This window comes from Mirounga leonina, unplaced genomic scaffold (assembly GCF_011800145.1).
Source record: "Mirounga leonina isolate KUSES-001 unplaced genomic scaffold, KU_Mleo_1.0 Mir_195, whole genome shotgun sequence".
In the NCBI taxonomy this organism is placed as follows: domain Eukaryota; kingdom Metazoa; phylum Chordata; class Mammalia; order Carnivora; family Phocidae; genus Mirounga; species Mirounga leonina.
The window spans coordinates 5,013,419-5,301,776 of NW_023270490.1; the positions used below are offsets into that span (position 1 = coordinate 5,013,419).

Consider the following 288,358-nt stretch of genomic DNA (forward strand, 5'->3'; position numbering starts at 1 on the left):
TTCTCTTTATTTGAACTTCCAGTCTGAGCTTGCTAACTCCATGATGCTTTAAGCCTAAGACCTGCACAACCTGCATCATTACAAGCCCTACAAGCTTTGTTGACAATATAATAACCATCTCAAATCATCTGTCTGGAGAACAAATCTTGGCTCAAAATAGCATATCAGATTTTTAAAATTTATCCTTGAAATAATAATAATACCATTAGGCTGGATCAAAACAGGCCCTGTGGACATGAAATGAAAACTCTGCACAGGAGTGTAGGCTTGTACAATATCCTCTAGGCTTTGTCTAATTCTAAGATGGTTGAATGCTTTTAATGTGAAAAATCAGTAGTTTGTTGTCATTTCAACAGTATTTAATAACATCCACAAATTCCACTAAACCAGAGAGTTCACAGTTAAGGGAATCAGAATGATTTTTTATTTTGTCTTAAATTAGAGGCTGTCAACTATTTTTAAATTCACTGTGTCACAGTGAACTAACAATATTCATCTACGATGGAAAAAACAACAACAACAACAAAACCTTGAGTATCTAGAAGGAAAAACCAAATTATCTCAAAGGAAACAAAAGTCATGTCAGCTCCAACCTTCCCTTCTGGGAAAGAGGATTAGGAAGCACTGCCCATTATTGAAAGGTAATTTTTGGGAAAAGGTAAAATCACGACTTACCTACAGACATCCAAATGAACACATGTTCAAGATTTTATTTTATGCATACGAAGGACCCAGACTGATGTTATGATTGGTTCAAAGGGAAAGTCCAAACAGCAGAGATTTATCTAGAGTAAAGAGATGTTGAGATGAGCTGTAGCCAAAGACGAACACTGTGTTTCCCAAAGGGTAGGAGTGAAGACAGTTTGAACCTCTCCCACATGAAGACACACTTCACACACGTCTCAGTGATTTACAGCTGCAGAGTCAGAAGAGCTGGAATATGCTAGCTCAGAGAGGGTGCTGTAGACCTGTGGAGCCTTCCACTGAAGCCCAATTTTTTATGCCGTGATGTATGAATCCATCTCTCACTGCCCTGTTGCCTTTTATTTCCCATTGCCAGTCTTTTGCAGTATTAAAACCCAGAATCCAATGAAATGAAGTCTACAGATATAGGAGGGGGAAAAGAAAAGATAAAAAAAAAAAAAAACAAGAATCTAGGCCCAAGCCATCACTCTTACTGCTTAAGGGCAGTGGACACTTCCCATTGCACTGTAAACTCCATTTTCTCAGACATCCACTGTTAATGATAGACCCTGGTTTTTGAGACTTGAAGCTTTTACAATTACTAGAGCGCTCCTTAAAAAGAAAATATATATAAGTTTTTGAACACAGAATTAGATAAAGAGCAAATATTTACTTAGAATGAGAAAATAAATATGAAATAAAAAATGATTAAAATTCATAAATCACAAATGACTTAAAAGCTGATTTTTTAAAAAAAAGCCATATATGTTCAAAGTGCAGCAAAAGAGCATAGAATTTATTTTCTTGTTAACTGAGTCATGCCTCTGTAGTTCCTTTTTCCCTACTTTTTTATGGATCTAACTTCTGATCATTCTATCATGTAATAATGATTTCATAATTTTATTTCTAGAGGGAAAATGGAAAGATAATTCAGTCTTTTTTCTACAATGGTTGGCTATTTCTGTTCTGAGAGTCATTTTGTATGCTGTTTTGTCTAGATCTATAAGACCTCATCAAGGCAAGATGTGTCAGATAAGCTGAGATGTGATTTAATATGCTTCTATTCGATTTTTGTGTCTTATACACTATGAATTCAGGGATTCTGAAATGCTGTTTCTCAGAATTCCCATCAAGAAGAATGAAAGTGTATAGTGTGTTTGTTGTTACTTATGCTATATTATCAAGTGGATTCTCAATGATAGAAACCTTTGGTGTCAGAATTTTTCATAGGTGGTCATCTGACTCTGAACAGTCCCAGCCTTGTTTCCCATCCATGGCCCACATCCTTGTGAGGTCAGAAACATGTGTCCACTTTGATCCCACTTCTGTCCTTTCGTCTTTGTTCCTTTATGAGGGAGAGCCAACCCAGTAGTCCCCGAGAATCTCTCAGGAAGTAATTCCTACACCAGAACAGTAAGCAAAATGTTAACTGAACACACCAATGATTATGAATCACATACCTATATCCCACTAAAACCAAAAACACTGTGTCTTAAATCCATCTTTCTCTTAGCCAGATCCAATCACTTTAATACCACCTGATGACAGGGATGTGTAACAAGCAGGAAGTTGGTGGGGAAGGAAGCATTCTAACTTAACTGTGCTTAAACATCTCACTCACAAAATACAGAAAAACACAAAAATATGTGTCTGTGTAAACATATTGCTAGTAACCCTCCCTCATTCCTCACTATATCCCCAGGGTCTTGACCATTACCTGGATTATAATAGGCACTCAATAAATCTCTGCTTAATGATTTAAAAAAATGCTTAAGAAAGCAGTATGAAAGGAAGGATATATTTATGGGAGGTTTTTTGGTGCCCTCAGGGGATGCTTGTACATATAGAAAATACTATTCAAGAGGTTTTTTTAAAAAAATAGTATTCAATTTTTTGAAGTTACAATTATAAAAGAAAAACTAAAAACTAGCTCTCCAGCTTTAAGTTTAGCTGTGAGCTAGATATATTTTAAATCCAGCTGATATAGTAATCACTTTTACAGGATCTTTGACAAATATTTCGTTTCTTTTACAAGCTGAAATGGCTCAAATATTTTAAACAACTTTTATAAATTTAACATATTCACTTTCCTTAAGTGTCCCCCAAGAGACTAGATTAATAAAAACCATCTTTCTGAATAGTTACCAAGTCTTTTTAATTTATGAATATTGAAACTCACAAAAATTTAAAGTTTTAATTCTCTTAATATGTTTCAAATGCATACATATAAAGTGCATACAAATGTATTATTTACAGAAAACTATCAATATTATGGTTTTTTACTCTCTAATTTTTTGGATTTAATTTTGGAGTTTAAGAAATCTATTCCCATTTAAGGAATACAGTTATCATTCCCACGACCCAGAATGATCCGTGAGCAGAGGCTTCACCCAGAGATTCTGCAGATTATCCGTGGCTACCCTGCTGGGGCTCACTGAGTTCTACTTTAATTTCCTCCTCCTGTTTTTGTAACTCCAGGATGTGGCTGAGTAGCCTATTGCCCTAAATTCAAGTCACACACATTTACTAATTCATGTCTATTCACAGGCTCTGTGACTCTCACCCAAGTTGGTCACTTGATTTAATTTTGCTTTTGCTTTTTCTTTCCATCTTAAAAGCACATGACATTGATCTATGCTGACTCAGACTTATGCATTTGATGGAATTTTAAAGACCTAGGATTAGAATTTCTACCCAAGGTTAAAGACTTGTCAGTTGGATGAGCTTGTTTTTTAAATATATATTCTCAAATTCGTACCACCGATGGAAATGTTGATAATTATATCCGGTTGAATTTTGTATACTTCACATGGCGTTTGTCTGATTTGCATTTAAACTCATGAGGTCATTCCACTGGCAGCAAATGTAAGTACCTTTCCTAAAAATAAAATCAAAGACACCCTCCTGCTATTCATAAGAATGTGTCAAAGAATTTCAGAGGAGGAAAATGACAGTCAAAAAAACTGCCAATGATCAAAATAGGTGCAATTTAATCAAATATGATAGTAATAGTGAACACAAAATTTAAAAATAACTTTGTTTTGCTTGCCCATATTATTATATTATTTCTTTAAAGTTTTTATTTAAATTCCAGTTAGTTAACACACAGCACCAGGTGTTGTATGGAATTGTTGAATCACTATATTGTACATATGGAAAATAACTCTTGATTGACAAGGTGCAGGAAAAAGATGAATAATAGATCTGTGAATTGAAAATCTCAGATTATACAGATACATTATAATAGATACTAGAAGAAGGAGGATGGGAATGATATAAAACAATGTGCTAAATTTTCCATCATAGATGTTATATGCTTATAAAACCTAATACAAAGCTCAAAAATAATTATTCAAAGAGCACGTGTGTTGTAAACTCCTTACCATCTTTATCATCATAATCTTATATCATATATCATAGTAACAAAAGCCAGAAAGGGGAGGCTCTAGGGGAAATAAAAATTGCTTAATTTTTTATCTTGTACAAAATGTTAGACTTTCAAAAATAGATTTAAATGTATTCACAAAATTGTAAAATTAATAACCAGGGGGAATAAAAGAGGATAGTGTTGACTGCTGACTCCCCAGAGAGACCATTTAAATAACCTACAGATCAAGCAAAGCCAAGTTTATTGTTTATTGCAGTAAGGGACAGCAGAGTCTCTGTAACATCTCTAGAGGGGAAAGTCAAGAGTGGACGTCTGTGAGGTTTTTGTGGTCTGATTTAAGGTGAATCTTTCAGTGCAGGGACCTCATTGGGATTTGGCAAAGTCTGTGATGTCGTTGAGGACTGATGGATGTGGGAAGGTGAACATCTTGAAGTAAGTCTTTCAAGAATAAACAATAATTTGGTGAATCCACTTGAGCAATCTATTGTTTAGTAGGAAGAAGAGACTATTCCTTGTACTGAAAGGAACAAGGGGGATAGTCTATTGTTTAGATAAATGGATTTTCGGTAAATTCCTCAAACAAACAATATAGTTATTTGCAACTTCATTTTTCTGGGCAAGAATTTCCTGGCATAATAAAGTCATGGTAATGTAGAGAGTAAAGTGTGTTGATGTAGATAATAGCCATTGTCAACAACATTTTTTTATATCAGCATTATTAAAATTAAAAAGAAAATACAGCTTGTATATAAAATGGGGGAAGATGAAATGTAAACGGAGTATAAAATCGGAAAACAAAAATTAAGAGGGCATGAGGAAGATCAAACTCACCAGTAAATGTTAAGAATGAAAATTAATTACATTATCCAGTGAAAAGGTGCATTCAATCATATACTAACTGAAGATGAACATACTTTAACATGATACCTATAGATGAAGAATAAAAGATGGACAGTGATGTCTCTATCACAAAAACATCAAGAGGGTGTATTATATTAATCTAAGACATTAGATTTCAAGGCACAATTTATTGACGTGAAGGAAGCTCGTTTCATTTTGGTGTTACACAAATCAACGAAAAATGCAGTCATGGAATTTTATGCGCAAAATAAAAGGGCACCGAAATATATAAATCAGAAACTTTTGAGGGCAGAATGTAGGAGAAAGAGGAATTAAGGAAGAGTGTGTAGTTTAGGGTTAGGGCAGTACGAGAAGCCAGGTATTGAGAGAGTGAGTCGGGGTGGGGTGTGGGGAGGGGTCGCAGAGGTGTGGAGGGAAGGTGAAAGACTGCCAAAGGGTCAGGGGAATGGCCTCCCGAGTCTAATGTGAGAAAGCAAAGTGTAAAGTGATGCCATTTTGAGTATCACTGAGTTGTGGGGTCCAAGGAGAGAATGAACGTATAAGAATTCAGGATTCCTGGGGCGCCTGGGTGGCTCAGTCAGTTAAGCATCTGCCGTTGTTCAGGTTGTGATCCTGGGGTCCTCGGGCTCCCTGCTCAGTGGGGAGTCTGCTTCTCCCTCTCCTTCTGCCCCTCCGCCCACTCATGTTCTCTCTCTCTCTCTCTCGCTCTCTCGCTCACTCTTCCTCTCTCAAATAAATAAATAAATCTTAAAGAAAAAAAAAAAAGAATTCAGGATTCCTGACAAACCCACTGGTATTCAGACCCAGATGGAAATGCAGATTCCATTCAAGAGTGCAAGCAGAGTTTCTCTGGGAGCAGACAGACAGAATTAGGATCTTGAATGTAACTGGAATCGAAGGTGGTGACGCATGTGACCTGGCAGGCCACCTTTTCTTATTTTCTGTGGCCCACCATGGAGCAACTCTAAGGTGGAGCTTATGATGAGTGAAAGTATTACTGAAAAGTATCAGTCAGTGTCCCAGGCTTTAGGAACCTCTAGCAGAATAGGCAAGCCCCGAACTGATCTGAACATAAGGATAGCGGCTTTGGGCTTAGCTGGAATTTCAGCAGTATTGGGATCCCAGCCTGTGTACGCTGAGCTGATGATACCTTCCTCTGTTCCATGCCCCCTGGGGGACAGGAAGATGGACAGGTGAGTATAGACAGTTTCAGCAGAATCAAAACCACATTACTTATTTTATTTTATTTTATTTGTATTTAAATTCAATTAGCCAACTTCAGGTACATCATTAGTTTCAGATGTAGTGTTCAATAATTTAGCAGTTTTGTATAACACCCAGTGTTCATTCCATCAAGTGCCCTCCTTCATGCCCATCACCCAGTTACCCCATCCCCCCACCAACCTCCCCTCCAGCAACCCCCAGTTTGTTTCCTAGAGTTATGAGTCTCTTATGGTTTATTTCCCTCTCTGATGATTTCCCATTCTGTTTCCCCTCCCTTCCCCTACAGTCCTCTGTCCTGTTTCTTATATTCCACATATGAGTGAAACCATATGATAATTGTCTTTCTCTGATTGACTTATTTCACTCAGCATAATATCCTCCAGTTCCATCCACGTTGATGCAAATGGTGGGCATTCATCCTTTCTGATGGCTGAGTAATATTCCATTGTATATATATAAGCCACATCTTCTTTATCCATTCGTCTGTCGATGGACATCTCGGCTCTTCCATAGTTTGGCTATTGTGGACATTACTGCTATAAACATTGGGGTGGAGGTGTCCCTTCGTATCACTACATTTGTATCTTTGGGATAAATACCTAGAAGTGCAGTTTCTGGGTCGTAGGGTAGCTCTATTTTTAATTTCTTGAGGAACCTCCATACCGTTTTCCAGAGAGGCTGTACCAGCTTGCAAAACCACATTATTAACATTTTGTCACATAGTTAGTTTTTAAAATTTACTTATAAAATTTGAAAGACTTTGATCTGTTCAAGTGCGAGTTTTATAACTCCACAGGAAAAAAAAAAGAAGTAAAGGAAGAATTGATTTAGGTTTATACTTAAATCTCACTATGCATTGAGATATTTAAGAAAGTTTTAGGCTCATAGTATTTACCCATTTAAAATTCATAAAAATTATTTGTATTGGGGAATATTTTACATGTCAAAGTAGACAGTGGAAGTACTTAAGAAGGAAATCAAATATATTAAATTCATAAATGCAGTTTAAAATGTTTAGAAGTATTTAAGTTTGAAAATGAACCAGGGGCCTCCGGGTGGCTCATTCGGTTAGGCGTCTGATTCTGATTTCGGCTCCGTTCATGATCTCAGGGTCGTGAGACTGAGCTCCTTGATGAGCTGGGCATGGAGTCTACTTAAGATTCTCTCTCCCCGTCTGCTCCTCCCCTGGCTTGTGCATGCACGCTCACACATGCTCTCTCTTCCTCGCTCTCTATTAAAAAAAAAAAAAAAAAAAATGAACCAAACATCATTCAAAGACTCCTTAGAAGTGAAAGTCAGATTCTGTGAAACCAGTAAACACATTATTAACTTTTAAAAAATATTTTATTTATTTATTTGACACAGAGAAAGAGAGAGAGAGAGAGAGAGTGAGCACAGGCGGGGAGGGGGGGCAGCAGGCAGAGGGAGAGGGAGAAGCAAGCTCCCCACTGAGCAGGGAGTACATACCCGGGGCTCAATCCCAGGACCCTGGGATCATGATCTGAGCCGAAGGCAGACGCTTACTTGACTGAGCCACCCTGGCGCCCCCACAATACTCATTTTTTACAGTTAAAGTTGAAAGGAACAGCCAGATTTTTTCTTTACCTTTTATTTTAAAATACTTAAAGGATTTACAGGAAGTTGCAAAGATAGTATAGAGAGGTCCCCTGTACGCTTCACCCATTTTTTTTTAGCAAGTAGGTTTTTTTTTAATTTGTGAGTTTCAAAAAAAAAATTGAATATTAACAAAATTAAATAAGAAGCAGACATCTGAATAATTTTTTCCTGCAAGTATCATGTGTATGAGTGTATGAATGTGTGTGTGCATATACATGCGCTCAGTTCCTCTCAGAACACCGAAAAACTCCCATTAACAGTAGCTCAGATTGGGACACCCTGAGTTTGACATGTGCTGGGGACATCAAGCTAGAACTCCCCAATAAACAGTAGAACAGACTGGCTGAGTGTGTGCTCTCCTCTGTTCCTGGTGTTCTCTGCCTGCCTTTCCTCACTCACTGGCGCTGAGAACTTGAGCAAGTCTCTTAACCTCACTGGTGACTGGATCGTGACAGTAGTCACTGCCACACTGGGTTGCTGGTGGATTGGGTGAGCTGATGCATCATAAGCTCCTGGATTGTGCTTGGTATGCTCCTGATCTGTACTCAGCATGTGTAGGCTATTGTTCTTGTACATACAGGTTATGGAACTTAGGAGAGAAGTCATAGTTCACACATGTATTTGGGAAGCATATGGCAATGAGATCCTAAAGAATTTGTGTAGAATGGGGAAATAAGAGAGAAATCCACTGAATCCCAAAGAACACCAGCATTTAAGGCATAGCAAAAGGAGAGGAGCCTGAAAGAAAAAAAAACTAAACAAACAAACAAACAAACAAAAAACAAAAGAAGAAGGAGCACTCTTAGATGAGGGAAGAAAATTGATATGCAGCCATGATCATAAGGGAGTGGGCACTGGGACAAGCATATAATTGAAGATCCAGAAGCTGACCCACATAGGGAAGCTGGATCTATGACAGGTGAGACACCATAGATTGATGTGGAAAGAGGTCTACTGCCAGTGGTTTCACATGGAAAAAATGAATTGGATTCCAATCTTCCACGGCACAGTCATTCACAATGAATTAAAGGCTTAAATGTGAAAAGCAAAACTTTCAAGCTGGTGGAAAAACATATTATAAAATATTTTATGACATTAGGATATTGAAAGATTTATTTAAAAAGACGCAAAAATGACTATGAAAGAAATAATCAAGAAGTTCGACTCCATTAAAAATTAAAACTTCATTAAAAGATACCATAAAGATGTTTTAGGCAATTCAATATTTAATTTAATTTATCAAGACCACATTAAGTAAGCATCTGCTCAGTGCCAGGCCCTCTGTTAAGAACTGAGGATCAGGGCGCCTGGGTGGCTCAGTCGTTAAGCGTCTGCCTTCGGCTCAGGTCATGATCCCAGAGTCCTGGGATCGAGTCCCGCATCGGGCTCCCTGCTCGGCGGGAAGCCTGCTTCTCCCTCTCCCACTCCCCCTGCTTGTGTTCCTGCTCTAGCTATCTCTCTCTCTGTCAAATAAATAAATAAATAAAATCTTTAAAAAAAAAAAAAACAACTGAGGATCAAAGAGAAGAAGGAAAACCCCAACCAAAGAAGGAGCCACATGCCTTAGTAACTAATAAAGAGAAATGATAACAAATATAACATGTGATGCTCATAATAAACATAATGTTTACTTGTTGACTTATCATGCTCCAGACATGAGCCTTAAGCACATGCTTACTAATCTCCACAGTAATCCTACATGGTTGATATTATTTATGCCCAATTTGCAGATGAGAAAATGAAGTGAAATACAAGAGAGATTAAGTAATTTGTTTAGAGCAGGGTTTCCCAACTGTAGTGCTATTGACATTTGGGACTGGGTAATTCTTTGTTGTGGGGCTGTTCTGTGCATTCTAAGATGTTCAGCAGCATCCCTCGCCTCCACCCACTAGATTCAAGTAGCCCCTCTCCCCGCAGAGTTACAACAACCCAAATGTCTCCAGACAAGTATCTCCTGGGTGACAAAAGTGTCCTGGTGGGGGAATACTGGTTCAGAGACAGAGTACGTAGGGGGGTGGGAATTCAAATCAACTCTGTTTGACTTGAATGGCTATCGTTGTTGGTTGTTTTTGCTTGTTTGCTTGGATTTCTTTCTTTATCTAGTGTACAATGCCTCTAAGAAAAGGTATATCTTGGGTCCTATCCATTGATGTTTAACTGCCTTCATTGAAGGCAATGCAGTGAGGAGGTGTGTTTACCTACAGATGGCTCACCCCAGAGGAAGAGATACAGGGAAGACAAGGCAGACATTGTTTTAGGTGCCTACCATTTGTTCAATATCTCAGGTAATGATATCACATGTAATGATAAATAATAGCCTACAGACACTGTTTGTGTTGCTTTAATTTCATTCACTCATTCATTCATTCATTCATTCATTCATTCATTCATCAATGCGGGGCATTGCCCTAGGCACTGAGGCTCATAGTGGACAAGTCAGAAAGGTTCCTACTCATGCTCAGTTTCATAGAGGGTGGGGAAGAGACAGGAGACGTGCTAACATATCATTAAACAAGGGAATGTCAATCTGTCACGAGTATTTTGAAAAAAATAAAAGGGTTTTATGAGGGCAAGTGACTTGGTTAGAAGGAGCGTGTGAATTGGGATTCAGAGATCATGAGAGGCTTCTCAGAGGAGGTGACACAAGCTGAGACATAATAACAAGAAGGAGTAAGTCATGTGAAAATCTGAAGGGAGAGTTTGCAAAGAGAGGAACAAGGGAATGCCAAGATGCAGAGGCGGGAGTGTGGTGTATCTCAGGAATGGAAAGAAGGTCTTTGTGGATGGGAGGGGAGTATGCAGGGGCAAGAGGTAGCTGACGTCCAGGAGATGCATGAGGACCCACGGGCATGTTTGAACTTGGACAAGGAGGAGTGTGGCTTGTATTCTCTGTGCATACTGAACATGATCTTCCTGAAGTCACTTTAAGAGGAAGGCCAGATGTAACCCTTCTTTGAGCTAAAATACGAATGCAATGTCCTGCTTGTCCCTGCCTCTATCAGTCATGGTTATACGTTTGCAGTGATTTAAATGGACTGATGTAAGAGTTATAGTTTGAAGCTTACAAGGGAAATCAAAGAAATATTTAAAATATATTAGTTCAGTTTTTTATTCTCTCTGCAGAGCTTCTGCAAAACAGACTTTTTTATTGCACTTGCTCCTTAGAATTCCTGTTGAGTATTTGATTTCATAAAAAGAGCCCACAAGCAGCTATAGGTTTTAAGAATTTTGATATTGAGTGTCAATGACTGTCAGTGATTTTTTATTTTTTTTAAGAAGGATATTATTATGGTGATGATCTTCTTTTGTGTTTTAGGCATAACAATTTAATGCCTATTGCTTATAACGGTATAAAATGGAAATAATTTAGATGTCCATCTGTAGAGAAAGGAGAAATAAAACGTATTATTGTCAAATGATGGAATGTGATTCAGCAGGTTAATGAACTAGATCTACACGGATCAAATGTGCAGGTCTCCACGAAATGAGGAGGGGGAAAGGTAAGTTGTGGTACAATAGGTATAGAAAAATATGATTTTTTCCCCTGAGCTATATTGAGATATAATTGACACATTATGTTGAGTAGGTTTAAGGTGTACAAGTGTTGATTTGATACATTGATATATTGCAAAATGATACCACCAGAGCCCACAGCATGGTGGCATGCGACCGCAGGGGCATGAAGGATATATTTATTGCCTTGATTATGAGGATGACTTCACTGGTGTACACATATGTCAGAACTTACGAAATTTTACATTTCACATATCCGCAGTTTGCTGTATGTCAATTATAACTCAATAAAGCCATTAAAAATTGTTGTAGTTTGTCATCGACGTGAAAAGCGAGGCTGGTAGTAATTTTTCTTCCTTACTAGGGTATATAGAGGGGTGGTGCCCTTTGAAGTTAATGGCATCTTAGATTTCGTCAACTACAGCAATAAGTGCCTTTGGTCTGAGATTCTGGTGGCTGAGCTTTATGCTATTTTCAGCTAAAAACATGCTAACTGACAAAAGAGGAAATACTAGCGGGGGATACCATCAGGGAGACTGAATTTGTTTTTAGCCATGTTAAGATAGGAGGATGTTAGGATGACTTGTGACCCCCCCCTGCCCCCTGCGTAGATTCCTCATGGGTCACTCCGTGCCTTCAGGTTTCTCTGCTTCAGTCCTCAAGCCAACAGCCCTCTGCCCTTGCTGTAGACTTCCCCACTTAGCCTGGCTCATGGCTGCCTGGAACGCAACCTCCATTTTCCCACTTCCCCAGCTCTCTGTGAAGCCAAGGGCATGTGACTCAGCTCTGGCTAATGAGATAAAAGTGGAATCGATGTGTGCAGCTTTTACAGTCACCAGCTGAAGAAAGGAGTCCTTAAAATTGCCAACCGATCTGTCATATTTTTTAGTCCATGTGGCTGGTGTTTTTTCTTGCCTTATCATTCATCGACCCAGAAAGTATGTTTTCAAAATAAAAACATTCCAGACACAATTCACTGAATTGTATTTTATGAGTGAAGTGAAAAAGGTGTCACTGGCTGATCCTCTTTCTGACGTAGGCGTCTTCTGTGTCTTTGGACGAGGCATTCAGGCTTTCTGCTTCAGGTCCCTCAGCTGCAAAATGTGGATAATATGACAGGGCTTGGGGGTGCTGTGAGGATTAATTAACATTGGCAAAGCATTTTGAACATAAGACGTTGTCCTCTTCACATGCTTTATCCAGGGACTTCAACCGACTGAACCAATGAGGCTGGTCCCATTTATCTCTGTTTTCCAGATCAGGTTATGAGTCACTCGGTGAATTAGGGGAACAGCCCTGAGAAGACCTCTGGAATATTGACCTTCTAATCTTCTTGCGCCAATCCTGGACACATGCTTCATTTTGCAAAGGGGCTCTGTAAATGCCAAGTGCCTTTGTCATCTACTTACTTCTCTTGGTCTTTTTCTCATGTGTTGGCCTAGATCTTCCTAGGTTAGCTCTGCACTGACCTACAGAGGGGAGGGCTCTTCTCATCAGAAAAGAAACTCGAATATCTTTGGAAAGATACCAAAATCTGGAATGTTTTTATTTTGAAAACATACTTTCTGGGTCGATGAATGATAAGGCAAGAAAAAACACCAGCCACATGGACTAAAAAATATGACAGATAAAAAATATCTGGGAGAGCCTAATGATCACAGGACTCCCTTTCTTTTTGTATTCCAAATCAAGTTCACTAGAAGTTTAGGTTTGCTTTTGTGTCCTTGGTTATAAAACTCAAGACATGAGGTCCACCCATGCAGAAAGAAATAGTCATCCACTTTTTTAAAAGTGGCATTTAGGATTTATTTACTTTTTTAAAAAAAAGCACACAGGAGCAAGTTGACATTTCCAATACTCCCCATAACAAAAAACTACCACTACTATTTTAGTGTAGATATATTCGACCTTAGTTTTTTTTTTTTTTTTAACTCATTTTTTAAAAACCAGGCCCTACCTCACAGATCATCTATAACACACTGAGAAACCCTCTTATCCTCCAGGGCTCATCCCTCATACCCACTTGTCATTCTCCAAATTCCAATCACTCTTACCACCTTCTGTGCTAGATGTTCTAGATGTTTATATGTTCTTCTGTCTGGGACACTTGCACCTGTTGTCCTTCTCCCCACCATCCTCTCTACCCTCTCTCAGGCCAGAGTTCCTTCTCCTTCCTATTCCAGATCCCTGTTTTCTCCACCAGCCCCCCATCTTCCAAAAGGGTCAGGACCTCTTAGTCCTTCCTCAAACAGCATCATGTAACTTTCTTCTGTGCATAATTTGATACATATTTGAGTGTTTTTTTAATGTTTGTGCTCCTGATGGATTATCACCCTGACAAGCTCAGTCTGATCCTTTCCTGCCTGCCTCACTGGCTCCTCAGCACCTAGTAAGCCTGGCTCAGATAGTGTTTGTTGGATGAACGAATGAGAGGGAGTATCTTTTATATGCATTTTAATGGTTTTGATATGGGTTTGTAACAAAAGGGTGAATGTGACTCTTCCTATTGACTCAGTTTCAGCAGAAGCCTCAAAAGCCCAGTGGGAGGAACATTTAGAAAACATTCTGAAGCAAGGCGTTGGAATCTCTGTGCAGAAATTGCAAAAAGAGCAGCTCTAAACCCTTTTGTCTGCATTCATTGACAATGCACCTCCAGCCTAAATAAGACATTGCGATTCAAGAGATTAAAGAAGAAAGATTCTTTTTTATTATTATTATTTTGTTATGTTAATCACCATACATTACATCATTAGTTTTAGATGTAGTGTTCCATGATTCATTATTTGCGCATAACACCCAGTGCTCCATGCAGAACGTGCCCTCTTTAATACCCATCACCAGGCTAACCCATCCTCCCACCCCCCTCCCCTCTAGAACCCTCAGTTTGTTTTTCAGAGTCCATTGTCTCTCATGGTTCATCTCCCCCTCCGATTTCCCCCCCTTCATTCTTCCCCTCCTGCTATAAGAAGGAAGATTCTTTGGCAGAGAGTTGGTTTTCTCCTCCCCATGAGACAAGGAGGGAAGATCTTTCCCCTTACTTTAGAGCAAGGGAGTGATTTTCAAGAGAATCACTCAGAAGGCTGGACATAAGTGCAGAGGACACAAGGACTGGTGGTAGACTCCTTAATATTGTAAAGGAGGAGGCCCGGGGTCAACTGGTTGACTTGACTTAAGGCAGAGCTAAGAACAAGTGGCCGCCTTGGGAGTGAGCTGACCATTCACTGGCATGGGCAATACTGAGTGAGTTCTTCCTCTGGCCAGGTAGGGCTTGTCTTAGACTAGATCCACCAAGAGAACCAACTGGAAGGGCAAAAACCCAACATAGGCCTGGAGCATGAGACCCTGGGGTCTTCACAAGAATAAAAGCAGCCAGCCTGAGAAGGGCATTGGAGATAGAGCTCTTAGCAGGTGCGTCTCTAAGGAACTCACAAAAGCTCCTTGAGAGAAAGAGCAAACATTATATACCTGTTACCCAGAGGGCATCAACTCCAAGGAAAGACTTGGAGCAAGCAAAACTTTCCTTTCCTTTCCCCCTGCCCTCCAATCCTGTGGAGGCCAGAAGCCTTTAGTTATTACATAGAAGAGGAGGCAGAGCAGAAAACCAGTGAAGAAGCCATCTCCAACCCCCACACTCCTAGTCCTGGACTGGGGTAAGGGATAAAACGTAATTGAATGATATTCAGTGTTATAGGGCTATTAGGCTGAGATGACTCTTCATTACCTAGTAGTAGCCAAAAAAGCCAGAGACCTTCTGGAGATTTCATTCAGGTGTAGATAAATAACTTTTCAATAAGCAAAGTTTAATGGGAAAAGATTATACTCGATTGATCCCAGTTCCTTCAGAAATTTGGTTGCATGTATGTACCCACTTCCATGTAAAATGTATGTTTAGATGTATATATATTATATTAAGTTATATATATATATATAATATGAAGATAATTATGCATATTATCACAAATAATGCTGCTGTGAATATTCTCATAACTAAACCTTTGTGACTTTGGATACATTTCCAGAACTGGATCAGCAATTATAAAAGTTTTAAAAATTTTTTGATAGATATCACTTATGCTTCAAAACAGTTGTATCAGTTGATATCAATTTACATTCTTTGTGGAAGCTTCATTTCTCTTTTCTTAAAGATTTTTGGGTACAGATCTTTAGAAGTAGATTTTTTTATATGGTCTTACCACTTCCAGTCCAGTCCCTTGTAATCTATTTTTTGTTCATCAGACAGAATAATATTTTAAAAATATAACTTTCCTGGGGTGCCTGGGTGGCTCAGGCAGTCGAGCATCTGACTCTTGGTTTGGGTTCAGGTCATGATCACAGGATCCTGAGATCAAGTCCTGTGTCAGGCTCCGTGCTCAGCATGGAGTCTGCTTGAGATTCTCTCCCTCTTCCTCTGCCCCTCCCCCTGTACTTGCGCACTCTCTCTCTCTAAAATAAGTAAATAAAATCTTTAAAATATATATAACTTTCCTGCATTTGGCTTTCTCAAGTGCTCTTCACTCTAGCTGGAATGCACCTCCCCAACATTTCCCATAGCTTCTTCCCATCCTTTGTGTCTTAGCTTAAATATCACCTCCTCAGAGAAGTCTTCCCTGACTCTCTCTTACTCAAAGTAAGGCTTCCTTTACCCCCCACATAACATACCACTTCTGTTCTTTAAACTGTCATCTATAGTTATTTAAACTATTTATCTGCTTGTTTGTTTTTTCTCTCTCCTCCTGGGATATAGGCCCCGTGGTGACAAGGATTTTGTTTGTGTGCGGGGGGTGTGTGTGTGTGTGTGTGTGTGTATGTGAGTGAAAACTTACTGTGGACAGTCTCCACCCATAGCAGGTCCTCAGTCAATATTTGTTGAAGGCAGGACGGAAACAAGGAAGCAATGAATGACAGAAGCAGACCTGCTTCCAGGTTTTCTCTCACCTGATTTCAGTGTCATCTTCCAAGCCATCCTTCTTTAGGTGGGTAAGGACTGGTGGAGGGGGACCTGGCCGCCCAGCAAATACCCTCTCTCCTTAGTGATAGCCAAATCATTTTCATTAGCACTGTCTCCCCTTGCCAGGGGAAAGGCTGCCTGTTTCTGGACTCTCCCACTGAGAGCAGCCTGCAATGGGGCCAAAGCTCAAGCTATTTTTGGTAAAGATACTGGACAAGTGCCATTTCAGCCTCTGCCCTGGTACTTTGCGGTACTTGGTGAAAGTATACTCTTCTTGGGCGAAGCATGGGAACCCATCACCTACTCTGGAAAAGTGCAGAAGCCTCTGGATTTCTGCACATAATTTTCTGTCCTGAAGAGCTTTATAATAATAATAATAGTTGGCTGAATGGAATACCGAGGGAATGGCATGAGTCATTCATGTTTCAGGCTAGAGTGGGTTTCCACTTTGAATATGTCGGAGTAGGGGAACTATGGATTAATTTCTGGCTCTGCAACATGGTGGTTATGAACTTCTATTTCAATTCATGACACAGTTTTGCTTCTTATCAACAAGATGTCCAAAGAAGAGAAAAGTACTACTGTATGTAATTCATTTTGATCTCACACTTATTTCATTTTAATGCAATCAACTCTTATTCCCCCAGTTTAGACCGAGAGCAAGGGATTAAGCATACTCAAAGTGAATGTGATGACCACTGTTGGCAGAAGGGAGTTTGGATGCTGAGGAAACAAATAAGAAGCTTAAAGTGTTGGAAATTGAGTTAAAAACAGGGATTGAAATAATGATTTTTTAAAATGATTTATTTTAGAGAGAGAGAAAGAGAGAGCAGGGGGAGAGGGAGAGGGAGACAAGCAGACTCCCCACTGAGCTCAGAGCCCTATGTGGGGCTTGATCGCAGGACCCCGAGATTATGATGTGAGCCAAAATCAAGAGTAGGATGCTTAACTGACTGAGCCACCCAGGTGCCCCAAATAATGATTTCTGTCTGTGTGTCACCCTTATCCCCAGTGAAACTGAATTGTGTGTGACTATGTTCATTTCGCAGCGAATAGTTTTGTGAGTTGTGCACTATGCAAATCTATAAGCACTACATATATATATATATATATATGCACATACTTATACTTGTATATCTCTGAATTCCTCTTTTCCTCTTCTGCCACGGTTGTGTATTACACGTTTTGGACAAGAACAAGTGGCTGTCCATCCTATGAATAGTACAATCTGTGTATTTTCCACATTTAATGGTTTGATTTAACCAAAAACAAACAAACAAATAAAACCATATATTGGGTTCTGTCCTGCAGTTAAAAAAAAATCACTTGTCTCTTCACAACCAGTTTGATATTTTCTAGTTTGATTCTAGTTTCCTCATGTCTGGCTTAATTATTTATGGATGTAGATTATACTCAACATTAATTATCATGGGATGGATTTCTCAGCTTCAGGTTTTGTCGGTAATTCTTTTATCTTGAGCCATTCACTTCTAGGTCCTTATGCCTCATTCTTTGTTTCTATGATACTGTTGATTTGGTCTATAGAGATGTGTTAGATAAATGTCTTCCATGAACACATCTATTTCGTGGCAACCATGGACAGTATTTTTTTAAGTTCTAAGCCTTCAAAAAGAACTAATCAAATGATTTTATTTCATCCTTCTTTGGTGAGAGATTTAAACTTAAAACATCATTTATATCAAATGGCAACACAATGACAGAGCTAATGATTTACTAGATAGCAAAAAGCATTCTCCTTCCAGAATATTTGCCTTTTGATTGTCTCAGTCCTCCTACGACACATTCTTGGGTGATTCTCTTTTTTATCTGACACGTACCAAACCAAAGTGACTAAAAGCTAGCGTTCCTGGCCAGAAAGGCAAGATTGATACAATCTTAGAGTTGAAAGGTCTTCAAATCTCATCAGGTCAAATAGTCCACTCAATAAATGAACTTTGTTCTCCATAGCTCTGACCACAGGTCATCCAGCCTTGGTTTGGTCACCTCCCGTGAACAAGAACTGTCCATTTCTGATGCTGTCTTTGTGCCTTTGCAGACAGGGCAAATGATTAGAAAGATCTTCCTTGGAAAGGAAGGAAGCTCCCTCCCTCATGACGTCTGCTCTTCAGAAGGGCTATGGGACAAAGCTGGTATCACACATATCTCCCTTCAGTCCCTGTCCTGTGGTACCTGGGGCAAGTCTCAATTTGTTGGAGCTTCAGTTTCCATGTGCGCGATAGTAGTATCTCATTGGTAAATGTGCGGGATAGTAGGTATCTCATTATTCCTTTAACAGTATTAGGACCATGTCTGGCAGCCTGGTGCCCAATAAATGTCAGTGGGTATCAACTCAAGCATGCTTCAGGAGGGTAGTGCATTCAGGGGCAGTGAGTGCAAAATCTGTTCCCCTTTTCGTCTTATTCTATAGGCAGTATCCCTTAATGGTTCTGAGAGCTCCATTGCTAGGCTACTGGGGTATAAATATGGGCCTGGTATTTACATAAGGGAAGACGTATCTCATAGGTACAGGGGAGTTTAAGTGAGTTAATCCGTGCATGCGGCTTAGAGCTTTGACGGGCACTGAGAATTTATCAAGCACCTGCTACGGACTAGGCTTTGGGGGTACACATATTAATGAGGCCAAGGGTTAGCCCCTGGGAAACTTCCATTCGGGCGGGAAAGACAAGCTCAAACAAGGAAAATGTAGCAAATGATACCACCGAAGGCTGGGTCCAGGATGCCAAGGAAACCGGAGGAAGCTCTTATGTAGCTTAAGCCAGGGCAATTTCCCTCCCCTCCTATGCCAAGGTCAAGGCAAACCATGGCAACACCGCCTCCCCGGACACCCGCACAACAGAGGTAAAAATCGGCCCTTCAAAAGAGATGGGGCTGAAGGGAGAGGCGGGGTAGGCGGTGGCTGTGAAAAAGTGAAATTTCTTCTCCTCCTAAAATCAGCCGCCAGAGCGAGAAGAGAGGGCGCGCTATCTCGGCAGGCTGTCGGCGAGGTGCGGGGGCGGGCTGGGGCGCGCCCGGGGTCCTGGAGGAGGGGAGGCATCGGAAGGGGAGGCGGGTCGGGCAGGGTGGGCGGGAGCGGAGGGGAGGGGAGGGGTGCGAGCGCGTTCAGGGGTGGCCGCCCTCGGGTGGCCGCAGCCGGGCACTGGGACCCGCGCGGCTCCTCCACCTCGGCAGGGCCGGGTGGCGGCGGCTCCCACCACTCCGCGGTCGTCCTTCTCTTCCCTCTACCTCCTCCTCCTCCTGCCCTACCTCCCCCCCCCCCCCCCCCCCCCTGCCGGGCCCCGGGAAGAGGCAGGGCTGCAGCCCTGAGCAGCCGCCGCTCCTCCTCCTGGCAGGCTGGCTGATGAGTCAGCTGACGGCGGCGCTCCAGCCTCGCCTCGCGGCGCTGCGCTGCGCTCTCCGCGCTCCCCCAAAGTGGCTGCCAGCCGGCCGCCCACTTTCAGGGGTTTGGGGGACAAAGTGATGTGCGCCTTCTAAAGCCGCGCCGAGCCGCAGCCGAAGCAGCTTCGCCTTTTCAACTTTCTCCTGACCCTGCCCTTAACCCTCCCCAAAGCCACTTCGGGTGCGGGTGCTCGGGTGAGGGGGGTCACCGGCTGTCCGGGATGGCTTCCAATTTTAATGACATAGTGAAACAAGGGTACGTGAGGATCCGGAGCAGACGCCTAGGGGTAAGTATGATCCTTTTTTTTTTTTTTTTTTTTCCCTGTTCGTGCGTTCAATTGTCTTCATCCTTCGCCAGCATCCCTGGAGGCTGGCAGGAGATTCCCCGGCTGCGCGCTGGTGAATTGCTCTGTGGCTTTCTCAGCCGAAATTCACACTCGCCTGCGGCTGCCCCTTTTGTAAAGCCGGGTCTAGGTATGTAATGGATCTATCTTTATCTCTCGGATGACTTGGCTTTCTGATGGTGGCCGCGTGTTCGGCTTCAGTAGCCACTGGAGCGCATCGACTGGAAATAAATATTTCTCGGTAGCCAAGGGAGTTGGAGCTGAGAAAGCCGGCTGGGGGTGCTGAGCCTGCAGGATGCCCCTGGTGCCCCTCTTCCCACTCGCTGCCAACTTAACTTTTCCAGGGGGTGGGAGGCTAGCTGAGGAAGAGGGCAGGCGCTCTCGGTGTGAACAAGGTCAGTGACCCCCTGACCCCAGGGAGACACTGCTGCCAAGCGGAAGGTCTCTTTGGGCATCGAATCCTGGACAATGACCCACCGCTGTCCCAGGTGTTGGCTAAGGCGGTGTGTGCTGGCCTCTGGCCAGGCCAACTTGGGGTGGATACCCGAATCTGAATTTTCTCTCTTCCTTATCCCGGGTGGTGGATTTCTGTTGCTGGAATACACATTGGAAACCCAATGGAAGATTATTTAGGGTGGAACATAATACCTGGCACAGAGCAGGTGCTCCCTAAATATGAACCACAAGAAAGAATGAATGAGCCTGAGGGTACTTGTAGGGGACAGATGTTGGCATAGGGATGGCTCTCTTTTGCCCCCTTTCCCTTTGCTATTCATTGATAGGACTTCAGACAGAACTCATGCAGCTTCTCTTTGAGATGGAGTGATGGTGAAGGAATTCTCCAGAGAAGGGGATGATACTGGACTGATTTTTTTCCCCCCAGATTCCAACCTACCTCATTTCTCTTTGCTTTGTGTCAAATATTGTTGCTGTTTTTGTTTAGTGGGTGTGTTTGGATGTTGGGGTTGGGCAGAAAGTTTAGTAATGTCTGAAATAATATCAGCAATGGTGTGCAATGACCACACTGGGAGTATAGTTACAGTGATAAATTGAATGTCTTTCCCCACAAATAACGTGTCATTGGCACCTTTCTCTTCCTTGGTCTTTGTACTTTTTTATGTGCTAGATAATTTTACTGAAAATTGAAAAGAGATTTCACAGTGGTAACCAGCTAGGGAGGATGAGAGGAAACATCTGTAATTATTAGAAACTCTTGCCTGATTTGTTTTGACCCTTTGCTTGCTTTCTTTCTTTTTTTCCCTGCTGGTTACCATGTTTTAGCAATTATGTCCCGTGTTACTGTGAATATATACATATATAATTAGGAAGAACTGTAACAGAACTAACCAATCCCTATCAGCCCTGTGCAAGTTTCTTTGATCTTTTCCGCCATGCACATACTCTTCTCATCGGCAGGAGTAACTATTGTTAGGGTACTTAACCTAGTGACACCCATGCAAAGGGCAAGAAATAACAGGAGCTTTATGTTTTTGATAATCTTAAGGGCCAGCTGAGTTGTTACAGTTTTAAAGGGAGCATTAAAAACACCATTCTAATTTTAGATTTACTCCATCATGTCAGTTGAGGAAATTGATAAGAGAAATCCATTCTGTGTTAGGGAGCATTCCAATAGGAAGAAGACATGCATTATTAATGCACAAAATGTGAATTATTCATAAGGATTGGAGTGTATGCCAAATTGTGACACTTGGTGATTTTTTTGAAAGACTAGTTACCATGACTTTCTAGTTTATGGTAATGAAGATTATTTTTCTATATTATTACAGCTGACATAATATGGTCCTATATGTGTGCCAATGTTTACAGACAGGTATTTGAAGCAGAAGGAAAGGAAATTTAGTTTAGTTTGTATTCATTTTATATTGTACATATTGTATATTGGATGCCAGTGAGCAGTCTACTTTCTCAGGATTTATTCATCTTGTCTGCATTACTACTCAGGCAGATTTTAGAATATCTATAGAATGATGGTTATTGTTCATGGAGAGAAGGGTCAAAGACATAATCAGTAAAATCTGGTCTTATTTATTAATACTGGTTTTATCACCAGTTAATTTTTTAAAAGTCTTCTTAAGATGTGATTGATTTATATAAATGAAAGAGGCTGATTACATAGTTGTCAGAAAACACTGCAAACTGAAGTTTTCATGGAGGTCCCAAGTGATAGGGAAGAATGGCTTCAGGGAATGGTATAGACCCTCTGTCCAAAGTAAGAAGTGTTAGTGGTATTAACCCAGGCTGCATAGAGCCTAGAACAGCATGTGCCTTGTGTAAGTTTCAGCCAGGGCTCCGGCATGACTTCTGTTCAAAGTAGGCACTCATACGTGCACATTGAACTACAGGGTGATGTGTGACTTTGCAGTTCATAAGCCTCTTGAGGAACTAATATGACAGAGTTGTTTTATATATGGAATCCAGACAAGTGGCTGTGGATTAGAACCATGTTTGGGGGGGTTTATAATTAAACAAGAAAACAACATTTCATGGTAAGCAGCTGCTGTGACAAGGAATGCTCCCTCAGATTTGGAAAAGGAGGAAAGAGCCAATTCTGCTTCTATTACTCATGAGCTCCATGACCTTGACCTCTCTTGGCCTCAGTTTTCTACTCTGTACAGTGAACACTATTTCATGATGTTGGAAGTATTGACTAAGATAATATCTGTGAATATGTAATGAAAGCATAACATTGATTCTGATTGTATTATTTGTTTGGTATAATCAAAGGTGAGTGAGGATTGGTGGAAGGATATGGGGATTATAGATATCTTTCTGTCCAGAAGTGTCCAATGGCATAGTGGCTTTTCAGATCTAGATGTTTTCATTGAGTGAAGTTTTTACAAATTCTATACATTTAAGTGATTTTACAGTGGGACATGAGACATTTTAAGACTAGCTCCATTCACATGAATCAAAGATAAATGGTCACTTTTAGTTGAGATCCTATATAGTTCAAGCAATTAAGCAATCATTTTCCATCCAGACTTACTCTTTTCTGTAAACATCAAAAGGCTTAATGAAATTCAACTCCTTTAACTCAAAAGTCTCAGTACCTTTACATCTGCCTTCTCCAGCTTGAGCTCCAATGGTTCATGGAGGTCTCAAGCTGCATCCTGGATAAAGTGTTTGTTCAGAAATGTCAGTGCCACAATTTGGGGGGCTTGGGGAGGGAGGAAAGGAGGCGATTGTCTCTAATTATCTGGCTAATCCACAAAAGACACTAAAAATGTTTTCTTAGAGAGATGGTGAATCAGGCGATTTGCACATCATTAACCTGAGTGTATGGCTTACATGGTGTCATATAACTGTCCTCACTTGGTTTCTTCCTTTGCAACAAAGAGAATTTCCAATCGATAATTGCCCTGCATGCCTCGGAGTTTAAATTCAGAGCTATTCACTTAATCTACATGCAGTCTCTCGATTACTCGCCTTTAAATCACATCATGATGCTCTTGTACATCAAGGGCCTCTTCTCCAGTCTAGCCTGCATCCCCATCTGGATGACTAAGAGTCTCAAACTTAATGCATCCAAACCCTTGATTGTTTCTTCCAAACCAGCTTCTCCTGGAGTCTGCATCTTGGCCACTAGAGGTCCCAACATTTTAATTGCCCTGGTAAAAATTAATCAGGCAAGCAAAAAAACAGCAAACAAACCTCTGTTGCATTTCTTTTTTTTTTTTTTAAACAATCTTTTTTTTTTTTTTAAGATTTTATTTATTTATTTGAGAGAGAGAGAATGAGAGACAGAGAGCACGAGAGGGAAGAGGGCAGAGGGAGAAGCAGACTCCCCGCCGAGTAGGGAGCCCGATGCGGGACTCGATCCCGGGACTCCAGGATCATGACCTGAGCCGAAGGCAGTCGCTTAACCAACTGAGCCACCCAGGCGCCCCAAACCTCTGTTGCATTTCTATCTGCTCTTGTCTGTCTCCCCACAACCAATCCATCACAAGATCCTATGGGCTCTATCTTTGAAATATATCTACAATCTGTCTTTCATACTATGTGCCACTACCATCCTGGCCCAAGTCCCCATCATCTCCTCCTTATAATATTAAAAAATATCTCCTAATTTGTCCCCCTGGCTGTTCAAACCACCAATGCCTTTCCATGCAATTCAGGGGAAGAGCCTTAGATGGGCTCAGAGGCCCCCTGCTGACTCAGAACCTTTTCTCTTGCTGTTCTGTCTGCTTGGAATGCTGTTATCCCCAGTATTTCTTCCCAGCTGGCTCCCTCATCTCCTTCAGTCTTTCTTCAAATGCCACCTGCTCCCTGAGGCCTTCCAGATACTTAATTTTATTTCTTGCCTCCTCCCCCATATCTTCTTCTATTTCTCCTCCCCCACATCCCTTCCATTTCTTCTCTCTAGACTTATCATCCCCTCACGTACTGGTCTGTTTGTTTTACATGTTGAGTGTCTGTATCCTCCAAATAGCACATGAGGCTCCATGGGGTCTGTGACTTCTCTTTTAATTATAGCTGAACCCCAGTGCTGGAATAGTGCCCAGCACTTCATCGACAGTCTTCCTGATGAAGACTTCTTGAATGAATGAATGGATGCATCACTGTGAACTGGTTTAAGAGCATACACTCTGACATGAGACTTAAAATCCCAGGTCAGCGACTGGTTCTGTGGCTTTTTTGGTGAGTTCCTTAACATTTGTAAGCATCGGTCTTCCGTAAAAATAAGGAGACTCGTGGTACCCACCTAATATATGATCCTCACAAAGGGCTCCACACAATGCCTGACACATTGGAAACCTAATTAATGTTCATTACTGCCATTTCTCACTACCAGGGCTGTTAGGGATGATGATGCTTAGGTGGCTATTACGTTGACTGCTTCTACTGCAATAGCATAAAAAATCATACACAATTAATCATAACATCCACAAAGGCCATCAAATAAAGATGACTAAAATACCAGCTGAAAAGCCCTTCTGACACAGAAACTGGAGAAGTCGATTCATCTGGGGGCAAAAAGAGCCCCCAGAGCTCTTCTTAAGATGGGATTGATTTATATAAATGAAAGAGGCTGATTACATAGTTGTCAGAAAACACTGCAAACTGAAGTTTTCATGGAGGTCCCAAGTAATAGGGAAGAATGGCTTCAGGGAATGGTATAGACCCTCTGTCCAAAGTAAGAAGTGTTAGTGGTATTAACCCAGGCTGCATAGAGCCTAGAGCCTAGCATAGAGGCTCTACTGCAATAACTCTCATCCTCAAAGAACTTGCTGTTTAGTTAGGAAAACAAACAATACACATGCAGTAATTGATATATAAATGCAACTATTGCTTGACAATAATGCTAGGTCTAGAAAGAATATTTGCCTTTGTAAGCTTTTTCATGACCCTGGGATAAATGACAAAGATAATCAGAGACGAAGAAACTCACCTCCATGAAACTTCAGTTTGAATGAGCGCATCAGACTAGGAGGTATTTCTGTTAATTTGGGGGTCTTTCTCTTGGGTGGTAGAGAATGGATTTGAAAAATTGGTTAGTTAATGGCCCGAATTTAGGCAGAAATATTTTCTCACTCCTTTGTTTCCCTGTTTGACCTGACCCATTATGCCAAAGCAGCTATAATAGTGCCTTTAGGGTTTCAGGATCCATAGATGATCCACGGTTTTTACAGTACCTCGACAAAGTTATAGTCCTAACATCAAAATTCAACCATTCAGTAAGATACATGGAGCACTGTTTTTCATCCTCAAGAGAAAGAGGCTTTGGAGATAACTTTGCAGTGGTGAAATTGATGATCATGTAGACTGAATACACATGCCTATGTCAAGACCACTCAGCGATTTTTGCCCCCAGATGAATCGACTTCTCCAGTTTCTGTGTCAGAAGGGCTTTTCAGCTGGTATTTTAGTCATCTTTATTTGATGGCCTTTGTGGATGTTATGATTAATTGTGTATGATTTTTTATGCTTTTAATCATCCTCCCCAAAACCAACTTAAGCAAAGAATGGCCAATTTAGTGATTTTGTGTGTAAACATAAACAAAATTACTGATGGGATGATTTTCCCCATATCTGCCATATTTTGCCCCATATCTGCTATATTTTTTTAGTCATATTCATTCATTGACTAGAAATATTTATTTCTTAAGCAGCTTTGTAATTTTTATGAGAAATCATTATCTTGGATATTTTAAGAATTTAGTTTTCATTTGGGCTATATTTGCTTTCATTTGTTTTATCATTCATCAAATATTTCTTGAGTGCGTGCTAGTATAAGATCAGGGTAAACCACCTTAAATAAGACAGGTCCAGTCACGGCCCTCAAGGAATTGACAGTCTGTTGTTGGACTTGTATTGTTAACATGAGATTAATATATTCCCTATACTTAAGGGTGAATTAGTCTGAGTAACAGATAAAATATTGAAGTGCAAAGATTTCTGCAGAAATCTCCTTGTTCCGTTTTTGTGAAATGAGGAAGGTCAAATTTGATTTTCCTCTTAACTCCAGGAATTTGATGCCAGTTGGGTGGAAATTAAGCCTTTGGAGATTCTAAACCAGGAAGAGATTATGATGCCTCCCTCCTGCAACCCCTGTTCCTTTGAAATTCAAAATGAAATTGTGAGTTTAGAAATGCCACAGATATGTGTGAATGTTGAAGTTTTAAAATAGCTTCTTTCTAGGATGCAGATGGCTAAATTTTGAATAAGTATCTGGAATCTGATCTTTGCCAAGCAGTTGGGGGGCTGTCTTTATTTTACTAGCAGTAAAATAAGTCTCTCTTCATGCCCTGGTTCCCAGAGAACATAAATGTTAGCTTGTGTGTATTATGTTCTTGAGTGGAGTCCTTCAAGTAGGCTCTGGGGATAGAATGCAGGTGACCTTTCTGGGGTGATGCTTTATAGCTTTTATCAGATTCTTGTAGAGGTCTGGACCACCCTGCCCCCAGGCCTTTCACCTCCCACCCTCTACAACTTCCAAAAGATTAAAAACCACTGTCTCATTTTTAAATGATTTTTTTTATTTTTAGATACTAGTAGAGTCACATGCAGTTATAAGAAATAATGCAGAGAGGTCTCTAATACCCAGTTTCTCCCAATGATAATATTCTTCAAGTATATAGTACAGTATTGCAACCAAGATACTGACATTGGTATACAATCAAGAGACAGAATATTCCCTCACCATAGGGTCCTTCCTGTTGTTCTTTTATAGCTTCCCCTACTGCTCCCCCTCCTACAGTCCTAAAGCCCTGACAACCACTAATCTGTTTTTCATTTCTGTAATTTTATCATTTTGAGAATATTATATAAATGGAACCTTTTGGGATTTGGGTTTTCTTTTTTTCCCTTTTTTTTAACTCAGCATAATTCTCTGGAATTGTCGTGATTGTTGTGGGTATCATGGTTCATTTCTTCTTTTACTGTTAAATAGTGTCCCATGGAATGGATGGACCATAGTTTGCTTAGCCATTCATCTATTGAAGGACATTTAGGGTGATTTCCATTTTGGGGCTGTTACAGAGAAAGCAGATATAAATGTTGTGTACAGATCTTTGAAGGAATATAGGTTTTCAGACCTCTAGGTAAATGCCCAGGAGTGCCACTGTTGGGTGGTACTGGTATTTGCAAGTCTAGTTTTTTAAAGAAACTGCCCAACTGCTTTTCACAGTGTTTGTACCGTTTTATCCTCACACCGGCAACATATGATCCAGTTTCTCTGTGTCCATGCTAGCATTTCATGTTGTCACCAGGTTTTGGTGTCCTCACTATTTTTTATTTTAGACATTCTGACGTATGTGTGGTGATAGCTCATTGTGGTTTTGGTTTACATTTTCGTATTGGGTAGCAATGTTGAGCATCTTTTCATGTCTTATTTGCCATCTGGACATGCATTTTGATAAAATACCTGTTCATATCTTTTGCCCATTTTCTAATTGGGTTGTCTGTTTTTTGACTGTTGCATTTTGAATGTTCTTTATATATTCTAGATCTCAATCCTTTCAGACATGTGGTTCTTAAATGTTTCCTCTCAGTAGGTAGCTTGTATTTCCTATCTTCTCAACAAGGTCTTTCACAGAACAAAGGTTTTTAAGTGTGATGAAATCCAATTTATTTCTTTTTGGCATTTGTGGATCATGCTTTTGGTACTAACACTTTGCCCAGCTCAAGATTCCCAGTGTTTTTTTCTAGATGTTTTAGGGTATTACCTTTAACCTTTAAGCCCATGATCCATTTTGAGTTAATTTTTTTTTTCAAGATTTTATTTATTTATTTGAGAGAATGAGAGACAGAGAGCATGAGAGGGAGAAGGGTCAGAGGGAGAAGCAGACTCCCCACCAAGCAGGGAGCCCGATGCGGGACTCGATCCCAGGACTCCAGGATCATGACCTGAGCCGAAGGCAGTCGCCCAACCAACTGAGCCACCCAGGCGCCCCTTGAGTTAATATTTGTGTAAGTTGCGCATTTAGGTCTAGATTCATTTTTTGCCTATGGATGGCCAATTGCTGCAGCACCGTTTGTGGAAAGGCTGTCTTTTCTCCATTGACCATATTTATGTGTTTCTGTTCTTAGGTCCTTTATTCTGTTCCATTGCTTTGTGTGCCCAAATACATATAGCGGTATGTCTGTATGTGTCTATATGTATAGCTATACAATAACTCTTGAAACAGGGTAGGCTGATTCTGCCCACTTTATTTTTCTTTTTCAAAATTGTTTTAGATATTCTAGTTCCTTTGCCTTTTGATATGAAATTTAGAATAATTTTGACTGTAGCTACCACAAATCTTGCTGGGATACGCTCTTCCTTCCTTCCTTCCTCCCTCCTTTCCTTTTTTTCTTCCTTCCTTTCTTCCTTTCTTTCCTTCATAACTGAATTGATGGCGTTATTTTTTCCGTGGTGGAAATGGCATATACTTGAGACTGACACTTTAGCTTGGATCTCAACTTGACCACTTACTGACTCTATGGCTTTGAGGAAATTGCCTATTCTTTCTGAAATTTTGCTTCATCACGTACAAAAATGAGGATAGTAATATACTTCTTATAAGGGATAAGTATATCAAATTCTTAATCCTATGCCTGACTCGTAGTTGTAGGAACTTAATGAATGGTGATAATGTTTATTTTTATTTTTTTATTGTCGAGAGATTGAGGTGATATTTGTTGTTCATTGTAAGAAAAATAAGCTGCTAAAACTTAATTCACTCATCTCAGCAGAAGATTCATGGCTTTGGTAATGAAAAACAGAAGACATTTTATTTTCCTCTTGCTGTTAACTTTAGTAATACATTTTTGTAATATGGGACTTATTTAGGAGCCACTCATGAAACATCGTATTAGAAAATATAGAGTTAAATAAATATATTGGTCCAAATAGCAGACCTTTGATTAAAAGACTGACCACAGTATTTTTGCCTATTAACTCTAGTAGTGGCCCCCAAATGTGGGAATTATATAACCTGAGAGAAAATAATTATTAGGGAGGTCAGTAACATTGAATCCTAAGAAAAATGCTACTTCTTAATCAACTTATCTTAAAGAACTGATGCCCTGAAGTCCTTTTACTTTTTTATTTTATTTATTTTATTTTTATTTTTTAAAGATTTTATTTTATGTAATGTCTGTACCCAACATGGGGCTCGAACTTACAACCCCGAGATCAAGAGTCACATGCTTTATCTACTGAGCCAGCCAGGCACTCCCTGAAGGCCTTTTAATAGGGAGAAAACCCTACTTAGATGCAGAGGTTTCAGGTAACAATCTTATGTTTTATTGTATTCATTAACTTTATATTGCATTAAATTTTACATTTACCTTCAAGTGATACTGGTTTTCCATTTAAGATAAAAATGTGTAGCTTCCTCTTTAAATAAGCTTATTTAATTTAAAAAGTAAAGTTATTTAATGGATGACTAACTCATAGTGCAATATACCACAGAGTGGCAAAAAGTAGGAAGGTAGGTGGTGGAACTCAGTATGGCACAAATCCAAATGGTGGCCTATGCATGACTAAGCTTGGGAGACTCACCACTATTGTACTTCTCTTCTTAAGTAGGTTTTTTTTTTTTTATGTTATGTTAATCACCATACATTACATCATTAGTTTTTGATGTAGTGTTCCATGATTCATTGTTTGTGTATAACACCCAGTGCTCCATTCAATACGTGCCCTCCTTAATACCCATCACCAGGCTAACCCATCCCCCCACCCCCTCCCCTCTAGAACCCTCAGTTTGTTTCTCAGAGTCCATAGTTTTTATAACCCTTACATGTAAAACTTATACTGGCCATATGGCTTGATTTTATACAAATATCTTAAAAATTGGGTCCTAAGAAAAAATATCCCATGTATTCAATACCATCCTCTTAAGAAACTTCCATCTGATATCACCATAGTGTATATGTCACTTCTCACCCTAACCGCCCCCCCCACAAATTTATCTCAGATTTGCCCAAACCTTGATTTTGTCTTCTCTCCACTCATGTTTACAATGACTACTTTAGTGGTTAACAGAAAGAAAAAGAAGTCTGTCTTATGAATGGACTAACTCAAATTAAATTAAAACACTAGTTTGAGTTCAGAGCTTTTCCTTAATACAAGTTTCACTGCTTAGGAAAGCAATTAAAGTCTTAAAATGCATTTTATTATCTTAAAGCCACACATTAACTCAGTAAAAGAAATTTATTTTAAAAACCTTCAAGAAATCATGCCTCTTTGAATCCTATAGCAAAATTAACTCTTCATATGATGAACAATTTCTTTAGGGCTCCAGGTTTCCGTCTGTAAATATGCAGATACTTTGGCTAATTTGCAAAAGAACCACTTTTTAAGCCCGAGTTGTATTCTAGCAACATTGGCCCCAAATCTAGATGTTATGAAACTAGTCTAGTTCTCAACATCCATGAATTCAGATGGAAAATGTGTGAAGTGAGGTTTGAAAGGAACATTTCCCGGGGAGTTTGCCCTGAGAGGTCTTCATCAGTTTGAATAGATCTCCATTAATGGCTCTTCTTCCCTCTGATTTTCTCCTGCCTGGTTCTCTCTTGGTCTCCAGATTTTAACTTCAAAATTCCTGTCTCAGAACAGCCTGCCAGGACCATCACATCTAAAAAGTCTTCTCCTCACATCCCTCTAGAACTTCGTTCTAATTTAAGAGTACGCATAGGATTTTTAGATTTTCTTAACTTTTGTGCCAGATGTTTTTCTTCATATTTTTGTAGGTTATTTCTTCTCCTACAAGGGTGTAAGTTTTAGGTGGCCAAAGACCTTAGCTACCTTGTTCACTCTGTATCCCCCAGCTCTCTGCCCATAGTAAATGTTCAATATTTGTTTACCAAATGAACGAATGATTTTGCTGCAGGTCAGGATAATAGAATGAGATATTCAAATTATATCCCACTTAATTTTGTTGTAGATTTTGTACTTGAGTGGCCGACTGTTCTAGAATTTCTTGTAATTGCTGTTGGTATGTAACCTGCAAAGTGAGTATCAGGGAATATAGCAATTAATGCTGGAGGTTTAGATTGACCCCCTTAAAATTAAATCTTATTTGATTTCTTCTTGTGGTAGGTAATATGTATATTTGGTACAGATTTGAAAGTACAAAGTTTAAACATTGAACAGTAAGATTTCCTTTCAACTTCATTCCCAGGAATCTAGTTCCCAGAAGCAACCACTATGAATATTCCAGAATGGTCTATGTATATCTAGTTTTGTGTGTGTGCACATGTGTGCAATATATAATTATATACTCTTCTGTGGTGTGGTTTTCTTGTTCAGTAATATATCATGCTTGTCAATAATTAGGATTCCAGTGTATAAATAAATTCTGTACATTTCTTTGATTATTCATTCTTCTTTCCTTCCTTCCTTTTGTCTGTTGTTAAAGGTGGGCATGAAGTAGGTGTTTTTGTGCCCATTTTACAGATCACAAGACCGAGTGCCTGAGAGGGTAAGTTTTTGTCCAATTCACGTAGCTGGTGTACAGCAGAGCCTGAGTTTGAATCCAAGCTGCATATCTGTTGTGGAACGTTTGAGTAATTCTTTTTCTTCTCTGTGACAAGAGGTGCCATGGATGACCTCTTCTCTCACCCAGTGGTGAGCTTACTGATAAATGAATTCCTAGAAGTGGGACTCAGTGTCCAAAGTGTATTTACACGTAAAGTTTTATCGAGGTTGCCCTGCCATCCGTGAGAATGTCTGGTTCCTCTCATCTTGCACAAGTATGCTTCGAGAGCCTTTTCAAGGTTTTGCTAGTCCAGCAGGTGAGAGATGGACCCATTTGTATAGATTCTCTCCAGTCTGAGATTGAGCTCTTGGCAATTTTATAATTAGAATCTTTTCAGTTTTGTAGTCTTTTTTCTTTTTAGGGTAACATTCAACTTAAGAAGTAGTTATTACTAGGATTTAGAAACACGGAAGAGATGATTTACTTTTTAAGAAAAGCACCTTCCTGGGAAATGCTATGCAGAAGTCTTTCACTTAGAAGATACAATAAATCAAATGTTAACTGTGGCTGTGTTTTTAAGTTTTATTCTAAAAATAAAATTATAAAACTGAGGGCGCCTGGGTGGCTCAGTTGGTTAAGCGACTGCCTTCGGCTCACGTCATGATCCTGGAGTCCCAGGATCGAGTCCTGCATCGGGCTCCCTGCTCAGCAGGGAGTCTGCTTCTCCCTCTGACCCTCCACCCTCTCATGCTCTCTCTCTATCATTCTCTCTCTCTCAATAAATAAATAAAAATCTTTTTTAAAAAAACTGAAAATTTGGTTAATATCTATTGGGTAAAAAGATGTTTACTGAATCAAATAAATAAATATTGACTAATGCAGCCCATATATATTGATTAATGTGGTTAACATTTTTATTAACCTGGTCAAGTCTTGTAAGATGCTTCAAGTGGGTCTGGCTGGGAGGCGGGATGAGATGCATCTTTTTACTGATAGCTAGATGCAATTTCTGCATATTCCGTTTATGTGGTTCCTAGATATTAAGAACCACAAGGCCTTGTTTAATGCACTATCTTGAGCTTCTCTTAATCTTTTTTTTTTAAAGATTTATTTATTTTATTTTAGAAAGAGAGCATGAGTAGGGGGAGGGGCAGAGAGAGAGGAAGACAAGCAGACATCCTCCCAGCCCCCCACCAAATGCAGAGCCCGATCCAGGGCTGGATCCCAGGACCGGGAGATCATGACCTGAGCTGAAACCAAGAGTTGGACACTTCACCAGCTGGGCCACCCAGGCGCCCCAGCTTCTCTTTCCTTCTTTCCTTTTCTCTCTAAACTCCATGCACCAGCTCCTTTCTGTTCCTCACATGGCAAGCTCTTTGTCATGCAGGTCCTGTTCACTTACTGCTTCCTTTCATCTGTAATGCCCTTCCCTGGTGGCTGGCTCTCACTTCAGTCATCAGCTCAAAAGTCACCTCCCCAGGGAACTATTGACCATCCAGTAGAAAGTGCCCCCCACCCCCCTCAGGTATTCTTGGTCTCATCTCCTTTTTGTTTTTTAAATTATTTTTTAAATTATTCATTTCTTTATCTCCCATTTTTTTCCCACTTGCCTCTAAGCATCAAGAGGATAAAATCTTCTCAGTTTTGTAAATGGCAGAATTGTCTGTGGCTAAAATAATTTCTGGGCACATAGTAGGAGTTCAGCAAACATTTAAGTATGAATGAAACCCTGAAATAACATTTGGCATATTAAATTATGAAGCAGACAGTAACCCTAACATATAATGTATATACGTATTTATAAATCCCAAGAAACTCCAAGAGTTTTGTGGAGTTCCATTGCGTGATTTTTGGTTGTAGCCGTTTTGCAGGATCCAAACGGTAGTCCTCGGCACAGGCCAGACATGTGGAGGGGAAAAACCTGGCTGGCATAAAAAAAAAAGGGCCTTTCTTTTGCCCTTGTCCTGGTGCTGCCGGCCATCTGCTGTGACCAGAGCTTGTCACTGAACTCACACCTCAGCTTCCGTTGCAGCAAGACGGAGGTATTAATGTCTGGCCTTCCTGTCTCACCACCTGTCCACCTCTGAGCCAGAAGTGCAGTTGTGGCTGGGAAGAGCGTGTCCAAGCACATGAAATATTCTGTTTTGTCCCAGGTGGGTCTTCCCAGGGCCTCCTGAGTGAAAAATAGCAGAGAAAACTTGGATTCTATTGTGCTTTTTGGGTCAGACCCAAGACCAAACCAGATAACTTTGTAAATTTATTATTTACCTCGAATTTCAAAAAGATAGTTGAATATCTAGCAAGAAAGGAAGGAAGGAAGGAGGGAAGGAAGGAAGGAAGGAAAGAAGGAAGGAAAGGGAGGAAGGAAGTCCACTCTACAACAAAAGATTGCTTTTATAATAATCTCTCTGTGTGTATATGTATCAATTCTTTTTAACTAGTGTTTTATATTACATATATGTGGCAAATAAATAAAACAACGCAAAAAAGAATAGAATGAAGAGGCAGTTTCTCCCCCACCCCACACTTCTCTCACTTCCCAGGTATGCCATTCTGGGCAGATTCTTGTCTATATGTGCAGAGATGTGTGTGCATAGGCATACATAAAAATGCAGGTGTTTCTGTATAGGTCGTTTTGCACATATGGGCTCATCTTTAATATTGTGGATTGTTGTTGTATACCCTGTCCTTTTTCTTCTAATTTATGTTGGAGCACTTTTCAGCACTTTTTATGGATGCCCATTGTTCATTTATTTCACTGTTTCACAATTTCTTTAGTTAACGCTATTAGTGGACACTTTAAGGTAATTTCTCATTTTGACTAATTAAACAGTAAAGCAGTGAACATCCTTGTGCATACCTGTATGCATCCATGATACAATGTTTCTAAGGTAAATCTGAAAAAAGGAGTTTCTCTTACAAAGTGGTGTACCTTACAATTTTGATAAATAGAGTCAATTTTCCTTCAAAGAGGTTGTACCAGGTATGTTCCCACTGAGAGTGCTCAGGAGTATAGTACTTGTTTCTGCCAGTCCTAACGTGTGTGTGTGTGTGTGTGTGTGTGTGTGTGTAACTCTTGAAGGATATTCTCCTGCCTCCATTCCTCAGCTCAGTTTCCCACTCCCCAAATCTGTTCTGCTTACTGGAAATTGATCACCTAAAAAATATCAAACCTAATCCTACCCTACCTCTACTTTAAAATATTCTCAAATGCCTTCCCCTTACAAATAATTATTCTGTAATGTACTCAAGACACTCTGTGATTTGGATCCCGCCGTATCTCATACCACCCATATCAGTGTTCAGATCAGTGCACCCCCAAATCAATGCTCAAGGCAAATATGCCCTCTCTAGTTGCTCCGCTGGCCAGGCTTTTTCCTTCATTACTGCCCATACGCCTGTTGTTTCATTGATTAGAAAGTTCTTCCTCTTCCTTTTACTTTCTCTACTTTTTTCTCATCCTGAAAATCCCAGCTGGGATGTCTTTGATTTAGACATGCTTCCCCCCCCATCCCCCTGCCGGACACTATGACACCATCCCCCATCTCCGTGGTGGGAGGAGCCACTTGCCACATGTATCCCTTTACATTTAAATTAATTAAATAAAAATTTAAAAGATGCAAATCCTTAGTCACACTAGCCACATTTCATTAGTGGCTACCATCTTGGGCAGTACAGATACAGAATATTTCCATCACTGTAGAGAATTCTGTTGGACAGTGCTGCCTTATGTTTCTTCATAACACTCATTGCTATTTCAAAATACATGTTTTGAGAATATTGTTTTGATGATCTTACCCTTACTAGTCTGTGAGCGCCATAAAGGCACAGCTTGTCCATGTCTGGCTCCTTGCTTTTTCCCATTATAGAAGTTCTATAACTGGTGAATGAATGAGTGAGTGAGTGAGTGAATGAGTGAATTAAAGAATTCCTCCAAGCTCTTTACTGTTGTGCTTCACTGATCAGTAGTCCTTCTGGGAAGGGGCCGAATCCTCCATGCCTTTATCCAAGTCCCCTGCACATTTCAGTTGGGAGCCTTAGCAGGACCCTGATTCTCATACCATCATGATCTGGGCATATTTGACCTTTCCATTGGGCTTGATACTTCATCCATTGCCTAACTATCCCGAAAGGTTGCCCAGGATTGGGTTAGACCTGCGCAGTGGGCATCTTAGCCGGCCTCCCAGATCTCCCTCCCCATCCCTTTGCCCCCTTTTGGAACTGAAGCATTCCTTTCTCCAGCTGGGAGTGCTCAGAGTGGTGTAGACTGACAACTTGCAGCCGAGCCCCCTGCTGCTGCTGAAGAGAGCTAGCTACCTGGCCAAAAGCCAAACCCCTTTCCACACTCTAGAGCTGCCCAGTTTGGGTTGACTCTGGGTGGATGGTGGATCTTCAGAGGGTATTGTAGAGAGTGCATCACAGCTGACTTGCACCCTTGACTCCCTCCTAGGTGTTGCTCTTGAGAGCCCTTCTCATTGAACTTCCAGAATTCAAATCTCCTTCTTAGAATCTGCTTCCCAGTAAACTCAACTTGCGACAATCTGATTTATAATTGAAAATCCACAGCTTTAGCTCAGCCTTCCAAAGAAGGTTCCATGATCTTTTGCAAGAATATGTTTTTGCTTGATTTGTTGGCCCATGGATTCTCTCTGTGTTTTACCTATTCTCAAAATTAAATGATTCGTTAATTTAATTTTCATAAAAAGTTTGGTGGCTTATTTCATTTATTAGGTTGTTAAAATGCTCCAGTCTCTTCAGTAGAATCAGCTAATAAATGAATTAAGAAAATACCTTAACCACTTTATTACATTGAATCTGGACTCCGTAAATTATTAGTATCAGCCTTGATTGTTTTGTTTTGTTTCTTGGAGGAAGAAGCTCCAAATAAACAGTAGGCAAGATTTATATGCACATTACTTTGGCTTTTCTTGCCTGAAAGTCCTGATTTCAGTTCTTTTTCCTGTGTACCTGTTCACCCCATCATAAAAGGAGAGCGCTGGTTATAGCTTTGTAGCCAGAAGGAAGAGAAATGCTTTTGTCTGTGGATTTGATCCTACTTTATTCCTGAACAGGGCGTTTGGCCATCAAGTAGCCCACTCACTGAGAGGAGACAATTTGATTTTTTTTCATAACTGTCAATTTCATTGGGCAACTGTGAATTTCCGGGGAACATTTGTAAGATAGAGGGAGTTATAGAAGATATGCTGACTGGCAGATGTTTCGAGATTGATTAAAGATTTAGAAAGAAGTACATTTCCTCACACTGCTGGGCTACCTTTTAATGAGATTGACAGTTTTACACATAAAGAAAAAGTTCTTTATCATACAGAAATAAATTTCCAAAGTTAAATCCACTTGAGAGAGATGGATATAGGATAGAGTATGTGTGAAGAAGATTGGACATTTTACTGTTTAACTTTGAAGCTTATTTTTCAGAGAAAGATGAAGTTGAATATTTCAAAGATGAAAAAAATCCTTTTGTTAGACTAATTGCTCTAATATTAACTCAAAGAGTGGGTCAGCTTTCCGCAGGTTCAGGTCATGCATTCCAGGGAACTTATAATTGTGATTTTAGATGGGCATTAGGCACATGGAGTTAAAAATTAGCAATTTTCATTTCATCTTCCAAAGGTTCAAGCTGAGAAAGGCATTGGCATATTGGTTGGAAAAATGACTAATAAGGAGAATATAAGGGTTATTAAAAAATATTTCTTACTCTTCTCCTACCTAGAGAGGCATGCAAGTGAAAGTTGCATATGTTAAATGTGATATGTTAAATATAACATAAAAAGAATAACGTCTTCAAGTTTTGATACCAGAGGATAGAGAGAAGGGCCAGGATAAATAGACATTCATAACAAAATTGATTTGATATTGAATTTATCTTATCCCTGTGTTTTACTGATGGGGAAACTGAGGCCCTGAGAGATTTCATGACTTCTCCAGAGCTCTGGTCCCTCAGGAATCGAGCTGTGAAGTCTACAACATGGGGGCTAAGAGCATAAACCTCGGTGACAGGTGGTGGACAGATCTTTCTAGGCCACTGACTTACTGTGATTTTGTTTATGTTACTTAATCTCTCTTAGTTTTTTTTTTTTTCAGTTAATCGGTGTCAATAATTACGGTGCCCATCTCATAGGGGTGTGTGAAAATTACATAAAATAATCAATAAAGTGCATTTCATGGCTTGTAGGTTACTTTGAAAAGCAGGTTTTGAAGTTGGGGAGCCTGGCTGGTTGTTCACATGGGTTCTTTTTTTTTTTTTTTTTAAAGATTTTATTATTTATTTATTTATTTGAGAGAGAGAGAATGAGAGACAGAGCACGAGAGGGAAGAGGGCAGAGGGAGAAGCAGACCCCCCGCTGAGCGGGGAGCCCGATGTGGGACTCGATCCAGGGACTCCAGGATCATGACCTGAGCCGAAGGCAGCCGCTCAACCAACTGAGCCACCCAGGCGCCCTCACATGGGTTCTTAAGCCAAGGACTCTGCCAGGAACATCATGGTTCCTTAATGAATCAAGGAGTGAACACCACACATCGAAATATGGAGAGACAGCCTTGTGGAATTACCAAGACTAAAATTGTGATCCATTTAAAATGTTAATTTAAATAGACTTGCACTTGAAGAACATACTGATATTTTACTCTTTGAATATATATTTCCAAACTCTTATAATTAAGGTGTGAAATCATGTAATTAAGGTGTTGGTAATGGGCATCCTTTTTTTTTTTTTTAGATTTTATTTATTTGAGAGAGACAGAGATAGTGAGATAGAGAGCACAAGTGGGGAGGAGAGGGAGAAGCAGACTCCCCGCCGAGCAGGGAGCCCGATGTGGGACTCGATCCCAGGACCCTGGGATCATGACCTGAGCCGAAGGCAGCCGCTTAACCGACTGAGCCACCCAGGCGCCCAAAGGGCATCCTTTGAAGGGAGGAGTGGACAGTTGAAAGGTGGCGTAATCTGTTGTAAGGTGAAAAATTGCCGACTGAAACTTTGAAGCCTTCAGGTTTTGCTCTGTTCTGCTTTACTCCATTGTTGTATCTTCTGGAAAACTGTCCTGATATCTTGTGATGTATGAGAAAAAGCAAATGGCAGAAAAAAAAGAGGAATTTTGGTGCAGATGTGTGCACATAATAGATTACTGTGTGGGCACCGAAAAATGAAGAAAGGAATGGTTTCTGGTAGTAACTATTATAAAGTAACTGTGCGGGGTGCCTGGGTGGCTCAGCTGTTAAGTGTCTGCCTTCGGCTCAGGTCATGATCCCAGGGTCCTGGGTTCGAGCCCCACATCCGGCTCCCTGCTCAGCGGGAAGCCTGCTTTTCCCTCTCCCATTCCCCTGCTTGTGTTCCCTCTCTCGCTGTGTCTCTCTCTCTCTGTCAAATAAATAAATAAAATCTTTAAAAATAAATAAATAAATAAAGTAACTGTGCTTTCCTCTAAGAAGTGGGACTGGGGGAGGTAAGGTGAGGTGGGTGGTCATCTGCCTTTTACTTTTATGCTTTTCAATTTCTTTATCTATTTGTTTATGTATTTTTATTTATTTATTTATTTATATTTTTTTAAAGATTTTATTTATTTATTTGAGAGAGAGAGAATGAGAGAGAGCACATGAGAGGGGGGAGGGTCAGAGGGAGAAGCAGACTCCCCGCCGAGCAGGGAGCCCGATGCGGGACTCGATCCAGGGACTCCAGGATCATGACCTGAGCCGAAGGCAGTCGCTTTAACTAACTGAGCCACCCAGGCGCCCGTTTATGTATTTTTATAATGCACATTCATATCTTTTGTAGCATAACAAAAATATTATGACCTTAATTGGCTAGAGACAAAGAACACTGGTTGGGAGATGAGACTTTTTGTGAACTCATTTTATTTAAAAATATAGTGCAAATCCATTCTTTATATAAGGGCATATACTTATATATTGTGTTTTCCTAAAAGACATCATCCGGTAGTGGCACTGACCTTTTCTCTTATGTAGCTCTTGGGGCTTTGGACAGCAGTGGATCATGTTCATTCATTTGTCACTTTCACTGTGTATTTTCCTTTGCAAGAGAGCTATCTAGGCAGCGGTACTTCCTGCACCTTACCATAATTATTATGGCTTTGTCAGAAACTTTATATGACATCTTCCCAATTAGAATGAAATATATTTTCCTTTAGTGATCATTATTAATATTGTTTTAATTAAGAGCATTGATAGCTCAGGGTTTCAGCCACATCTCACTCACTGTTATAAATTAGAGGATTAAATGGTCTTTTTTACATATCATATTATCAGGGGAACAAAAGCAGCTCTAGTTTGTCAAGAGAGAAAGATGGGATTTGGGTTCTTATGCTCAAATATTTCAATATGGCAGATTTGGTAGTGAGAGACAGTAGTCAGATTGAGAACATGGGGAAAAGGAAGCTGGGTCAGATTTTCAGAGCAAATTAAGCTGATTTGGAATTGCAAGTTTCCTTGATAATCTGTTCACTTCTAGTTTTCTGTGTTATTTTGCAAATGTTGGTGTTTGCTCTTGTGTGTAGCAAAATTACATTAACTATTTGAGAGCCATGGTCCCAATGATCTGTATAAATTGTGTAACCAGCATATTTTGCTTAGGACTATAATGTAAAGCAGGGAAGGAGAGGATCATGCCCCTCAGGGGTTTGAATTCAGTCTCAGCCCCTTATAATATATTGTCCTTGTCCTCAATTTATAGATGAAGGAGTTGGGCTTACAGGGAATCAATCTACTCAAGATGGCTCAGCCTAAGAATGAAAAGAGCAAGAAGTTGAGATCCATGTCTTTCTCTGCTTAATCTCTGTTACACTAATGCAGGTCTCTATACCCAGTCCTTGTAATTTTAGTATCAATAATGGGACTAAGCTGAATACCTTGAAATACTACTGTAGGACTGCCTCTTCTAGATATTTTCTTGACCTATTTTATTTACCTGATTCCCTGAAAATCAGAAGAAACATCAGAGTTGCTAATGAGGAAAAGAACTAAAAACTGCATTTGAGTAAAAACCAAAGTTGTATGACAAAGTGAATGTCAAACAACTGGCTTGAAAGACAGTGGAAAGAGAGTACAGCTGGGTGTCTGAGCATTCTTTGTGAGTTTATTTATTCCTTAAGAAAATAGACCGCTAGACTAAGCTAGGTTCCATAAGCAGAATCTTTAGAAGAATTTTAGTAACCAAGATCATCTCATTCAAACTAAATTTGAACACTGGACACAAAGAAAATAGGAAAGACTACATCAGTGTCAATAAAATGTTTTCCCTCTTTTTATTGTTACTGTTTTGCTGGGTTTTCCAGTATTTTCCCTGTAATAACATGAACCTAAAACCCCAACATAAAATTGTTATTTTAGTATATATACTTTCCATTTTTTCCATACCCATCTAAAATTTCCCATCCTTGCAATTATTACATATTTGCAATGTCATATCCTGTGTATATTCTAAAATAGATTGTGTTATACTGTAAATATTTCCCCAAAGGGTTTACATAATTTTTAAAAACCATAATTTTGGGGGCGCCTGGGCGGCTCAGTCGTTAAGCGTCTGCTTTCGGCTCAGGTCATGATCCCAGCATCCTAGGATCGAGCCCCGCATCGGGCTCCCTGCTCCGCGGGAAGCCTGCTTCTCCCTCTCCCCCTCCCCCTGCTTGTGTTCCCTCTCTCGCTATGTCTCTCTCTGTCAAATAAATAAATAAAATCTTTAAAAAAAACCCAAAACCATAATTTTGAAGTGTACAATATTCCATTGAGTAAGTACCTAATTTACTTGCTGGTTAAAACAGTTAAATTGTTTCTAATTCAAATAACACTCAGGTTTATAGTAACTGACGATGTTTCGGATTGTTCCCTTTCAAGGGAGGTGATTAGGAGGCTAGAAAGTGAATATTTTTATGACTCTTGATATACATTGTGAATTAGCTTCCCTGAAGGGCCACACCAATTTACACCTCTGTCAGCAACGTCTGAGGGGATGAAGACCAGTTTTATTTAAGACTAGAAATCTGGCAGTATGCCACAGATGAGCTGACGTTCTTTTTGCTTTGCAATCATCCATTCACTGGTGATAGGGCTGGGCTGAGGATCTCAAGCTATAAAACAGAGTCATACCTATAGGCCTCAGTACATGTTTTGGCTCTTAGCATACGAATATATACAGTGTTTTAGGGAAACAAAAGCAAAAATAAACTATTGGGACCATATCAAAATAAAATCCTTCTGTATAGTGAAGGAAACATTCAATAAAACTAAAAAGCAACCTACTGAGTGGGAGAAGATGTTTGCAATGACATATTGATACAGGGTTAATACCCCAAATATATAAAGAACTTATAAAGCTCAACACCCCCAAAACAAATAATCCAATTAAAAATGGGCAGAAGATGTGAAAAGACATTTCTCTAAAGAAGATATACAGAGGGCCAACAGACACATGAAAAGATGTTCATCATCAGTTACTGTCAGGGAAATATAAATCAAAACTACAGTGAGTTATCACCTCACGCCTCATGCAGAATGGCTAAAATCAACAACACAGGAATTAACAGGTGTTGGCGAGGATGCGGGGGGTGGGAAAGGAGCACTCGTGCACTGTTGGTGGGAAAACACACTGGTGCAGCCACTCTGGATAACAGTATGGAAGTTCCTCAAAAAGTTGAAAACAGAACTACCCTACAATCTAGTGATTGCACTACTGGGTATTTACCCAAAGAATACAAAAACACTAATTCAAATAGATACATGCACCCTTATGTTTATAGAAGGATTCTTTACAATAGCCAAATTATGGAAGCCGTCCAAGTGTCCATTGATTGATGAATGGATGAAGAAGAGGTGGTACACACACACACACAACATGGAATATGATTCAGCCATAAAAGGAATGAAATCTTGCCATTTGCAATGACATGGTTGGAGCTAGGGAGTGTAATGCTAAACAAAGTAAGTCAGAGAAAGACAAATACCATATGATTCCACTCATCTTTGGAATTTAAGAAACAAAACAAATGAACAAAGGGGCAAAAAAAAAGACAAACCAAGAAACAGTCTCTTAACTGTAGAGAACACACTGATGGTTACCAGAGGGGAAGGGGGTGGGGGGTGGGGGAAACAGATGATGGGGAGTAAGAGTACACTTCTCATGATGAGCACTGAGTAATGTGTAGAATTGTTGAATCACTACATTGTACACCTGAAACTAATATGACACCCTATGTTAGCTAACTGGAATTAAAATAAAAACTTAAAAAAAGGAATATATACAGTGTTTTGTGACTTCCATAATTTAGGCCCTCTGTAAATTCCCTAGCTCATTTAGGAATTTTATTATAACCCGAGAAAAATGAAATATGCTCTTTGAAGTGGTGAGCTGTGCTGTCTTTCAGCACATTAATAACTGCCGCCAAATGATTTCAATGAACTTTTGGTTTCATTTGTTCCAAAACTGGAGAGGGGACACATGATATCTATTTCTGAACTTTGAGCAAAGTTTAGATTCCTCAGTTAATACTTTGAGTGCAGTTTTCTTGTTACGCTTGCCAACAGGGGAGAGCATTGAATTTGGTTCTGTGGCTTATGCCCTTTATTAATTATACTCCATCAATAAAGTGATCTGCATCCACTCTGAAGTTGGGAAGGTGAGAGCATGCTCCTTTGAGTAAGTTGTGTCCTGAACGAATGGGTACCTCTGGCTATGAGTAGTTCATACACAGCAGTACCAGAAACACATTAGCAATTGAGACCTATTTCATAATCATTATACCAGTGACCTAATCATTCCTGTAGTTTAAAATATTTAATACACTTATTTGCATTTGTGGGTCCGTGCATTTCACACATTCGTTCATGTATTCAGCTCCTTTTTCTTGAGGACCTACTATGTGCAAGGCTCAATTCTTAGTGCTAGTAGAGAAGTGGTAAATCAGAATAAACTAGAAAATATGTTCATGATAAATGCACTCATTTAATCAGTAATTTTAATATTATTGTAACAGTTTTATACTATTTGATTTAAAATTTTTATGGGATTCACATGACTGAAAATTCAAGCATTAAAAGTTAGAAAGGATACACGATGAAAATTCTCCTTATAGCCGCACAATATTATCCAAATAGGCAATCAATGTTATAGTTTCTTATGTATTTATTCAGCTGTATTTCAGGCACATATCAACATATACACATGTAGATAAGTTCCCATATGTGTTATGTTGTATACTCCGTTTTCCCACATCTATGGCATATACTCTATACATTATTCTGCACCTATCCTATGTTACTTAATAAATTCAGAAAACCTCTCCTCATCATTACTTAAAGATCAGGCTCATTTCTTCTTTTTCCTGGCTGCATGGTATTTCGTTATGTTAAATATTATATTAACTTTGAATTCTTAAGAAGATTTATTATCTCATTTTTATTGTTAGAAATAGCACTGCAAAGAATGTCTTTGTGCATAGGTTTCATTCCTTTAGATTTTTCTTTTTCTCAGTAAGTGTCTCATTGTGAGTTTAAAGTGATGAAATTTTAGGGCCATTGAAAAATATTTTTTTTTAATTATAACCTGGAAGTACTGATCCACAGTGTGTATGCAGTACTATTTTTTGTGTAAGAAGTGGGAGGTAAGGCTATATATGAATATTTGTCTGTATGTGCTTGTGTTTGCCTAAGAAACTAATAACTGTAGTTGCAGATAGGTGACAGGGACTGGTTCAGGGGATAGCAAACAGAGATAGGAGTCAGCCTAATCAGTATATATCTCTGACATTTCAATTTTGAACCATGTGAATGTCTTACTTATAAAAATAGTAAAATTTCAATTTTAACTATGAAGTTAAAAATTGAAATGTAAATCTCTAGTATACTGCCATTTTCAATATATGGATATGAGCAGCTTTTTTTTTTTTTTAAGACTGGGCTATTGGAAAGTACTACCATCAAGCGAAATGTGGGAAGTCACAAAGTACACATGGTCATGAATCTTGTTCACTGGTAGGATCCAACTCAGAGGTCTGCTGCCTCTATCCCTGGTTCTTAAAAACAATGGAAAGGTATGGAGTATTTCCCAAACTTCAGTGATTCACATGTCCCCTCCATAGTTTTATCATAGTTGTGGACAGCTTTGACTGGTTTACTTTTCTTTATGCTTACATTTTATAGAAGTACCAAATATGAAAAATCAATGTCACCTTCCCTACATAGAAGCTGTATTAGTTTAGGTTCCATCAGAGAAGCAGAACCAGGAGGAGGTACTTCACTGGGGATTTGTTTTTAGTATTCATTCTTAATGAATTTCAGGATCTGGTTTATAGGGTCTGGGTGTGCCTGATGCTAGAGCTTGACATCAGAAGTAAAGATGGACATGAAGTGGTAGGAAGCAAATACAAACTGGTACCTATGAGGATGGGCTTGGAGCCTCTGATTGACAAAGCCTCTAATCCACCATCTTCAACAGTGGGGGTGTTCTGCCAGGAAAAGATGGGAAGATGGTGCCCATTGCCAAGGAGCTAAACAGACACTTGGCCTAGGTTTCTGAGGAGCTGAAGGAGGATCTGGCAGGAACCGAAGAAACTGCAGCCTAGCTCTTGCCCCATGTCTACAGTGTGAACCAGCAGATCCCAGACAGTGTGCCTGACTGTCAATATGGTGCCCTGCACCGAGCTTCCAAGGTGTCAAAACAATACAGAGCTTCACTTCCTCCTTCCAGATGTTGTAGTCCATACTCTTATCTATGCAGGGAAGGCAATTCTTTGAAAAGTATTTCCAGCATAACTGAGTTGACATAATATGAATCCACCACAAAAGATAACTGTAAACGTAAATGCATTGAAAACTAAACAATATTATTGAATTCTAACTGGACACATCACTCAATGGAGGTACTGATCCTGAGGCTTTCTCTTTGTTGAAATGGAAGATTAGCAAATTTTAGAGAGGTTTTAAAATCATTACTAGCAACTGACTGGAACATTCTCCTTGACTCATTTGGAAGGACTGAAATGACAAAATGAGTATCTTGCTCACCGTGAGAGTCCATGTTATTTAGTGCCTTCGCCAGTACAGTTCTTTCTGGTCCTCCCAGTTTAAGGAATATGTGGTGGTGAATAGAGATGGTGCCATGCTCTGTTCACTTGTCTCTGCATTTTTCCTTCTTAAGTGAAGGAAACAGCAAGGGGGAGGACAGTGTGGTAGACAGGAGAGAACAGAGCAAAGCCCCAGATGTGATTTTATCACCTGTAGACCCACCTTGTTGAAGACCTGTCATGGACACACTTGAGTGCATAGGTCATCAGCATGAAAGGCTTGTTGGCTTTTGAGGGGGTGGCTGGGAAACAAGCAGAGCCTGGCTCAGATCTCTGAGGGTTTGGTGGCTGTCTCCACTCATTGGATAACTTTGAGTGGCTGAGAAAACCTCATGACTTTGAGACTCTGAGGGACCTCCTTTGTAAGTGCCAATGGAAGCAGCAGGGGCCGGCTTCTCGCTGAGATGCTTCCATTTCATATTTGTCCCATTGGTGTTTCCCAGGCATTTTTTGGTTTCCCAGAATCCTCAAATCCATATATGACTGCAAGGATTCAAATAAGTTCTGGAATATACCAGCCATGGGATCTTGGGCAAGCCACTTCAAGTCCCTGCTAAGTAGGGATATTATGCTTTCCAAATCATTGGGTAGTTGTGAGATTTAAATCAGGGACTGACTTTGTTCATCCGTGGGCCAAATGTGTCCTCCGTCCCTTACCTATTTTTGCGAATAAAGTTTTATTGGGACACTGCCATGCTCATTTGTTTATGTATCGTCTCTGGCTGCTTCCACAGTACACGGCAGAGTTGAGTGATTGTAGCAGAGACCTTATAGCCCACAGAGCCTAAGATATTTCCTGAGAAAGTGCACTGGTGCCTGGATTAAATAATACACATACATTCAATTCAGAAATGCTTATTGGCTACTATGTTTAGGTAGTAGACATGCAGGAATGAAGAAACACAGGCAACAATCCCTACCCTTATGGAGTTTTCAGTCCAGGAGAGAGTCAGACAGTAAGACCAAAAAATACAAAAAACAAAAAACAGGTAAAATACATATCAAGTGGTGACCAGTGCTATGGAGGAAAAAATCAGGAAAGGGAGAACGAGTGTGTGGTGTGTGGTGTGGTGTGTGTGTGTATGTGTGTGTGTGTGGTGTATGGGGTGAGTTGTGATTTTAGTTAGGGTGATCAGGGAGCCCTCACTGAAAGAGTGACGTTTACACAGTGACTTGAGGGTGGTGGGGAACAGAGCTGTGTGGACATGTGGGGAGGGGTGTTTGAGGACCAGCAGGGAGGCCAGTGTCCCCGAAGCAGAGGGAGCAGTGGGAGAGGAGCAGAAGGTGTGGTCAGTGGGGTAGGACTTCCTTGGCCACTGCAAGGACGTTGCATTTTGTTCTGAGCAATAGGGAAGATGCTGGATGGTGATTATAGCTGTGGAAGTGGTGAGGAGCAGTTAGGCTCTGGATGTATTGTAAAAATAACACCAGGAGGATAACACCTGGGAAAGAAAGAAAAAAAAGTCAGGGATGACTTCAATATTTTGACTTGGTCAGCTGGAAGAATGAGACTGCCATTCACTGAAATGTGGGGAAATGGGAGCTAGAGCAGGTTTTGGAGCAAAGATTAAGAATTCAGAATCAAGCATGTAAATTTTGAGGTGCCTGTTAGGCTTCCAGGTGGGAATGTAAATGCTTAGAACGATGCCGGCCACTTAGTAAATAGTAAATGTTCACTGTTATTACTGCTGTGACTGATGTTATTACTGAGAGCTCAGTATCTGTGTGTGTGTGTGTGTGTGTATATTATATATATATATATAATATATATACTTATTATGTGTCAGTGCTAGAGAAACAACATTGGATGAGTTCCTGTCCCTGTCTTCATGGTACTGGTGGGGAGACAGATAAATACTCAGAAATTTTATGTGAGATCACTGGTGTGGGGCAGTGTGGGGGAATCACAGACTCTGCGTAGATCCAAGTCATGATTTTTATAAAATTAGTGATTTGCAGCTTACTTAGTCTTTCTATATCCCTGTCCTCATCTATAAAATAGAGACATCAACTTGATTTTCATAATGCATCTAAGTGCTCAGTAAACATAAGCTTGGTATAAAAGGTGCTGTAAAATCATTTGTTTTGAAAATATTTGTTGTGTGTCTGCCATGTGTCAGGAACTTGGATGGCATTAATGGTAGAGTGTGAACAAGACAGATGAAGACCCCGCCTTCAAGGAGATCCTACGGGGCAGAGGTGGAGAACACATGGTATAAATGAAAACGGTAGGTGGAGCTAAGAATCACGTGGAAAATTAAATATATTCTAGGCTGCACTGTCCAATAGAAATATAATGTGAGCTGCATGTATGCAATTTAAAATTTTCTAGATGGTACATTGAAAAAGTAAAATGAAACAGGTGAAATTAAGTTTAATAATATATTTTATTTAATCCAATATATCCAAAATGTTATCATTTTAACATATAATAAGCATAAAATTATTAATGAGACATTTTACATTCTTTTTTCTAGTAAGTCTTCAAAACCTGGCATTTTATTTATTTACTTATTTTTTTATTTTTTAACTTTTTTTTTATTCTTATGTTAATCCCCATACATTACATCATTAGTTTTAGATGAAGTGTTTCATGATTCATTGTTTGTGCATAACACCCAGTGCTCCATGCAGAATGTGCCCTCCTCAATACCCACCACCAGGCTAACCCATCCTCCCACCCCCTCCCCTCTAGAACCCTCAGTTTGTTTTTCAGAGTCCATCGTCTCTCATGGTTCGTCTACCCCTCCGATTTCCCCTGCTTCATTCTTCCCCTCCCGCTACCTTCTTCTTTTTTTTTCTTAACATATATTGCATTATTTGTTTCAGAGGTACAAGATCTGAGATTCAACAGTCTTGCACAATTCACAGCGCTTACCAGAGCAATACCCTCCCCAGTGTCTATCACCCAGTCACCCCATCCCTCCCACCCCACCCCCCACTCCAGCAACCCTCAGTTTGTTTCCTGCAATTAAGAATTCCTCATATCAGTGAGATCATATGATATATGTCTTTCTCTGTTTGACTTATTTCACTCAACACAATACCCTCCAGTTCCATCCACGTCGTTGCAAATGGCAAGATCTCATTCCTTTGGATGGCTGCATAATATTCCATTGTATATACATACCACATCTTCCTTATCCATTCATCTGTCGATGGACATCTTGGCTCTTTCCACAGTTTGGCTATTGTGGACATTGCTGCTATAAACATCGGGGTGCACGTACACCTTCGGATCCCTACTTTTGTATCTTTGGGGTAAATACCCAGTAGTGCAATTGCTGGATCATATGGTAGCTCTATTTTCAACTTTTTGAGGAACCTCCATACAGTTTTCCACAGTGGCTGCACCAGCTTGCATTCCCACCAACAGTGTAGGAGAGGGTTCCCCTTTCTCCGCATCCCCGCCAACATCTGTCGTTTCCTGACTTGTTAATTTTAGCCATTCTGACGGGTGTGAGGTGGTATCTCATTGAGGTTTTGATTTGGATTTCCCTGATGCCGAGCGATATTGAGCACTTTTTCATGTGTCTGTTGGTCATTTGGATGTCTTCTTTGGAAAAATGTCTGTTCACGTCTTCTGCCCATTTCTTTTTTTTTTTATTGTTATGTTAATCCCCATACATTACATCATTAGTTTTAGATGAAGTGTTCCATGATTCATTGTTTGTGCATAACACCCAGTGCTCCATGCAGAATGTGCCCTCCTCAATACCCACCACCAAGCTAACCCATCCTCCCACCCCCTCCCCTCTAGAACCCTGTTTGTTTTTCAGAGTCCATCGTCTCTCATGGTTCGTCTACCCCTCCGATTTCCCCCGCTTCATTCTTCCCCTCCCGCTACCTTCTTCTTCTTTTTTTTTCTTAACATATATTGCATTATTTGTTTCAGAGGTACAGATCTGAGATTCAACAGTCTTGCACAATTCACAGCGCTTACCAGAGCACATACCCTCCCCAGTGTCTATCACCCAGTCACCCCATCCCTCCCACCCTACCCCACTCCACCAACCCTCAGTTTGTTTCCTGCAATTAAGAATTCCTCATATCAGTGAGATCATATGATACATGTCTTTCTCTGTTTGACTTATTTCACTCAACATAATACCCTCCAGTTCCATCCACGTTGTGGCAAATGGCAAGATCTCATTCCTTTTGATGGCTGCATAATGTTCCATTGTATATATATACCACAACTTCTTTATCCATTCATCTGTCGATGGACATCTTGGCTCTTTCCACAGTTTGGCTATTGTGGACATTGCTGCTATAAACATCGGGGTGCACGTACCCCTTCGGATCCCTACTTTTGTATCTTTGGGGTAAATGCCCAGTAGTGCAATTGCTGGATCATATGGTAGCTCTGTTTTCAACTTTTTGAGGAACCTCCATACAGTTTTCCACAGTGGCTGCACCAGCTTGCATTCCCACCAACAGTGTAGGAGGGCTCCCCTTTCTCCGCATCCCCGCCAACATCTGTCGTTTCCTGACTTGTTAATTTTAGCCATTCTGACGGGTGTGAGGTGGTATCTCATTGAGGTTTTGATTTGGATTTCCCTGATGCCGAGCGATGTTGAGCACTTTTTCATGTGTCTGTTGGCCATTTGGATGTCTTCTTTGGAAAAATGTCTGTTCATGTCTTCTGCCCATTTCTTGATTGGATTCTTTGTTCTTTGGGTGTTGAGTTTGATGAGTTCTTTATAGATTTTGGATACTAGCCCTTTATCTGATATGTCATTTGCAAATATCTTCTCCCATTCTGTCAGTTGTCTTTTGGTTTTGTTGACTGTTTCCTTTGCTTTGCAAAAGCTTTTTATCTTGATGAAGTCCCAAGAGTTCATTTTTGCCCTTGCTTCCCTTGCCTTTGGTGATGTTTCTAGGAAGAAGTTGCTTCGGCTGAGGTCAAAGAGGTTGCTGCCTGTTTTCTCCTTTAGGATTTTGATGGACTCCTGTCTCACATTGAGGTCTTTCAATCTTTTGGAGTCTATTTTTGTGTGTGGTGTAAGGAAATGGTCCAGTTTCATTCTTCTGCATGTGGCTATCCAATTTTCCCAACACCATTTGTTGAAGAGACTGTCTTTGTTCCATTAGACATTCTTTCCTGCTTTGTCAAAGATGAGTTGACCATAGAGTTGAGGGTCCATTTCTGGGCTCTCTATTCTGTTCCATTGATCTATGTGTCTGTTTTTGTGCCAGTACCATGCTGTCTTGATGATGACAGCTTTGTAATAGAGCTGGAAGTCCGGAATTGTGATGCCACCGGCTTTGCTTTTCTTTTTCAACATTCCTCTGGCTATGCGGGGTCTTTTCTGGTTCCATATGAATTTTAGGATTATTTGTTCCATTTCTTTGAAAAAAGTGGATGTTATTTTGATGGGGATTGCATTGAATGTGTAGATTGCTCTAGGTAGCATTGACATCTTCACAATATTTGTTCTTCCAATCCATGAGCATGGAACGTTTTTCCATTTCTTTGTGTCTTCCTCAATTTCTTTCATGAGTATTTTATAGTTTTCTGAGTACAGATCCTTTGTCTCTTTGGTTAGATTTATTCCTAGGTATCTTATGGTTTTGGGTGCAATTGTAAATGGGATCGACTCCTTAAGTTCTCTTTCTTCTGTCTTGTTGTTGGTGTATAGGACTGCCACTGACTTCTGTGCATTGATTTTATATCCTGTCACTTCACTGAATTCCTGTATGAGTTCTAGCAGTTTTGGGGTGGAGTCTTTGGGGTTTTCCACATAAAGTATCATATCATCTGCAAAGAGTGAGAGTTTGACTTCTTCTTTGCCAATTTGGATGCCTTTGATTTCTTTTTGTTGTCTGATTGCTGTGGCTAGGACTTCCAATACTGTGTTGAATAGCAGTGGTGATAGTGGACATCCCTGCCGTGTTCCTGACTTTAGGGGGAAAGCTCTCAGTTTTTCCCCATTGAGAATGATACTCGCTGTAGGTTTTTCATAGATGGCTTTTATGATTTTGAGGTATGTACCATCTATGCCTATGCTCTGAAGAGTTTTGATCAAGAAAGGATGCTGTACTTTGTCAAAAGCTTTTTCTGCATCTATTGAGAGGATCATATGATTCTTGTTCTTTCTTTTGTTAATGTATTGTTGTTGTTGTTTTTTTTTTTGATTTTTGATTTTTTTATTAGAGAGAGAGTACAAGCAGGGGAAGCAGCAGGTAGAGGGAGAGGGAGAAGCAGGCTCCCAGGGAGCCCGACGTGGGGCTCGATCTCAGGACCCTGAGATCACGACCTGGGCTGGAGGCAGCCGCTTAACCGACTGAGCCACCCAGGCGCCCCTTGTTAATGTATTGTATCACATTGATTGATTTGTGGATGTTGAACCAACCTTGCAGCCCAGGGATAAATCCCACTTGGTCGTGGTGAATAATCCTTTTAATGTACTGTTGGATCCTATTGGCTAGTATTTTGGTGAGAATTTTTGCATCCATGTTCATCAGGGATATTGGTCTGTAATTCTCCTTTTTGATGGGGTCTTTGTCTGGTTTTGGGATCAAGGTAATGCCGCCCTCATAAAATGAGTTTGGAAGTTTTCCTTCCATTTCTATTTTTTGGAACAGTTTCAGAAGAATAGGTATTAATTCTTCTTGAAATGTTTGGTAGAATTCCCCTGGGAAGCCATCTGGCCCTGGGCTTTTGTTTTTTGGGAGATTTTTGATGACTGCTTCAATTTCCTTAGTGGTTATAGGTCTGTTCAGGTTTTCTATTTCATCCTGGTTCAGTTTTGGTAGTTGATACATCTCTAGGAATGCATCCATTCCTTCCAGGTTATCTAATTTGCTGGCATAGAGTTGCTCATAATATGTTCTTATAATTGTTTGTATTTCTTTGGTGTTGGTTGTGATCTCTCCTCTTTCATTCATGATTTTGTTGATTTGGGTCATTTCTCTTTTCTTTTTGATAAGTCTGGCCAGGGGTTTATCCATCTTGTTCATTCTTTCAAAGAACCAGCTCCTAGTTTCGTTGATCTGTTCTACTGTTCTTTTAGTTTCTATTTCATTGATTTCTGCTCTGATCTTTATGATTTCTCTTCTCCTGCTGGGTTTAGGCTTTATTTGCTGTTCTCTCTCCAGCTCCTTTAGGTGTAGGGTTAGGTTGTGTACTTGAGACCTTCCTTGTTTCTTGAGAAAGGCTTGTATTGCTATATACTTTCCTCTTAGGACTGCCTTTGCTGCATCCCAAAGATTTTGAATAGTTGTGTTTTCATTTTCATTGGTTTCCATGTATTTTTTTAATTCTTCTTTAAGTTCCTGGTTGACCCATTCATTCTTCAGTAGGATACTCTTTAGCCTCCATGTATTTGAGTTCTTTCCGACTTTCCTCTTGTGATTGAGTTCTAGTTTCAAAGCATTGTGGTCTGAAAATAGGCAGGGAATGATCCCAATCTTTTGGTACCAGTTGAGACCTGATTTATGACCTAGGATGTGATCTATTCTGGAGAATGTTCCATGGGCACTAGAGAAGAATGTGTATTCCGTTGCTTTGGGGTGGAATGTTCTGAATATGTCTGTGAAGTCCATTTGGTCCAGTGTGTCATTTAAAGTCTTTATTTCCTTGTTGATCTTTTGCTTAGACGATCTGTCCATTTCAGTGAGGGGGATGTTAAAGTCCCCCACTATTATTGTATTGTTGTCGATGTGTTTCTTTGCTTTTGTTATTACTTGCCTTATATAACTGGCTGCTCCCATGTTAGGGGCATAGATATTTACAATTGTTAGATCTTCTTGTTGGATAGATCCTTTAAGTAGGATATAGTGTCCTTCCTCATCTCTTATTACAGTCTTTGGTTTAAAATCTAATTTGTCTGATATAAGGATTGCCACCCCAGCTTTCTTTTGGTGTCCATTAGCATGGTAAATGGTTTTCCACCCTCTCACTTTCAATCTGGGGCTGTCTTTGGGTCTAAAATGAGTCTCTTGCAGACAGCATATCGATGGGTCTTGTTTTTTAATCCAGTCTGATAGCCTGTGTCTTTTGATTGGGGCCTTTAGCCCATTTACATTCAGGGTAACTATTGAAAGATAGGAATTTAGTGCCATTGTATTGGCTGTAAGGTGACTGTTACTGTATATTGTCTGTGTTCCTTTCTGGTCTATGTTGCTTTTAGGCTCTCTCTTTGCTTAGAGGACCCCTTTCAAGATTTCCTGTAGGGCTGGTTTTGTGTTTGCAAATTCCTTTAGTTTTTGTTTGTCCTGGAAGCTTTTTATCTCTCCTTCAATTTTCAGTGACAGCCTAGCTGGATATAGTATTCTTGGCTGCATATTTTTCTCATTTAGTGCTCTGAATATATCCTGCCAGTCCTTTCTGGCCTGCCAGGTCTCTGTGGATAGGTCTGTTGCCAATCTAATGTTTCTACCCTTGTAGGTTACATATCTCTTGTCCCGAGCTGCTTTCAGGATTTTCTCTTTGTCTCTGAGACTCGTAAGTTTTACTATTAGATGTCGGGGTGTTGACCTCTTTTTATTGATTTTGAGAGGGGTTCTCTGTGCTTCCTGGATTTTCATGCCTGTTTCTTTCCCCAAATTAGGAAGTTCTCTGCTATAATTTGCTCCATTATACCTTCTACCCTCTCTCTCTTTCTTCTTCTTCTGGGATCCCAATTATTCTAATGTTGTTTCGTCTTATGGTATTGCTTAGCTCTCAAATTCTGCCCTCGTGATCCAGTAGTTGTTTATCTCTCTTTTTCTCAGCTTCTTTATTTTCCATCATTTCATCTTCTATATTACTGATTCTCTCTTCTGCCTCATTTATTCTAGCAGTTAGCGCCCCCATTTTTGATTGCACCTCATTAATAGCCTTTTTGATTTCTACTTGGTTGGATTTTAGTTCTTTTACTTCTCCAGAAAGGGTTTCTCTAATAACTTCCATATTTTTTTCAAGCCCAGCTAGTATCTTTAAAGTGATGATTCTGAACTCTAGATCTGACATCGTACTAATGTCCATATTGAGTAGGTTCCTGGCAGTCGGTACTACCTCTTGTTCTTTTTGTTGAGATGATTTTTTCCGTCTTGTCATTTTGTGCAGAGGAGAATAGATGAATGAGAGAACAAAATGCTAGCAGAGTAACAACGTCCCCAGAAGATATACTCTAAACAAATCAGAAAAGACCGGAAGCATTGGGAAAAGAAAGAGAAAGAGAGAAAAAAGAAAGAGAAAAAAAAGATAAAGATAAAAACAAAAACAAACAAAACAAAACAACAACAACAACAAAAAAACCAGAATGTGATCAAATATGATCAGGCTGGTATATAGATCAGTGCCACACACTAGATTTGGGGTGTATTTTGGTCTTTTAGAAGAAAGTGTCTCCCAAAATTTCAAAGAAAGGAAAACTTATATATGTACAAAAATAAGGGTTGATATGATGAAGGGATGGAATATGACTGTAAAGATGGAAATTATAAAAAATTTTATAAAAGGAATTGATAAGAAGTTGTTTGAAAAAAGAAAGAAGAGGATTTAAAAAAAGAAAAAAGAAAAAAAAAAAGGGAGAGAATGTGATCAGGCAGGGGAATAGAAAACACCATATACTAGAGATTTAGGGTATATTTTAATCTGTTAGAAGAAACTACCTCAAAATTTTAAAGAGAGAACAACTTATATATATAAGCCAAAAATACGGGTAACTACTATGAAGGGATAGAATATGACTCTAAAAATGAAAAATAAAAATGTTTTTTTTAAAAAAGGGATTGATAAGTTGTTGGTTGAAAAAGGGAAAAAGAAAAATTCAAAAAGAAAAAAAAGAAAAAAAGACCGTTAAAAAAAAAAAACTTTGAAAGACTAAAGAATCATGGTAAAAAAGCCACGGATTCTATGTGCATTATTCCCCTAGCGCTGGAGTTCTGCTGTTCTCAGTGATCGGTAAACTTGGTCTTGGCCGGCTGTTCTCGCTGATCTTCTGGGGAGGGGCCTGTTGCCCTGGTTTCCAAATGTCTCTGCCGGAGCCGGAATTGCCCCGCCCTTGCCCCCTCCCGGCTAAGTCAGCTGCTCGGGTTTGCTCTCCGGGGCTTTTGTTCCCTGCGAACTTTCCGTACAGCTTTGGAGGCGGAGAGTGAGAATGGCGGCCTCCCAATCTCCGCCCCGGAGGAGCCGAGAACTCGGGGCCCCGCTCCTCAGGGAGCCCCCAGAGAAAAGCCGCCAGTCACTCCCGTCTCCCCAGTCTCCGGCCGCACCCCGTGCTCGCCCGGCCTGTGACCGCGCGTTTCTCTCTCTGGCCCCCGACCCCGGGTGGAGTCTCCAAACCCAGCAGATCCCTGCGGTGCGCTCCCGCGCGGCTCCTCCCGGCGGAGGAAGGGGAGTCTCCCCGGATCTGCCGCTTGTTGGGTCCCTGCTGGAGGAGCAGGGGCCCGACTGTGCCCGGGATCACGGCTTATGGCCACCCCGAGCTGAGAGCCCGCGCCTGGGCTCCGCCTCTGCAGCCGGCTTCCCCGCTCCGATACCTGGGAGCCCTGCCGCCCTCAGGCACCCCCGGTCTTTCTGTGACCCCGAGGGTCCTGAGACCACACTGTCCCGGAGGGTCCCACCCCCCGCTTAGCCACCAGAGTGACGTCCCTCAGCGGAGCAGACTTTTAAAAGTCCCGATTTTGTGCCCCGCGGCTCTATCACTTGCCGGAAGCGGCCGACGGAGGCCCCTCCCCCGCCGTCTATCCTCCCGAATATCGCCTGGATTCACTTCTCCGCACGTCCTACCTTCCAGAAAGTGGTCGCTTTTCTGATGAGAGAGTTGTCGCTCTTCTTTTCTTCGATCTCCTATTGAGTTTGTAGGTGTTCAGAATGGTTTGATCCCTATCCAGCTGAATTCCTGAGAGGAGACGAAATCCAGGTCTCCTACTCCTCCGCCATCTCGCTCCGCCCCACCCTGGCATTTTATTTATTACAGCACATTTCATGTGGTCTAGGCACATTTCAAGCTCTTGGAAACTATACGTGGCTAATGGCTGCCATATTGGACAGTGTAGATCTAGAATGAGTGGGTGTCTGCTATAGATTGAGTGCTTGAGGAAAGGTGAGTCCTTATGACAAGAAGGACCGAGCCATGCAAAGATTTGGGGGAAGCCCTCTGTGTAGAAGATGGAAGTAGTCAAAGAGCCTAGGACAAAATTGGCTTCCTGTGGTAACTGAGAACAGATCTATAAGGCCAATGGGGCAAGAGCCCAGAGGACAAAGGGAACAGTTATATGAGGTTGAGGAACAACGTGGGGCCAGATCTTGTAGAATTTAGAGTCTGCAGTGAGGGGTGTGGATGAATTCTAAGTGTGTTGAGAATCAGTGGAAGGATCAAAGTAGGAAGTGAAATGATGAAGCTGTCACAGGCTGCCTTGAGGAGAGAGGAATGGTAAGACACAAGAATGGGAGCAGCAAGGCATTGGAGATACATCCAGGACAGCTTTGGGACTCCAAGGATGGCTTGGAGGAAGGAATTCATAAAGTGGACTTCTCCAGGCACAGTTGGGTTGAGATGGGATTATAAGACACAGAGGGTGTTTTAGATTCAGAGGCTTCAAACTTTTTTGATGACATGATTCATTCAATTAAAAAAAGCAACTCCTAATAACTTTATACTTCATTATTCATTATGCATGTGCTCTATGATCAGTCCATATATTACAGTATTATATTTTAGTAAGCTTGTTTTCTTATTCATTCCAGACACACACACAAGCAAATACAAGTTTTCATATTATTTCCTTTCACGTGGCTGCACCCCAGTTTGGAAATGACTGTTGTGGGCGGAGGGAAGGGCACAGGTGAAGTGAGGCTATGACAGCACGTGACCCATATGGGGAATGGCAGCAGCTCAACCCATCTGGGGGGAAGAGTGTTAAAAGGGAGGTGGGTCGGCGATGGTGAGGAAGTGTTCAGGGTTGTTTCTGCAGAGCTGTGCAGAGTGTATAATGCTCTCGGAGAGATGTCGGCATATTTCTGTATATGATGTGAGGCCACTGGCAGGCTTTAATATAAGAGAGGGTATCCGCCATTTTGGTAAGCACTTTATGTTCGTGTTCTCATGTTATTTTTCTCTAACATACATAGAGCAAGAGCAAATGAAAGGGTTTAAGGCAAGATTATTTATTACGGACTAGAATATTCTCCGTCCCCTCTTCTCCAGTTCTCTAATTAAATTCTCTAAGTGGGAAACTCATGCTGGTAAAGACTATAGCTTTGATCACAGAGAGAGATTTCATTCCTGGACAGCCCGCATGCCAGCTCACCCTGACCTCTACCTCTGCGGCTCTAGAAGAACAAGGCCGTCTAAGGGTTGATCCAGTAAAAACCATCCACTTATACTGGAGACTTAGAAATGTCCACTGGAAGCTTTCAGCAAGAGTACGGACACTTTTGAAAATACCGATTTACATTTCCTTTTCTTTGCATTCTTTGCTCTTTTACACCCAATGTCCTGGAAACGATGCTGCTGTAAGACACAAAGCCGTTCGTTTTTCTTGGCTGTGGGTTCTCTTTTCTCCCTTCCTTGATTAGTCAGAGTGGCTGTGGGAGTATCCACAAATACTCAGTAATGAACAGTCATACTTTATACTTAATCCTAAGATACATTTACTTGAAATATCATTACATTTAGAACAGCCTTTTCTACACTTTGTATTGTATAATTTTTAGCTTCTTACCAGAATTAAAAAGACAATAAACACTTTCATATTCAACTTCTGGTCATGGTGAAGAGAGGTGTTTTGTTGCTAATCTCTTTAAACCACAGCCAGAGATGTATACTCAGAAAATCACTTTATACTGATGACTAATTGAGAAAACAGACAATATTGTTTGAACAATGAGAGAAACGTCGTGCCGGCTTTCTAAATGGATTCAACATGGGATCCCATGGCTTAGTTTGAGAGGGAACATTTCTCCTTCCTCATCTGCCAGAATCCAGTTAGGCCATCCTCTTCCTGCTTCGCTTGAGTTCACTCACATTGCCGCAGGTTGGGCTGGATTGGAAGCCTGCCTGGCTTTGTGCCCTTGCCGGGCTGGAATGACTCTCCCTGCTTGGCCATTGGAAGCACACGCTGTCTACGAATGCATCCACTGGATTTCACTTCTGGGCTTCTGGAGTTGAAAGAGCAGCCCATCATAATGGGAATGAGCCAGAGGGCTCAGCCAAACTGGCTTGATCAACAGTGCCTGCCCATTGTGCTGCACATGACAATACAGAATAGCATTTCCGTGTGAGGACAGTCAGAGCCACCAGACTCCAACAACAGTGACAACATCAACAGTAATAACTAACATTTCTTGGGCATTTTCTGTGTGCCCAGTGCTCAGCTAAACATTTTCATACACTTCTTCACAAAGCCTTACTGTGACCTTGTGAGCGATGTAGCATGACTTTTGAGGACGAGGGTGCTTGTCCTAGGTATGAATGCTGTGTTGACCACTTCCTCATTTATGTGACCCTGTGTGAATGGCCTGACTCCTGGAGGGACATGGTTCCCCATCTTTAAAAGGGGGATAACAATAGTAGTGACTGTCTAGAACTGTTGTATTAAGCAGGATACTGTAGTGCCTGGTACATAGTAGGTATTCAGTAAAAGTTGTTGAATTTGCTTTGCTAGTAAGGACATTTAGGCATAGGGAAGAGAAGCAGCCTGTCTAACTCACTCATACTCACACAACCAATATTTCCTCTGGTTTTACCAAACGATGGAACCAAAAAAAGTAGAATAGAAAAGGTGCCAGGTAGCTGATAACTTAAAAAAAAAATGTTTTTCCAATATGCTAGTAGGTTATCCATCATTCCCTGGGGCATTCAACAACAGTCTTTGTCTTTGTCTGATCAACTGTTGACCAATATTAGTTGAAGGTTCATAGCTGGAGTTTTTATTAGCTATGAGGCGAATAGGCAGAAAATCCAGTTAGGAGGAAGGAATTGGCTCATAAGACTCAAAGGCCAGCGTGCATCTAGGTGGAGCGATGGCTTGTGGCAGGAGGCCGGATGACATTGATGGGAAGAGGTTCCAAGGTGGCCATGGCAGTTCCATAGCTCATGTCCTTTCAGATTCTTATCCAGTGGGAGAGAGCGCATCTTTCTCTCCTAACAGTTGAAGAAACATTATGAGCCTGGCTCTGCCTGGCCAGAGTTAGATCATAGATCTATGATTGAACCAATCCTGTGGCTCAGGTGATGGGGTGGGCAAGTTGCCTTTGGCCAGTCAGGTTCCTGTCTTGAACCTGAGCATGGTCGACCTTGCCCAAACCAGCGGAGCCGAGGTGGTTTCACAGGGAGAATCTGAGTGCTGTTTACCAGTGGGAGTGGAGAGATGCCAAGTGGCACAACCAGTAGAAATCGACTAGATGAATTAATAAATAGTGAGCAGACTCCTCTAAGAACCTTTAGAGAAACCTATTTCCCTGCCTTTTTTTTTCTCACTTCCCTTAAACTTTTCTTTCTGCAAATTATGCTTACTCGGAGAATGAAGGAAAAAAGATTTATGATCCTCCGGAGAAAACAACCAACTCTAATGCAACCTTTTATATTTTCTGTGGGTCCCCTGAATATTGTGGCACATCAGTTATACTCAAACCATCATGACATTTAATGGTCATTAGCAGAAATGCTAAGGAAGTGACTCACTTGGACAATTACACGTTGTAAGACATATGAATTGTGAATCTCATCATTATTTGGGTTGATTTGGGAATCTGATGCTGCCATTTATACCCTGCTTACTTAACAGTGGTAACAGCAGGCAATGATTTAAATATAGGCCCACCAATTCTTCACCTTTGGGATGGTGAATGTGTAAAAGTGGTTTGGTGAGAAAGTGTGGCATTTTTTTAAAAGATTTTATTTATTTATTTGAGAGACAGAGTGAGAGAGAGAGAGAGCATGCACACATGAGCAGGGGCAGAGGGAGAAGCAGGCTTGCCGCTGAGCAGGGAGCCTGATGTTCCTGGGATCATGACCTGAGCTGAAGGCAAACACTTAACCGACTGAGCCACCCGGGTGCCCAGAAAGTGCAGCATTTTTAATAGCAGTCTTTCCTATTGAAATACTGCACTTTGCTTTACTATTTCAAAATACACTTTCAAAAGAAATTTGCTGTCACAAACAATGAATCATGGAACACTACATCAAAAACTAATGATGTAATGTATGGTGATTAACATAACAATAAAAAAATAATAAAAAAAAAAGAAATTTGCTGTGAAAGACCAATTCTATTTGAGTGATGATTATTAGATTTTGGCCTCAGTTGCTGTGTATTTACTGTCACATGGTCCTGAGGAAGACAGTCATAAGAGGAGCACCTACCAGCTGTAAGTGGAAGAACACGAATGGAAGGGGATAAAGGAAGGAGGCAGGAGCATGGATTTGTGGAGGGGGAAGCCTGTTTCAGAAGTTTTCCATCGACTATTTCCCAACAAGGCCATCATGTAGATTTGCTTGGTAGACACTGCTGTGCATGTAATTGATATCTCTTTTCTGCTTCTTATTTACCAACAAACAGGTCCCTGGTTGGTTTGGGGTCATGGTATATCCAGCTAAAATGACTCCATTGCTCAGGTTGGGTTCGGTCACTCCATAGGGCTTCTAGTAAAACCCTTCAGTAATGGGCAGAGTCCTCTGGCAACTCGTCTCTTGACCTTTTCTCAGAACATAACAAGGAAGCGTTACCCGAGGTTGAGCAGCCATCTTGGACGATGAGCTAACAAGCCACAGTGAGTGGTTTTCTGTTACTCAGTTCCTAATAAGTACAATAATCCTAACAGTGGTTTATTGAGTTTTAATTGAGGATGTGCTGTCTACCAGGAACAGTGCCAAATGCCTTAATTTCATTATTTCATTTAATCCTTACTCCAACCACATAGTTAATGATAATTGCAATAGTATCCCTGTTCTACAAATGTGGGAACTGAAGCTGAGAGATTGTAAGTAGCTTGTCCTTGAGTGGTTACATGTGAATAAGGGTCTGTTCCACAGCAAAGCTTCTGCTCCTAAGCAAGATATAAGCTGGCTTTTTTATAATGGGCTCGTGGTGACATTGGTAGGTAAAACTGAATGACATATAAGCTAAATAAACAAGTAAACACTCTGCCTCCTAGGAAATGTTCACAACTACACGTAATTTCAGAAGAATATGGAAATCATATATTCTGTGTCACCAGGTAAAGAGCAGAGAAGTTGGTTAAATTCCTTTGTCCCAGATTTAAAACTGGTCATCATCTGGAATCTACCTTTGTCGGTTCTTCCAATTTTTTAAGCAAAATCGCAATTTAATTTTATGGGAAACTTGATTGTAAAATATTGGTTCTTTTTTTTTTTTTTTAAACACTCTGTGGGCAAAAAATTCTCCATTTCCATTTGTACGCTGCCATTTTATCACTACAGGTCATTGAATCATTCCATTTGTTTCTTCCACAGAGTGTGGAGAGGTTGAGGGTAATTCAGAAGTGAGTCACAAAAGGGCGAGAGGACAAGACTTTCAAAGGAAGTTGTAAAAGACACTGAGATTATTCAAGGGCTGTGAGTTGGCTAATTAATATGAAGGAATTTTAAGCAGTTGATGTTGACTAATTATCCTTTATTTTCTAGAGAATAGTACAAAAAGAAAATGGATTTATTTTTTCAAGGAGAATAATTATGAAGGAATATGAGAAAAATTTCCTGGATACTGGGAGTTACTAAGTTTTAGATAAAACAGGAGAAAAGACTGTGAACCCTTATTTGGTAAAGGCTCTTAAAAAATAAGACAGGTTATCAGAAGGACCTTGGAGTGCCCCCCGACATCTGGAATTGTGAGGCAGTGCCTCCTTTTCCTGAAGGGGTCCAACCGCTACACCCAACTTTTTTGTACCCACTATTTGTTGCAGGGTGCAAGGCAAAGGAAGAACTGCGAAGTCCTGAGTGATTTTAGATTCTGATTATTCGAGAGAGTCTTTTGCCCCTCATATGCCAGAACCGCTCCAGCTAATGGACACATGCTTTGAATACAAGGTTCCTTTTGGAGATACAGAAAAGGAGTTTCCCCTGGGGAAGTCACGTCTTCCAGCTTGACAGATGCCAACTTGACATTTTCGTCCTCTTTCATTATTCTGAATTACTCTGCAAAGCCCTCCTCATTCCAGTAATGTATCGAGCATGAGAATTTGCCTTTTCCACTTGTCAAAAGATGTCAAGGGTTTTTAAGAGTCCACGGTCGTTCTTCGGTTTTCAGATGGAAGGGGAATTCCAAGGATTCCAGAAATGGCAGTAGATCTATTTTCTTACTAACTTTGGTTCAGGTGTGCTTTAAAAATTTGAAGCTTAACAGGGTTTTGAATATTCCCTTTCCTTTTGCTGAAGAACCTCAAGTTATTTTAAAATATATGGAGGGTTGCCTAGTAACCGCAGCTTCACTAGCTGTGCAAGAGAAGTTTGCTTTTTTTTTTTTTTTTTGCGCCTACAGAATTGGCAGATCAGGGAAGAATAAAGGGAGACAGGGTTTGTTGAGGAATTAATGAAAATATGAAAATAAGGTGTGTCTTTGGGGTTTGAGGTCACACAAAACTGATATTAGCAGGGACATGTAACACTAGGTTCCTGTCTGTGGTAATTAGGAGCAAGTTCAAGGAAATCAGCTACCCCTTTATCTTTGCGATGCTGAATAGTTTGAGTGAAATGTATTGTAGAGTTGAATTATGAAAATGTTCTGTTTCTTCCTCTTTCCCTCAGTCTGTCCTTCCCTCCCCCCTTTCTCCCTCCTTTCCTTCCTTCTGTCCATCCATCCTTCTGTCCATCTTTCCTTCCTTTTTTAAAACAGTGTATTAATCTGCTCACGCTGCCCTAACAGAATACCACAGATGGGGCGGCGGGAGGTGGGGTGGTGCTTAAACAACAGAAATTTATTTTCTCACAGTTCAAGGGGCTGCAGGTCCAAGATCGGGGTCCCACAAAGGTTGCTATCTGGGGAGGCATTTCTTTCTTGCTTGTAGACAGCTGTCCTCACACGGCCTTTCCTCTGTGTGTGTGTGCAGAGAGGGACATCTCTGGTGTCTCTTCCTCCTCTTACAAAGACATCAGTCCTATAGGATTAGGGCCCCACCCTTTGACCTCACTGAACCTGACTCACCACCTTAAAGGCCTTATTTCCAAATACAGTCACGTTGCGGTTTGAGGCTTCAACGTGTGAACTTTGTGGATGGGTGGCGGGGGGCACACAATTCAGTCCATAACAAACATCATGGATACTGTTAGTGTGTTGTGGACCTGACTTTGGGCTCTGAGATATGGGTTAGTTATAACTGATTTCATAACTGACTTTACTCCTTGTCTTAATACTGCTTCTTTTAACCTGGTGGGAGATAATTAATCACCGATCAGGATGAAGTATAGTTGGTACCATCATCTGGTTTTACTGAGCCAGTGAAGATTTGTAACTGACTTGCTGAAGAGCTGAAATAATTGGACTTTGCAGAGTTGTATGGGGATGATGAGAGATTTATGAACTTCTGATAGTCTCCGTGCACCTTCCCATATTCAGAGATAGGGTGTGTTCCTTTCCTCCCTCCCTCCCTCCCTTCCTCTCTTTTAACACTCTTTGACCTGTAAGAAAGAAGACTGAGGGAAAATGCAATTTAAGTGAAGGAAACTCTTAACACTGTGTGATGCAGGGAACCTAGACTTGAATAAAAAATATTTAGTAGTTGCCATCTCTGAGGCAGGAACACTCCCTCAGGATAGCATGATGAAGAAGACAAGCAAGGACCATGCCCCTAGAACATTTCTTCCCATCTGATTAAATCTCAGTCTTCTAGCTGTGGAAGGGCACTGAACTTGAAAGAAGTGTTTTTAGGGACGGGAAAATGAGTTCCTAGTTTACTGAAGGGCCGGGTTGATTCACAGCGGTTTTAGGTATGTTGTAGGCACAGTTCGTTCTAGGGAAAGTTAGCTACCATCTAACCTTTCAGAGACAATGACCTCGTTCATTCACTGAATGTTCTCTGGAGTCTCTGCATTGGATGAATCATTGGCCAGTCTGTTCTGTCTTTTCTTCTGAATTTTTTCTTGTGTTCCCTGGAAGCCCCATGCCATGATCACCCGTCCTTCTCTTTTCTGTGTCTGCCTGACTCTTCCTCAGTTTCTACCCATTAACTTTACATGAATAATGCAAAACACATTCTCATTATAGGAAGTTAAAACATTGCAAATAAATGCCAAGGCTGGTGTCCCTTGGCAATATCATCCTGCCTTTAATTTCTTACCAGGGGTAACCATTGTTATTAATTTGCATAATGTAATTACAAATAGTTTCCAGGAATATGCATAAATGTATGTAGCCCCAGAAATATCGTTATTTGGTATGTGTGTTCTTTTATGTAAATGATACCTTGTTTGGAGTGTTCTGCAGGATGTTTTACTTACTTACCTACAGAGAAACACTTGTGCATAACCAGAGATACAACAGGATGACTAATTTATAGCTTGTACGGTGCTATAAATTAAAAACAGTATCTCTCTCCATTAACACAGGAACAGCCAAATGGCTGTTAATTATGCATACTATGGAATCCTGTATAGTTTTAAAAAGAATGAAGGAGCTATAGAATGAAATATACCACGAAGCAAGACGAAAACAGAGAGGGAGACAAACCATAAGAGACTCTTAATCTCGGGAAACAATCTGAGGGTTGCTGGAGTGGAGGGGGGTGGGAAGGATGGGGTGGCTGGGTGATGGACACTGGGGACGGTATGTGCTATGATGTGAGCGCTGTGAATTGTGTAAGACTGATGAATCACAGACCTGTACCCCTGAAACAAATAATACATTATATGTTAATAAAAAAAGAATGAAATATACACATATATATTTATATATTATTTATTTATTTTAAAATCTTATTTATACATAAGACTGGAGAGATCCTCTCTATATACTATACATTATATCTGTGTTTTTCCTTAAATTATTTATGACACGATACTGAAATTTTTGACATGGCTTTTTCCTCTATTAGACTGGGAGCAACAAGAGGGTAGGAGCTGAAATTTTCATTTGTGTCTTCTAATCTACTTTAGCTCAGAGAGTGGGCTTTCAATAAGGGCTGTTGAACAAGTGAAAAAAATATTAAATGGGTGAATAAATGAATGTGTTATACTTGGACAAATAAATGAGGAACCAAGACATACATACATTTTTAAGGATCAGAAGTAATTTTGTTAAGTTACAATACTTCTGTTTCAGTGTTCGAAATAGTTCTATATGGATTTGATTATCAGAAATGGAAATTAATCCTAAAAAGATTTGTCTGAAATTTTTTTTAAACCATATATGCATTATGTTCCTACTGCTGTTGTAAAAAATTATCACAAACTTAGTGGGTTTTTTTTTTTTTAAAGATTTTATTTATTTATTTGACAGAGAGAGACACAGCGAGAGAGGGAACACAAGCAGGGGGAGTGGGAGAGGGAGAAGCAGGCCTCCCGCCCAGCAGGGAGCCCGATGAGGGGCTCCATCCCAGGACCCTGGGGTCATGACCTGAGCCGAACGCAGACGCCCAACGACTGAGCCACCCAGGCGCCCCAAACTTGTGGTTTAAAAGAACACAAAACTTATTAGCCTATAGTTCTGAAGGTCAGAAGTTTGAATTGGGCCTTTTGGGGCAAAAATCCAGAGGTCGGCAGGCTGTGTTTCTTCTGGAGGCTTTTGGGAAGATTGTGTCCCTGCCTTTTCCAGATTGTAGAGGCTGCCTATACTCCTTAGGCTCATGGCCCCTTCCTTCATCTTCAGAGCACATCTCTCCAAACTCTGATTCCAGTGTCATGTCTCCTTCTTCTGACTTTTCCCTCTTGCCTGTCTCTTGTAAGGAAATGTGTAATGACATTGTGCCCACCCGGATAATCCAGGATAATTTCCCCATATTAAAATCCTTCTCTTAGGCACATCTGCAGAGTATCTTCTGCCATGGAAGGCAACCTCTTCACAGGATCTGGGTATTAGAAATTGGGCATCTTTGTGGGGATACTTTCTCGTCTACTGTAGTAGATCTTGTTGCTATTGATTACTAAAATCTTCCTCTGAGATCTTATAAAGGGGAAGATCCTACCCATGTCCCTTCGGATGCAGATTTGTAGAGTTTTGAGCTTGGGTTCTGTCTGCTTAATCCATTTTAGAAAGTTGGTTTATTTCCCAAGCAAACCAATCATTCCTTCTATTGGTTGCCAATGAAAAGAGTCATGGTTCAACCAAGGAGAGCGTGCCCTGATGGGTTCCGTGCCTCCTAAGGAGATGCTTAACTACCCAGAAATGTATGCTAGTAACATAGAGGCGTCCAGATGCTGGCCCTGAGCCAGCTTTGTCAGGTGATGACATCAATGTCTAGAGTTTGCTTTCATGCAATCTGCGATGCGGCAGTAATTGGGCAATGTCATAGCTGACAGCAGTCCCTGACACAGCCCATCTCTTCCCAGCTCTCGTTACTTCTGACTCTTAAAGTGGACGGGGAAGCAAAAAGAAAGGTGTGTATAATAGTAAAATGTTCACTTGCAGTGTGCCATGCACCCTGAGGCTAAAGATAGACAGCATCTCAGAATTCAGCTCCCAGATGCTCATTTCCCTGTATGTAATTCCTTAAGTGGGCAGAAGCGTGTCTGGTTATATAACCGTGTTATAGTGGGAAGAGGAGCTATATTTAAATATGCATGTGGAGAACCCATTGTCAGCTACAGATACATATTTAATTACTGTAAAAAAAAATCCACAAATTTGAATATGATGTAGAGGTTGATTTTATTCAAATTAGGGTTCTAATTCAGTCTAAAAAGAACTGAGCAGTGTTGTTTAAATGACAGCCTCCTAGGAGAGACAGTATGTGTATGTGTTTCTATAGCCCTGCTTTATTTAAGGAGGCTTTTACAGCAGATGGAAAGCTATAAGTGAGGGAAGAAAATAATTTACATTTAACTCTTTGGGAATACTGTGGCTTTAGGGACATTCTGTTGTCTTCTTTGGGTCTGGTGTCTAAGCTCTATCTTCTTCTAAGGTCCTGTGCTAAGAGCTTTATTCTCACAAAACTCAGGTCCCTCTAAGTGATAGAGATGGGAATCCAACTCAGACAATTTGACCCCAGATCTGTGCTCTGCACTGACCCAAGCTCTAGCCTAGCAGTAAGTGAGGAAAATTAACGCAGGCATTCATTCATTCAGTTACTAAATAGACACGTACTACTATGATCAGTTTCTACTCACAGAGCATATCTGTGACAAATGTGTACGTGATTTTCCCACACCAACCAGTTCTCCAACCCTCTGGACATCAGCTGGTTTCCTAGAGTGCAGTTCTGTTCTGACGCTAACTATCCAGGGCTTGTGCAGACCCCGTAGGTTAAGGGCTCACCCACAAGACTGCCCACCACTTCAGATGCCAATTGTAATAGTGGGTCCCCAGCATTACCTACAATTCTGTCTGACTTGGTTTCAAGTTGGGGGTCCCATGACCCCTCCTTGGGTTTAATAATTTGTTAACACAGCTCATGGAACTTGGGGGAACACTTTATTCTGTTAGTGGTTTATTATAAAGAATATAAATGAACAACCAGATGAAAAGGTACATAGGGCAAGGTCCTGAAGGGTACTGAGGTCCAGAAGCTTCTGACCCCGTGGATTTGGGGTGTGCCACCCTTCTGGCACATCGATGCATCCACAAACTGGATGCTCTTTGAACCCCATTGTTTAGGGGTTTTGTGGAGGTTCCATTACATACGCATTATTGGTCTAATCACTGGTCATTGGTGGTTGTCTCAATCTCTAGCCCCTCTCCCTTCCCTGGAGATGGAGTGGGGGATGGGGCTGAAATTCCAACCCTTCAATCACAGGGTTGGTTTCTCTGGCAACCAGCTCCCAATCTAAGGAGTCACTTCATTAGCCTAACCTCAGGTGTGGTTGAAGGGACTTGTTATAAATAACAAAAGATGCTCCTTACCTCTTTCACTCAAGAAGGGTTTTAAGAACTCTGTATTGAGAAATAGGGATGAAAACCAAATATGTATTCCTTATTATATCACAATATCACAATACGAAGATCAAAATTTTTGCTGGACTGGGAAATGTAGAAGTTAGATTTCGTTCCTGCCCTCAAAGAATTTACAGGGTAGGGGGAACCCACTTCTAAATCAGCAATTAAGTCTTTAACACCTTTGCATTTATTCTGCAACACTGAATTTAAAACAGCTTTTTCACAGAAGCAAGTTCTGCTTTTACAAACTGTTTCCTGGGCTCAAAATTCCTCCTATTATCAGGTTTCTTGAAAGCCATGCATTCACTTTTAAATATAACCATATATCAGATTCATATTTTCTTTGTTTTGTAATATTCTTTCAATTTCTTCTATTTGTTTGAGAATTTGAAAATATGTGTTGCAAAAATCCTAAAGAATTAGCAGGGTTGACTTGGTTCAAATGTGACTTCCCACCCTCTGTGCAATGTTAAACCACTGAGTATAACAGATTTGAGTTCTAACCCTTTTTTTTTCTCTTGTCAAGGTTTTATTAGCATTTGGTTAACTCACTTGGGTTAACTTGGCCTCTGTTTCTTCACCTGAATAACAGGCGTAGCTATGGATTCTTACAAGGATCAAATGCTATGTTGTAGGAGTTCCATGAAACAAAGTAATGCCATAGCAGGTGTAAGTTCTGAAATACATTAGAAGCATCTTGATTTCCACAACATGTGAGACCAAAATGGCCTCACCTTTGTGTGCACTGGAGTCCTCCAACTTGACTTTGAATGAGTCTTTGACGTAAACCCTGGCTCTGACGTTCACAAACTGTGTGGCTTGGGGTTATTTATTGAACATCTCTGAGCATTAGTTTCCCTCTTGGTAAAACAGGAATGAAAATAGATTTTCCCTTATAGGGTTGATGATGGTGAAGGTGCTGGTTGGGATGGGAAAGTGATGATGTTGATGGTAATGCCTCAAGGTCATTGCTTTTGGCAGGCACCACACTGAGCACTCTGCGTGCATCACCTCATAGTGTCCTCTGTGACCCTCTATGGCAGGTACTATAATAATCTCATTTGTTTTGTTCTGTTTTTAAGATTTTATTTATTTGAGAGATAGAGAGTGAGTGCAAGTGCATGAGCAGGGGGGAGGGGCAGAAGGAGAGGGAGAAGCAGACTCGCTGCTGAGCAAGGAGCCCAATGTGGGGCTCGATCCAGGACCCTGGGATCATGACCAGAGCCAAAGGCAGACGCTTAACCGACTGAGCCACCCAGGTGCCCCTCATCTCATTTGTTTTAATGGAAAGGAAGGAAAATGTAGCTTAGTGGCATTAATGAACATGTTCAGGTTCACCTAGGTAGGAATTAGCACACATAGGACTTCAGTATAGACTTGACTGACTTTTGATGTGTACCATGTCTCGCCCTCTGGCAGTTTGAACTGCATTTTCTCGTATGAAGATTGAAAAAGATATAGTAGATATTAAATGTTGAGTGTTTGTCCCGGCTAAATGCTGCATAAATACTAGGTATTTAATTAACAGTAGGTTTATTTTGTTTTTACTTATCAATTATCATCTTTATTTCATTACTATTATTCCCTTTAACATTAAAAACCACCCAGAAATGATTAAAGTATTTACTCTCCTCTACAGAGACACAAAAATTAGCAGGGCCCATACCAGTGAAGATGAGGGAGTGACAAGATTGCTGTAATATCTATTGAAAGGCAGAAACAAATTCTTCATTTAGGTCTCAGTTTCAAGTTGAAATATGACTTGTACTCATTTTTTCAAGTAACTAGTTCATAAAGTGTATAACACCATCCTCTTGAGATTCGGTTAGGAAAGAGCACTGGGTTGTTTAAACATGATGCTATATCATGTTTCATTTGAGAGCGAATGACGCATTCAGTAACTATTTGTGAATTTGGCTCTATGCTGCGAAATAACCAATTTGTTTGATTTTATCTTTGAATTAATACTTGTTTTGGCTTCAGGGAGATGTGATGCATTAGAAATTGCATATTATCTGTGGCAAATCTGACTTACAGGCTTTTAGTAAAACACTATTTCAAATTGTTAAGAGAATTCTGGTTTTTTTTTTTAGCATTTTTGTCTTTGAAAATCAAGTGTGTTATAACTTTCATAGTGCACATACCTGCCTACTGATGCTCATTGACCTACAGCTTCTGCTGAACATCAGACTCTTTTTTTTTTTTTAGATTTCATTTATTTATTTTTGTGAGAGAGAGAGAGCATGAGTTGGGGGGGATGGGGAGGCAGAGGGAGAAGCAGGCTCCCCAATGAGCAGGGAGCCTGATGTGGGACTTGATCCCAGGACCCTGGGATCATGACCTGAGCTGAAGGCAGACACCTAACAGACCGAGTCACCCAGGTGCCCCTGAACATCGGACTCTTGTTGTAATGCTCGTGTCATTGGGTCCTTCCTCTTCCAGTCAGTTGGACCAAAGGTATCTCAGTCAGTCTCCTAGACCACCTCCCAAATATGCCCCTCATATGTCCTTCCCATCTCAATCAATGGCACCTCCATCCTTCTAGTTACATGGTCCATGAACTTGAAGTCATCCCTGACTCCTCTCTTTCTCCCACATTTCATTAGTCCTCCCTTAGCAAATTCTGTTAGCTCTATGTTCAAAATAGATCTAAGATTTAGTTCTTAGTATCCCTACTGTTATCCCTCTAGGTCAAAACTCCATTATCTTATTGGCTGGACACTGACAACAGCTTCCTAACTTGTTCCCTTGCTTCAATCCTTGCTTGCTTCCTTGCTTGCTTTACTTGCTTCTCTAGTTGAGATGACATTTGAGACTGTAAGGTAGAACATGCCATGATTCTGCTCAAAATTTCACAAGTCTCAAATCTTATTAAGAATAAAATCCAGGGCACCTGGGTGGCTCAGTTGGTTAAGCGACTGCCTTCAGCTCAGGTCATGATCCTGGAGTCCCGGGATCGAGTCCCACATCCGGCTCCCTGCTCGGCGGGGAGCCTGCTTCTCCCTCTGACCCTCCCCCATCTCGTGCTCTCTCTCTCTGTCTCATTCTCTCTCTCAAATAAATAAGTAAAATCTTTAAAAAAAAAAAAAAAAGAATAAAATCCAGAGTCCATTCATGGCCTCTGAAATTTCACATAATCATGTCTTTGGCTCCTTCTCTGGTCTCCTTGACCATTTGTCCATCCGCTCTACAAACAGCATTGCTTTTCCTTAATTATGGTAGGCACACTGCCTCAGGGCCTTTGCACTCACTGTCTACTTGGGCTGTTCTTTTTCTGTAAATGGCTCAACTTGCTCCCTTACATCATCTAGCCCTCTGGGTGAATGACACCTGTCAGAGAGACCTGTGAGCAACCTTTGAAGTAGCACATGTCTTCTCCCATTGGCCTTATCCTCCATTTTCCGGCTTCATGTCTTTTTCCACACTCGTTCTCCAATTTTCCAACACCAATTGGGTGTCCAACAATTCCATGCAATTCTGATGCTGACTCCTGGAGTTAGCACAGTCCCGCATAGGCTAAAGGCTCTACCTCACAAGACTTCCCCTACTGCAGATGGATGCCCAGGCTAGCCACACAACTGCCTGCTGGCTACAAATTTGGGGCTCCCATGACTCCCTCTTCAGGTTTAATAATTTGCTAGAAGAACTCACAGAACTCAGGAAAACATTTTACTTGCATTTACCAGATTATTATAAAAGATGTAACTCAGGAACAGCCCAATTGAAGAGAGGCCTAGAACAGGGAATGGTGTGTGTGTTGGGTGGTGCTGGTGGGGGGGTGCCCTGTGTGGAACTTCCATGTCTTCTCTGGGCCTGCCACCATCCTAGCACCTTGATGCGTTTACCAATCCGGAAGCTTCCCAAACCCTGTCATTTAGGGGCTTCTATGGTGGATTCATTATGTTGGCATGATTAAATTATTGGCCATTGGTAATTGAACTCAATCTCCAGCCCCTCTCCCCTCCCCAGAGGTGGAGGGAGTGGGGAGATGGAGCAGAGTTCCAAGCCTCTCATCACCTGGTTGGTTCCTCTGGCTCATCAAGAGTCACCTCATTAGCATAAATTTAGGTATGGTTGAAAGGAACTGCTTATGGATAATAAAAGATGCCCCTAAAACTCCTATCCTTCCAGTCACTCAGGAAATTCCAAGGCTTTCTGGAGCTCTGTGCCAAGAACTGGGAACAAAAATGAAATATCTATTTCTTAGACGACACCCACCAGCCTGGTTCATCTTGCACTTGGGTGTTGATGGTCTGCACCTGCTGGAATTAAACTCCACGATAGCAGGTGACTTTTTCCAGTTGTGTTACTGCTCTCATTCAGCACCCAGAACAGTGTCCGATGCCCTATAGACACTCAGTCAATAGTCAATAAATATATTGAATGAGAGGGATGCCTGGGTGGCTCAGTCGGTTAAGCGGCTGCCTTCAGCCCAGGTCATGATCCCAGGGTCCTGGGATCGAGTCCCACATCGGGCTCCTTGCTCAGCAGGGAACCTGCTTCTCCCTCTGCTTGTGCTCTCTCTGTCAAATAAATAAAATCTTTAAAATATATATATATATATTGAATGAGATACTTAATTGAATTAAATTGAAATGTGAATTAATTCAGGAGTTAATGGAGGAAGAAGACAGAAAGAGGCAGAGATGAGTAAACACATGGTCCATGAGAGTCAGAACCATGAAAAAGAAAGAGAGAGGTTTTCTGAAGAGATTTCTGGTTTGAGTTTGTGACACTCTTTTATTTCTTTAACTTAGAAAGTTCCATGAGCTTTGCCTGTCTCCTGGAAATAAATGCCCCTTTACTTAGGCAAGGTTGAATGGGTTTTCCATTTGTTGCAAGCCCAAGTGCCTTGGCTAGTGAAACCCTAATAAGCCTTGAAAAGTAAAAGAAATATGCCTGGCACATAATCGGTGTTCAGTAAATATTTTCTAATGAATGAAAATACCCTCAACCCCTTACTTCTCAACCGTGCCCCCTGCACCTCTTAGATCAACCCAAGTTCAGTGTCTTCCCATTTTGAGGTGGTGGAGGGATGAGGCGAGGAACGTTGTGTGCTGGAAGAGGGGAGGAAAGTTGTGTAAGGAAGTCTGGGACTAGAGAAAGAGCCACGACATTAATGCTAAAGCAGGAAGTGAAGGGGCAGCTCTGTTTAGGGTTTTGTCCACTTGTCCTCATATATCAGTCAGGATTCACTGATATACGGATCCTCCATAGAAGTTCCCCTAAATGACAGGGTTTGGGAAGCTTCAGGATTGGTAAATGCATCAGGTGCTGGGAAGGTGGCAGTAGTAACAGGAACATTACTACTTAATGTTAGTAATGTTCCACTTACTAACATTAAGCAAATATTTGCTGATAAGTGTCCTCATTAGGATGCAGTGAAACTTTTTAAAAGGATTTGCCCTTGAAATCCTTACAGCTCCCAGAAAGCCCAAATTCTGCTTTTCTGACTGTGTACTATCCTCGAATAATCTGATTTTAGGAATCTCTATTACGGTGACTAACACTGAAACAGACCATTGCATGCCCCTCTCGTGTAATTGCGCTGTGGAGTAGGAAGGAAGGTGTTGGTTGTATTTTCTCCATTATTCGTTGGGGGGAAGCTGAGATGCCAGGCAGTTAGGGAATTTATTTGCCCAGGATCACACAGTAGAAGCAGGGGAGGGGAGGGTTTCAAACTCCGCTCCCTGCCATTCTCAATGCAAATTCACAACACAGGTCATTTCTTGGGGTTTTGATATTTCCCCTCTGCTGTCTTTATCTTTCTTAATAACTTAATTTTCATTAAGATAATTAGCATGCTCTTGAGTTTGTAGCTGACATCTCTATCAGGTTAAAAATCAGATCTTAACAAGAAAATGAAAAAGGTTGGGTTTTTATAGCTTTTCCTGTGTGGTTCCCGGCTGTAGTTTGCTTTCAGCTCTTTGGTGAAGAACATTATTCGAGTATGTTCATGAGTGGGTGATGGTCACCGTCTGGTGTGAGAGCAAGGCCAAGCTCTTGCCCTGCTCATGTGTTAAATATTCCAAGGGGCACTGGTCTAAAGCTCGGGTTATTTATAGTGGGTCTAATTATGAATGTCCTTGCCCTGAAGGAAGCGTTTTCCCCAAGGATGGGAGACTGGCTAACAGACTCCTGAGCTCTGGCAGGAGAAGGTGGATTCCTGTTCTCTTGGTTGGAAAAAACTTTACATGAGTCTTCCCAGTTGACTGTGGGGTACAGAGGAAATATTGCGTGGACATAAGGAATCTCATTGAATGGACCCAAATGGATTTTTTTTGGACTCGAGCATTAAAATTCTTACTTCATTTTCGTGTGCCCCTTGAATGTATTTATGCAGGGAACAATCTCTGTCAGAGAAAAAAAAAAACTTGCTGAAGTGCCCCAAAAGAGCAGGTAACGCACATACTCTGGTTAGTTTTTGATGATTTTATTTCTTCAGGGCTCATAATAATTGTGGGACACCTTTCTGAGTGTGAGGTGGGAGGGAATAAAGAAAAACCTAGATGTGGATCTGGTTTCGAAATGTCAAGGCCTATCGTGTAAACTTTTGGGAGTTTCTTCATTAATAAAGTGGAGACAGTGATCATAATACACTTGTGGGCAGAGTTAAATAGGCTCCGTTTATGTCGAAACCCAGAGCCGAGGTGCTCACTGAATATTGGCCATTATTATACATTTGAAATTAAACCACATAACACTCGTGCTGCCTATTTTTACAACTTAAAATGTATCATCATCATAATTGAGGCAATCCTTTCATTAAAGATGGAAATCATATAGGGGCTTGTTAGGCGTTGTTTTCAGGTCTTCTCATGCTTCCCGTTTGGTGATTTGATTTATTCTGAAGATTTGCCTGCAAATTTGGGGCCAAACTCTAAGAAACAAATTGCTTTTTTATTTTAAACGTGTGTGTTCCAGTGGTTGATTTTTCTGGGCCAGTTCCCTGCATTGTTTCCTTTCTGTTCTAAGCACTTGCTCTGAGTTTTACTCGAAACCTGGCTGCCTCCCCCCGCCTCCAACCCCTTCTCTGATTGATCTCTAGCCCAGAGGTCTGCCTAAAAGCCAACCAGGAGTCTTTTCACCATTCCCCACATTCCTCTCTTTTAGGTTCAAAGAGGTCATGTTTCAGAATGGCCAACCTGACAGTTTTCTCCTTCTTCTGTTGATGGTGTTGGATAAAGCCAGGACGTTTCAAGAGTGTGTTTCGGTCTGAGGGGCGTCCTTTCTCTGCATTGTGAGGGGTAACCTCCCCCCTCCCGAGCTGGGACCCCGACAGTCTGGCGCCAGGATTCATGGAGTTCTAGCTGGTGAATATTCAGGAAAGAAATGGATTTGTTCCCTTTGATCCAGAGCTGGCATCCCTGGGCTGCTGCTGGAAAGTGAGAGGAAATGTGGGGCCTGACAGCTTGGGTATTAAGAGCGCTAGAAATAATGAATGTCTCCTTAGGAATGAACTTTCTTGCTGTTGACTCGTAGTTATAAACCAAGTGAGTATTTGGCAGAAACCGAGCACAGTTGGTATAAAAAAAAAAACAAAACCTTGAAAACACAAGAAAAGATGTCCAATTGCAGCATGCCTCCTCGAGCCATGTAATTAAATTAAACTGTGTTATTTCAGAAATACCTGGAGCAGCTCCATCTCCCAATAATAGATATCTTCTCATACACACGTCTGGATCTGAACTCAGAGAAGGCAGGACAACCGCCTGGTTCAGGAAGGAGCCTTTCTTTCTTCCCGAACACCAGTGTCAAAGACAAGCGCACTTACTTATTCAGAGGTAGAGATGTTTTAAAATCAATTGCTTACCACAAATGGGTAATGTCTGTGAAATAATGGACAATGGTGGCTGGTCTTTTATTCTCCTGCAAAGTGATGCAAAGTAGTCGTGGTTTCTGTACAGGTCTGATAAGGATGCTGCAATAATTGTACTTGGAGCCGAAAGGGCAATCGAGAGAATGTCTTTCATTAGTATTTCTCTCTAAAATGGACAATTTGAGCAACTTGCCTAAAAACGTGGATTTGGTCTTCAGATGATACGGGAGATATATGTTGGCAATGCAACCACAGGTCAAGGTCCAATGGCAAACTTCAGGGTCCGTGTTTAAGAATTTGCCTTCTCTCGGGCAATGATGGCTTTCAAAGTTTTTTTATTTTATTTTATTTTAATAGCTGTTTTATGGTTTGCCAAGTGAAGATACATTTTAAGCGTATATTCCTGTGCTTAGAATTCCATGAAGCTTCTTTACATTTGCAAATACCTGGTTGTCCCAAGAAGCAGGTGTTAGCTCCCTTCCTTCCGAGAATGATGTTTTTTCATGGCACCCACAGCTTCTGTTGTACATGCTTCTTTGTATGGTCCATAAAGACCTACCCATTAGCACTCATCCCTGATTTTCCCTTCTCCTCAATCCCTTGTAACCATTAATCTACTTTCTGTGTATATGGATTTGCTTCTCTTGGATATCGCATATAAGTGGACTCATAGAATATGTGATCTTTTGAGTCTGGCTTCTTCTAGCATACTGTTAATGTTTTCAACTTTCATTCATGTTTGAGAAACTTTATTCCTTTTTATGGCTGAATAATATTCCATCGCATGGATAGACCACCTTTTATTTATTCATCAGTTGATGGGCAGTCATGTCGTTTCTACCTTTGGACTATTGTGTATACTGTTGCTATGAACGTTTGTGTAAAAGCTTTTGTGTAGACGTATGTTTTAATTTCTCCCGGGCACTCACTTTGCTTTTTCACTTAGCATCCCTTCCTGAGGGAGACCATTTTGATAGATTCAGAGTAGCCTCTGACTTCTTGACAACCGCATGGTCGTCCATGACATTCTTGTTTTGTTCACCAGCAATCTCATGATGGGTATTCTAGTTGTTTCCAGTCTTTTCTATTACGAATAATGCTATGTGAACACTCTTATACACCCATTATTTCACACATACAAGACTAAGGGTAAGCTCAATTTCTGGAATTGCTGGGTCAAAGGATATGTACATTTTGGGGGAATATCTTGCCAAATTGCCTTCATGGAAGTTGACTGAACTGTGCTTCCATCTGTTGTGAAGACCTGGAGGAAACATTTCTGTCTGGATCTAGTATAAAAAATGGTTGCGACTCTCCTCAGTGATTGGCTTGTTTCATCTTATGGAGCATTGACTCATAACTCATCAAGTTTGTATTATGTTGCCACCATTAGTAAGTATATGGAATGGTATTACAGATTTTTATGTTAGTGTTTCCTTTTTGCTTATGAAAGTTGCTTATGAAAGTTTGCTTATGAAAGTCCACATAGCAGTGTTGGAGACAGAGTCTTAGGGAAGGTGGTTCCAATTAGTTTTTAGTTTTTAGTGGAAAAGCTCTCATTTCTTCATATTCTTTGTAAAGGCAAAGGCATTCCTAGCAAAACTTTGTAGAGACACGTTTCCAAGAAAGCAAAAAGAAGAAATTTGTATGAAAGCTACTGGCTAGACTGACAATCTTATTATTTTTTTTAAGCATTCATTTATTTCTTCATCCCACTGGGAACTACTTTGTTGTGTGCTTGCCACCATCCAGCAATCAGAGTGATACATAAAGCAGGCACTGCCCTTCACAGAACTTACAGTCTAGAAGAGAGAATTAAAACTTACCTTTCAGCATCATTTGCTTATGATGATGGAAAGTCAGAGTGCTCTGGGTGTACGTGAGGGAGGACTCTGATAATTTATTTACTTAGCGATTATCGAGTCCCTTCCATATGACCAGCATTGTGCTAGAGCTGAGGATAAAACAATCAAGAGCATAAACCAATACCTTCTACTAATGGAGGTTGCACTTTCATAAGAGTGTCTATCACTTATTAAAGGTTTCTTATGTTCTAGGCACTGTTCCAGGGGGCTCTAAATGTCATAACTCATTGGATCCCCAATGAGGTCAGTACTATTATAGTTATCCCATGAAGCCCAGAGAGGTTAATCACTTGCCCAAGGCCACACAGTGTGTCATCATGGAATGAACATTAGAACCTAGGCAGGCTGGTTTTTGAGGCTGGGCCCCTGATTTTTGTTGTATGTGCTGTTTTGTATGGTCTGTATGGATATTGGCCTGGGGGTGACGGGGAGAAGGCATTAGTGAAGGTTTCCTAGAGGAAGTAACAGGACAAAGGAAAGATAGGGTATGAAATGGGAAGAGTGTTCTCCAGGTGCAAGAAAGAAAGGGGCGATGATTTTGGCAAAGAAAGGTACCTGATGGTGGGGAAGGTTATAGGTGGATAGGTGCCTAGCTTATCATGTTCACACTTGAGACTTCTGTGCGGGGATTATTGCTGTCCACAGCCTCTTGTGTTTCTTTTCGTACTGATTAATCCTTACCATACCACTTTTTCCTCTTGTTTTCTGCATCTTGGGCGGCAGTGACTCTTCTAGCCAGGCTCCTACTTGGGCAAGATGCCAGCAGGCTTGGACAACTGCAGTCTGGGTGGCATTTCCTCAGCCTTCATCCAGACATCCTGGTCTGGAACTAACTGCTGCCACCTGATATGGAAAATTCTTTGAAGTTTTGAATCTCTTGTCCTGGTACTATGGGCTTGTCTCAGCTTGCTGGGATCTGTGTCTACCTGACCCTAAAGTATTCTATCACATGAACAGGAGTGTTTGGTCATCTTGATGCTTGGTTTCCAACATGACTAATATTTGGTTTTACTGCATTTTAAAAATAGTTTGGGTATGTATATTGCCTTATCAAACAGACCTGACTTTGATCAATTCCTCCTCTTGAATCTGGGATAAAGCCTTTACTTTTGAGAATACTTTTATCTAACATCATCTTTTTCTCAACTTGGACACTATTGACATTTGGGGCCAGATAATTCTTTGTCATAGAGGGCCTATCCTGGGCACTGTAAGATGTTTAGCGGTACCCCTGGCCTCTCCCCACGAGATGCTGGTAACATCTCCCCAAGTGTGAGAAGTAAATAATGTCTCCAGACATTGTCAAGGGTCCCCTGGAGGGCAAACTTGTCCCCGGTTGAGAACCACTGATCTAAACATACCGGACTGTTGTTTATCATCTGCAGTCCTCTGTCATTCAAATATAGATATATTTTTTTAATTTTATTTATTCATTTAAGACACAGAGATACAGATGGAGAGAGACCATGAGCAGGGGGGAAAGGCAGAGGGAGAGGGAGAAGCAGGCTCCCCGCTGAGCCAGGAGCCTGAATGTGGGGCTCGATCCCAGGACCCCGAGATCATGACCTGAGCCGAAGGCAGACCTTAGCCATCTGAGCCACCCAGGCGCCTCTAGATATTTTTTTATAATCTAGGTGATATTTAGTAAAAGGCCATTTCACAGAATCTTAATAATCAGGGATTTGGACATCTTTTTCTAACCTGTTATAATTAAATGCGTATGAATGGTAATAATAAAATGATAAAACACAATTAAGAAGTGAATATATAAAGAACAAAATAATAATAACATTAATTGAACACTTACAAGGCTGCCTTACAAACCTGCTCAGTAAGCACTAGTATCACCATTTAACAGCTGGAAACCTGTAAGTTCAAAAAGGTAAGTTATTTGCTCAAAGTCAGACTGATGGTATTTTTATTAATAGCAATTTATGCCAAGCTTCCTATTTTTAGAGCTTCAGTTGTACCTCTCTTAATAGTAAATTTATGATACAACAACCAATATTTTTAATTTTTTATCACTTTATTATTAGATTTAGTCCACAAGATAAATTGTTATTTTTTTCTAAAGAAATGTCAAAGCTGAAAGAGGAAAATTATATTTTTGATTGACTTTTATAATTGTAGAGAAAGTAAGTCCCCCAGATGCTGTTTTCAGCAGCAATGTCTATGGACAGTGCCTGTATTATAACTTCTTCTTTGATAATCATCTCATTTTTTACTGCTCTGATAACGTCTTAGCTAAGTGTCACTTTATTGTCAAGAGTAACTTCAATCCCTGAAGAATGAGTTCGAAAAGAAACTGGCCAGTGTGGTGGGACTACCAGCTATAAAACATGGATGGTTCTGAAGTGTGGCTTTTGTTCAGATGTTGGGAATTGGAGCTCAGAGTGTAGATCCTAGTCTGGGAGGCAGACAGACCTGATTTCAAACATTGACTCCACATTGCATTAGCTAATATGTTAGTGTGGCCATGGGAATATTGCTTCAGTCTCAGCTGTAGTGTTTTCACCCGTAGAAAGGGAAAATTAATAGGTCCTAGCTCACACAGTGTGCGTGATACATGAGTAATGCTTGTCCATCATGTAGCCAGTGCTCAGCGAAGATTGATGAAGATGATGATGATGATGTGTTATAGACACTGAATGTGTTGACAGTGTTTAATACCACTCATCTGTAAACAAAACAAAATCAAACCCCCACCCCCCCCAAAAAAAACAAAGGCCCGAACAAACTAACCAACAACCTTGTCAGTGCTGTCAATTTCACATCTCCTCCCATCAAGAATAATTTTTGCAAATACGTTTCTTTGTTGTAAATCGTCCATGAAAATCTGTAACGGATTTCTCAGTGGCCACCTGGGTTTCCTTCTCTTCAATTCTTGGCTCAGGATTTTTTACGTTTTTCTGGCAACATCTGTTCCGTGTGGGGCTTTTTTGGTGGTTGTTGTTGCTTCTTTTTTTTTTTTTTTGAGGAGTGCCTTCTCAACCGTGGAATTCATTTCTCTTCCTTCCTTGGAGAATGACATTCTAATTTTCTGTACTGAGCCTTCTCACAGAATGACTTTTACTCAGTGATATCCCAAAAATGTGGAGGAGTGAGCCTTGTTGAAATGTTTCCTTCTGAAATCACTACAGTGACAGCTCCAGAATAGGCATTTTTTTTTTTTTAATGAAAACCCCTATTTTTATGTATGTATGTATGTATGTATGTATGTATGTATGTATGTATTTTTGCCATAGTGGATAGATCTCTTTCCAGTTTGGTTAAAGCCTGTTTCTAATTATAGGAATATATTTGCTTTAGTCTATAGGGAAATATAGTCATTTTGAGGTTCTGTGGTTTTAGGACAAAACCCCTGATGTCTGAAAACACTTGACAAATAGCCACTAGAGTCTTTCTCCATGGCATAGAAAGTAACATTTTGTGGAATGCACTTTTTAAGGAAAAAAATGTGATTATATGATTGTTTCTTTGAAAAGACTGTCCTTCAATATCATTTTAATGTTCGTATGCTAAATAACTTGGGCTTTTTTTTTTTTTTTTTTTTTGGTCCCTCGCATAAAGATGTTAAGGCTGGTCTGGAAATGTCAGATCCATTATGAAATTCTGGAAATCTATTGAGTTCTGAATGTGGCTTTTTCCCATTCATTTATTTGCTCATTTATTTATTCACTCAGTCATTCAAAATAAAGAAATGAGAGCCTCATGCTTTCCTAGGCCCTGAGGATTCAAGGTAATTCAGATAAAATGTGTTTTTGGTTTTGTTTTTTTTTTTTAACGTTCCAGGGAGGAAGGCACAACATAAATATGTGGACAAATCAATGAGGGAGATAATTGCAGATGTTGATTTGAAGTTTGTGTGTTTGGGGGATGGGAGTACTGTAGATTTGGGAGGTGGGAAGGTGTCTCTGAGGAGGTGACATCGTGGTCAACTGTGAGTACATTGATGATCTCAATTACTTCCATGAGCTTTACTCTGAAACTTTGTTGTCCCTGTCTGCCCTATTTGACCATGTGAAATGAAATACTAGCCAACTTGACACAAGCAGAGGCTTAATAAAAGCATTTTATTTAGAGGCTGCAAAAAAACATTTACCTTCTGCTCTGGGACAGGTGAATAGACATACCTTTTCCTAGTCTCCTTTAAGTACAACTAAGATCCTGAACATTATATGTCAATCAAACCTAAGAACCTGAAAGGTGGAGAGAAGGTAGACAAGCTAGGGACCTTAGGATGGAGGAACAACACAGTGTTGACTTTCCTGCATTTTCTTTTTGCCTTATATATGCCAGACTTAGAGCTAAAGAAGCAAGTAAGCCAGAAATGCCCACAGGTACAGACAAAAAAAGCCCCAACAAAAAACATTTTTTTTTTTTTTCTGGCCAAAGGACCAGGAAATGAGGCAGTCCAGCAATACAGAAAACTTTTAGAAAGTAACTACTCTGCATTAGCCAAACACCACAGAATAGACTGTGGCCACTTCCCAGCCCCTGCCAGTGGAGGCAGAGTAAGGAACCTGGAATTAAACCCTTGTGAGAATGTGTAGAAGAGTATAAACTTCTCCTATACCCTCTTAATTGCTGTACCTGGGCACTGTGAATTAAGCTGACAAAAGACAGATGTATGGGAGAAAAGACATACAGATATCATTGATACTTTATGTGCATGGGGACTTCACAGAAAAGAAGTAAAAATCCAAAGAAATGGTTAGGTTTGGAGTCTTATATACCATTTTAACAGAGGGTGATAAATTGGGGAGAAGTGACTAGACAAAGGGTAAAGGGGATTTGAGTTGCCAGGGGTGGTAAATTATGGGAAGGTGACTAGGAAATGTATAGTATGTTAGGATTAGTAAGGTTTCTTACACAGACTCATCTCAGTGCCATCTCTGGTCTTCTGGGCACAAGATGCAGAAACACCTAAAAATGCAGGTTTATGTCACCTTTAAAGGGAAATTTATGCCTTGCTCTTAGGCAGAAGGGGGTAGCGCAGACAGCTTTTCCTATGTCTGCTATTTCTCAGTTGCCTTCAGCTCAAAATAATCCTGTGCCAAAGTGGCATGTTTTAGGATAGTATATTGTGATCCCCTTCATCTGTAATAAGGTGCTCTGTGAAGTGGTATCTATGAAGGCCAAGGAAGGGGCCAGGACTTTCTTCCCCACTGGCTGGTAATTAGTTCTCTCCATCATGGTGGCAGCAGAGACCACGTGGGGAGCCTGGACTTCTACAGTGAGGTACCATTTCTTTCCCCACTGGGATGGTGTCAGAGGAGGCCTATGGGAGAGTCTGAACTTTGACTACTACCCAGTGGTAACGAGACCACCTCCAGTGCAGTGTGCATGAAGATCACATGAGGACTCAGAACTCTCATCCCGACCCAGGTGTAATGAAGGGCCCCCCTCAGGTATCAACGATTCCAAGTGGGGAACCTGGATTTCTACCAATAGTAACAGGGAAGCACATGCTGCCTCCCACCCCTTCCCATGTTGGAGTGGGGTTGAAGGAAGCCAGCTAAAATAGACGGTTTAATTAAGATCCAGAAACCTGTAACATCCCAGATGTCCACATTTCCATAACAAAATGTGCTTGGTGTACCAAGAATCAGGAAGACTTCAAACAATGGTTGTCAAGACTGAGATGACAGAAATGCTAGATTTATGTGGCAAAGATGTTTAAGGAACCATGATAAAAATTCTCCCATGAGTAATTACCAACATGCTTGAAACACATGAAAAAATTAGAATGTCTCAGTAAATAAAGAGTTTCCCCCAAAAGAAATAACACAGAGAAGAGAACCAGTAGAACTCTTAGAACAGAAAATATGATAATTAAAATAAAAAATTCAGTGGATGGGCTCCACAGCAGAATGGAGGGGATAGAGGAGAGATAGAACAATAGGAAATCTGCAGTTTGAACAGGAGAGAGAAAATAGAATGAAAAAAAATTCACAGAGTTTCAGGGACCTGTGGGACTCTAACAAAAGATCTAACATTCATGTCATCCAAGCTCAGAAAGAAGGTGGAACTAAAAAAGTACTGAAGAAAGAATGGCTGACAGGAAGTAGCACAAGGAAGTGCACTTGTCAAATGATGAAGAAAAGAACCATCAACTCAGATTCTTACACCTACGAAGTATCCTTCAGGAATGAAGGAGAAACAAGACATTCTCAGATGAAAGAGGACCAGGAGAATATGTCACCAGCAGATCTACTCTAAAAGAATTAAGGGAAGATTTCTAAACAGAAAGGAAGGGATAAGAGAAGGAATAGTCGAACATTGGAAAGGAAGAAAAAAGTCAATAAGCAAAAATATGGGTAAATACAATAGGCTTTCCTGCCTCTCTTAAGTTTTCTAAATTATATTTTATGATTGAAGCAAAAATTATAACACTGCTCTGGTAGAGTTCTCAATGTATGTTGATGAAATTTTTTTTAAAGATGATTATAAACCAGAGAAGTGAAAGTATGTGAAGGGTGATAAGGTTTATCCCAGAGAAATTAAGACTTCTCTTCACTGAAAAGTCTGTATGTGAATGTTTATGGCAGCTTTATCCGTAGAGCCAGAAACTTAAAATGACCCAATTGGTCTTCAAATGAGTAAATGGCTGAAAGAACTATGGTATGTCAGTACTGTGGGAATATTACAACCTGGATGACTCTTGAGAGAAGTTTGTGGAGTGAGAGAAGCCAAACTCAAAAGGTTGCACACTGAATGACTGAATTTATATCACATTCTTTTTTTTTTTTTTTTTGGTAAAGATTTTATTTATTTATTTGAGAGAGAGAGAGAGAGAGAATGAGTGGGGGAAGGGCAGAGGGAGAAAGAGGGAGAGAGCGAAAGAGATGGAGAGAAGCAGACTCCCCACTGAGCAGGAAACCTGATGTGGGGCTTGATCCCAGGACCCAGAGATCATGACTTGAGCCGAAGGCAGAGGCTTCACCGACTGAGCCACCCAGACGCCCCACCTATAACATTCTTATAATGCCCAAATTATAGAAATGGAGAACAGATTAGATGTTGCCAGGGCTTGAGGAGGGGGTCGTGCAGGAAAGAAGTAGGTATGGCCATAAAAGAGCAACATGAGGATTCCGGTCTTGAAGGAAATGTCAACATCCTGGCTGGGATATTATACTAAAGTTTCTCAAGATGTTACCTTCATGGGAAACTGATAAAAAATACATAGGATGTCTCTGTAGTTTTTGCTACAACTGCATATGACTCTATGATTATCTCCAAATGAAGAGATAGATTAAAAAGTAATAAGCATCTGCATTTTTTTACTGGTTCTCTGGGACTACTGCTTGCTCCAGGAGAATAAGCCCCAGCTAACCTGTTGGAGAATCCAAGACTACATGGGACAGAGCTGAGTCGCCCCTTGCAAACTCAAGAAAATCTGTGACTTGACTGCTCACGTGTGAGTAAGCCTGTCCATGAAGAACAAATGAAGCCAGGTCAGATCAGCCGTCATATTCATGAGGAATGATCCGTGGTTATTGTTTTAAGCTACTAAGCTCTGCGGTAAGTTTTGTGCAACAGTAGTTAAGTGACAGAGAAATTTCACTGAAGACCTGACCGATGAAAGGAAGCAGCTATCTGAACAGCAAGGAGAAAAAGTTCTGGCAAGTTCTCTCATCCTTTGTCAGAAAGGCATGTAACATTTTGGAGGCTGGTGTGTCATGCATGAAGCAGGAAGTGGTGGGAGATGAGGTTCAGCAGGTTGGCAGGGGTCCAATTTTGTAGGGCCAGGCTATGAAACTGGACCTTAGTCTTGGTGATGTGGGTTTGGTGATCACTCAAAGACTGCTCTGGAAGTCACTTGGGAAGCCACAGTGAGATCATTTCTTTTTTAACTCCTCCAAGTTCTTAGCTAGGTATGTACTACCAAATGACAGTGTTCACAAACGTAGTGTCTAATTATTATCACTATGTGCCAGGCATTGTGCTAGGGGCTGGGAGACTTAATTCTCTGTTTCTATACACTAGAAAGTATGCTTTGTGGACTCTGCTTCATGCACTACCATTTCTTCAGTGTTGGAATAGGGCCTAGCGCATCGTAGATGCTCAGTAAATATTCACAAAATTAATGAGTAAATGAAGGGACCAAAATGTGTGTTATCCTTGTTTGCATGGGGATCACCACCTAGTTGGATGGTGTGAGCCACTGACTGCTCTGGAGTGCTTCCCAAGCAATGGAAGCACTTTAAAAATACACTAATTCATTCAATTCTAAGAGCAGCCCTATAGGGAAGATGGTATTATTAAGTCATTTAGAAATAGAATAAAATCTTGTCTATACAGGCTCACATAGAGAATGTATACATAACTGCCTATTCATTATGTTTGATAATGTGATGTTCATATAAACTTAGATGTTTGATAGGCATGGCAAACTCACCACCGAATTCCACATCATCTCTACAAACCCTGGTCTCCTTACAGCCTTGCTCAGCTGGTGGGAACTCCATACTTCTACTTGCTTGAGCTAAAAATCTTAGAATCATCTGCAAGTCTTTTCCTTCCTCTCCCTATGTCCAGTCCCATCAGTGAATCTTGCTGGTTCTGCTTTCCAAACAGATGCATATTCTGACCACTTCTCACCCCTTCCTCACTTCAGTCCTGGCCCCGGTCCCCATCTTCTCCTTCAAGCCTTATTGCAGAGGCTCCTAACTCACTTCCCTCCTTCTGCCTTCAGACCCCTGCAGTCTGTTGACCATACTTCGGATTATATTATTTCAATTCAAAACTCTTCAGCTCAGTTCTCATCTCATTCAGGGAAAAAGCCAGTGTCTTTACAGGAAGACCCATGAGACCTATGCAGTCCCACCTGCACTTGTCACCACCACCATCCCTGAATTCTCTGGTCTTCCACTGGCCTCCCTTCTCTTCTGCATGCAGTCATGCCTCTGCTCAACACCCACTTGTTTCTTTTGCCTGGAGCCTCTCCCCTCCCCATATACCTACTCTGTTCACTCCTTCCCCTCTTCCATCCCCTTCTAGGTGTTCTCTCAGATGGCAGTTTCTCTGTGAGAACTTCCATGATAACCCCACTGAAAATACTCACCACTAGCAATTTCCGTCCACTTTTCCTTGGTTTATTTGCCTTCGTGGTCCGTAATACCATATGCTATATTATCCACATACTGGAAGCAGACACATCCATCTTACTGTCTTCTCGATGCTCTGTAAGCCCAGTGAAGGCAGCGACTTCTCCCTGTTTTGTTTACAGCTGTGGCCCTGGTCAGTGCCTGACAGTGCCCGGCATGGGGTAGGCACCCAGGAAATATTTGTCCAATGAGTTAGTGGTAGATAACGGCTCCCGGACATGCCCATACAGTAAGTAGCTAAGATTTTCTAGCATTTTTTTAAAGGATAGTTGTTTTTTTTTTTTCCTAAAAAGCTAGTTAAAAATAAAAGCTAAATAAATGACTCTTACTGCTTATGGCTTCTTGAAGCAGTTCTTTTGTTCCTCATCTTCCTCTCCATCTTCCTCACTCCTCATCTCCCTTCCACCTTGTAGATCTGGAGAACAGAGAGGAATTGGAGAGAGAAGGAAAGGGCTGCATAACTTTGTCTCAGAGCTGGCTTTTCCAACACTGGCCAGCTCTGTGTGGACAACTGAAGAGTTTCCTTGGTGTTGGGTACTATTGGTAGCAGATAATTGATTCCATGAGAATTTTTTTTTAAAGATTTTTATTTATTTATTTGACAGAGAGAGACACAGAGAGAAAAGGAACACAAGCAGGGGGAGTGGGAGAGGGAAAAGCAAGCTCCCCACTCAGCAGGGAGCCTGATGCAGGGCTCCATTCCAGGACCCTGGGTTCATGACCTGAGCCAAAGGCAGACGCTTAACGACTGAGCCACCCAGGCACCCCTCCATGAGAATTTTTAACAATAATGTATTACTTGTTTGATCATTGCTAAAATATGCATATCTGCATATTTACAACTGAAGAAGGGTAAGCGGAAGAAAGCCACAAACTAAGGCTAAAACCATAGGGAGGGGCTAGTTCTTGCAGGTTCTGGAATGTCTTAAGACTGGTTTTTACCCCAGAGGCAACAGGCAGCCACAGAAATGCTTAAAGCAGTGGATTGATGTGGTCAGATTAAGTTTTTAAAGATCACCCCAGATGCCCTGAGGGAAACAGACCGAATTGCAGCCAGGTGGGAGCAGGGAATGTCTGAAGTTCAGGAGATGGTGACTTGGGTCAGGGTGGCCGTCCCCAGCAAAGCAGTAAGGACATTCCAGGCTTAGCTAGAAGGAAAGTACACAGGACTTGCGGTTTCTGGGTTGTGTTAAAAGATAATTTTTCCAAAGCAGGTAAAATCACGAAGAATGAACATGTTACACATTCTGCTTTAACTCATCAGTTAAATGAGAGAACAAAGCAGAATATTATGAGTAGTTCAAAGGGTAACCCAGAGAAACCACACATTTATGTATCTGTCAAAGTGAAATGAATGTTGGAAAGGAGGCAAAAATGTGCCTCATTGGCAGTGGGGGAGGGAAGTCACTTGAACCTTTGCTGCACAGGACAGAATTTGCCTCTTCGTGGACTAGAATTATGTTGCATTTCTATGAGTTATCTACAATTTAGATGTAGAATAGCTCCCACAAAATCCAAAACAGATAATCCCACAAGTGTGTGTGCTAAGGAATGCAGTTTTCCATTAAAGCACAGATTTTCCCCAATAATTGCATGTATGAGTGTGTGTGTGTGTGTGTGTGTGTATGAGGGCTGGCGGGGAAGGGTCGAATGTAGCTCACAATCTTCTTGCATAAACAGCAGGGCCTTATCTGCTGAATGAGTGTGTATACTGGAGTAGAAACAGGTTAAAAAGCAGGAATAGCCTACTTTTTAAACTTAATAATTTACTCATAGCATTTTCTATGGTATAAATATTATGTGACAATATCATTTTTAATGATAGCAATTTCCAGTTTACAGATATGCCATAATTAGTTAAACCAGCCCCCTGGAACGTTGAGGGTGTTTCCAGTTTTTATGTGGAAGAACCTTATTCCCATATGTTTGCATATTTCCGTAATTATTCCCTTAGGGGGCTAAATTCCTAGAAGTAATATTTCCAGGTCAGAGGGTAGGCATAATTCTGCCTCTAGAAAGGTTGTGCTCATTTACCTCACCATCAACAAAGGATTGACAATAGCTAACTTATTGCCTGTGAATGCTTTATAAGGCTTTTTAATCCTCTTTGTACAACTTTTATTTTATGATTAATTATCCTGTTCTTGCTGGTCTTTCTCTTCGCAGTGAATTTAAAATGTACCTTGCTGCCCACTGTGCAGTCTTCCCCAAATTAGCATTTCTTCCCTTACAAGTAAAGGCATATGTAAATGATAGGCATGGGATCATGTTGTTTACTCATTAAAATTTTTTTCCCTTCATGAAATAAATAATTCTGAACCAGCTCATTATTTTAGGAAGTGGCGTTTGGTCGCAGCCTACAAGTTACCATTCAAAGATGACAAAGAACTCCTTGTATACGCTTCATCTCTCACCTTCTGAAATCCCATAATGATCGTTGTTTGTAGGACTGGAAAGTTACAACCACCTTGGTCTCAGAGATCATCCAGGTCAAAGCTGGATGTGGAAGGAGAATTTTGCAGACCCTGGCAGACAGGACAGAGTGGGGATTATCTGGTGGGCTCATCCTACCTCCTGTTTTGTCTTCGTTAAAGACTCTTCCTCTCTACCCCCAGATTGCATTCTTTGGCCCTATTCTCTGTGGCTGTTGGGCTGTCCTTAGATAGTGGCATTTCTTCAGTCTTGAAGTAATAGAGGAGCCCGAGACTCTAGGAGGGCAGCTGGTTACTCTGGCCATGTGTCGTGCATCAAAGTGGAGGGCCAGGCATTGCTGGAGAAGTGACAAGTCAGCCCCAGGTAGCTGACTGCATATGTCCGCAGGAAGCCAGCTAGTCAGGATGTTTCTTAGCTGCAGCCGTAACTAATTGAGAACAAGAGGGGCTGCAGGTTAGCAAGGCAAGGAAGGCCAAGAAAAACTGAGATACTTCTAATGTAGTTAGAAATACTTTGCACGTTTGGGTTTCTGGACTTCGGTCAAGGATACGGAATACTTTGTCACTTAAAGAGAGAGCATGTGAAATTCTTTTAAAAGCAAACACTTCATACAAACTGCTAGGATACCTTCGAGTCCTAGCCTGGGATATTAAGACCCCAGTTACCAACATACTCCATTAAAAACCATCAGTGGAGATGAACGCTTGGTGCCAGAGAATTTAACATTACAAATGCAAATGTCACTCTGAAATAGCTAAGCTCTAAAGTTGTCCAGATGAAAGAGCATATGGTTACAACGAAATGTCTCTTTTTAGATTGTGATAAGCTTGAAAATAAACTTCTTACAGACGGCTCGACCCTTGGCATAAGTGTGTGCCTCTCTAGGAGTCCAACTTTTCTGGGAAACTCCTGGGGTCGTGGTTAGCTTGTTCTCCAGAGCAGGGCAAACCAAAGGTGAAATCCTGGCTTGCTTTCTGCTAGCTTCATGCCCTCAAGTAATACTTAGCGAGTCACCTTCCTGAGGCTGTACGTCCTTATACAATGGGCATAGGGAAGCACGTGCTTCACAGGGCTGTAGGGGAGGGAGTTAATTGAAAGAAAAGAATGCACAAAAAGAGCCCTGCCGGCAGTCTGCAGTGGAAAGTGCAGCCAGTATTGGGTGTTGATATTAAGATCCTGGATGAGAAGAGCATTTGGTTTGTTTTGGAGAGTAGGTAAAAATAAGGTTAGCCTGTGAGCAGTGAGGCTAATTTAGCAATGTGTGGCTGGGGGTGTATCTTGATAGTTGGGGGGAATGCTTTGAGAAGAGCCGACCTGACTAGAGAAAGGGGATGTTGGCAAAATGGAAAATCTTCCAAAGTGCATCTTGACCTCGTAGAAAAAGATAACGATCAAAAGCTAACTGTATCCCAAGGCTAGAGATGGGATGCTGTGTCAATACATGTGAGAGCTCTCTTTAGGACAGCATTCAAATTCATTGCAGAGGAGTAAACCCCAGACAGTGGACAGGACTCAGAAGTGTGGTGGAGGGCATAGAAAAGGCACCAGGTCAACATTTTAATATAATTTTATGTAAGTAAAATTTGGGCTTGTGGGGAGATGTGGAATATCTAAAGCTTCTCACCTGGGCTATAGCCCCTCCTCATTTTCTCTCACGAGGGACATGTCAAATGGATTTTTAGGTTGATCAAAAGGTCACATGAGCTTCAACAGTTGAGAAATACTGCCATAGACCAGAGGTTGGCAAGCTGCAGCCTGGCCTGCTGCCTGATTTATTTATTTATTTATTTATTTATTTATTTATTTATTTATTTATTTATTTATTAAAGATTTTATTTATTTATTTGACAGACACAGCAAGAGAGGGAACACAAGCAGGGGGAGTGGGAGAGGGAGAAGCAGGCTTCCCGCCGAGCGGGGAGCCCGATGCGGGGCTCGATCCCAGGACGCTGGGACCATGACCTGAGCTGAAGGCAGACGCTTAACGACTGAGCCACCCAGGTGCCCCCTGCCTGATTTTTTTAAATAAAGTTTTATTGGAAGATAACCACACCATTCATTTATACATATTCTCTGGCTACTTTTTTAAAAAAAATTTTTTTTTTTTTTATTTGAGAGAGAGAATGAGACAGAGAGAGAGAGAGCATGAGAGGGGGGAGGGGCAGAGGGAGAAGCAGACTCCCCGCTGAGCAGGGAGCCCGATGCGGGACTCGATCCCGGGACTCCAGGATCAGGACCTGAGCCGAAGGCAGTCGCTTAACCAACTGAGCCACCCAGGCGCCCTCTCTGGCCACTTTTGTGCTGCAACTGCAGAGTTCAGTAGCTCCAACTAAGACCTATGATCATCAAAGACTAAAATATTTACCCTCTGGCCCTTTACGAAAAAAGTTTTTGACACTTGCAATGGACCATAGAGACCTAAATGAACACATCTTACGTAGGCTTTCTGATTTTGTACATGGAGGCATTATGTAATTTCCAATTAACAGAAATGTTACCAAAATTTGCTTTCTGTCACCTTTATAACTGTCCATGCGTTCTCCAGAAGTTAAATTTGTGACTCTTGTTCAACCCATTGTCACGGACTGCTAATAAAATTAGGAACTCAAAACAAATTCTTACTTGTTTCAGCTGCTTTGTTGGCACTGGGAGTCTCGGTGAATTTACCAGACTGTTCTTTGTTAGGAGAAGAAGCTAGTAAGTGTCAGCGATTTGAAACTCGAGCTATGCAGTTATTAAGGGTATCCAATTTTAAAGAAAATGGGGAAAAAAGACCAGTACAAATCATATAGGGGTTGGTGACAATTTAAGGCTGAAAATTAGATGTAATAAAGCCACTACCAATAACTAGCAAGTGCACACTGAAGAAAATTGTCATGTAACTGCTAAATCTGGTGTCTGTCCACCCAGGTTGTCAGAACTGTGTGATGTGCTTATCTTTTTGGCTTCAGCAGTGGCTTATGCGGATTAACTTGTTCAAATCCAGGACTTTGAAGATATTCACAAAGCCTCATATTTTTCAAATGTGCAATCTCAAATCAGCGTGCACTCATCTCTAGGAGTGGTTCTGACTTTGTCCCCCAGGGGACATTTGGCAATGTCTGGAGATAATTCTGGTTGTCAGCTGGGTAGGGGGGCATGTGCTGCTGGCATTCAGTTGGCAAAGGCCAGGGATGCTGCTAAACATCCTGCAACTCGCAGGACACCCCACCCCCTCACACTATGAAAAATTACCTTGCCTAAAATGTCACTAGTCCTGAGATTGTGGAACCTTGATGCGTGGGAGGTGAGCTATTTCAAGATGAAATTTATTCTGTCATCAGATTCTCTAACAGTATATTTATCATTAAGATTATCTATTCTTTATGTCTAGCGAGAACTACACTTAGCTATTATCCTTGGAATAACAGTTTCCTCTTTTAAATAGAAAAAAATTTAGTTAAAAAATCAATTGACAAAAAAACGTTAACTAAAATAAGTACTACAGATGGTAAGTTGATGTGCTATATAAAATACGAAGGAGATGGTTGAATGAATTAATTTTAAGGAAATAAAAAAACCGCTATAAACCCTTGAGTGGGATTGTTCTCAAATTGTCATCTTTTTAACAACATCTGTGTTACTCCAGTGAGTCACCCATGACCATATTCAGGGAGTCCTGTTTCATTCCCTTGGAAGAATATTGAGATATTTAGGGTAAGTTTTCAATCCTCAGGTACTAGGTGGCTCTCCCAGAATTCTTAGGACAGAGAGTGTCCAGCGGTGAAGTTGAGAGTTCACCGGAGCTGAACAGATTTATTTCTGCTTCTTTATCTCTCTTCTGCTCATGACAGCATCTCACATTGCTCGACTTCAAAGCCTTCTGTGTACCACTTCTGGGAAAGCACACATCACAGAGGCCCTCCTCATGGAGCATTTGTTGGAGAACTCTTTGTTGGCAGTCCCGAGTGGGAAGCACTGTGTTGTCTGTGTCTTTATGAATATTTATGGCCTGGGTTTGCAAATTGCAAATAAAACACCTGGGGAACATGTTAAAGAGCAAATTTGTCTGGCCCCCACCCCAGGAGGTTCTGAGTCAGTAGACCTTGGCTAATCTCTAGGAATCTACATAATTAACAATTATTTTGAGTAATGCTGGACCAGCGCTGAGAGTCACTGATGCGTGATGTGTGGCAGAATGAGGAATGGCCTCGATGGTACGATTGCTCCCAACTTTTGCATTATTTTGTACCATGTGTTTGTATGTTACAAACATCCCGAGCTGCCTTTTCATAAGCCAAATTTCGGTTTTCCTTCTCTCCTGATGAACCAACATGATGTAATCTATTCCACGGTGATGCCCCCACCAATAGTTGCATGTGAATTTATGTAATAGTATTTATGCAATTATTTGTAATATTGCACTTTTGCCCTTACTACTTAATAAAACAGAAGAAAAACAAAAAATGAAAAACAAAAATCTCCTAAACCTGCTATAGATGGATCAAAGGTGGACATCATTAGGCATGCTGAATTTGAGGAGTCTTTAGCTTGCATTGAACAGCCTTTGGACATAAGCCAGGAAAAGACTGGTTTGATTGTGAAGAAAATGAACAAGTATAAGAGGAAGTTAGAAATGGTATCATTTAAGAGTGAGTCTGAAAGTTGAGGCATAATTAGGAGATATAAATTATCTTCCTAAGTGAAAATAATGTTTTGCTACGGTGGATATATTTTTGCATACCTTTAGCATGCTCAATTTCTAAAACATTTTCAGGGGCATGTGCAAAAGAAAGGGGTTGCCGATCGTAGAATGATAGCCTATTTTCCCCACTTTTTATGGAAACAGAGTGACAGTTATTCCCACTGTATTTACAGTCCTGTGGTGGTGGTCAAATTTTCAGGGAGACCGTTGTCTCATCTGTTATTCAGACATGAGTGAGATGTTGGTAAGACTTCTATGTGTCAACCACAGGACTGGAAATGTTAATTTTCATGGTGGGGGTCTCTATCCTGAGAAGTGTATGTTTGAATTCTTACCAATGGCTCTTACAATGTAGCTTCTTAAAGTTCCTTAGTCCACCGGTTAATTACACTGTGGTCTGATAGCAGCAGAAGGAGGACTGGTGAAGAATGTAGATAACTGTTATTAGTTTAGGCTGTAATTTTAAGATTTTGCTTAAATATCCCTACATTTTTCCATCTAAAAAATTTTAAGTATTTTATTTTGAGGCAGTTGTAGATTTATATTCAGTTTTAAGAAATCTTACACAAAGATCCTGTACCCTTTACCCAGTTTCCCTGGTGATAACATCTTCAAAAGTATAATGAAATATCATAACCAAGATACTGACATTAATACAGTCAAGATACAGGATAGTTCCATTGCTGCAAGGATCCCTCATGTTCCCTTTTGTTGACATATCCACTTCCCATCCCTAACCCCTGATAATCCCAGATCTGTCCTCCATTTGTGTAATTTTGTCATTTCAAGAATGCTATAAATAGGGTCATGTAGTATGTATCCTTTTAGGTTTGCCCCCCCACCCAGCATAATTATCTGAAGATTCATTCAAATTGTTGCAGTATTGATAGTTCAGTTGTTTTTATAGCTAAGTAGTATTCCATGATATAGATGGACCGCATTAACCCACTGAAGAATAAATGGATGTTTTCAGTTTTGCACTGATACATATCAAGCTGCTGTGAACATTTATGTTCAGATGGTGTGTGTGTTGGGGGTGGGGAAGTTTGCATTTCTCCGGGATAGATTCCTAAGAAAGCAACTGTGGTCATATGTTGCTTGTTTAGTTTTTAAAGAAACTGCTCAGCTATGTTTCAGAGTGCCTGTAGCATTCCACGTTCCGACCAGCAAAGTGGAAGAGACCCAATTTCTCTGCATCCTTTCAGCACTTGGTGGTGGTATTTTTTTTTTTTTATTTTAGCCAATCTGATAGATGTGTAGTGATATTTCATTTTGGTTTTAATTTACATTTACCTGATGGCTAATAATGTTTTCTGTGCTTCATCATCTGTGCATCCTCTTTGGTGAAATGTGTGTTCATGGTTTTTGTCTTTTGTTTTCCTTCCATTTTGTTATTGGATTGTTTGATTCTTTACTGTTGAGTTTTAAGAGTTCTTTATGTATCCAGATACTAATCCTTTGCCAGATTTGTGGTTTCCAAACATTTCTTCCCAGTCTGTAACTTGTCTTTTCATCCTCTTCATTGGGTTTTTCACAAAGGAAAAATTTTAAGTTTTGAGAAGGTACAGTTTGGCAAGTTTTTCTTTTATGGATTGTATTTTTGGTATGAAGTCTAAGAATTCTTTGTCCAGACCATGATCCCAAATTTGGTCTTTTTTTTTTTTTCCCTGAAGTCTTAAGTTTTGTTTTATATTTAAGTCCATTGTGACTTTATTTTTGTTTAAGATGAATGTTTTAGGTTAAGGTGTTTGTTTATTGTGCTTTTTTGTATTTGTTTTTTTTCCTTCAGATATTCAATTATTCCGGTGCCAGTTGTTTGAAAGGCTACCCTTTCTCTGCCGAATTACTTTTTTGTTTCCGTCTCCCTGCTTTTTTTATTTCTTGATAAGTTTAATAACTATGCAAGATGAAAGCCAATAGAATCGATTTTAATTGTACTATTTTACTGATGCCTCTGGATATTTAAGAAATAACAATTCTCGGGGCGCCTGGGTGGCTCAGAAGTTAAGCGTCTGTCTTCAGCTCAGGTCATGATCCCAGGGTCCTGGGATCGAGTCCCACATCAGGCTCCCTGCTCGGCGGGAAGCCTGCTTTTCCCTCTCCCACTCCCCCTGCTTGTGTTCCTGCTCTCGCTCGCTCTCTCTCTGTCAAATAAATAAATAAAATCTTAAAAAAAAAAAAAAGAAATAACAATTCTCTTTCATTTATTTTACAGTATTAATTTTTATTAAACAAAACAAAAACAAGCAACCCCCCCTTCTTTTCCATGTCATTAGAAATTCCTTCTGAAATTTATTTCAAATGATATACCTATGGTATCCTATAGATAGGTAACATATATATTACTGGTGTAGCATAATTTACTATATATACTGTGTGTACTATTCATATTACTACATTTTTAATACAATGACTACCTATATTATCTTACAGATGCGTACATCTATATTGTATTACATATATTATGTACCACATACTTACTGTGTATAATAGAAGTACTATCATTAACTTTGTCTTTCCTTATTTTTGAGGCTTTTGTAGTTTCTATTTATTATTATTATAAATAATAATACTAGAATTATACATTCAGTAGGATGAGGCACATATCTTACCCTCTGTATTCAGAGCAAAACTTCAATGTGGAGTGGAGTTCATGTTCTTTTTACCACCCCAAACAAAATGATTAATGAATGTTTAGTTTACTGAGTGAGAAGAGAAAAACAGAATCTACTCAGCATTGCAGACAAGTAGTAGCAAACCTGAATTCCTCATCCACCTGCCAGTTACTTATAAAGTTGTAGAAGGCATTTTAAATTGAGTATGGTTTGAATGGCCAAATGTTTTATGTGGACTTTTTGTTTCTTCTTACTAGCTCAGAGGTTCTTTAAACTTTATAGTGCGTAAAATTTATTTATGGGTTGACTATACAAAACCGCATAAATATGGTACTTAGAAGGTGATTTAAGGATCAGGGAGATAATTGTGATTGAATATGTGCCCACCTGTCTGCTCTTGAACTCAGAATTCCTCTGTCAATTTTGGGCTGCATTTGGGCTTTTTCTTTAGGATACATTCTTATTCTTTTAAGGTTCTTCATAGTTGTTGTCAGATGGGCTCTAGAGGTCACCAGGAGAGTATAAGAGTGCCACTCAGATCTCTGCTATTAGTGAATATTATCATTAATATACATCCTTATTAATTTTTAGGTTAAAACATCTCATTTTATTTTGCTTTTGGAGAACATTGTTTTTCATTTACTCATTAGCTCTTTGCACTTTCCTCTCTTTGGTATGATTAATATTTTAGTGTCTAATTTAATTTATATTGGTTATTCCAATCTCGGTAGCTTTGGTTGCTCGGATAAGAGCTCTATTCAGCTCTTAGGGACAGAGATGATTTCCAAGAAAACCAGATGTCAGCAACAGAAAGATGACAAAGGACTAAAATGTCTCTTCTGTCTGGAATAGAAATTATCTAGTTCTCTGTACCAGGTTCCACTGCTTAACTATTAGGCACGTGATTCAACATGGTCACCAACCTCAGTTTATAACCTACCAGGGTTGACCTCTCAACTCAGCCTGTGCCTCAGTATGACAGTAGTTTTTGAGTCTCTGGGTTGGACATTCTGAGGGAGAATCTGATTGGTGTTTATCTGTCACTTATTAGCTAGTCTAGTGTGTCACCCAACTTTGACCCTCAGTTATAAGGGATGTCTTATGACACATAGGGGCCATCTCTTTCTAGGGCTGTCAGTGAAGTCTTCAGCATATATTGGGCCCAGGGTTTCCATATTTAATTGCATTTGAAATAAGAGCATGTGCCATGAATGCCTATATTATTTGTGCTGATTTGGGATTTTTATCTCTGGGACTTTTTCTGAAATGTTGCTACTAACACTGTTAGTGAAACGTTAAGAAATTTGCCTTTAAATATTCATTTTCATTTGATTCCAGTAATCAAATGACATAACATGCCTGTTGTGGAAACAGTTTTGGGTTTTAAAATTTTATTTTCCCAAAGTAGCATGATACTATGGCTTATGAATACTTTACACATGAAAACATCAGAAAGAAAACTTAAATGTAAATGTCAGTAAATATCTCAGTCAGTGATGCTGAACTCTGTCATTGTATTTCCTCCCAGATATATCAGCGATGCTGGCTAGTATTCAAGAAAGCTTCAAGCAAAGGTCCAAAAAGACTGGAGAAATTTTCCGATGAACGTGCTGCATATTTTAGGTGTTATCATAAGGTAAAACTTGATTGTTGTGGCTTTCTAGAAGTCTGTTCACAAATAGGTAACCTGAGTTCATTGAATCTAAAAACTTGTCTAGGTCATTTAACAAAAGTACAATTAATACTTTTTCCAAGGACAAAACATCTCTAAATTACTATTTGTTAATTGTTTAAAATAATGGACTACCATAAAGTTTCTCTTCTGATTTTGTACTATTTGTTGTTGTTTTTCCAATCTCTAGTGTAGAATTTACCATGTTCTTTTTGAATTTTCATTTTGCGTAGTAAACCCAACTCCCAACATTGAAGCCCCTTGGGAGTAAAGATAGGTCTCCATGTATCTAGCACATCTAGTGCCTGATGCAGATTAGATCCTCATTCAGTGCTTGGAATGTGGGATGAGGACGAGGGGAAGAACCTGGAAAACAGATGAATGGTGAAGGAGGAGGAAGTTCTACTCATTAGTTTATTTTTTTTAAGCTTGATGACTAAATTTAATTCAGACTTGCAGTTTGAATAGTGGTAGTCAGCTTTCCTCACTAAAAATAGTAATGGTGTATTAAAATACATCCTTTGGGAGTAGAAAATGAAAGAAGATACAAGGCAGACTTGGATTTACAAATTAGCCATGTCTTTCCCTCTACAGGGCAATATTTTTCCATGGTCCTTGTTAATGGGCAGCCTGTGTCTTTTCTCTTTTCATGAAATTATGTAAAAATGTGTGGTTAACTTCTTTTCCCCCCAAGGTGCTGGTTGTTTCTGTTTGGGGAAAATACTACTCTTGTCTATGGAGGAATTGTTTATTTTTATGGCAGAACATTTTGATTATTTCAGTATTCTATCTTGAGATTCTGATGCTTATTTGGTGAGATTTTATCAGGAGTGGGGCTACGTGCCATTTAAAATTTTATGTGAAGCCAGTAGATTCATTAGCACAGAAATTTGGCTAGGTGATAGAAAGTGAATAATCTTTCCTTTTTATGCAAATTCTCCACAGGTGGTGAGTTTACAACTTCTTATTAAGGGCCTGTGTTGACACCTTGGTTTATCCAATAATGAAAAGCAGTAGGGCGAGCTGTATTCCTTTGCAATTTAGAGAAATAAAGCATATGCCGTGCTTTATAGGCACATCTGCACATACATAAGGAAGAAAAAGCACTAAGCAAGACTTTGAGATAAGTAGGGAAGGGAGTCAAGAGTTATATCTTCCATGTGTACTATTTCCCCACCATTTCATAATGAAGTTCCATATTCCAAGGTCGGCTTCCTTCCCAGCCTACCTTTTTTTTATTGTTATGTTAATCCCCATACATTACATCATTAGTTTTAGATGTAGTGTTCCATGATTCATTGTTTGTGCATAACACCCAGTGCTCCATGAAGAACGTGCCCTCTTTAATACCCATCACCAGGCTAACCCATCCTCCCCACCCCCCCAGAACCCTCAGTTTGTTTTTCAGAGTCCATCGTCTCTCATGGTTCCTCTACCCCTCCGATTTCCCCCGCTTCATTCTTCCCCTCCTGCTATCTTCTTTTTTTTTTTTTTTCTTAACATATATTGCATTATTTGTTTCAGAGGTACAGATCTGAGATTCTACAGTCTTGCACAATTCACAGCGCTTACCAGAGCACATACCCTCCCCAGTGTCTATCACCCAGTCACCCCATCCCTCCCTCCCCACCCCCCACTCTAGCAACCCTCAGTTTGTTTCCTGAGATTAAGAATTCCTCATATCAGTGAGGTCATATGATACATGTCTTTCTCTGTTTGACTTATTTCGCTCAGCATAATACCCTCTAGTTCCATCCACGTCGTTGCAAGTGGCAAGATCTCATTCCTTTTGATGGCTGCATAATATTCCATTGTATACATATACCACATTTTCTTTATCCATTCATCTGTCGATGGACATCTTGGCTCTTTCCACAGTTTGGCTATTGTGGACATTGCTGCTATAAACATCGGGGTGCACGTACCCTTTCGGATCCCTACTTTTGTATCTTTGGGGTAAATACCCAGTAGTGCAATTGCTGGATCGTATGGTAGCTCTATTTTCAACTTCTTGAGGAACCTCCATACTGTTTTCCAGAGTGCCCAGCCTACCTTTAACGTAAGGGAGAACCCAAGGAAACCTCTTTAGGAGTCTAGAATTTCCTCCACCATTTCTCTTCTAGGTGCCACGGATGTCCACTATTCAGATAAGGGTGTTTGTCCTCAGGCAAGAGTTGGTGACTTGCAAATCTATTAGATAGGAGCCGTGATCCATGAGGGCAGTGATAGCATACCTTTGAACCCTTGCAAATAATCTTGAGCCAATCTCAGTATTTCTATTAACACCTGAAACTCCTGGCATCCAGATGTTTGGACCAGGTGTATTATGTCCCAATTATCCCACAAGTTTACCCAGTATCTTCACTAATAGTAAGATGGTGAACAATGATGCGGGAATGGCTTGCTTCATTTTTACTTGAGAGGCCTTGCCTTAAAAGGGAGCTCAAAATGCCCAAGGAGGTGTTTGGTTTATCTATAGGACAAAAGGAGAGTCTTCTCCAGGTTTCTCCTCCTTAACTGACATTGATTCCTTCCCTCCATGTCTCAGGTCCATCAAATCCTGGTGACCAGATTTCCTACCCTGATTGACTATTTTCTTTATTGTTCTTTATCGCCTTCTCATTATAATTAACAAGGTCATCTAAAGGCTTCATCTCCTAGGTGGCCAGAAGCTGTGGTTCTGCATCAGCTCTCTCTTGAGAACCTCAGCTGGTCTGTAACTTTACAATTCACCATCTGATGGCATGTTCGTGTCACCCCAAAATTCATGTGTTGAAGCCTAACCCCCAATGTGATGACATTTGGAGATGGGGCCTTTGCGAGGTGTTTAGGTCATGAGGGTGGAGCCCTCATGACTGGAATTAGTGCTTTTATAAAAGAGATCTCAGGGAGCTCCCTCCTTCATTCCTCCATGTGAGGACACAGCCATCTGTGAACCAGGAAGTGGTTCCACCAGACACTGAATCTGCCAGTGGCTACTTTGGGCTTCCGAGGCTCCAGAACTGTGAGAAACAAATCTCTCTTGTTTATAAGCCACCCAGTCTGTGGTAATTTGTTACAGCTGCTCAGATGGACTAAGACACCATCAGACTCTTGTCCTGTCTAGTCATTGTGTGTGACCGCTAATGTTGATCAGTCCTTTCTTGTTTTGGCAGAGTTCCAAATAGAGCCCAGAAATCCCTGATTCCTCACAATCCCCTGTACCAAATATAGAAAAATAAAGAAATAGGCTATGCTTTGCTTACAGACTTTCCCATACCTAAGAGAAGAAAGAAGACAAGTGAGGAATACTTTATAAGAACTCCCCAAATCCAGTCTGTCAGCAAGTGGTGTTGGCTCTGTGTTCAACATGTGTAGAGACTCCAGACATTCTCACAACCTCTGTTGCTACCGCTGTGGTCCAAGCCACTGGGCTGCCTAATGCCCAGCCCTCTAGAGTCTATTCAAAACACTCATATCACATCATGGTAGTCCATGCAAAACCCTCAGCCAGGTCTTTATAATGGCCTACACAGTCACATGATTTGATCCCTTGTCCCCTGTGTCACCTCATCTGCTCAGTCCCCCCATCCCACTTTACTCTGCGGCAGGCACCCTGGGCTCTCTGCTTTCCTGAGAGCATTGTGTGTGGTGTTTCCTTTTCTGGAATGCTCTCCCCACAAATATCCATGTAGCTCATTTCCCTATGTTGTTCAGGTCATTGCTCAAATTCCTCCTCTAAGAGAGGCTGTTCCTTGATCTCTTATTTAATATAGAATCCTTTGACACACCCTGTCCATCTCTATTTTTCTCTTCAGCACTTATCACTACATGTATATTTGTTTGGCTATTTCTTACTGTCTTCCCCACACCACAACCATAAAATAAGGCCCACAAGAGCAGGTTTTATTGGGGGGGGGGGAGGGTGGAGGCATGGTTCACTATCAGTAATCATTGCCTAATACGTAGTAGACATATTTTAAACTATTGGTTGAGAAGCAATGAATATTATCAATAGATGAGACAGAGTACATACAAATGGCTTTGTGTCATATTCTTACTTAGCTTACCAAAAGAAATCTGTACTTGAGACCACTGAAGCCAGGAAAAGGAATCTTGATTTGAAGGATATGGAGTGGATAGTGATGGGGGAAGAAAAAGCCAGGGTTGGGAAGTTTTAGGAGGACAAACTCAAATGTAAAACCAAAGTGGATTATAATGATCCCCCCAGAATGTGAACCAAGTAAGGGAAGATTGAGGACAAACTTGTCCTATTTCAGACTTCTACCTGCTGGCTTTGGAATTTAATATGTAAATCTTTGAGGACTGTGGTAAGCCACATTCTCTTTCATCTATAATAATCATTAACCAAAGTTCAAAGCATTAGAATGGAAGAATTATCTACATTAAGCCTCCAAGCCCTTGATGAGTTCCTGTAGCCATTCATCCTCCTTACTCTCTCAGATCTGATACATTTAGTATTAATCTCTTGGGGGCATATAAAAAGCCAGAATAACTGCAATATGCATTTTTTATCTAAATGCTGTGTAATTTATGAATCTTGATAATAAAATACTGAGGTTATAAGTAACACACCATGACCAGATTTCAGAATTTATTCAAATATAAATAAAGCAATTTCGGAAAGAAATGAGGAACTGTCCATTATGCTTTTTGATCAGTACAGTGGTGGTGTGGAGGAAATCTGTAGCATTGATGAGACCACAGCGCCTCTTTTGTTTCATTCTTAAGAGATATTATTAAGAAAAAAAATTGCCACTTTTGCATATCTGATTCTTATTAGAAGTTATAAAACAGGAAATTGACTGCAGAATTTTAAAACTTGATGCCTTCCTCTCTGAAAATGTAGCTAAAGATGAGCTCATGAAAAAAAATAGGAAAATAAATACATGAATAATGCACATACAGAACAATTCATTTTTCATTTCTTTACCTCTTCCATGAGGTTCCGCTCAAGCACCACTGCTGTCAGAGATGGCTGTGAAATTGATTAACTGTAATTGCAACAATATTAATACTCCAGTGACTTTAAATATAGTTCTCAACCTTCTTGTTAAAGGCAAGTTCCACTGTTTTCATTTAGGAAATCAAAGTGGCTCACCCCAACCAGAAGGGGTTGAGCGTTTCTATGAATAATTTTATTTTTTCAAAATGAATAACAATTGGAAGGCAATCTAAGTGGAAGGAAGACCATCTACTGTTTTTGAGACCAAGCCAAATGGTGGCGTGGGAAGTATGCTGGACCCAGATTTGGGAGACCTGCTTTCTAATCCTGGCTTTGCCACCATACGTGGATGATAGGTTACTTCAGTTCTGTGTAAGGGTGACCTCTGTTAAAAGACACATATTGAGCATTTTAAGAGTTTATTTGAGCAAAAAATCGATTCAAGTCATACAGCACCAAACTGGAAGTGGTAGGAATCCCCCACCAAGAGGAGTTGGGGAGGGACTTTTATTGTGAAAAGGAGGAAGCAAAGTAAGGCAGTTATTGATTGGCTGTAGCTTAAAGCCTAGTTGGCTGTGATTGGTTGTCCTTAACATTTTGACTTCATCACCTTGAGGCATTTACAGGCTCGTGATTTGGTTTGCTTCCATAGGCTCTCAGGGCATGAGAGCCACATCAGTCTAATGGTCTCCTTGTTTAATTAATGTTAACACCTCCAAGGTAAGTCACAGCATGGCTTCTCCATCATCACACATTGCTGAGCCTACAGGATTCAGTTCACTCTGGGCCAGAAGGACAGTTCTAACTGATTCTCTAATACAGTGTTTCCCAAAATGTATTCCAGGGACTCTGAAAGAAGGGAGTTCCAGGAGGACCAGGGTTCTGTGGTCAAAGAAGTTTGGGAACTGCAACATTTTCATCCATTCTTGAGATTCCTAATCCACTGTAGCTTATCAGAGCCTCTGAGGAGACCTACGGTTAGGACACCTGAGTAAACTTTGAGTCAACATTTCCAAAACTAATTGGGCCATGGAGCTACTTTTTTTTTTTTTTTTAATCATATGTTCCATGGAACAAATAAGTTTAATTCTAAGGAACAGTTTTGGATATGCTGCTTATGTGTGTTACCTTGTTTATTAAATGTCCACTTGGCCTGTTGTTATTTCAACAGTGAGCATCTGCGGATGGTCATTCCTACTTCACCAGAATCATAGGGTTAACTTGTGTATCAAATGAATACATGTTCATGAATGTATCAGAAAAATGGGAGACCCTCTCACTGCAAAGAGTAATAGCCATTATTATTTTTGCCAAGAGTTATTTGTTCTGTCATTCTGTTCTTCCTAAGTGAGTAGGTCACTTTCCATCTCCCAAACCCATTGTTAGACCTTGTTCTTGGTTTCTGCAAAAGTAGGATTCCAGGTTCTTCACAGTAGGCTAACATCCTAAAAATCATTTCTCTAGAATTTCCACCAGCTTATCACTAGTGTGTGTGTGTCTGCATGTCTGTGTGTCTGTGTGTTGATGTATTCTGTACTAATGACTCATTCTTGTTTACTCAGCTTCTTTCTCTTCTAAAACATTTCCTCTTGTGACGTAGCTGTCTATGATACATCTTTTCAAAATTTTACTGTATATCATAGCCTCTTTTTTCAATATTCACACACTAGCTTTGGAGTCATTCCCTCTTTGTGCAAGAAACTACCCCCCAGACCCTGTTCTGGAAGCTGCGTTCACTTACACCAGTAAGTACATGCCTCTTCACATCTCCACCGATTAAATTATAACTTATTACTCGGAAGCTTTTCCCAGATGGTAAATGCCTCCATATCCACATTTCTTAGGCAAAGGTAGAGTGGATAGAAGGGGTTAACTATAGTACCCAAACCACATTTTCCTGTTCTAAGTGTTCAAGGAGATAAAAGTATGCACCAGTGTGCCAGAGGCTTCTGAAATATGTTCACAATTGAATTAACTCTCTTTCCTATCTGAGCCTGGTTCCTTTCTGGAGTTCCATGTCTCAGTGTGAGGCACTGATATCCATTCTGTTAATCAAGTCTGAAGCCAAGGAATTGTCCTAGATTCACCCTCTTCCTTATGCCCTCTCTTGTCTAGTCCATCACCACGTTTGCTCATACTCCTGCCCTTGCACAGACACCTTTTCTTCCCTGGTCCATGTGGCAGACATTAATCGATCCCTTGAAGTACCTACTGTGTCTTTACCTCCCCGGGACTCTTCCTGACCCACCCCAAGTTAGCCTGTCTTCTGGGCCCCTTCTGCCTGGATGCCCCTATCATATTGAAAGCAGTGATTTGTTTTCATGCTGGTGGCAGATTCTGTCTGGTTGGTGCTGACGCCTTAATCATACCCTTTCTTCCTTGGTGATGGATGGCTGATTTTTAGCTGAACACAAGGTTACCTAAAGAAAATAACCCTATGTAGTGAGGTATAACCATATGACTAAATCCTGGCCTGAGTGTAAGCAGGGAATGTGATATGTCCTTCATCTCTTTCTCTTTCCTGTTGATTAGAAAATGGACATTAGCCATCTTGGCCCACAAAATGGAAAAGACCATGGGTTGAGGATGGCAAAGCAATAGGACATGTCCCATAAAAGTGTAGAGAGAGATGTCAGGGGCTGGTCTGTGCTCCCTGATACCATATGTCCCAGTCTGGTTCAGGCTGCAGTAACAAAATATCATAGACAGGTGATTCGTATAACAGGAATTCACTTCTTGTGGTTCTGGAGGTTATAAGTCCAAGATCAGGGTGCCAGCATGGTCAGATTCTGGTGAAGGCCCTCTCCTGTGTTTCAGATTGCTGACTTTTTGGTGTGTCCATATGTGGTGGAAGGAATGAGGGAGCTCTCAGGATTCTCTTTTATAAAAGCAATGATTCCATTCCTGAGGGCCCCACCGCCATGACAGAATCACTTCTAATACCATCACACTGGGCATTGGGTTTCAACATACGAATTTTGGGAGGACACAGATATTCAGCCTATAGAACCACAGAACACCAGGTCAGCCCTAGACTCTCTCTGTTTCTCTCATGTGAGAGGAGTAACTCTCCTCTCCATTTGTATTCAAACCTCATAATCTTGGATTTTTTCTCATGTGCAGCAGAGAACCGGTAGAGTTTACTCTAACTGGTAGAGACAATAGAATACATTTTCCTCATTGCCCAGTGCACTCTGGGTAGGGAACTCTGTTACAACCAAGAGGATCCTGCTATGATCCTCTCTGTTGGATTGTGATTTCCTTAAAGGTGGGAACTGTGCTTTATTCAGCTTTGTGTGTCCTCGGGGCCCACCATAGTGTCTGGTACAGTGGCTGCTTTAGATCCCAGGAACATTTAGGGAGCCCAGGAAATGATCTGTGGCCTAGTAGACTAGTATCCTGTAGTGGAGATGTTAGGAAACCCTTTGGTGTATGGAGCATAAAAAGAGCTGTGTGGATCATGCCAAATTCTCGGTCATTGGAAATTACTGCATGGTTTTGTCTTACAGAGAAGACTGTCTAATAATAAAGACAGCCCTGTCACAGTTGTAGAGATACTTAAATTTTTAAAAATCTATATAAAATACACACAAGGTTAAAAAAAATCAAATGATATTGAAGGGCTGATGATAAAAATTAACTTTTGCTTATTTCATCTCTCCCTTCCAATTATGGGCTGAATTATGTATGTTTAAGTCCTAACCCTGGCTGCCTATGAATATGGCCTTATTTGGAAATAGGGTCTTTGTAGATGTCATCAATTTAGGATGAGGTTACTGGATTTGGTGTTCTGGTAAGAAAAGACGCAGACACACCAGGGAAGATGGGAGCGGAGACTGGAATGATACAGCCACAAACCAGGGGATGCCAGGGATTGTGGGCCACTGCCAGAAGCTAGGGGAGAAGCCTGGAACAGATTCTCCCTCAGAGCCTTCAACAGGAACCACCCCCGCTGACACCTTGATTTTGGGTTTAGGCCTGCAGAGAGAAGACATTTCTGATGTTCAGGATGCCCAGTTTGTGATGCTTTGTTATGGCAGCCCTAGGAAGCTCATACAACTCCCCAGGCCTAATCACCACCTTCGTAACTTGCTTTCATTTTCTTGGTAGTTGTTTCTGTAACTCTAAATGATGTGTTTTATCTCTCTTATTTTGTCAACCTCCTACATTATGAACAGATTCCCCATGTTAGGAAGTTAATGATGTGGCTCACTTACATAGTCCCTCACCAAATCTTTCCTTTTCCTTATGAATGTTGGTGATTACAGTATTTTAAAGAACTACTGATTATATCTGCAACATTCGATAACATACTTAAACGTATGTGCCTTTCCCCATTAATGTTGGGAAGTATTTCTTGACACACAACCTCATATGATGAAGGTAGCTGTTTCCTCTACCCTTTACCCGTCTCTGCTCCAACTTGTCGGGTTTTCTTCGCTTCCATCTTATCCAACTCCAGATTATTGCTGCCTTATAGAAATAGGAGCCCACTGTTGTCACGCAGTCCACTCTTTGAAGAGAAACTGGAAATGCAGATTTTTTTTGGTGAGAACTTCTAACATTTAAGTGTATTTGTAAAATACAGCATAGACCAAATCAAACATCTCTCTGAGTTGCACTGACTCGTAGGCTCTCCCACCCAAACCTTTTTTTAATCTTTGAGTTACTTCTTGAATAATAGTAGAAGGATAAAGTGACAGTCCTGCAGGAGTCCACATGAGACATTATATTTAGTAGGTCGACTCTTTTAGCATGTATAAACTACAAACAAAACTGTCATAATACTTTGTGATGAATAGAACATCTTTTTCCCTTTCAGTTATTTATATTGGGCTTATGTGTGTATATATATATATGTGCATCATGATGAAAAACTTCACCAACACTTCAGCTACAATAGGATTTTCATCAGAGCCACACACATTCGTCCTGAGATCTTATTTTAGTCCAAAACACCCATGAAAGCTGTCAAAGATAGGTTTATTCTGTATGCCTCCCTTACAAGAGTAGAAGAAGACGCAGAGAACCAAATCAGAGAGAAAGAAAAGTCTAACAGGCAGTATAGCCATGCTTGATTCAAGACTGAAGGTGGTGTCAGTCCAAATTGTAACACTTCAACCGTGGTGTCCGTCCTGGCCATTGGGTCCTATATCATCTGTGAGTTGTGAAACAAGCTGGTTTCAAAGCGATGCCTCTAAAGGATCTTTTGTTTGAGGCTTCCCATCACCCTTAGAATCATATCTAAACCCACTGCTGTTAGCAAAAACTAAGGCCTTGAGTGATTGTGCTCCAGCACACATCTCAGACTATCCCATGCCACTCATCACCTTGCTGCACTTTTGTTCCATCTCAGGGCCTTTGCATCTGCTGTTCCTTTGGTCTGCAAAGCCTTTCCCATGGTTTCTTCTCTTACTTTATTTTATTTTTTATTTTTTTAAGATTTTATTTATTTATTTGACACAGAGAGAGAGCAAGCACAAGCAGGGGGAGCGGGAGGCAGTGGGAGAGGGAGAAGCAGGCTCCCCACCGAGCAGGGAGGCTGATGCAGGACTCGATCCCAGGACCCCGGGATCATGACCTGAGCCGGAGGCAGTCGCTTAACCGTTGAGCCACCCAGGCGCCCGCTTACTTTAGATACTAACTTAAATGTCATTGCCTCAGAAAGGCCTTATTTGAACCCTCTGTGTAAGTCTGAATCACATTTCTTATTAAATTCATAACACTTACCACTATTGAAAGTATGTCATTCATTTACTTCTATGCTTGTTTAGTGCTAGTTAACAGTAAGCCCCAGGAGGCCAGGGATCCTGTCTTGTGTGTTCAGCTCTGCTCCATCAGCATTTTTATCAACATAGGGAATATAATAAGCATTCATTAAATGTTGGTTGAATTTGTGGTAGAAGGGAGAATATAGTACACCATGGGTTTGGGGAAAGAAAGGCTGTTCACCACATTTAAATTGTGTCTTAAGTTTCTAATCGACAAAGTGGGAAAAAGATAATAAGACTGGCTTCACAAGGTTATGTGAAGATTTTTTAGAAATAATGTAAGGTGGGCACTTTATACTTTGTAAGCCCTTTGGAATAAATTATAAATAACTTCTTTAAATACCTGTGCTTTTGGGCAATACTGTTTAAGCTAGAGGTTTTCCGTTGATCATTCTAATAGTTGATATTTATTGAGACCTTACTTTGTCCCAATAGGCACTGAACACAATACTTCAGATATGTTAGTTCAATTCCACAGCAGTTTTATGAGACAGAGAGTATTATCATTCCCGTTTTACAGATGAGGAAATTCAGGATGAGTGAAGTTGAGGAACATGCCCAAAATTATACAGTTGGGAAGTGACAGAATTAGAGATGGAGCCTAGGCATTCTGACTCCAAAGCCCACATTCTTAATACCCATGGTACACTACCTCCCAGAGATAGGGTCTTAGTTCACATGATACCTTGTTTAGATGGCCCAGCGTTTAGGTAAATAAAAGAAAGAACTGTTCTCATTGAAGCAGGAATGGAGGTTGGAGTGGGGAAGAGAGGTCCCCACATTCATTCTTACCCCACTGGTCCTCATGTTCCCAGAGGCTCGTAGAGATATTCCGAAGAACACAGGTGAAAACTATTTGTTTACGTTTTTCAATGTTACACTTTATTTTGAGATAATTGTAGATTTATATTCAGTGGTAAGAAATAACACGGAGAAAATGTATATCCTTTATCCAGTTTTTCCCAGTGGAAACATTTTGCAAATGTATTATATAAATGAAAACATTATATTAAACCTAGCCAGGATCCTGACATTAATACAATCCAGTGATTTCATTCAGATTTGCCTAGGTTTACCCGTACTCATGTGTGTGCATGTGTTTATTTCTGTGCAATTTTCTCACCTGTGGGCTTCTTTACCCATCACCTTAGTTAATTAGAATGATTCCATCAGCAAAAGGATCCCTTGTGTTTCCTTTTGTAATTACATCCCCCACGTCCCTACCCCAGCAGGCACTAATATGTTTTTTATTTATTTATTTATTTATTTTTTAAACTTCTTTTTTTTTTTTTATAAGAGCCTCTTTTTTTTTTTTTTTAAGATTTTTTTTTATTATTTATTTGAGAGAGAGAGAATGAGAGAGAAAGAACACATGAGAGGGGATAGGGTCAGAGGGCGAAGCAGACTCCCTGCCAAGCAGGGAGCCCGATGTGGGGACTCGATCCAGGGACTCCAGGATCATGACCTGAGCCGAAGGCAGTCGCTCAACCAACTGAGCCACCCAGGCACCCCACTAATATGTTTTTTATAATTTTTTCTTTTCAAGAATCATGCAGTATATAACCTTTGGAAATTGGCTTTCTTTACTCACCATAATTTCCTTGAGATTGATGCAAATTGTTGTGTGTGTCAATAACCCTTTTTATTGCTAAGCAGTATTCCTTAGTATGGATTACCACAGGTTGTTTATATTCACCGATGGAAGAACATCTGGGTTGTTTCTAGTTTTTGGTTATTACAAATACAACTTTTATTTCTCTGGGATAAATTCCCAAGGGTGCAATTGCTAGATCATATGGGGTGGCATTTTTAGTTTTATAAGAAACTGCCAAACTGCGTTACAGAGTTGCTGTGCCATTTTACATTCTCACCAGCAACATATGAGTGGTCTAGTTTTTCTGCATCTTCACCAGCATTTGGTGTTGTCACTGTTCTTTATTTTATTTATTCTGATAGTGACATCTCATGTTGGTTTTAATTTGTGTCCCCTAATGGCTAATGATGTGGAACGTATTTTTATACAGTTAACTTGCCATCTGTATATTTTTTTTCTATGAAATACCTCTTCATGTATTTTGCCAATTTTTAACTATTGAATTTTGGAAGTTTTTATTTTATTTTATTTATTTTCGGTTTGGGTTTTTTTATAGTTTTTTTTTTTTAATATAGTCTAGATATGAGTCCTTTGTCATATATGTGGTTGTAAATAATTTCTCCCATTCCACAGCTTATCTTTTTATCCTCTTAACAAGGTCTTTTGCAGAACAAAAGTTTTAATTTGGATGATGTCCAGTATTTGAATTTTTACTTTTATGGAATATGCTTTTGGTATCAAATGTAAGAACTCTTTGGCCTAGCTTTATTTATTTATTTATTTATTAAAGATTTTATTTATTTATTTGACAGAGAGAGAGAACACAAGCAGGGGGAGTGGGAGAGGGAGAAGCAGGCTTCCGCCGTGCAGGGAGCCCAATGTGGGTCTCGATCCCAGAACCCTGGGATTATGACCTGAGCGGAAGGCAGACACTTAACCGACTGAGCCACCCAGGTGCCCCTGGCCTAGCTTTAGATGCTGAACATTTTCTCCATTTGTTTGTTTGTTTTTCCCCAAACATTTTATAGTTTTATGTTACACATTTAATTCCATGAATCACTTTGAGTTTAGTTTTTGTATAAGCTATCAGAGGTAGGTTGAGTTTCATTCTTTTTACCTATGGATTTCCAATTACTCCAATACCATTTGTTTAAAAAAAATTATTCTTTTGGCATTTACTTGCTTTTGCACATTTGTCAAAAATCATTTGGGCATATTAGCATGGGTCTATTCCTGAGTTCTCTATTCTTTTCCATTGAGCCATATATCTATCTCTCTGCTAAATGTCATACCCTCTTGATTACTGTAGATGTGTAATAATCTTTAATATTGGATACAATTATTCTCTTTTCCAAGATTGTTTTAGCTATTCTTTTGTCTTTTCATAAAATTTTAAATGGAGCTGGTCTGTGTCTACAGAAAACCCATGTCAGGATCTTGAGAAGAATTACATTAAACCTATATATATATATATATATATATATATATGTATATGTCAAATTGTGGGAAAACTAACATCTCTTCTATGTCAAGTCTTTCACTTCATGAACATGGTATGTCACCCCATTTACTTGAATCTTTTAAAATTTCTTTCATCAGCATTTTGTAATGTTCCACCTCCATATCCTATACATGTTTTGTTGAGTTTATACCTGATTATTTCATTTAATTTGCATGAGGTTTAAAGCCCTTTTGGTTTAAAAACCTAACTTGTTTAAACCAGTCATTTCGGACCTATGACCTGATAAAACAATCATGTCAGTTAAATGACTTTTTTCTTATCCCAAATCCACAGTTATTTGACTTATCATTTGAAGTGATTAGTTGTCCTTCCGTTTTGGATAGAGTCCCCAGTTTTTGAGGGTTTATGAAAATTTAATCTGCTTGCTCTACCATTATTAGTTTGTTTGTCTTAGTTATATTGTTAAGAAACACACATATACACATACCAAAATAAGGACAAGACAAATAGAAAATTAGCTACAAACTTCATTGATTATAAATGCTTTTTGCCCCCATGCATATATATTTTTACATGAATTTCTTAGAAGCATATCTTTTGGACTTGATCTGTGTGGAAACACTAGACTGTAATTCAGGTGCATACAAAAGCTCTCAATAAATGATGTCAAAAGAAAAAAAGTAGGTTTTCTCAAGTTGGTGAAAAATTAGTCAAATGATTTTTGGGTGTGGAAGAAATCACAGAATGTTGTTGGCCAAGTGAGTCACTAGTGAAGGAGATGTGTTGACAAAGGATGGAGATCCACTTCCTTCATCTAAAATTTTTTGGCAGATTTCTTCCTTTTGTTTTTCTCTTCTTATTTTTAAAGTTATAAACATCACACAGTAACAAATTTAAACAATTCTGAAGTGCATGGAGTAAAATAAAAGAAAAGAACCTCATCCTGGACCCTAGTCCCAGTCCTCAGAAAAATATACTAATAGATTGTATACTTTTCAGTCTCTTTTCTCTCTATATACAAAGAGAAACATATTCTCACACATACACAGATGATATTTTTAAAGCAAAAATGGAGTAATTCATTATATGCTATTATACATATTTTGTTTAAGGAGATTGTAAATACAGTTTTCCCCAGGACATTCACTCATTGTGAGCCTCAAGTCCTTTCATAACTTTTAGTAGGAATTCCTTTCCCATTCACAATATTCTGGTTTATGAGATAAACTAAATGGTCACATTAATTATACTAGTATCCTTTCCCTCACATTTTGACTGTAATTCCAAGTCAGTATTTAGTGGTTACACCTCGTTAATTTAATAGCTTAAGAGTACACTTAAATATTGATGGACCCAAATCTGTTTAAAAATACCCAAATCAATGGACAAAAGTGTTTCCAGTTTTTTGCTAATACAGATTCTATCACGGTGGAAAACATGTGCATCTGTCTTTATGGGCTCATGCTAATCTTTTTGGAAGAAAAGTCTTAGAAGTGATATTTTCAGATAACATCTTGCACCTTTAAAATGTTTGTAGCTACTGCCAACTTGTCTCCAGATAGGTTAGACAAAACTGCATACCCACTGACAGTGTAGAAAAGTGCCCTTCACTCCAAATTCCATTCTCTTTATAAATTTCATGTTCACTTTTCAGTTTAAGCACCTCTTTTTTTAGTGTGTGTAGCTTTTTATTTTTAAGGAAGATGCAACAAATGGATTATTTCAGTTATTTCACATGGACAAATAAAGATCCCTTCTTCAGGGAGACAGTCCATATTTATAACTCAGACAGGCCCTAGTCCAATTTATTGTAAGTGACCAAGGGCATGTAGGTATTTTTGGAAAGAATGAAACCATCTTTATGGGGACTGGGATTATAACTGTCTAGACTGGTTCTTTCTTAAAGAAATCTTTTATAAAATGTTTGTTTAAACTGCCAGGTTCAGGGTTCTTAGGGGAAGCTAGTGGGCAGAGAGATGTTTTGGGTGGTGACTTTTGATTAGAACTGAGCATATCCCTTCTTATTTGCCTGTCCCTGTTTCCTGGCACTGAAACTTCAAACACTGGTGCTTTTTCAGGAAAGACAATATTAAAAAAGGTAAAAGGTTTGGAACGTGTCATAGAGATTTTTTGGAAATGTTTAACAAATGTTTATTAGGGTATTTTTAGAGTACTTTGAACATTTTCAACAGATAATAATAATGTAATAACCACAATAATAATAATAGTTATTTTATTAATACTTAAGAAAACATTATGGACCCAGAAATGGATTGTTTTCATGTTGCTTTTATTTTCAAAAATAATCCACAGATGTCGAAGGGGCTTATGCATCTTCATTTTCAGTAAGATAATGGCCTTAATTTTTTTTTTTTTTTTTTTGAGAATGAAGCAATTTGAAGCTTCCGCAGAGCTTTGCCATTTGCATATACAAAGTGAATTGCTTACTTAATTCATTCAGTCCCACAAGGGGAAAAACAATTAGGATATAGCCTATAAAAGCAAGGTGGAAAATTGCCTTTTAGGTAGTGGTCTTGTTTTTACTCTATAAACATAAATAAATCATCATCTGTAAATTACCTTCAGCAAAAGAAGGAGAAAAATTGGAAATCAAATCCTTGTTTTCCTAAATGGCTTTTGACTTCGCAGCACACCAGAAACATACTTAATATCCCCATATAATGCTGACTAATTACATAATTCTGACAGGAATATACCAGTTCCTCAAGGGAATGTATGCACTTTTAAAAACCCGATTGTATTAATCTTCCCTTGAAACACCAGAAGAAATTTCAACAGTTTCTCCATCTGATTACAAAATAATGCATTTGGAAAATTGAACTGTGCAATTTGTGATTGTTTTCCAAGTTGTTAATGAAAACTATATCAGTAGCAAATTAAACTTTTAAAGTGTGCCCACACTGTTAATTGCTGGCTGTTAAACATGTATTTCTGAATGCTATCGTTTATGATGAATAACACATCTGGAGCATGGCTTTAAAGAGCCAAGTTAATTTGGCAGTCTTTTGGGGGGGAATTCCTAATTGGATGGCATACTTAAAGATTTATCAGAAGTTTAAGGGAGTGTTGAATATTTCTTTCCTTTGATGGAGTCATAGTACTTTGTGTTTTTGATATTCAGAAAACCAAGAACTGCTTAATGGCCAAGAAGCTCTCAAATCTCTCCTTGTCTTCTCATTTCTCTTGGTCTGACTTTGTCACCCCTTACTTTTTTAAAAAAATTTTAATTTTTTATTGTTATGTTAATCACCATACATTACATCATTAGTTTTAGATGTAGTGTTCCATGATTCATTGTTTGTGCATAACACCCAGTGCTCCATGCAGAATGTGCCCTCTTTAATACCCATCACCAGGCTAACCCATCCTCCCACCCCCCTCCCCTCTAGAACCCTCAGTTTGTTTTTCAGAGTCCATCGTCTCTCATGGTTCGTCTCCCCCTATGATTCCCCCCCTTCATTCTTCCCCTCCTGCTATCTTCTTCCTTTTTTTTTTTTCTTAACATATATTGCATTATTTGTTTCAGAGGTACAGATCTGAGATTCAACAGTCTTGCACAATTCACAGCGCTTACCAGAGCACATACTCTCCCCAATGACTATCACCCAGTCACCCCACTTTGTCGCCACTTATTGCCTTTTTGTCTGCTGGCCTCCCCAGACCTCACCTTCACCCTCAGGCCATGCTGCCATCCTTCCTGTGGCTAAGGCCACCATGTATGGGCAAGACAGCTGCTCACAGCTCAACTCCACGGGGTGGCCTTCTCATGGATTCCCATGTGAATGGCTCTCTGCCCCTACTTTAATGGGGAAGAAACAGACATAAAGGAAATACACAAGTAAAAGATACAGTATGTTGGTGTGACTGATAAACGCTAAGGAAGAAATTAAAGCAGGGAAAAGGGATAGGAAGTATGGAATGAGAGTTTGCAATTTCAAATAGAGTAATCAGAAATGGTGTTGTTGAGAAGATAGTATGTGAGGAGCTGGAGGTGGGGCAGAAGTGAGCCATGGAAGTATCTAAAGGAAGAGTGTTTCTGGGCAAAAGAAAAGCAAGTACCAAGTGTTCCTGCTTGAAGGGACTTGAAAAGTCTGTATAAATGAACTGGTCTTCAGTTGGGCTTTTAGTTTAAGGAAAACAATAAATTGTGCACTGCCTTTATTTTGGTAGAGTTGTGTCCCTTCAGTATAATGACCTCTAGCATTACAATAGACTATATTTGCAGAGTGATGTATAGGAATAGTCTGAAAGCTCCAAAGAACTGTCCATTAGATGAGCAGGACTTAGATGGATACTTCAGTGTGCAGCTTTATTTCTTCCAGCCATGGAAAGAAATCCATTTCTCTTAGAGGAACCCAGAATCTGTGGGAGAAAACACAAGATTGGAATTTATCTTGAGAAAAGGGAATCAAAATTTGTTCAGACTGATTTTCAGACCATGCCATCCAACATAGTCACATGCTGGAGCCAAAAGGCACACCACCAACAAGGTAGCCTTCTGTCATTTTCTGTGTCGGTCCAGGAGAGGCAAGTTGGACCGCCTTCACCATCTGCCTTGAGTCTCTGATGAAAGAAGGTTGCCTCATTTCAGGCAGAAGATTTGACGTCCCCATAAGATGGTGTGCAAGTGCCAATAAAGGCTTGAGAAGCAAAGAATCACCAATATCCCTTCTTAACAGGCATTAGAAGTATAACCTAAATGAACCCCCATATTCACCTGTGCATGGTTTTCTTAGATCCTAACTAACTATAGTGGGAACTTGCAGTTGTGCTAACAGTTAGCTGGTTGTTCCCACAGAAATGCCTGGGAAGAGACTGATGATGGTGTCAAGTCACAAATGGCATGATTCTCTTTTCATATAAAGCTACCCAGTTGTGTACGGCAACTAACCTATTGGCAAATCGCAGTGAAAGAGTAAGGATGAGGATGCCCAAATGTATAAGGAGTGTACGGTAGGGACTTATATCAGCCAAACATCCGGAATAAATTCTAGATGGGTGAACTTGCTCACCTGATTAAATGCAGTAGTTACACAATTTTGAAATAATAGCTGAATAAGAATAGCGATTCTAGTAATATTTGTGATCTGTGTTTCCAGATTATTTTAATAAAAAGCAGTATGGGGGTGGGAACAGGAAAAGCATCCTCAGTCAATATTTATCTTGAAGCCCATAGGATATGGGCTTAGGGTGACAGACCAATTATTAAAAAGAATAGTATTTTTAAAATTTTTATGGAAATATAATTAACATACAGTGTTATATTAGTTTCAGTTGTACAATACAATGGTTCAACAATTTTATACATTATTCTATACATCATGTGATCATCATGATAAAAAGAATAGCATTTTGTTGCAGGTAAGAGTCTTCAATGGATGCTAATTCCCGGGCAGGTGGTTGAGGAACAGAACGTGATACCTAAGTGTCACCCAGCTTAAATACAAATACAAAAATTGCTATTTTATGATAGAAATGGTGGCTACCCCCAAGTGATCAAACTGCAGCTCACCAATAGAGGGGCATTCTGACATTATGTATCTTCTGATACATGATGCGGTGTGAAGCCCACCAGCATCCCTTCCAAAGTATTCTCAACAAAAATGTTATCTGAATCTCATCAACCTTTTAGGTGTAGCTTCCATTTCAGAAGACGTACAAGGGGTAGAAAAATTAAGGTCACCATGGAAAAACAAACATACCTAGGACATGGAATATTCTACATGAAAACTGACATGATCTTCTCAAAATGATAATATCATTTGTAAAATGTGGGGACTCTTCTAAATTTAAAGAGACTCAGATATGAGAAGAAATGCAATGCATGCATCTTTGTTGGATCTTAGATTGGGTGGTGGCGGAGGGATGTGGGCACAGCTCTAAAAGACATTTTGGGGACTTTTAGGGAGCTTTGAAGATGGGCTGGAAATTAGGTAATACAAGGAGTTCGTTGTGAAAATGGCACTGAGGTGATGTGGATTATCCCTGGTGTTTGTAAATACTGTTTGCAAAGTTGTAGGGTTGATGTGTGTTTCTGTATATAATTTACTTTCAAATACTTCAACCCAAACCAAGTGTGTATGCAAGTGTGCGTGCACACACACACACACACCCTCACATATTTAAATATAAAAAGAGATGGAGCAAACTAAGTAAAGGTGGCAAAATGTTGATAATTGTGGATTCTAGGTGATGGAGCCCATTGTATTATTCTTTTAGCTTTTCTGTGTTGGAAATCTTCACAATAAAATTTTGGAAAAGAAAATGATGAACACAAAATGCCCTGAGCAAAAGCAAAGGCCAAAAGACAAAGAAAATTTTTGTTTTAAAAAACAAAACAAAAGCAGGGGCACCTGGGTGGCTCAGTTGGTTAAGCGACTGCCTTCGGCTCAGGTCATGATCCTGGAGTCCCGGGATCGAGTCCCGCATCGGGCTCCCTGCTCGGCAGGGAGTCTGCTTCTCCCTCTGACCCTCCCCCCTCTCATGTGCTTTCTCTCATTCTCTCTCTCAAATAAATAAATAAAATCTTAAAAATAAAATAAAATAAAAATAAAAAACAAAACAAAAGGGATGGAAAGAATAAAAAAGGACTGGGGCTCCTGGGTGGGGTGGCTCAGTCAGCTAAGTGTCTGACTCTTGATTTCAGTTCAGGTCATGATCTCAGGGTCATGAGATAGAACCCCATGATGGGCTCTGCATTCAGCATGGAGTCAGCTTGAGATTCTCTCTCTCTTCCTCTCCCTCTGCCCCTCCCCTGCTCATCTCTAAATAAATAAATAAAATCTTTAAAAAAAAAAAGAATAAAAAAAGGACTGAACTAATTCCCAAAATGTCAATTATAAGAATTTAAATTACTTTAATTATCAAGAGGCAATGGATTAGATTAGATAAAAATGTAATATTCCAACTATATGTTTCTTAAAATCACTTACATATTTCTACCAGAGCTACATCTAAAATGAAAGCAAGCCAAAAATTTAAAAACCAAATGGTCATTCACACAGTGGAGTACTATACAGAAACCAAAACCTCTTATATATGAGACAACATGGAAGAATCTCACAGAGGTGAGGTTGGGTGAAAGAATGCAAGACATGGAAAAATACATATGATGTTATTCCATTTATAAAAAGCTTTTTAAAAGAACTAACCACGATAGAGATCAGAGTAGTGAATCTTATTTGTGGGCAGCTCTGACCCAGGAAGTGGTGATAGTGACTAAAATGTTTTTTATGACTCAGGATGCATGGTGGTTACACAGATGTGTATGCACGTAAAGATGCACTGGGCTGTCTTCTCAAGATTTCTGTCCTTTTCTGTGTGTGTGATCCCCAGGACCTGTACATAAATTCCTGTTCTGGGTGTCTCAAGCAGAATTGCACTGAGCAGTAGCCCAAGTAATAAAACAGGGTGCTGTATGTACCCACAGAAAAGCAAGTGGTTTTTGAAAAGCTGAGTTTTCTTCAACACTTTAAGGTCCAAGTAGGAAAAGATGAGTTTAGTTCAGACTGTCTTCTTTTAATTTAACAAATATTTTATTTTTACTTAGGGACACTGTGTAAGATTTCTTCTGAAAAATTTTAAAAAGCAACTGATTTGACTACCAAGTAAAACTGATAACCAATATCCTAGTAACTCATAATGTATTTGACTAGGAAATCTGTTCTGCTTTGTACAAAAAGCAACATTATTGTACAGCGAGATTTGAGAGAAAATCTCTATGAAAATTCCTGGCCAAAAGAAAATCGAACAGAGGGTGTATTAACCAACTTCTGCTGTGGCAACAGTTCCAAAATTTTAGTAGCCTATAGCGACACGTTTTTGTCTCCTGCCCTTGTTACATGAGGGGTCTGGGTTGGCTGTGGGTGGACTGAGCACAGCTGGATTAATTTCACTCAGTTGAGATCCATCTGTCTGTACATTCAGAGATCCAGGAAGGTGGGGAACATTACTCTCATAGTGGAAGGTTGAAGCTCAAGGAGGGCAGAACTGACCTAATTATGCATGCATTTAAAGCATCTACTTGGACATGGCCTATCAGGTCATGTCCTGTTGGCCAAAGTCAGTTGCATGGCTAAGTCCAAACTCATTAGTAAAGAATCAGAAGGCTTGGGAGAGAATGGATGATTACGAAAAAATAACTCAATAAGTGGTAGAAAATGAAGATTACTATGAGGGGCAGAATTTACCTTTGGTCTTATTTTAAATTCCTCCAAATCCTAGAGACAGAATCATTTTGCCAAGTCTTACCATTGCTTAATCTGTTCCAACCTCCATGCTTAGAAGCATACTTTATGCATCAGAGAACTTCCTATTTAGTGTTCATTATCTTTTACCAGCAGAATTTTTAAGAAGCTACTATCTTCTGTGAATTTTTAATTAGTCCATGATAATTTCTGTCAGAAAGAAATGGCCCCAGGATAAGCCTGGCACTAAGTGGGGCTCTTGAAAGTAAACATAACAATTTCTAGAGAAAAATCAAGCATTTCAAAGGTGCTAATATCAACATTTTCAGTAAGCCATACAGATATTTCCAGTCTTCTTTGATAGCAACATGTTTTTTAGCTTCATTTCAAGAGAAAAATCTCTGGAGTCAGTAAGCTTAAATACATCCTAGTAAATGAAAAGCAAGGTCGAAACTGAGAGGTCACAGGTTAATTTGAAAAGGTAACCAGACTGGTAGCAGCCCCCCAAATAAACAGAAGTTATTTCGATAGTCTAACTTGGGATCTGCTATTGTTTTAGCATGGAAAGGATATAAAAGGGTAGGTAAAAATATTTAAAGTCTATTTATATACCTTTATTTATTTATTTATTTATTTATTTATTTATTTATTTATTTATTTATTTAACAGAGAGAGACACAGCGAGAGAGGGAACACAAGCAGGGGGAGTGGGAGAGGGAGAAGCAGGCTTCCCGCCAAGCAGGGAGCCCGATGCGGAGCTCGATCCCAGGATCCCGGAACCATGACCTGAGCCGAAGGCAGACGCTTAATGACTGAGCCATCCAGGCACCCCTATATAACATTTTTAATCACAAAATTCAACTTCTTTTCTGCTATCAAAACTCTTCTGTTAGAGATGAAAAAGTATATCTCACCTAACTTTAGACCTCTCTTTGGAATAGTTCTTTCATCCTTTAAATCATATTTCTCAGAGATATTTCAGATTTTGATCATGAGGCTTGAAATACTTTATTGTCTTTCTCACTCAGGAAATGCATTCAATGAAATGGGCAAAAAAGGCAAAAGGAAAACAGATGATGCTATTCAGATGGGTGACCTTTGGGATCTCAAGTGGGAACCAAGCCTTTACCAAGTTTCTATCGCAATCTTTGTCATGCCTCTACCAAGCCAATGAGAGTCCTTCTGGGTGACTCTAGGACCTTTAGGTCAATTGATTCACCTGGACTGTTGATTCAGTAGAAAATGAAATGAAATGAAATGAAACTCAGTTTCATAATACTATTATTAGATCAGTAGTAGTAGGTTTATGGTGTTTTTCTTAATTTTCAGTCATTTGTTATTTATTCATTAATGTTTGTTGTCACAGTAACACCTCTACTCATATTTACTTAATCATTTGCTTTAAATCAGCTCACTTCTCTATTTAAGTAAATTCACCATAAGAGCAAATTTTCTTACTACCATCAGTAGAAGACGAGTATCTACTGCCATGAACAGGAATTAACATTTAAAAAGAAATACAATGGAAAGAAAATAATGTTAAGTTCTAACTACTTTTTGCTACAGAAATCTTTTATTTAATGTGGTAAAAAATGCATAGCATGAAATCTACCCCCTTAGTAACTTTTTAAGTATATAGTACAGTATTGTTAATTACATGCCCACTGTTGTACGGCAGATTTCTATAGCTTTTTCACCTTGTATGATTGAAACCCTGTACCCATTGAACAGCTACGTCTGCCTTCCCCCTCTCCCCATCCTCTGGCAACCACCATTCTGGTATCTGCTTCTGATTTTCACCACTGTGGATACCTTGTATAAGTGGAATCATGCAGTGTTTGCCCCTCTATGACCAGCTTATTTCACATAGCATAATGTCCTCCAGGTTCATCCATGTTGTCACAAACGGTAAAATTTCCTTCTTTTTTTAAGCCTGAATAATATTCTATAGTATGCATATACCATATTTCTTGACTTATTTATCCATGGACATTTAGGTTGTTTCCATATCTTAGCTATTGTGAATAATGTTGCTATGAACATGGGAGAGCAAATACCTCTTTGAGATCCTGTTTTTATATATTTGGATATACAATATACTCAGAAGTGGGATTGCTTCATCACGTGAGAGTTCTATTTTTAATTTTTTGAGGAACCTCCATCCTGTTTTCCATAGTGGCTACACCGTTTTACATTTCCACCAACAATTCACGAAACTTTCAATTTCCCTTCTACTTTTTATTTTTTTTTCTTTAAATAATGGCCATTCTAACATGTGAGAAGTGATATACCTCATTGTGTTTTGATTTGCATTTCCCTGAAGATTAGTGATTTTTAACAACTTTTCATATACCTGTTGGCAGTTTCTAGGTCTTTGGACAAATGTCTATTCAAGTCATTTGCTCTTTTTTTTTTTAAAGATTTTATTTATTTATTTGAGAGAGAGAATGAGATAGAGAGAGAGAGCATGAGACAGGGGAGGGTCAGAGGGAGAAGCAGACTCCCTGCCGAGCAGGGAGCCCGATGCAGGACTCGATCAAGGGACTCCAGGGTCATGACCTGAGCCGAAGGCAGTTGCTCAACCAACTGAGCCACCCAGACGCCCCATTTGCTCATTTTTTTAATTGGGTTGCTTTTTAGCTGTTGAGTTGTAGGGGTTCCATATATATTTTGGGTATTAAGCCCTTACCGGATACATGGTTTGCATATATTTTCACCCATTCTTTAGGTTGCTTTTCACTCTGTTGATTGTTTTCTTTGCTGCATGGAAGTTTTTTTGTTTGTTTTGTCCCACTTGTCAATTTTTCGGGGTTATTGCCTGTGCTTTCGGTGCCAGATCTGATAAATCATTGCCAAGGCCAATGTTAAGAAACTTTTTTCTGCTATGTTTTCTTTAGAGGTTTATGCTTTTAAGACCTACATTTAAGCCTTTAATCAATTTTGAGTCAATTTTTGCTTAAGATGAGAGCCCAGCTGCATACTTTCGCATGTGGATATCCAGTTTCCCAACTCCATTGGTTGAAGAAACTCTCCTTTCCCCATTGTGTATTTTTGGCATAGATGCAACAGTTTATTTCTGAGCTCTCTATTTTATTCCATCTGTCTGCATGTCCGTCTTTGTGCCAGTACCATCCTGTTTTGATTACTGTAGCTTTGTAATATGTTTTGAAGTTTAGGAAGTGTGAAGCCTTCGGTTTCATTCTTCCTCAAGACCATTAGACTATGTATTCAGGGTCCTTTGTGGTTCTATATGAATTTTACGATGGCCTTTTTATATCTGCAAATAGTGCATTGGGATTTTGAAAGAGATCGCATTGAATCTGTAGATAACTTTAAGTAGTATGGAAATTTTATCTTATTTTATTTACTTGTTTTTTTAAAGATTTATTTATTTATTTTAGAGAGAGAGAGTGTGCATGAGTGGGGGGGCTCAGAGGGGCAGAAGGAGAGGGAGAGAGAAAATATCAAGCAGACTCTCGCTGAGCATGAAGCCTGACCCTGGGCTTGATCTCACGATGCTGGAATCATGACCTGAGCCGAAATCAAGAGTCAGACACTTAACTGACTGAGCCACCCAGGCACCCCAAATGTGGACATTGTAACAATATTAAGTCTTTCAGTGCATGAACGAGGGATGTCTTCTCATTTATTTGTAGCTTATTTAACTTTTTTTAGCATTGTTTTGTAGTTTTCAGTGCAAAAATTTTTTTTCTTCCTTGGTTACATTTATTCATAAGTATTTTATTCTTTTTAGTGTTATTGTAAATGGGATTGTTTTCTTATATTTCTTTTTGAGATTGTTCACTGTCAGTATATAGAAACATAATTGATTTTTGTGTCATTTTGTATCTGGCAACTCTACTGAATTCATATATTAGTTCTAACAGGTGTGTGTGGGGCGGGGGGAGAGATCTTTAGGGTTTTCTACATGCAGGATTATGTCATCTGCAAACAGATAATTTTACTTCTTCTTTTCCAATCTGGATGCATATAGTAAAAAGCAATTAAACAAAGGGACAATAGAAGCCTACCCAGACCCTTAGTCCTCCTCACTACATATACATACAAGAATATGTATGTGTGCAAGAATGCATGTATAAACATTATTTTTATAGAAATGGGAATAAATTATATCTCCCATGGTGGTTTAACAAAACTATTTCTGTTTCGAATATGGTGTTTTAACATTTTACATTTTAAATTGTATTTTGGCTTAATAAAGTGTACTGTATGGATTTAGCTTGTGATACTCTAACAATGAGTGTGACTCTCAAAGTAATACATAAATCCCAATAATGAATTAAGCCCTTGCTTTGTTAAGATATGCAGGGAGTAATTCCAGGTAACTGAGTACTGAGATAACATTCTGATCTCAAACATGCAATTCTTTTGTTCATGCATTGTTTTCCTCTGACTGGATAATTTCAAAGGACTTGTCTTCAAGTTTTCTGGTTCTTTCTTCTGCTTGATCAAATCTGTTCTGAACCCTGCTAGTGAATTTTCAATTCAGCTATTGTATTCTTCAGCTCAAGACTGGTTCTTTCCCTATACAAAACTAGTCCACAAAGTCTGAGAGACTGGCTGTTTTTTCAAATGTGTGGATCCCAACACAAACTTTCAAGGAATATGAAGAAACAAAACATAGCTCAATCAAAGTAACAAAATAAATCTTTAGAAAATGACCCTAAAGAATTGGAAGTATATGAATTACCTGAGAAAGAATTTGAGATCATCATCATGAAGATGCCTCAATGAGTTCAGGAAAACAAATTTTGGCCAGATTAAAGGGGGGAAAAAATGAAAAAGCTTAGAGATATTGATCTCCTTAGGTCCCCTGACTTTTCATGAGCTGCATAGCCTTATGGGGAATGTGGGCAGGGAGATGCCTGGGGGAGAAGGGGGACTACAGAGAAGGCTTATCCTTAAGTGCACATGTCAAGGGCAGGAGGTCAAATGTTCAAACCTATAAGCAAACTTCATCCTTGCCAAACAAGTAAATTCCTTTCTCAGAGACTTTGTACTTTCTGTTACCTGTGGCTGGAGTGGCTGGGCCCAGCTATTCATATGATTCACTTTTTTAGATCTTTTTGTCTCTGCTCAAATGATCCCTTCTCTGAAAGGGCATCCTTACCCCCTTATGTAAAATAGCAGAATCTCCTGAGCCCCCTGAAATCCTTTTTCACACCTTTGTTTGTCCTCATAGCACTTCCTTATCCCTGCCTGGTAAAATGGTTCTTTGCTTATTTCCTCCCTTTAAATAAGAATAAACAAAAAATAAATAAATATGAATAAACAATGAGTTTAAAAACTTTGAAGAGTGAATGGATTCCAGGAAGATTCTTGAAGAGGAAATGTGGCTCTCCTATAATTGTGTTTAAGTCACTCCCTCCTGATGCTGTTAACACCTTGAAGAAATTTTTACATTTTATTTGTGAATCTCTACACAAAGATGGTATAATTCATGTAGAGTTTAGGGTGTATCTTTTCTCTTACACTGTGAAAGAAAAATAAAATCTCTGACTACAGAGGCTCAGGAGGGAGTTTTCTTAAAAAGTTTTGAACTTGGTGGGAAATAACTTCGGATCTGAGACCTAAGGAAAAGACAAGAAATTCAAACTGAAGGTGACCTGAAGGTATTGCCTGCCCGTGGTCCTGAAAGCTCATCTTCTTTGAGGTCGTATTGAGGATCCAAAGCAGTCACTTTTAAAAAAATTTAATTAATTAATTAATTAATTTGACAGAGAGAGACACAGCAAGATAGGGAACACAAGCAGGGGGAGTGGGAGAGGGAGAAACAGGCTTCCCGCTGAGCAGGGAGCCTAATGTGGGGCTCGATCCCAGGACCCTGGGATCATGACCTGAGCCGAAGGCAGATGCTTAACCAACTGAGCCACTCAGGTGCCCCTGATGCAGTCACCTTTGATGATCAGATACACTTATTAGCCCCCATTTATTTTATTTTTTTTTTATTTTTATTTTTTTTAAAGATTTTATTTATTTATTTATTTGAGAGAGAGAGTGAGAGAGAGCACAAGAGGGGGGAGCGGGAGAGGGAGAAGCAGACTCCCTGCCAAGCAGGGAGCCTGATGCGGGACTCGATCCAGGGACTCCAGGATCATGACCTGAGCCGAAGGCAGTCGCTTAACCAACTGAGCCACCCAGGCGCCCTAGCCCCCATTTAAAATAACATTCATATTACACATGAACCTGAGACCTTATCAAAATCTATGCTTCAAAAGTGATTCTTTAGGGGCAAATTATGTCTTTGTGAAAAGGAATGTTGAAAGGATGTCTGGGTGGCTCAGTCAGTTAGGCGTCTGCGTTCAGCTCAGGTCATGATTCCAGGGTCCTGGAATGAAGTCCAGCATTGGGCTCCCTGCTCAGCGGGGAGCTGCTTCTCCCTCTGTCTGCTGCTCCCCCTTGTGCTCTCTTCTCTCTCTTTCTGACAAGTAAATAAAATCTTAAAAAAAAAGGAATATTAAAAAAATATATTCTGCTTTTGGTTTTCTCATTTACAAAATGGAGCAATGGTGGAAATAAATCTGCCTTACACAGGTTTTAAAGTGACTTATAAATATACCTGCAAATATTCTTATAATTTTCACTCTAGCATGTATTTTGAGGAAGGCTCTATTATGGATTAGCATAGATTGCAATTCTTTTGAAAGTAAGGAGTGTGTATGTGGGTGGTGGGGGGTGGGGATGTGGGCAAGCGTGAGCTCATTGAGATGTGGTTCTGAACTGGGGGCAGAAACTGCGTTAGAACCTGCTAGCCCTTTGACACATCAAACATAATCCTGCCTGCTCTGTGAACACTCACCTCCTCCGAGCCGGGGGTGTTGGGTTGCTTATTCTCTAAACCAATTTCCCAAATGGGTAATTTTGTTCTGACTCATGCAATTCACCCTACATTTTCTGACCCTTTCAGGTGACGTTCCTTCCTCTTTACCTTTAATGGATGTGTAATGAAATGACACATTTCAAAGTCATTGCTGTGCTTCAGGTTAGGGTGGACTACTTTTATATAATGTCTCAGTAGAGGGTCAGAATAAAGCCTGGGGCACTCACGCCCTACTTCACCTGCCCCCCTCAATCCCCTGCCCCTCCTCTACACCAGCGAAAACAAAGAAGTCCTCAAATATATGATGACTTTCCAGGCTGAAGATTCTATGGGCTGAAAGGACTTAGAGTCAGTCCTTAGTATTTCAGATGGGTGAAGAGCACAGGCATTGGGGTCAGTTTGCCTCACTCAAAACTTGGTTCTGCCATTTTTTTGCTGTGACCTTGAGTGCATGACTTTGACCTTTCTCATCTATAGCTACTTCAGCTGGAAAATAACTGATAGTAATATCTGTGTTGCAGGGTGTTTATGAAGATCAAATGAGACACATGTAAGACTAGTCTAAGCACAGCATGTGGTATATGGAGCATGCTCAATAAATGTTGGCTCTCAGATGATTGTCATTGATTCGGTCCATCAGTCATTGATAGGTGACTCACGTTTAGCTGGGTGCTGGAGAGATCAACGGATTAATTATAATCACAGATAATAGAACAAAGCTTCATACAGCATACATGGGAACAGAGAGAAGGCAACGAGTACTTGACACGGAGGTCAGGGCAAGTATCCCCAAGGAAGTGGGCCTTGCAGGAAAAGTGAAATTTCCCTGCAGAAAGAGGCATTCACCTTGGAGAGGCCCTGTGCAAGTAAATTTGTGGGTGTGTTTGGTCTTCTGTTCATCAATTCACATATATTCATTGAGTCCCACTATGTGGCAGGCTCTGTATTAGATTCAGGGGACACAGTGGTGAGCAAAAACCTAGGGAATTTTCATTCTAGAGGCAAGACAGGCACTAAACCATAGCCTATATGGCCTATATGGCCATCAGAGGGTGTGAGGGTAAAGATGTCATTAGAAGATAGAGCCTGGAGACTCTGATTAGATGGAGGGATAGGGGGTGTCCAGTAAGGGCTCTGCAGGTAACTGCGATTTGAACTAAGACCCATAAGGTGGGTGTAAGCGAAGTAAGGAGAGTGTAGGGAAGGCTCTGTGCCAGGAGAATCCTGGTGCCTTCTGGGGCCTGAACAAAAGCCAGTGTGGCTGGAACTTAGGACTCATGTGGAAGGTGTAAGAGAGGAGGCTGATAAGATAGCTTAAGGAAGACTACAGAGGGCCTTGATGGTCATCCTAAGGGCTTGGCTGCTTGTCCCAAGTGCAATGAGAAGTCACTGCAGTGTTCTGTTTTATGCACAGAAATGCTGGTATCAGACTTATGTTTGAAAATATCTTCTGGATGCTGTGTTTACAGTGAATTAATGAGGTTACATGGAAGTGGAGAGACCAATAAATAGTTGGATTGGGATATTGGCACAAAAATACATAGACAAAAAATAAACAGTTGCAGGGTGCCTGGATGGCTCAGTCAGTTAAGCATCTGACTCTTGATTTCAGTGCAGGTCATAATCTCAGGGTCTTGAGATTGAGCCGCATGTCAGGCTCTGTGCTTAGCGCAGAGTCTGCTTGAGATTCTTTTTCTCCCTCTGCCCCTTCCTCTGCTTGCAGTCTCCTTCTCTCTAAAATAAATAAATACATAAATAAAATCTTCAAAAAATCAACAGTTGCATCTGGTAAACTCTGAGGGATTTGGAGTAGCTAGAGAATAAAGTCGGTGGTGTCAAGCTACTAAAGTTACCTACTAAGGTAGGTAGTGCTTTAGCCAGCTTTGGGGGGACACTGATGTCTTAGTCCACTTGGACTGCCATAAAAAATACCGTATACTGGGTAGCTTTTAAACCACAGAAATGTAATTCTCATAGTTCTAGAGTCTGGGAAGTCCAAGGTCAAGGCACCAGCAGATTTTGTGTCTGGTGAGAACTTGCTTTCTGGTTCATAGGAGGCATCTTCTTGCTGTGTCCTCACGTGGTGAAGGCAGGAGGTAGTGTGCTGGGGTCTCTTTTATAAGGACACTAATCCTGTTCAGTAGGGCTCCACCCTCAAGACCTATCACCCTCCAAAAGTCCCATCTCTTAATACCATCACCTTGAAGGGTAGGATTTCAACATATACATTTGGGGAGCCACAAACATTTGGTCAGTAACAACTGTTAAGATATTTTATGCCAAGAAATTTGCATTTATACTATAAAGAGAGCCAATGGAGGTTAAGAAGTTGGGGAATGAAAGAATCAGGTTAGGGTATGTGTGGAGGATATTGACTTCTCTCCTCCCCTATTTCTTGAACCAGGCATTCCTTAAATCTAGAATAAGATGAGAGATAGTGCTAAAGGCAAAGACTGATGGGAGATATATTCTTTTAAATAACATAAAAGAGATATACTAAGGGGAGGTTAAATTTGTTAATGTGCATTATTTATCTTGTAAATACCCTGAGGCCACCAGTGCCTTCTCTCAGGCAGCCAGTCATCACAACCCTTGAATGCAGCAGGGGATCTGGGTGTAACTGAAGGAGGGACAGCCATTTTGGAAATACAGTAAGCCAATACCCTTAGCGGGAGGGAAGTAGTTTATAAAAGTGTTAACATTATGAAAGTTTATAACAGGGACCAAGTGACTGTGGGTTAGAGGAAGGAAAGAGAGCATGTCTAATGGGGAAAGCTTTCCCTATTGGGAAGAAAAAGGTGATGCCATGCAGACTCTAAAACAGAGGCCCTGTAAACCACTGAGAAGCTGGGAGTAAGCCAGAGAGTGGGGAAGCATGGGACAAAGCCACTGTCTGTCTTGGAATATAGGACTTGAACCCCGAGTAGAGGGGCATTTTTGGGACTTCTGACACTCCATTCCTGATTATTGAAGAGTGAGATGACACAGTTATGAATTGGGCCACCATTCCCTTCCTTTCTCGGGGTGGATGGGTGTAAGTTACCTTCACTGGGAGTACCCTGAGGGGTTAGCGTATTTGAAAGGCTTTCCACGGAGATGGGGATATAGTTCTGAGAACTATTCACTGGGGAGAATCTTCTGGGAGATAAAAACACCAAAACGAGCTTTCTATCTCTGTGAAGTTTTGAGCTCATGCCGCCTAATATGCTTCAGAAAATATAAAAAGGAAGGTAATTCACTGGCATTCCTTGCTATGTATTAAGGAAAACACAGAAATAATTTGCAGCTTTCAAAAATGCACTTTTCGGTCAAGTGGTGTTCATGTGTGGTGTGCCTTCCACTTACTGTGCCTTCCCTTAGTGTGGTGGTGTTGACTGGGCGTGTTCGTTCAGGGAGTGTGATCAGATTTGCAATTGTTCATTTTTCAGGTTACAGAGCTCAACAACGTGAAGAACGTAGCTCGGTTGCCAAAGAGCACCAAGAAACATGCCATAGGGATTTATTTCAATGATGATACCTCCAAGACCTTTGCTTGTGAATCAGGTTCGTCCAAGGCAGGGAGGGCTTTTGCTTTTAGCTTTTAAGCAGGCGCTGGGCATGCATGTTAATCTTTTGGACATTTCCACAGATCTTGAGGCCGATGAATGGTGCAAAGTACTCCAGATGGAGTGTGTGGGCACGCGGATCAATGACATCAGCCTCGGAGAGCCTGACTTATTGGCTACTGGGGTTGAGAGAGAACAGAGTGGTATGTAAAGAAAATTCTCTCCTTTGCTCTCTTGAACACTGTTTTTGTCCCACCATAAGACATCTTCATTATGTGACATTTTTGAAGTTACAAAAAATGTATAAGGAAGTAAAAAGAACCTTTTAGTTGACCCAGATCCTATGTTACTATTTCAATGTGTTTCTTTTCTTAATGTGTTTTCAATGCACAAATACGAATGTATCTGTATGAATACCGTCAGCTAGGAATCTGAGGAAACCTGCAATGTGCCAGGTCCTGTGGCAGGTGCATTAGGTCATTTAATTTTCCCGGCAGCTCCATGAAGCAGGCACCATACCTTCCCTCCTTTTACAGATGAGGAGACTGACGTTCAGAAGAGCTACACTTCTTGCGCTAATTCCAACAGCTTATGTTGGATACACTCCGGACCTGTATTCATAATATACTGATTTTACCACATAATGGGTTGTGTTTTTTTTTTTTTTTTGTCTGAAGTTTTTCATTAGAAGTATTTCATTGAAAGCTTTCCAGTGTTTTTAATAGAATCCAAACTTCATGACTGTTTTCTCAGGTTTAAACCTACCTAATTCTGTGCTTTTTTTTTTTTTTTTTTTTAACTAAACACTTGAGCCAACGCCTTGAGCTCAACACTCAACATGGAACTAAATCATTTTAGGTAATAATGACCAAAATACCCATGAACATTTCAGCAAAGCTCAGTATTGGTTTACAGTATGAGCCTGGAGGTGAGGAATTATTTCTTCGTTTCCAAGTAACCAAGCCTTGTGACAGGGCAGATTGGATCCCAGAGTCCTGCTCTTTTGTAGCCCATTGACTTGATCTGTGAGGATGGAACACACCAGAAAAGGCCACTGGTCCACTGGCTTGATAATGAGCGTGGCAGAGGTGGAATGTACTGACCCTTTCCATGGGTGCACACTCCAATTGTTAATAAAAAATGCCCTTGCTTTCACTTGGAACTCTATCTTCATGACACCTTTACAGGCTGGGACTATTTTGGGTGCACCATATCTGCCATAACCCATCTCCATGGAAATGTTATTGACTGAGACTTACAAGTGCTTGGCTAATTCAAAAAGTCTCTTTGTAGACTGGGAAGCTGAGCTGTAGAGAAGCCAAGCCATTTTCCAAGGTCATACAACCAAGCCCTGGGCTCTAGCTTGTGTAGTTCCCTGAATCAGGATGCTCCAGGCTAAGAGGATGCACCTGTGGTGCCTCATGGACAGATGCATATGAAGCCAGACATAAAGAGGAAAATATGATAGATTTTGATTTTTTTAAAATCTAGAGTGCTCATATCAGCACCTGGTTTTCACAAATTTATATTTATGAAGCAATATCCCAATCATGCTGCAAATGAATCCAAGAACGGGCTGTGCCTAGGTGTTCCCTTTACCGGGCCAACTGTGCCTCAGTTTCCTCTTCTGTCAAATAGGAATAAGAATATCCCTGGTACATAACTAGGAAGGATTATTACAAAGCTCACCTATGTCTTTGAAGGCACTTTACGATATTAATTTGCGTGACTTCAAGTAATTGTAACTTAGGCAGTTACTCTTACCACTGTTACTGTTGTTATCCTTGAGTGAAGTAGAGTTATAGAAGAACTTTTAAGTGAATGAATTGGTAATGGTCTCTCTTGCTTTTTACTTAATGATGACAGTCTTTCTGACTTATTCTAGAACTACCCTGGGAGAGATTTTACTCCATTAGAATATACTTTTAAAATAATAGTTGCTAGAAAGTAGCAAATAATTAGTTATTGGGAGTTTGAAATAACTTTAGAAAATATGGAAAAATAGATCCATGAAATCATGTAGTCATGACACTCCCATTTACTCAACTCAGCTAAAATCAACAAGAATTCTAATGACTTCCTTATTATAAAATAATTAATTTAGAATACCACTGGTAAGATCAGTGCCACACTGTTTTGTCAGATAATGGGCGATCTACCATAATGAGGGATAGGTGAAAATGTGTTTGGTGTAGTAATATTTTTGCTCATGTTTCGCTTAGAGGTTTTGACTCATAATTTCCTAAATTAATGAATTTTCTAGAAATATAACAGAAATACCGTGATGGAGTCTGTGGGGATGAAAATTTGGTTGCAGTAATAAGCCAAGTCATTTACTGAGAGTAATCTTAGTTAAATATTAACAGTCATCCAAATAAGCAAGTGGATATTTGTAATTGGCTAAAGAGAGTTCTTGTTAAAACTAATTCAAATACATCCATTGGATTTTTCCCAAACTGGTGGTCAGTTAAGTGCATGGTATTAGCGTGGGGTTTTATTTAAATAATTTGGGATGTAGTTCTATTCATTTAGTTATGAAAATTATGAGTTGATCAGTATAACTTTAATATCATTAAATCATGTGACAATTATTTTGCACCTGCATCTTTTGTGAACACAAAAATGTGGGTGTAATTAATACGTACTTGGCAGGAAAAAAATTGTTTTTAATGGTTTCATTGCTTTAGTCTTTTATTGGCATACAAATTTTTTTTATTATGCAAATTCAAAAATTCTAAAAATGGTCTTTGCTCATGTAAATAGTGTTTAGTGTATGTTGACAGCCAGACTGTGACATTATTATGTTACTTAACATGGTCTTCATTTAAAAAATCATTTTCTGGGACTATGAATTTATGAGAAAGGTTTATCTTCCTGAATGTTCAACCTAAACCTAGAATATGGGCTAGAATTATTTTTGAAATGCCTCTTTGTTCCTACAATGTCTTTGATGTTTTATTCCCGGGATTTTAGACTAACCTTTTGTTTTTCTCCCAGAGAGATTCAATGTGTATTTGATGCCATCCCCTAACTTAGATGTACATGGCGAATGTGCCTTGCAGATTACATATGAGCACATCTGTCTTTGGGACGTCCAGAATCCCAGAGTCAAACTCATCTCTTGGCCGCTAAGCGCCCTGCGGCGGTATGGGCGAGATGCTGCTTGGTTCACTTTTGAGGCAGGGAGGTGAGTTTCAAGACTGTTCTTCTACTTTTTTGTCTTTCCCCAGGGTTGCATATCAGATCCACCCTGAAGCATGCTTCTGCAACCGTGGAGAGCTATGACCCTACAGTGCTAGGCATATTATAAAGGAGTCATCTATTCAATATGGATTTATTTCCCCTGCGGGATTCTAATGTTTCATGAATGTGACATGAATTTTCATTGCACGGTTTGATTCCGTACCACAAACTGAAGTTGAATTAGGTAAAAAGGCTGAAAATGTACCATTTCCTGGGTCATGCTGAACACAGGCCAGCTTCTCGGGTTTGGAAAACATCCATATTGTTATTCTGCTTATGTTTCCTTGTTGGCTTACTATGGTAGATTATCAGTATGAGGGGCCACGCATTTCTGAAGGTGCCATTGATTGAGTTCCATCCACGGTGTAATGAATAGCGCTAACACTAGGAGGTTGATTCTAGAACTGGCTTATTGCAATCAATACCCAATAAGTCCTTCTAGGGCTTGCCCTTTTTCCTTTCAGAAGTCAATTTTGGAAAGGGAAGAGGGTGCCAATAATATTTGGGTTGATCATTAGCTACAAAGAGATTCATCTAATCAGGATCTCACTTTTCTCCCCCTCACCCACCCTCCTCCCTCAGAATTTGGGCTCTTTTTTTTTTCAAATGCCGCAGATTAATTTTGTATTTTAGAATTTTAAATGACTAAATTTTAAGAAATACAAGTCCTTCTGTAACATGGCCTGACATTTACATTAAAGTTTAAAGCAGTCAGCTTGTGACTTTGAAAAATCTTTTGTTTGTTTGTAAAAGTGGATGGTTCTTCCCGACAGGGATACAATACTTGATAGAAGGAGAGTAAAAACAGGAGTTCCAAACATGTAAGACCCTAATTTGTGTGAATATATAACAGTAATGCTCTACTCAACTTAGTGTGCTCATTCTGTCATAAGCAAAGCCCAATTATTTAAGCTTTGCTTTTCAGAAATATGATCCATTTGATTCTCCTATAACTATCCTCAAAAGTTTTTAAGCTTTCTTTCCCAAACAGCTCTTTCCCATTCTGTTTTATTTTTAAGTACCTGGAAATTGAAATGTTATAAATGAGTCTGTGAATCTCCCAGAGACGGCAAAAGTCCTCATGTTAGAAAATAAAACTTAAAAAAAAATATATCTTCGGAGCAATGTTCTTTTGTCAGAATTACTTGTTTATTATCCTTATGGGAACATCTCTGTAGAAAGATCAGAATTTGTTTGGGGAAGTGGGTATATTTCCCTGTTTGGGTCTCAGAAATTATTTATGTATTAATCATTACCAGTGAAATCTATGTATGAAAAATGTTTTATGATAAGAGTAGACTTTTCTATTGATTATATGCCTCATATCATCTCCCACTTCTGTTTCGTATCGACGCACAATAGAATTCTGCATTGATCAGGATATTTGGGGCCTATCTTGGGTAGCCCTTATTCAAACATTAAAATTTTTAAATTATTCCTTGGATTTATAGGAATAGTAGTAGGAAGAATATGTCTTTCCCTCATAATTTCTGAAAGTTAAAACCTTAGTAAACTTTTCTAGTATCTCATGACTAATATTAAACTTTTTTTGACATTATCTTTCAGGTTTTAATGTTACTCACATCTTGCAAACGTTTAATTTATTCATATTAGTCTAGTAGACTGCTAAGGATCTAGGAGATTATTTTAAAGACTGATATTTCTCCTAAGTGTGATAGGAAACCATAGAGATTTTTAAGCAGGGGTGTGTGTGTGTGTGTGTGTGTGTGTGTGTGTGTGGACAATGGAATAGAGGTGGCAGATGTACATATGGGGAGATACTACAGGAGCTCAGGTAAAAAAAAAAAAAGGATGAAAATTATGGATATATTGGAGACATAAATTTCAAAAATATTCCTTTGACCAAAAGCCATAAGGTGCTGACTCAGAAAATGAAAGCATTTTGTTCCATGACTTTGTACTTTGTATGGTCTGACTTTTAGGGTACTTTGTCCAAGATCTCCAGCTGTTAGATGAGTACAGTACCTCCAACCCACACCCCACAGTGTTGTGTCTCAAATATTGTAGGGACTTAGAACACTTTACTTCTGAATCCCATTCTTATTCAGTGGTCAAGTTTGTGGGGCTGGTGCTAACTGGAGAGTGAGTCCTCAGAAGGGAAATTGTCGGGATGGTGCTCTTAAGATCTTGTTCATTTCTCAGACAGCACGGTGGGGTGGAAGAAGCACTGATTCAGGAGTCAGAGAGGCCTTAGTTTTTAATGTCTGTTCTTTATTAGCGGTTGACTTTGAACAAAGGTTTTAACTTCCCTTGTAAGTTTATCCAAGTCATAACTTCCTTGCAGGATTGTTGTGGATAACAGCAGTGATGATGCACGCAGATGATCTGAAAGGGTGCTGAGCTTCCCCTTAGTAGTGTCTTTGATATTTTATTATGATTACTTTTGGAGTAGGACTTGAGTTTGCAGGATACAGACAGTGTTAAACACAAGGTAATATTACTACTTTACATTTTGCCTGAAACTCAAATAAAGATGAATTTTTATAGTTACCATCAAGATGCTCAGGATAATAAGATCATTTGTGTTCCCCCAAGCATGAAGGTTTCATATCTGCCTTGCTTTATTAGTGAAGATAATTTTTTCCTTGGCTATTTTTGAATGTGTTCAAAACAAAGCAGTTTCATTTTAACTAATAGAATTTTCTCCCTATCTCATGTCAATAAATGAAGAGGAGTTAGGCAAATAGTTTTCATGCATCCAACATGCATCATCAAAGATTTTGCAGTATTGCCCTCCAGAACACAAGGAATCTCCCCCCAAAACTTTGGACAAAGTTCTGCTCACTCTCAGCCTCTGTTTAGAATTGAGACTGAGTGTTATTCCTGCTCAGTGGTCCCACTCTACCCCACCAAGACCGACACCGGGGCATGTGTAATAAACTGGATGGGCATTGTGGAGGAAATGAAATGAGATTGCAGCTCTACCCCATACTGGCTTTGGACCTTGAGGGAATGACCTAACTCTCTAAGCTCCATTGGCCACCTGTAAAATGGGTACAATATACTATGTACCTCAGAAGATTGCCATGAATATTAAAGAAGGACCTACACAAAAACCTGCCATAATGCCTGGCATGTAGTAGACAGTCATATCAACCAAACCGACACAACAGGAAAGAAATTCATTGGCTCACATAACTGAGGGTCAAGGAGGTAGAGATGGCATCAGGCTTGACTTGATTCAGAGTCTAAATGACCGTAGATTTCATCTCTCAGTCCTGTTTCTTCTAGGAGAGCTTTGCTCTGGCTCTGCACGGTGGCTTCCAAGAGCTTTGGGATCTTCTCACACCGTCAGCCAATAGAAGAGAGAGAAATTCCTACCATATATTGACCATCACATTCGCTAGGGGTCAAGTACTATACTGGGGACTTTACACAAAGCACACAGGGTACAAATACAGTGGGGTGGTTCTCCCAAAGCAGGAAGAGGGTACCGATGCCATCGAAGAGGGATGGATGTGAGGTTTAAAATGAAAGAAAATCTAATAGAATGTGTCCAATACAGCATTTAATAATTGCTCAAAGCAAATAGGGCGAAGCAGCTATTGGACTGTAATTAGTCGTATCACTCATAATGGTGCAGAGATACAGAACAGTGGTTCTCAACCAGGGATGTGTTTGTCCCAGGGAACATTTGGCAATGTCCGGAGCCATTTTTTTTTTTTTTTTTTTTTTTTTACTTTTATACATTTCTTTTTTTTTTTTTTATTCTTATGTTAATCCCCACACATTACATCATTAATTTTAGATGAAGTGTTCCATGATTCATTGTGCACAACACCCAGTGCTCCATGCAGAACGTGCCCTCCTCAATACCCACCACCAGGCTAACCCATCCTCCCACCCCCCTCCCCTCTAGAACCCCGTTTGTTTTTCAGAGTCCACCGTCTCTCATGGTTCGTCTACCCCTCCGATTTCCCCCGCTTCACTCTTCCCCTCCCGCTACCTTCTTCTTCTTTTTTTTTTCTTAACATATATTGCATTATTTGTTTCAGAGGTACAGATCTGAGATTCAACAGTCTTGCACAATTCACAGCGCTTACCAGAGCACATACCCTCCCCAGTGTCTATCATCCAGTCCCCCCATCCCTCCCACCCCACCCCCCACTCCAACAACACTCAGTTTGATTCCTGCGATTAAGAATTCCTCATATCAGTGAGATCATATGATACATGTCTTTCTCTGTTTGACTTATTTCACTCAACATAATACCCTCCAGTTCCATCCACGTCGTTGCAAATGGCAAGATCTCATTCCTTTTGATGGCTGCATAATATTCCATTGTACATATATACCACATCTTCTTTATCCATTCATTGGAGCCATTTTTGATTGTCACAATTGGACAGGGATGCCATTGGCGTCTAGTGGGTAGAGGGGCCAGAGATACTGCTAAACATACACTACACAGAACCACCTCCCACGACAAATAGGTATCTGGTCCAATTAGCTAGTTGCAAAACTCTGTTCCAGCAGGCATGCCAGCCACTGAAAATAATCACTGATATTTATGGAGCTGTTACTACTTGAAGGTCACTATACTAAGCATTTTGCATGCACAGTCTCATTTAAGTCATTCGCTGCTCATATAAAGTAGGGAATATTATTATTCTCATCTTAAAAGGAAATTTGGAAACCTGGATGACTGGTCCAGAGACATTAGACTAGTAAGTGGTGGATTCAGGAGTCACACTCCGGTCTTCTTACTTCCAAACCCTGCAGATATCTAGGAAGGCTAAATGTCATATTCCACTAGGTGAGCCTAGTTCTTCACTAACTTCTACGGAGCTAGGGAAGAGAAAGCGTTCTTACATCACCAGAGCGCCCTAAAACCATTTGGATATGTGCTAATGTACGAATTTTCTTAGTTCCTGGAACCTCCTATTCTTTTAGAAGTACAGGCACATAGAGCCAGGATTGCTTGTCTCTCCTGGACAACAGGATCATGATCATAGGTCATTAGAGTCTTCTAGATGTTGTTTCTCCCCCTCTCTACCCAATAGAAGCAAATCAGATCATATCTCTGTTTTTTTTTTTCCTTGAAGAAATCCAGAGTTGAAATGTAAGCTTTTTAATAAAATGCAGTTGCATGATTAATTGCCACTCCTAGCCCCTGTAGACCAAGAACTGTTAGTTTATCTGGTGGGCTGAGAGGCATATTGCTTACTTTGAGGTTTTTCTGGTCTTTTGTTTGTTTCTTTCCACTTGGAAGCCCTGAAACTTCAGTGAAACACATCAGGCTGGCAGGGGCTCTGATTTTTTTTATGGGAAGATCCAACTGACATGAGGTTCTAACTGCGTTAACATCTCCCTTGGAACCATTCTTGAAATATGATTGTTTAAAGAAAGGTGGCAGGTGTCCAGTAAGTACCCCTGTTAATTTTATAGCTGGCTGCTGAGTTAGCATGCTCCAGTGTCAGGCTCTGCCTTACCTCCTGACTGATTTAAATTAATACCCTGGGTTTAGCACCTGCAGGAGTGAAAGAAGCTCAGGTGACATTTGGCAGAAGGTACTGAATAATTACCACGCGTGAGTGCTTCTCTTTACCAGCCAGAGAGAGTCTCTTTTGTGCTTTTGACATCATTTTAAGAGAAACTTTTAGGTATGCCAAGTATATGTGAAAATCGACATTGTATGTACAAATTATTTTTCTTAAAGGGAGTGCACAAATATGTGAAAAGTTTTTTGGGTTTTTTTTTGTTTGTTTCCCCCTGTAATTGATGAGTTTACAGGACCACTCTTCTAACATAAATTGTTGAATATTCTCTATTTCTCCTTTTGATTCTAAGCTACTTAGTAACCTCTCATTCCTGAATATTTTAGGAAACATATACCCATTCTTATTAAATGATCGGAAGCAAATTGACAAACAAAGAGTACTCCATTCTTCCTGCCATGTTGAGCGGAGAAATTGGCATAAACACGTCCTGGATCTCACATGCAGGCTTGCTTAGAAGTGTGATTCTTTTCTTTTGCAAGAAAATGCCAACTACAGTTGTGCCATTTATGTGGCCTTTGATTCCCCATTAGCATTTATCTCAAGAGTAATTTTAATTATAAAGGTAATGCACCCGTATTATAAATATTCCTTTAATGGAGACAGGTGTAAAAGAGAAGAGAGAGCTCTCCTTTCTACTCTATGGAGTAAGCTTTTTAGTAATCATCTTCAAGAGATCTGTGCTAGGTGTGAGGGTGTGAACACAGACAAGGCAAGGCCACATCATACATAAGAAGCTTAGCCAGGTCCCTTCTACCTCCTTGTTGTGATTTTAACATGTGAAATCCCTAAAGGAAAGGATGACTTTCTCATGACCTTTGGGGAAAACCTCTCGTCAGTACATCCTGTCTTGTGGCCATCATTTTTAAGAAAAATTTTTATGTATATTTTTTATTTTATTTATTTATTTTTCTAGCTTTCTTGAGGTAGCATTGACTTATAACATTGTTTAAGTTTAAAGTGTACAGTTTGTATATTGCAAAATGATTACCACAGTGAGTTTAGTTAATACCTTCACTACCCCACGTAATTATCATTTTTGTGTGTGTGGTTGAGAACATTTAAGTTCTACTCTCTTAGGCAACTTTGAAGTATACAATACAGTATTTTTCACTGTAGTCACAATGCTGTACCTTAGATCCCCAGAACTTAACCTTCTAACTGAAAGTTTGTGCCCTGTGCTCATCTCCTCATTTTCCCCACCCTCCAGTCCTTGGTACCACCATTCTACTGTCTGATTTTGTGAGTTTGGCTTTTTTATATTCCACGTACAAGTGAGATCATATGGTATTTTTCTTTCTCTGTCTGACTTATTTCACTTAGCATAATGCCCTCGAGGTCTATCCATGGTGTTACAAATAGCAGGATTTACTTCTCGTTTACGGCTAATATTACAGTGTGTGTGTGTGTGTGTGTGTGTGTGTGACATATGCCACGTTTTCTTTATGCATTTCATCCATTGGTGGGCACTTGGCTGTTCCCATGTTTTGGCTATTGTAAATAATGCTGCCGTGAACATGGGGTGCACATATTTCTTTGAGATGGTGATTTCATTTTCTTTGAATATATACCCAGAAGTAGAATAGCTGGATCATATGGCAATTCTATTTTTAGTTTTTTGAACAGCCTCCATACGGTTTTCCACGTGGCTGTACCAATTTATATTCCTGCCAACAGTGCACAAGTATTTCCTTTTCTCCACATGCTCTCTGATACTTGTTATCTCGTCTCGTTTTTCATATTAGCCGTTCTAACAGGTGTGAGGTGATATCCTATTGTGGTTTTGATTTCCCTGATGATTAGTGATGCTGGATGTATTTTCATGAACCTGTTGGCCATTTCTGTGGTGCAGCCGTCTTCCTGCAGGCGATGATCCACTAGTGTATGTGACCACTTTATATGTGATGGTACCTCACATTCTAGAAGGGTGTAGTAAAAATGAGTCATTTCCCTCTTACATCAAATGTTTGCTGAGTGCACCCTAAGAGCCTAGTGCAGTTCCAAGCACTGTAGATGTAGCAGTGAATGAAACATACAAGTGTTCTGCCCTTTTGACATTCATTCTGTAGAGGAAAGGGGATACAGACAATAATAGACATTTTAAAAAGTAAAAGAGATGTTAGATTGTTTAAGTCCACAGCAAAAACTAAAGTCATTCAACAGAAAGTGCCACAGGAGGGAGTGAAATTTTAAATAGGGTTAGTGGGACTGGCTTTGCCAAGTCAGTGATGCCTGACAAAAACTCCAGGAAGAATCGGGGAGAGAGCATTCCACCCAGAAGAAGGAGGTGGGGAAAAGGTGCCGAGGTGGGGGGTATATGTGGAGTGTGCAAAGAAGAGCCAATGGGCTGGCATGACTGGGGCAGAATAAGGGATGGGGGAGCAATGTATGTAAAGGTAGAGATGCAACAGGGTCAGGCTGTGTGGGGCTTGAAGACCACTGTAAAGAATTTGGCTTTAGTCTTAGTTGGGGTGGTACTGGGGGTGGCAGGTAGAGGTGGGTCACTGCAAGGTTCAAAGAAAGAGTCCCCGAGACCTTCTGCGCCAATAATAATCTATGGTGTTACAAGTAGCAGGATCTACTTCCTTTTTATGGCTAATATTACAGTGTGTGTGTGTGTGTGTGTATACACACACACACACATATATATATGCCACATTTTCTTTATGCATTTCATCCATTGGTGGGCACTTGGGCTGGCATGACTGGGGCAGAATAAGGGAAACAAAAATGATCTCCCAGGTAATCGCCAACGCCAAGGCTAGACAAGATTTTTTGGACAAGATTAAATTCTTTACTACATAGGAAGTGGTAAGCAAAGAAGTGACATGGTCTCACTTTTTTTTTTAACTAGACTCTCAGGCTAAAACCAATTAGGAAGATGTTGTAGTGCTCACAGTGAGGACAAGAATGGCTACAAGGATGTTGGTGACAATGAACGTAGGCTTAAGTGTTTGGATACTGACATCTTTTGAAGCTAAAGCCAAAAGGATGTACTGACTGGCTGGACATGAGTTGGGAGAGAGAGGAGTCAGGATCCTCCAGGAGCAGCTCAAACTGCGGAGGAACTCCGGGGTGGGGTAAGAGGGGCAGTGTGGGGATGATTGGACTTCAGTTTCGGGTATATTAATGTCAAGGCTTGTTCAGCAGTTTCCCTCTGGTGCTAACCCAACTTTTCATTCTCCTGGGGATGAGGAAAGCCACACATGGTGTTTGAGTTTAAAAATTGTGAAAGGCACTTCCATTCGCTACAGCAGGAAGAATGAGGGGCAAATGGCGCTAGATCTAGGTCAGGGCATGGGGAAGCAAAAGGTCTGGGCAAATAGACCTAGATCTAGGTCAGGGCATGGGGAAGCAAAAGGGGAAAAGGGGATGTTTCTTTGACTTTACCTGTTATGTGATTAAGAACAGATAAAATTAATAAATCACTGTCTCTTACACGAGCCATGTTTTATGACTTTGGATAGTTTAGCTTAGTTTTGTTTTGTTTTCATAAACTCTCAAGTCCATACACATGGGGTTAGAATTTAAATCTAAAAAGTGCTAATGTGCACATTTAAGGGAACCGTTAGGAAGTCTGGTGATGCCGATAGCGAAGCCACGGGAGAAAGGACATCATGTGACAATCAGTGCACCCTCCGAATTGGGACCTTATCTTCACCTCGCTCACTGGGCTGATGAGCTTTTTTTTTTTTAATTTTATTTTATTATGTTATGTTAATCACCATACATCACATCATTAGTTTTTGATGTAGTGTTCCATGATTCATTGTTTGCGTAGAACACCCAGTGCTCCATGCAGAATGTGCCCTCTTTAATACCCATCACCAGGCTAACCCACCCCCCCCACCCCCCTCACCTCTAGAACCCTCAGTTTGTTTCTCAGAGTCCATAGTCTCTCATGGTTCTGATGAGCTTTATTTAAGTTGTTGCTAACACTCCGGAACAGACACAGTATACTACTTCACTGGGGCTGGAGAAACAAAACCCCCAGTCATTTGCATTGTAGTTTTTATTTAGTGAAAGCTGCTGGTTTTCTTAATGGGAGAATCCTATTCCTGAATTCGTATTTCCATTCTCAAAGAAGAACTTTGCATTATTCTGTTTTCATAGCCCATGAGCCTCAAACATAGACTTTCTTCCCCAGCCACATACCTTCCACCACCAGGCATCTTTTGCTCGCTTCCCCACTGTTCCGGGATGTGGTCTCCCGCGTTTCCTTCCAGGCAAAAATGCGGTTTTGCCTCCCTCCTGAAGTTTTCCGTGAGGACCACGTCCTCATTGGCTTTGACATTTTAAAGGGTTAAAATAACAACAACAAATCCCAGTTCAGTGCTTACCTTGATACAAGATCCTTTGCTAAAGATAAAATATAATTTCCCAGTACCCTCAGAGGTTTCGGTGATTTTATTACTCAAATTTGGGATATGAGCTCGTGGAAACTTGGAGAGGTCAGGATACTTGACCATGATTCCAGCATATGAGGGAACTGGAGGAGACTCTGTCTTCCCTACCTCTCTCCCACCCCACCTCGAGGAGGGCTCCAGGAAGCACATCCACATTTCCCCAAATGTGGGGTGATTTTAGTGATAGAGGCATAACTAAATGAATGTGACTCGCACAGCAATGAAGTCTTTTTCTTCCCAATTACCTTTTTGACCCTTTTGATTAAATTATAGAAAAAACATTTCAGTGGGGTGCTAGCACATCTAAAACACATCTTCTAACACTTTTCTAATTTGCCTGTGTTACTAACAGTGAGCACGTGTCCCGTTCAGATCTTTGACAAGAGGACCTAGACAGAGTTCAATAACATGTTTTGTTTTCATTGCATTCATTTTCACGTCTGCCTTCAATGTATGGCGGAGCATACCGGCTTATGATTATTGATTTGGTGGCTCATGGACAATACATTTGTTAAAAGGAGGAGAAACCTGAGTTGATTTTAAAAGTATTAAATAGGCAGCACAAAGATTTGACGACCGAAAGTTGTGCAAGAATGACTTGACATTCCGCAGAGCTGCCGCATGCTCGGCGGCCTGAGTAGAACAGTGATGCATCATGTAGGGTCTTACACTGATTTCTCTTTCACACCCCACTGGTCTCAGGAAAGGACAGGACAGTCATCCCATTAGCAGGCAGCCCAGATTGCCTGGTCTCCAGCTAACACACACACACACACACACACAGACATACACACTGGCAGGGTCACCTGCCACCGTGTCTCAAGCTGAGATCCACTAGGCTGTGGCACCAGTGACTGGAATGGGCTAGACCACACAGACCACAGGCGGGGGGTGTACTCTCTGCTTCGACCTGAATACCGTCTGTGGCGAAGCAGCAGCTCCCCTGAACCCAGAAGCTGCCTTATGTGTATAACCTCTCTACCACTAACCCGTAAGTTCGGTGCTCCCTCGACCCCTTGTGTTTGGTCTATTTCAGTGCTTCTCAGCTGGAGACATTTTGCCACCTCAGGGACATTTTTCAATGTCCAGAGAGAATTTGGGTTGTCACAACTTGAGGATACTACTGGCAGCCAGTGGATAGACACCAGAGATGCCGCTCAACATCCTACAACACACAGGACGTTCCTACAGCCAAGAGTGATCTGGCCATACAATATTGCCGATGTGCCAGTGTAGAGAGCCCCTGTTCTAAGTTACAAGCTCCTAACAGACCTTTTCCCAGATTTTTCTTCAAGCTGGAGCCACCAGATCCCATGTGCTTAAGCCTCTTTACTTCGTTCTGTATGTCTGTGTGTCTGTTTTTCTTACCATGGTGTCTCTGGCCCGCTGTAGCCACAGAGGGGAAAGGGTCACACTCCATTTGTTCACCTCACTTTCACGGACAAATCAACGTCACCGTTCTGCAATGCTTTGCTCCTAATTTTGTGTCTGTTCTGTGAGGTGCTTCTGATCGATTTCTCTCAAGTTTTTGGCTCCTGATTTTCTCTGTTACTATGTAACATCAACACCCACCCCTTTCCCCGACTATACTTTGCTTATCAGCTGCTTCTCTGACCACTAAGGCTCATTGTACCATGATGTTAGTCTCGAACCAATTCACTTATATAGATCTTACTTAGCCAAGTAAATTGTAAACTCCTGGAAGAAACATCCCAGGTCTTTACCTCTACATCCCTTGCTGCTCTTCTTATGATTTGCCTTATGTTTGTCTGACAAGTACTGTATTCTTTCAAATATTACGTAATCGTAAATGTGAAATGTAACATTGACTTAATAACCACTTTGCAGGGGTGGAGAGAAGAAAAGATTACCATAAATACACATGTTGAGTATAAGATACATCCTGCTTGTCACAGTGTCCAAAAATTCTAAACACACAGGGACGCACACACATGCCCACGCACAAAATACATCTTGACCGTGAGGCAATGTAGAACTGACTTGGATTCTGATCTCTTAAGTTCGCTTCTTAATACTGTCTGCCATGAGGTCATTTATTTTGGTTTTCATAATTGCAATCCCATTAGTATTTTTCTCATACAGGATGTTGGTGTGAAATGTCATTGGCAAAGAGAGGGAACAGTTTCCAAAGTTGGGCATTCGTGCCTCTGGGAACTGTTGCCCTCAGGTGGCAACTCTGCAGAATGAAGCCCCCGGAGCTCCAGGAGCATAGGCGGTCCCTCCTGCCACCGTCTCCCTGGTGTGCTGGGTCACTCAACTTTGTCCCACCTCAAGGCGTTCTGTGTGCAGTTCCTTGCCAGACTGTTCTTCCTGCTTTCTCTGCCAGAGCCCTGCCCTCCCCAGAGTGGCTCTATGAAACCTTAATTTAAATAAAACTTCCTCAAGGAAGCCAGGGTCAAGTTCTTCGTTATACCTTTGCCTACCACCACCTGCTATTTCACAAGCCATTCTACAGTTCTTTATTGAGTGCCAGATATAGGGCAAGCCATGGTGTAGGCACTGGTTGAGGAACTGTGAATAAATCAGGAACAAATCTCGTCTACATGGAGCTTACCTACCAGTGGAATAATGGACGTGAAGGTTTCCTTTGTGTACTCACAAATCCTGTCTAACACTTTCAGGACATTTAGGTGATGGTTACTATCCTATTTATTTTACAAATGGAAATGCAGGTGTAGAGAGGCTAATGTGTACCAGCTCGTAAAGCTGGCAAGGGGACAACCTAGCCAGGCAGTCTGGAATCCAGATTTGCTTCTTATTTCACTCTGCCTGATACAGACTTGTTATATGCAGGCATGAGTAAATTTCCCAGTGCTTTCTGAGCTCCTGATTGTCTTCTAGATTCTTGACTAAATTGCATAATCATCGTTTGGAGTGACAGGCTTATCATGTAGACAAAGTAATTCTGGGGAAATTCAACACTGTTAAGTGTATCTGTAGTGGCCACCATGTTCTTATGTCTGAATCCTTATCTTCACAAAGGACGTAGGAAAGACCCAACTAAAACTCATTATTTTACCTTCTCTGGGCTCTGGGTTTCCATCTGCTGGCTTCTGTTAGCATAAGGCCATGAGGAAAGAGTGTTGGGACATTTGGGACCACTTTGGTTGCTGGAAAAGTGTCCAAGGTAAAAGTCAGTGGGTAAAGTGGAAAAAAAAAAAAAAGGGATCCAGATTGATTTTGGAAATGAAAGAATCCTTAAAGCCTTTGTCTCTGAGGAAAGAACAGAATCTGGGAGTCATAGAATCCTTCTTCCACCTCTGTGCTGGATGACATAGTCTCTGATGAGCTTCTGATTCATGGGCAGTCGTGAAAACACAGTTTTGCTCAGGTGCCCCTTTGAAAGTGGGAAGCCAGAGTACTGGGATTATACTAAGAATCAAGAAACAGCTTTATATTAATCTTTGCTTCTTGACCAAAAAAAAAAATCAGCACTGTGTTAGCCTAGAATGAATGGTTTCCTGCCCATATTAACAACTAATTGGAAATTTTGTTTCTAGTTAACTTCGTTTAGTAAATGTGGACAAGAATCCTGAACTCATGTGAAATAAAGGGGTCTGGTTTCATGGAGTATTCTAGGTCCTCCATGCATGGAAGTTTTTGGAGCTGGATTTTCAAAAGCTTTTTGTTTTTGTTTTCACAGGATGTGTGAAACTGGGGAAGGGCTGTTTATCTTTCAAACGCGAGATGGGGAGGCCATCTACCAGAAGGTCCACTCTGCTGCCTTGGCAATAGCTGAGCAGCATGATCGCTTGCTCCAAAGCGTGAAAAATTCAATGGTACGTCTGGAATGTCTTCCTTATGACCCAGTGCATACCCGTGTAGAATGCAATCTTAGAATCTTTATGCTGAAAATACGGCCTGCATTATTTGAGCAGATGGCTTTCTCCTGTACTCCACAGTGTATTACTTGGATTTAATAACATCCTTGCAAAGCCTCAAGAGCCAGCTGGTAGCACAGTAACCAGACATCCCTGTTTATCTACTTTGTGCCTCGATTATTACTTGTGTGTGTCTTCATCAGTTTGGGCTCTTACAGCAAATACCATAGAACTGGGTGGCTTATCAACAATAGAAATTTATGTATTTCTCACTGGGAGGCCTGGAAGTCCAAGATCAAGGTGCTGGCCTACTCAGTGACTGGTGGCACCGCTTTCCTGGTTCATAGATGGCTACCTTTTCTGTCTCACTGATGGATGGGGCAAGGGAGCCCTCTGGGGTCTCTTTCATGAGGGCACTAATCCCAATTGTCAGGGTTCTGCCCTCATGACATAATGTCCTCCCAAAGGCCCCACCTGCTAACCCCATGACCTTGGAGGTTAAAATTTCAATATATGAATTTGGGGAGGGGACATCATCATTAGTCCACTGTCATGAGTATGTTCATCAGAATCAATTTGGATGCATATGGATATCTGTGGACACAACTATGTAGATGATCTACCTACAGATATATATTTATAGCTGTACCAGACATTATCATTTCAGTTGGTAACGGGCCAGAGAGAAGAGGGGTGAGGGGTGAAATGTCAAAAGCCCAAGCCCGGAAGACTGTTGATGAGACCATGGGCTCCATGTACTGGGCTCTTGATTTTTTCCAGAGAAGCCAAGGATTTGAGTCTGTATATAATATCTTGTAGTTTGTAACTGTTGGAAATGAATTCTAGTTAAAACCAGCAACAAAACAGTAATACTTTGTGGGCCAAGGGAAACCTGTCCAGAGACTCCATCCTGCCCAGAGCCATGCATCTCCCATCTCTGGTTGATCAACCTTCATGGACATTGATATATAAAGACAGCACAAACACAAATACACATGAGTGTATAGCTCTCTGGGAATACCTCCGCTGTTCATTGCATTGTGCTAGGGACTGTGACTTGCACAGAGAGTTAGGATTGAAATCTTAACGCACAACAGTTAAATAATACAAATCATGCATCATGGCTGCAAATACATGCATAAAGCTTCACATCTGGAAGGAAATCTGCAAAACCAAAAGGAACTGGGTTGGCATGGTAAGATTAGGGTAGTTTGAAAATTTATGATTTAAACATGTGGAGTGGTTGGATTTAAAGAGGGGGGAAAAACATGCCAGAAATATGATCTGTCCCAGAGAAGCCTCAGATTATTCCCAAATGACTTGTTCATGCAGTGGTCTGGGATTTTAGAGCAGAGATCAGCAAAACTTTCTGTAAAGGGCCAACCAGTAAATACTTTAGGCTTTGTGGAGTAAGATGGTCTCTGTTGCAACTACTTAACTCTGCCCCTTGTTGTGCAGAAGCAACCATAGGTAAAAACATAATCCAGTGGACATGACTTTGCTGCAAAGCAACTTTATTCATGGACACTGAAATTCAAATTTTGTGAAATTTTCACACATCATGAAATATTCTCTTGATTTTCTCCCCACCGATTTCAAAATATTTTTTTAACTAATGCAGTCTTGGTATTCATTTCCCCATATGCTTACCAATTCTGGATATTGCTATAGAGATGGATGGATGGATGGATGGATGGATGGATGGATGGATGGATGGATGGATAGATAGATAGGTAGGTAGATAGGTAGGTAGGTAGGTAGATAGATAGATAGATAGATAGATAGATAGATAGATAGACAGACAGGCAGACAGATGGCTGTAAAGTAGAATTCAAGTCACTTGGAACTTTACAGGGCAATATGTCATTGCATTAAAATTGTTTAGCTGTCCCATTAGATGCCTTTAAGGATCTGAAGGAGTTTTTCCAAGATTACCTTACTGGTAAAGCCATCAATTAGCATAAGTTGTTTTGTGCTTGAAAGGCAGGTTCTATATGTACATGTTTTTCCATTTACAACCTCCTCATTACTTCCACTAAAAATTAATCAGGAATACGAGTAATTCATTTAGATTATCTCTTTGCAAATTTAACTGGAAAATAATGTTGTTTGCTCTTAATTTGCTCTATGCTTAACGAGTTCCATAAAATGAATATGATTTTTAAAGCAACAAAATCCTATTTTAAATGGAAATGAGTAAGCTTCAAAATGGGATCTGAATCTCAGGGACGTTAAGTGGGGATTATGAAATGCTGAAAATTAATGTACGTGAGTCAGTCCCCGATTTGGGGAGAAAAGAGATACCCCATGACAGTGAAGCAAATGAAGACAATCCTGCTGGCCCACCCTCCCAGGGTTACAGTACTGCGTTTTCCGGTAACTGGGAACGGATCCACGTAGATCTGGCTATATTCTCAACCTGGAATTGCATGTTCACCACTACTGGCTTCTCTGAGATAGTCAAGGTCATAAATGGAGAAAGATGGCGATGCTCATCTCTGGGCTTAGCCTCATTAGAAAGTCCTGGCCCACTGTTGGCTGCCTCTGTCATAAAACTCTGAAGACTGCCTCTACAGACAGATGCTTCCCCGTGGGGCCTGTATCAGTTTGAAGTTACAGCCTTAAGTGCATTGGGATCAGACTTGTGACCTGAACCCAGCAGCTGTAAAGAGGAGGCTTGTGGGTCCCGTCCCAGCAACAATGATAATAGTGATAGGATGAATCTTGGCTCCAAAGATGTGTCCTAATCCCTGGAACCTATGAATGTGTCCTTATGTGGCGAAAGGGATTTTGCAGATGTGATCAAGTTAAGGCTCTTGAGATGGGGAGATTATCCTAGATCATCCAGGTGAGCCAGTGTTACCACAAGGGTCCTTGTGAGAGGGAAACAGGAGGAGTAAGAGTCAGAGGGTGATGTGATAGTGGAAACAGAGGGACAGAGAGGGAGATGTGAAGTTTGTATGCTGATGGCTTTGAAGGTAGAAGAGAGAGATGTGACCCAAAGGATGTGGGTGCCCCTAAATGCTGGAGAAGGTAAACATTCTCCCCTGGAACCTCCAGAAGAACCCAGCCCGGCCAACACCTTGACTTCAGCTCGGTGAACTGACTTTGGACATCTGGCCCCCAGAGCTGTAAGAGGACACATTTAGGTTGTTTTAAGCCCCCGAGTCCTGGTAATTTGTTACCACAGCCGTAGGAAGCGAGTACAATAATGATATCCATAACACTAAATATGTATCTTGTCTCTACTCTGTAACAAGTAATATTTTTAGGGCTTTCTAACCCTACGACCACTGCTGAATGGGAGACCCAAGGCCACCAGCTTGGAAGTTATGGGACTCAAATTTGGAGGAGGTGTCCTGGGGTAGCCCCCACTTTTCTCCTCACAACCTGTTTTCTTTGTCCTTCATGAGATTAGCTTGCTGTTCTAAAAATACCGAATTAGTGACCGGCATTTAAAAATTGAGAGGTTTCACATAAAACTCAGATTTCTGTGCTATCTTTAAAAAGTGAAAAGGTCTGACAGCAATGATCTCACACCCCCACAAGGCAACAACAATCAGATACGCCCAGTCCTGTCTGCCCTCTTTGGACAGATTGGGGGGCTTCACTTCCCCACAGTCCCTACCTCCCCCTTTTGTTACTCTCCGCAAGTGGTCCTTCTCTGCGTGTTGGCTACCCATGCTGTGGACAATCAATGTCTGGCCTGTTGTTTTCAACATCTATGCACCATAACACAACACACATTTGCCATCTCATAGTTGCTCTGGGCCAGGAGTGTTGGTGTGGCTTAAGTTTCTCACAAAGCTCAGATGCCTCAGGCGCATCTCAGGGTTAGACTGGGGAAGGATCTACTCATGAGCGAGCGGGGTTATTGGTGGGTTTAGTTGCTTGTAACAGTCGGATTGCATGCCTCAGTTTGTTGCTGGCTGTGACCTGGAGGCCATCCTTAGCTCCCAGAGGCCACTGTCAGCTCTCTACTGCATGGGCTCCCCCAACACACCACTGACTTCCTTGCAGACTGCAAACCATGCAATCCTATGTATCCTAACCATGCAAGTGACATCCTGTCGCCCTCTCTGCTGATTAAAAGCAGGTCACAAGTCCTTCCCGTAGTCAGGGAAGGGGTCCACACAGAGTGTGAACACCTGGAGGAATAGACCTTGGAGGCCGCCATCTTGGTGTTTGTCGCCACACCGCACAAACTTCCGGAATAGTATTTATTTAGTGCTTTGATTTTACCTTTGTAAATATTTCCTACTTGAGGGTGCTTTGCTGATAATACCGTGCACTTACCGGCCATCTGCTGTCCTCCTTTAGTCTCTTCCATCATAGCAGCCAATACCATCTACCAAGCCTCCTATAATATGCCAGGCACTTCACTTGCTCTTTCTCTCATCACTACCTTAACTGGATGGCAGACTCATTCATTCATTCCTATTCATTTGTTCATTCAAGAATGTTCATTGAGGACCTGACATGCTCTGCTCTGTGCTCCAGGATATAGTGGTGAATGGACAGTAAGGCTCAAGCTTTCATCGGGCTCACAATTCAAAAGAGTATTATTCATGACCTTTGACCTGGGGGGAATCACAGTCTCTATCAGAGACATGAGAAAACTCACTCTCAGTGTGGTTCAGTCACCTACTTGGAGGCACGGAACTCCTTACTACTGGAGCCAGGAATGGGAGATCCTTTTGTCTGATTCCTAAACCTCTACCTCTGGCTACAGTGCCTTGCTCCCTTGGAGACTGTGAAAGCTCTTATAGCCCTCATATGTCCCCACTAAGACCTGGCTTACTGTTTGCAAATTACCTTGAATATCAGAGTGCCTTTCAGAAATATCTATCAACTTAGAGTACGCCTAAGAAGATCACAGTTACAAGAAATCCCATTTCTTTGGGTAGTGTTGGCACCAAATAGCAATATTATATCTCAAAATTCCTCTCGAACATTCTCGCTTTTTAAATGCAACGTGTTGTTATTCTGTACTCTAAGTGAGTGCTGGAGGCTGGGGTAGCTGGAGTATCAGGAGGGAGGGAAAGACCAACTATTGAATGAGACTGAGCAGCAAGAACTTGTTTGCTCACCAGCCACCAGCTGGCCTCCTGGAGAAGCTGCAGGGACTCTGCAGGGACAGCTCGGGACTCCCCCGAGCAGCTTTTGCTATTTTTGCCACCTTGAAGATCAGTGTCTGTGACAAAGTCTAATTTTGGACCAAGGAGTGGCGGTGTGTGGGATGTTCCTCATTCCACTCCTGGGCCTGTCGTTTTTAGAATTTCCTTCAAGGCAAATTGAGTGACAAGATGGAGAAAGACTAATTTAGCAGGCTCTCCCTAGGGGCTGCAAGTGAGGCTCCATCCAGGTGACATTGAAGCCCCAGGCACAACTTCTCCCTTGTGCTCTAGAGCCCTGGACGGCACCCAGGTTTGAGAGTTCATCTGAACCATTCTTTGTCACATCTTTTTTTGTTTGCCTAATTGATAGGTTCACTTCCAAACTTGGTTTTGCAAATAAAATGTAATGAATTTGTAGAATTCAAGTGACACTCTTCCACAATTCTGGAAACCACAGTAATTCTTACTCAGCTTAATTTAAAAAGCCATAAACTATTCCATTTTTTTAAAATAGAGAATCAAAGAAATCATAGAATCAATTTCATTACTATTCAGACACTGAAGTAAGCTCTTCCCTGCTGGGTTTTTTTAAATCTTTTTTTTTTTTTTTAAATGTATATAAACACTCTTCTCCCAGCTCAACCTGCCTCTCTGTTCCCACCACTCCCCCTCAAAAAAATCAGGTTTTATCTCTTCTCGTCTTTGTGGGCTCTGGTTAATTGGGTTAACTTATGGATTGATTTATTCATTATTTAATTAATTTGTTCGTTTCTTTGTTTATTGTGTTGTGCTTAAAGCAATTATCAGCTTTTTTCCCCTCCCAAATAAACCCTTTTTATATCCTGGCATAATAATTATGATTCAAAAACCTTTTAGCGAACACCCATCTACTGCTTGCAAAGAAAGCATTGTAGTAAGTCTTATGGAGAACATAAACATTAAAAAAAAACCCTTTTGAATCTTTACAGAAGCTTAAAATTTCGATAAGGAGTTATGATTTATACCTTTCAGTGCATGCAACGGTATAATCCTGTGAGTTCAGTTTGCTACGATCTCACTGGAGGACAATTTGTCTTTATTTATCAAAATTAAACTCACTTATCTCTTTATCAGCAATAGTACTGCCAGGAATTTACTCTAAAGATAGGACAGAAACAGATGAAACTCAGATTTCTTCCTTAAATTTGCTATGACTTTTGTTTCCATATATTAGGGGGGAAATGTCATTTTCGGAGAAGGTCCTTTCCAGTCTCTTATAATAACTTAGTAACTTGCGACATGCAGTGGTGGATTTTAGTAGTCCTTTTCCTTGGTTATTAAGTGCTGCCCTAGCTTATGCAATTCCTCCTTGTAGCTAGGCTCCTGTGACCTAGCCATGGTCACGGTCAGCTGGTGGCTGTGTCTCTACAGGGAAAGGAATGATGCTAACAGGTTGTAGCTTTGTTTGGAAACTCTGACACTAATACTATGTTTAAGATGGCAGCTCTGTAAGTAGGCAGCCCATGGAAAGCCCGATGGTGGTAAGAGACAGGGATGGTGTTGGGGATGGAGAGACAAGTTGGATCATTTCAGTGCCATTTTTAATCGATTTTGAGAAGTTAGGAAATGAGGGATGTATCCATCTCCACCAAGGGTTGGTAAACATTTTCTGTAAAGGGTCAGATGGTAAATATTTTATGTTTTGTGGGCCACATATGGTGCTGCTGCTTTCTCCTCCTCCTCCTCCACCTCTTCTTCCTCCTTGACTTCCTCCTCCTCTTCTTTTTTTACTTTAAAAATGTAAAAACCAGTCTTGCTTCTGGGCCATACAAACACAGGCCACCAGGATTTGGCCTTTGGGCTGTAGTTCACCGATAACCCCTCTGCACCTTGGTTTTAGGTGTTAGACACAAATGTGCTTATATTATTAATCAGTCCCTCTCCTCTACGCCATGTGGATTTGCTTTTTCTCCTTGGAGTTTACTGAAGGCAAAGCAATAATCCCAGATGCCTGTCAGCAAAACCAGAGGCCATTTATGTGATTTTAAGAGATCATTCAACAGGGGTTTCAGCTTTTGGTTGCCCCAGCAGATGTGTTCTGCCTTGTATGGCTCTTTTTTTTTTTTTTCATGCTATTAAGGTGTTGGGTATGACCAGAATCTGACATTCAGAATATTGCCTAGAGAATGCATTCAAAGGGGATGTCAGGATTGACTGTTGTCACCAACTACGCGAGTTTCAATATTTTAGGGAGATCCGGTCGATTATTTTTGCGGAACTGGAAATTGATTACATATTGTGTACCTACCCAAATATTTATCAACCCATCCAAGCATGAAATACAATTCCTTCTCCACTATGTGACTAGCCAGGGGGAGGGGTAAAATTATCTATTGGTTCAGCTTCAGGCAGTAAGGAAACTTTGGGAGAGTCCCCAGATGACCAGAGTAGGGAAAAGGAGTTAAGATGGCCAAAGATGATAGCACAGGTCTTGGGAGCTAGCGCATGCAGACCACTTTTTGTTTGGTTTACAAGGTATTGGCACAGGCGATATTTTAAAAATTAAATTAGTTCCCAGCATTTGCAGTGGGAGGTTTCACATAAAATACATAGCTGTACCTTTTGGAAAAATGAGAATATCTGGTAACACCGTGTCTGCTTGAGTTAAAATTGAGTAGCAGCTACCATTTTGAGAGGATTAATGCCCTTCAGGGTTGCATAGCTCTTATCGTTTCTTGTCGTCTCAATAACCAGAAGACTTCACTGATTCCTGTTACCTGCATGACCCATGTAGGCATTCAAGTTTGTAACCCCTGGTTTAGGGGAACAAACCTCTTGCCCTTATATTTTTGGCAAGACATCTGTGTCCTTGATACATCTTTTTATGGAAGATTATGGCCATTTGCCTGGTAGCAAAGACTGGCTCTTACTGGGGAGAATGTCAGGGTGGATATGCATCAGGGAATCTATGATGGAAAATGCAAAATGTGTAAGCATGAATATGCTGCTTGGTGAATAAAACCAGTTGTGCAGCCTGTTGCTGAAGAGCAAACCAGGGACACCTGGGTGACTCAGTCAGTGAAGCATCTGCTTTCAGCTCAGGTCATGGTCCCAGGGTCCTGGGATTGAGCCCCACATTGGGCTCTCTGCTCAGCGGGAAGCCTGCTTCTCCCTCTCCCACTCCCCCTGCTTGTGCTCCCTCTCTTGTTGGCTCTCTTTCTGTGTCAAATAAATAAATAAAATCTTAAAAAAAAAAAAAAAAAGAGCAAACCAGACTTTTGTATTTTTCAATCAATAAGGCAAAAAAATCACATGGTGAGCTTTTAAAGGCTCTATTACATATAATCAGTAGGGTTACCATAGGAGTTTTTTCCAAGCTGGGAGCTTTTGAGAGTCAGGGTCAACCTTCTTAAGAGCAGGATTGGACATGTAATTTGTAGACCTGATTCAAAATGAATACGTAAGGTCCCTTGTTCAAAAGCTAAGATTTTTCAAGATAGTGATGGCAGAAGATCAAATCAAGCATGGGGCTCTGTGTGACTACACAGGTCATCTGCCCTTGAAGTTGGCCCTGATGAAGAGTAATGCCTGCATAACAGATGTAAACAGGATCCAGCCAGGAAGACTGAAATGTATGGTCACCCTAAACCAGTGATTCTCAGTGGCTAGCAATTTTGCCTCCCGGGAGACATTTGGCAATATCTGCAATCATTTTGGTTGTTAACACAGGGCCCAGGGTCGGAGGCCAGGGATGCTGCTAAACATGCTGTAATACACAGAACAGTCCCCCACAACAAAAAGTAACCTGATCCCAGATGTCAACAGTGGGAGGTTGAGAACCCTGTTCTAAAGATAGCAGGTTCTGCATGAAGGCTGGGCCAGAAATTGATGGGTCAGTGTGTCTGGAATTGAATGTCACTTCCAAGCTATGTAGCTTGGCCTCCTTTTGCCTTGTTTATTTTATATGTCATATGGGAGTGATAATAATAGTGTTTATGCCTCACAATGTGGTGCGATTCACACGGGTTAGTACATGTAAGGCACTTAGGAGGGACATAGGAAGAGTCAACAAATGTGAGCTACCGTAATGATTCCCTTTTTACTCACACAAACTGGCATGGGATAAGCCAGGAGGAAGAGACTCACACTGAAGCAATGGGGATGTTAACGGGCAACTCCAGGAAATCGGGTGATGAGGCTGAATACTGTTTGTGTATGCGTGGTAGCATCAGATTGTGAGGTCAGGCCGCTGCCTTAGGTGTGGGGCTCCAGCCGGGGCTGGAACTCAGCAGGGCCCCATAAATATGCCCAGAGTGGTTATACCCACTCTGGAGTGCAACAAAACAAAGTATACCATACCTACATGTCCCACCTGGGCCACCAGCCCACCACTCCACTCAGTAGATTTGTGCCTGGAGTAAGCATAAGACAGAAAACACGAACCACTCCTTTGCTCCCTGGTCTCAGTTCTAGCATGTATCCTGCATCTTGTCCCCAAAGCACCTGCTTCTGTTGAGGTGAGCCGCTGAGTTCAGTCTGACCCTATGGGATTTTTGCCTCGTGCATTAGCTTCAAAAGCTGACCGAGTAACAGGCCATTCCACTAGAAGCTGGAAGCCTCTGGAGGACAGAGGCTAGGCTCCATGTGTCTGTAATATGCTCAGGTTCTGGCACAGGACTTGCTAAATGTTTGTTGAATGAACAAAAATGGGGGCCAAATAGGTCATTTTATGAGCATAGAGAGAAGGAAAAATGAAGCCCAAATACCAAATCCAGTTCCCTCTTAATGCCACTCCAGGGCACAGGTTTTAAGCAAGTCTGCTTTAAGAGGTTGTGGAAAACAGTCCCCAAGGATATCAATTTTGATGTACGGGTAGGAAGAGGATTTCCTTAGTAAGGAGGCATAAAAAGTTACCAGAAGCAAAGGGAGCAGTGATTTTGTTTTATGCATGTGGCTGAGAATTCAGATGGCTCTGAATAAATTGATGCAAATCACTTTCATTCCCCATGAAAATAACCATTTGAGTGCATCTGGTGTTCAGCAAAATGCTTCACTTGGAAATTTGGCCCCAAATGGTTGATTTCACTAACAGTCTGCTTTATCAAAGCTGGAGGTGACAATGGAGGCATTGTTTTAGCTAGTTCTGTACACCAAGTAGTGTCTCTGCTGCATTTTTCCTTAAGAGAAAAGCAGTGTTGCTCTCCTACCCACTTTTTCTTTTCTCTGTCTCTCTGTCTCTCCTTTTCTTTGTAGCATTCAGTAAGTAAGCCTCTGCGTGCTCTCTTTCCTTGACACTTCAGTAATATTCTGTGATACCTCGGTAACATTTTGATGATGGGAATACCCATCACTTTTCCTGCAAATGTCAGAACAAGGGAGAGGGGTTAGAGGAAGTAAAGACAGCTCTTTTGGTGGTTTATGCCAAACATCTGTCAGAGCTGGAATCAGGATCAGACTGCCATGAGAATGGGTTTCATTAGGAAGCCAAGGAAGACCACCTGTTTGGCAGATTGCTAATTTCTACTTGAGAGAAGGCCCCTGGGACAGTGGGGCTCTGAGGGCCTGGTAGAATCACTGGTAGATTCTGTTGCTCAAGATGGCAGGGACATTACCCTTTCCTAGCAGTGTAGACTTTTGGCCATTTCTCTGAGGTTTGGAAATAAAATTCAGGTGCCTTTTATCATTCAGAACAGGATTTGAGCCCATCTTTTAAGGCCTTTGTAACATCCTCAGTGCTTTCTAGAACACACTGGGTTGTGATAGGAACTTTATCTCTGGAGTAATAAAGAGGCCAGGTTGTAAATGCTGACTCAGTGTCTTTGGCAAGTGACTTCACCACCCTTAGTGTTTGCTCCTCACTCGATAAAGGGGGATTTTATTAATACTTACCTGGCCAGGTGGGATAAGACAAGTGATTTCTTGACAGTGTCTGACACCTACTCAGTACAAATCAACCTGAGCTGTTATTATCATTGACTTAGAGTAAGAAAGGATAAAATGGCAAAGGGGGGGTGAGACATTATAGAGGTTTCTTATTCACTTAGTGACTCAGTCATTGACCCGCATCTTACTGCACACACACCTACTGCAGGCGTGTGACACACACACATACAGGAAATCTTCTCCCCTCCCCCCACCTGCATGAAGGAGAACTCAGCTGACATGAGAGTCTGTTCCCCTTTTGTAGAGGAAGGAGTGCCATTGTGGAGGCAGATGGCGGGCTACATGAATAAAGCTGGCCCTTGGCTCGCCGGCCATTTACTATAAAATCCTGGGGAGCAGAGGAACTGTGTTTCATTCATTTTTAAGTTTCCAGCCCATGGCATGACTTAAAGGTGATGCCCAGAGCATACAAATGGATGCAATAAGTGAAAGAACTGAAGAACATTCAGTACAGAATCCACTGAAAGGGGTAAGGGGAGAGGAAGGGCTGTTAGGGAGTGTGTAAGCAGCTAACCAAGTTAAGGGGTTTAGTCTAATAGAGGGATAGGGATAATTAAAATTGGAATGAGTAGCTCCATCTGGCTCTGTGCTGAGGATCTGAATGCTGTATTTCATTTAATTTTCACAGCTCTCTTAAGACATAGGGGTTGGTTTTTGAATCCTGTTTATTTTTACAGAAACACATGTATGTGAAATTTAACTAACTGCAAAGATATGATCATATAGATGATGATTAGTACTACAGTATTTTCTCTCTTCATAATGTATGCATCTCAATCCCTCCTTTCCCCTCCTTAGCAACTCCTAAATTTTTTGTTCAGAAGTTTGTATTCCTTTCTCCATGTTTTTCTCTGTAACCATATAATCCTATACAAAAATCCATATCTACAGACACACATAGATAGACACACACATAGATATATATATAGATAGATAGATAGATAGATAGATAGATAGATAGATAGATAGATATGTAAGATGGGTGTTTGGAAGCCATTGTTTATATTATAAAATTGTGATCCTATTAAACATTTTTAAAACTACCCCCTTGGTTTTCTTGTTTAATAGTAAATACCTAATGGAAATACAGTACTTAAAAGACATATAGCTTAGGTCTGACCCAAGGGTTAGCGATCTGTGGCCCATGAGCAAAATCTGGCTTATGTCTGTTTTTGTAAGTAAAGTTTTATTGGAACACAGCTATGCCCATTCATTGATACGTTGTTATGACTGCTTTCACACTGAAACAAGAGTTGATTCATTGGCTTGACACAGACTGGATAGCCTGCAGAGCTACTTGCTATCTGGCCCTTGACAGAAAAGGTTGCCAACCTTGCTCTTATTCATTCTTTTAAATGGAATGCTTGATATTTTAGGGTCTCGATGTGACACTAACTTATTAAGCTTATCTATGGTAATATCAGATTTTGGGGGGCCACTAATAAACAGTTCTACACCATACATCCTCATATACATGCTCTTATGTATGTTAACTTTAACTGAATTTCTGAATGTTACTTTATTTAACTGAATTTTCTAAACCCAGGAGCAGGATTGCTGAATTAAAGGTTATAACTATTTTTAAATTTAAATAGGTGTTGCTGTATTGCCTCCAAAATACTGGAACACTTTGCATTTCATTGGGAGCACTATTAGGTCTGTTTCATAGAGGGAGAAACTGAGGCTCAGTAGCTCACAATTAGTAAGTGAAGAGTCGGGAGAGGAATGTCAAGCCCAGGACATGGATTCAATGGGAACTGACAGGGAGGATCAAATTTGGGGACTTTATGTAGGTAGAAAACTGAGGACTTCTAGGGCCCCAGTGTGTGCTTGTGGGCTGGGCACGGGGGGAAAGGGCGAGAGAGTCGGGGAAGGGAGACTCGGGACAGTGCTTCTCCACCTTCAGATTGCATCAGAGTCACCTGGAAGGCTTACTGAACCACAGGTCACTGGGTTCTACTGCCAGTGTTTCACAGGTCTGTGGTGGGGCATTGGAATTTGAATGTCTGGTAAATTCTCAAGTGATGCTGATGCTGCCGGTCCAGGCACCACACTTTGAGAACCACTGCTCTAAAGTAACTGAGGATCTGGCTCCTTGGTCCCTGGAAGAAATGGAACAAGAGCTATAGAGACAGCGTAGCATGGGACCGCATGCCTTGATGTTCTGTATCGGGAAGACATAAGCCGAGCAGTGAGCATACTCCTCTGTTGGGAACAGAGTGTCAATGCGTGCATAGTTCCCTCATTGTCTAATTATTGGACACTAACCACTCTTTACATGTGTATCGGTGGTCTATGTTTACAGGGTTTAGGAAAGCAACAACATGTGGAGAACGCTAGGCCATTTTAAGAAATCATTCCTCCTCCCACACAAAGGGAAGGGTACCTGTCCAGCAGGTGGAAGAAGGCGGGCACAAGAGCTTCCCTGTACACCTCTGTACACCACCGTGAGAATGAAGTACATCTTCTCATGCACCATGTGGTTGCCCCACAGTGATTACAGAACTTTTTCAACAGCATTTGCATCTCTGTTCAGGAGGGATTGGTTACCACCACTTAGTGTACCAATTAGCATTTTAAGCAGTTTGTATTGATTAAATGAATCTGCTTCATCAAGCAGAAAGAACCCCACAGAATGCAGCAAATGTAATTATCTCAATAAATGACTCCTAGCACCAAACCATACAAGATATATTTGCTAGAACTTCACAGCGTGTTTGATAAACCTCAGAAATAGAGATTTGTCAGACTTGGTAAATAGAGTGCATGTTCCACAAACACATGTTTGATCTTTATGTCTTTTCTTTTCTTTTTTTAAGTATTGTCTAAGACCGCTGTTCTCTTTTAAGGGAGACATTTGGTCTGGATTTTATAAGAATAAACCTAACATTTTAAGATTCAGTTCAAAACATATTTACTATTCATGAGATATTTGAAGTACTTTTCTCTGGCTAGAGATCTGAAATTATGTTTTAGCCTCCTTGAGAACTCTTTTTTCGTCTCCTTTTAACTTCTCCTGGTTTTCATTTTCTCGTAAGTCTCATTTGGAGAAGATCCAAAGGGGTAGGGGCTGGGGAGGGGGAGGACCTGTAAAGCTAAGTGTTGGAAGCAGAGAGATGTTTGCTCTGTGCAAGCCTAATCTTGGAGGAGTGCTGTTCTTACACATAGTCCTCAGTACCCTATTCAGAGCTACAGAATTCTTTAAACTAGTGAATGGACAGGGTGTATTTGAGGGAGGAAGCTGTGATTTATTTTTAGATGCATTTAGTATCAAAAGGAGACTTGGATTAAGAATTGGATTTGTGCATGATGTAAAATGCAAATCCTGCATGAGGACCTGCAGTGTAATATAAGTCTCTCTCCCATGCTTTATCACCCCAGACCCCCATTTTACTTTCTCAGGAGCAAAGTCTTTGCCAGATTCTTTTGTATTCTTCCAGAATATGTTATCACTTATTAGATAGAAAACATATCTATTTATTAAAACATTCATTTATTCTACAAATATGAGTATCTACCTTGTGGCAGGCCCTGTTCTAGGAAGCAGGAGTACAGCAGAGAACAAGAAATAGTCCTTGTCTTCAAAGAATTTGCTGCATTGTTGTGGGGGATGAGACAGACAATCAACAATAGACATATAAATCTATATCAAGAGTTGATGAATGCTCTGAAGAACAAAGAACATTACAGTGTAAAGAAGGAGAGAACGATGGAAGTTTATTACTCTGATGGGGTGATACAGTGGCAGAGAGCTGAGGGAAGTAAAGAGTGAGCCTTGAAAATTTCTGAGGGCCAATTGTTCCAGCCAGAGGGGACCTTAAGTGCAAAGGTCCTGAGGCTGTTTTATGCTTTGCATGTTCAAGGTCAAGAAGGCTATGATTTTGAAGCAGATAAAGTGGGGAGAGGGAGAATAGGGGGTCTGGTCTAGAAGTAACTAGAGGCCAGGCACTATATGACCTTGTAGCTGTGATAAAGACTTTGGATTTTTCTTGGAGTGGGTTGGGAAATCATTTGAAGGTTTTGAGAAAGGTGAGATATGCTGACTTCACTTGTAAAAGGATCTCCCTGACAGCTATTTGGAAAAGACTCCGGGTAGGTAGGATAAGAGTATCAACAGGAAGACACATTAGGGAGCTATTTCAGCCATATTGACATCTAGGTGAGTGCCATGACATGGACCAAGATGGCGGGTTGGACATGGTGAAAAGTGGGGGGTTCTCAACACATTTTGAAGATTGGAAAAACCAGATTTGCTGATGGATAAGCAATGCTGTAGGATAGAGAGTAAACAAGGTAGCCTCACGGGGCTTTTTCTGCTTTAAGCAGAGAAACAGGTAGAATGGAAGAGCCATTTATCTAGAAGGGGAAGAGATTGGAGGGAGTGGACAGTGAGAAACGGTAGTTCAGGAATGGACGTGTTAAATGAGAGTTGCCTACTAAGCACATAGGTGGACATGGGATGGTGAATACACAAGTCTGAGGTTTAGGGGACAGACTGGAGCTCCAGATATGCATTTGAGAATCATCACGGTGTGGATAGATGATACTTAAACCCATCCCAGTGAAGAGCTTTCCCTGTGAGCATGTATAGATAAGTAATTGTGGCTCCTTATTTTTAGGATTGTTTCAACATCACTTCACAGAGGCCTACCTTTTTCTTTTTAATGGCTACAGATTAGTCTGTTGTATAGATGCACAGTAATGTGAAGGTAAGACAGCTTTGTTTAAGAATAAAAACAAAATTATCAACTCATCTACTTTTCTGATGTTGTAGCATTTAAAAGTAATTTTTGAGTCACTCTAAAATCCAATTTGACATGTAAATTAAAATTAAATTTTAAAATTCATTTAAAAACTGGTTATTGGAATAGTTGTTGATAGAGTGGGTCCCAGAATAAAAATGTGGTTAGCAGAAAAAAAATGTTAGGAAGGAGATTGGGTCAGAATTTAATTCCACGATGTTGGGTCACCTGTGTGGCTCAGTTGTTAAGTGTCTGCCTTCAGCTCAGGTCATGACCCCAGGCTCCTGGGATCAAGCTCCCCACATCGGGCTGTTCCCTGCTCGGCGGGAAGCCTGCTTCTCCCTCTCCCACTCCCCCTGCTTGTGTTCCCTCTCTCGCTGTGTCTCTCTCTGTCAAATAAATAAAATCTTTAAAAAAAAATTTTAATTCTACGATCTCATCTGGTAAATTAGAAATGGTTCAGGAAATGAGAAAATAAAGTATGGCACAGGAAAAGGATGGGCTGTGACACAGACATTAAAATGGCCATGTAGAAGATAGTAGTGTTTAGGAACGTTAAGGTCTATTCACAATATATGAAATGTAAAAAAGAGGATGGCATAACAACATATCCACAGTCATGCAGTTTGTGTTAAATACACATTATGTATGCACATTAAAAAAAAAAAAAAAGACCGGAGGTAATTATTAATATGTTAAAAGTTCTCTTTATTTCTTTGCTTTTGTTTTTCCTAGATGATGTGTATAGGGCTTATTTCAAATCTACCTTATATTCTTTTGTGTATTTCCTGAACATAATAAAAATATATCAGTACTAGGGAAGAAAGAATACAATTTATTACAAGTTTTAAAGAAATGGATCATAAACAAAAGGTGGACCTCCCTCCCACCCCCTTTTAGGTACTAAGCAAAATGCTACCAGATGTATAGGTAGAGATGCCTTGGAGATTTTAAGCTCCCCAAGGTGGGGGAGAGGGAGACTTTTGTTTTAGGGGGACTCTAAAGCTTGTGGATTTTCTCCTTTTCCTACAGTTATTCCATGTGCCCACACTAAGAGTTTTGTTCATACTTATTCATTGAATGCATTGTGTACTAACTAGGAACAGGTGATTAAATGTATTCTCTAAACATATTTGTGTTTTTTATTTAATTGGGTAGCTTTTTTTGTGGTTGTTGCCTGAATACTTTTTAAAGCTTCTGTTGTGAAGCCAGGAACAGTCCAGTATCAAATATTTAGGTTTAAAAAGATGTGAATGTTCCTATTAGGACCCTTTTCAGAAACTCTTGCTAAAGACAATATTTTGATTGATATGGGCTTAATTACAATAATGCTAAATTTATGGAACCCCACAATAAGCCATGGATGTTCTTAAAATTAACTGCAAAGTAGAAGCTATTTTTTCCTCTCTCTTTTTTACTGATGAGATAGTAAGGAGTAAAGGAGGTTAAATAACTAGCCTAGAGTCATGCAATAATTAGTGGCAGCTTCTAGACTTTTTCCCAATTTTTGGCCAAGTTTGGGCTCTTACCACAGTGGAAAACTTTCTTCCCCCCAGCATGATTGGGCCAAAGGACATAGGACAGTGGTTCTCAAAGTGTGGTCTGTGGACCAGTAAGATAGAACCATCTGGAGACTTGGTAGAAATGCAAATTCCTGGTGGGTGGAGCCCAGGAATCTGCATTTGAATGAACCCTCCAGATGATTCTTCTGCTTGCTAAGGTTGGAGAACAGTTGACCCAGGGTCTGGAAAGTGTAGGTAAGGCCTATTTTCAAATATTCTTTTCACTGGAGAATAAGTAGGCAGAAGATGAAGGCATAGTTCAGGAAGCCCAATGGAGAATGTCAGTGAACAGGGAGGGTGGTGTTACCAAAGCTGAGCGGTGAGTGGAATAAAGGAGACATTGAGATGCCGACTTTTTTTGGAACACAGTTTTACTATTTCTCTCTTGAATTGTCCCTCTGACTCAACTTTGCCCACATTTTGTGCTTAAAATATCTGTAGAAAATAAGTTGGCTTATATATACCTAAACTGAGGATACTCTCAGAACTGCATGAGCTCTGGAAGTCTGTCAGGTTGAGCAGACGTCCTGGCAGAGAGGAGGCTCTGACTCACAGCTGAATCTCATTGTCAAAACTGTGTCCTGGTTCCGTCACTTCAGGACCCAGGTGGAGGACATGGAAAATTACGATCTGATTTGCATATGCAGAGTTGCTCTTGCCACACCGCCGCGGTAGTTACTTGAAGGAGCAACCTGTGCAAGTTTAAGAGCCTGAGGAGGAGGGAGTGAGTTCTTGAAGTACTAACCTGCTGTTGTGATGATGTGTGCCTGTTTCTGAATGGGTCCAGACCGATGTCACAGACACAGCATATGGTATTCATGATCCACCATAGCAGCAGACAGCTACATCCTGTCGTGCTGTTCAATTTCGACAAACACAATGCTCTGCCGTAAAATAGTTGGACTCCAGAGAAGGACAATATGGTGGTGTATTTTGGCTGAGACTCACCACTGCTCTGTACTCCTGTTCTCTCACTCATAAAAGAAGTGCTTAAGCAACAGGTGTCAGCCAGACCAAATGAAGAATACAGACACCAAAAATGTGATTGGTGGTGAGGAGGGCAGTTTTTTGTTTGTTTGTTTTTCTCACCAAGAAGCTATAAATAGCAGTCATTAGAATTTTTTCTCTCCCAAGAGGGTTGATATGTTTTGCCCATCATTATGAGAGAAGGGCCTGGGCAATCAGCATTTCCGTCACTGTGAGCCTTGGGAGGTCTTTAAAAGGATCTGTCTTTGTTATTGACAATGATAATGATGGGCGACCATGCTTGGGCCAGGTGTCACTCAAGCTTAAATGTCACTTCCCCCTGGGACTGATTGACCAGAACTCATCACCCACTAACTTATTATATCATGAATTCTTTAATAGTCTGGATAGCACCTACTGCTATCTGATTTTATTTTTCTGAGGACAGCTTACTTAGATATAATTCACATACCATGCCATACACCCTTTAAACTGTACAGTTTGAGCGGTTTCACTATATTCACAGAGTTGTCTCCATCACCACCATCAACTCCAGAATATTTTCAGCACCCCAAAAAGAAACTTGTCTCCTATAGCCATCACCTGCCCAGCCATAGGCAACCACTAATTTACCTTCTCTTTCTCTCTGGATTTACCTCTTCTGGACATTTCGTATAAATGGATTCATACAACATAATGGTCTCTTGCAAATGGCTTCATTCACCTGACATCATGTTTTCAGCTGCATCTATGTGGTAGCAGGTAGCAGGACCTCATTCTTTTGTACCGCAATCTGATTACTTTTTATGCGTTTAGTTTGTCTCATTAAAAGGGAAGTTCTATGAGAAAGGGCACCTTGAGGCTCAGATAAGAGGAGGATGTGTCCCATACCCCATGGTTCTTGTAGAGCACAGCCTAAACTGGAGCATGGTCTCTGACTCTATGGTCAATCTCTCTTCCCAGCAACATAGTGTTTTTGTGCCTTTGAAACCCTATCAGTTACAACCATTGATTGGTTGAGTATTTCCAGCCACGGGGCAGCATCAGTACTCACTTAGCCTGGGTTAGGAAGAGACCTATGTGCATCCCTCTGTTTAGGGAGAAAGTTCAAGTGTTCAAGTACAAGACGGCATTTGTTTGACTTTCATGAAGCCTGTCTTTCTTCCCTGGTGGGATCTTGAGCTAACACTGCTAATAGAATGAATAAATGGGTAGAGTTGAACTCCCCTGCTGCTGGACTGTCCTGGCCAATTGTGCATCTGCATGTAGGCAGATCTTTCCCTGAGGCCTTGCTGCAGCTCATCACTTGAATAGCAAAGTAGGATGGAGCAGAGTCTTATTAGCACATACCCCACAGCCAGTGAAAGCCAAATTAATTTAACCTGGACCTAGAGCTTCCACAGGAATTCAGCCTTGGGCTAACAGTGCTTCTCATTTGCTGGGTTGACTAGGATTGATTTCTGAAAACTATTCCCTGCTACCTGGGCAAAAGTGGGGTTCTTTCATTTGTTCATGCATTCATTCATCCAGTCTGTATTTGTGAAGCTGCTGGAGGCCCTAGTGAGGTGCTGGGGATATGGAGGTAAAATATATACTCACCGTTTTCCAAGAGTTTATGGTCTGGGGTAGAGCTGGGGTAGTCTAGCAACTATCAACAAAACAGTGAGATGATGAGAGTAAGAATGGAGCATGAGGGGCACCTGGGTGGATCCATCTGTTAAGATCAGGTCATGATCTCAGGGTCCTGGGATGGAGCCCCAAGTGGGGCTCCCCACTCAGCAGGGAGTCTGCTTGTCCCTCTGCCCCTTCCCTCCCCCCACTCATGCTTGTGCGTGCACACTCTCTCTCTCCCTCTCTTTCAAATAAATAAAATCTTTAAAATAAATTTTAAAAAAAGAACAGACCTAGAGATATCTGGTAGGAGCACTAGATGTCATTAAGGGAGAAGAGTTGTCAGGAAAATGTTGAGGGGTTCCTGAGCTGACTCCTGAAGGGAAGGTAGGCATCAACCAGGTGAGAAGTGGGGAAATGGGGTGCACACAGACCACACACAGCCTGTCTGTACTCCCTATTTGGCTGGCAAGCCCTTCTTTACCCTTATGGGTTGGATTCACTCACGTGCTCGCAAATGTTTAATAACTGGCTCTCTGAAAAACAGTGCGTGCGTGTGTACACAGAGTTGGGAAATGACATAGAGAAACACGCTATTTTACAGTGTTTCTACCAGGTAGATGTAACCGACTCAAATAATTTCAGAGCATAGATGATAGTAAAATACCCAGGAAGTGATGAGTCTTGAGTAATACATCTGTTATGACTTGAATAACATCTATACAATTGCATATGTTATATACACAGTTTATTTAACTGTAAGTTTGTGTAATTTAATTTTTATTGATGGCTGCATTTAACAACCAGCTCAAAAAATGCCTGAAATGTAATACTTGGCTTTTGCAAGCTGGTTCGAGCCAGCTCTCTCACATCATTGACTGGATTCATTCTCTCCCTCAGCAAGAGTGTGCCGAGCATCTACTGTTTACCAGGCACTGTTCTGAGAGCTGAGACTACCTCAGTGAACAAAACAAAGAACACAATTCCCTTCTGGTTCTAAAATTCTGATTTTTAATCACTGATCTTTCCAACCAGCCTTGAGCCTCCATGTTCCCTTTACTGTCTCCAAGCCTTGTCTTGCACTGACCACAGTCCGGGCTCCCTGGGTGTATCATTCCCAGAGCCGCAAGTGCGCATACATCCAGGCATCTCAAGAGTCTAACATTTAGAAGCAGCAGCTAAGGACATCTAGTCTGACCTCAGACATCCTGCAGCCCTCCTGCGGACCGGAGGTAGTCTGAGAGATGTACTAAGATGCGGAGCTACCAGAACCTCTGTGACCCCGGGGGAGACGGCTGGGGATTAATCTGTGTTCCTACCTGATTGCTATGTTCCTTTGTCACTCCTCCTGCTCAGATTTTGATGCCCTTTTCCTGTCATCCCAGGGCACCCAGATTTCCTGTGCTTTGCCCTTACTGTATTGTCTTAGACACAAGCTCTTTGAGGTTATAGACTGTGCCTCAAAATCAACAAGTATTTGATGATAAGCTGAAGAAATGTTCTTTCCATTTATTTGTTCAGATGGCCAAACCTTGTAAGTTTATCATCTCTGGAAAAATCAAACTTAGCATGTTTATGTGCACGTGTAAAGACTGCTCCCCACTTGGCCGCCATGGTTTTAGGAGGCAATCTGAATGTGACCTTGAACTTGAACAAACGTGGAGAACAAATAGGTGCTGGTCAGTAGGTTCTGAGAGATGGAGTTCAGGTCCTGGGACGAAGGGGCCAGCTAACACCTTGCTGTGTGAACTCGGGTACCGATTTTTTGGCTTCTTAACATAGGCAACTGGGCTGGATATTCCCGTAGTTTGGTGTTCCATGACTGTATTAAACTTTCCTAATAGTCGCAGGATGCAAAATGGATGGTTTGGATAATTTTTTTTTTTTTAATATATATAGAGTTCAAGGATACCTATTTAATGAAAAGGTGGGAACAAGACTATCAGATATGGTAGACAGTTCTACTTAAAACACCATTTCCGTATTCACATTGACTTGAGATGCATTTGATAAATTGGAGAATGATTTATTCTAATATCAAAGTGCATTGGTGCAAAAAACAAACAAACAAACAAAAAAAAACAACCCACTTTTCTTTTTCCTAGGCAAGGGAAGCCCAGAATAGTAGGAGTAGAATTATAACCTTTAGCAGGAAAGGGAAAAGCCCTCAGTAAACTACTGCACAGCAGAGCCTCTTCCAGCTAGAGTTTAAGAAGATAAGAAATTGGCAGAGGCACCAAAGGCTCTACCCGGAGAGGTGCATCTCCACCTTGTACAGCTCTGGACCAGCTCTTGTTAACGGGGCTACACAGCCAGCAGGGCACACCCTTGGGGAAGAGCCTACGCTCCATCTGCATAGCCTGGACTTCTGAAGACAGCATTTCTAACCAAATGTTTTCCTGTGTGTGTGTTTTTTTAAAGAACCCTTGCAAAACCTCCAGCCTCTAAGCCTCCAAGCTGCCTCTCAGAGGAGCGATTCCTTTGCTTAGAAAGCAGCATACGTTTTGAGGGGTCGTCCCATAAGCCGATTTTCCCAAAAGAATTGCAGATGGGGAGGTTTTTCAGAAATGTCCATGTCTCGTTATAGCAGAAATAGCTGTACTTCAAACGTTTATGGTTTGGGGTCATCTATTTTTTTACTCCTTAATGTGAAATTACTATGATTTTTATAAATGAGAAAAACCAAACTATATAAAAGTGTGTACAGTTAAAAAAGAAAAAGGAGGAAGAATGCAACCTTTCTCTCCATGTACTCAAGATGACCTAATTTTAAATCCTCCGAAAATGTAGTGTTACTTTGTATTTCCAGCTGTGGTGTCAGTGAGCATCCATTCATGTCCCCTGCACTGGGTGTTGAGACTAAGACTCAGAGTGCCTTGCAGCAATAAAGAATGAGGGTGGAAACTTCCCTGATAGGTATCTCACCAAATGACTTCTCACCCTTAAAGTATTGCATTGTTAAATAAGACTTTTTTTTTTTCATTATTTTTCTCTGGAGACAATTAAGATGCCCCTTTTTTCATGAACTGCGGTAATCTTCCAAAGGGTTGAGGAAGAAAGAGAGAGCCAGGCTGTGTAATGTTCTCCATGAAACATGATGTTGGTGTTATTGCATTCTTGTTCCTAAATAAGCTTTCTAAAAATACAGTCAAATCATGCTGGCCTGCAGAACTACATTCACGGTACTGCAGTGAATAAGTTGAAGGGACGGCTATTTCCCAAATGCTTTTTTTATATTAAATTTTTTATTGTATTAAATAGAATATCTTTTTGTTAAGAAAATCCAATAATCAGGACCTTGGAAATCCAGTTCTTTTCCTTTATTTATTTATTTGTTTGTTTGTTTGTTTGTTTGTTTGTTTTTGTGTTCCATGTAAATGAGGTTGAAAGTCACCGGAAGTCACTGGTAAATAGGTTTCTGCTTCTTTGTTTTTGTTTTTTGCTCTTAAGCTTTGAGACTTTCATGTGTACAGAAATAGAGAGACAGAACTTTTCTACTAGCTTTGTGCTCGGCTCTTTGCCCTTTTGATCCGACAGGACATGTTTGGGGAAGAAAATGTCCCTATGAAACCTAGTACTAATTCTACCTGGGAACACATTCTGGTAATTGTCCTATTGTGATAGGATGGAGAATTCAATCCATCGCATATAAATGCAACACATGTAAATTAAATTATCTTTGGAATAAATGGCTCTAATCTTTTTTTCAAGTTCAATCTCATCAACTAGAATGAGTTTTGGTCACTGGGGTATGAAGCCTCCTATTATTTCAGCTTCACTGAATGAATGGACAGATATTAGGCCTGGATCTACCATACTGATGAGGTGTGTAGAATGGAGAGTTTGAGTTTTCTTTAAAAAAAAAAATCTCTAAATGGGCCTTGCAATTCATAATAATAATAATTATATCCCTCATTTTTTTCCTGTACCTAGTTTGTGCTAGACAGGTGCTGAGCAGGTACTGAACTCTAATACAACCCAAGTGGGCAGGCATTTAATGTCACTGCTTCTCATACAACCAATTAAAATGACATTCCACTAGATACAGTGGTCTGCAACTCACCATTTCCCTAACAATACAATATATAAATGTTTCCTTTTTCATTGACGTGACTCTAACTTCCTCTGGTTTGCAGTTGCCAAGTATGTCCTAGTGTCTCAGTGCAAATAACCAGGTCCTCAGCAGTAGAGACTCAAGCTGCCTCTGGTTGGTTTGCGATGCTTGCAAACTATGTCCCACTGCATAAGCTTGTGCAGATCTGTGTATTTCTGGGCACATTTGTAAAACTGAGGTTCGTTATTTGATATTCAGACAACTCCGGGAAATCAAACATTGCAAGTAGTCACTTCTCCTGTTAATGTGTAATAAAACTAAGCCATGATTGCATTTAGATGGGGCTGAGATGAGAGGGGGGCGGGGAGGGCTGCCTCACATCACACTCATGCTCTTCCAGCTGTGTTGTCCCTGTGTACCTGTCCTTCTACTCAGCTCCTACCCATCCTACGAGGCCACCTTCTCTCTGAGACTTCCCTTGTAAAGCCGGTTCTGCCAGTGTGTCAGACAGGCCACAGACGACTCCCCAGGACCCGGGCCCAAGAGCGGCTTCCCCTTCCCTCCATCAGTATCTGGAACAAGGATCAGGCGCTTGGAAGAGCAGACAGTGTTTTGTTCTGATGCTAGTGACAGAATACCCAATTCAAATCAGCTTGAACTGAAAAGAGATAATTGGCTCATATAATTGAGAAGTCCAGGGCCAGTTTCCAGGTTTAGGTGGGATCCAAGGTCACCCCCTTTTCTTGGCTGTCTTCCTCGGAATCAGTTCATTGACTGGCAGGCTCTCCCTTCGTTGTTCCAAGGCAGGCTCCTGTTCATCTCCTGTCCCCAGCAGCCCCACAAGGAAGCCCATTCATTCAACGCAACGCGTATTTATTGTGCGCCTACCACATGCCAGGAAATATTCCGGACCTGGGGGAGAGAGCAGTGAACCACACAGGCAAAAACCCTTGGCTTACCTCTGTTGATTTTCTCTTCCACAAAAGTTCTAATAACTGTTCCCAGGGGTTGTGTCTTACTGGCCTGACTTGGGTCACCAACCATCCCTAGAATCACTGGTGAGGTCAGTGCCCTGTAACCGGATGGACTGGGCTGAGCTGGGGGGAGGTTCTCCAGAGGAAAGTGGACACACTGTTGCCAGCAGGGGGAAGAACGGATGCTGCTAACTAAGCAAAAACAATAGCTGGCCCCGTGGCTCGGTGGGGAAATGCCCATTGATTTGCCCACCAGCTGCTCTCAGGTTCTGACTCCCAGCGCCCCAGTTCTCAGTCAAGTCTTTTCCAGCCCCAGGGTCGCTGACACACTCCTTTCTTCCCTTTGTGCAGCTCCAGATGAAGATGAGCGAGCGGGCCGCCTCCCTGAGCACCATGGTGCCCCTGCCCCGTAGTGCCTACTGGCAGCACATCACACGACAGCACAGCGCTGGACAGCTCTGCCACCTGCAAGGTAAGCGCGGGGCCAGGTGCCCGGGCAGTGCGCCTGGCAGCCCTGTGGTGGGGGAGCACAGCCAGCCTGGCTGTCCCCTTTCCCCCGGGGCCAGGGCCCCCATCGAGGCCGCACTCCGGGGCACGTCCTCGATCACAGCGTCCTGGGGAAATAGTTTAACATGCAGATTCTTCTGGAAGTGGCTGAGCAAACCACCTTGATCAAACACCTGCACAGGGTGTGCACAAGAGGGGTGGGGTCCACGCGGTGAGAAAACAGGCTAGTAGTGCAGCATCAGCATCACTTGGGAACTTGCTAGAAGGCAAATGTTCAGGCCCCTTCGGGGATCCTGAAAGTTCCAGCATCAGGCACTCTGGGGTTGGGGCCCAGCCATCTGTGTGTTCATCTAGCCCTCCAAGTGATTCTCGCGAATGCCCAAGCTTAGGAGCCATGTGCTGTTGGAAAGGGATGCCCTGGGCAGGGCCCTGGGTTCTGGTTCTGCGGGGACTCTAAGCAAACCCTAGGAGGCCTGTCTTCCAGAAAAGTGGGCTCAGAAGCGGGATACAGAAGGGCCCATGGTGGGGACAGCAGGAATAATTGGAAAAAAATTTTAAACATTTTCTTATCTTCTCAAATGCAGTTTTTATGGTTTACAGTATGCAAGAATAGCTTGTGCATATGTAACTTATAAAAAATAAATAGGCCTCTGGGGGGGACCCCTGCTGAAGAACTTTGCACGATCAGCTGGAAGACGCCAGAACTTTGAAGGGCATGCGCGAGACGGCACCTAGTTCACATGCAGTAATCTGTCAAATAAATGAATCTGAGAACAAATGAAGGGCCACAGAGGTGGCCGTAAATAGCACTGACTGTTCGCTAGTCACTGAGCCTTTTCAGCCCTTCCTGGTGGCCATTTCTCCCCCAGAGAGCTTTTCCCGTTCTTTCTTCCTGGAAGCCTGGGCCTCTCCCCCCATCCTAGGTCACTCTTTTTCATCTCTAGGTCTTACCTCCCGACTCCAAGGTAGCCCTCCCGGACTCCCGTATAACTGGCGTGGGATCTTGACTATATGTGCTCCCAAGACGAGGGTGCTGACCCCCCTCTTTAGAGTCCTTATCCCAGTGCTCACATCATGTTGAATTGTGTGGCTAGTGGACTCGTCTTCCAGGAAGCAGTAAAGCCAAGGAGAGCTGGGTCTTTTGTCCTCATCATTTTATCCCCCCAGTGCCTTGACGCAGTGGCTATCCTGAGTATTTGTTGAACGAATGTGTACTGAGGGTACTTACATTCTAGTCTTTGTGACTGTAAGTTCTGCTCCCCAGCAGAGAACATGGCACAGTGTGGATGCTCAGAAAATATATACTGAGTGCCCGTGTGAGTGAACAAGCTTACTTCCCAGGACATACCCACAGAGAGAGAGAGAGAGTTGGGTTAGATCAGGTTGTCCCGAAGACCATTTGTTCCCTAGCATGTTCACAAATTTTTGCAATATTTGAATTACATTATCAGCATTTTTTTCATATGCATACCCTCTGTACTATTATTCAATTTTACGCCGTCTCGTCTCCTTAAATAAATTCCTTTTTGTAAAGAAAATTGTATGCCACTGCCTTTATACTATTATAGCAGCTGGCGGTGGTTTTCTTTTTAAGATTTTATTTATTTATTTGAGAGAGAGAATGAGATAGAGCATGAGGGGGGCAGGGGCAGAGGGAGAAGCAGACTCCTTGCTGAGCCAGGGACTCCAGGATCATGACCTGAGCCAAAGGCACTCGCTTAACCAGCTGAGCCACCCAGGAGCCCAGCAACTGGCTATGTTTTTTAATATACAATAAGATAAATAGCAGTTATTATTATTTATTTTTTAAAAATTTTTATTATGTTAATCACCATACATTACATCATTAGTTTTCGATGCAGTGTTCCATGATTCGTTGTTTGCATATAACACCCAGTGCTCCATGCAGAACGTGCCCTCTTTAATACCCATCACTGGGCTAACCCATCCCCCCACTCCCCTCCCCTCTAGAACCCTCAGTTTGTTTTTCAGAGTCCATCGTCTCTCATGGTTCGTCTCCCCCTCCGATTTCCCCCCCTTCAGATAAATAGTAATTATTGAAAGTTTAAAGAAGTATGAATAACATAAATTCACACAAAGCTATTAAATTGCTTTGTAACTTGACTTTTTACACTTAACCAAGATGATCTTTACCAAGAAAGTTTGTCATTTTAGATTCTGCATGTCGGGCCTGCAAAGAAAAGTTGGGAACCAAAGTGATGTAGGCTTCATAGGGAGGAAATTGATAAGTGACCTTAATTCCTAAGATACTGAGTGGTAATTTGAGAAGTCGGTTTGCATCAAAGGTGATGTATGGTGGGATTTCCCTAGAATAGCATGTTTGCAAAGATGCACTGACAGTGGGATAACCTGAACACTTAGGATATGTTGCAGTTTTAGAATTTATTAGTGAATATCCCAGAGCTTAAGAAAAGCTTAAGAAAAGATGCCATATGAAGAGCATACTAACCTTCCTCTCCTTAACTTATCAAACTATCCTTAACCCAAATGAGCAGACATTCATCAGCAATGACAAAGCCTGAGGGTCTTATCAGGACCCTAATGGTATAATAATACTTTACAAAATCTTTTGGAGTTTCAAAAAACATCTTTTTAGGTATAAAGAGGATGTTGTGGATACTGTTACATTCTGTTTGTATGCTCCCAAGGTATATAAGACTGTTCTGACAACATCTACATCTGGTTACTATGAAGGAAACAGCTCTATTTCCACAGCATACAGACACATTTTTTCAAGAACAACAACAAAATTTGCAAATTCACCTGCACGCAAAAAGCCCATATTAAGGGTGGAAGGCCATACACAGCTCACGGGTCTGGGATGATTGTCAAAGACTAGTAATCCACTAATTCCAAAGTAATAGGAGTGATAATGGTACCTCTAGAAGTAGAGAAGAGCTATACACAGCATAACAGCAAAGAAAGAAATTCCCATTCTTTGAGAAGTTCCCATTATTTCCTTTTATCAACACTAGCATGTCACAAATCAACTCATCAGAATTAAACTTGGGTTTATTCCCTTTATTGTTTTTATTATTAGTTATCCCTACAATCTATCACTCAAAAATAATGAGAGATTACTGTAAAATCAGGTTCGGGTTTCTTGGTATAGATTTTTCAAGTGATCACAGACATAGGAGTCCCGGAACAGTAATTCGAGGATAGTGATTTCTTAATTTCTAGTGAGATTAATGGCCATCACAATGCGAATGAATACCACAGATTTCCTGCAGAGCTGATGGATTCTCAAGCTTTGTATTGATACTCTATAGGGTTTTGAAGATGATTGTGTTCTAGGTTTTGAAGGTGATAATTAAAGCTTCTCTTGGTTGCTCTTTGTCACATTATGATGTTCATTGAACATGAATTTCCGTTTGAGTTCTTACAGTTTTTCCCTGTTTGGCACACGGATAATACTTGCTGAATACTCTAATATCTTAGAGTATCTGTATGCATGAAAATGGCATGATAATTGTTTCAGAGTTATTTTTTGCTTTATGTTTTGGTACCAGTTACTCCATCAGATTATTTGCTTCTACATACTTTTGTTCCCCGTGTTGGTGAATGTGTTTAATTTTTATATTTAATTTGTACCAATGTTTACGGAGAGATTTCTTCACCTACATGTTCTGCGTTGATTTGTCTACATTTGTTTTATCTTGTGGATCGCTTTTGAGTCACCAGTATTCATTGAGATACAGGGCCAATATGTGGTCTATGTGTCGTATGGGACTCAATTTACCAGTAATTTGTTACCTTAAGAAAAAAAAAAAGTTCTCAGACTACCTAAAATTATCTTGTTTATTAGAGGTGGTCACTTACATGACAAATAGGATCAGTTCGTGTGTTGATCTGCATATGCGACCTGTCTTCCTCCTTCCCCTCCCCCCACCCCCAGAATAAAGTTGAAACTGGAAGAAAATGAATGACATCATTGCCTGTGTGTGCCATACATTGAGGTTACATGGCCCATGATGTCTTCTTGTTTGATGGTGTTTGTGCGTTGTGACTCCTCTGGCCAGCTCATTTGCCTGGGGGGTATTTCAGGATGACTTTTCCAGATGACAGATCTGGAAGCTAATCTTGGAAAACATATAGACCCTTACAGGGACATTGGTCCATCTGGTTGGAGAACAGGTCAATTCCTCTCCAAATTCAGTCCTACAGAGCCACCTCCTGGTTGGTTTTGGAATTATTCTCTTATTATTCCTGTCGGTGGTGGGCAAGAGGGGCTGGCTTTGACACAGCCTGGTGGGTGAAGACAGATTTAATCCACCATCACTGCCTCTCCTGCCCCATTTCCAGTTTTCATATCGAAATGCCTTTGAGGGTTGAGCATATACAAAATCAACACGTGAAAGAGGTTTATCATGAATCCTGGAGGAAATTCATGAAAGAAGCGTTTATCAAGTTGAACACTGTATTCACAGGGTTCTTTCAGGAATGCATCGCCTAAAATAACCACAGAGCGGTGGGTTCCCAAGTGTGTTCCGTGGAGTATTAGCCTCAGTAGATATGGCTCTTTCCCAAAACAGTACTGTAGTCCAGTAAGTTTGGGGGAAATGCTCCATGTTACGTTAAATTCTCCTTTTGGAGTTTGAGAATGCCAGTCACTGTCCTGCCATAAAGAATCTGTTTAATTTTGTTTAAACTAGAGCTCTGCAAATTTATTTGCACATGAAACCTGTTCGCTCCTTTTTTAATGTAAATAAACATGAACAGACCACTAGTGAAGTGCTAGATTTGTTCCTCACAAGGCAGACAAAACATACTGAATGAGTATCTTTTATGAAGATAGCCTTTCTTAAAGACCTGCTTGGGGGCGGTAGGAGACAGCAGGTGTGTCCCTCTTCAGTGGGGGCCCTTCTTAAACTCTGTCACTTCCTTTCAAAGTTATCCTCTTAGGAATCTTTCTTTTACTTCAAAGGTGCTCCATTGCTTAATAGTTCCAGAATCCTTCTAATGGAATTGCCTTGGAAGACAGTGTCCCTTGTTTATAAACAAGAAGAAAATAGGTATCATTTATCAGATTTGACTTTAGATAATTTTAGGAAATCAGAGATTGGCACCAGATGTTTGTGTCACCATCTTCCTGATATCCTTCACGTTGCCGTATATGGTTCTCCTGACAACACTTGGAGTTGGAAAAAGCAGGACTGTGTTCTCCATTTCCATGAAGGCAGAACCTGAGACGTTTGGAGGTCAAGTACCCGCTCAAGATCACATGGCTAGTGGGTGGAGGGACTAGAGTTAAAACTCCTTTCTTTTATCGTATGTTCTTACCCGTGAGAAGAAATTCTGCCACCATGGGTGTCTCAAAGGCACATACCATAGAAAGGAAAGAGCTCTTCCAGAGGATTGGTTCCAGCTCATGCAATTTTCATGTTTATTTTTTTTTAATTTTTATTTTTTTAAGATTTTATTATTTGCGAGAGAGAGAATGAGAGACAGAGAGCATGAGAGGGAGCAGGGTCAGAGGGAGAAGCAGACTCCTCGCTGAGCAGGGAGCCCGATGTGGGACTCGATCCTGAGACTCCAGGATCATGATCTGAGCCGAATGCAGTCGCTTAACCAACTGAGCCACCCAGGCGCCCAATTTTCATGTTTTTTTTAACGATGGTAGATTCCTAGAAGCAAGTGGCTACTTCAGAGACATCAACACTGGTTTTCAATATTAATTCTAACACAGTCACATATGTGGTGTGTGCATCAGTTAAGAGAGAATAGATTAAGATTTGAGCAAATGTGAAAGGGTAACAAATAAATGAAAGTCTCAAGCTCTCATGTCTATCAGGATCAGGGAGGATGTGCAAACAGTGAGACAGGGCACGGATGGGCGTGGTGGGGTCCCTGGTGAATCCCAGGAACCCTGGGGCAGAAGAAGGGACAAGAGAACAGGGAAATAGACACCTTTATGGAAGTTTGAAGTTAACTATTGACCATCAATTCCAAATGCTTTATGACCTGTGCAGGCCGGAGAAGAAGTCTGGGCCGAGATAGGGTCTACGGGCTGGTCCCAGCTCATGACCTTTGTGTGACCTGCAAAAATATGGGGCAGGTGATTCTATCCATTTCCTGGCTTTAAGCTAAAAATAGCACTGAAACCAAACCAGAAAGATTTGTTAGCCAGCATGATGATCGAGGCTGCAGGGGCTTCCATTCTGATGTGACCCCAAGTGAATACTATCAGTCACTTTTCTCACATACTTTTACAATCTAAGCAGTGATAAATGAAAGTTCAGGAAGGGCTTTGTTCTTGACCGAAGATTTGGGTTTTGCATCCATGCCGTTTGCACACTTGTCTGCTTCCTGTGGGAACTTTTATCAAACTGTAATAAAGATGTATGGGGTATTTACCTGAGGTCCTCAAACTCATTAAGTAATCTCTACACCCAACACGGGGCTCAAACCCAACCTCCTAACCATTTTGAACACAGATTGTATTTTGTTTCCACTGCACACATATTCATACCCACACACTGTAACACAGAGAAACAGTGTTAATGAGTTTAAATACTACTGCCAGCAGGTGGCAGTAAAACCTCTTGTTTGTATAAAATCAAGCGCTCTCTTTGCGGGGATCGGCCAACCAGGGACTGCCGGCCAAAGACAGTCCACTGTCTTGTTTTTGTGAACAAAGTTTTGCTGGAGCATCCATGCCCATTCGTCATGTATGCACTGTGGTTGCTTTTATGCTGCGGGCAGCAGAGTTGAGTGGTTGCAGTGAGACCGTATGGTCTGCAAAATCTAAGATACTTAGTATCTGACCCTTTATAGATGAAGTTTGCCAACCCCTGTCTTATCTCACAGAGGCTGCTGACATGGGCCCTCTGTGTTGCCTTCCTGACTTCTTCACTTATCTTGGTTTGGAGTCCAAGCCTGAAATTGATAAAGCCTAAGGAGTCCTTACAACAAAATTTCCTAAGTATAAATATAATATTGGCAATTTTTTTTTTTAAGATTTTACTTATTTATTTGTCAGAGAGAGAACGAGAGCACAAGCAGGGAGGGAGAAGCAGGCTCCCCACCGAGCAGGAAGCCCAACGTGGGGCTCGATCCCAGGAGTCTGGGATCATGACCTGAGCCGAAGGCAGACACCCAACCATATGAGCTACCCAGGCGTCCCAGTATTGCCTTATTTCTAGTCCGGTTTCCAAAGAGTGTCCTAGACAAAAGTTTTCATAGTCCTATGATTCCTTCTCATTTCCCTTCAATATCCTGAACAAGGAGTTGATGAAGATAAAAAATTAAGGAGGAAAGTAACCGCTAGTAGTCTGATCATAGCTCAGTACAAAGACCACGTGCAAATGAGATGTTAATCATGTAGTCTCTCCTGACTCTTACTTGAGCGCCCTCGGAAAAAAAATCTGATGTTGTATGTTACTTATTTCTCTGCTATAGAAACCTGTTGCTAGCTAATTTGATCGCGTGCTTTCTTGAAATATAACCGCCGGTTTTAAATTCTTTTCGGAAAAGATGTCACCAGCCCTCTGAAGCTTCATCGGACAGAGACTTTTCCTGCCTACCGATCGGAGCACTGACAGGAGCTGCCGAGAATCGAGAATCGTTGTGTGACACACTCGTGATGTGTTGGCCACCGCAGATCCACCAGGAGGCCACAGGATGACAGCGAGGGGAGCCACGATGGAAAGAGGCGGGAAGTCCTGGCTAATTGTGTTGGTCATTGGGAAATTGCAATGCAATACTTGTCTTTTTCTTTCTTTTTTCTTTTTTTAAAAAAATCTTAGCGTGATTGAGACATGCTCTATAGATACCGACTTTTTGTTCCCTCTTTTACAGCTGGACAGAAAGGAGTCGATGCCACAGAATGATTTTCTATTGTAGATACTATGTCCCTTGCACTTCTCTGAATCTATCCTTTTGTGGATTCTTGTGATTTTCCTTCTGAGTGTTTCAATTGTACGATAGTCAGTACTGATAATAAAATAGTTCTTCATTATTTGTTATTCATTGATACCGTATTCCTCAGTTGTTAATATTATGGTTCTGGTTAACTACGGGAAATTATTTCTTATTACGTTACCAATTAGTTAAATCAGTGCTTTGACTGGCTCTTACCTATTAGGTTAAGAAATAACTTTCAAGGACCCTTTAGTCTTCTTTTCAGGGTTATAGTTTTGCTCTCACACCATCTTCCTCCTATCCCCTACCTTCCTTTTTTTTAAAGCCTTTGTTTTGTTTGGAGTCCCTTCGTAAAACATTTTAAGATAAAAGAGCATTCGGGGCGCCTGGGTGGCTCAGTCGGTTAAGCGACTGCCTTCGGCTCAGGTCATGATCCTGGAGTCCCGGGATCGAGTCCCGCATCGGGCTCCCTGCTCGGCAGGGAGTCTGCTTCTCCCTCTGGCCCTCCCCCCTCTCATGCTCTCTCTATCTCATTCTCTCTGTCTCAAATAAATAAATAAAATCTTTAAAAAAAATTAAAAAAAATAAAGAAAAAAAATAAATAAAAAAATAAAAGCGCATTCTTCACCCCTATGTTCTTTGGATTCTGGTGATCTGGTTTTCTCTTCTATCTTCGGTATTTATGAAGGTATGTGACTGTCTTCCTTAGGAGCCATGAGCGGTCTGGCATTGCCCTTGATTTAGTGCGACCATTTATACATTCGCCCACTTACTCATTCAGCTGGTCTGGATGGAGCATTTTTTCTAGTTCCGGACACTGTGCTCAATAGAATCCAGGGATGGAGGGCTAAAGAGACGAAGGCCCTGTCACCTTAAGTGCAGAGGAGTATGGCAGGGAAATCAAGTTGCAATTATAATACAGAGTGACAGCCACTAAATGGGTCCCCAGCGGTCATGTGCCTCTGAAGAGGTGGTCAGTCTATGCCCCAGGCTTTCCGACTGGGATCTGCCAGATGGGAATTCCATCTTGGGAGGTCCTGAAGCTAGAATGGTTATGGCTGCATGGGAAGGAGGGATGGTGTGTGTCTCGGTCACTACCCTCTTGTCAGTAGTATTCCCGGATACAATATAGGGCATCTGGTTAAATTTGATATACGATGATTTAAGTTTTTAGTGTAAATATATCCCAAATATTGCATGAGATATAGATATACTAAAAATTATTTGTTGTATATCTCAGATTGAAATTTGATGGCATGCTCTGTATTTTTCTTTGCTAAATCTGACTGTCCTATTTCCCAGGCTCTAGACCTGTGCCTTACACGTAGCTCATGCTTGAAAAATACGTGATAATTGAATGGATAGATGAATAAACTCTTATCCCGGCGAAAGAATTCTTCCCATAAGGGGAGGCAAGTTAATACTGATTGTGGACTTTCTCAGTGCCAGACACTGAGCTAGGCCCTTCTAAAATTAGTTTTCCCCAGAAAAATCTTTCCTGTATTTTCTAGGAAAAAGTGAGTTTTACTCAGGGCCATAAAAAAGGTTCACTTTCATTTGTGCTCCTTCCCAAAAGTGCATAATTTCTCGAAATGGAGATTGACCAATGAAACCCCAGAGGACCTGCTAAAATCCAGGTCTGCCTAGCGAAAATCCCCATTGGATCTGAGTTAGTTGGGGTTTCCAAGGACACTGTTGGTTAGGATGTGTTTGTCTTGGAGGTGGAAAAAAATCGGGGGGGAGGGGGAAGGAAGATTAAATTCAGCTAAGAATTAGCAGATTAGGGACACAGACATGACACAGCGCTAATGGCTTTGCTGGAATGCTTTTGTGTTCTCTGTGTTCTGTGTAGCTACTTTCCACATTATGTTAGCTCATCCTCCTTCTCCCAGGTGTATTCAGATTCATCTTCTTAAAAATCTGGTTCGCCACAAACATTTGACTATTTCTTCACCATTTATTATCCTAACTCTAGCTGGCTCTTGTTTTTATTTTCTTTCTCTTCTAAAACTGTCTCATAAGAGGTTCTCCCTGGTTCCCGGGGCCTTGGCTGCCAACATGGGGGCTGATGTTGAAGAAGGAGATAAAGGAAATGGAATTAAAGAAATAATTATCATTTTAATGAAGTCAAAATTGCTGAAGCAAGTCTAAAGCTTAATGAGCGTGTAAAGAAATGTCGCTGAATGTAGTAAACTACACATCAGAAGCTCCTTTAGGATTTTTTAAAAAAGAAACATTCGACCAAAAAAGAATTAGAGTCCTACTTGGTTTCCTAATGGTTTTTATTTATTGTCAAGCACCATTCTAAGTGCTTTACCTGTATTACTTAATCTCCACAATGGGTCCACGAGGTAAGTAGAATTCTTGGTTCCATTTTATAGATGGGGAAACTGAGCTTTAAGGAGCCTTAATAATCTAAATCATATGCCCAAGATCTCTTAGCTTTGTTGAAAGGTAAACGGTGACACATTAACGTTTTCAAGTTTATTTGAGCAATAGTCGTTTGAATTGGGCAACGCCAAACCAAAGGTGGCTAGGGGTGCTCTGGGGACGAGATCCCAGACAGGAGCCAGGGGGAGGTTTTTATAGAGACGATGAGGAAGCAAAGCAAAGAAATCATTTGACTGACTCTAGTTTAAGTGGTTGCCTTATTTGGGAAAGTCTCGTGATTGGTTGTGCTTGAGTTTCATTTTCTAGGATTCCCATGCATTGACTCTGGCTTGCGTTTTGGTTGGCTTGTGGGGGCTCCTGGCGCCTTAGCCCCACCCCATCCTTGTTTAATTACTTTAACAGCTACTAAAGGGCAGACTCACATTTGAACCCAGGCAGTCTGATTCCTGAGCCTACTATATCGAGCCCTAACACGTGCTGCCTTAGAGAGCAGTACGCTTTTCTTTAACGGGTGAGAATCTAAATATTTTAGGCATATGGTCTCTGTTTCTGCTGTGCAAAAGCAACCATAGATAATACGTGAGCCAATAGGCATGGCTGTGTGCCAGTAGAATTTTATTTACAAAAGCAAGTGGCAGACTGGATTCACCCACCCTGTAGTTGCCAACCCCTACTCTAAATTATAAGAACCTCAAATACTCCCTTTTATTGGTTTCAGGTTTGGGATCGAAACCATGAAAAATTTAAACGCCTTAATCCTGGAGCTTAAATAAAGGGAATAGGGACTTGAACTGATTTTTCTTTGTCTTTTTCTAATCTCTAACCCAGGTGATGACCATGTAATGTAAGAAAAGGGGGAGGTTTTCAAAGCCATGTGGATTTGTACATGATTCAAACTATATTCTAAAGCAAGCACCCATGCCAACATTGGAAATGAGCTGAATCTGGAGGTTAAGCTACAGAATTCTTCTTTGACATAGTTGTTGTTTCTGCTTTAATTATATACTAAGAAAAGCAACAATTTTTTTTGGTGGGAGGTGGGATGGGGGGATTGGTGAATAAAGTATATGTTCTGTGTGTCCCCTTCGCATGCAGGGCCAGTGATATAAAGATCTTTTACTCAGTTTGAGGCCGATTAATGTAGTAGTTATTAAAATGCTTTCTAGGGTGAGACTATTTGGGTTTCTGAAAGTCATTCATTCATTTCCCAAGTATTTATTCAGTATCATCCCTGGGTGTGCCTGGCTGTGTGTGGGAGTTTCCAGGAACTGTGTGGGTCCACTTATATGTGGATTTTTTTCCATAAGTACAGTACTGTAAATGTATTTTCTCATAATAATTTTCTTAACATTTTCTCCAGCTTACTTTATTATAAGACTATAATATATAATACATACAACATGCAAAACATGTGTTAATCAACTGCGTTATTGGAAATCCGACTCCTAGTCAACAGTAGGCTGTTGGTAGTTAAGGTTTTTAAGTTAAGGGGAATCAAGTTATTCTCAGGTTTTCAACTGAGCAGGATTCAGTGTGCCTTACCCTTGTGTTGCTCAAGGGTCACCTGTGTTAACAAAATCTTCTTCCCTCTAGTCCCAGGAAAAAACTACATCCATTCTCAGATTCCCATTAAGACAGCAAACTCAATACTTTCCATTCATACTGAGGTTTTAAGTTCTTTGGGTTAAATATTGGAGCTAAGGCTGCCCATCTTCTGAAGAAAGTCAACAGTTGGCTGATTTCAGAGTAAGCCCATTGGCTCAATCTGTGATAATTCGATTCAGCCAAGGCAGGACCTTGTGATAATCATTTGCCTACAGCTGTGCTGAATAAGATGGAGCCACCCGCATTCTACTCTCTGAGCTTGTAGTTCTCAAATGTTGGCAAAAGATACTGGGGAGCCCATGGTTCTACATTTCCGATCAGTGTCTCTAGGTAATTCTAGGGCAGGTGGTATAAAATCCCGTCTTAAACCTTGAGGAGATAGAAATGGTGAGATTTGGCCCCTAGAGGCAATCATTAAGGTGTTCTTAACCAGAACATGGCCAGCAAGTCAGCAGGAAGAGCTGGGATGCCAGCAGATGCGGGAATTCGGGCACAGAGGTACAAATATGATCCTGCATGTGGGCTACCCACAGGATGGGGAGATGTATTGTGATTGTGGCTCTGGAAGTGGGCTCCCACATGGCCTTTTCAGCACCTTGGGGATATTTTCTTTGTTGCTATAACAACTAATAAGGAGACTTGGTTTGACCTTCTTTGTTTCTCTAAGATGCCTGAAGTGCAAGGTCTTCCCACACTGTTCTTTTTTTTTTTTTTTAAGATTTTATTTATTTATTTGACAGAGAGAGACACAGCGAGAGAGGGAACACAAGCAGGGGGAGTGGGAGAGGGAGAAGCAGGCTTCCCGCGGAGCAGGGAGCCCGATGCGGGGCTCGATCCCAGGACCCTGGGATCATGACCTGAGCCGAAGGCAGACGCTTAATGACTGAGCCACCCAGGCGCCCCCACACTGTTCTTTTTTAATAGGAAACCGCCCCCCAAGAGCTACCTGTGAAAGCAAAGCACAGACTGGAGAAGATGAGCAGGGTGAGGAAGGGGCCAGAGTTCAGTTGCTATTGTTGACGACTCAGGGCTGAGCCACTAGCCAGCCGGCCTCCCACCCCTCCTCCTGCCCCAGGTTTCTCCCAACCTTACTGCAACAGCAACTTGCCTTTGGTACTGTTGCATTTCCCTCTGCTGAAAAGCAGGAGCTGCTTGAGCGAACTGAAGATGTTGAAGATGGGTAAAGATCAATGTTTTTGGTCTGAGCTTTGGCAGACTGTGACGGCTCCGCTCTGGGTCTCTGTATTGTTTACATGTTGTGTTTATTTGCTTGTTTACATTGGAAACCCTAAGAGGCAAAAAACCAGTTTTAATCATTTGTCTTTTCAGTAGGTAGTTACCCTTTCTAGGTCCAAACAATGTGGCGCACGTGGAAGCCCTCTTTTAGAAAGGGTCTGCAAACTGGCCAAAGTCGACCTACATCCTGCCCTTTTTTTTTTTTTTTTAAGATTTTATTTATTTGGAGAGGGCATGAGCAGGGGTGGGGAGAGGGAGAAGCAGACTCCCTGCTGAGCAGAGAGCCCGACACAGGGCTTGATCCCAGATCCCAGGACCCTGGTATCATGACCTGAGCCAAAGGCAGACGCTTAACCTACTGAGCCACCCAGGCGCCCCTACTAACTGCTTTTGTAAATAAAGTTTTATTGGCACAGGGCCATGCCTATTGGTTTATGTGTTATCTCTGGCTGCTTTTATGGGACATCTGTAGAGCTAAGTGGTTGTGACAGGGCTGTATGGAAAGGCTTGTTGGGTCCTGCTCTGTATGAGCCCGGCTGTCCCCTGGCTGATGGCTAAGATCCTTGCTACTGCACGTCTCCCATCTTCGGTGTTACCTGTGAAATGAATGTTCTCCGTGCACGGGAGTGCTCAGCCCTCCCCCATGGCAGAGGTCATTGTTTCTACAGTTCCACTGGCTTAGAAAAATCTTACCTTCCTCCACTCTTGCCAAACTGACCCTTGAGACTTCAACTTATACACCAGGTTGTCGGAGTTCCTTCCTGAGACCCCCAGACCAGACAAAGTCACCGGTCCTAAGTTTTTATGAAGCGTTCATGCATAGCACACATTACTGTTTAGAATGACATTTTCCTGTGGTTATTGGATTGTCTGCCTTTTCCATGCTTCTCAAGCTCCTTAAGAGCAGGTGTTATGTCTGTTTGGCTTAGCTTTGTACTCCCGGTACTAAACAAAATACCCAGTGAATTTAGAGGGTGCTCAATAAATATTCATTTTATAAAGAAATGGAAAGTGAGTCCACAACAGATGCATCATTAAATCACGGTATACGTCATATGGGTTCTACCTCGGATGAGTAGTCTCTCTCTTATAGAGAGGTCCATGCCGGGAAGCTCTAACATTTCTGGAACTTGTGTGTGCTGAACATAATCCTTACATCATCCCTGTGAGGTGACCTCCTGTCCCCCATTTTATGAAGTAGAACCTACAGCACTGAGACTCGAAGCAACTTGCCTCCAGGACAGTGTAACTCCAGTTTCGACACTCTACTTCTACACTTGGGTTTCCCAGACTGTATGCTAAGGTGCCCTGGGGTGCCGCAATGAACTCACAGGGATGCTGTGCGTATACTGAGTTTTTGCAGGAGACAGTGGTACTCAACACGTATTGGGCCCGTGGGAACTGCTGGCTAGAGGCTGTTCAATTTCCACATTAGATCACACTAAATTCACTTCTGTGATGCCCTTTATGGGAAGCTGGGTTTTGGGAACTTGCTCTGATAAAAAGCAGAAGTACTTTAGCAAGGGATTAAGTCGGACACTGCACAATATAAAGATGACCAGTAAAACTCATGCTAATAACTTAGAATTTTCATTTTTCCTACGATGACCTAATAGCAAGTGAGAAACATGGTGATGAGTAGGGGAGAGCTTGGCATTTCATGACATTTCATATTCCTTAACCGGCACTTCTGCTTTTTCCACGAGGAGCTCTGCATTTTTGTTGGTCTCACAGATTCTGTGGCCAGTCCCGTGCAGAAGGTGCTCCTCGAAGGAAGGGCGAGGTGAGCAGGACAGCGGATTATGTTCGGGTGTCTTTCTGGGCCTCTCTCCTGCTTCCACACGAGCCTCCCACCCAGAACTGGTGCTCACCTTTTAAGCTTCCAGTCCAGTCATTTGATAATTGACCTCTATTGAAGACACGGGGCACAGTTCCTATTTTGAGCGAATGCCCCAAGCCAGTCACAGTGACTGCACCTCGCTAAATACTGTAGAATTATTTTCCTCATCACTGAATTCCTTTTAAAGTTGTACCTTCATAACAAAGAAAGAGAATCATTTGGTTATCAAAGGAAGCCAGCCCCCAAATTTACTTTCCTTTAGCTGTCATGCAAATCGTGAGCCAGAGGCCTAGCAGGATGGCTTTGAAGATAAAGATCACAGTGCAGTCCTAGAAAGGTTTCAATAGGGTTTCTGATGATCCTGTGATTTACTTGGAGAAGGAAGAAAAGAGCAGAGAACAATAGGAAGAACGGGCTCTGAAGTTATAAAAGCCCAATATCTAATTCTGGTCCTTTCGTTGCCTGGGGGAAATGTCAGTTAACAGTGAAAGGGTCAGACAGGGCTTGACCAGGATTTCCTCAAGTGCATTCCAGGAGATGCCAATGCAGGTTCCTGGGGGGGGGGGGGGGGGGGGCAGTTTTGTCCTTAAGTGAATTTTTGGTAAATGTAGAGTCAGACTAGTTTTTTTTACTTTGTGAACTTCCTGAAGCCGGACATTGAGTAAACGTAATGTAATAGTCTAGAATAGGTGATCGGATGCAGAATTTTTGTCGCAACTGGACTTACACCTGTTTGTCAGGTTGTTGTTGGTACTGAATTAGCAGCTCTCAGTGACTAAAGGTAGGTGAAGGCAGGTCTCCTCGCTCTCACACATGGCCATTGGAGAGCAATTTACAATGTAGTTGCACCAATTTTCAAACATTTGCTAATAGTAACTAGCCATCAGGTACAGAAACAGTGATATGGCCCGAGGGGTGAGTTCCCTGTACTTTCAGATGCTCTGATTGTGGTAAAGATTTCACTGAGGTGGATGAGACCATATTCTAGCAGCAAGATTGAGCTAAGTTTCTAGTGGGAGGTGGGAGAGTCTCCCAGCTATCAATCGAAAGGAGGACCTGTTGGGAATCCTAAGCCTGCAAGGGCACCATTTTGCCAGGTGAAGGTTCCTGGGTCTGCAGGAGTCTTACTGCCTAATCCTGAAAGGGATCAGAATGTCTACAGCTTTTCTAGCCATTCCATGGATTCTTAGACACCCCTTTATTCAGCAAGAAAAACCACTTCTTTTTTTTTTTTAATTTTTTTAGATTTATTTATTTATTTATTTGACAGAGAGAGAACACAAGCAGGCAGAGAAGCAGGCAGAGGGAGAGGGAGAAGCAGGCTCCCCGCAGAGCAGGGAGCCCGATGCGGGACTCGATCCCAGGACCCTGGGATCATGACCTGAGCCGAAGGCAGCCGCTTAACTGACTGAGCCACCCGGGCGCCCGAAAAACCACTTCTGACATCCATTATGCTAATGCACAAAACTTCTGGTCTTAACCAGACATAAAGACAGCAGAAGCTGCTTTTGGAGTGAGGGATTTGAGGAGTATTGTTTTGTTTTGTTTTCTTCTTTTTGCAGATCCCAGCTCATAAATTCTGGAATGTAGGTTTCCAATGAGGGTGTTGCAAGTATGAAATGTGTAGCTTAAAATGAACGTCCTCCTATATCACCCTCTTTGTTGTCTTTACTAATTTAAATTTTATTATAGATACTACAGTAGTTTCTGAAATTTAGGAGAGCTCTTTTCCCTGGGGCATCCTTTAGGATTGGGGTTGTGAGGACCCCATTTTAGGAACTGATGGGTGTGAGGAAAGAATCTCCATCTGGGTGCCTCTCGGCTACCGAGTAGTTGTGTTACTCTGCTCCATGCACTTAACCTCTCTAAGGATTCTTGGATTCTTCTCTCAATGATGTTGGGATAATAATAAAAGTTATTTTTTAAAATGCCTTGCAGGCTACTACAAAAGAGAGTACAAACTGGAAAAGGTCCAGAGATAGCTGAAATGCAGACTCTTGACCCAATATCCGCATCTACAAAATAACAGCAGGTGTTCTCCTGCCTGCCCATGTGGTTAAGACCCCAGAAGTCATAGGCGCCAAAATTCTTTGAAAATTGTAAAAATACTTAAACTTTGGAGTTCTTCCCAAATCAAGTGCCTCTCCTCCAAGATGGCATGAAATGAGAGACTGTGTTTAAAATGAAAGATGCTTCTGGCCTTACTTATGAGCCAACCGTCACCTCCATGTTGTAGAAGAGAGAAAAAGGGAGTAATACTGAATGAGAAATTGCTATTTTCCAGAGATTTTTAATAAACTACCTTGTCTGACCCTCACCTACACATGAGTGGTATTATTTTAGGAAGAGGCAAGTCTTTATTTTAGCAAGAGCAAGTCTCTGCTGAGATGCAGAGGAAGCTGAGAGGTAGCAGAATTATTTAAATTCTCACAACCGGTGAGTAGGGATTGCCTTGAATTAAGCTGGTCAGAATTCTAAAACAGGCATTGTTTCTGGTACACTGGGGAGCAATTAATTACATTGTTCTGCTTGGCCTTGGTGTTCCTTGCTGCGCAATGGGACGGTATTGGCTGCCTTTCCAGAGTATGCCAGTGAGAATTACAAGTGGGCTTGTCACTATTTCATTGAACAATCTGCCAGCAGTAAGAGACAGCATTAGTTTTTTGGATTTTGTTTTTGTTTTTGTTTTTTTTTACTAAGATAATTAGTAATGGTCATATTTAAACTGAAGGCCAAATTCACATGCCTGTGGGGGCCAGACAAGTAATGCCAGTAAGGGAGGTTGGGCCACGTTTGGGTAGTAATGGAGCCCCGGTTCAGTGGGGCAGCCAAGTGTTGCCATGTAGAAACGTGAGGCCAAGAGTTGCTAAATCATCAGGGTTTTTGTTTTTGTGTCTTTGGTTAATTCAAAGCTGGAACTCTGGATTTGTGAAATTTCCCAGCTTTTAAACATTGGAAACTAATAATAAGCCAATATAAAGAGAATCCGTGCTGGTTAATGCCTCCTAGGTCCAAAGATAGAAGGAAAAATAAACATCTGTGAGCTAAAATCTAGAGTAGACCTTCCATATAAATCCCCAAATGAAATTGGGTTTGCATTGGTATTAACTATGGTTATTAGCTGTTACTAAAATAATCTTACAAGTGGGGACAGAGACCAAGAGTTGAAATGCACAGGGAAATGGCACCATGTTTCTCAGGGTAGGACACAGGGACCTTTCTTCTTTTAATCTTGTTCTTCTAATTATTTAATATTTTTGTTCCTTTTTCCCCCCTGAGCCATTTTTGAGACTTTAAAGCTCTAGTCCCTTAATTCAGTTTCTTTAGCAATGGCAGCATGGGAAATTTTGTCATAGACATGACAGTTCAGTAAATACCTTTGTCCAGATGTTATTAGTCAACTAGCCAGTGTGATGAAACCACAGTTTTCTGGAAAGACCGCAAATGCTGGGAACTTGGTCTTTGCTTTCCCTTAAATTTGTTGAAAAAAATTTGTATTTGTTGTTCTTCACCAGCCTTCTTATAGAAAATCAAACTGATACAATATTGCTTTGGTGCTGGAGTGTTATTTGATATGGAACATCTAACATCTGTCAAAACATGTAAGATCTATTTCTTCGAGAGGCAGCAGCAGATTGGATCCAACATTTAAGAATGACAGATAGTCATTGAAGCCAAATGACTCTGGGAGTGCTTTGAGGGGAATAGAAAATAAAGACTTGCCTCAATATGGGAGGTCATGCCCCCGAGGGTTAAACCATGGGCCATGGGATCAGAGCGTCTGCTTTGTTTTCACTCTCAACACTTCTGATACCAAATGTGTGGATTTTTTTTCCAGACCAGAAACCAGTTCTGGCACCAGCAGGTTGTCTTACAATTCAATTCTGAGTCCCCAGAGTTCATGAAGACCCCACAGCGGGAAGGCTCAGTCCCACAAGACTGTCCCCATGTCAGCTTGCTGCCTGCATTTCTGACCAACTGACTATGAATCGGGGATTGCCAGGACATCTCTTCAGGTTCAGTAATTTGCTAGGTCAGCACACAGCACTCAGCAAGGCATGTTATCTACTACTACCAGTTTATTATAAAGGATGCAACTCAGGGGCAGCCCAACAGAAGAGATGCATAGGGCAAGGTATGAGGGAAGGGCATGGAGGACATCATCCTCCCGGGACCACAGGATGGTCACCAATCCCTTTCCAAATACTGTTATTTAGGGGTTTCTATGTAGGTCTCATTGCATAGGTATGATTGATGAGATTATTGGCCATGGGTGATTGGACTCCATTTCCAGTCTCTCCTCTCTCAGAGGTCAGGGGTGGGGCTGAAAGTTCCAATCTTCTAATCAAGTCTTGGTCTTTCTGGCAACCATTCCTCACCTAAACTCTATCACCCGGAGATAACAAGTGTTGGGTAAAGACCAAACATGAATTATTGTGTCACAGATGACCCTAGGATTGAATCTCACCTTCTACCGTTTATTAGCTACATAAACCTGGACAGGTGTTGTTACCTGTACATGCCTTGGTCTTCTCCTCTCTAAAATCACTGAAACAACTTCTAACTCAGAGTTAGTTGTGATCACTGAGTGAGCTAATAATTATCTGTTTTGATGACAATGGCTATTTTGTTTTTTGTTTGTTTTTTTAAAGATTTTATTTATTTATTTGAGACAGAGAGAATGAGAGAGACAGAGAGCACATGAGAGGGGGAGGGTCAGAGGGAGAAGCAGACTCCCTGCCGAGCGGAGAGCCCGATGCGGGACTCAATCCCGGGACTCCAGGATCATGACCTGAGCCGAAGGCAGCCGCTTAACCAACTGAGCCAACCAGGCGCCCACTATTCTTCTTTTTAAGATTTTATTTATTTATTTGAGACAGAATGAGAGAGACAGAGAGCACATGAGAGGGGGAGGGTCAGAGGGAGAAGCAGACTCCCCGCTGAGCAGGGAGCCCGACGTGGGACTTGATCCCGGGACTCCAGGATCATGACCTGAGCCGAAGGCAGTCGCTCAACCAACTGAGCCACCCAGGCGCCCGACAATGGCTATTTTGATGGCTGACCAACGAAGGTGCATGGTTCTCTGCTTCTTAGATAGTTAATATGAGTATTCCTCTAATATGTCATATGAACGTGAAGGAATTCAAATCAAGTAGAATAGAACGCTGGCATTTAACTATCCCAAAACTCTGAAACAATTCGTGTTTATAGCACTCCAGTTAACATAACATCCACCCTTTTTATTTGGACAGTTTGATGAATTTTGACAAATTTACACTGTCCTATAACCACCACCACAATCAAGATCTAGAACATCCCATCACCCCAAAATTTCCCTCCAGTCCCTTTGCTGTCAGCTCCCCCTGTGGCCCTGGGAAATGACGTATCTGCTTTCTCACCCTTATAGTTTTGTCTGTTTTAGACTTTCATATAAATGGAATCATACAATATATAGTATTCTTAACTTGCAGGTAAAATAAATGTAATGTGTTACAGCCAGCATTTAAAAAAAAAAAAAACTGAAATAGAAAATATCAGAATGAATCCTATTTAGTAACAGCAAGTATAAGATGTAAACCTTTTGTTTTAGGGGTTTGTGTATGTGTCCTGTTTCGTAACCTAAGCGACATTTTTCACGATGTGCCAGAATCAACAAAGTTAAAACAAAAGGAAAAAGACAATCCTGGGGCCCCTGGGTGGCTCACTTGGTTGAACATCTGACTCTTGATTTTGGCTCAGGTTAGGATCTCAGGGTCCTGAGATCGAGCCCCACGTTGAGCTCCATGCTCAGCAGGGAGTCTGGTTGGGATTCTCTCTCCCTTTCCCCCTCCCCCCCTGCTCGCTCTCTCTTTCTCTCTCTCTCAAAAAATAAAAATAAAAAAAGCTTCTTAAAAAAAAAAAAACCAATCCTACTCTAATAGTCTTAAAATGCTCTCTGATACATGGAATTAACTTCCATTTCACCTGCCATCTGAGCCAGTTTTTCAGCCAGAAGACTGGAGGTTGGAACAAGGAGAGCTAATGTGTTCTTGTGTGTTCACCACTGTGCCAGGCACAGAACTCACACATTATCTCGTTTAATCCTCCCCACAAGCCTGGACAGAGGCCTTTCTGCCTCTTACAGATGAGGGAAGTGAGGTCTTCAAGAAGCAAAGATCAAGTCTTCACAACCAGCAGAAGGACAAGTGAAAATTCAAACTGTGGGAGATTAAGATTAAACACTGGGCATGTGGTTAGACAGGTGCTAGGACTGGAGAAAGAAAAGAATAGGAGTAAAAATATAACTTAAAAAAAGCCCCATTTCTGGCTGCTCCTAGATTATCAAACTGCTAATGGACAAACGCTACTTCTGAATTGCCAAGCCCTGTGCTGGATGCAGGAGTCAAAGCAGGCAGAAGCAGATGTGTGTTCTGCCTGCAGAGAAGACAGGAAGGCATCCAAAACTGGGTAGTCGAGAGCATGGGCTTTGGCTTCACACCCAGATTCTAGTCCCTGCTCTGCCACTTATGGGTCCCTTGACCCCCACAGGACCCTTAGCCTTGCTCAGATTCCAGCTTCTATGTCGCAAGACTTTGTGCAGATTCAAATAAAGTAGGGTTTCTCTGCTTCAGCACTATGGATATTCGGGGCTGGGTCATTCCCCCTTGTGGGGGGGGCAGTTCTGTGCCGGCCTGATGTTTAGCAGCATCCCTGACCACTATCCACGAGATGTCTGTAGCATCACCCCACCACCAAAAGTATCTCCAGTTGTTGCCACATGTCCCCTGGGAGAGCATCCCCCCATTTGGGAAGCACTGAAAGAAAGCAAACCAGACAGTTGGTTACCCGAATCCTCCCCTCGCAGAACAACAGAATATTCTGTCAAGTCCTGTTCCTAGTTCAGTTCACCAACCCTGACCGTGAGCTTTGATTCCCAAGAACCGCGTTCAGTAGCGAGGGTTCCGTGTGCCTTGCTGTCCAGGGGGAGAGGCCCCGCTGAGCTGAGTTTGGGGTAGCTTAGGTCAGGAGAGCACCCAGAGGTGTTTTCTGCCCGCTGGGCTGCATCCAGCAACATTCCTGTGGAGGGAATAGCACTTGAGGTAAAAATCAGCAAGTCGGTAAGATTTAGCCAGGCCGAAGTAGATGCGAATGACACACCTATTTTTACTGGCCTAGAAAGACACCGCCAGGGTCTTGTACCAGCAAATAAGTGATTTATGAAAATGAATACAGCCTGGGGACGTGGTTGTGGCAGACATGTCAGCAAATACACAGCGTGACCTCACATCACCTCCTCATTTTGCCCAGGAGGCTGACGGAGGGCAGAGTGGCCCGGATTCTCTCCTTCTAGTGGAAGCCTAAAACCTCTCCCTGTTTTCTGCTACACTCAAACTTTCCTGACCTGAGTGGTATTTTCAAAGATTTGGTCATTCATCGCAACTAGAGAGTTTTGTTCTATAGAAATTAGGGCCATTGGAAACACCATTGCTGCCTGCCTGCTTGGGCTCCATTTTTCTCCCTTACTGACCCTTTTCCTTTTTTTTTTTTTTTTTTTAAAGATTTTATTTATTTATTTGAGAGAGGGAGAATGAGAGAGAGAGAACACATGAGAGGGGATAGGGTCAGAGGATGAAGCAGACTCCCTGCCGAGCAGGGAGCCCGATGCGGGACTCGATCCCGGGACTCCAGGATCATGACCTGAGCCGAAGGCAGTCACTTAACCAACTGAGCCACCCAGGCGCCCCTGACCCTTTTCCTTATGAACCTGATTTCCTGTGAGGGAAGCAATGATTCCACTTGAAAGTACTTACCTTTCCAGATGCTCTGGAACATCGTAGAACCCAATTCTGGCCTGCAGAAGGCTTCCTTTCCCCGGTAAAACAAAGCCTTTTATCCTTCAGCTTTGGTGCTTTCCTCTGGATCTTGCCTGGGATATAGGTGGGATGCCTGTAGGTGACATCCTTTTCCTTCCACGAGGAGCAAAGACACGTGGGAAGGATGCCAGAGAGGAGAGTAGAGGGACATGGTTCCTCTGTGGACCCCGCAGGGGCAGCTGTGCAAACCCTGGACGGCCTTGCCTGGAATTATTTCATATGCAAAATTCCTGTGTGGGCAGCCACTTAGGTGGGTCTGTAGTATCTGGAACCAAACATAATCGTAATTGAACTGTTAGGTATTTATTTCCATGGTGCTTGGCAAGCGTTGTGGGCATCACAAATCTGTAGGCCTGTGGGCTGAGTATATCCTTTTTGTGTGCGGGTTTTCTAGTTGATGGCGTCTTTACTTGTCTATTAGACACGGTAGGTACATGGCCTGGGGTGCCTGGGACCCATGATACTTTTAAAAGCCCATAAAAATCTTTTACACTCTTTTAAAATCAGAAGAAAAATCCAACTTGGCTTATATTGGTCTTTTTTTTTTTACAAACTCAGTTGTATAATATAAATTTTAATACCATTTTATGGAAGAAGGGGCCCACGAAGGCAGAAGTACTTATAGGCCCACGAAAGTCATCATGTGACCTGGGGTATCTCTTCATTTCAAGAAGGAATTGGTCTCGCTTCTTGTTCATTTTCCGTTCCCAAATCTTCCTTCTGTGGCTACAAGAACGCGCCTTCATTCAACAGAGGAAGCCAGGGGCACCAGAAAGGGCTTCTGTGTTCAGCAGAACCGGGTTTGAACCCCAGCGCGACTTCAGGCTCGTTTCCTTGGGCATCGGTTTTATAAAATAGATTGACTGATCGATGTATCTATTCCATGATGATCTGAAGGCCCACGGGCAGCAGCAAGGCAATCAGACCGCAGTGTAGGCTCCGGTAATTCAAAGACCCATTTAACTACCTTTCATTGGAAGAAGCTGTCAGAATTTCAGAGCTGGTTTATTTTTGTTGTTGTGGGATTTTTTTCTTTTCTTTTCTTTTTTTGCCTTGTGATGGCAAAGGCGTTTGCCTTGTGATCTCCCTTACAGATCCATCTGTGAAGAAAGCAATTGGTTATTAGAAAACTGTATTTCCCCATTATAAGATTATACACATCAGAGCACCTTGAAGATTCATGTTATAAAAGTGCCAGATATCATTTGTATGCAAATATCTGACACAAAAGATTAGTTTCCTTTATTTTTTCAATTGCATGCGGAAAAACACACCAAGTGAATTCGAGACGAACACATGATAGATCCTGCTGTGATAAGAAAACCTCCTAATGCGAAGTTGCCTGTAGAGAAGAGGAAATTTCCCTTGTACCAACTTATTCAGATTCTCTGTAAGAAATAGCAGTGATTCGGGTGCCTGGGTGGCTCAGATGGTTAAGCGTCTGCCTTCGGCTCAGGTCATGATCCTGGAGTCCTGGGATCGAGTCCCGCATCGGGCTCCCTGCTCTGCGGGAAGTCTGCTTCTCCCTCTGCCTCTCTCTCTCTCTGTCTCTTATGAATAAATAAATAAAATCTTTAAAAAAAAAAAAAAGAAAGAAATAGCAGTGATTCTTTTCTGCAGAAGATAGAGACTCAAGATCACCTTCCCTCTTTCTAAATATGCCCGTTTTCAGCCCTCCCGTCCCCTGGGGCCCAGGAATCCCAAAGAGGTGTGCCAGAGAGAAGTGTTTGGCACTGGATTCCACCCTGGGGCAGGAGTAATTCCACTGAAGCCTTGCAGATGTGGAGTGAGTTCACTCAGTCATTGCCAAATCTCCTCCCCACTCTCCTGTTGTGTGGGGAAGCCTGGAATGTACCCTCATGGGCCATCCTGGCGGCTGGATGTTCCTTTCCCTTATTTCACCCACGAGGATGATGACTTCGGTGTGCCTAGCAACCCACAGGGCACTCGCTTTAAGACATCCAGTAGTTTTTTTTTTAAATTTTTTGTTATGTTAATCACCATACATTACATCATTAGTTTTAGATGTAGTGTTCCATGATTCATTGTTTGTGCATAACACCCAGTGCTCCATGCACAACGTGCCCTCTTTAATACCTATCACCAGGCTAATCCATCCCCCCACCGCCCTCCCCTCTAGAACCCTCAGTTTGTTTTTCAGAGTCCATCGTCTCTCATGGTTCGTCTCCCCCTCCGATTTCTGCCCCCTTCATTCTTCCCCTCCTGCTATCTTCTTATTTTTTTTTTCTTAACATATATTGCATTATTTGTTTCAGAGGTACAGATCTGAGATTCAACAGTCTTGCACAATTCACAGCACTCACCATAGCACATACCCTCCCCAGTGTCTATCACCCAGCCATCCCATCCCTCCCACCCACCCCCAACTCCAGCAACCCTCAGTTTGTTTCCTGAGATTAAGAATACCTCATATCAGTGAGGTCATATGATACATGTCTTTCTCTGATTGACTTATCTCGCTCAGCATAACACCCTCCAGTTCCATCCACATCGTTGCAAATGGCAAGATCTCATTCCTTTTGATGGCTGCATAATATTCCATTGTATATGTATACCACATCTTCTTTATCCATTCATCTGTTGATGGACATCTTGGCTCTTTCCACAGTTTGGCTATTGTGGACATTGCTGCTATAAACATCGGGGTGCATGTACCCCTTCAGATCCCTACATTTGTATCTTTGAGGTAAATACCCAGTAGTGCAATTGCTGGATCATATGGTAGCTCTATCTTCAACTTTTTGAGGAACCTCCATACTGTTTTCCAGAGTGGCTGCACCAGCTTGCATTCCCACCAACAGTGTAGGAGGGTTCCCCTTTCTCCGCATCCCTGCCAGCATCTGTCCTTTCCTGACTTGTTAATTTTAGCCATTCTGACTGGTGTGAGGTGATATCTCATTGAGGTTCTGATTTGGATTTCCCTGATGCCGTGTGATGTTGAGCACTTTTTCATGTGTCTGTTGGCCATTTGGAGGTCTTCTTTGGAAAAATGTATGTTCAAGACATCCGATAGTTTGACGTTCCAAACATATCTGACACATTATTTAACTATGTGAACAAATAATTTGGGGACGTTAGGAATGCTGGGATCCCCCAGATATGTTCTCTGTTGAGTCTTTCATTTCATTTTTTCTCAACATACTGTTTTGCTTAAAGCTGAATGTACCCAGGAGAGCAGGGAGTAATCATGAATGGAGTGATTGTATTGTCTTCATCAAAAAAGCCCGAAGTAACACATATACATACAATCATTCATTTATCTATTCATTCCCTAAATGGACGAATGCCCTTGATATGTGCCAAGCATTGTGTGAGGTTGTAGGGAACATAAAGGACCACATATTGAAGTGATTTTTCTCAAGTCGCTTAATACCATGCCCTCTGAGAGGGCAGAGGTACCAGTTCAGCGTGGTGATTGGTCTCTGATGGTAAGCGAGTCCTGAGTATTTTGGAACCCCAGAGGAGAGGGACCTAATCCTAATTGGAATGGCCTTGGAGGGCTTCCTGGAGGAGGTGATGCCTGAAGAATGAGGAAGAGTGTGGAAGCCTAAACAGGCATTGCCCCCTGGGGAGGTAGGTGTTGTGGAGGGGGGACACGGGACACTCCAGAGGATTTTTAGAGCCTTGGAGGAGGGTGAGGCCATGGAAGAGAAGGACAATGTTGTAAAACTGATGGAAAATAAAGGAGATTGGTAGATTTAGCTGTCTGGCCATGGGGTGAGAGAGCCCAGTGTGGTAGCGACAATCGGTGTCTGGCCCCCGAGTGTCCCCTCTCCGGAGTGGCATGCAGGAAGCCTGCCCATCTTATTGCCCTGCACAGAAGCCCCTTCTCCCCTATTTCAAGGGACTATAGGACAGGTCTCTGTGATTTTTTGCTAAAGAGAAATGCTGTGATGGCACAAAAGAAGGCAAACCTGTCCATGCATATGGCTCCTTCCAGTTGTTCACTCATTCACCCATTCAGCAAGTGTCTACTGAGGGCCTCTTATGTGCATTAGACAATGCAGATCCCACAGTGAATAAAATAGAATAAAATAAAATTCTCTGCCTTCACGGTGCTTCTATTCTAGTGGAGGGAGGTCAAGAATAGGCATATTTGTGGTCTGGCAGCTGCTGATGGGCACCACCAAGAAAGCCAAGCAGCAATGGCATGGGGAGTTCTGGGAGGGGTGTTGGAATTCTAAGTAGGGGGGTCACGGAGGGTCGCCATGAGGTGATTTTGAGCAAAGACCTGAAGTGGGTCAACCTCACAGAGTCTAGAGGAAGAGCCTTCTAAGAAGGGTGCAGGGAGAGCAGAAGCCCAAGGCAGGGATGTCAAGGACCAAGTGTTGCTGGAGCGAAGGGAGCTTCTTGTTGGCGGGGGTTGTGGATGGGAGAGCAGGTCAGGGTGCCGGGACCGGCCAGGTGTGGGGAGCAGCATGGCAAAGACAGAGGGGAGAAAAGCCCAGAGAGCATTTTGTTTGTCCTTGACTAGATCCAGACCACGGAGCAGGTGGTAGTTGCGCAAGATTTTGAGCTCTAGCCCTGAACTGCTGAAGGATCTGTACTCACTAGAAAAATGTGTGCGGATCCACTGATCTCCAACACCGGTCTCCTGTCCAGAGTCACCTTCTCCCCCTTGTCCTTGTGTGTGCATGTGTGTGCACATGTGCACCTTTTCCATCACTGCATGAAAAAGCTGAATCTGCTTTTCACTGGTATGTTTGAATTACGTCTCAGAACGTCCACTGTATCCATCACAAATTTGAAATATAAAGCCCATGTTGCATAACTCATCCACCATACTTTCCTTTCCATAAATTAGTGGGCTGACAGGGATCATCGGATGATGGGCCCAAGGATGTCACCTTCGTTGTTGGTGACGACAGCTGCACACCCATTGCCTCCATTTCTGTGTCCATGGCCGCCATCTCCCATCAATCACAATATTTATTCCTGCCATGCTGAGAGGAAAGACCAAGGTCCTTAACAATGGTCTTAAACAAGTCCACACAGTCTGCCACTCCAACGTTCCCTGCCCCTGCTGTTTCTCTTCCTCTCCTCCCCCTCTCACCTTGGGTCCTACTGTCTCCCACCTTGGTGCCCGTTCTTTCGGAACCTTCCAGTTGTATCTCATTCAAGGCTTTTGCCCTGCCTGTCCCCTCTGCTCAACTGCCCTTTCGCCAGTACCTCCCATCTCTCATTTGCTTTCTTTTGTCAAGATCTTTGTTCAAATGAATCCTCCTCAAAGTCCTAGCCTGACAGCTCTCTTTAAAAATTCCTATTGCCCACTTCTGACCGTACCTGTGATCCCCGATGGTCTATTCAGCGTGTCTTTGTTTCCCTTTCCGTGTATCCCTTTCTAACATATCATGCCATTTAAACCCCTTTTCATGATTTTGTTGTTGCTGCTGTGTCCCCTGCCTAGAAAGTTAAGTTCTATAAGGGCAAGGATCTTTGCTTTGTTCACTGAGCTATTCTAAGCACCTGTGAGAGTATCTGGCACATAGTAGGTGCTCAGCAAATATTTGTTGAATGGATGACATGTTTCTGAGTGAGAAAGAGAACCGTGCACATGAATAACACCATTTCTGTGATAAGTTGTGGATTTATATATGTGCATATATTTACATAGATATACATGTGTGTGAGTAGTGAAGGCAACGAAAGTGTATGCAATGAGTCCATGAGGGTACACACAGAGCCTATGCATTAAGTATTAACATCTAGGTTGAGGGGTTTAGTGTACATTTAAACTTTTTTTTAATGAATGTCCATTTATATTGTCTGATTCCTGCAGGGAATAACACTTTTATAGTCTGGAAAACCTAAAATTTATAAAATATGGATTCTTGGTTTTTTTCTGGGGCATTTTTTTCTGACTCTGATTTTATCAGTTGAGATGGTTAAAACAAAGTGCGTTTGGCTTTTTTTTTTTTTTAAGATTTTATTTATTTATTTGAGAGAGAGAATGAGATAGAGAGAGAGCATGAGAGGGGGGAGGGTCAGAGGGAGAAGCAGGGAGCCCGATGCGGGACTCAATCCCAGGACTCCAGGATCATGACCTGAGCCTAAGGCAGTCGCCTAACCAACTGAGTCACCCAGGCGCCCGCGTTTGGCTTTCTTGAGGAAGTTAATTGGACTGTTCTGGAGACTGAGTAGATCAGGGCAGGCTCTCCAGGCCCCCAGGCTCTGACAGGTTCACGTGAAACTACTCTTTTCAGTGGGTCCTCTCGGCCTCTACCAGCGGAAGGGCGTCATTTCGTGCAAAGCCTTTCCTAGGGGCTGGAGAGTCCATTAAGCACATGGTAAGCTCTCCACATCTGGGGCTCTGGAGACTTTATACAAATACCCCCCCTGCACTCACGCGGAATAGCAAAGAATGGTCTCCCTTTGTTTCTATGGAGCTCTGGATGGTGCATAATAACGCGACTGCTCCAGGAGCTCCAAGCCCGGGGTCTCCCTGTCATATCCTCATGTCCTCATTAACTTTCACAAGGACAGATTCATCTTCTGTGGCGCTAATCGCTAATGATGCGTTTCTGCGGGCACCGCTCTTGTAGGCCTTACTTGGTGTCTTGACTGTTGTCAAACTTTGGCAGGAAAATGATAATTCCTGCCTTTCAGAGCGAGGAGAGTTAGCTCTAAACAGTGTGAGTATCGTCCACCTGACGGGGCCATTTGGGGCCTGCTTTTCTGCCATGTTTGGGAAGGAGTCTCCCAGGTCACTTCTTCTAGACCTCTTTGGTTTCCAACTTCACCTGAGCTGGTCCAATCGTTTCTTGTGTTTTCAGGCAAAAGTCACTTCCTTGACTCCCGAGACTGATTTTAGTGCTCCTGCCATGGCCCCCTGAACTCCTCAGTTAGGGATCCCAAGCACTTTTTTGGACTCTTTGTCATCTGTTGACCCCATTAGACCTGAACCTTCATGAGGGCAGCCACTGTGTCTGCCTTGTTCATTCCTGAATCTTCTGCATTTCCTGAATCTGTCCTTGTGAAAGTTAATGAGGACATGAGGATATGACCGGGAGACCCCGGGCTTAGAGCGCCTGGAGCAGTCGCGTTATTATGCACCATCCAGAGCTCCACAGAAACAAAGGGAGACCATTCTGATGAATAGCCAGCAAACATGTCTAGAATTCTCTCTTTGGAAAAATCCAACCATGCACATGAAACTTTGAGATAATCTACAAGATCTCAGACTCCCTGAGGTTATTCATGTAGATGTCCATGCATCTTAGGATATTAAACCTCCTCTCAGTGCTCTTATATATCAAATACCAGAATCTCCACTACAAAATCTGCCAAGAGTAGTTCAGACACCATTTGGATGTCTCCAGTGATGGTGAGCTCACTACCTCTTTGAACATTCCATTGATGAAACAAAGTACTAGAAGGTAGGTGGGTGGGTGGATGCTTAGATGGATGGATTCACTCATTAAATAGTTTTTACTGGGTGCCTTCTCTATGTCAGGCCATTTTTTTGGGAAACAAGTGTAGACAAAACCAAGCCCCTGTTCTCCAAGAGCCGTATTCTAAGAGAGGGCAGACAACATTCAAATAAATAATTAACATGTCAGGTATGATTATTACTATGGGACAAGTAAAGCAGGGCAACCAGAGAGTATGGCAGGAATGGTAAAGAAAGGCTATTTAAAATAGACTAGGCGAGAACGATCTTCCTGAGGCCTGAATAAAGTGAGAAAGACAGCCATGAGAAATTTTGAGGGGATGGGCATTTCAGATAGAAGGAACAGTGAGAGCAAAGACCCTGTGGCAGGAAGCCCAGGGTGGCCTCCATAGGCTTTGAAGGTCACCATAAGGACGTAACTTTTTCCCAGGTTTGATGGGAAGCCATTGGGGGTTTTAGAAGAGTGGTCCCGTTTTAAAAGGATCCTTGTTTTGTGGAGAGGAGAAGCTAGGGCAGAAGGATGACAGCGTGGAGATCAGTGAGGGGATGACTCTGGTCCCCCAGGTGAGGGGTTGCTTGGGCGCATTTGTCCTTCAATCAGCCCAGCTCACAGCTCTGTGCCTCTCAAACAGAAAGACATACTTTTCCCCGAGGGAGGTGCAGATATCCCTGTTCTTGGTACTCTGCTTTCTGTCGGCGTGGCAGAGGAATGAGTCTGGTGCTAGGCTGGTTGCTAGATACGTGGAAACCTCCTTCCCTGACCAGATTGGATGGTAGGCATGGATCTGGGTCTGCAAGCTCAAGAAGGCTAGGTAATATGACATTTCTAAGTTTCCTTCCAATTCAATTACATTTCTCTCTGGGGCCCCATCTGGATGGATTGATAGGCAAATCTCTTTCTCTGCTACCACCAGAGCTTGTGCCTCCCCTGGGTCGTACAAAGGTCCTGGGGTCTTCTGTTGAAGCACTAAGAAGCGCTGAGATACCTTCTGCTTCACTTCTCATTTTATCTCTGAGGTCCAGGTTCTACTAATTCTATGCTACATTAGGCGAATAGAAAATTGTGGCAAGGCTGGAAGTCCCTGTTTGAGACAGATGACATGGAGGTGGCTCTCATTAAAAAGAGGATATATTTAAGTCAAAGAAATTAATCTCTGTGAACTCTTCACTTTTATGCAATCAACATCCCACTAATGTCCTTTTTGGAGAGAGAGCATATACATAAGTAAACACATTTGTCTTCTTTAAACATCGAGCTCACGGTTCTCTAGCGAATCCTGTGATGATTAACACATTGATCTTTACTCCAGCCGCACACACATTAGCAGAGGAAGCAGTCACAAGCAAACCTCTAATGCAGGATCTGTGGGCAACAGGATGTGGGCAGTGGGTGTGATCTGAGTAAGGATATTTCTCTTCTTGCTGGACTCAAAGCAAACCGGGACTGTCAGAGTGAGTTTGGCCTTGGGTTGTTCAGTTCTCTGTGTGAATTGTATAGAACTAGGAATTCTCTTTAGCAGTGATTCATTCATTTATTTATTTATTTTTATTTTATTTTATTTTATTTTTAAGATTTATTTATTTGACAGAGAGAGACACAGCGAGAGAGGGAACACAAGCAGGGGGAGGGGGAGAGGGAGAAGCAGGCTTCCCACGGAGCAGGGAGCCCGATGCGGGGCTCGATCCCAGGACTCTGAGATCATGACCTGAGCCAAAGGCAGACGCTTAATGACTGACCCACCCAGGTGCCCCTGGTGATTCATTTACTGATCAATATTTATTGAAGGCCTCCTAAGGAGTGGGCTCTCCCTTTCCTCATGGAGTTTATACTCTTGAATGTGAGACAGATGGTAAGCAAATAAGCAAATAGAACTATCAGGTTAGGTTCTATGAAAAAAAAATGAGAGCAAACTGATAGAGAATGGGAGGGGGAGGGGTTGCCTGGGTGAAGGGGGAGGGGAGTCATAGGAAATCTTGAAGAACATTCCAGGCAGCAACAATGCGGAAGTCTGAAGGGGGGCATGTTTTGAATTGTAACAATAATTCATTATTATTGAGAATTTACTTAATAGACAAATGAGTAAGTAAAATAAAAAGGGTTGTGGCAGAGTTTCACGATATGACCTCTTCCATGTACTTTCACTGACATTCACCTATGTTTTGGGAAACATGCTCTGGAATTTAAGCTTTGTCACACGAGCATGGTGGTGGGAACTGGTCCAGCCACCCGGACAACACCCTTGGGTGTCATGTCTTAGGGGACAGAACTACAATTTGGGGGGAGCCTGGGTTCCTGATCCAGCGGGAGGAGCCCCATATCAGCTGTGAAGTGCTTCTGCTCAGATGTGTTACCAGAGAGAGAAGCAGCCGACTTCAATCTCATCACAATCTCAAAGCTTTTTGGACTTTGTTACAGCCTTCACCTGCCACCCTTCGAGGTCATTCCTTCAGCTTCATCCTCGTGTATCTTGTGACTGCCAATGGCCCTGCAGATACAGGAGCCCCTGGCCTTGGGGTTTGGTGCAGGGAAGAACAGTTTTGAAACCGAGAGTTATTTCATTGAGAACATAACCGCAGGCAAGGCCTGACTAAGCTGGAGGAAATAATGTCAAAAGGAGGATCCAAGGATGGATAGAGATCCTATTGCAGTGATTGACTGCCTGTTCTCTGTTTATGTAAATAAAGTTTTATTGGCACACCAACATGCTCATTTGTTTCCATTATTATCTATGGCTGCTTTTATGCTATAACAGCAGAGTTGAGTTGTGAAAGAAACTGTATGGCCCACAAAACCAAAAATACTTCCTGTCTGGCTCTTTAAGGAAAAAGATTTCCCAGCCTCTGTTCTATATGCAAAGGGAGAGAAACGCATGGATGGGCTGACTGGGAAGAGCATTTGGGGTTGAGCAAAAACCTAGCTGCTTACAGCAAACCAGAGATTAGAAATTCAAGGCTCACAAAGGCCAGACAAGTAACAGAAATAGATGAAGTGGATTGTATGTTTGTGTATTACATGGGTAAGATCCCAGAGAAATATACTTTCTGCCATTGGTTTTTATGAATATATGCTCTGCTTGGGCTACTACTTATCTCCCCACTTTTAATAGAGACATGATTATAAAAATATTTCTTGAATAAAAAAACTCAGAGCAAACATAATGGTAAGTGGCAACTGAAATTCACACCTGGTATTAATGGGACAATAGGGTGGGGTGGGGACTGTGGAAAAATAGGAACATGCCTATTCCGTGTGGACCCAGCTCTGGAAGATATTAAGATTTCTGTTGGTAAACCTGGAAATCCAAATTCTTATGGGAAATCTTTTAATGTTGAAACAGTGGCTTTTGCTTGTTTTTGTAATGTGCTTGTCAAAAACCCAACTTATCTCCAGGCTGGATTGTCTCTGTGGCCCCCAGTTAGAGACCTTGGCATAGTCATTTAAGAGATCCAGGGGCTCATACCTTAGTTGAGGAGAAAGTTGAAACAGCCCAGGGCAATAAAATAATGAGATTATTTTGTCAAGTTGTATGTCTTACGGCGAATGAGCTCCATGGGGGAAGCCTAAGGTGGGAGAACTCCAACATGGACCACCGGGATGGTCTCTGCACTCTTTGATATGATGGGTAAGGCACCAGGCATTAAATAGTAGGGAAAATCTGAGTAACAGGAGTAAGGAATGCCGCAAGATCTGGGCAACCGTGTGCAGGGAAGTTAAGAGTTGTAGAACAAAGGAGGATTTGGAAGATGTTTGGTCTCCTGAGAATAAGTCATATATAAGGGACTCTAAAAGGTCAGCAAGCAATTTGAAATCTGTGCTCCTTCTATTATCTACAGTTCCTTCTTTCTGTCAGCAGCTGACCTCTGGGGTTGGGTTTGGGTTTAAATTCTGTCTCGGGACGGTTTCCAAAATTGCAGGTGGCGATTTAGAAATTTCCCAGCAGGTGGCGATGTTCTCATTTGGAAAAAAAGGAAAAGAGAAAAGCATGAGCAACTTTTTGTTTAATGATGTCTGCTGGGTCCTCTGATTCCTGCCTAAGCCAGGGTTTATCACTCATAAAGTAAAAATAGCTTACACACTTTTCCTTTTTTATTTATCTTAGGGTACTCTCCTTAGATCCTTGCCACACCAAGACCATAATATTTATTCTGTAGCAATTGCTATGCAAACCGTATACAAGGGGGAACGTCTGTATTATTCTGGGCCTCCTCTCTAGAAGCTTGCTGCAAAAGTGAAAGAATAAAATAAAAGTACATGCGCATAGATGGTCGGAGAACTTTCTGGAGGATGAGGGTAGAAAAAATAAGCTGTAGCTTCCATTCCAGCTTTCTAAGACCTGTGGATTCCCACAGAAGGTCTGCTGCCCAAAGAGCCATTTAAAGTGATGGGATATGGAACGATTTTTAAAAGATTTTTTCCCCAGCCTGTCCATTTGGAGAAGCTCAGCACAAAAGCACCCAATCAGAAGTGAATGGCTGTTTCTGCACAACAGTCAGCAAGGTGCAAATACCAGAGCTGTGAGGGCAAGGTGGAGGATGAGAGAGAGAGAGAGAACACCCAGCAGGCAGGCTTTAAACGATTCATTTGTTTCTTTGACCCCACAGATGGTGGGGTAGACCCCGTGTAGATGTCCTCAACCCCCAAGTGACAGCGTTGCATCAGGGCACGTCAATAGGAGTTCATGGTCAGCTCTCCGTGTGAGAGTTACAACGGTCCGTATCATCGTGGGGACCCGAGGGGCCGGTGCACAAGCCAGTGAAGGATGCAATGCCTGTGAAATGCTTGTCTGTGGCCGGCAGGTATGAAGTGCTCAGCAAGTGTTAACCCTTTCTTCTTGGAGGTCAAGGTGTGTTAATAGATTTAATCTATTCTACAGAGATCCCCCTCCCCCACCGCCCCAATTCTGGTCCCTTCTTCCTCTCTGCTGTCCAGTTCTGTTCCTCATACCTGTCCATTCACAATCTGCCTCTGTTCCTCTAATGGGAATAAATCATTTCTTCCTTTTTTCTTGGCGCATTTCTCCCCCTTCTCCGTCAGCCCTCTGCCGGCTGGCCTCTCCGCATCTCTCCTCTCCTCTCATTGATGGGAAGGTGATCGTGTGCATCCATTGCCTGCAAACCTCCTGGATTTCCCACCATGAAAAAGGGAGCAAAGACTGGTCCTTTTCTACATAAAAGAACATCTCTTTGGGGTGGACTGTGCCCCACCCTGGGTGAGATGGGGTAGAACAACGGGGGGAGAGAGCAGGAGCTGCAGACTAGAGCTGCTTTCAGCATTGGGCTCCCCGGGGGCAGCGCATGTGGCCTGCCTGCTACTTCCCTCCTGAAGGGGCATCACAGGTAGGGCCTGGGTGCCCAGGACGTCCTCCTCTTGGCCGCAGTCTGCCCTGTGAGCTTCAGCTGTGGCCAGCAGACTATATCATTTTGCAATGCACTTTGTGTGTAAGACTCCATCTGGTCTGCGGGTAGCTGGCTGAAGTTGATTTTTAAGCTGCAGGTTTTTTATCAGTGGGCCTAGCATCGGGAGGTTTCAGCCCAACCTGCCCAGAGAGACAGCAAGCCTGAAAACCAGGGAGAAACTTCTTATTACAAAGGAGCATGCAGCCACCTAGCCCTGCTTGCTCCTCCTCCTGGGCACCACAGATTTAAGCCTCACTGACTGGCTTGGTAAGGATGTGACATCTAGAACCTTCCCCAGAGTCTGTGCTTAAAGGGCCCTTTGCTAGAAGCTGGCTCTTTGAGCTGCCCGTTCGGGACTGCGATGGGTTTCTCAGGACTTTGATTTTAGGGCACAGGTTCACCTGGGTGTGATGGGTGGGTGTGGTCTTGCCATCCTGGCAGGCAGGGTGCATGAGTTGCTGTTTCCAAATCCCTCCCAGCTCTAAGTTTTGTGATTGGCAACAGTCTAGTCCAATGGGATCAAACCAGCCTCATTTATTCAGCAAACATTACAGAGCCTCCCAACACCATTCTGGGCGTTGGGGGCTCTGAGATGAGTTTGACAAATTTCCTGCTGTCATGGAGAATTCATTAGAGTGGGGATACATGGCACATACACAATGTGTCAGGTGGCAATAAGGTTAGGAGGGAAAATTAAGGGTAGTGAGAAGGGAAGGCTGTGTGATAGAAATGATATTTGGTGGGGAGCTGAGGGAAGGAGCAAAGCAGTTCTCTGAGGAAAGAACATTTTGGGCAGTGAGAACAGCACATGCAAAGGTCCTGGGGTAGAAGTGAAAGGAATGTTTTGGAAGAGTAGCAAGGAATCCAGTATGGCTCTGACAAAGTAGGAAGAAAGTGGTAGCAAAGGAGGTTGGTGCCATGAGGGTGGGGATCACAAAGGCCATAAAAAGCTTTGTAGACCCTGTCTGTTGCATTTCATTCTGACTGAAATGTGATACTCCTGGAGGATTTTAAGCAGAGGTGTTATCTAATACGACTTCAACATTTTAAGAGGCTCATCCATTTTCCTTGTTTTTCTAAAGGGGAATATGGCACGTGTATATGCACGTCTATAAAGTTACATGTAAATATGTACAATTTGGGGACACAATCCATTTAATTTGCAATAAGAAAGTCATTGTGGAAGCCGCTTTGAGGTTCTGACCTGCTACCTATCCTCCCTGGGGACATATTAGCAGAGAGTGATGACCCATACCCTCCCTTTTCTTAACCAGCAGCTAGAAGCGGGGATGCTTGAGAAAGGGGGGAAAGGCTATAAGGAACATGAAACACAGGCGAGGGAAGATGATTTATAAGATGTCCTTGATCACTGTATGGCTCTGTAAGAATGTGCTGGGAAAAGCTGGTGCTCTCATTACACAGAATGCTTGTTTCTCCACTGATGTAAAATGACTCAAGAGAGAGCCTTCTGGCGTTAATGAAGTGCTGTGTGTATTTTTGGAAGAATGCGGGACAATAAAAGAAATAATTCATAATGAGACCACAGGATGTTTCATATAGGATGTGTGTGTGTGTGCATGTGTGTGTAATGTTTTTTAAATGGGAGTTCTTCAAAAAATAGCTCTTATTGAAAATGGATGTTTTGGTTCTCCTACAACCAAAGTAATCTGGTTTTGTATCTGAGTGAACATCTGTGGAGTGTATCTTGTCCAGATCAAGGATCTGCCTGGTATCTTTGGCCACAGTTCTAAGGCTTGGCTGCAAACCCAGGCTCTCTCCCATTGTTCTGCTCTTAGTGGACCATCTCCTGAAAGTTGGCTTCAGCTTACTGGTGAGGGTGGGGTTATCTGAGCTCTCGGGGAAATTCTAGGAGGCTTTCTTTGAAGTCTTTCAATTAGGTGATGAACTTGTGTTCTCTAGTCAAATTTGTCTGGATTCAAGTGTTTATATATAGGTACTTGGGTAGTGCAGTGGGTTAAGCATCCGGCTTAGGTCCTGATCTCAGGGTGGTGAGATCCAGCCGGTGTTGAGTTCCATGCTCAGTGACGAGTCTGCTTGGGATTCTATCTCCTTCTCCCTCTTATCCTCTCCTGCTCATGCTCTTTCTCTCTTTCTCAAAAATAAATATCTTTTAAAAATATTTTATAGGGCGCTTGGGTGGCTTGGTTAAGCATCTGCCCTTGGCCCAGGCCATGTCTGTTCGATCCCTGGAGTCCCAGGATCGAGTCCCCCATCTGGCTCCCTGCTCAGCAGGGAGTCTGCTTCTCCTCACCCTCTGCTGTTCTCCCTGCTTGTGCTCACTCTCTCTCTCTCTCAAATAAATAAATAAAATCTTAAAAAAATGTTTTATAAATCTGACTTGCATAGTAGACATGTTTCTGATTTCTTCCTAATGTGATCTGAACCAGCAATGAACAGGACATTGGTCAAACAGTCTCTATGGGGATAGCATGTAAAACCCATCCTTTGGCTAACTAGGGGAGGAAACCAAGGCCATCTAAAAGTTAAGGACAGCTCCCTCTTGAGTCTTTGCAGGGACTCTTGCCCAGCTGCCTGATCTAATCCCATTATCCACACTGCAGCCGTTGGTGGTGGTCCAAAATGGCTTACATGACTAAGTCCTTAAAAGGCCCTTTGTGGCTGTCATCCCAGGCTCTCTTTGGCCTCACCTGGAGCTCCTCTCCTCTGTCAAGTCTGTGTTGCAGCCCCATGGATATCGCCCTTCCTCCCTCATTTCCTCCAACAGCCACCACGGCTATGCTCATTCTCATGCCTGAGCCTCTCACAACCTGCGTCTCTTATCCTTCCCTTAATAATTCTTCTGCTACCCCAACCAAACTCAACTTAAACCATCCTTTCCCAGAGATGCTCTTCCTGACCTCCTGCCCTCAGACTGTGGTTGCGGTAGGCGATCAGGACCCTGAACTCTCCCTTCCCGGAACTTCTCACAGCTGGAGTCAAATAAATGAGTTTGTGTTCCTCTACCAGAACTTAATCTTATCGCGGGCAGGGACCTGGCATGTTTGTCCAGGTCATGAATATTGATCACGCAGAACACCTACTACACACCACATGTTGAAGAGCTGTCTGTGAATACGTGAGACCCATCCCTGTGTGAGTTCTCTATTCCTTTTGGGGAGACAGAAACACGTAAACAGACGAACATTAAAATAATTGCAAATTTTGGTAAGGGTCATGACCAAAACAAGGAGAGGAATAAAGCACAGTCCTCGGGTTTTACTTCAGCTGGAAGGATGTTGTGCTGATTAGTGATATTCACTCAAAATATTAAGTGAATGTTGAATAAATGAATAATGATAAAAGGTCCCCAAAGGTACAAGAAGGTCTCTAAAACGATCATGTGTGTTTTCACGCTGAGGCCGTGGTGAGTGGAGATCCCACTTGGGGCCTGGCACGAGGAGTCTGAGCCAGAGAAAATGTAGGGTTCAAGGCTGACTGGAGGAGACAGGCAGGAAATCAATTAACCGTAGGACAGCCTGTGAGGTATGCAAAATGGCCTGAGCCTGTGGCAGAAATTTTAGCTCAGCTCTGCCAGTACTCTGTGCCTTTGGCAAAACCACTTGACATAGCCATAATCATAATAGATAAAATGCATCGAATGATCTCTAGATGTATTTTACTAAGTATTTTACAGAAATTATTTATTTGGGGGCGCCTGGGTGGCTCAGTCGTTAAGCGTCTGCCTTCGGCTCAGGTCATGATCCCAGGGTCCTGGGATCGAGTCCCACATCGGGCTCCCTGCTCGGCGGGAAGCCTGCTTCTCCCTCTCCTGCTCCCCCTGCTTGTGTTCCCTCTGTCGCTGTGTCTCTTCTTGGTCAAATAAATAAATAAAATCTTAAAAAAAAAAAAAAAAGAAATTATTTATTTGATCTTCACTCTGACCCTATGATGTGGTGATTATATACATTATTATTATTAAATAAGAACATAACAGCAACAATTGTTGTTACAACATTTTCATTATTATGATGGTATAATTAATATCATTGTATTATCATTATTATTACATGCCACAGACTGCTCTAAATACTCTCTTAATATTCCTCACTTAGTTTTCACAGCCACACTAGGAGGCAGTTACTACACTACCCACTAGATGGTAAAGTCCATGAAGTGCCTCATACAAGAGCGCATTTGCTTTTCTTCAGTGCACCTCCTACGGGAGCACGGTGTTTACTGAATGTCTGTTGATTTTGAATTGAATCCACGACACACCAAGTGGTACCAAGGTCATGTGGGCAGTAGATCAACTCGGATGGGAATGCTCAGGGTCTGGATCCAAAGGCCACACAGTCAACCTTTTTATTCTGCTTGTTGAGTTCTTGTTTCTTTCCTCTGTAGAATGCTACCTTTGCCTGTGATGATCTCTGACGTCCTCTGTGGCTCTGAATCTTGACATCAAAACCATGTCACAGGGGCGCCTGGGTGGCTCAGTTGTTGGGCATCTGCCTTCGGCTCGGGTTGTGATCCCGGGGTCCTGGGATCGAGCCCTGCATCGGGCTCCCTGCTCAGCGGGGGTCCTGCTTCTGCCTCTCCCTCTCCCCCTGCTTGTGTTCCTTCTCTCGCTATCTCTTTCTGTCAAATAAATAAATAAAATCTTAAAAAAAACCCCAAAACAAAAAACCACGTCACGGCCCTGCGTCTGTGAGTGATATGCCTACATGCTGAGGGTGAATCAGGGAGAGACAAATTTAGGGAAGAAGGAAAGGTATTGGTGAGGAAACATTCCCAGCAGTCTGAGTCCTTCCCAGTGTGTAAAAAGGGGTGGAAAATAAAAGAGGAACAGCTCTACCATGTACACAGCTGACAAACTGGAATAGCATGCAAGTCGGTCACCAGACCTAATGTGTGGGAGGAAGGAAGGCAGGTGCATGGCAGTCCTGGAAAGCTCTGCGATTGAGGAAGAGTTCTAGTTCAACATTCTCAAGGTTGGTGTTTCTTGTCATTCCCGTAGGTTTTTTTTTTCTTAGTTTAAAAACACTGCTCTTTTTCTTTTTTTAATTAATTAATTAATTAATTAATTAATTAAAATACTCTCTGTATCCAACATGGAGCCCAACATGGGGCTTGGACTCATGACTTTGAGATCAAGACCTGAGCTGAGATCAAGAGTTGGACGCTTGGGCACCTGGGTGGCTCAGTTGGTTAAGTGACTGCCTTCGGCTCAGGTTATGATCCTGGAGTCCCGGGATCAAGTCCCACATTGGGCTCCCTGCCCGGCAGGGAGTCTGCTTCTCCCTCTGACCCTCCCCCCTTCATGCTCTCTCTCTCATTCTCTCTTTCTCTCAAATAAATAAATAAATAAAATCTTAAAAAAAAAAGAGTTGGACGCTTACCTGACTGAGCCACCCAGACGCTCCTAAAAACAGGACTCTTAAAAACTATACAAATAAAGCATGTTTATCACAAATGGTGACATAAAACAACACCTTCCGATGGTTGCCATTCAGCATCAAAGACACAGTAATGCATCAGTAAATGCACAGGCAACATTTGACAGGAATGAAATTTTGTCTTCAATTCTGGGGTATATGTTTAAAACTTTGGCAGCCCTAAATTGTGTTCTAAAGGTAGACAACAAATAAACTCAAAATTGTAAAACTGAATGGCATCCCTGTGGGAATCTTAGCATCATAAGACACCTTGAAAGAGTTCTAGGAATTCACTAAGACAAGTGAGACCATCCCATCTGATTCACACTTTATTATTTTATTTTCTCTATAGCAACTATTCTTACCTGATATGATCTCGCTCATTTATTTGCTAATTTGGTTGTCTGGCTCCTCCTATAGCAAGATGATTAAAGTTACCTTCATGTCTAGATCAAGGCTCATAATTGATGCTCAATTAATATCAGTTGTAATAATGATTGAATGACACAGATGAAATATACCTCCATATTCTGCCTCCACTATCTTTCCATTAGCTTCCCTCTATCCCACCTAGATACCTAATATTAATAGCATAGAGGGTATCCTTTCAAATATTTCTCTATGTTCAATATAAACAAACAAGAATATTCACTTTTTCTTAACTATTATATTATTAATGTTATTCCAAATCCCCTTTTAAAACTAACTCATCAAAAGCATTCCTCCAGTTCAATAGAAATTGGTAACCTATTGATTTTTAATCTATGTAATAATCCATAATATGAACAAACCACAAGTTATTCGACCATTCCACTCTTGATGTATATTCAGATTATTTCTACCTTTCCCATTATAAATAATGTTGCCACAAATACCCTTGAACATATATCCTCATGTGCTTCTACTTCATTCCTATAGGTTAGAGTCCCCAAATTGGGTTTGTACTAGTTTTTTATTGCCGCATAACAAGTTACCACAAATATAGCTACTTGAAGCAATATGCATTTATTATCTAACAGTTTCTGTGGGGCAGGTATGGGTCAAGTGGGTCCTTTGCTCAGGCTATCATAAGACTACAATGAAGCTATCTTCTGGGATGTATTCTCATCTGGAGACTGGACTGGGGAAAGATCCACCTCCAAGCTCACTCAGACTGTTGGTAGAATTCATTTTCTTACAGCTGTGGAACCGAGGTCCCATTTTCTTGTTGGCTATTGGTCTAGGGCCCCTCTTAGCTCCTAGAGGTGCCCACAGCTCTTATCATGTGGCCCTGTACACATAGAGTTCACAACATGGCTGCTTGCTCCTTCAACGTAAACAGGTAAATTTCTCTCCCTCTGCTCTGTTAACATAATCATGGGTGTGATATCCCATCACTTTTTCTTTAATCTACTGATTAGAAGCATGCCATATGATCTGCTTGCATTAAAGAGGAGGAAATTATATAAGGGCATGACACGCTGGGGGTCACTTAGGGTGTGCCCACCACAGCTGGCTAGGTTAAATGGTAAGTATAATTCACTATTGCAAGATGTGGTCAAATTACACAGTACAAGGGCTATAGATTTTCTCTTTCTACCAACAGTATATGAGACTATCAGCTCTTCAGTGCCCTTGGTTGCTATTTTTCTAATTTATCTATCTCACTCATTTGGAGGTATTTAAGAGTTTTAATTGTTGGGTTTTACTTATTTTATATAGAACCATGTATTAGCTTCAGAGCCCCAAGTAAAGGATTATAGCACAGACTAGTGCTTGATAGGTCAAGTGACAGACTTGGTTTGATTGAATCTCTACAACTGATTGGCTCTGAGACCTTGGGGGTGGTTTTTCAACCTCTCTAAACCTGTTTTTTCTCTATAACTATAACGCCCACCTTATTTAGTATTTGTGACCATTTTATGGGATAATAAATGTAAATTCCTTAACCCTGTGCCTGATAAATGGCTCTGAATGTACTGAATGGGTAGGTATGACAGGGGCCCAGCATTGCCAGCAGCGGTAGTAACTTCAGCATCATTATAAACATTAGGGAAAACCTTGACCAACATTATGGGTCGTTGTTTTGGGGAACCATCTTGCTTATTGTAAACATCTGGAATAAATGCCCTAGATTGAATCTGAGGAGAGGCAGGACTAATGTAGTTGGGGAAGTAAATATATATTTCTTTAAATATGGACCTATTTTTCTATCTCTCTCTCTCTTTGGGAGATTAAGAAGACCGTGAGTTAAATATAGTACTTGGATCTCTGGTCTTTTGAAATCTTGCTTCTCAATTATTTTCCAACCATATTTAGTAGAAAGTAATATCTATGCAGAGCAGTGGCAGGCCATGTTTAAGGAGACAAGACTGGTTTGTAATTTAAAACATTGGCTGAAGATTCAGATGAACTCCAATTGGAATCCTAGATCCACTTTAGCTTTATTACCTTTGGCATTACACATTTTGGAGCAAAAAGATCATAATTCGTTAGACGACTCAACAAAAATAAAATAAGTTCGTGACTAAGGAACTTAGATGTCACTGGCAGAGAGAGATAATAAAGAAATAACAAGTACTTGGGTAACATGGTACCAGTTAGTGAGAAGTGGGGAGGGACAAGTAGAATGGAAGTATTTTAGAAAGGATAGTTGGAGGAGGCCCCTCTGAGGAGGTAAATAGCAGAGGCAGAATCTGCTTTGGAAGGTTGTTATGAGGATTAACTGAGCATACCAAGTCTTAAGAATAGAACCTGACAGATATGCTTGCAATAATCTCTCCTAGTTTTTGTATCCTTTCATAATTAATGACACAGATCTGTCTAGATAGTCTTTCAATAAACACCCACATTTTGGAGCTGGAAGAAGCAGGCTTATGGACACTGAGATATCAATGTGTGAGCCAGAGTGCAGAGGTCAGGGATGGGAAGCTAGATTTCCATAACTGGGCAGTGTGATTCCAGGCAAATCACAGCATCTTCCCATCCTCACTGGACTGAAGGGAAAAAGTGTGTGTGTGTGTGTCCGTGTGTGTGTGTGTGTCCATGTGTGTGCATACATTGGCAGAGGGAAAGTTATTATAGCCCTAAGTCTCTACTTTTGAAATATTCTTTTTCTTACCATCAATTTCTTGAGAAACTGAGATTCTGTTCACAGGGTCAACCAGCTCAACCCTTCCCTGGCTGGGGGTGATTTCCTCTGCTATACTCTATCATTTATTTTTGCAAGTGATCTTAGGCAACCATATGCAATGCATATGTCACTTAGACCAGGTTTGGGGTGGACCAAGCCTGTTACTTCCTGCCATTTGCTTCTCAGATGGATTATTTCATTTACTTGTTTACACAGTGAAGCAAAATCAATTCAAAGTCGTCTTCTGTCCCCAGAACACGTGACTATACCATCGCAGTGAAAGAGTGCTTAAATTGCATGATCCATTGCTTAAAAGGGTACAGAGCATTTAATTACAGTTTAATTATCTTTGTAGATGTGGAGTTCAGTGGGGATTGGGTTGGCTGGTGGGCAGCTGTAGCATCTGCTGCCTTTTTTGAGAGTGAACTTGTTTGTAACACAATCAGATTCGCTGGTTATATCTTCCCAGGCCCTATCAACTGAGAATTTCATTGCTTTTAAATTGCAAGGCTTTTGTTATCACTACAACTGTGAACCAGACAGCCAAAATCAAAGCAAAAAAGAAATGCTACCAGATGAGGAAGATTGAGTCACAGCTTCGGTCTAGCCCAAGTTACAGAGAATGCAACTTTCTGAAGATTATTTGCAACCTCAATTCCTTATCCATGATGATGTGCATTGCTTTTTATTTGCAACTTCCCGATGATTATCCTCCACTGAAGTTTAATTGCGGCCTCTCTGCATTTTTGCCACAGAGGTGTCTGAAACCTTTAATATAATCTTTTTTCTCCCTCACACAAAGAAAGGGAACAAAACCTGTTTTCATAAAGATGATACAAGAATATAAGCATTGGGTAGATGACTTCAGGGTCTGTCTGCATCTGGCTAATAGGATAACAAAAACAGTTATCAGAGAGAAGAGCCAAAGAATAAAATGTCATTTCCCAGAGCCTGGGCTACATTTCTATTTGTAATTTCAGCTGGATGTGCATTAAAACACAATGGAGCCATCAGGAGGGAATAAACTTTGTGGTGAGAAAGTTTCAACTCTTGGTTGTCAGCTGTCACCGGATGTGAAGGTGGGATAGCAAGAGCTGAGCTTGTCACTTAAGCTTCTGCTAGGAGGGGACCATAAATTGGAGGCGGGGACAAAAAGCAATGAAATCTCAATGAGTCTTCAGGATTCAGCAAAGGCTTTTCAGGACCAGAGGGTCCGGGAAGATGTTTCAGCATCACCATCGGCAAAATGGTTTCTTACTCTGGCTTCGGCTTCCGAACTTGGCGATTGTGTTCCCAGGTAAGCTGCCTGGTGTCCACCTGCCACGTTCCATCCTGTACTTTGCACAGATGTTTAGTGCTTAGGTGGCAGGTTTTATGTGACATTAGTGTGCTCTTACGTGTAATAAAATGTTAATTTCCCACGATTTTATTTGCACAAACCTATCTTCACTTATTCATATTGTTACTGATTTAGGGTTGTCGAATAACAAAATAAAAGGACAGAAGCCATCAAAACAGTTTCAATAAATGAGACAAAATTCTGGAGTCTTTTGTCTCCCCTCTCATTCCTTGTGTCTTCCCTAAAAATGCAATTGCAAAGAAAGAGAAATGTAGCCTGGAGAGGCAGGGGACCTCTTTTGGACTGAGGGCTGTCTGTCAGGTAAGGGAATGGACTTTTATCCGATGTCTACCTTGAAATATTTCCTTTTCACATATTATCCCGAGAGGGAAGAAGATCTCTCTGTTGGAACAGGAAAACATGGAGGGTGAGAGGCCAAGGAGCTTACATGGCTCAAACATATGGCCAGATGAATTAGTTCCCTATTGCTGTGATAGTGAATCACCATCAGTGAGGGGACTGAACACAGATTTATTATCTCAAGTTCGGGAAGTCAGAAGTTCGAAAATCAACGTGCCAGCAGGGTTGTGTTCCTTCTGGAGGCCCTAGGAGAGAATCTGTTTCCTTGCCTTTTGCAGTTTCTAGAGGCCACCTGCTTTCCTTGGCTCACTTCCTCCGTCTTCAAAACCAGCAGCCCAGAATCTTCAAATCTTTCTGTCTCTGGCCTCCACTTCTGTTCCACATCACTGTCTCTGACCCTCCATTGGACCCACCGGATAATCCAGGAGTCTCCCCATCTCAAGATCATTAACTTAATTACATCTGCAAAGTCTCTTTTGCCCACATACGGTAACATTCACAGGTTCTGGGGATTAGGACATGGAAAACTGTAGGGGGCATTATTCAGTTTACCATAATACCAGGGCTATAGCAATTAGGGTTAGGAGAAGAAACCAAGTTTATTCTTTTTTTTTTTTTTTAAGATTTTATTTACTTATTTGACAGAGAGAGACACAGCGAGAGCAGGGACACAAGCAGAGGGAGTGGGAAAGGGAGAAGCAGGCTTCCCGCGGAGCAGGGAGCCCGATGCGGGACTTGATCCCAGGACTCTGGGATCATGACCTGAGCTGAAGGCAGACGCTTAACGACCGAGCCACCCAGGTGCCCCGAAACCTACCTTATTCTTGCAGGTACCTCTGGACAGAAGGGCCTGTGGTCCACAAACTTTATGGAAATTTCTAGAACTGTATATATACAAGATTTTCCTTGATTCAGGTGGATGATTCAAGCTCTGCAAAACCCATCTACCTCCCTCTTGGAGTGAGTGATTACTGCACACATGTCCACGTAACCTTTCCCACCTTAACACAATCCCCCTGCATTCCCTTCATACCAGGAATCAGATTCTGTATGCATTAAAAAAAAAAAAAAAGTAATTCTAGAACAGAGGTGATCCATTCCCCTCTAGTTTTATTATTTATTTTTATTATTATTATTTTTTAAAGATTTTATCTATTTTTTAGAGAGCGAGCGAGAGAGAAACAGCATGAGAGGGGAGAGGGTCAGAGGGAGAAGCAAGCTCCCCGCTGAGCCGGGAGCCCGATGTGGGACTCGATCCCAGGACCCTGGGATCATGACCTGAGCCAAAGGCAGACGCTTAACCATCTGAGCCACCCAGGCGCCCTCCCCTCTAGTTTTATATGCATTTCCAAGTTTATCATCAATTCCATGAGCTGGAGATTAACATGACTGGTGAAGACCTATGCTCACATACGTTTGTGTGTTGGGTGGGTATAGTAGGCAGAATTTTGGCCCTTGTGATATCCCTAGTTTTGTACCTGAGAATGTTATGTTACCTGGTAAAAGGGACTTTGCAGATACAATTAAGTTTGCTAAAATAGGGAGGACCTCAATAGGCTGACCTTAAAATAGGGAGGTTATCTTGGATTATCAGAGTGGTCCCAGTGTAATCACATGGGTCTTTTTTTTTTTTTAAGATTTTATTTATTTATTTGTCAAAGAGAGAGAGGGAACACAAGCAGGGGGAGCGGCAGGCAGAGGGAAAAGCAGGCTTCCCGCTGAGCAGGGAGCCCAATTCAGGGCTTGATCCCAGGACCCTGGGATCATCACCTGAGCCGAAGGCAGACACTTAACCAACTGAGCCACCTAGGTGTCCCCACATGGGTCTTTAAAATAGAGCTTTCTCCCGACTGAGAACAGAAACAGTTCAGAGAGATTGGAAGCAAGAGGAGGGATGGATACACTCTTGCTGGCTTGGGAGATGGAGGAGGCTACAAGTCAAGGAATGTGGACAAAAACTTCTAGAAGCTGAGCAATCTTCCTGGCCAGCAGTCAGCAAGGAAACATGGACCTCAGTCATACAAACACATGGGACTGAGTTCTGCCAGCAACCTGAATGGGTCTGGAGGTGGCCTGTCCCCCCACCAGAGCCTTCAGCTACAATCCCAAGCGGACTGAACCTTGACTTCATCCTTGTGGAACGCTGAGCGGAGAAGCCAATTGAGGGTTGCCCAGACTTACAAAACTGTGGGATGATAATGTGAGTTGCTCTAGGCCCTTGAGTTTGTGGTCACGTGTGACAGTAGAAATCCCAAACTGATACAGGGTTACCGCGGGTGGATATGTGAAGTGACTCTGCCATCCCTGATGCCCTTGCTTCCACTTAGGACTCTTGAGTAACTATGCTATTTACACACTTGAAAAATACAAATATTACACAGATGAAAAATACCAAGAGAGCTGGTGGGACAGCCCCGTGGAGAGGAAGGAGGGCAGAATTTGGAAGCCGACTGACCTAGTTTTCACCCCATTTCCCCCACTTGCTAGCAGTAGGACGTTAGGCAAACAGGCTCGTTGCCCTTGTCTTTGTTTCTTTTTCTGTAAAATGTGTCGTAAAATGTTTCCCCGTGTTGTTTTAAGCTGATCTGTGTCAAGTGCCTGTTATGGGCTGAATTGTCTCCCTCCCGCCTCCAGCCCACCCCCTAACGTTCCTAGGTTGAAGCCCTGAGCTCCGATGTTAATGAGGCCAGAAGGTGGGGCCCTCATCTAATAGAGCGGGTGTCCTGATAGGAAGAAAAACAGACACCAGGAATGCAGGCGCTCAGAGAAAAGACGATGTGAGCGCATAGGATCTGCCAGCCAAGGAGAGAGGCCTCTTCGGAGAACCCTGTTGGCACCTGGACCTTGGGCCTCCAGCTTCCCAAACTGTGAGAACATAGATTCCTGCTGTTTAAGTCACCAGTCTGTGATATTTTGTTATGACGGCCCTAGCTGACTAATACAGCCCCTAAGGAGCACAGCCTGTGAAGGTGTAGTCCAGCGGGACTGAGGGGGCTCCTGAGATATAATTCCTTTCCCTAGTGTCTACAAGGGGAGTGATAGATCCAAGTCATATCTGATGTTTTCGTTGCTTATTTATGTAAGTTTTCATATGGCAAAAAGGGAATCTGGGTCCAGAAGGCACATGAAAAATGTTAATTGAATTAACTTGAAATTACATTCATATTGTATTTCTTCCCTGGTATTGATCTCTAAGCATCAATGGTAGAGTAAGCACATGTCGATCACACAGATTTCACTGGAGCTTGGGGAAAAAGTGGCTATCACAGCGTGCTGAAACACTAATAATTTGTTAGGAGCCCCCAAATGGGAATATGCCTCAGAAATGCCTTCTGATGGCTGCACAATGACAGAATAATTTATAACCAATCATTCAATATTCTACTTGCTGATGGCGATGTACATTAATACATTTTAGGGAAATAAAATTCTTCCCAAGGTCTAAGTGGTTAGCAGTTGTCTTGCCAGTGTTCAAGGGAGAAAATATATCCGGGGGATATTTTTACATATTAAATGGGAGTACCTGGTTTCCTGCTTCTAACCATTCCATGCAAATTTGCGGATTCATCTTACCAAATTACCTTTGTACAAAACCAACCACGTGATATCATCCGCTTATAAAACCAAAACAAGCAAACAAAAAAAACCTAAACACTGGTTCTCTGTTGCATAAAGCTTCTTTGAGGACGTGTACAGCTTTTGAGTCTTGGTCGCATCCTACTACTAGCCTGCTCTCCTTTGTGTCTACTGAATCCTTTTTCAAACTCCTCATCGCTCTATCAACACTGGCCGTCATTTTGCCCACGCCCATTCCTCTTCCAGAGGTACCTTCTCTCCATTATCCACATTTTACATGCCTAGTCAGTTTCCTAGACACAGTTTAAGGCATTTCTACTATTTCCTCTATATTCCAACAATGCTATGTATTTAAACTTATCTATATATGTGTACATATTTGTATTTTAATTATATCGTCCATGTTTAAAGTACCAGCTAAACTGAGAACTCTTTAACAATTAGATCGTGTATAATTCTTCTTTGCATTCAGGGCATGCATTATAATAAATGATGAATGGATGGGTAGATGGCTCATTGACCAATAAATCATATATGACTGGTGTTGTTGTAATACTATTGAGCGATTTAACCCGTGATTGTGGTATATATACCCATTTATCTAGTTCTTCTTTGATTTATCTCAGTAATCTTTTGTAGTGTTTAATGTAGCTATCTTACATTATTTTACTTCCCTCCTTGATTTCAGTTCCTTTTGATGTTATAATTCATCTAACCTTTGCTTCTTTCCTTCCCCTTCTCTCTTCCTACCTTACTCTCCTCTCTCTACCACTCTCTCCTCTCCATCTTCCATCCAGCAAATATATTTAAGTTGTGAAGTTCAGAGTGCACATCCTGTGACTTCATGTTAGTGGGGTTTTTCCAGGATCTCCTCTTAGTGTATCCCAGGCAATATACTCCTTTACAGAAAGAGAATGATTTTCTGAGGATTCTGTAAAACTACCGAAACTCCATGTACTCTCTCATAGTAATTTCTGGAGATTCAGCATATTTGGATGACAAACCTTCTTTGTTTTCAATCCTGAAGCTGTCTTTTGTTTCATGGGCTTTCTTTGGAGATCTTGGTGGATGATTGGTGCTCATGATTAGAGTACATCCTTTCCTGAAGGCCTGTTATCACTTTTTTTAGGATATGTTTCAAAGAGCCTAAACAGGGGCCTCCAAATAAACTTAATCTTTCTAATTTTTAAAAACTATTATATGGAATAATTGAACTGATAGGGGTCTGTTTGGTCTTACTAAATGAAGAAACTGGTAGCAAGCAGAGCTTCTAAAGTTATTCTTTGGTTAAAAAAATCCATATATATTGTCATCGGGATTTTTCACTTCAAGCTCCATTCATAATGATTTTAGGTTTGATTGTGTTTCATACTTGGGTCATTCTAAAACATTAGGTTTAAGCATGAAATTATAGTTTGTGATGATCAAAAATTGTCAAATATCAGTAATTTCATATGTTCAGCTAATAGATGAGATTTTTGAGATTTTTTATACCTGTTAGTGAATGTATCACACATCCACTTATACTAGATAAATTTTTAAAAAGGAAAAAAGGAAGCTTTATCATTCATTTTTTCCCCCCAGAATGTTGTACAAGACAGATGATACATCTCTCAGATGGGCAGCTGGGTTACTCCTTTTCTCAGGAATAACTTGAGAATCTGGATCAATTTCTCCTCAAATGCCTTCTTTCTTCTTCACCGGAAAAAAATATACATGCAATCTGGAAGAAGTCTCTTATCAGAATGCATTTTCTCATGTTCTTACATTGAGAGATAGAGATTATATTCCTAACAAATACATCTTGGTTTTTAAAATTTCCACTTTAGCAAATCCTGAGCAGACATTTCCCCTTTATATATATATATATATATATATATATATATATATATATATATATATATATATATTTTTTTTTTTTTTTAATATCTTGAGGCTATAGAACTTTAGTGAACCAGATGTGTAATTCAAAAACTTTGCAACTTTCAATAAATACTATCAGTCTAGTTTTGAATGAGGGATTTCTGCTTCTCAGACTGTGAGATTAACTCAGGGCTTCCAGACTCTGACTGGTCTCTTAATCTCCTGCTCAATCAGAGGTCTAAGATCACATTGGGGCTGGGGGCTAAGTGAATAGCATGTTCAACTTTTAGCAATGTCTGGGATGTACAAAGAATTATAGAGTGGAGGGCTGGTGTCACCTAAATTCAATCCCCATACTTGCCTGTACAAAATCAGATTTAAAAGAAGTAGAAATCGGACAATCACTCGAAAAGAGATTCTAAAACATACTGTCACTAAAAGGCGATAACCAGGTATTTAGAGTTAATATGTGATTATCTGGTCATGTGGGAAAGAAAGATCTGAAGAAGCCAATGTGAGCAGGCAGGTCGATGTCTGAAGTGTTCAGGAACTTGAGCAGAGTGGGGAAGTCATCACAGATCTATAGGATCTATAGGAAGACTGAAGGTTGTGATGCATTAAACCTTGTGGAAATATTATCTAAAGGGGAAAATGCTTCACAGCGATGTGTCAGGCAAGAAGACAAATTGGAATCAGCACATCTGCTTGGGGCGTAATGGGAAGTGAAATGGTGGCACATTCATTCATTTTTGTCTGTATCTTCTTTACCAAGAAATCTGACCTTCAATCTGAAAGTGTCAAACAAGCATCATTAAGGGGAGGACTAAAGACATATTACAACTTACGGGGCACCTGGGTGGCTCAGTCAGTTAAAGACGTATTACAACTTAAAAATAAATCCGGGGTTGGCAAAGTTTTTCTGGAAAGGTCTAGAATTTTTAAATAGTTTTGGCTTAGGGAGCCTGGTCTCTGGCAACTACTTAACTCTGCTGTCACAGCAGAAAGGCTGCCTATAGGATATATAAATGAGTAAGTGGGGCCATGTTCTAGTAGCACCTAATTTAGGGAAACTGAAATTTGAATTTCATGTAACTTTTACATGTCATGCAAGGTCATTCTGCTCTTAATTTTTTCAATGTTTTAGAACTATTTTATAGAAAATGTTTAGTTGTTGAGCACTATAAAAATATGTGCTGGTCCGTGGGCCACAGTTTCCTGATGTTCAAAGAAGAGATTACTTAGTCACTTTCAATGTGAGATGACATTCTCTACTATTAAGTATAATAACATACTGAAAAACTTGGACACATGGCTAAGGAATCAGTCTGCCATCCATCCATAACAGATGGTATTGGCTGAGTGAAGGATCAAATTTGGAGACAGACGTGTAGTAATTTTCTAAAAGGTAGTAAATTGTCACTTCTGGGAACCATAGACCAGAATGTTTGCGATCAATAGCTGGAATATATTGGAATGCATTATTAAACAAGCAGGCACACTAAGAATTGATTACTCCCTAGTGTGAGTTAACAAAAATAAATGTCAAACTTAAAAAAATGGTAAATCAAATTATTAAAAGAGATGAGTGGCATAGACAAGAAGATATATTGAGATTGCAGAAAATATTTGGCAAAATTTTTTCAACATATACTACTGGACAGAAGGAAGAAATTGGCTAAATAATAGCACAATTACGTAGGATGTGATTATCTTAACAATGGCCAATGTGTATTAATTGATGAGTCCACGTTGGGTTGATAGTATGAGATAACTTCTAATCTCTTATGATACTACATGCTAAATTAGATGTTTAAATGACAGATCAGCATTCCAAATTGCCTTTTTACCTGAATGTCAACTTGAATTCTAAAGCCATGCTTCTCAAATTTTTAAATGACCTAAGTTTAGCAAGGGCTTTCAGTGGAATCACATTGAAAAATACCTCAGATTATAAAATGATAGATCCAAACCAAAAAGACCACCTGGAACAGGCATAAAAGTGAAAGTTCAATTAGATTAAAACAAATCCTTTTATTAACATGTATAGATGACCACGTTCTTAACCCAACTGCCTTTGTTGTCTCTTTGATGTCTGTATGTGTGTAGGTTATTTTTCGAAAAATGGTGAGGTTTTGGTTAATCACAAGTTCACAATTAGCCAACAGGTTGACATTTCTGCTTGACGATATGTGGTACGTCTCCTTTTCTCTTTCTAGTTCCTTGTACTATAATTTAGGAAACTACAAAGTAAAGGAAGAATTGAGTTGATTTGGGTTTGGGAATTTTCCTCTTCAAGATGATAACTTGGAAAAGTTCTTGGTAGCCATTTTGTCTAGTGAGGTCATGTTTTGGACGGCTTGGCTGGGTTAAATTTTCATAACTTGGTTGCTCATAATGGGCCATCTGCTGTTGTAAGTATTGAGTTGATTACATTTTTGATCCAACTCTATATTAAATGTACCAGACCATCAATATAGGAGGTAACACAGCTTGGCAACAAATGCTATACTGAGGATGGTAAGAATATCTTGAAACTTAGGATCTTGTAAGAGAGTTTCTAGCAATTCACTTTGAAACATTATACAAATTATTTAATGTTTCTAAAGATAAGGGCTTCAGTTTTTTTAACTCTAACAGAAACACCTGTGAATGAGGTGGAGATGTCACTTCCCTATATTCATGACTTTATATATAGGTCTCTGCCCCCAGTTCCTGACACAAGTTCCTAAAATCCTTATAATCTGAGTGATAGAAGTGCTAGGAGCTTCTTTTGTTTTATCATTTGGTCTTTGACCATGGTTTCTGACACAGAGCTCCTAAAACCCTTGCAATCTCCTGGGTGACAGATGTGTCTTTTGTTTTAATTAGGGGACTCCTGGGTAGTTTCAGGATGGAGCTGTTCATCAGAAAGAACAAGCATGATTAGAAGCTTGGAACTTTCAGCCTCTTTTCCCTCCATCCTCCAGAGAGGGAAGAGGGGCTAGAGACTGAGTTAATAAGCAGTCATGCCTCCATGAACATCCCTGAAGTGCAGAGTTCAGAGAGCTTTCGGGTTGGTGAACACATCCATGTGCTGGGAAGGTGATGCACCCTAACTTCACAGGGACAGAAGGTCTTGAGCTGGGCACCCTCCTGGACCTCACCCTAAATACCTTTTTGTTCATCTGTAATCTTTAGGATATCCTGTATTATATAAAAAGTTGGTAAATATAAGTAAGTGTTTCCCTCAGTTTTTTGAGCCATTATAGTAACCTGAGGAGGAGATCCTGGGAACTTCCAATTTGTAACTGGTCTGTCAGAAGTATGGGAGGCTCCAACTTGTGATTAACATCTGAAATAGAGGCAATCTTTTGCCATTAAGCTCTTAACTTGTGAGATCTGATGCTAACTCCAGGTAGATAATGTTGGAATTGAATTGATTTGTAGGATACCCAGCTGGTGTTGAAAAATTGGTCAGTGGGAGAAAAACCCACACATTTGTTGTCAGAATTGGTGTGAATAAAGGAAAGCCAGCTGTTTTCCCATTTAGCCTCAGAATCCCTCTTAACACAGATAATGACTTGGAATTGGATTTGACATAGAAATTGAAGAATATCTGTCATGCCCAGGTGAGATGATTTGTAGAGTTCCTTCACACATGAGTCTGTAGATGATTTCCCAAATCTGAGGTTTGATTCTATTCTCATTGCTCTTTTGTTTTTTGACATCTGTCCACATGTCCCTCTTTTATCAAATATTATATAGTAAATCCTTGTAGTTTGTCAATGTTCTAATATCAGTATTTTTAGAAAGATACCTCTAGACTTGCTAGATTAAACTTTGGGAGTTTTGCAAAATAGTCCCTCTGAATCTTTTAACAGCCATTCTCAAATCTAAAGGTGGATATCTAGAAAGTTGTAATCAATGCTATATGAAAATCTATAATGCAGAATTCCTCCTCCCAAAAGATGTTAAGGTCAATCAATAGATCTAGGGGATTAGGGTAATTCTGTTATCTTAGAATGACAAATTGGAACATTAAATTCCCACTCTAAATTCAAACTAACTTTCTGTCCAATATCCAATACCTCTGCAATTCAATATGGCAGTCATTCATTAATTTCAACTCAGTAGAGTATGGGTCTCTAATCTGGAGGCATGCCAAACAATGCTTAATAAAGCAAACTGACAACGCTGCCATTTTCCATCCATATCTTTTTCTCAGTACTTCTGTTCTCCACATACTTCCTTTTCACTTTGTTCTTTTGTGTTTCTCTTCTTTCTCTCCCCACTCTTTTTGTGTTCCCTTTACTTTGCATTCACCTAAGCTGCTCTGTGGCACATATTGTGGTGCAGTCACGGAAGTAAAGACATATGCTGTGGCTGTCTGCCCAGATGCGTGCAGATGTCTGTGTGTATAATATACGAGAGACATTTAGCGATAGTTTGAAATTCTACAGTAGCTTTGGTTTTTGGTTCTTGGTCCTATTCCAAAGAGGGCTTCCCTCCTCCGTATATTGGGCTACTGGAGGACCTCCTTTCTCTCTGGCAACACAATAGTGGTAGAGGGTGCATACTTGTCTCCACGTGTGCCCACAAAATTGTGCTGGAGGACAGGCCCAATGTCATTCTTAATTGTCATGTTTAAAACTTTCCAAAATCAGGGCGCCTGGGTGGCTCAGTTGGTTGGGCCACTGCCTTCGGCTCAGGTCATGATCCTGGAGTCCCGGGATCGAGTACCGCATCGGGCTCCCTGCTCGGCGGGGAGTCTGCTTCTCTCTCTGACCCTCCCCCCTCTCATGTGCTTTCTCTCTCTCATTCTTTCTCTCTCAAATAAATAAATAAAATCTTTAAAAAAAAAAAAACTTTCCAAAATCAAATTCCATCAACATCATTTACAGATAATGAAACCAATGCTCTGGGTTCACAGAGGTGACTGCATGAAGTCCCCTGCATGAGAGATGGGGTAATCACACACATAGTCTGGTTGGGGGGAAATATCACAAGTGCATCTCCACCCTTAGAGAAAATGATGTGTTCAGCTGGGGTGTCTGTGTGAATCAAGTCACTCTGGATGCTCTAACCCATCCACTTCGTCCGGTGTGGATTCTAACACTTCCCTGGTTCCTCCCCGGGTATCATCTTCTTCCTCAAAATTCAGTCAGGTTTTGATTTGGGGCAATAAACTGTATCACACACAAGTCCCCCTCTGCTAATCAGACTATCCATATATATATATTTTTATTATGTTAATCACCATATATTACATCATTAGTTTTTTTTCTTTACATTTTTTTTAAAGATTTTATTTATTTATTTGACAGAGAGAGACACAGCGAGAGAGGGAACACAAGCAGGGGGAGTGGGAGAGGGAGAAGCAGGCTTCCCACCAAGCAGGGAGCCTGATGCGGGGCTCGATCCCAGGACCCCGAGATCATGACCTGAGCCGAAGGCAGACGCTTAAAGACTGAGCCACCCAGGCGCCCCACATCGTTAGTTTTTGATGTAGTGTTCCATGATTCATTGTTTGCATATAACACCCAATGTTCCATTCAGTACGTGCCCTCTTTAATACCCATCACCAGGCTAACCCATCCCCCCACCGCCCTCCCCTCTAGAACCCTCAGTTTGTTTCTCAGAGTCCATAGTCTCTCATGGTTCGTCTTATGCTGAGCGAAATAAGTCAATCAGAGAAAGACATGTATCATATGATCTCACTGATAGGAGGAATTCTTAATCTCAGGAAACAAACTGAGGGTTGCTGAAGTGGTGGGGGGTGGGAGGGATGGAGTGGCTGGGTGACAGACTATCCGTATATTATACTTACTGACTGTTTGGAATTTCTTCCTTGGGAAGAAGTTATTCATTGGAAGAAGTCTGTGTGATGCTGAAAATCATCTTTTACAATTTAGGCACGCAGTGGAAAGATTTACAATGTATTTTCTTTTTGACTCCTTCCAGCTGCCTGGAGCAAACATTCATCTTCTGCTTCCTTTAATAGGATCTGACTTGTGACATCATGCTCTGAAAGGCTGCAGTTTAATGGGTGTGTTTTCTCTCTCACACACATATATTATGCAGAGACTCTAGGATTTCATTTTTACTCTATTTTGTTTTATCTTTTAAGTCTGTAGAGGGCAATTGCTTTGGGGTATCCTCCTAGAGACTAGCAATGCCAAGGTAGCATTCTGGCTGGCTTGAAGTGCATCATAAATAAACATCCTCCCATAATGTACACTCAGGGCTTGGCTTATACCAGAATGGCTTGTCTTGCCAGCTGAGTGTGATACCAAGTTGATAACAATGACATTTATCTTCATTAAGTTTCCAAAGCAACAGGCTAGATGTGTGTGCACAATATTGCACATTCATTTTTAAGGCAGGTATCCTTGATTCTGAAGTTGCTGGAATGGTAGTTTCAATGTGTTTGAAGCCTTTGCCCAAAATGTTGACCTTGGATGAGACAACAACATGATGCTATGCTTTGTAGAGAATTGTAGCCTATTATAAACACTCAAGGGAGAATCACGGGATCATTGACCATTTGAGGGGGATGGCAAAAATGGTCCTCAGAATGTCTCAGTATCATGAGACATAGATGTGTTCAAGTCTGGTGAGATGCTTGCTACTTACCAGAAAGATGGGGCTTTTGATCTGGCACGGTTTCAAAGAACTCAAGGTGATTTTTCAATGAACTTTAGCAGCATTTCTAATGCCTAAACTTGTTCTATGACATGAACATGTCATTAATTTTTTCCTCTTGTTTCTAAGAAAGGGAATGCCAGTGCAACCGCTCAAAGTTTAACATCTCCATAACGTAGGGTACCTATTAGATTGGTTAGGACTTTTTTTTAGCTCCAAGAGAAACAAAAACAAAAACAAAAACAACTCAAATTCACTTTAGAAAACATAGCTGAAAAGTTGAGGGTCTTGTTGCTTCTAGGCATGTGGCCAGATTCAGGATTCACATGATGTCAATGGAACTTTCTCTTGATCTCTCATTGCTTCATTCAGTAGGACTGAAATTATGGTCAATGTCCGTGTGGTGTACCATGCTGTCCACCACCCCATTCCAGGCTCTCCCTCAGTGATGGCAAATTGGCTACTGTACAACCTCATAGATTAAAGTCTACCCAGAAGGAGCAAGCCCTGACTCATTGCTACAGAATTCCCGAGATCCACTCTGATTGGATTCATGCCTGAACCCATTACTGTGGCCTGGAGAACATGGTGTGCTGAAGCTAGTATTAGACCTCTCCTCAATCCAGGTAGACCCAGAGGGGAGAAAGTGGACTCCAAATAAGAATCCATTCTTTTGCTGAAGAACAGGAGGCCAAGGACACGTGTTTGGTGCTTATATGGTACCTATCCATTATGGGCTGGATTGTGTCTCTCTCCTGTACCCCTAAATTCAGATGTTGTAGCCCTAACCCCCAGTACATCAGAATGGGACTGTATTTGAAACAGGGATTAAGTTAAAATGAGATCATTAGGTGGGTCCTGACCCAATCTGACTGGTACCCTTATTTTAAGAAGAGGAAATTTGGACACACCAAGAGAGAAATACATAAGCAATTGGTTAAGCCACTGCTATTTTGGGGTGTTTTCTTTTCTTTCAGGAATTTAATATCTCAAACAGTGCAGCAATCATCACCTCTTCAAGCATCTTGACTTCCATATTAATATTTTGTCATTCTCTTCAGTTTCCCTCCAAAGGATATTATTAGCTTGAATTCTTCAAGCCTATAGAATGAACACAGAGGAGGGTTGCATCTCAAAGTCAAAACAAATGGTCGAAAGCCAGTTTTTGTGATTCTTTTTATTCGCTTTCTGTTCACTTGAACTTAGATCATGCAAATGTAGCACAAAGTGCAAACTGTAGGTGAGAATTTTAAAGCTAGACACCATAATCAGATTCCTCTGTTCCTTATATCTTTGATTCTGTGACGGATCATTTCTGTTGTAGTGCTTGTTGTTTTATCAGCAGGATGAAGGAAATATTTTTAGCTGACACAATGAAAAATACACCATTTAAAAAATAAATAATGCAGGGCGCCTGGGTGGCTCAGTTGGTTAAGCGACTGCCTTCGGCTCAGGTCATGATCCTGGAGTCCCGGGATCGAGTCCCGCATCGGGCTCTCTGCTCAGCAGGGAGTCTGCTTCTCCCTCTGACCCTCCTCCCTCTCATGCTCTCTGTCTCAAATAAATAAATAAAATCTTAAAAATAAATAAATAAATAAATAATGCATAGTGTTTTCAATACTTCCTTGAAGAGACATAAAAATACCCTATTTCAATTATTTTAGCAGTTCTTTTAGCTGCTGAATACTTGCTTCCAGGGCTTGTCTAATCTCTCCACTCTTAGAAATTTGTCTGGTATGTGAAATTCATTCCTGGTGTACGTGAACATTGCTATTGTGTTCTAGTAAGTGTAGGATATCATTATAGCATGTGTCAGTCACAAGAAAAAAATTAACTTCAAGACTCTCTATATGTGTATGCGAGCTTAATAAATTCTAGACAACAGATGTAGCTGCCAGTCTTTCCTTCTGCCACTTTCCCCAGTTCAATAAAGAAGTACAGATGGTTATGTTCACTCTGGTCTGTTGAATCTTGGCATAAAGGCACTGACTTTGTTGATCTTTCTCTGGAAATTTCTTTTGACCCAAAGGACCATGGCAAGTACTGCATGAGACTTGCCTTGCACTGATCTGGCCATTTGGAATCCTGAAGCCTTTAACAGTTGAAGAGCAGCTCCGAGTACCTCTCGACATTCTGCATGGAGAGACTGTCGGGTTACATTTTCTCCTCGGCTTTTGATTTCTTACGTGTATGGTCTGTAGAAGCCCAGGGCTAGGAGAAAGGTCATCTGGATCTTAGCTGTGCCTTAGGAAGAGCCAGAACTAATCTATCAGAAAAACAAGAGAATCCAGGCATGGTTTATAATTTTTCAGATCAACCAAGAGAAACTGAGGTCACCTATTTTTTGGTGTTAACAAAAAAAAGTTTAAGGGCGTTAAAAAAAAAAAAAGTCCTAATGTATATATTCTATGAGATAAATGCAGTTTGGGTTCTTCTCTATAGAAAATGCTTGTTCTTTGAGGACTGGAATTAGTGGTTTGTACTACTCATGGGTGTCACAGAGAGGAGTCTGACATGTTGAGAATCTGTTATACTTACATGGTCCTTATGCACAAAATACCTGGCAGGGTTGCTAGCCAGATTTTGAGCCATGGGACTATGATACCCAGCCATCTCAACCTGGATTAGAGGCTGATGTCTGCTCCAAAAGTAAATATAACATGGGCATAGGTTAAGATGTCCAAATAACGCATGGTCAAAATTATGCTAATACTGAGAGAGAAAGAGGCTTCACTAATACTGTGCTGGGGCGATCAGTACGACCTGGGACGCGCCTGGACAACCTGGTTCAGGCACAGGACACAGCCTACACCACCTGAACACCTCCCCATGTATCATGTCTTTGAAAAACTATGCTGTGATAACTCCTCTTTTATACACAGGAAACTGAGGAACAGGGAGGGTAAGGAACTTCCTAAGACGACAGAAACCTGGAAGTGGCCAAGTCAGGAGAGAAGCCAGGAGCCTCAGGGACCACCTGGCTGGAGGAGTCCTGCTGGGAAGGATGCTCTGCGTCGGGGAGGTGGCGACTGGTCCCATCAGATTCTTTGCCTCGGAAGGTGGGTCGCGGCAGAAAGGGACGGAGAGTACAGGTGGGGTAGAACCAAAGTTGAGGCACGTGGCAAGAAGGCCGACGATCGAGCTTGGGCAAAGAGACAGCGTCGCAACGGAGGGTCCTTAGAAGATGAGCCACCAGAGCATCTTCTTAGGGAGTGGGAGTCACAGCGGTCCGGGGGTGCAGGAGCTCTGCTGCCCTGCTGAGAGAGTACCTGCCGTCCTTCCTCTCTCGGGCCATCGGCTCCACCTCGTGGAACCTGACGTTGGCTCCAACAGCGGGAGTGGGGTGAAGTCGGAAACCGGCCGCGCAGCCCGCCGTGGCGAGGCGAAGCACAAGTCAGAGGCAGCCCCTCCAGATGCGCCGCAAGGGGACGGGCAGAAGAGGCTTATCTTGGGCGGGAGATCAGGAGATCTCCGCTCCACGCTGCCCTCCAGCATCTGGAAGTTTAGAGGCCTCCACGCGGCCCAGCCACGTCCACCGTCCAGAGGGCCTCAACCCCGGGGCGCCCCCTCATTTTCACCTTGAAAGTGGCTCAAGGGCGACGACGCGCAGGCGCACACTCCACGGACGCGGCGGGCGGGGAGCCTCCAATGCCCGGCGCGGGCGGGTCAGCGGAGGTCGCGGCGCCTCTTGACCTCCCGGCCCCCTCCCGACAAGAGAACGGGTCGGAGAGGCGCTGCGAGCCGCTCTGCTGCGCCGGGTGCGCCCCCGGGCTGCTTCGGGGAGGCTGGAATTGAACTTGGAGGACCAGGGCCTGCGGTTGGAGGGAGCGAGCCCAACCCCGGTGAGCACCTGCGAGTTGGTTGGCTTCGGTCCGCCAGGGTCGTCCGCGTAAAGCCGCCCAGGGCGCCGCAGCTTTGCCTTCCTGGAACATGGCCAGGCCGGGGTCAAGCCGGGGCGCACTGCTGTGCTCTAAATGTTTGGGCCCGAGCGGTGGGGGAGAGCTGTGCTCCGTGCTAATTGCTGGAGCTTAGAAACCCGAAGTAAGAATATTTGTCCCGCGGACTCAGCCAGCTGGGCACCTCCCTGTATTTTATTTCTAAAACTTGCATAAGGTAGTTGGAAAGCCCCAGTGAAAGTGAGTGAAGCTGCCAAATGAACTCTTTAGTTAGGAATCTAGACGTTAGAGCCAGAGGGCCTGATTCAGATGCGGCTTTAGTGCTTTCCAGCTGTGTGATAGCGCACATTGCTTGTGTTCTTTGTGATACACTTCCTCATCTGGGAAATGGGCGCAGGAGTAATACCTAACCCACGTAGCTTTGTAAGAAGTGAGTGAACTTAGTAATAGAGCTGGAAGTCCGGAATTGTGATGCTGCCGGCTTCGCTTTTCTTTTTCAACATTCCTCTGGCTATGCGGGGTCTTTTCTGGTTCCATACAAATTTTAGGGTTATTTGTTCCATTTCTTTGAAAAAAGTGGATGGTATTTTGATGGGGATTGCATTGAATGTGTAGATTGCTCTAGGTAGCATTGACATCTTCACAATATTTGTTCTTCCGTTCCATGAGCATGGAACGTTTTTCCATTTCTTCGTGTCTTCCTCAATTTCTTTCATGAGTATTTTATAGTTTTCTGAGTACAGATTCTTTGCCTCTTTGGTTAGATTTATTCCTAGGTATCTTATGGTTTTGGGTGCCATTGTAAATGGGATCAACTCCTTAATTTCTCTTTCCTCTGGAAAACAGTATGGAGGTTCCTCAAAAAATTGAAAATAGAGCTATCATACGACCCAGCAATTGCACTACTGGGTATTTACCCCAAAGATACAAATGTAGTGATCTGAAGGAGCACCTGCACCCCAATGTTTATAGCAGCAATGTCCACAATAGCCAAACTGTGGAAAGAGCCAAGATGTCCATCAACAGATGAATGGATAAAGAAGATGTGGTATATATATATACAATGGAATATTATGTCACCATCAAAAGGAATGAAATCTTGCCATTTGCAACGGCGTGGATGGAACTGGAGGGTATTATGCTGAGTGAAATAAGTCAATCAGAGAAAGACATGTATCATATGACCTCACTGATATGAGGAATTCTTAATCTCAGGAAACAAACTGAGGGTTGCTGGAGTGGTGAGGGGTGGGAGGAATGGGGCGGCTAGGTGATAGACACTGGGGAGGGTATGTGCTATGGTGAGCACTGTGAATTGTGTAGGACTGCTGAATCACAGATCTGTACCTCTGAAACAAATAATATATTATATGTTAAAAAAAAAGAAGAAGAAGAAGAAGATAGCAGGAGGGGAAGAATGAAGGGGGGAAGACGGAGCGGGAGACGAACCATGAGAGACTATAGACTCTGAAACACAAACTGAGGGTTCTAGAGGGGAGGTGGGTGGGGGGATGGGTTAGCCTGGTGATGGGTATTAAAGAGGGCACGTCCTGCGTGGAGCACTGGGTGTTATACGCAAACAATGAATCATGGAACACTACATCAAAAACTAATGATGTAATGTATGGGGATTAACATAACAATAATAAAAAATATGTATATATATTAAAAAAAAGAAGTGAATGAACTTAAATAGGTAACAGGCTGGTGCATAGGAAACACAAGATTGATGTCAGGTCTTATTTGTTACTGTAGCTACTGCAATGCAGAGCTCAGAATTAACCTGCCATCTCATTCACCTATATGAACTTTTTGCAAATGCAACATTAATTTGGAAAGTTTGCAGCTCTGCCCTCACCATATCTATATGATACTGTATATATCATTAGCTACTGGTGCAAGGACAGGTGATAACAGGGAAATGTATAACATCTTTCAGAATGCTATCATATTATTTTGGGGGTGTTTCCTGTTGTTTCTCATTTGATTGTAATGTATGTTATGTACTATGTCATTTTCCCTCTCTTTTTAAAAATTTTTTAATTCTAGTATTATATTAGTTTCAGGTGTACAGTATAGTGATTCAACAGTTCTATACATTGCTCAGTGCTCATCACGATAAGTATACTCATAAATTTGGAATGCTTCACGAGTTTTTCATCTTTGCTCAGGGGCCACACTAATCTTCTCTGTATTGTTCCAGTTGTAGTAGATGCGCTACTGAAGTGAGCACTTGTAATGTTCCCATTTTGCATTATATATATTTATTGAATACATTATATATTTTATATATCTTTTATATGTATCTTTCATAAGTATCCCTATATTGTATATGTACAAATATATGAACATTTGCAATAGAGTAATAGTTTTATAATATATAAACATACAAATCGTGGGAGATACATGTATTTTACATATGTATATATTCTATAAAATATCATTTTATATCATTTGAGATGTGAAATATCTCAAAAATAGAGAAAGATACAGATTCTAGCATAATCAACACTTATGTATGTATTACCCAGATAGAATAAATATTAACTTTAAAAGTTGTTTAATTTTTTAAAGAAACAAAACACTACAGATGCAATTTCTTCTACTCTGTTCCATTTCCTTCCCTATCTGCCTCTTTTCCCCACCTCCGGTTAATGCTATTCTGAAGCTGCTGTGTATCTTCTACATCTCTGAGTTTAATGTTTTAGCATAAATGTATGGTCCACAGGCCAATATTTAAAATGTGGCATCATATTTTTGTTTTTAAGCCAGGTAAATAATGTTTTGCTAAATATATCTTTCTGCAGCATCCTCTGATCATTTCCCTTATTCACTCAACTTTTTTTTTTTTGAAGATTTATTCAGGCTACTAAATCATCCCTATGTCATTTATTTAATCACTGTGCAGTAATACTGTTGTAAGACTATATCCCAATGAATTTATCCTTCTCTCATTTGATGGATATATAAGTTGTTTACAATGTTTCATTTGTACAAAGATCGGTGCAGTGGGTATGTGGCTGCGCACATCTCCTTAGGCAAATGTGTGAGCGCTTCTCCAGGGTACGCGTGTAAGAGTGGAATTGCTGGGTTATACTTCTTTGTCTCACTTTTATATTTATTCTTACAAAATCAAGCATTTGTTAGATATTCTTAATTTTTAACTTTGAAACAAATATGATTACTACCTCATTCTTATGCTTTTGAATGAGTCAACTGAAGACTAAAGTTTGAAAGGAAATTGAAAAATGCCTTAGCATTTGGATCTGCTTATCTGTATAACCCAGGATTGACTTGATTCTGTAGGATATGCAATGCAAAAAACAAAAATAAATTGGATGATAAGAATCATAGGAGACTAGAGCTACCATTCCTTTCTTTCTTTTTTTAACTAATTCATTTATTTATTTAGAGAGAGAGTCAGCAGGAGGAGAGGCAGAGGGAGAGGAGGAGGGAGAATCTCTAAGTAGACTCCATGCTGATCATGGAGCCCAACGAGGGGCTTGATTTCACGACCCTGAGATCATGACCTGAGCTGAAGGCAGACGCTTAATGACTGAGCCACCCAGGCATCCCTAGAGCTACCTTTTCTAAGCACCAATGTAAATATGCTGTGCTCTTCTAAGCCATTGCATTGCATATAAAATACTTTTACTTTAAAGGTGTCTATATTAGATTTTTATTTTGATAATACATGGTTATACTTGAAAAATATAAGAAAGAGACTCTTAAATCTCCTCCACTCAGTTTAATCTACAATAGCCACTACTTATAATAGTTTGATATTTCCCAAGTACTTATAAGAGTGTGTGTGTGTGTGCATGTATACTTTCTAATAAGTGGTATTTTAGTATATATCCAATTCTGTAATAATTTAAATCTGCATTTCACTCTGAGTTTATATAAAATAACTAATGAAAGTACAGTAATGATATTTATACTATTAAATAGTGCATTATTGTTTTGCATATTGAGGCATTGACTAAATTGTTAAGTGAGCACAGAAACTAAGGTCTTACTCAGTATCAAGCTTTCCTGATTACTTCAAGGACACAAGTGATCATAAAGTGTAGGTGGGGGCACCTGGGTGGCTCAGTCGATTAAGCACCTGTCTTCGGCTCGAGTCATGATCCCAGGGTCCTGGGATCAAGCCCCGCATCAGGTTCCACGCTCAGCGGAGAGCATGCTTCTCCCTTTCCTTCTGCTGTTCCCCCTGTCTGTGCTCTCTCACTCTCTCTTTCTCTGTCAAATAAATAAATAAAATCTTAAAAAAAAAAAATAAAGTGTAGGTGAAGCAAGGAGAAGCCAAGTGTAGCTCCCCAGGTCCTTTCTTGCTATAGTTGGGCACGCTCCAGCGAAATTTAACATGCAAGGTGTCTAAGAAATGTATGCGGGTACGTGACTTACACAAACATCTCCTCTTTATACTCTGATAGCTACATAGCTCATTCAGCATTTTTCAGGGAACCATGTCCCATAGATCCATAGAATCCAGATTTGTTTACCACTAACAACCCCAAACAGACCAGGTACACTCTACTGAAAGCATTTCATAGATAAAGATTCTCCTACTAGTGAATATCACTCATGAATTTGCCGGTTGATCAATCATCAGCGTTATTTTCAAGATTTGACCAGGACACTTTACTTTCTTTTCTGAGACATCCATAATAAAGGGGAGAAAAGATTGCAGGCTTGCTATGCTGCAAACACTTGACAATGACCATGAAATAATCAGGGGTCCATGGGTAAAGCCACCTTAAAGTTTTGGCCCATAGATTCAGGAGCGATAGCAATAAAGCTAGTGGTGATCGTCTTTGGTACATACTTTTAATTTTCTCCATGTTTGAGATAAAATTTCTATTCCTCTTTAACATTTCCAGGCAAGCTTTAGTCCTAGCTTCCAGCTCCTTTTCCTCTTAGAACTTGTCACCAATCCTAAATTCTGACCTTCAGTGAATCCTTTAAGTGGCACATTGGATTCACTCTGTTTAATCCAATGAGACATCAAACCTAATCTTTTTTAAAGATGTACCTTAGTAAGGGTCATAGTGTATTCTCGTTCCTGGATGTAACTCTGCATTGGTTCATTTTCTGCATAAACATAAGCTGCTCTGAATGGAAGGAGAACTTAGTTGTTTCCTGTTGATGTCCTCGTAGAAGTGGAGATGAGAGATGGGATAAATTATTTGCTTTTCAGATATGGAATTCTTCCATGGAGCTCTACCCTGCTCCCATTGGTCCACCTGTTCCCCTGTAGGGTTTCCCACCTCGCAGAAGGCCACCTGTGATTCAACAGTTGCAGGCAGATGAATACTGAATGGTAGGAATGGAGATGGTATTCGTATTTATGTAGCTTCTCAACAGTGGAGTTTTCACATTGAGAATGCATATTCCACTGTGCCAAACCCAAGAAAGGAATTAATTGTGTTTTGAAACAGTATGGGAAGAGAAAGCAAATAGTTAATTCAAAAGAGATAAAGCAAATGAGCTTCAGAACAGATCTCTGAAATGATTATCGCTGGTTTCGTTTAGAAAATGTCCTCTCCCAGACCAAACATTTCACATTAATTAGGGAATGTGCTGGAGATTAAAGCAGCAAAATGTCATTGTGTACCTGCCACATGACCTCACACCTGGTTTTCAGAATAACAGTGGAAACTATACAAATATTAACCACAAGACATGAATGAATGACACAGGGAAATGCAGGAAAGCTGTTTTGTAATGTGAAGTTTGAACATGGTCAACAGCATTTGGAGGATACTGTCTCTAAAATTATGTGTTTTCTCTGCTCTGGGAGTTCCTGCCCTGAGGTCAGTTTTGTAGGTCCTAAGGGCAACCTGAGCCAAGTGTCAATATTGTCTTTTAGACAAGCTAAGTGGTGTTAGGCTTCCTGCTTTCAGGTCTCAAACATTACACCCCATAAAATCAGCATGTTTTCCTAATCAGACAACACTATTAAAGAAATAAACAATGGTCCATCAGTAACTTTAACGGCAAGTGGCATTCTCCAAAGGAGACTACGAGAAAGCCCATTTAGTTCCACATCAGAATTTCTTGGTCTTAGGAGACTCACATGGCTAGGAATATAGGATTTGAGGGGGTAAGAAATAGGATGTGTATGAAAAGGGAGTTCAAAAAGGAGAGCCTTTGGTCTTAAATGTTTAGATCACAAAAAAGCATGATTATGACTGTTAAATTAGTCAGCAATATAGGTAAGTGGATACAAGTGGATTAACAGCAGGAGGGGGATACTCTTTACTACCTGAATCTAACAGCCACAATCAAGAGTTGTGTGTGCTGGGGGGCTTCCTAACAGGGCGGATGGTGACGATGACTCACATTTATGAGCACTTACTATCTGCTGGGGGGCTTCTCCAGGAACTTCCAAAACATCCTCATATTAACTCTTTACAACAACCTTATGAAAGGGGAATTGTTCTGTTTATTTACCCACCATGAGCCTGATGCTCAGGGTAGGTAAGCAACTTGGGGAAGTTCCTGCAAGTAGCGTGATCAATCTCGCATCCGTCGGGTGCCAGAGAACTATGTCCTTACCTTCACAACAGTTGTGGTTACCTTACATTTTATGGGCACATTGTCTGATCCAGAAGTAAATATGCAGCCAAGGATCTGAACCATTTAATGACTGAAGGAGCAGCACAGGGTCCTAAGAGAACTTTGCATTTTTCGCTGGGGAAACCACGTCTCCCCCAAGACAACTCTTTGTGACCTGTGAGTAACATCTTAGGGACCAGATACACACAGGGGCTCACAGGGCATTGGGCCATAGGACTCTTGCGGCTAACATGGATCTCTGATTTCAGATTGCTAACTTATTGGGTCTTGGCCCTATGAATTTTATGACTCTTACATGATCTGCTAGATCCAGTATCACCTCCTAGTCCTAATCTGTGACTCTGAAGCTACCCGAAGACCTCTGCCCCAGGGGACCAATGCAAGGAAAACATAAAATTTGTCTATTTAATGAAATAAAGGTCATTAAGAGATGTGGCCAATTTAGGTACCAAAGTAAATTATAGGGAGTTTGATTTTTTATGTGGTTATTTTTTTGACTGAATTGCCGGTATAGAAATATTAGTGTTTTATTTATGAAGAGTAGATCCCACTGAGCAATTAGCTTCATTGCTATTTTTGTTATAATAACTTTGATTCTTGTTTCTGGTAATTTTAGGTTCCAAGTGACAGAAACCTAATGCAACTTGATTCAGTTTTAGAAAAAAATATATTTGCACATGTTTGTGTTTGTATAACTATGTTGGGAGGATCAGAGTGTCTTAAGAACTCAGGGGGAGGAAATATACACAGATTTGAGAGAATGGAACCAGAAACTATAAAGTTAAAAACTAAAGTTACTCTATCTTTCACGACTCAAATGGAATCTATTTCTGCTTGTCTGTGTAGATATAATTTGTTCTCTATCTTTTTAACAGCTAGGCCATCCCAACCTACCAGTACATAGCTTTTCAATTTCAGAGCCTGCGTGAGTCTTTTAAATCCAATTCCAAAATCTCTGGGGTAGGGAATCTAAGGGGCCTAACTGGAGTCCTTGGTGATCCTGGGGCAGTGAGGTCAGATGGGGTTCTGCCTGCTTGTCAGGGCCCATTGGGAATAAGCCTTTGAGAGGATGGGAAATGGTCTCCACATGGAGGAGTAAGGAAATGGGGGACAGTGATTAGTGCAAGAGATTATGGCAGCCTCTAATCCACCTGTCTGGATATTACCTGGCATGAATTTGGATTTTTGGTCATCTGATGTACCAAGGCTCACCTTCCATGTGATTCCCTACTGTTTGATGAATAATGCTATTTGGAATTTTCCTATGTATTTGAAGTAAGGAATTTAATATATGGAATGTAATTATGGCACTTAAGGGTGTGGGTTTTACATTCAAAATGCCTGCATTTGCAGCCCAGCACCAGAGCTTACTGGCTGTGAGACCCTGAGAGAGTGACTTAACCTCTCTTACCTCTAATTCAGTTCTATACAACGAGAGTTAATAGTAGTAACTACCCATGAGAGTTTTGTAAGAAGTGATTATTTGAATACATGGGTGCCCTCAAACCAGTTCTTGTCATGTAGGTTCTCAATAGAGCCCTTTCTGGCAAGAGATTTTGTAGATCATGAGATTTTGTAATTAGGAGATTAAATATGTTTAGGGATTTTTACACATTAACTGATTGAAGTAAAAGGGAATTAAAGAGAATGTAAACACTGAGAAAAAAATGAGCAAGATGGAAAAGGAGAGACTGCAAAATCATTACAGTCTTGTGATGACGAGAGAGTGCTTCGACCAGGTGGAACAGAGGTGAAGCTGAGCCTGTGTGGCCCATTCCTTGTTTGTCTCTGTTATGGGATCTTATGTCTGTGTTATGGGATGCCCTTCCCCCACCCCTTCATGCCAGGATGGTCCGGAGAAGGCCACATGAAAATTCAGTAAATTGTAATTGGGTAGAGCAATGGGCATTTGGGCTCCAATGGTGTTGGAGGAAATTTGGGGAGAAGTTTGGGACCAGATACACACAGGGGCTCACAGGGCATTGGGCCATAGGACTCTTGTGGCTAACATGGATCTCTGATTTCAGATTGCTAACTTATTGGGTCTTGGCCCTATGAATTTTATGACTCTTACATGATCTGCTAGACACAGGATAAGATCCAGAGGGAATGGGTTTAGTTGTAAATATGAGGGTTTCTTTGTCTATTCCAGCTGGAGGCTTTCCCACGTGGGGGAAGTCCTGGTGTGGATGGTGGTGCACTTCTGCATCTTGGTGGCTTTTCCAGTTGGCCTGAGCCCCTTGCACTGTGATTACTTCTAGCTTAATTAATTGTCCCCTTCCTCCCCTCAGCAACCTCCAAAAAAGGTTCAAGCCTTGCTAAGGAATATAGAAAATCCAACTATAGTAACTGCAAAAACAGTAGATGATCTTTTTAAAAAAAGATCTTATTTCTTTATTTGAGATAGAGAGAGAGTGAGAGAGAGAGAGCACGAGTGAGGGGCAGAGGGAGAGGGAGAAGCCAGCTCCTTGCTGAACAAGGAACCTGATGCGGGGCTCAATCCCAGGACCCTGGGACCATGACCTGAGCTGAAGGTAGACACTTAACTGACGGAGTCATCCAGGTGCCCCAAAAGTGGATCATCTTAAGTAAAAATGTGGGCTAACCATGTTGCATATTTTATTTACAAAGAGATGGCCAAGATTTTTGATCTATCAAGCGGCTTCATTGGTAAGGTGGGATAATAGCTGTTGAGTTAGGTTAGGGCTGGGGTTTCCAACATGTTGGTCTTCCCATTCTCCCTTTCCAGAACACCCAGCCCAGTTATACCACATGCAGGTTGGGGAGCGAGGTCAAGTATTTGAAAAGTGAGCATCTGTGTTCTGAATCAAAGCAGACCATACCATGTTTCCCCCTGGGAAATTTGATAAAAGAATTACTGAAGACAGACTGATTTCTGATCCTTCTAGAAGCGAGTGATGTATCTAATTATATGCTCTTTACCATCCTTAGTTACTTTTATTCTTTCAACATTGTGGATTGACCCCATGATATTGAAACCCTCAGTCAGTTCAAATGACTCACTGAAAAATAACTGTGTAAGTCTTATTTTTAAATAAGTGCTTGAAAAAAAATTAGCTAGTTGTAGAAATGAACTTTGAATTATCTGTGTGAAATCAAATAATGGGCAAAATCACCTTCAGATGTCCTGTTTCTTATTAAAATTTAATTCAAATATCAAGTTTTATTATTTTTTTAATTTGATGAAAACACCTAAAAATGTTCATTTGTTCATTTGGCTTTAATGATTTTGAGAAGATAAGCTTTGATAACAGAGTATGTTTCATTTTGTGGTGAGTAAAGCTTTGCTTAAAATGTAGCTAAGCAACTGTTTACTTTTTGAATTGATCAATATTATTACACTGTTATATGGGTAATATATTACAGCGGTATTTACTGAATGTCAGTCTTTCTGAAAGAGAAGAAACTGTGGACATGGTATGTACCATCAGCCATCATACCAGAAGTTTTTGAAGAATACAGTGTTAAAGGGAATCTTTAAGAAAACAGGCATTGTGTCTTCTTATGTCTTTATCACTAATACTTTTGCTTATTGACTTGCACATAGTAGATCCTCAGCAAATATGTCTGGTGTTGAATTGAATAGAATTGGAACTTAGATCTTCCAACATACTGAAGAAACAGGAACATAAAACTGAAATATGCAGATACAATGAAAATCAGAGGAGCTGTGTTTTAGTCAGGGAAGACTGTACTAGGTTTAATAATGGTAACCATAAATAGAACAGAAGTAACAACAGTAGCAAATACACCCTGGCTCCTTCTATGAGCCAGCTGCTCAGCTTATAATTTTCCCTGGATGCCCGCATCTTGTCCTTCTGGCAAGGCCCTGACAGTGTCCCCCTTACAGATGAGGGATCTGAGACCAGGTGAGCTCAAGTACGTTGGTGAAGAGCTCCCTTGTGGGAAGTGGCAGAACTGGAATTTAAACTCAGGCAGTTTGGTCTTAGAAAACGCCTTCTTTGCCATTGCTAATTTTCTTTCCTTTCCATCATATATTGGCCTCTACTAAAGGTCTGGTTAAAATTGATTAACTAAGATCCAACAGATTCTAGAGCCTAGCTCTTAAAGACAACAGAGACGTAAGAGTCATTGGAAATACGAGCCAGATTCCTAACAGATTTTCAGGCACAGGATTTTGTTCTTCTTTCGTTTATAATTCCTTGTTGAGTCCCCCCCCCCCCCCACCGCAAACCTCACCTAAGAAGGACTTGTTTCCCGGACTTACAGGTCCATGTTTTTTCACTTGAGCTATGAACTAGTTTCTCTGTGGGCAGCCACTCCCTGAGGGACTGAGGGAAAAAAAATATTCAGTGGTGTGTGTGCGCGCGTGAGTGTGTGTATCTATACTTTCTTTTAGAAAACTTAGAACTTCTAAGCCTTTGGATGGATTCAGGAACATGTGCTTTGAATTACTGATCGTGCTGTGGTTTCATGATATTGAAAGGTACTTTCAGACAGTGAGGATGCATGCTTTTTCTCCATGAATATGAGTTGGCGGTGAATCCCAAGTTCATTCTACCATTTTGGGTAACAAAGCACACAAAATACAAGATAGGATACTAACGGTGACTTTTCTTTTTTTTTAAGATTTATTTATTTGAGAGAGAGAGCAGGAGCTGGGGGGAGGGCCAGAGGGAAAGGGTGAGAAGCAGACTCCCCACTGGGTGGGGAGCCCGAAGCAGGACTTGATCCAAGGACTCTGAGATCATGACCTGAGCCAAAGTCACACGCCTGACTGACTGAGCCACCCGGGCACCCCAAGATACCAATAGTGACCTTTCTAAGTGTGGTGGTGGACTAGAGAAAAAAATGCTTTTGAAGAATTAGAAGCTAAAAGGGCTTATTGAAAGACTAATTTGGTGATTTTCAAGCAAATTCACAATGAGAAATATATTTTGTATTATGACTTACTGTACCCAGACATGTGTTTATAGATGTGCATGTATGTATGTGTATATTTGCATATGTATATGTATATATATATATGTATGTGTGTATATGTAGAATATAGACATGTCTATTCTGTATAAAACAGTATATGAGATAACATCCACCTTATGACATACAGTACATTCTGATACTTTCAGTTATATTTTCTTTATATTTTATTTCATAACATGATATTGTTAAAACAGTTGCACATTAATATAATTAGCGGAAAATTGAAAAGAAATTACAGTGTATATAAACATCCATGACTTATACATACATATATGTCAGTCTCTCATTACCACTGAGAACAAAGGCCAGAGAGTCATTGGAATCTATGGATCAAAAAAATGGAAACATCTAAAACATTTTTGGTGCTATGGGCAAGTTATTTCACTTCTCTAGACATCCCATTTATTTTACTAATTCTTTAAAGACACTTGTTGAATACCTGCTATATGCTGGGACCATGTCGAAAACAAACAAGTGCCCTGACCTCATAGCTTAAAGACCAGTGGGCAAACAAACATTGAAAGATGTATACATTAACTATATACTGAAAGATTATGGGAAATGTAAAGAATATATAGTGTGTTTAATTAACATTTAAATGAGAAGTTTTAATTATTTAGTAATGCCAAAGAAAATTTCTAAGTAAATTAACTGTAAGCCAAGATTGTAGGAAAAATTGAAATTGTCCAGGTGAAAGAGATTGAAGAGAGTAAACAGGCCTGAGTCTGGAAGGAACTCATGTGAGAAAATGAGAAAAACCAGAGAGTAAGGCAGTAGGGGGAGTCTAGACAGATGAAGAGAATAGTGGGCATAAATCAGAATGTGGGCCATCTGATAGACCAGGTTAAGGGTTTTTATGTTGACCTAAGCATAGTGGGGAAGTGTTGGAGGTTTTTCAGTAGGGTATCTCAAGATTTTGTTGTATTGTTCTATTCTGTTCTATTGTATTCTTTCATTTCATTTAAGATATCTCTGCTGATGAATGAAAAATGGGCTGCAGAGAGCCAAAGCAGCATGAAGCCATTGAGCTAGATGGTCTCTGAGGCCATTGAGGCTTTAAGAGTCCATGACTCTGTAACCTTTGTATGACCAAACATCTATATGTTTACCCCAGACAGCTGGTTTCTTTTTTTGTTTTTCCCATCATTTGGCTTTCAATGGTTGGTTTGGTTGACTAGAGAAAACCAATGACAAATCCTTTTCTAGGACCTCAAGTGATTGGCTGGTGCTTTATCTCCTTCCAATTTCTTTTTCACCAAACTAGATATGACACTTGCCACTCTGACTTTTAGAAAGTTGGGGCATGGAAGGAAGCATGCTGCTCAGATGACAAATCAGGTTAGGTGTAAGCTAGCTTTGCCGAAGTAGAAGATAGGCTTTCAAGACCTACTAGTAAAATTGCCTCTGTCTCTATCAATCAGAAAAATCATTTATCAATTACATGTATATGTACATATAAACATTTTAAATACTTCCTTTGATTTTTAGAGAAAAAGGGAAATAAATGAGTATCAACTACTTATTTTATAATCCCGTATTTCCAGGGTGGCTTCAGAGCCAAAAATTATTAGAGCCAATCTCCTCCTCCTCCTCCTCCATCTCTAAGACTGAGATTTGATGTTCTGTGTAAGACCCTAACTTAGCAAGGAATGCTTATGATGCCTATATTTATTATGGGAGGGAAGTAGATCTCTTCATTTTAAAAATAGCCTTAAAAAAGATAAAAGCTAGAATTATTCTTAGAGTTATTAATCAGAATTCTTCTGCTTATAAGTGAACAGAATTCCTCCTTAACCTAGCCCAGGAAGAAAAGGAGAAAAGAGGAAAATTCATTATCTTATAACTTAAGAGGCTCTGGGATAGATACAACTGCAGCTGGATCTGTGGGTTCAAATAGCATCACACGAATTTTTCTACTTCTTTTTACTGTGTATGTGTGTGTGTGTGTAGGATTCTTCTCTCTCATGCACTCTCTTTCCTTGTGGTGGCAAGATGGCCACCATCTGCTCCAGGATTACATTCTACCATCCTACTTAGCAGCCATTTTTTTTCAAAATTCCAGAAAAAGTCCTAAAGTAAGTCTCATTTGCCCCACTTAGGTCATACACCCATCTTGGAATCCATCAATATGACTAAAGAAATGGACAATGCTGATTGGCCAGGGCTGGGTCGCGTGTTTCATCCTTTTTCACACACCACCCTTCTTCAGTAGCCAGGGTTGGGCCAGATTTACCCAAACACATGGATTCAGAGAGGCAGAGCATTGGGTTCCTCAAAGGAGAATCAGTTTTCAGTGATGAGAAGAAGGAGTAAAGGGGACTGGTGTATACACAAGAGATGCCCTCGAGCATGTAATCTTCATGTGAACAGAAAACTTCTCTCCCTGGCTTTTCCTTACATAGCACTTGGCACATGCTTTGGCACTCTTTGAAAATAAATGTAATGCATGAGATTCCTCTTACATAAAATACAATTTCCTACTTTCCCAATGCATTGTACTTAATTGAAACTTGGTTATAGCAGACATTGGATGGGAAGTAGTGTTGAATCTTTGAGTCCTTTAGCCTAACACGAGGGATTTTGTCTGATGAACCACAATGTTAAATAAATACTGGCAGTGATTAGCGAAAGAACAAAGAGCAGTGAGCCAAGGAGTCTCAACTGCAGGGTGGTCCGAGCCTGTGACTCAATGCCATTGACCTTCTCAGGCTTTAGTAAATCCAGCTGAAAAATCTGATTAAGATCAGTATGTCACCATCAAGAAGACATTGAGTGTGAAATGACCTTTTTTGAATAAATAGATTAGAAAAGACAACAAATTTAAGCAGCAACCTTGAAATAACCAACACAGAAATCTGCAGGGGGGATGACATGACCTTCAGGCTTCTGGCCTTTATTTCATTGTCCTCCAGCCACCAGATACTTTCCAGCTTCTGTGTCTCTCCTTTGTGAGGACTCCAAGCTTCAATCACATTTGAGCATGCAAGCTATTAAGTTTAACTTTAACTGATCATAGTGAACATTTCTGGCTTGTGATCATTTACTGCTATCGTGTCCATGGATCTGGAAATGGAAAAGAAGGCGCGGGAAGCTATGTTTTGGAGTCAGGCATCCCAGGGTTCATGCCATGCCTCAGCTACTTTCTCACTGTGTCTTTGGACAAGGGACTTAATATTTTTGAATATGTTTCCTTACTTGTAAATAAGGATACCTACAGTTCCTATCTTACAGGGTGTGTTATGTAACACAATTCATTTTACAAATGCTTAGGAAAGTGTCTGGCACATAGTAAATGTTCAGACAATACTCAGAAAATGAAAGTTACCATAAATCGCCTACAATTTGTTCTTCCAGTCAAGGGCATCATCAGTTTGTCTTCAGTTAGAATCGCTAGATGGATAAGCCCACTACTGATTAACTTGTGAACTGTACATTCATATCATCAAGTGGGATACATCCTCTTTTTCTTTTATGTCCCCTGGGAAAGAGGTGAGGGGAAATGGTATGATTTCTCAAATTAGATGATAAAGAAAGACAGAATGACAAATTGGGTTTCTCAGCATCACAGACAGAGACAATTCCTCTGGATATACAAATACTTTCTCAACTCTCTTTTTTAAATGAGTACCTAGGGTGAGAAGGGCAGATGTGGGAATCAAGCGCTTTATTCCTCCATTTTCATATAGACTCAAGTATAAAATGAAGATAAAACATAGTTTTCACTTATCTGTGCCAATGGATGGCAGCTCTGAGGTTTATAGCATCTACTGTAGTCAATACTTGGTCTTGGAATGCATTATTTAGTTTGGCTGTGTTTTGTTTCAGCAGACTCACCTAATTATGGTTTGCTGAAGCTCATACTGAAACCACTGTGAATTTTCTAAGTATATCCCAATCAGCAGTGGGGAAAATTGGCCTAGAAAACTCTTCTTGGCAGAGGGATAATGGCAGACTGGGATAACGAACACATCGGAAATTATTTGCATATGGATAATTGAATCTGACTGTAAGCAACAGTCACTTATGTTCTTTTGCTGGAATACTCAAATAGTTAGTCATTTTACCAAACAAAAAAGAGATCAGGAAAATCTCTGGGGGAATACCATCACCCACAAAAAGGACAAAATTATTGCTTGCTGAGATCTATAGATGGCAGCTGGTTATTTGAATTGTTCCCTTTTTGCCTGGAAGATGTAGAACATTACTGAAGAATTTTGATAATGCAAATATATGTAAACTATTTCAAAATTTTCTGAAATTAAAACAAATTTATATATGCTGGTATATATAGACATGAATATTGATTAGCACTTAAAATTGAATGTTATAAGTTTGGAATTCAGTTAATGTTTTGCGTCCCATCCTGCTTATGATGCTACACTCATTTTCTGATGTGCTTTTGTTTTTCCGAAATATATACTTTTAGTGATGTCAGGTCTGAAGTACCATGATTTGGTCCCAAACTTTTACCTAACTCTGTAGGATTGTGATACTATATTGCAGGTCTAGTATATATGAATCTCTCTCTCTCTTTCTCTCTCTTTGTGGCAGATAGATAAATAGACAGCTCTACATTTAGAAGTCTCTCTCTACCTCTCTGTCTGCTTCTCTCTATATGTCTCTCTCTTTATATGTATATATTTATCTATCTACCTATGTCTATATATCTGTATATATGTATATATTGACATTAAATGATACAAATATAAATGTACATTTAGTAATACATTATATGTTAAAAAAAAAAGGAAGAAGATAGCAGGAGAGGAAGAATGAAAGGGGGGAAATCGAAGGGGGAGACGAACCATGAGAGATGATGAACTCTGAAAACCAAACTGAGGGTTCTAGAGGGGAGGGGGGTTGGGGGATGGGTTAGCCTGGTGAAGGGTATTAAAGAGGGCATGGAGCACTGGGTGTTATATGCAAATAGTGAATCATGGAACACTACATCAAAAACTAGTGATGTAATGTATGGTGATTAACATAACAATAAAAAATTAAAAAAAATAAATGTACATTTAGATATCTCTCTCTGTCTCTGTCCCTTTCTCTTTTTATATGTACAGTTGACCCTTGAGTGACACAAAGGTTAGAGGTGCTAAGCCTCCCCTTTCCTTCCCTCCCCCCACACAGTCAAAAATCCATGTATAACTTGAGTTTCCTAAAACTTAACTGGAAGCCTTACTGATAACATAAATTAACACATGTTTTGTATGTTATATGTATTATATATTGTATTCTTACAATAAAGCTAGAAAAATAAAATTAAGAAAATCATAAGATAAAACACATTACAGTACTGTACTGTATTTTTGGAGAAAAATCACAGGTTAGTGGATCTATATAGTTCCAACCTGTGTTGTTCAAGGGTCAATTGTATATATCTATCTCTCTATATATCAATATTTATATACTCTTTCATATGACACAGATTATATATAATTGGTATATTTATAATGCTATATATAATTCACTATAATGATATATATATATATTATTCACACACATATGTATGACAGAGGGAGAGAGGGAAAAAGAGGGGGAGAGAGAGAGAGAGAGACAAACATCTTTTCAACAAAGTTTAACACATAGAATTGTTAGTTATTTTATTGTAGAACTGTATTTTGAATCTAAGCCTTCCTGTAGGTTGATTTTCCCAAAGGGTGCCACTTACATCTTTGGTAAAACTATGTTGTTGTGGAACTCAGACATAACACTAAGCAGCGTTCAATGATGAGACATTGATTTTCTTTTCTTCTGGTTCCTTCTTCTACATTGTCTCAAGGAGAAACTCCTGGTTTGGTTCTAGTAGGTACTAATCCCTCCCTGACTCTCAGCAATCTCCATTTTTAACATTGACAACAGACCTCAAGCAACCAACAAGGCCTGGAGAAATTTTGCTTTATTTTCAGTTAAATTTTATGTATGTCCACTTTCTACTGTGTCAAATAATACTGATTTTTTTTTTTTGCTTGTTTGTAATGCTTTTAAGTACCATGTAAAGTGTTGTTAAGGAAAAAATGAATCAATTTAACAAAAAAATATTAAGTCAGTGAAAGTGAGTTGATATACAAACTTCATATCGACAGGACAGCTGTAACTGGATTATAGGAGAAGTAATCCTAGGACATGATTTCACTTTCTGACTTTTGATGAATGCTGCTCTGCAGACATAGCTTACCTTTCTCCACAAACAACACATTTTCCAGTTATAATGCCTTAGCTGTTTCCTCTTTTCTTGCTCCTATGTCATAACTAAATTTTAAATAGTAATAAAGGTCAAGTTCACACACTGTGTCCATAAAGTTTTTCCTTATCTCGTAGCTGAAAATGTTCCCATACTGGTTTCCCAGATTATTTTATATCATTGAAGTCCTCACCTACTTTTTTACACGTCCTTATAAATATGCTTGTTTTCTGCTTCTATCATATCTTATACATGCTGAGGGCAAAATCTGTGTTTAGCACCCTTGCCTGGATGGATCAGCACCTGGAAGAATACTTTGGGCACAGGAGGTACAAGACAGACATTCGTGGAATCAATAAATTCATATGTGAGTGAATAAAGGCAATTTGAATAGGTACTTGATTCATCAGACGCTTCGCCAATTTGCAACGAGTCAGCCTCACCTCAGGAATATTAAAGTTTTGCGTTCCAGAACACCAAATAACCCAGATGTTCCATGTTAATTGCCGAGGTATTAGAAATAATCTGGGAGCTGAGACATGAATTAAAAACAAACAAAAACTCCAACACATCATTTTAAAAAAATCATTTGGTGGAGCGACACATAATTTATAGAAGGAGAAGAGAAATGAACTTCACTGACTTGGGTTTTCTTTTTTCTTTTGACTTGAGTTTTCTGGTACCATCAGCGCTGTACCATTCACTTAGAAGCATTTTCTGAAAATGTCCATGAATGGAACCTTCCTTCGGGTGATGGTCCTACTGTGTGCTCTCTGCAAGCGGATGTAGCTGATGGAAGAGAATGAAACAGGGGTGCCCTTCGGCTCTGTGGGACTGTAACCGTTTCTCCCCTTGATTAGCATTCCAGATGCTAAAGGCCAGACGGCAGAATTCAAGTGAATCCTGTTCTTTAATCAGCCCTGCGTAGATGTGGCTGCTGGTTGGGGCTGGAATTCTATGCCTTCCCCATCCACTGCTCTCTCTTGTAAACCTCTTCTTTGTTTCACCACTGCTAAGATTTTCTTCTCTGCTACTTTATCTCCTTTTTATTCTCTGTCAGTAAGACGATTCCCCATATACCTCAGGGTGTAGTCATACTTCTGGATGTTCATTATCTCTAGATTCCCTCAGCTACAGATATTTATTTTCTGCAGACCTCAGTCTGCAAACAAAACAATAAACTCTGCTGCTTGTTATAACAGCAGAGCGAGCTAAACTGTTTTTCTCTTTCCAAGGCAGTTCAGAGACCTTGCGTCTGTATTGTTGTTGTTATTGTTGTTGTTGTTGTTGTTGTTTTATCCCTCTAGGTTTTCTGTTTCTCAAAAAGTGAAATTATATGCCAGGGACCATTTTTCATGCCACCTCTCTCCCGAAATAATCTGGACCATTGGATTCTCTGATCTTCTTTCCTTAATCATTGTGACAAAACCACTTACAGATGAAGATTGCCTTTCTGGAAGTGGTGGGTTTTGAGGCAAAGGTGCTTGAAAAGTAATGAGTGGGCTTTCAGAAAAGTGAGAATGTACTTGAATGTGTTCTCTTTTGAAAACCTCGCAGTCCTTTTCATAAAGAGTGAATTTAAGGACCTGTTCAAGTTCTTTGAAGTCAGATCAGATTATATCAGAAATTGAGGCTGCATGATTTACATTGTATTCCGTGGATATTTCAGAATACTCATCGCAACTCCTCCATTTTTATGTTTCTAGGATCACCATTGTTCCAAGTAACTGATCAATACCAAAGGGCCTAAGTTCAAAAAGCAACTTACATTTCTCCAGCAGTCCATGCTAAAATAACCAGAAGAAGGAAGAGTGCTAGAAACAACAGGTAGAAACAAGAGGGAAAGCAATTTCTGAGTAATCTCTTTTTTCTTTTTTGCATGTTATTGCTTAAAATATGCACCTCACTTTATTGAATAACATTTTGTCAGTGGTAATATTTACTGTAAGCACTTAATAGGTACAGTGAGATGTTCACCAAGAATGAGAAAATCACATCAATAATTTCTCTTTCACAGTTGGTGTGTGTATTACTTCAGCTTGTTTTCTGGTGCGGGAGATATAAGCTCTACTGTAGTGGATGAACCAAATGAGCATTTCTTTTTTCTCACATAGTAAGTGGGCTAAAGAAGAAATCCAAGATGAAATGGTAGGTCCATGATGCTGGCATGGATCCATGTTGCATTTGTATGTAGTTCTGCTTTGCTTTTCTCAATCATGTGGCCTCCACTCATGACCTCAGCATGACTGCAGAAGCCTATGATATGTAGGGAGAGGGGAAGGGCAGAGGCCACAAGGCAAGTGCCAGGCAGGTCTACCCCCATTTATAGGAATGTAATAACTTTCCATGCAGTAGATTCCCGCTTAAATTTTATAGATAACTCTGTCACAGGTCCACCCCTGCTACAGGGAAGTTTGGGGAGGTGAACCTTTTATCCGAGTAGATTGCTACATAGAAAAAACTCAGTGAAAAGATCCTTGTATACAGCTAACAGTGCCTTCTTAACATATAAAATCGACATGTTGTTGGACAGGGCAGAAAAAAAAAAGCCAACTCATTTCAGATTAGGTCCCTGATTTATTTTATTTAATAAAGAAAATGTCAGCAAGCAGAGGAAATATAGTAAAAGTATTGTTCATGAGAAATGTTGGCAGTTCCCATCCTAAGTACTGCCTAGGAAAGGAAATCTGAATTAAAATTAGAGAGCTCCATGCATTTATATGAAGATGATGCAGTGTGTGTGTGTGTGTGTGTGTGTGTGTGTGTGTGTGTTGGGGGAAGGGAACCAAGAGAATATACAGTTCTTCTTAAAGCAGCATTGATACTGATTTCCTGGATCCATTATCTATTGGCTGTATGATATTAACCTAGTTACTTAACCACATTTTGCCTTGGTTTCCTCATTTGTAAAACGGGGATTATAATAATACCTACCAGTAGAGATTCTCTCCTTGACCAAACTTTAGTGGAACTCCTCTGAGCCCTCTGCCTGACCTTGAGCTTATGTCTCTACCCTTGACAAGAATCCTGCTAAGTCTAAGTTTAGCCAGAATCTCCCATGCTTGGTACAGGGATCTCCATTGATATCTGACCAAATTCTTCATCCCCAGGTAATATATTAGTATCTTAGCACCCTGGCTTGCCTTTGCCTGTCAGGTTACTTAGCAAGAATTACCCTAAACCCTTAGTAATTTTCCATCTGCCAACTATGCCTCCCCACTCTGGTCCCTGGCTATAAATCCCCATTTTTCCTTGTTGTATTCAAAACTGAACCTAATCTCTCTCCCCTGCTGCAAAACCACAGTGCACTAGTTCCCCCGAAAAAAAGTCTGCCTTATCCTTTTAACAAGTATCATGAATATTTTTTTCTTTTTAACACTACCTCATGGGATGGTTGTGATAAGCAAATTAATATTTGCAAAACATTTAATTGCAATGTCTTTTACATAAATGGTTATTTTTTAAAATTTTTTTATTGTTATGTTAATCACCATACATTACATCATTAGTTTTTGATGTAGTGTTCCATGATTCATTGTTTGTGTATAACACCCATCCACGTAGAATGTGCCCTCTTTAATACCCATCACCAGGCAAACCCATCCTCCCACCCCCCTCCCCTCTAGAACCCTGTTTGTTTTTCAGAGTCCATCATCTCTCATGGTTCGTCTCCCCCTCCAATTTCCTGCCCTTCATTCTTCCCTTCCTGCTATCTTCTTTTTCTTCTTCTTTTTTTTTTTTTAACATATATTGTATTATTTGTTTCAGAGGTACAGATCTGTGATTCAATAGTCCTACACAATTCACAGCACTCACCATAGCACATACCCTCCCCAGTGTCTATCACCCAGCCACCCCAAACCTCCCACCGCCCCCCCCCACCACTCCAGCAACCCTGTTTGTTTCCTGAGGTTAAGAATTCCTCATATCAGTGAGGTCATATGATACATGTCTTTCTCTGATTAACTTATTTAATAGAACAGTCTGTAGTGTGGAAGGAATTCATCATGTCTTTGTCAGGCACCAGGTTAGATCTTTATCAGATTTAGTATGTCCTATTCACTGTAGTAGTCCCAGTCTCTGGCATATTGTGGGAGTTCAGTCAATGCTTATGGAATTAACAAGTGAATCTCAGCTGATGCTAAAGCATTTTTGGTTCAGCTAGAGCTACTTCTTTGTTGCATTTTTTATCAACAGTATTATAATCTCTATGTAATATGTTGAAGGACTCAACAAATGGACTTTGAATAATTCCAGTCTATATGAGAATAGTTTTTCATGGCATATTCTTCAAATGGCTTCTGATTATGACTTGATTTTCCATGGAGCTTGATTGTTATGTGACAACAAAGGAAACATATTATCTTGCCAACCCAAGCATTCATCATTCCTTTGACAGTTGGACTTTTCTCTCAAATTAATAAATTGGCATTATAGCTAACTTGTTTTGGTGGGGGCGGGGGCAGGGCGGGGAATTTAACAGTGTTCAGTTTGTCTCAGGGCCTGATCAGTTTTGAAAGCAAGAAAAACAGATCTCTGGGGAAATTGTGGTGAGAATGTCTGGACAGTCCTTTTAAATGATTATGCTAAACTCATTTTAATTTTCTGTTTTCATCTCTTCTCAGCTGATTTACAAATTAAGGAAGTAATTTACTTGGAATAATTCTGTTTAGAATCTAATCCCGGTCCCACAATTTATTAGTTGTAGCATTTGGGCAAATTATTTAAGCTCTCAGTAGGTCAGTTTCCTTGACCATAAAATAGGCTTTATAATAGTGTCTGCTCTCTAATAGGGTTACATGTAGGTTAAATGAAACAGCCCTCTGTAATATTAGAATAGTTCCTGGCATGTAATAATTGCTTAGGAAAAAAGAAATAGTATCCACATTTGCCAGTTAATTCATCATTTGAAACAATTGTTTCTATTGTGCAGTTGACCACAGATGGGTAAACAAATCGTCAGTTCAGTAAGAAAAATGATCCATCACTCTAAGTGTCTGTTTTTTTTGTTTGTTTGTTTAAAATCAAAGGTGGAGTTTTGACTGAATTTTTCCCATCAGTTATTGTAAAACCATAAATAGAGAAACTGCATTTTAGGTTAGGCCAAGGGACTGTTACTGAGATCGTTCAAGAGGTCATTTTAGCTACACTGTAGTTAGTATCCTATAGCTAGGTGGGATGCTAGCTAGCTAGATGGGATCCTACATGCTACGGGATATATGCTATGCCCATACATCTGCACTATATATGCTACACGGCGACCCTCAAACCACATGGTTTGAACCGTATAGGTCCACTTATGTGCGGACTTTTTTTCAATAAATACAGAACTAAATGTATTTCCTCTTCCTTACGATTTTCTTTTTTTTTTTTTAAGATTTTATTTATTTGACAGAGAGACACAGCGAGAGACGGAACACAAGCAGGGGGAGTGGGAGAGGGAGAAGCAGGCTTCCCGCTGAGCAGGGAGCCCGATTTGGGGCTCGATCCCAGGACCCTGGGGTCATGACCTGAGCCAAAGGCAGACGCTTAACGACTGAGCCACCCAGGCACCCACGATTTTCTTAATAACGTTTTTTTCTAGCTTACTTTAAGAATACAGTATAGAATATGTATAATGTACAAAATATGTATTGATCTAATGTTTATGTTATCAGTAAAGCTTCCGGTCGACAGTAGACTATTAGTAGTTAAGTTTTGGAGTAGTCAAAAGTTAAATGCAGATTTTTGACTCTGTGGAAGGTTGGTGCCTCTAAACCCCTTATTGTTCAAGGGTCAACTGTATATGGTATACTGTAGTTATACTTTGGTTTATGTAGTGGTTATCGATCACTTCCTAGGTATTTTGCAGATGATACTGTATTCCATATATTTATTTATTTTATTATTATTATTATTATTTTAGATTTTATTTATTTGGCAGAGAGAGAGTGCAGGCAGGATGAGTGGGAGATGGAGAAGCAGGCTCCTCGCCAAGCAGAGGGCCCCACGTGGGGCTCGATGCCAGGACCCGGGACCACGACCTGAGCCGAAGTCAGATGCTTAATCGACTGAGCCACCCAGGAGCCCCTGCATTCCATATATTTAAAAATATATATATTTAAGGGTGCCTGGGTGGCTCAGTTGGTTAAGCTACTGCCTTCGGCTCAGGTCATGATCCTGGAGTCCCTGGATCGAGTCCCGCATCGGGCTCCCTGCTCAGCAAGGAGCCTGCTTCTCCCTCTGACCCTCCCCCCTCTCATGTGCTCTCTCTCTCTCATTCTCTGTCTCAAATAAATAAAATCTTAATAAAAAATAAATAAATAAATAAAAAATATTTAAATTCAATTGAATTAACATATATTGCATTATTAGTTTCAGAGGTAGAATTTAGAGATTCATCAGTTGCATATGACACCCAGTGCTCATTCCATCAAGTGCCCTCCTTAATGCCCATCACCCATTACCTCATCCCCTGAGCTCCCTCCCCTCCAGCAACTCTGTTTCCTAGAGTTAAGAGACTCTTATGGTTTGATTCCCTCTCTGTTTTCATCTTATTTTATTTTTCTTTCCCTTCCCCTACATTCATCTGATTTGTTTCTTAATTTCCACATATGAGTGAAATCATATGGTATTTGTCTTTCTCTGACTCATTGTTTCGCTTAGCATAATACTCTCTAGTTCCATCCACATCGTTGCAAATCGCCAATATTTGTCCTGCATTCCATATTAATCTGCAATTCATTCTTTTTAAAATTGCCATGTTTCAGGCCTTGTGTGGTAAAATGTATCATTGTACAATTTTTAAAAGGGGGTTTCTAAAGGAAATTAGTAATGAAATAAGATAAATAACTAAAAGTAAATTTTAATCAACTTTCCAATGCAGTAGTTTTTATATTCCTGGAATGTACTAAAACTTTTCAGTTTCACTTGAAATGTTATCTTTCTTTATTCCATTTCCTTAGTAATATTAGTAGAGACTGCTGAAAGTTATAAAACTGTAAGCATTTTTCTAAGTTCTAAGAACCATACATTTAAATTAATTCATATTTGTCTTTATTTCCCTCCTAATTTAAGTAATTCAGTGATGTTTTAGTGCATATATTTTAAGTACTATTTGTGGGCGCCTGGGTGGCTCAGATGGTTAAGTGTCTGTCTTCGGCTCAGGTCATGATCCCAGGGTCCTGGGATCGAGTCCCGCATTGGGCTCCCTACTCCTTGGGAGCCTGCTTCTCCCTCTGCCTCTCTCTCTCTCTCTCTCTCTCTCTCTGTCTCTCATGAATAAATAAATAAAATCTAAAAAAAAAATAAAGTACTATTTGCATTCTTTCCTATATGTTTTCTTAATGAAATTCATTGTTGGTTTTCTACCGGGCTGTGGACATTAGGAAATCAGAAACTTTTTGTTATATTCCAAGCACCCAGTATTCATTCCCTGAGCAGCAAGTAACACAGATGTTATGTTTACTGACTGAATGAAAATGTGTATAGAAAACTGAAAAAAATGTATATGAAAAGGTAAAATGAGAAATCATTGTTGATAGCAGCCTGCTAACAATTTAGCATACTTTCCTGTCCTTTTTTTTTTTTTATTGTGGGTGTACTTTTAGACTTTAGGTGAGATTAGTTCCTTATATATAAAAGTATAAGCAGTTTACTTCTAAGCAAAGTTTTTAAAAAAAAACTTTTGAGGTTATTACTTAAAAAAATTATTTGATAATGAGACTTTTTTTCCTCCCACTGAATTCATGTTCCTACAGGTGCTTTAAATCTGGGGTCATTACACCAGGGCTGTCTCAGGGGCTGTGGAAGCTCAGAATCTGAGTGTGTATGGTAGCAACATCTTTAAAGAAGACTGTGGTTTGCAGAAGAGTCAATTTGGGCAGGCAGAAGGGATCGTATAATGTGTCATGAGCTTCTAGATGAACTCTGTGCAACACTAAGTTGGCAACAGCTCTGAGTTGGAAAACAGACTCAAATATCCCTTATTTGTCATTCTGGAGTACAAAAGGTTCTGAACATGAAACTTTTAGTTTTTGGTAAAATTCTATGCCAAAATTCATGTGGTGGTAAAACATAACCTAAACCGAGTTGAGGCAAGAGTAACCCTCATTCATGCATTCAGCTGTAGAAATAGTAAGATGATTGGTTACCGCGTAACTATATTCCCCTTCTAGAATTGAAAAGTTCTCAACACAGAATCAAATTCTGCCCTTTGGGTTTCAGATAAAGGATTGTAGACTTGTGTTTGCTTGGAAAACACTTCAATTTTTAATAAGGAGATCGTATGGCATGGTTGTTAAGAGTTGAGCTTTAAAGAGAAAAAGCCTACTTTACCATTTACTCGGTATGACCCCTTGAGAAAGCTACTGATTTTCTTTATGCTTCAAATTCCTCCTCTTAAAATGAAGTATCTAATTTTCATTCATACAGGGTTATTGTATGAATATATACATAGTGCTTAACATGTTACATTAGCAAGTCTTCTACAAGCATTGGCAACATGCATACTTCCAAATATCTAGTGTTTTACAAATTTGTTGAATACAAAATGAGAAGGGGGCAGTCAAGACTAATGCTTAAGATGGGCTTTGCTCATCAAATAGTCAATAACATTTGACAGGGGAACACTTCATCTCAAAATGTAGATGTTTAAAAGACAAACCCTAGGACAATACCATTTGCCTCACTGAACAAATATTGAATCTCCAGGTCAGCAAATATGCAGGGATTATCTCCGAATAATTATTCTGATAATTGGGACTTTATGAACTGATGTTCAGCTTAACTGAGTGTAATAATTTATTAATAACGATTTGAAGAGAAAAAAAGCAAGGCAATGTAGGATAACATTTTATAATGTATCCAAATGCACTCGTTTCTTATTAAACATGCAATACCGAATGTTCTTTGTTAAAATAAAATATTTCATTCAACATCGTAGTGTATAAATTATTGATGGGATCATTTGAACAGTTTCCTAGTGGAATTCTAGTCTGGTTTTCATTTTTAGGGCATAGTATCCTTCTTTAAAATACCATCCGCAGGTAGTCAGTTTCTCGTCTAACTATTGGCTTTTTATGTCTCTAACGCGGAACTAACATCATTCTCTGTTTCCCAAGTACTGAGAATAAATGGGTTGCAGTGTTTCTTCCTTGATGATTCAAGATGATTCTTCTGAGGAAAAACAATTTTAAAGGCTAATTTTCTAAATGTACTTTTTTAACATCCACTTTCCATTATTTTTAGTGTTCAAATTCTTAAATATATTTTCTTTGAAAATAAGTGAGGTATTTGAAACATCGGTTTGTTACTCATTTTAAAAAAAACTAAAGAACATTGTTTCTCTAGAGACTATCATAAATTGGGCTTGAAATACATATTTTTTTATTGGTCAGGTTTCATTCGTGAGAGGTGTTTTTCCACTTCAGGATCATTTTCTTTTATAAGAGAAATGTTTTGTTTTGTTTTTTCATTTCATACAAACCTTTTTTTCAAAGGATGACCTAATGAATAGTAAAAAGATGCATGGTGTGAAAAAGTTCAGGGTTTTTTTTTTTTAAAGATTTTATTTATTTATTTGACAGAGAGAGACACAGCGAGAGAGGGAACACAAGCAGGCGGAGTGGGAGAGGGAGAAGCAGGCTTCCCGCTGAGCAGGGAGCCCGATGCGGGGCTCGATCCCAGGACCCTGGGATCATGACCTGAGCCGAAGGCAGAAGCTTAACGACTGAGCCACCCAGGTGCCCCAAAAGTTCAGGTTTTATTTTTTTTTTAATTTTTTTTTTAAAGATTTTATTTATTTATTTGAGAGAGAGAGACTGAGAGAGAGAGCACATGAGAGGGGGGAGGGTTGGGAGGGTCAGAGGAAGAAGCAGACTCCCCGCCGAGCAGGGAGCCCGATGCGGGACTTGATCCAGGGACTCCAGGATCATGACCTGAGCCGAAGGCAGTCGCTTAACCAACTGAGCCACCCAGGCGCCCCAAAAGTTCAGGTTTTAATAAGAATGTCTCAGTGGTACTTCAATTATAACAAAAATATCTGTGCTCACTAGACTGGCTTCATAGTGTCCCACATAGTCATCATTAATGATGCTCCTTATGGTTCACTTAAGAAGACTGACATTTAAATTGGGTGAAACCTCCTGTTAACTGGTAGGACAATGACATTATGACAGACTTAGGGATTTGTGTATTTAACTAGTAGTGCCCCATATTTCATAATGAGGCTTAGAATGGGTACTTGGTTATGGTTCTCTTTATGACTGCTTCCCTTATAACTGTACGTTGTGTTTACTTCATCTTTGTGATCCTGAGCCAAGTATATGACAAATACACATCTATAGTTCAGTTTGTCTTTTCCAAATAGTTATTTTCTCATATATATGAATTATATATACATCAATGAAAAATACTTGTGAATTTCATAAAAATTTAACATGTTTGTCCTTCAAAAGACAAAAACCGAGAAAGTCAAGTAAAACAAATCGCAGACTAGAAGAAAATATTTGCAAATCAAGTAAATAAGGGACTTGCATCCAGAATATGCAAAGAACACTTACAACTCAGTAATAGGAAGACAGGTGACCCATTTAAAAGGTGGGCAAATGATTTGACTAGGAATTTCTCCAGAGAAGATGTCTGAATGACCAGTCAGCATGTGACAATGTGCTCAATTTCATCGATCATTAGGAAAATATAGATTAAAACCACGGTGAGATGCTGCTTTACACTCACCAGAACAGCTAAAATCAAAAGACAGGCAATACAAAGATTTGGTGAGAATTCAGTGACATTGAAACCCTAATACACTTCGGTGGGAATGTAAAATGGTACTGTTCACTTTTGAGAACAGTTTGCTCAAAATGTTAAAAATAGGATTATATATGACCCCGTAATTCTGCTCTTGGGTATATACCCAAAAGAATTAAACAAATATGCCCACACAGACTTTAACACAGATTTTTTTAGCAGCATTGTTTATAATAGCCACAAAGGGGAAAAGAAGATATGTAGATGGAAAGTAAGCATTTGAAGAGATGTGCAACATTAGCTCTCAGGGAAATGCAAATTAGAACCACAATGAGATACTACTATACGTCTACTAGAATAGCTACAATTGGAAAAACAATCATGGCAATCCCATATACTGGTAAGGATGGGGAGAATCTGGATTATTCATACATTGCTGTGAAAAATATAAAATGGTACAGCCACTCTGGAAAACAGTGTGGCAGTTTCTTAAAAAAGTAAACATGTGATCATACTATGACCCAGCAAATACCTTCCTGGGCATTTATCTAAAGTAAATGAAGACCTATGTTCAGTTAAAAAATTGTGCATTTATGTTTATAGCAGCTTTATGCATTGCAGCACAAAATTGGAAAAAAAGACAACCCAGGGACGCCTGGGTGGCTCAGTCATTAAGCATCTGCCTTTGGCTCAGGTCACGATCCCAGGGTCCTGGGATCGAGTCCCACATCGGGCTCCCTGCTCGGCGGGAAGCCTGCTTCTCCCTCTCCCACTCCCCCTGCTTGTGTTCCCTCTCTCGCCGTGTCTCTCTCTGTCAAATAAATAAAATCTTAAAAAAAAAAAAAGAAAAAGACAACCCAAATGTTTAGCAACCTTAGGCAAACTAATATACCATAGAATACTACTCAACAATAAAAAGTCACAAACTATTGATATCCACCACAACCCAGATGAATCTCCAGGGAATTTTGCTGAGTGTGAAAAGCCAATCCTGAAAGCATACAGACTGTATGATTCTCTCAGAGGAGAGCAAAGTCCCATTGCAACTGGGATAGAGAGAGAGAACAAGATGAACTGGAGTGGTGGGCGGGTACCGTACCATGCAGGGCCTCAGGGCTATGCTGAGTATTTTTTATATTTTAAACTTTAATACCAATGCAGTGGGAAAGCCTTCCAAGTTTTTAAATAGAGGAATGATATGACTGAAAGTGTGTTGTAGAAAGATCACTCAGACTGTATCAGGAATAGATGGGAGATAGGACCAGAGTCTTGTTTTTATATCTAAGCCTTGTGTCTATTTACAGTTTATTTTTGGTACATGGTATATTGTAGATACCCGTTCTTTTACTTTACAGATGATTAATTTTCTCGGCATCATTTAACTTAAAAAACAGCCTTTAAAATTATAAAGTAATATACATTTATTCCTTCAAAAATTATATATTAAGTGTCTATGACATTTCAGGGGTCACTCTAGAGAATGGGATACAGACAAAAATCCACTGCCCTTGTGGAGCCACATCCTATAATATTTATTTGAGAGTAATCAGACAATACAGATAAGCATCTTGAATTTTCTTCCAGGTTTCATCAATGTAAGCAATTGTATGTATTTATGAATGTATTTATATAGGTTTTTTAAAAAGCCTATAATCCCACAATGCAGAGAAAAAAACTATTATTAAAAACTGTGATGGGGGCGCCTGGGTCCTCAGTCGTTAGGCGTCTGCCTTTGCCTCAGGTCATGATCCCAGGGTCCTGGGATCGAGCCCCGCATCGGGCTCCCTGCTCAGCGGGAAGCCTGCTTCTCCCTCTCCCACTCCCACTCCCCCTGCTTGTATTCCCTCTTTCGCTGTGTCTCTCTCTGTCAAATAAATAAAATCTTTAAAAAAACAAAACAAAACAAAACTGTGATGTATGTCTTTATAAACACAAATGCAACTTAAATTTTTCCCTTGAAAGGGTGTGATATGTTTTCTCCTTTTTGTAACCTTAATGTATTTATTCACTCAATACATTTTAGATGTCTTGCCAGATTATTAACTGTTCTTGTACAATGTAATTTTTATTTGCTCTATAGTTCTATTGTATTACTATACTGTAAATTATTTAACCAATCCCAGAGTCTATTCTAAAATGGAGCAATTGAGGGCGCCTGGGTGGCTCAGTTGGTTAAGCGACTGCCTTCGGCTCGGGTCATGATCCCGGAATCCCGGGATCGAGTCCCGCATCGGGCTCCCTGCTCGGCAGGGAGTCTGCTTCTCCCTCTGACCCTCCTCCCTCTCATGCTCTCTGTCTCTCATTCTCTCTCAAATAAATAAATAAAATCTTTAAAAAAAAAAAATTTAAAAACTCGGGCGCCTGGGTGGCTCAGTTGGTTGGGCGACTGCCTTCGGCTCAGGTCATGATCCTGGAGTCCCGGGATCGAGTCCCGCATCGGGCTCCCTGCTCGGCGGGGAGCCTGCTTCTCCCTCTGACCCTCCTCCCTCTCATGCTCTCTGTCTCTCACTCTCTCTCTCTCAAATAAATAAATAAAATCTTTAAAAAATAATAAAAATAAAAAAATAAAATAGAGCAATTGAGTTGAAGGAGGTCAGTTGTTCTGCATAATGAAGGAACTCCGTATGTTTTCCCCTGGTGGTCCTAGAGTAGAAAGTATGGGCTAGTTCATTGAAAGCCAATTCGCTGAATGGTCTATTTACCAAAAGTGGAGGTCTGTAGATGTGAATATAAAAACAAATGAGAGGAGTAACTTGGTGTAGAAGAAGCTCATTCTAGAAATGTAATGGTGTGGTGATTCGAGAAGAGAGACAGCCAGTCGGGGTCTGCAGTGTGGACCAACAGATTTTAACATATATGGTAGCTGATGTTTAATTTTAAGCTGTTGTGTCCCCCCCCCAATTCTCCAAACTAATGAATGGAAATGACATTTTTATGATGAAACGTGAACCAGAAGCTCAAGAAATATAATTTTAGCACGACACAAAATGACGTGACAAGAACGTTAAGCAAAATTTATACTTTGGATTTTGAAGCACGGACTTAATTATTCCCAAATAATTAGTGCAAATGGTACTGCACAATAAAAAAAAAAAAATGCATTACGTTATCTGTTTAGGGACAATGTACCAGAGCAGTGAGTTGCTTGAGTCTCACGTCGGAAGTGGCTGTGTTCGAATTTGGGTTCAGCCACTTGCTCGCTGGGTAACTTGGTGCATGTCTCTTTCCAAGAGTGCTTCCTTGCATGTGAGCCTGGAGTTACTATGAAAATCTAGCACATAAGCCGTGATGAGGATTAAATGAATGTATGCATATTAAGTACTTGGCACAGTGCCTGTCATATCAGCTAAAAGATATTGAGGTTATGTGATGATGATGATGGAGATGATGATGAAGCACATGTTCACAGCTTTTGATACAGATTGCCACGGGGCGCCTGGGTGGCTCAGTTGGTTAAGCGACTGCCTTCAGCTCAGGTCATGATCCCAGGGTTCTGGGATCGAGTCCCGCATCGGGCTCCCTGCTCTGCGGGGAGCCTGCTTCTCCCTCTCCCACTCCCCCTGCTTGTGTTCCCTCTCTCGCTGTGTCTCTCTCTGTCAAATAAATAAAATCTTTAAAAAAAAAAAACCAAACAGATTGCCAAATTGCTCTTTGTAAAGCTCTAAAGTTCAAATCAAATTATATTTCCACCATGGCATTTGAGTGATCATTCTCCCCCTTCATTCTGGAAATTATAGTCTGTAAATCATCAATAATTTGGATTTCAAATCAGGTGTCTACGCAGAGACTATTTATTGAACACCTTGTCTGTGCTGATCACTTGGTTTGGCACGGAGGACACACAGCACGTTGGACAGACCCAGGCCCTGTTCTCATGGAGCTTGTATGCAGGGAATATGCCTTTTTTGCTCATTGATTTATAAGGATGCCGAGCCCCTTTCTGCAAACACATAACCCCGTCTTGTGGTAAACCTTTAATTTTGTTTATGGAGCATATGCTGACCAGAGTTCTTAGATTTCATCTAACTTTCTGCCCATGGCAATACTTCTCTGGTAGAGGAAGTCTTGTGGTCTTTCCTTTCTGCTCACTGAAGCTGTCTTCTTTGGAGGAAAGATGACATCTACTTGAGTGGGTCTTTTCACCAAGTTATATAAAGATGCCTTCTCAGCCAATAAAATTTACACTGACAGGGATAGGAAGAAATACAGTTGTGCTCTTCATGTTAAGCTGAGATTTATTTACGAAGTACCCTGCTAAACATTGGGGATCCAATCATGGTTAGATTTCCTTTTAGTCTAAGAAAGCTCAAAACCTTCCTAAACAACCTGTCCCCAGAGAGCATCCTATTAAAAATCTATTTCTAGAGGGGAGGGGGGTGGGAGGATGGGTTAGCCTGGTGGTGGGTATTGAGGAGGGCACATTCTGCATGGAGCACTGGGTGTTATGCACAATGAATCATGGAACACTTCATCTAAAACTAATGATGTAATGTATGGGGATTAACATAAGAATAAAAAAAAAAAGAAAAAAAATCTATTACAGAATTTGGGCAGTCCTTCCAGCCAACCTCCTCTTCAGAGACATCATTAATTTCTTCCTTCTGCCATGTGACACAGTTGTGCACTGCATTGGCTTTACCATCTTACATATGGCTCAGGCATGTGGCTGTGAGTTCTCTAACTGTACAATTTATGTGAAAATTCATCTTTGTATCACCAGCATTTAATATAGCTCCTAGGAGAGAATTGGAACATGGTTATTGAAATATATTATCACATTTCTTTTATATTATTTTGGTTTTGTCTTCCCCCACTAGAGTGGGAACAACTTCATGATAAGAATTATATACTGTCAGTTATTGTAACTCTCTCTCAGAGTGTCTGTCTCACAAGTAGATGCTAATAGATGTTGTGATATAGAAGAATTAATGAAGGACTATGCTAATTAAGTCCCTTGACTAGAAATGTCTCTTTTGGGATCATGGATCTAAGTAGACCCTAAAAAGGTGACCATTTAAGCCAAATTAATTTCTTGTATCCAGTTTTCCTCTGTCATGTAATAACTGCTCCATGAACCTATTTCATGTCCCTCAGACTCTAATATTGTTGACCTATTCTTCTGTATTAGGGCACGTTCTTCATTTTTAAACAGATGGGTTATACATACAGAGTAAGGTCAATGCATTAATTATAACCAATGTTTTCTCATGCATGTGAATCAGTTTATAAGTGCCTTTCTAAGTTTAATTTGTTTGGGACAAAATGGGAAGAAGCAGGGAAACAATTTCTATGAGCTTCTTTTCGATGTACATATGGGATGGCGGACCATGGGGAGCAAAATGGCAGTGGGTACCCAGCAGGGAAGGGGTGATATTAGACAAGGAAGTAAATGTTTAAAAATTTAAAAATGGGTACCCATGGTTGATATATATTCGTGTCGGTTGATACAGAACATTTATTATAAATATGACAACTCTCAGGCGAATGAGATTTTAAGACTGACATTTTATTCATTTACTTAAGAGCATGCCAGATACTGTTCTATGGTTCTCATAAATATCTCATTCTTGCCTTACAATACCCCTAGAAGGAAAATGCTTTTATTATAGATGAGGAGACCTTCGAGCAAGGGCGGTGAAAGGGCTTGCTGGTTTCATGATGGTTAGTGAAACAGGATTGGAATCAGTTGGTCCGGCTGTCTAGCCTGAGCTCTTAACTCATGCTTTATGGGTCACATGGGTCAGATGGATGAAACAGTCCGAACTTAGAGGAGCAAGCCTCTGACGGAAAGTGCTTCCAGCCATGCAGATGTGCAACGGGGCCTCTTTTTGTTTGTTTGCTTTAATCAAAATGGACAAGGAAATGATCTATATCCATTTAACAACCATCAGAGATTGTATCTTTTTGCTCTCCTTTAGTGGCAAGGGTCAAAATATCCATTCCAATTGGTCCTAGGCAGAAAACTCAAATTTACTGGCTCACACAATTGAACAGAACAGGGCAAGATCTAGTTCAGGTTGGGCTACATTGACAAAAGTTACTTGCTTCTCTTTCTTTATCATTCAATTCCGCATCTTTTCTTGATTCTATTCCCAGACAACCTTTCTTTTCTATTTGCAGTGTGGTTGCTAGGACAACCTGAGGCTAAATCCTTCCGAAGTCAAATCCAGTGAAGAAAAGCGAGCCCTTTCTCCCTCCTATTTCTAGGGAAAGCCCCACCATGCACTTTCCTTGATCGGGCTTAGATAACATGCCCAAATCTGAGTGTTCTCAAGACAAGTTGTCTGGCTCTTTGGTTCAGTCCTAGGATTGATCGTGTATGCTGAGAATGGAAAGCTGGAAGGTGCCCTTAAAAACCCACAGATGGCTGGCAAAACGGGGGGAAATAGATGCTGAAGAGGCAGGATGCAAATATTCATTGCAAATTCTGAATATATGTTCTGAATATAAGTGAAAAGGTAATTTAGCTTCCATTTAAACTATTCCATCCTGTATGATCAGTGGAATTTAATACCTGAATATCTTACCTTTAATGAATGATATCTAGGTTTACAAAATTAATAAACCATGGGATTGGTTTGAAGGCAGGTTGGAGAGATAATCCAATGAAATTCTGCAATGTAACACCTGTAGGTTGTTTTCCTCATCCTCCTACAGCAGAAAATACTTAATAGAACTAACTTGTGATTATGTGTCCAACCAGAGACAGTCAGTGCCACATCAATTAAGATGGCCGTTGGATTATGGAGATCAGACACAGTGCGCTTTGGCAGAGCAGATGAATCAATTTTCCACCTCAGTGGGCGGAGCAGAAGGAAATATTTCTGATCTATATGAAACTCATGACTAGTATGTATTTATCTGGACCAGACTCTCTCTCTACTCCTATTCATAATCATTGTATTTTGTTTTGCACTTCTTTTTGTTGTTGTTCTCAAAATTCACTTCGGAGTAATCTGATCATTCACATGCAAATAGAGGATGGGGTGAAATCCATAAGATCCTTCTTCCTTCTCTGTGTGAGTGAGCTAGAGTAGGTGGGAGTGGGTGAAGAAAGAGGAGGGGGTCTCCTTCGGGGCATTATGTGTTTGTGTGAAGAAAGGCAATAATTTAACGGGATTGCCCAATGACTCCACTGATTTATACTTGGATATTTCATAACTTCATTTGAGGAGTCCATCAGATGAGATGAACAGGGACTAAAAGGGCAAAGAAGCCCCAATCTCTCCCTTTAAAAAGAAAAGGGGGCACCTGGGTGGCTCAGATGGTTAAGCGTCTGCCTTCAGCTCAGGTCATGATCTCAGCGTCCTGGGATCGAGTCCCACATTGGGCTCCCTCTTCACTGGGGAGCCTGCTTCTTCCTCTGCCTCTCTCTCTCTGTCTCTATGAATAAATAAATAAAATCTTAAAAAAAAAAAAAAAAGAAAAGGAGTTTTTTTTCTAAAAGCTGAGGAGACCTAAGTGTTACTTACAACAAAGCAATTCTCAAAAGACAACCTGAGACACATTTCCTTGTATCATTACCCTATAATACAGGGCAAGGCATGTTAGCAGATAGGCCCATTCTTCAAAAAAAAAAAAGTACAGGGAAATGATATCTTTGCTAAAGAGTGGTAGATAATAGTGGGCAGTGGGGAGGAGAGAGGAGCATGGTGATGTCAGCTCTGGAATTAAACAGCTTTCTTTTGATTCACTAATGATCTACAGAATTCTGGGTAAGTTCCTTGCTCCCTCTAGGGATTAGTGTTGCGATGTGTAGAATGGGTATGATACAACTACATGTTTGCAATACAAGTGTAATGGACTAATGGGAGTAAAGTTTTGGTTCGGTAGCTAACACATAGCTGGTATTTATGAAATGTTTTCTATTATTTATTGACTGTGTGTTCTGTGCCAAGTACTGTGCTGAGAATTCTACCGGTATTATGTCATGAAAGCTTTTGCATGTGGTTGTTATTATTGGTCTCGGCATTTTTCAGATAGGGGACAGGAGGCTAGCGGAAAAATAATTTTCTCAAGTCACACACCTTGTGAATTAGAGATTAGCTGGAATTAAACCCAAGTTTCTCTGAATGCAGATCTTCTGAACTTTTTATATAAAAAAAAAACAACCCTGGAAATTCTGCCTGTTGTGGCTTGCATCCTGATCACTGTTAAATTCTTTCCTTGAACATTGGTTTTTACCAGGAGCTGTCAGAGATGGCAAGAAATAAAGGATAGGTACTTTCTTGGACTGTATAGATGAGCGGTTGTAAAAATGGATATAGGCAAAACCCAGTGGTTACTGGTATTTCAAAAAAAACTGTGCTTTTTATAAGATATAATTAGGTCAACGCTACAAAGCACTAAATATTCTTAATCATTCTGTATTTAACACCTCTTAAAGGGGGAAAAACAGTAATGCTAGTTTGATTGAAAAGAATAAGGCAAGATATGACTCAGTTCTGTCAAATCCTCCACTCAAACTCTGTAGCTGCCAAAGTATATTACATCAAGGAGGGAACCAGGGCGAGACAAGGAAACTGCCGGAAGTGCTTACTCTTAGCGTGATGCAAATGCCAACTTCTGTGGTAGCTCACATGGCTGCATGACAAATGGCTGCAGGTGTCGTGGTTTAAAATAACCCCTATTCCTTTTCCTGCAGTTTCTATGGGTCAAGAGTCTCAGCACGACTTAGCTGGGTCCTTGGTGAGACTGTCTCTAAGGCGCCAGCCAGGACTGAGGATTTATCTGGAAGCTTGGCTGTGAAAGAACCCACTTCCAAGTTCACACAGTTGGCAGAATTCACTGTCTTGCAGCTGCAGTACTGAGGGCCTCAGTTTCCTGTTGGTTGTCTGCTGGACCCTGAGCATCAAGAGGTCTCTTAAAGCTCCTTGTTATTTGGGGTTCCCCAATGTGGTTGCTTGTTTGCTCAAGGCTGTCATGGGAATAAAGGAGTCTGGCAAGATGGGTGTGCTGCATCTTATGCAACATAATCAAATAATCATGTCATGGGTGGTTGCATTCTTTCATTTTTGTAGCAAAAAGAATATTTTAGTGAGTAACAGACCATTGCCGCCTACAGAATGGGAGGACTCAAAAGTGAGGAGAAGAGGCGTAGAATATAAATCAGTCGGTCTCTCATTTACTGGAATTCTCACAAATGGGCAGTGAAATATTAGTAGTATCTTCAAAAGTATCTGACTTCAAGATGCACCAGATCCAAGTCACAATGATTCAATAAATAAAGGGATTTATTTTTCAAATATTAAATGTCAAGTTGGAATAGCTTCTAGCCAGGCCAATTCAGAGTTTCAATGCTACTATTAGGAGCCCAGATTTTTTTTTTTTTTTTTTTTTTTGACTTTCTGTTTTGTCATTCTTGGCATGCCATCTCACTTCCTCAGGATCACACAATGGCTGCAGTGGCTCCTGAGCTTACATCACTGTTCAGAAACAGAAAAAAGAGCCTTTCTCTTCCTTGCATCTCTTCTGTTTTGAAGAGCTAAGAAACATTTTCATGAAGCTCTGGCAGTGTATTCTCACTGTGTCTCCTTAGACAGAGTTGGGTCATAGACGACTTTCTAACTAAATTAAGGAAGGGGGATGAAATTGCCATGATTGGCTCAAATGGATCAATACTTACACTTCAGGCTTTGTGTGGGGTCTCCTTCTTAGAACACAACATCTGGGGTTGAGGATAAGCAAAGTTGGAGCCGTTGGAGCAGGGAAGAGTGTGTGCCTATGTTGGGTGCATATGGGTCTGTGTAGAAGGTGATGGTGTGAATTAGGAAAATAGCAGTCATGCACTATGCATTTCATGTGGATGGGTTCCCTCTCCACAAAAGGATTTTGGAATCAGAGACTTAGGTTAAAGAATGACTCACACACAGACTAGCTAACTGATGTAAGTACTCTAACCTGCCTGAAACTTGTCAAAGGGAGATACTAATATTACTCACGTTGCAGATCTTGTAAGGTGTGTAGCCCAGTGCATGCCACTGATCAAGTGCCCAGTAAGTGGTGGTGAACGGGGATGGGGCAATGAGAGTTATCATCATGCCGCTCGATCTTGAGTTTTCTAACAGCAACATGCACCTGTAGAATAGGTTTGACTTTGCCCCCATGGAGGGAATAAAATAATGAGTTAAGATTCATAGCAATTTGAGGCACCTGGGTAGCTCAGTTGTGTCCGACTCTTGATTTTGGCTCAGGTCATGATCTCAGGGTCGTGAGATCAAGACCTCCTTTCTCTGCCTGAGATTCTCTCTCTCCTTTTCCCTCTGCCCCTCCCCCTTAGATAAATAAATAAATAAATCTTTAATAAAAAAAGATTTGTAGCAACTTTCTCAGGCTCACCCAGTGTGCAGAAACTCTTGTTTACTGCAAGAAGCCCATCTGCAGGGATGACTTCTTGGACAGGATGACATTTCTCCTCCATTTAAAACTTCTGGAGAGCTTTTCCAAATCTCCAATATAAGTGCAAAACAAACACCCTTGCATGGGGACCAAAGTCATTTTTTACTTTTATGTGTACTATTTCTCCCCTGACAGTCTCATCTTCCAAACCGAGTGCCCGGGGCAATTGTTTAAGGTACCTCTATATCTTCCTTTCTCCCGCACTCCTTGCCTGGATAGATCATAAACTATTTGACCATGGTAGCTGACTCAAGTTCTCTAAGAAGGAGTTCATGAAGTTTCATTAAGGGCATTGGGAAACTTTTACCTGGTTGGTATTTGTCCGGGATAATGGAGAGATTACATAGGAAAGAAAATGGAGCATTAAAAACAAGAATTGAATTAAAAAATGCAAAAAGCTCCATCCATCCGCAAACATTCAATGGGGACTGAAAACAGCACCGCATTCGTGAACCAAACCTTTTGGCAAGTCAGATGGGATAAGGGTAGTTGAGGGAGGCTGGAAGTGAGCAAACTGAAGCAGAGGTTGGGTGAGGAGGCCGGCAGGAATTCTATAGGAATGAGCCACACTACTTTGTCAGAATTTTTTCAGTGTAAATGCCAAAAACCCAACCCAAAGAGGGTTGAGTGGAAAAAAAAAAAATGCATGCATTGACTCTTGTCTAAAAAATGGGATCCAGGTTCAAGGTCCCGGAGCCCTCCACCCCACTTGCTCTTCTTTTCTCAAGCTGGCTTCCTTCCCAGGCAAGGTCTCCTGGGGGTGGTAACACGGAGCTGTAAACTGTTCAGGCCGACAAGGAGCCTCTCAGCAGCCCCAGGGGGGACAGAACCCAAGAGATTCTCAGTCTTACTCAGTTCAGGCTGCTTTAACAGATCTAGCACAGACCGGGTGGCTTCAGTAATTTACTTTTCACAGTTCTGAAGGCTGGGAAGTGCACGATCAAGGTCCCAGTACACTCAGTGTCTAGTAAGAACCCATTTCCTGTCGTGTGGATGGCGGCCACCTTCTTGCTGTGTGCTCATAAGGGAAAGAAGCCTCTGGTGTCTTCCTCTTCTTAGGAGGGCACTAATCCCATCATGGGGCCCCACCCTCAAGACCTCATCCAAACCTAATCACTTCCCAAAGACCCACCTCCAAATACTATCACACTGGGGGTTAGGGCTTCGATATATACATTTGGGAGGACGCAAATCTACTGTCCCATAACATTCTCTCACTCACATCATTCCACAAAATCTGGGGACCAGATGTCTAGCTTGGATGCCTGAGGCTATGACCAGGGTGAGAGAGGAGAGAAATAGAAGTGGGAGGGGATATTCTCTCAGGCTTTCCGTCAGGCTCGGGATGGGGTCTGTGGGAAGGCAGGGCTGAGAGTTAAGGTGGCCCGGGCTGTTCTCCCCAGGAGGCTGGCTGCTTTCAGGCATAGGCAGTATTGCTCAGGTCCTGGGGGCAGGAGAATTCTGAGGTTTGTGTGAGAAGTTTCTCCCCAGGTCTGTGAGATGCGCAGAGACTGCCCCAGGGAGCGCTGCAGGGAGCCAGCCAGGACTGCCACCTCGAAGGCTCTGCATGCAGCAAGGCAGCTAATAAATGGCCTAATAAATGGCCACAAATGTAGCAACTTAGCACTCATTTATGATCTCACAGTTCTGTAGGTCAAAGATCCAGGTGGGCTTACTTGGGTTCTCTGGGATCTCATGAGGCCAAAATCAAGGTGTTGGCCAGGCTGGCTTTGATCTGGAGGCCAGATTATCGAGGGGAGAGTCCACTCTCAGGATCATGCAGGTTCTTGTCAGAATTCAGGTCCTTGCAGCTGTAGGACTGAGGTCCCAATTTTTTTAGTCTGCGGTGTTCAGTCTCAACTCCTGGAGGCTGTCCTCATTTGCTATCCTTGAGTCCCCTTTCGTCTCTGAGCATTCTCCTGCCACCTACCTGGAAAAACTCCCTGCTCTTACCTGATTAGGTCAGGCCCGTGTGGATCATCTCCATATCTTGAAGTCACTTGTGACTTCCATTATATATATGGATATATATTCCATTACATCCATTATATCATGGATATAATGTAACCTCACCACAGAGTAAAATCCATCCACCATATTCAGCCAAGGGATGATGCACGATGTGTATACCAGGGGATTGAGAAATCTCAGATGTTTTAGAATTCTACCTACCTCAGGGACATCAGCAAGGTTGTTGTTCTTATCCAGAAGAACCTTGGAGGGCAGGCTCTAAACCCATGTGAAATACCCCTAGGGTCTCACCAAGACACTTGTAGACGCTTGAGAAAGGGCAGAGGTGGATGAGGACCCCAGAGGTCCTCATACCATTATATTTTAGGTACTGATGTTAGTGACAAGTAGCATGGCATTGTGATTATGGATTAGTGATTGTGATTAAACATAGATTGATTAATTTCAAATTCTGGTTCTGTCATGAACTAGCCCTCAAAACTTGGGCCATAGAATGATTCCATTCTATGAGTCCTGATCTGTTCATTTTCTTTGATAGGCAACAAGTGTTTAAGTAAGTTGTTGTTTATGTGTTACCACACTCATTATAAGTATTTATGTCTGAGGAACATATCCTGTCCTCAGTTATTTCCAGAACCTTAATTCCGTAAGCAAAGCACCACCAGCTCCCCCACTCCCTTTCCATCTTCATTATTTTGCCCATTAGTCACTTCATCCTGCACTATTCATAAATCAGATTCTGGGTAGAATATTTTGCTAGCCCTTGTCCAAAAGAGAGTACCTGAAGCTTGGTTACATGGTCACCAAGAACATGTTTGGGTTTTAATTAACTGTTTTGATTAAACTTAGCACTCCTGGGTTTATGACCCTTTAGCCAGGCATTGAGATGTTGACTCACTTAAGGAAATGTCTAAGGGAAGGGTAGAAGAAGAGTCTCCAGTGTCTTGTAAACCACTGGTTCATACATTTTATTCGTTTTATTTTTGTTGTTGTGATTGTGGTTGTAGGTGGGACAGTCAGTCTGGTCCCTGTTACTCCATTTCAGCTGGAAGGTAAGTCCTTTCTTGTGGTTTGACTTTGGATAAATTACTTAATCTCTTGGAGTAGATATCAGGCACTTTATTCATGTATTCATTTATTTATTAGATTTTATTTATTTCAGAGAGAGAGAGAGAGTAAGTGGGCGAGAGAGCAGGGTGGGGAGGGGCAGAGGCAGAGGGAGAAGTAGGCTCCCCACTGAGTTGGGAGCCTGCATCAGGACTCGAACCCAGGACCCTGAGATCATGACCTGAGCCGAAGGCAGACACTTAACCAACTGAGCCACCCAGGTGCCCTTATCAGGCACTTTAGAAACACTTTTTTGGGCTGTGTTTTTTCTATACCTGCCCCTTGCTCGCCTGATGGAACTGATGATCACATCCCTGTATTTTTTTGTGACAAAATGATGTGACTCAGGCTGGTCAGTATCACCCATGCCCACAGTGGCTGGTGTAAAGATGGTTATACATTATAAACTACACAAATTTTTCTAGGGAAATTTGCTAACATTTTTTTAAAAACCACTAATCTTTTCTCCAGTCTCACCACAAAGACAAGACTGTCATGGAGTTATTGGCATGAACTTTACCACTGTAAGGGAAGCGATTGCCTACACATCATGCCAGTACTGTGATGAATGGGGGGGGGGGGAGACACAGCCTTATGGATTCAGCTGTGATAGGAGACAGAACTTTCAATTTTTCAATTGTGTGAACCAACACGTATTTCTCTCCTATGATTTTGGAGAGTTTTTTTTTTTCCCCTTCTCTTGTTTTGAAGGAAGCTTCATCTCTTGAAACCAAAGGAATCCTGATAACACGTCTCTCTAAGCTTCATTTTTCACATTTTAAAAACAGAATATGTCCCTATTTGTGTATGTAACATATCTATAGTGTATCTACATCTCTATCTCCCAGTGTTGTGAGGATCAAATGGAATTGTAGTCCGCTCTAGATAGTGTTTTCTCTTCTGATAACAGTTCTTTGTTTTGCTTATTGTCATTTAGTTGATTTAGAACTGCCCTCCCCTTCCCCAACTCCTACCTAAGTCATGAGTTGGTCATGTGACCCAGGCCCACAGGCACTTTCCATCCCCTAGCCCAACTGATCGGTTCAGGGATGAACATATGATCCAAGATGGGCCCATGAGACCCCATGTTCCTGTAAGCCTCTGTGTGGTGGAGAGGGTCTGCGTAGGAGAGATACCTACACTAAGAAGTAGGACAAAGAGAGAACGATAGGAGAGAAAGCAAAATACCATGTCAGTGATTAAGGCTCCTCAGTCCATTTATGCATTTTAAAATTATGTAAGTTGATAAATTATTCTTTTTTTTTCCTAAGCCAATTTGAGTTGGGTTTTTATCACTTATAACTTCCCTGGCATGGTGATGACGATGATTGCTCTTACTTCTAGTATTATGCTGTTATTAATCTCTTATTATTTGCTGATATGTCCTCCTGGAAATGTGGGCTGCACAGGTGGGGAACTAGATGGCTTTCCTCCACCCTGCTTCTCTAACCCCTGCACAGTGAGCAGGCAGTGTCTTATGTCAGCATGCCTCCAGCAATGCGATTTCAGACCTCTGGGTGTGCAGTTGGCAAAAGACATTTTGCATGCCTCCATTCAGAAGTTGCTTCTTTACTCCCCATGAAATCCACCTCTTGCCAATACATCTTCACAACTTTTAGGTTTAACTAATGACTATACCAGTCAGTGGTGAAGCTCTTCAGATAAGGGGCTAGAGTCCCAGCTGCCTTAAAGAAAGTTTGTTAATGAAGCCTTGCGATGAATAAAATATCATGTCTTCTATCACCTCTTTATAGGATGTCAGGGATTACTTGTTCTTTGAAAGTGGGCATCACTCTTTAATGACAACTTGTTAACATGTAGATGATCATTTTGTGTTCTAGCAAGTACCCATGCTCTCAAGCAACAGAGGGAACTTTGTGGTATTAAAGACATGGAACAGTCCTCCTGCCTGCAGTGAATAACCTGTTTTTATTTGGTTCATGTCAAACACCAAACAAAAGACTCTCCACTTGCTCCTCAAAAGTCCAGGATGCTCCTATCCTACACAGTGGTTTAGGTCCTCAAACTGATGAAGTGCATTGTTTCTAGTTTTACAGAGTGCTACCATGGATATTGAAAATAAATATTAAGGGGCGCTTGGGTGGCTCAGTTGGTTAAGCATCTGCCTTCGGCTCAGGTCGTGATCCTGGAGTTCTGGGATCAAGCCCCCCATCAGGCTCCCTGCTCAACGGGGAGTCTGCTTCTCCCTCTGCCCCTCATCCCGCTCTCTCTCTCTCTCTCTCTCTCAAATAAATAAAATCTTAAAAAAAAAAAAGGAAAATAAATATTAAAACAATGGATACATAGCCTTGTACTCCAAGTGTGCTGCATAGACCAGCAGCGGCAGCTGGCTTGAGATGTAGAATCTCAGGCCTGAGCTCAGGTTTGCTGAACCAGACGCTGTGTCTTACTAAGATTGCCAGGTAACGTGAAGGCACTTTTAAGGGTCAAGAAAGAGCATCTGTTCCCAAACTTAGCTGAGAATTACAAATGCCTGAAGAGCTCATTTAAAAAGTACATATTCCCTAAGCTTGTTAAAAATGAAAGTTGCATGGGCCCAACCCTGCAGATCGTTTTTTTTTTCAGTAGGTTAGGGAGGGTTTCAGGTATTTGAATTATTAACAAGCCCCTCCAGTAATGTAGATGAGTATGGTGAGAACCGCTGTAGAACAAATGATCTGGTTCCCATGGAATATGCAGAAAAGTTTAGCAAAAGAAACAGAAGTAGACATTGAAATGATTTCCATTCCTGAGTTAAGACCACTAACGTGTGTATGTGTGCACGTGTGTGTCTGCATACGTGCATGTTTGTACATATATATTTGTATATAATCAGAGTTTATGATACAGACACACAAATACACAGTCAGTTTTGATTTATGCACATGTGTCTGAAACAATGAAGTGACAGATTTGCAGAACCTAAGCTGGGCTTACAACTGGGTTGGCACCACTTCTAAATTGTTCTGCGTCTTCCTTCTCTGGTCTGATCAGCAGCATCACTGTTAACCGCGCTGAGGATATTCAGCCCTCTTCCATTTTTTAGTAGGCTGGGTGGTGGCTAAGAGCCTGGACTGTGGAGCCAGACTGTCTTGATTTCCACTTCTGTTGGAAGAGAGTAAGATGTCAATAAATCATGAGAGTTATTACCGATTTTGGACATATCCCATAAAAGATGTCTTCCAACAGTGCATCTCAAGCTACCGTGCATACAAGGATCACCTGGAATTCTTGTGAAATGCAGATTCTAATTCAGTAGTTCTGAGGGTGGAAAGGATGACATTTTTGTGTTTCTAGTAGGCTCCCAGGGAATGCTGATCACCATGCCCCGAGGTGCAAAACTACAGAAGATACTGCATGGCATAATGGGAAGAGGAGAGGAACCTCAGTTTACATCCCAGCTCCTGTGTTGCTAACTTCACAGCCTCAGGCAAGTTCATTCATTCACTGCATATTTACTGGACACTTACTATTTGCAATATAGTATTCCAGGCACTAAGGATTAAGTGGACAAGATGGACATTGTTCTTCTATTACTATGAAGTCCAGTTAGCTAAGGACCTACACCATAATTATTATACCAGAATCTTCCAAAGGACTTGTTGGGGATGAAACGAGCTTATGTAAATAAACCACCCAACACAATGCCTAACATACAGTAGGTGTTAAATATATTGTACTTTTGGAGGACATGAACTCAAATACTCTCCTACTCTTTCTGTATGCAGGCTTTTCAGTAGTGGCCTTGATTTTGGCAATATGATAACCAGCCTAGAATCGATGATGGAAAGTAAATCAAGGTTCATGAATAATTCATTAGGTTAATATCGTAGGGTATAATGAGGAGCTGACTATATATAATTTAAAGAGACCGAGTGACTTTTTGGAGTAAATTCTTGGTCATGAATCAAAAGCCATGATCTCTAATCTTCAGTTTTTCACTGGAGCTTTTTGAAATTCTAGACAGATCCCCATAACTTAAATTCCATTTCCTGTAAAATAAGGTAGTGTGGAATTAACTCATGTGGAAATTAACTATTAAAACACTTAATATTTCAATTCAACAACTATTTATTTATTGAGCATCTACAAGGCACTATTCCCTATTGGGGACATAAGAAAGTTTAAGTCATAAGTCTGCATTTGAAGATTTTTGAAATATCAGGAAAGCAAGAGTTACATTTGTTAGTCTTATTCATTCACTCGTTTGACACATACTTATCAAGTACATTTTAGAGGGAACAAAGATGAATATGATATAGTCCTTGACCTCATCAGAGAGGGGATAAACCTAGATTTTACAAAACCCTAATGGTGGCAGAATGGAAAAGCATAGGGAAAATGGCAAAATGAGTGTTGTAGATTACAAGAATTCCAGAATTTCAAACTTATGCAGAAAAGAAACATTTGCATATATTTGGATGTTTTAGGAAACAATATTCATACCGGGAGGGGGGGTGGGCTTATGGATAATTGTTGGGATTTCATCATATTGACAGGTGATGGAAAACGTTCTTGAGGAGAGAAATAATATAACATTTCCAGTGTTATTGGCTATTTGCTATGTACCGAGGACAGTATGGGGTAAGTACAGTTTTTGTCAACAAAGAATTTCCTATCCAATAGTAAAGGGAAGTAGATAAAGTAAAATCAGGTGTGCTAACTATCAGGTAGAACTAGGAGCAAAGTGGAGATAAAGCATAGAGATGGAGGGATTAAGCCTTTGTAAAAATAAGGGATTTCTTCTTTTGGTTGAGGTTGATGGTTTATAAAACTCATGACAGGTTTTTTGAGAAGGTTGTGTGTTACGATGGAAATAAGAGTTCTCCGGAAGGACAAGGAAGGGAGGGGTACTCTGTGCAGAGTAATTGGCACAGCGGAAACATGGACATGTAGTCTGTGCCTTCAGGAACTATAGTTTGGTGTCCCTAGAATCTAAATGGTGAGGCAGGGATTGAAGAGGAAAGAAAGCAGAGTGGTGGGTGCCAATCAGGTTAATAAAGGCCTTGTATGAAGAAAGAGGTTGGCATGCGGAAGGGGAATGTGGCAGGAGGAAAGAGTCATCCCGAAGAGAGAGAGTTTGCATGGGGCAGTACTATGGCTTCCTCTCCTGTCTGGTTCCTCAGAAGCAGATCCGGAGATGAGGATCCATGAGAGTTATTTTGAGGATGTGCTCCCAGGAGAAATGGGTAAGGAAGTGAGGGAAGCAGAACAGCAAAGAAGGAGATGCCATGAAGGGCAGACTCAGCCTGACCCTGCTTGGGACTCTGGAGTCACATATGGGAGTCATGCTAGCCTCAGGCAAGGATGCTGGGCTTTTATACTCACGCATCAGTCTGTCGCTGGCTCAGGGCTGCCCTTGGAAAGACAAAACAGTCCTGGCTTGCTGTTTCAGTGGGCACAGTGGCTTCGGAAGGTGAGGACAGTTTTCTGAAGGGAAACACAAGGATGGTGTTTGTAGGCAGAAGCAGGATAGATGTGGTGAATGAAATCAGAGAACATGAGTGCATCACAGCAAGCTTATTGGAGTTGAGGTACAGTGGGTACCAATATCAGTCCAGAGATGCAGAGCTAAATCCTGTTTTCCCCCAAATTTAATTTTTATTTAAATTCCTCATTTTGTCTGGGCAGCAGAAATTTAATAGGACAACTTATAGACTCCTAAGCTTCTTTCTGGGATTGTGTCTAAAATTTGTATTATAAAATGCCAAGGCCAGGGGTGCCTGGGTGGCTCAGACAATTAAGCATCCGACTCTTGAACTCAGCTCAGGTCTCGATCTCAGGGTCATGAGTTCAAGCCCCGTATTGAGCTCCATGCTGGGCATGGGGCCTACTTAAAACAACAACAACAACAACAACAACAACAACAACAACAACAAAGCCAAGGCCTTGGGAGGAGGGGCAGACATCTTGTTCTTAGTCTCTGCTGAGTCCCACCCCCTGCCCAGGTGACCTAGTTATCCATCAGCCATCTACACAGGTAACCATGGAGATGTCCTAGTTCCTTCCAGAGCCAGGGATCCTCTGCCTTCTCAGTACCTCATGGGTGACGGAACCTGTCCGTTGTTCTACTACATACTGTTTGTATAAAATACTTATAGGAAGGTGCTTAAATCCCCTTCTAGAGATATATGCATTGTTCTCATCCTCTGGAATCAGCCTGCCTCCCTGGGACCGAACCTAAGAAATAAGGCTCAGGATACCTCTGCCCTTGGATACTTCACATGTTTTAGGAACTGGTCAGTCTTCCGTCCTCAAGAATGTACTCCGTGGCTCTTTTTCTGAACTATGTTTATTCTCAAATATCTATACTACAGATGGGTACACTTAAATTATTCAACCTCCAATGTTCACCCTTCTGTCTGTACTGGGAAATTTTTCTACTAGGGAGAGATGGACAAGTTTTGCTTTCCAGTTTTTTGAAAAAGAGAATTCAGTGGAGGCTCCTTTAATTCTTCCTTTCTGCCATTATATTTTCTCTGAATTGGCAGAGAAGTATAGTAGTACACAGAGATTAAGGACAAAGGAGGGATGAGAAATACTAGGGAAAAGTATATGGTTAATATATGAAGAACATTCTCCGAACCCCCAGAGAGATAGCAGCAAGGTTATTTTCTCCTATTTCACCCATTATTTAAATTTCATCCCTTTTCCTTTTATTTCATTTAATATCTGGAAATATTAACTGAGGATGCAGGTTAGAATCACCTGGGGGAGCTTTAAAAACATACAAATGCTTGGATCCTGCTCAGACCCATCAAATTCGAGTTCCTAGGAGTGGGGTTCAGATATTTGTCTTTTTTAAGCCCCCTAGGTTATCCCAGGGAGGACCAAACAGAGTGGGAACAATGGTACTATGGATTTTTACTGGTTATAAATGCGACGATGCCAACGGTGGGTACAGCTCTTAGCCAGAAAGGACTCACACCTCACCTGGTCACCTCCAAGAATGGTTATACCAGATGCAGGTTTTCAGCATCTTTGCATCAACTCCTTGTGTGTTTCCACATGGAGTCCCACCTGGATCCCAGTGTTTCCAGGAAACAATCTCATTTCAAGCTGTATCCTTGGCCTGAATGTTCATTTATCATCTTTGCAACCATTTAATGCATGTGACAGTATATTAAAGATAAAGTCACAAAGATGAAACAAATTTAAATTGTTTTAGATTATATTGCTAAGTATAAGGGGAAGATAGATAGAGATATAGAGATATAGATATATAGCCAGGTAATTCACCATGTTCTTTACTTTGTGTTTGGTTATTACCATGGAAAAATGTCTTTTTGTTCTAGAAGATACCCCAATGGTTCCATATAATGCAGTGATTGAAACCATAAGCTTTGAGACAGGCCCAAGTGTGCCGTCTAGCGGCCAGAGTGTTTAGTCTTCCCACACCTTGGTTGTTTGCCCATCTACTAAATGGAGATAGAAGTCCTACCTCCTAGGACTGTTGGAAGGATGAAATGTGGGGAATTAAGTTGATGGAGCATTTGACACACAGTGAATGCTCTTTTTTCGATTTTCCCTCTGTAACACATGCAAACAGACAGCATTTGGAGGAGTTGTGATTTATATGAGGGGACAGGGCAGGGGGCACAGAATTCTTCTGCCTGAACACCCGATCTTTCGATCTGAAGAACTCCCACGCGTCTTCTAAGGGAAGGACATTTCTACCTCGGGTACATGCACAGACAGCTGACACCCACGAATTTCTTATGTCGACCATAATCTGCAAATGACAGTCTGTTTCTGGGGTTCCAGGCTGCATTTAACATTGATTGATAATTATCATATTTCAGAGTTGGGTGCTCACTGTTGAGCCACTAAAACCTGACAGACATATTTCATCCGGGGCTCGTTTGTCATCTCTGATAAGTAAAAGGTATTGAGTTTCCACCCTGTAGTCAGTGTGGCACGCTGCTGAGGAGGACCGTCTCCCTCTGAAGCTGCTCCAATATTGATTTTTCCATCCTGAGTGCTCTCTGAGGCAGTCACAAGCCCGAGTCCCTTCTCATTAATATTTGGTGGCTAGTATGATGACAGCCTCATCACGAGTAAGTGGCAGCGATTATGCTGGGTCAGGTGTGGACTTTATCAGCTGCTGTGTCTAAATGGGAAGGTTGTGATTTAGGGAGAAATGTGCTCATGGGGTAAAAATGAGATAATAATAATAAGCCTTGCATGAATTTCAAGAGTCATAAACATATCCGGTCTAATTTGAGATCAAGCGAAAACCAGCTAGAACTCCATCCCAGATGTGTCCCATGGTTTAAAAAATGTTAAATGAAAGCACTTGCATGTTTTGGTTGTGTCTGATATGAGTTTCAAAGAAGTGAAAGGGTCAAAATGGAGAGGAAAGGGATTCCCTGGCTTGAATTTTATTTCATTTATTTGTCAGATATAAATGAAGTGCTTGCTTAAATGCTGGGCTTGGTGCGCTGATACAATGTGAGCGAATTAATAAGAGCGACGTCAACAACGTTGCTACCACTACTGTTAGAAAAATAATAATGGTTAATAATTACTGAGTGTTTAGTACATGCTAGACTCTGTCTGAGTGTGCTTTATCTTGTTTAATTGGCAGGGGCCCCTGCTTGCATGAAGATTTCTGTCTAGTGGGACAAATAAGTAAGAATACTAAGTGTGGAAACTTTGTGAAAGGGAAGCAGAGCACTGTGGGCATCCAGCAAGGTCAAGGTCAAATCCAAACCCTAAAGTTACCTTAAATATAACCACGGGCATCAGCTGTACCTGCAACCCTGAACTCCGTAGCAATCCACATACATTTAGGGAATTCACTTCCTCTTTGCTCTGTTTATAGCTTTTGTTTTTTAAAAAGCAACATCTAAAATTATATGAATTTAAGATAAGAAAGGCAACACCAAGCTCCCCTGTGGATCCTGTCTTGCCTTGCCGTCCTTCCTTCTGCTCGGAGTCCAGGGAAGATGGCCCACACCAAAACTGACGATTTCTATCTTGACTCTTTTCACTCAATATCTATATACTTTAAGGGTCAACTATGTCCAGGCATTGTGCTACTGGAGAGTTTCTCAGATTTCTGTTTTGTTTTCTTTTGTTTTCATTACCGTCTACCTAAGGAAGCTTTTGGACATTTTTTTTTTTCCTAATTGCCTTCCTGCCCCATAAAATTTTAATACCCTGTGATACAGGTACCAAGACAGACCGGGCTCTACCCTCAAAGGACTACAATTCAGGGGAGATGAGAAACTCCAAACATGTGAAAAAATAACTCTGATTACAAGGTTCAAAAGTCATGGTGGCGAGAAGGATGCTGCACCAGGGAGACCTGATCTACCAGGGCCACAGGGGAGACCTCTTGGAGAGAGGAGCATGTAGGCTGAGATCCAAGAGTGAGTGGACGTTGTTAGCAGAGGGTCAAATGGAGAGTGTGGGGGTTACAAGCCAAGATACATCACATGCACAGCCTCTGGGGAGCAGGACTGAGCTACTGGGCTTGAGGAATAGAGGAAGTCCGGTCTGGAACTGGAGTGGCTGTGAAGAGGTGGGCATGGGTTTTCTAGGAGACTCTAGGGAAATATGCAGCCATATTAGTTTTAGATTTTAAGGCCCATGAGAAGCCACTGTGGGGTTTTCAACATGGGAGTGCTAAGAGAAGGCATGCTGTGTTCCCTTGACCTCACATGGGTGCTTCAGATGGATTAGAACCGCAGAGGTTTGGCACCAGTGCTGGTGAGACTTCCTGGACATCTGCCACACCACCCTGTTCTTCAGCCTCCTCCTCTCCAATGGGCTTCATGCCATCCTGCCCAGTCACTCGAATGAGCACTCATTCAACTGCATAATCCAATGGAAACTGCTCCCCTGGAACTCCTGAACTGAAAATCCACCCCCCCACCCCAAGATAGCCATTCACTCTCAGGCTGCCTCTCCGACTTCTGAGTTGGCTACCCATGCTTATGTGGTGGTATCCCTCCGTTCAGACTCCCTTTCCAGCCCTTTCTGCATCCTGGCTTCATTGTGCTGTACAAATTGTGGTTTGGTGTTTGAGCGGTGTACTTGCTCCCAGTGGAGACTGGCTGGAACACAAAAGTCGAGAGGTGGTGGAAAGGATCCAATCTGTTGGTCACCTGGCTAATAAGTGATAGAGTCAGGATTTGAATCCACATTTCTGAGTCTATGGCTAGATTAAATTTTTCCTCTGATCACGCTACACCCTATGTCTTCAGTGTCTCTCTCTGTAACAAATCTTTTCCTCAATCAAGCATGGGCTTGTTTTCACCTTATCATCATTCTCTCCTATATCTATCCCCCCCAAAAATGTTAGAAAACTCCATAGAGTTCAGTGGCTTCACTTCTAACCTCTTTGCTCACCTCTCTCCTGCTCAGCATCTTAAATCTAGTTTTGTTTCCCCTCTCCCCTCCACCCCATGAGCTCTTCTGTCTTTCAGTGATTTATGATGGCATATTGGTCAAATCCCATTAACTTTTCTGAACACGACTGCTAAAAATGTCTGCACTGGTTTATACAGTTAACTTTTCCTCACCACTTTCTGAAATCATCTCCTTCTCTTGTTTACATGACTGTTTATTCCCTTGGTTATTTTAACCCCTCTGTCCACTCCTACATTTAGAGTTGTTGTTTTTTTTTTTTTTAATATG

At 41.1% G+C, this 288,358-nt stretch overlaps 1 protein-coding gene and 1 non-coding gene across 2 annotated transcripts; one reads left to right on the forward strand and one right to left on the reverse strand.

The window, feature by feature from the left end:
- Positions 1-19,561: 19,561 nt before the first annotated feature.
- Positions 19,562-181,984, forward strand: DOK5 (docking protein 5). The gene is made up of 8 exons (XM_035025425.1): positions 19,562-19,918; positions 99,022-99,129; positions 131,414-131,528; positions 131,614-131,733; positions 134,528-134,717; positions 148,364-148,499; positions 173,841-173,961; positions 181,494-181,984. The coding sequence occupies exons 1-8, from the start codon at positions 19,853-19,855 to the stop codon at positions 181,556-181,558; spliced, it is 921 nt and encodes a 306-aa protein (XP_034881316.1). The 5' UTR covers positions 19,562-19,852; the 3' UTR covers positions 181,559-181,984.
- Positions 181,985-237,903: 55,919 nt separating this feature from the next.
- LOC118024122 lies at positions 237,904-238,006 on the reverse strand. Its single transcript, XR_004683003.1, has one exon. It is a non-coding gene; the product is annotated as a U6 spliceosomal RNA (small nuclear RNA).
- Between the last annotated feature and the right edge of the window lie 50,352 nt (positions 238,007-288,358).

Bases quoted from the DNA above. Each gene is read 5' to 3' on its own strand.
- DOK5 (XM_035025425.1), top strand. From the start codon at position 19,853: ATGGCTTCCAATTTTAATGACATAGTGAAACAAGGGTACGTGAGGATC. The intron at 19,919-99,021 runs GTAAGTATGATC...ATTTCCTCCCAG, and splicing joins TCCGGAGCAGACGCCTAGGG to ATATATCAGCGATGCTGGCT. The intron at 148,500-173,840 runs GTACGTCTGGAA...CCCTTTGTGCAG, and splicing joins AAAGCGTGAAAAATTCAATG to CTCCAGATGAAGATGAGCGA.